This window comes from Rhinoderma darwinii, chromosome 1, assembly GCF_050947455.1.
Source record: "Rhinoderma darwinii isolate aRhiDar2 chromosome 1, aRhiDar2.hap1, whole genome shotgun sequence".
NCBI classification, from domain to species: domain Eukaryota; kingdom Metazoa; phylum Chordata; class Amphibia; order Anura; family Rhinodermatidae; genus Rhinoderma; species Rhinoderma darwinii.
Window position 1 is genome coordinate 484,588,463 of NC_134687.1, and position 288,358 is coordinate 484,876,820.

The 288,358-nt window shown below is 43.1% G+C and overlaps 2 protein-coding genes across 4 annotated transcripts in view; one reads left to right on the forward strand and one right to left on the reverse strand.

Annotated features, from left to right (window-relative positions):
* The first annotated feature begins 22,625 nt into the window (after nucleotides 1-22,625).
* Nucleotides 22,626-152,575, forward strand: MAPKAPK5 (MAPK activated protein kinase 5). 3 transcript variants are annotated; one of them, XM_075834931.1, is made up of 14 exons: nucleotides 22,626-22,807; nucleotides 46,260-46,333; nucleotides 82,384-82,459; nucleotides 94,088-94,185; nucleotides 95,852-95,960; nucleotides 96,699-96,788; nucleotides 100,186-100,281; nucleotides 119,666-119,746; nucleotides 121,475-121,662; nucleotides 139,634-139,754; nucleotides 142,090-142,220; nucleotides 143,114-143,229; nucleotides 143,793-143,897; nucleotides 150,524-152,575. In XM_075834931.1, the coding sequence occupies exons 1-14, from the start codon at nucleotides 22,643-22,645 to the stop codon at nucleotides 150,619-150,621; spliced, it is 1,548 nt and encodes a 515-aa protein (XP_075691046.1). In that variant the 5' UTR covers nucleotides 22,626-22,642; the 3' UTR covers nucleotides 150,622-152,575. The 3 variants fall into 3 exon arrangements, with proteins under 3 accessions (XP_075691046.1, XP_075691054.1, XP_075691062.1); XM_075834947.1 differs by having other exon boundaries at nucleotides 22,724-23,012; XM_075834939.1 differs by lacking the exon at nucleotides 100,186-100,281.
* Nucleotides 152,576-195,594: 43,019 nt separating this feature from the next.
* Nucleotides 195,595-288,358, reverse strand: part of TMEM116 (transmembrane protein 116) — a 99,129-nt gene continuing 6,365 nt past the window's right edge. The window contains exons 2-11 of the mRNA XM_075854774.1: nucleotides 258,368-258,414; nucleotides 244,032-244,095; nucleotides 243,106-243,228; nucleotides 223,613-223,705; nucleotides 220,202-220,251; nucleotides 213,643-213,720; nucleotides 205,274-205,409; nucleotides 203,290-203,431; nucleotides 202,066-202,133; nucleotides 195,595-195,963 (exon numbers count right to left, since the gene is read on the reverse strand). Of these exons, the coding sequence (XP_075710889.1) occupies nucleotides 195,775-195,963; nucleotides 202,066-202,133; nucleotides 203,290-203,431; nucleotides 205,274-205,409; nucleotides 213,643-213,720; nucleotides 220,202-220,251; nucleotides 223,613-223,705; nucleotides 243,106-243,228; nucleotides 244,032-244,095; nucleotides 258,368-258,414 (990 nt within the window). The 3' untranslated portion in view covers nucleotides 195,595-195,774. The remainder of the gene's footprint in view (nucleotides 195,964-202,065; nucleotides 202,134-203,289; nucleotides 203,432-205,273; nucleotides 205,410-213,642; nucleotides 213,721-220,201; nucleotides 220,252-223,612; nucleotides 223,706-243,105; nucleotides 243,229-244,031; nucleotides 244,096-258,367; nucleotides 258,415-288,358) is intronic.

Here is a 288,358-nt window from a genome sequence, read left to right on the forward strand (position 1 = left end):
CGCACTATCTGGCCATCCAGGCATCCTGGGTACCAAACAACTCATTACCAGAAATTATTGGTGGCCTGGGTTGCCTAAAGACGTTAAGGCCTACGTCGCCGCTTGTGAGGTTTGTGCTAGGTCCAAGACTCCCAGGTCCCGACCAGCGGGCTTACTGCGTTCGTTGCCCATTCCCCAGAGACCTTGGACACATATCTCCATGGATTTTATCACCGATTTGCCTCCATCCCAAGGCAAGTCGGTGGTGTGGGTGGTGGTGGACCGCTTCAGTAAGATGTGCCACTTTGTGCCCCTCAAGAAACTACCCAACGCCAAAACGTTGGCTACCTTGTTTGTCAAACACATCCTGCGTCTCCATGGGGTCCCTGTCAATATTGTTTCGGACAGAGGGGTACAATTTGTTTCATTGTTTTGGAGAGCCTTCTGTATGAAGTTGGGGATTGATCTGTCCTTCTCCTCTGCCTTCCATCCTGAAACCAATGGCCAAACGGAGAGGACTAATCAATCTCTAGAACAATACTTAAGGTGTTTTGTCTCTGACTGTCAATTTGATTGGGTCTCTTTCATTCCCCTCGCCGAATTTTCCCTTAATAACCGGGTCAGTAACTCATCAGGGGTCTCTCCTTTTTTTTGTAATTTTGGGTTTAATCCACGGTTCTCCTCCGTTTCACCTGGTAGTTCCAACAATCCCGAGGTAGAGGTCGTTCATCGGGAACTGTGCACAGTCTGGGCCCAGGTTCAGAAAAACCTAGAGGTGTCCCAGAGCGTACAAAAAACTCAGGCTGATAAAAAACGTTCTGCTAACCCCCTGTTTATGGTCGGGGATCTGGTGTGGTTGTCGTCTAGGAACTTGCGTATAAAAGGTTCCGTCCAAGAAGTTTGCTCCCCGGTTTATTGGGCCGTATAAGGTCATTGAGGTCCTCAATCCTGTCTCCTTCCGGCTGGAGTTACCCCCGTCTTTTCAGATACACGACGTGTTTCATGCCTCCCTCCTCAAACGCTGCTCCCCGTCCTTGGCTCCCTCGAGGAGACCTCCTGTTCCTATCCTCACCCCTGAGGGGGTGGAATTCGAGGTGGCCAGGATTGTGGACAGCAAGATGGTCCAAGGCTCCCTCCAGTACCTGGTCCATTGGAGAGGATACGGGCCTGAGGAGAGGACTTGGGTACCCGCCCGGGATGTTCACGCTGGGGTATTGGTCAGGAGGTTCCACCTGCGTTTCCCCAGTAAGCAAGGTCCACTTAGAAAGGGTCCGGTGGCCCCTCATAAAAGGGGGGGTACTGTAAAGGATCTGCCAGGCACAGCTTCGGGGTTAACTCCCAGAACTAATCAGTCAGCACCTGAGAATACATCCCTGAGACTGACTCCTGCTTCCACCATTCAGGCTGGCAGGCTTAGGAGTGGGAGAACCTATCGTAACCTGGCCAGACTCAGCTAGCTCCCGCCCTCGGTCTATTTAAGCCTGCACTTCCTGTCCCTCGGTGCTTGTGATTCTTTCCTTGTGGTTTCCTGGCCCAGCTACAGCTCCTGCTATTTTTGATCCTGCTCCATACAGACCCTGGCTTACCGACTACTCTTCTGCTTTTCGTTTTGTACCTCGCACACTCCTGGCTTGACTCGGCTCGTTCACCACTCTGGTTGCTCACGGTGTTGCCGTGGGCAACGGCCCCTTTTTCTTGCTTGTGTTCCTTTGTATGTTTGTCGTGCACTTACTGAGCGCAGGGACCGCCGCCCAGTTGTACCCCGTCGCCTAGGGCGGGTCGTTGCAAGTAGGCAGGGACAGAGTGGCGGGTAGATTAGGGCTCACTTGTCCGTCTCCCTACCCCCTGCCATTACATCATGTCTGATGATTATGATAGGCTTGATAGATTTAGGTGTACTTGGACAGTCTGGGCTGAGTTTCGGGATGGAGATGACCTTCCTTGCTGGTTGGATGGCCGTTACTAAATTGTTGTATACAACTGTGTTTTCTTTTGTCATTGTCTCCCATTCTTGTAAATCCCATTTATTTTTGCACTTGCATACAATTTATTGCCTTAAGGCATATGTTTTATGTCGCTTCACTTATTAATATAATGCTTAGCACTGTAATTGCATATCTACATTTCATTATGCTTGTCTTGCTATTAATCCACTTTTGTAATATAATTTTGGAAGAAGCTTTCATTTTTGTACTTTTGTATTTTGTTTGATATATAAGTAATAAACGTAATAATAAAAAAAAAATGGCCATGTGATGACCCTTTTTTCATTGACCATCACATGGCCATTTTCAGAACAATGTTCTTTGGGTGTATTCTCACGCCTTTTTTTTTAACGGCCAATGAATACTGGTCTAAAAAAATAGAACATGTTAAAAACTGATCCTGGTCCACACTAGAGGACTTCAGGGATACAACGCTGCTTTAAGCGCTGAGCCCGGGGAAGCCCTTGACGTCACTTTCCAAGCATGGACAGTGATGTCAGGGCTTTCAACTATGAATTCCCCGGCCAGAGCAGCGCAATCTCTCTGGCAAGGGACTGATGTATTGGAAAAGCCCTTGACATCACTGTCCATATATGGACAGTGGCATTAAGGGCTTTTCAGAAATACATTTTTGTGACTGCCCTGGCACAGCGCTACTTTAAGCGCTGAGCTCAGGGAAGCCCCTAATGTCACTGTACATATATGGACAGCGAGGTCAGGGGCTCCCTCCTGGAGCGGAATCCACGGCCAGAGCGTTGCAGAGTTTCTGGCCAGGGATTCCACTCCTTGAGGGAGCTCCTGATGTCTGGGCACTGTCTTTTTTACTGGCCATGACAATGGATGACAAACGGCGATTAAAAATGGTCAGACGGACGGAAAATAGATGAAATGGATGAAAATTTGGAGACACACTGATGCAAAACGGCCATGAAAAACTTACAGTTCATCCGTTTTTAATGGCTGCCCTTTATAAGAATTTAGCTACTTAAATGTAATCATCATTCTTGCTGCAAATACTGGCCACAGTTGTAAAATTATGAGTCTCTACTCATTGGTGCTTAGGTCCCATGAAAAATAATTTTACTGTCTTCTGTATATATACACCGTGTTCCAAATTATTATGCACATTGGATTTAAGTGTCATAAACATTTAATTATTAGGTTTTCAATTAAACTCTTGGATGGTATTTGTGTCTTAGGGCTCTTTGGATCATTGTAATCAATCTCAGACCCCTGTGATAATTAGTTTGCCAGGTGTGCCCAATCAAAGGAAAACTACTTAAGAAGGACGTTCCACATTATTAAGCAGGCCACAGGTTTCAAGCAATATGGGAAAGAAAAAGGATCTCTCTGCTGCCGAAAAGCGTGAAATAGTGTAATACCTTGGACAAGGTATGAAAACATTGGATATTTCAAGAAAACGTAAGCGTGATCATCGTACTGTGAAAAGACTTGTGGCTGATTCAGAGCACAGACGGGTTCGTTCAGATAAAGGCATAATGAGGAAGGTTTCTGCCAGACAAATTAATAGGATTAGGAGAGCAGCTGCTAAAATGCCATTGCAAAGTAGCAAACAGGTATTTGAAGCCGCTGGTGCCTCTGGAGTACCGCGAACCTCAAGGTGTAGGATCCTCCAGAGGTTTGCAAGTGTGCATAAAGCTATTATTCGGCCACCCCTAAACAATGCTCACAAGCAGAAACGGTTGCAGTGGGCTCAGAAATACATGAAGACTAATTTTGAAACCGTGTTGTTTACTGATGAGTGCCGTGCAACCCTGGATGGTCCAGATGGATGGAGTAGTGGATGGTTGGTGAATGGCCACCATGTCCCAACAAGGCAGCGACGTCAGCAAGGAGGTGGCGGAGTCATGTTTTGGGATGGAATCATGGGGAGAGAGCAGGTAGGCCCCTATAGGGTCCCTGACGGTGTGAAAATGACCTCTGCAAAGTACGTAGAGTTTATGACTGACCACTTTCTTCCGTGGTACAAAAAGGAGAACCGTGCCTTTCGTAGCAAAATTATCTTCATGCATGACAATGCACCATCTCATGTTGCAAAGAATACCTCTGTGTCATTGGCTGCTATGGGCATAAAAGGAGAGGAACTCATGGTGTGGCCCTCATGTTCCCCTGACCTCAACCCTATTGAGAACCTTTGGAGCATCCTCAAGCAAAATATCTATGAGGGTGGGAGGCAGTTCACATCAAAACAGAAGCTCTGGGAGGCTATTCTGATATCCTGCAAAGATATTCAAGCAGAAACTGTCCAAATACCTACAAATTCAATGGATGCAAGAATTGTGAAGGTATTATCAAAGAAGGGGTCCTATGTTAACATGTAACTTGGCCTGCTAAGTTTTTTTTGATTGAAAGAGCTTTTGATTTCTGTAAATATGACCTCCTGATGCTGCAAATTCAACAAATTACCATTTTAGTTCTCTTTACAACCTTTAAAATGTTTTGAGCTCTGTTGTGCATAATAATTTGAAACAGTGCATTTTGAGTTTTTTACTTCTAAAAAAAAATCTGTTATCATTAGGAGATTTGTTCAATAAAATTTGCATTATACTCCAACGGTTGATGGCTTGAAGATTATACTGACTGTCATTTGCATCGACTATTTAGGAAAATCAGCGAAAAATAACATTTGCATAATAATTTGTAATGCGGTGTAAGGAAGGTTGTAACACCCATCAGGTTTACTATCCTCCTGACAGCCGCAGCCATGGATCAGTGAGCGCTGGCCCGCATCTCCTCCTCAGGAGACGGCAGTGCACTTCCGCTTCACTCTGCTGTGTCCCATAGGGTGTGCGCGTGAGCTCGTGCCCGCTCTTAAAGGCCAGCACGTGCACCTGAATTAGATACCGAATTATCTCATGAGCACCCTGGACTATAAGAAGGGCCCTGCCTCTTCGTGCATTGCCTGAGCATTGTTGTTGTTTACCTATGTTCGTCTCTGCAAATGGTCCCTTAAGTGTTTCCCAGTTCCCAGTGTTGCCGTTCCTGCTACTTGTATACTGTGTCCTGTGCTATCCTTGTTCAAGTGCCGTTTAGAGTTGGAGACATGTTGCTTGCGTACTACACCTTCCTGGTTACACCACGCCTGGTGTCTGCCTGTTGCCAAGGTCCCATCCAAGCCTGTCTTTGCTACTGTCAGAAGTTTCCACAGGTACACCTATCCGAATTATTGACTTTTGATTTGTACTGTTAGCCAGCTGCTATACCGTCAAGGCGGTACGGCCCAGTGGGTCCACGCACCCAACGTGACAGTACGCTCAGGCCATGGACCCTGCTGGTCAATCCAAGACCATGACGACATCAAAAGTGATGCGGGCAGATATGCTAGACTTTCGGTCTCGACAGGACCAACTCCTCGAGGCATTGAACATTATTGCCCGTTTGCTGGCTGTGCAAGCTGCCATTCCTCCTACTACACCTCCTGGCAGTACAGACCCTCTGACTACACCTCCTGGCAGTGCTGATCCCCGATTTTGTCTGACGCTGCCTCATTGCTATGATGGAGATGCGAGGACCTGCAGGAGATTTTTGAACCAGTGCCAGATCCACATCAGTTTGTATGCAAGAGCATTTTCCACTGATGGCGCAAGGGTCACTTTCATCGTCTCTCTCCTCACTGGCAGGGCCCTAGCATGGGCGAACCCTATCTGGGAGAGACAAGGACCAGAGACCCGTGACTTCCAGGGGTTCCTACAGACATTTTGCACGGTGTTTGAGGAGCCTGGACGAGTCTCGTCGGCAGCTGCCTCCTTGCTGAACCTTCGCCAGGGAGACACTTCCATGGGCGAGTACGCCATCCACTTCCACCCCCTGGCGGGAGAGTTGTTGTGAAACAATGAGGCCTTGGTGGCTAGGTTCTGGCAGGGACTGTCTCCTGAGATTAAGGACGAGCTTGCCGTCTGAGATCTGCCATCTACCCTGGATGACCTCATCCTTCTGGCCGCCCAGATTGACGTAAGGATCCGAGAATGGTTCCAAGAGGCCCGTCGGGAGGGAGGGCTCCCTAGCCCTGCTCCTACTTTGCAGCAACCCCTGCTGTCCTCATCAGCTGTTCCTCCAAAGGAGTCTTTGAGGATGGACTATGTCAAGCTGTCTACCCAGGGAGACAACGCAGATGCACTTCGGGACTCTGTTTGTATTGCGGCCTCGGAGGCCCTCTTGTGCTTCTGTGCCCTCAAAAGTCCCAGAGCCTAGGGTTGGTGGGAGAGACAACCCTGGGTGAAGAAGGACTTTCTTCTAAATTATCCATTCCCGTGACCATAGTGTCCGGCGAAAAGACGCACCGGGTCTCTGCCTATCTGGACTCTGGAACCGCAGCTAACTTCATTCAGAAAGACCTGGTGGATCTTCTCCAGTTGCCCACAACCCCTCTGGAGAGGCCTTTGATTGTTGCCTTGGTGAATGGACTACCTCTGACAGACCCGGTTGTAGCTGTGACCAAGCCACTTAAGCTCCAAGTGGGAGCCCTTCATTCCGAGCTCATCTCACTTTTTGTCCTGTCTGAGGCTGTCAACCCTGTGCTGCTGGGCCTGCCCTGGCTCCGACTACATGCCCCAGTCCTGGACTGGAACTCTTGAGACGTCCTCCAGTGGGATTCCGAGTGTCTCAACCGCTGCCTGATACAGATCCATCCGGCTCAGCCTCCTCTGCCTCAGTTTTTGACAGGATTGCCTTCTCATTATTCTACAATCTCTGATGTCTTCAGCAAGAAAGAGGCAGAGACACTGCCCTCACACCGTGCGTATGACTGTCCTATCGAGGTGATTCCTGATGCATCCCTTCCCCGTGGTAGGATATATCCTCTCTCCTTACCTGAGACTCTGTCCATGTCCGCCTATATTAAGGAGAATCTGGAGAGGGGCTTCATATGGAAGTCTTCCTCCCTGGCAGGAGCTGGGTTCTTCTTCGAAAAAGGATGGTTCTCTGCGACCCTGCATCGACTACCGTGGTCTCAACCAGATCACGGTAAAAAAGAGATACCTGTTGCCATTGATTTCTGAACTGTTTGATCGCATACGAGCCAATAAATTTTCTAACGTAGACCTGCGGGGGGCTTATAACCTAATTCGGATCCGCCGGGGTGACGAATGGAAGACGGCATTTAACACCCATGATGGACACTATGAATACCTAGTAATGCCCTTTGGCCTGTGTAACGCTCCCGCGGTCTTCCAAGAGTTCGTTAATGACATCTTACCTGACCTCCTCTATGTTTGTGTTGCGGTCTATCTTGATGACATCTTGATTTTTTCTCCAGATCCGATGACTCATCAGAGACAACTTCGTCACGTTTTGCTGTGATTAAGGGAGAATCGCCTGTACGCCAAGTTGGAGAAGTGCGTGTTTGAAAGAAATGCTCTACCCTTCCTGGGCTACATCATCTCGGATCAAGGACTCAAGATGGATCCTGAGAAGGTAAAGGCCGTCCTGGAAAGGCCATGGCCTCAAGGCTTGAGGTCCATACAGCGTTTCCTGGGATTCACCAATTTCTACAGACAGTTCATTCAAAACTTCTCTGCACTAACATCCCGTTTCTTCCAGGTACCAGGGTCTGGCTGTCATCCAGAAATATCTGGCTGAGGGTGCCATCATACAAGTTTGCTCCCAGGTTTCTTGGACCCTTCGAGATCTTGCAACAGATAAACACTGTCTCCTACAAGCTTTGGCTGCCTCCTACCCTCAAGATCCCCAACTCCTTCTATGTCTCCCTTCTGAAGCCTGTGGTACTGAACCGCTACACCAAGATTCCTAGTACTGCAGTTGCTCCCAGCGGTTCATCAGATACATTTGAGGTTAAGGAGATCCTGGACACCAAGAGAGTGGGAGGAAGAACTTTTTATTTGGTGGCTTGAAGGGGGTTTGGTCCTGAAGAGAGGTCCTGGGAGCCAGAGGAGAACCTCAATATCCCTACACTCCTGAAGAAGTTTCTCTCTCGCTCTGGTCTCAAAAGCAGGGGGCGTAAGAGGGGGATACTGTAACACCCATGGCCGCGGGCCGTCAGGTTTACTCACCTCCTGACGGCCGCAGCCATGGATCAGTGAGCGCTGGCCCGCATCTCCTCCTCAGGAGACGGCAGTGATCACTTCCGCTTCACTCTGCTATGTCCCATAGGGTGTGCGCGTGCGCTCGTGCCCGCTGTTAAAGGCCAGCACGCGCACCTGAATTAGATACCAAATTCAAATTGGCCCATGAGCACTCTGAACTATAAGAAGGGCCCTGCCCCTTCCTGCATTGTCTGGGCATTGTTGTTGCTTACCTATGTTTATCTCTGCAAATGGTCCCTTAAGTGTTTCCCAGTTCCCAGTGTTCCTGCTACCTGTATCCCGTGCTATCCTGGTTCAAGTGCCGTTTAGAGTTGAAGTCGTGTTGCGCTGTGTACTACACCTTCCTAGTTACACCACGCCTGGTGTCTGCCTGCTGCCAACTTCTCATCCGAGCCTGTCTTCGCTACTGTCAGAAGTTTCCACAGGTGCACCTTTCCGAACTATTGACTTTGACTTGTACCATGTTGGCCAGCTGCTATACCATCAAGGCGGTACGGCCCAGTGGGTCCACGCACCCGTGACAAAGGTACTATTAACTGCAACTGTATAGGCACATATGCTCCATTTAAGAACCAAAACTATTTAAGTATACTCACAAAGCTGATTCAGGATTCCAAAATTCCCAAAGCGACCCAAGTCATGCTGAATACACACTGTCAGCATCTATTCAGAGCATCCTGTGTAGCGTCCATGGCCACGGACCGTCGGGATTACCTACCCTCCGGCGGCCGCAGCCATGAATCTGTGAGCGTTGGCTTGCATCTCCTTCCCAGGAGACACCAGCGCTCACTTCCGCTCCGGTCCGCGCACATGGGAATCATCATTATCAACTAGCCCATGATTCCCCTGGATAATAAAAAGGGCCCTGCCCCTTTGCTCATTGCCTGAGCATTGTTAGTATTCCCATGTCAATCTTGAAAATGGTCCCTTAGTGTTATCCTGTTCCTGTTGTTACCCGAGCCCTGTTACCTGTATCCCGTGCTGTGTTCTCGTTGCTGAGCCTGTTACTGCTGGAGTCGTGTCCCACTGCACCTGCTGTTATCTGCCACGTTCAGTGTCTCCTGCCACGTCGTCTCTTCTTCCACGTCCAGTGTCATCTGCCACGTCGTGTTATCTGCCACGTCTGGCGCAACTTGCTGCACCTGCTGTCATCCACCACGTCTGGCGCAACGTGCTGCACCCACCTCCATCCGTGCTACTGTCTGGACCATTCAGATAACCTAGTGCGGAACTTTGTATTGCTTGGGTGCTCTGTTGTTTGGCCAGCTGCCTCCCCACTACGGCGGTGCGGGCTAGTGGGTCCACATACCCACAGACCATGACAACCTGTAGTTCGATAATAGACCTAGGCTACATTCACACAACAGTGAAAAATGGCCGCGTGACGGCCGTTTTAAGAACAATGTAGTTCTATGGCTTTACTCAGACGGCCGTTTTTTAAACGGCCCGTGAATACTCTCGGTCAAAAAATATGGACATATATCCATATATGGACAGTGACGTCAGGGGATCCTCCAGGAGCGGAAACCCTGGCCAGAGCGTCAGAAATGCTTTGGCCAGGGATTCTGATCCAGGAGGATCCCTTGACGTCACTGTCCATATATGCATAGTGATGCCAGGGGATCCTCCTGGAGCGGAATCCCTGGCCAGAGTGTTGCCGTCAGCAACGATCTGGCCAGGGATTCCGCTCCTGAAGGACCTCCTGTCATCACTATCCATATATGGACAGTGACTTCAGGGGATCCTTCTGGAGCGGAATCCCCAGCCAGAGCATTGCCGACGCCTTGGCCGGTGATTCCGCTCCTGGAAGAGCCCCTGGCGTCACTATTTATATATGGACAGTGACGTCAGGGGATCCTCCCGGAGTGGAATACCCAGGGATTCCACTCCTGGAGGAGCACCTGGAATCACTATCCATATATGTACAGTGATGTCAGGGGATCCTCCTGAAGCGAAATCCCCGGTCAGAGCGTCAGCAACACTGTGGCTGGGGATTCCGCTCCTTGAGGGAGACCCAATGGAGGGGGGGTGTCTGGCACTATCTACAGAGGGGGTGCCTGACACTATCTGCAGGAGGGGTGTCTGGCGCTGTCTACAGGGGGGTGTCTTGCGCAATCTATACGGGTGTCTGGCGCTATCTACAGGGGAGGGTGTCTTGCACTACCTACAGTGGAGGGTGTCTGGCGCTATCTACAGGGGAGGGCATCTGGCGCTATCTACAGTGGAGGGTGTCTGACGCTATCTACAGGGGAGGGTGACTGGCGGTGCTATCTACAGGGGAGGGTGACTGGTGGCGCTATCTATGGGGAGGTGTCGTGTGGCACTATCTACGGGGGCTGTACATACAACTTTTTTAGCACTTTTTATTAAATTTTTTGGTAGGGTCAAAGTGACCAAAAAACTGTGATTTTGCCGTTTTAAATTCTTTTATTTTTCACGGCGTTCACCGTGCGAGTTAAATAATGGTATATTGTAATAGTTTGGACTTTTACGGACACGGCGATACCAATTTTGTGTAATTTTTTTTACATTACTTTAGAGAAAAAATTTGAAAAAGTGTTTTTTTTGGACTTTAAATATTTATTTAATTTTTTCCACTAATAATAACTATTTACTTTTGTGTTTGCACATTTTATTAGTCCCCATAGGAGACTTGAACATGCTCCTGTAACAGCGCGATCGCTGTTTCTGTCCGTTAGTCCCGGGTGTCAGCTGTAATACACAGCTGACACCCGCAGCGTATGGCGTGGGCTCAGCGCGTGAGATGCTCCATACATCACCCCCCACACCACGACATGCTATTCAGTCATGGTGCGCGAAAGGTTTCATGCGCAGCAGATGGTGCAAAGTGAAAATTTAAATTTTCGACTGATGTGCCATTTTAGTGCACTATATGTTGTACCCAGTTTGTGCCACAAATAAAATATTAACAGGGTTCTCCCGGGTATGGCGATGCCATATCGGTGGACGTAAACGGCTGTTTGGGCACGCTGTAGGGCTCAGAAGGGAGGGAGCGCCATTTGGGTTTTGGAGCACATATTGAGCTTGGTAGTAGCTCTATTTGGCGTTTTGCTGGTATTTCAGTTTATAATATGGGGGCATATGTAGGCTGGGCAGAGTACATCAGGGGCATAATAAGAGGGTATAATAATGGGGTAAATAAATAATAATCCGCAGATATGTGGCCAGTGTCGCACTTATAAATGGCGCCCGATCTTATCCACTTTTGGAACACTGCACATTTTGCATCGCTCTATTCTGGGAGCCAGAACTTTTTTTTTTTTCACCACCGGAGCTGTGTGAGGGCTTATTCTTTGCGGGACAATCTGTAGTTTTCATTGGTATCATTTTGGGTTACATGCGATTTTGTTGATCACTTTTTATTCCATTTTTCGGCAAGCAAGGTGACCAAAAACAAATCAATTCTGACAATGTCTTTTATTTATTTTTTACGGCGTTCACCCTGGGCTATAAATGACCATTATATTTTATTCTTTGGGTCGATACGATTACGGCGATACCATATGTATATCGTTATTTTTACATTTTACACCGTTTGCGCAATAAAAGATTATTATTATTTATAAAATAAACAATTTTTTTGTGTCACCATATTCTAAGAGCCATAACTTTTTATTTTTCAGTCAAAAAATCTGTGTAAGGGCTTGTTTTTTTGCGGGACGGGATGTCGTTTTTATTGGTACCATTTTGGCGTACATGCGTCTTTTTGATCACTTTTTATTGTATATTTTGGGAGAGGTGGTAACCAAAAAATAGTGATTCTGGCATTTAGTTTATTTTATTTGCGGTGTTCACCGTGCGGGAAAAATAATATTAAAGCTTTATAGTTGGGGTCGTTACGAACGCGGTGATACCAAATATGTGTACTTTTTTTTTACGTGTTCATTTTTTTTCCTATAATAAAAGACTTACTATAGGAAAAAAAGCAGTTCTTGTTTATGTCACTTATAACTTTTATTTTTACACTTTTTTTTAAATATTTTTATTCTTTTTTTTACTTTTTTTAGCTGTCCCACTAGGGGACATTTAGACTTGCAGCTCTGATCGCTGCTGGAATACATTACACTACCTACGTAGTGTAATGTATTCTAACTGACATTCTGACAGGAAGCCTACGACGACCAGCCGCACGCTGGTCCTCATAGGCTTCGGTACATGACAGCCCGGAAGCCATTGTCTGGCGTCCGGTTGCCATGGGTACCATCGCCAGCCCCCGTGATTTCACGTGGGGGCTGCTGATCTCCGCTAAACTCCTTAAATGTGGCGATCGGAATCAACCGCCGCATCGAAGGGGTTAACTGCCGAAATCATCGGCGATGGGCCGCTGATCGGCAACAGGGAATGCAGGGCAGACACCCTGCACAGTTAACCGCCGCTGAGGTGTAGCGCCGCGTGGCGGTTAACTGTCAAAGCACTGACGTAACTGCACACCTCGACGTGCAGTTACGCCAAGGTGTGGGAAGGGGTTAAGTCAATCGTGTTTTTCACAGCGTTTTTTTATGGACGTTTTTGGAGCTTTTTTCAATAGTCTATGAAAAATGGCTCCAAAAACGTCCCAAGAAGTGAGCTGCACTTCTTTTGGCGGTCGTTTTTCAAAAGGGGCAGGTAAAAAAACGGCCTCGTAAACAGAACGCCGTTTTTCCCATTGAAATCAATGAGCAGATGTTTGGAAGCGTTCTGCTTCCGATTTTTGCCAAAAATAGGCTGTGTGAACATACCCTAACAGTGCCACCACCTACCATGCGCCACTTATAAATCTGGTAACTTCTTATGTGGGAGAGGGGCCTCTAAGCCCACTCAGGCACCAGGGTCCAGCTTTTACCTCTGTATCTCCTATAGCCCATGCCTCATAGAATAAAAGGCTATGTATAGCAGGCAACTTCATATCTGTGAACTTTACAGTTTCATTTTAGTACCAGAAGAGGTCACTGTACCATCTGAGTGTCCTCGGCTCGTTATCTGTGGTCGGTTTACCCTCAGGGGGTTCAAACTGTTATTACCACGCTACACACAGACTTTTTCTATTACAACAGATTTAGAAGAGCTGTTTAAGCCAGGGGCCCACAGCCTTTTGGGTCATGCTAGGGTCACTTGGTCAGATTGTACCACTCAGAAGGGCTCCATAAAAAATATTACAGTTATTATCTGAGACATTTATAGCATATCGAGAGAGTATATATACATATATATATATATATATATATATATATATATATATATGTTGGGTTTCATGTTCAGAACTCCCACTTCTCAGAACACAGAAACAGCCGAGCGTTTCACAACTCCCATTAACTACAAAGGAAAGAGCAGCATGCACGTGTACTCACCTCATCTCTCTGGAGACAGGTGATCAGGGTGCCGAACAGGGTGGTGCCCATTATCTCGATAATTATATGGGGTTCCAAAGATGGAACCCTCACCTATTAGAATTCTATGGCATATCCTGTGGATATATCATAAATGCCTCAGATGGAAATACTCCTTTAAAGGGTCAGTCTGGGTAAACCTGATGCAGTAGGTAATGCCTTGTGTAGGGCCTAAAAAAAGGGGTGCATGACACAGTGATTCAGAGCGTACCCAAGAGAGAAAACCAGTCACCACCCCCAATTTGCATAACATAGTAACAATTTTGCCTGGTCAGCTCCTTTAAGTTGCTTAAAAAAGTGTTCATACAGTCCCACAGCTACCCCCAAAACAGTGTCCCCACACTAGGGTCAACCAAATAGTTCGCTCATAACAATGCCAGCTACACAGTGCCCGCCACAAGCCCTCCTTTGCTACTCCTGTTTCAGTAACGCAGTGGCGTCCCCTTCCTATCCGCCAGCCACATTGAGTTGCTATTTTAAACTTTGCGCCTGTCTTATGATCCTGTCCTTGTTTCTGGTTTACGGCCCTGTCTTGCCCTTGGTACTTGCCACCTGGCTCCTGTGGTTCTCCTGGTATCGTCTCCTATGTTTTTGTATTATCCTCCGTCTTGTTGCATACTGACTTCTTATCTGTTGATGACCCCTGGATAGGTTACGGACTATGCTACAAAGTTTTATGATACACGATCTGGGAATCCGACTGGAAAAAGTCCATACCTCCTTAGACAATGCACCCCAGTTTAAGCAGGGCCAAACCAATGGCGGCTTAGGGGATCTACTTCTCCGGTAATAAATGTAACACTGCATCAGTAGTATGCGACTGTCTTTCTGCACTATTGGGACACAGACAAGCATGTCCTAATAGTTGGGGGGCCGCAAAGAATGGCGTTGCAGGCCACAAGTTGTGCAGCCTGGTTTTAGCGCATGGTAATACATTGAGTCACATGTACATTAAAATTTAATCAAATTTTCATGAGAATGCAACAATAAGAAATACATGTGGCAGAAAAAAGTTTTATGTGAGATGTATAGAAGTGTTGGGGAAGACATACAGCAGTTGCATGTAACAGTTGCTATTGAAGCTGTTGCATGAAAAAAATCAGTGAGTAGTCCCAGCATCATAATGCAAAATCAGAAGACATCGAAACATATACATCAGAATACAGAGATGCACTTGTGTTTATATGTTCTGTCTACTTGTGATACATTCAGAGGAGTTGTTATGCAATTATCGTGTGATCAGCGGCAAACCTCCAAGCTTTATTGACAACTCCTCCCTCATCCGTAGGCAAACCAAAGAAAAGAGGTCCTCCCTCATTCGGCGTCCTTTCTAGAAATTGACACTTAAGAGTTTCCACCCATGACAGAACCCCCAGCGGACACTATGGGTTGACCCAGAAATTCTTAAATTTTGCAGGAAGGCCGGGGAGGATATAAAATAATAAGCTGACAGGTATTCACCCTTTGAAACGCCCCTCCCTCCAGCGCTGACATCCCAATCTGGTATCGGAAGCTCTGACAGCGGTCACGTACTGCTTCAGTCAATTGTTGGCCTCAGCAAGAAGGACAGCAATTGGCTGCAGCGGCACATGACTGCTGTCTGAGCTTTTGGGACCAGAGTGGTGGCGAATGTGATGTCAGCGCTGGAGGGAGGGGCGTTTCAAAGGGTGAATACCTGTCAGCTTATTATTTTAATACCCTCCCCTGCAACATTTTTATATACTCCTGGATTACCTCTTTAACCCCTCAGGGTATGTTCACACGCACTAATTACGGACGTAATTCGAGCGTTTTTGCCCCGAATTACGTCCGAAAATAGCGCCTCAATAGCGCTGACAAACATCTGCCCATTGAAAGCAATGGGCAGACGTTTGTCTGTTCACACGAGGCGTAATTTACGCGCCGCTGTCAAATGACGGCGCGTAAATAGACGCCCGCGTCAAAGAAGTGACCTGTCACTTCTTTGGCCGTAATTGGAGCCGTTATTCATTGACTCCAATGAATAGCAGCGCCAATTACGTCCGTAATGGACGCGGCGTTCAAGCGCCTGCACATGCCGTAATTTCAGCCGTTACGGACGCCCTCGTGTGAACATACCCTTAGTGTCTAAGCCTGTTTTGGCCTTGTGGATTTTTGCAAATCTGACATGTGTTACTTTATGTGGTAATAACTCCAGAATGCTTTTGCCTATCCAAGCGATTCTGAGACTGTTTTCTCGTGACATATTGTACTTTATGATACTGAAAAAATGTGGTCGTTAAATTCAATATTTATTTGTAAAAAGCACCAAAATTTAGAGAAAATTTGCAAAAATCTGCAATTTTCTAAATTGTAATGTATCTGCTTGTAAAACAGATATTAATACCACACACAATAGTTACTAGTTACCATTTCCTATATGTCTACTTTATGTTGGTATCATTTTTTGAACGTCCTTTTATTTTTCTAGGTCGTTACAAGGCTTAGAACTTTAGCAGCAATTTCTCGCATTTTCAAGAAAATTTCAAAAGGCTATTTTTTCAGGGACCAGTTCAGTTCTGAAGTGGCTTTGAGGGCCTTATATATTAGAAAGTCCCCATAAATCACCCCATTTAAAAAACTGCACACCGCAAAGTATTCAAAACAGCATTCAGAAATTATTTTAACCCTTTAGGCATTTCACAGGAAGTAAAGAAAAGTAGAGGTGAAATTTACAAACTTCAATTTTTTTTTACGAAATTCATTTGGAATACAGTTTTTTCTGTAACACAGAAGGTTTTACGAGAGAAACGCAACTCAATACTTATTGCCCAGATTCTGCAGTTTTTAGAAATATCCCACATGTGGCTCTAGTGTGATAATGGACTGAAACACAGGCCTCAGAAGCAAAGGATCACCTAGAGGATTTTGGGGCCTCTATTTTATTAGAATATATTTTAGGCACCATGTCAGGTTTGAAGAGGTCTTGTGTGCCTAAACAGTGGAAACCCCCCAAAAGTGAGCTCATTTTGGAAACGACACCCCTCAAGGAATTTTTCAATAGGTACAGTTAGCATTTTTAGCCCACAGGTTTTTTGCTAAATTTATTGGAACTGGTCTGTGAAAATGAAAATCTACTTTTTTTCTGAAAAAACATACGATGTTTTAGTTTTTACAAGGAATAAAGGAGAAAAAGCACCCCAACATTTGTAAAGCAATGTCTCCCGATTACGGCAATACCCCATATGTGGTAATAAACTGCTGTTTGGACCCACAGCAGTGCTCAGAAGGGAACGAGGGCCATTTGGATTTTGGAGCGCAGATTTTGCTGGAATGGTTTTCGGTGCCATGTCGTGTTTGCAAAGCCCTGGAGGGACCAAAACAGTGGAAACTCCCCAAAAGTGACCCCATTTTGGAAACTACACCCCTCAAGGAATTTTTCTAGGGGTATAGTTAGCATTTTGACCCTACACGGTTTTTGCTGAATTTATGGGAATTATGCCGTGAAATTGAAAATCTAAATTTTTTCTAATAAAATGTAGTTTTAGCTCATATTTTTTCATTTTACAATAGATAAAGGAGAAAAAACACCTCAATATTTGTAAAGCAAACTCTTCTGAGCACAACAATACCCCATATGTGGTAATAAACTGCTGTTTGGACACATGGCAGAAGTTAGAAAGGACGGGGCGCTATTTAACCTTTGGAGCTCAAGTTTTGCTGGAATGGTTTGCGGCCCCATGTCACATTTGCAAAGCCACTGAGGGGCCAAAATAGTGCAAACCCGGCAAAAGTGACCCCATTTGGGAAACTATACCCCTCGTGGAATTTATCTAGCGGTATAGTGAGCATTTTGACCCCACAGTTTTTTTGCTGAATTATTGGGATTATGCAGTGAAAATGAAAATCGACATTCTTTCCACTAAAATGTTGAATTTTTTTCATTTTCACAAGGAATAAAGGGGAAAAAGGGCCCCATCAATTGTAAAGCAATTTCTCCCGAGTACGGCAATACCCCATATGTGGTCATAAACTGCTGCTTGTATACATCGCAGGGCTCAGAATGGCAGGAGTATTACTTGGCATGTAGATTTTGGTTGTTTTTTGGGCGCCATGTCGCATTTGCAGAGCCCCTGAGCTACCCGTACAGTAGAAACCCCTGAGAAGTGACTCGATTTTGGAAACTTTACCCCTCAGGGTAATCATCTAGGGGTGTACTGAGCATTTTGATCCCACAAGTGTTTCATAGATTGTATTAGAATGAGGCAGTGAAAATGAAAAATTATTTTTTTCCCCAAAAATATGTAGTTTTGCACCCAATTTTTTTTTCCACAAGGGGTAATAGGAGAAAAAACAACACATAATTTGTTACCCAATTTCTCCCGAGTATGGCAATACCCCATGTGTGGCCCAAAACTGCTGTTTGGGCCATGGCAGAGCTCAAAATGGAAGGAGTGCCATGTGGCTTTTAGAGCACAGATTTTGCTGGACTGGTGTATGGGCGCCATGTCGCATTTGCAGAGCTCCCTTAGGTACCAGAGTAGAGTGTAAAACCCTGAGAAGTGACCCCATTTTGTAAACTACACCCCTCAAGGCATTTATCATTTGCCTGGACATATGACAGGGCTTAGGAGTGAAAGGCGCATGTGAGACCTATTTTGGTGATTTCCGCAGCATTAGCCCACAATGGCAGGGCTCTGGGGTCAAATAGTAAAACAAACCTCCAAGTAGTGACCCCCATTTTGGAAACTGCACCCCTGAAGGCATTTTATTAACGGGTGTAGTGAGCATTTTGACCACACAGGGTTTTTTTTTCTATTAGAAATGAACGCTCAGTGGATGGTGCAAAGTGAAAATTGCACATTTCCACAGGTATGTGCCATTTTAGTGCACAATATTTTGTGCCCAGTTTGTGCCACTGAAGACAAATACCTCAAACTGTTAAGCGGGTTCTCCCGGGTATGGCGATGCCATATATGTGGACGTAAACTGCTGTTTGGGCACGCTGCAGGGCTCAGAAGGGAGGTAGCGCCATTTGGCTTTTGGAGCGCAGACTTTGCTTGGTAGTTGTTTTGTTTGGGGTTTTTATGGTATTTCAGTTTATAATGTGGGGGCACATGTAATCTGTGCGGAGAACATCAGGGCATAATAAGAGAGTATAATAATTGGGTAAATAAATAATTATCCACAGATATGTGGCCGGTGTCGCACTGATAAATGGTGCCAGATCTTATCCGCTTTTGGAACACTCTGCACATGTTGCATCGCCATATTCTGAGAGTCAGAACGTCTTTATTTTTTCTCCACCGGAGCCGTGTGCGGGCTTATTTGTTGCGGGACAATCTGTAGATTTCATTGGTACCATTTTGGGGTACATGCGATTTTTTGATCACTTTGTATTTCATTTTTTTGGCAAGCAAGGTGACCAAAAACCTGCAATTCTGATGTGTTTTATTATTTTATTTTTTTACGGCGTTCACCATGCGCTATGAATGACAATTTTACTTTATTCTGCGGGTCGATACGATTATGGCGATACCAGATGTTTCTAGTTTTTTGCAGCGTCTGCACAATAAAATCATTTTTGTTTCAAATAATTAATTTTTTGTGTCACCATATTCTGAGAGCCATAACTTTTTTATTTTTCCGTCAAAAAAGCTGTGGGAGGGCTTGTTTTTTGCGGGACGGGCTGCAGGTTTTAATGGTATAATTTTGGGGTACATGCAACTTTTAGATCCCTTCTTTATATTCTGTTTTGTGAGGGGTTGTGACTAACAAACAGCGATTCTGGAATAGTTTTTTATTTAATTTTTTACGGTGTTCACCATACGGGTAAAATAGCGTGATATTTTTATAGTTTGGGTCGTTACGGATTATGTTTTTTGTTTTTTCCTATAATAAAATACTTATAGGAAAAAAAGCTGTTATAGTGTTTTTTAACATGAAACGTATTTTTTAAACTACATAGTGCAGTGTATTAGAGTAGTCAGCTATTCACTGACGGCAAGCCTATTAGGCTTCGCCTCCCGGCGGGGCCTAATAAGCTTCCGTACTAGGAAGCGATTGTTAGGCTACGGTTGCCATAGCAACCATCGGAACACCCGCGGGTACCGATGGTTGTCATTAGCAACCGTAGGGTGCGATCTAATCATTTAGATGTAGGGATGTACGGTGCATCGAAACTTCGATACTGTTTCGATACTGTGCATCCCTAAACGGTTCGATACCGCTATTTCCTGTATTTCGATACTGAGCTGCGCAGCCGCACAGCTCAGTATAGTAATACATGAATGTATGGGAGCGCGGCTGCGGCTGTGTAATTCAGCCACAGCCCCGCTCCCGAGTCATGATAAGTGCGCGGGGTAAGGATGATGCGATGCGGCCAGCGCTGCACTAATGAGCGGCGGCACTGAAGACAGAACATGGCGGGCGCACTGCAAAACACTCCCATGTTCTGTCCTCAGTGCCTGAATCGCCGCTCATTAGTGCAGGGCCGGCCGCATCTCCTCATGCTGACCGCGCGCGCACTTCCTGTCAGGAGCGGGGCAATGACTGTATTACACAGCCGCAGCCCCGCTCTATAACGGCGGAGATCAGAGAAACCTCTCATCTCCGCCGTTATTCCCCTGAATGCTGCGATCACAGCTGACTGCAGCATTCAGGAGAAAATGAGAAGGGGGGATGCCCCTGGATCGCGTCACAGGGAATTCCTGTGACGCGATCGAGGGCCATACCATATATGGGCAGACAGCCCAGGGTCTATTGACGGACCCCAGGGCTGTCTTACCATATTTCATGTTGTTAGGACATACTGAGGTATGTCCTAACAACTGCCTGTGTGCTATCTGTCCACAGGTTAATGTACTGGCACATATCTGATATATGTCAGTACATTAAAGTTTAAAAATAAAGTAAAAACAAAGTATTGTTAAATTTTAAAAAAAATACACATTCACCTTTTTTACAATAAACATTAAAATAAGTCTCAATACATAAAATACACACATTCAGTAATGGCGCGGACAACAATGTTTTTGCATCATTTATGATGTGTACGCTGTAAAAAAATGAAATAAACACGGCTTTCATTCACTTATTAATGTGAGGCACGAGGTGCGATGAATTTACCCTCCATGTTCCTCACATTAATAGTAATTAACCCCATCATGTACCTCGCACATTAACCCAATATGACTGAGAAACATGATGGGATTAATTACTATTAATGTGAGGTGCATTCAAAATTCATCACACGTCGCGCCTCACCTCAGAAAACGGAAGAATTTTTTTTTTTTATTACTGTTGGCAAAAGTATCGAAATTGGTATCTAAATCGCAATACTAAATGAAGTATCGGTATCGAAGTCCAAATTCTGGTATCGTGACATCCCTACTTAGATGCAGCGATCGCTGCATCTAAGGGGTTAATCGGCCGGATCGGAGCCTAGCTCCGGTCCTGGCCGTTAGAGCACAATGTCAGCTGTGACAAACAGGTGACACCCACGCCCGTGGCAACCATCGTGGTTGCCGACAGGCTACAAGACACTTCGATGCATCGATCGCGTTGATCGATGCATCGAAGGAGTTAATCGGCCGGATCGGAGCCTAGCTCCGGTCCTGGCCGTTGCAGAGGGGTATCGGACAGCTGATATCCAGCGGTATCACATACACACATCACGGAGCTGTGATTGGTCAGTCTGCTTTGACTGACCAATCACAGCGATCGCCGGCATGAGACCGTTGTGAATGGTCCCCTGCCGGCTTACTGTGCCGATCAACGGTCAAACAGTTGACGGCACAGTTCTGTCACCTTGTCCTTTGACAGGTACGCCCTGGTGCCTTAAATCACTTCAATGCAGGACGTACCGGTGCGTCCTGGTAAGGTCAAGGGGTTAATGAATCATGAGCATATGATGTGCGAGTGATTGAATTTTTTTATGGTATCCTTGGTTTAGGGCGGATTTACACGAGCGTGTGCATTTTGCACTTAACAGCTCCGTGTGTCATCACCATATGATGCGCGGCTGCATGATTTTCGCGCAGCCGCCATCATTATGACACTGTTTGCATGTTTGTAAACAGAAAAGCACGTGGTGCTTTTCTCTTTTCATTCATAGTTTTGACTGCTGTTGCGTGAAAAACACGCGTCCCCCGGAGGTGCCTCCGTGTGGCATGCGTGATTTTCACGCACTCATTGACTTCTCTGGGTGCGTGATGCGCGAACAACGCACAAATATAGGACATGTCGTGCGTTTCACGCAGCGGACATACGCTGCGTGAAAATCACGGACTGTCGGCACGACCCCATAGACTAGCATAGGTCCATGCGACGCGAGTGAAAAGCACGCGCGTTGCACGGACGTATTACACGTTCGTGTAAATCCGCCCTTATGATCGCAAACATGCCAGATCTAAGCCGTTGGAAACAGGGCGGCAACCCCCTCCGATGTCCCATCACATAAACATAGCTCAATCGATAGAAAAATAAATAAAATGTAGCTCTCAGAATATGGCGACACACAGAAAATTAGTTTTTACCTTGTGAAAGTAGTAAAATATAAAAATATATAAATTTGGTAATTGTATTGACCTGCATAATAAAAATTAACGCATTGTTTTTCCCGCACGAGGAACACTAAAAACAAAATCAGTTTTTTTCCTATTCCACCCACAAATAATTTTTTCCCAGTTTCCCAGTACATTATACAATACAATAAACAGTGTCGTGAAAAGCTACAACTCATCCCGCAGAAAAAAAAAAAAGAGCCCTCGTACGGCTATGATCCACGGAAAAATAAAAAAAGTTATGGATTTTGGAATATGGGGAGTAAAAAGCAAAAATGAAAAACACGAAAAATGGCTGCCTAGTGAAGGGGTTAAAATCCTAACTCCTTCCAATTGTTGGGATACAATAAAAATAAAAACCTGTCAAGAGGCAATATAGAGCTTTACATAGTCACGTAAACGAGTCATTGTATCTTAATCTAATTTATTATTACATATAGTTAATATCTTCTGAGAAAGCCATTATCAGGCCAAATTACAAGTTCTCAGAGAAGTCTACGCTACATCTATCCATCAGAGGAACATACATAGGTGGCTGCCGCACACATCATTGTCAAAACCAGTGTCTTCCTCCTCCACATCAATTTGCTCATCACTATGCGCCGCCGGATAAGAAGGCCGCACGTCAGGAGATTATACACCACAATACACTAAGGGGTCCTTACTAGCTATGGCGCGTAGTAGCGTGACCTGAGAAATGCCTGTTTATGTTCTCCACACCCGCTTACAGTACAAAGCAAAACTGCCACACACCCGAGTGTGCGAATATCCTTGTGCAACTCCGGCTACAGCTAATTGTTTCATCTGGGCGGAGTTCTGTGGTTGTGGGCGTTACACGTTGCCGGCGTTGTCGAGGTCACCCCAGGAGGGAGGTAATGTATTGTAGTTGGGGGAGGCCTCTTCACACCCCAGTTACAGCTCCGCTTCCAGTGTACTGCCTTCCCCTTGGTGACATTGTATGGAGACTCAGACCCGTGGCTTCATGGTTTGTCAGCAGCTCTGACCCGTTGGTACTACGCCTTTGATAACTGTCCCTGAGGGATGTCTCAGAGTAACGACATGGACAGAACAATAAAGGTAGGACAAGAAGACGGCGCTTGTCTGTGTTCACTGACTGGACTAGACTGATGTCTTATAGGGTGCAAGGTTCGACAACATGAGGTGGTTGTTGTTGCGTCGCACGGCTGCCGCACACTATGTGGCCGCTAATGTGAATGGAGAGGCAAGCTCAGGTAGAGCAGACACTGCTGTGCTGCGGCTGCAACACGAATGGCGGTTTCCTGTTAATTAGAAGCCCCGTATGGTAGATAAGGGGACGAGACCGGGGTCCTGGCGGTGCTGATGTCGTGATGAGGTCAGACTCTTCTCTGGTGATGAGGTCAGACTCTTCTCTGGTGATGAGGTCAGACTCTTCTCTGTTGATGAGGTCAGACTCTTCTCTGGTGATGAGGTCAGACTCTTCTCTGGTGATGAGGTCAGACTCTTCTCTGGTGATGAGGTCAGACTCTTCTCTGGTGATGAGGTCAGACTCTTCTCTGGTGATGAGGTCAGACTCTTCTCTGTTGATGAGGTCAGACTCTTCTCTGGTGATGAGGTCCAGAGATTTGTATTGTTACAGAATGAACATCGCTGAGGGGGAGGTGGCGCAGACTGAACTCCTGGCAAGTGCTGGGGTGAGGTGGTGCCTAATGAACACCTGGCGCAGGCAGTGGTGGCGCAGGATGGACATCTGGGTGGTGGGGGGCACATGAACAAACATCTGGGAGACTGGGGCACAGAATAAAAGTCGGGCACAGAATGAACATCTGGGAGGCCGTCGGGCACAGAATGACCAAGTGCGGGAGGGTACAGAATGCACCATCTGGGAGGTGAGTGTACAAGATGAACATCTGGGGGCACAGAATGAATATCTGGAAGGTGGTGTGGAGCATAAGATGAACATCTGAGGGCACAGAAAGAACATCTGGGAGGTTGCGGGGGGAGCACATAATTTTCATCTGGGGGTACAGATCAAACATCTGGGATGCCATGGGGGGGGGTACAGAGTGAACTTCTGGGAGACCTTGTGCACACAATCACCATGTAGGGGCACCGAATGAACATCTTGGAGGCTGGGGACACAGAATGAACATCTGGGAGCCTGTAGGGGGAAAAATAAATGAATATCAGGGGGTCAAAGAATGGCCATGAGGGGGCACAAAATGAAGGGGAGGCTGGGAGCCACAGAATGAATATCGGAAGGCTGCGGGGGGGAGTGCGCATCTGGGGACACAACAAACATCTTGGTGGCTGGGGCAAATAATTAATATCTGGGAGCACGTGATGAATATCTGGGGGCACGGCGCGAACACCAGGAATGCTACAGCGGGTACACAGTAAACAGCAAGAGGTAAATGAACATTGGGGAGGCTGTGGGGGTACACAACACCTGGGGTACACAATTAACACCTGGGATCACCGAACGAACATCTGGGAGGCTGGGAACTCAGAATAAATATCATGGGGCTGTTGGGAGCACAGAATGAACATCATTGGGAGTCTGCAGGGCACAGAGTGGACATCTGGGAGTCTGTGAGGTCACAGAATGAACAACTGAGGGGCTGGGCACATGATGAACATCTGGGTGGCACAGAATCTATATCTGGAAGGTGCGATGGGGCACAAAATGAGCATCTGGGGGCACAGAGAACATCTGGTTGGGTCACCAAATGAACACATGGGGACACAGAATGAACATCTGGGGGGATGTGGGGACACAGAATGAACATCTAGTAGGCTGGGACACAAAATTAATACCGGGGAGGTTGTGGGGGGCACAGAATGAGCACCGGCGAGGGTAGGGTACATAATGAACCACTGGGAGGATGTAGCCACAGAATGAGAATCGGGGAGGTGTGGTGGGGCACAGAATAAACACCTGGGTGCACAGAGTAAACATCTGGGACGCCGTGGGGGGGGCACAGAGTAAACATCTGGGACACCGTGTAGGGGGGGGGGGCGCAGAGTAAACGTCTGGGACACCGTGTAGGGGGGGGCGCAGAGTAAACGTCTGGGACGCCGTTTAGGGGGGGCGCAGAGTAAACGTCTGGGACGCCGTGTAGGGGGGGCGCAGAGTAAACGTCTGGGACGCCGTGTAGGGGGGGCGCAGAGTAAACGTCTGGGACGCCGTGTAGGGGGGCGCAGAGTAAACATCTGGGACGCCGTGGGGGTGGCACAGAGTAAACATCTGGGACGCCGTGGGGGGGGCACAGAGTAAACATCTGGGACGCCGTGTATGGGGGGCACAGATTAAACGTCTGGGACGCCGTGTAGGGGGGGGGGGCGCAGAGTAAACGTCCGGGACGCCGTGGGGGGGTGGGGCACAGAGTAAACGTCCGGGACGCCGTGGGGGGGGGGGCACAGAGTAAACGTCCGGGACGCCGTGGGGGGGGGGGGCACAGAGTAAACGTCCGGGACGCGGTGGGGGGGCACAGAGTAAACGTATGGGACGCCGTGGGGGGGGGGCACAGAGTAAACGTCTGGGACGCCGTGGGGGGGGGGGGCACAGAGTAAACGTCTGGGACGCCGTGGGGGGTGGGGCACAGAGTAAACGTCCGGGACGCCGTGGGGGGTGGGGCACAGAGTAAACGTCTGGGATGCCGTGCGGGGGGGCACAGCGTAAACATCGGGGAGGGTGCATAATGAAAATCTGGAGGCCGTGGGCACAGAATTAACAACTGGAAGAGTACAGAAGGAACATCTGAGACGGGAGGGGCTCAAAATTACAGTGTGGGGAGTACAGAATGAACTCTGCGAGGTTGTGGGGCGCCGAATAAACAGCTGGGAGACCGTGGGGCACACAATGAACATCTGGGGGGGGTACAGAATGACCATGGGGGTACAGAATAAATATCTGGGAGGCTTCAGGGGTAAAGAATTAACACCTTGGTGCACCGAATGAACATCTGGGAGGCTGTGGGGGGAGCACATAATGTACATCTGGGGGCACAGAACTAACTGGGATGCTGTGGGTGGGGCACAGTGAACTACTAGGAGACTGTGGGGGCACACAATGACCATCTGGGGGGCACACTGACCATCGGGAGACACCGAATGAACATCTGGGAAGCTGGGACATAAAAAGCAATATCGGGGAAGCTGTGGTGGCACAGAATGAATATCATGAGGAGGGCAAAAAATGTCCATGGGTGGACAGAACGAACATGTGGGGGGACAGAACGGACATCTGGAGGCTGATGGGGCACAACATGAACATCTGGGAGACTGAGAACAGAATGAACATCTGGGGGCACGGAGCGAACATCTGGGAGACTAAGGCACAGAATGAACATCGGGAAGGCTGGGGGAGCCACCGAATGAACATCTGGGGACACCGAACAAACATCGGGAAGGCTGGGGGAGCCACAGAATGAACATCTGGGGACACCGAACAAACATCTGGGAGGCTGGGGGCACACAATTAGCATCTGGGAGCACATGAGAATCTGGGTGTGCAGAAGGAACATCTAGAATGCCGCAGGGGACACAGAGTAAACATCAGTGGGGGGGGGGGGGGGGGTTAAAGGGAACCTGTCACCAGCATTTCACCTATTGAACTTCACTTATCCCTCATTGGCCGCTGCTATCAAAAGTTCATTGCCGTTATCCCCTCTCCTAAACTCCTCCTCCGACTAAATAACGGTCTGCAAACATTTTGCGCTTTTTATCATAGTAATCCGGTGTCACGTTGTGCGCACACGCCAGAATAGGACATCAATGCACAAGCGCGGGGGATTTTGTGTGCTGGGGGAAGGTGTGGAGCTGTCAATCAAAAGTAAGGAGGCGGGGTAAATTCGGAAAGACTTGAGGAATTTAGATATGGCTCTTTTCAAATGAAGATTTGACTCATGTTCATTTGCATACGGTGTGGGAACACTAAAAAGCTGAATACTAAAGCTACAGAGCCGACTAAGAAGACAATTATAGGTTATGTATAAAGAATTTTTCATCCACTACCACCAGGTATTGCTGGTTTAATAGGTGAAATGTTGCTGACCGGTTCCCTTTAACATCTGAGAGACTGGGGGCACACAATGAATATCGGGGAGGCGGTGGGGGCACAATATGAACGTCTGGGGGCACAAAATGAACATCTGGGGACACAGAACAAACATCTAGGAGGCTGAGGGCTCAGAATGAATATCAGGGGGACGAACTACTGAAGACTGTGGGACACAGAGTGAACATCAGGGGGGCTGGGGGCACAGAATGAACGTCTGGGTGGCACAGAATGAATATATGGGAGGTGTGGTGGGGGACAAAGTGAACATCTGTAGGCACAGAGTAAACATTTGGGATGCCGTGGTGGAGACAGAATGAACATCTGGGAGGCGGGAGGGGCACCCAATGAACATCTGGGAGGTTGTGGGGCACCCAATGAACATCTGGGAGGACGTGGGGGCACACAATGAATATCTGGGGGTGCAGAATGACCATGGGTGCACCGAATGAACATCTGAGAGGCTTGGGAGCACTGAATGATTATCTAGGGGGGGGGCACAGAGTGGGAGGCTGGGGGCACAGAATGAATATCGGGTAGGCTGTGGTCAACCACTGTTAGAAGCTCAACCACTTTTCCTGTTACACTTCGAAACCCTGCTAATCTTAACATTCGTTGTATGTCTTCTCTTGTCTCTTTTAAAGGGAATGTGTTGCAAATGAAACTTTTTTTTTTTTTAAATAAGTTATTTATTTCTATTATAGTTTTTAAGTTTTTTGCTGTATTTTTTATTTTTTTTCCACATGGTGGAAAGTATTAAAAATTAAATAATAATTTGACATGTTTTCCTATGTTGGCCACCAGAGGGAGCACTTCCCAGAATTACAGCAAGGTGAATAAGGCAAAGCAACCTGACTCACAGCTGCCGTAAATGTGGGAGGGAATCTCACCCCACCCCTCCTACAAGCCAGGAAAAGGTGTCTTCAAATTGCTAAGCAGTGTCCGGCTGCCATTTTGGGAGTGATTGTTCAAATGGCAGCTGGCAGAAGGTATAGGACACACCAAAGGGCTAAGGGTATGTTCACACGCTTACTAAACAAAGGGAAAACCGCTCCTGATTTTCAGCCATTTTTTAATCAAACTCGCGTTTTTGGCCGTGTTTTTTACCGCCGTTTTTGGCCGCGTTTTTCTATAGAGTCAATGAAAAACAGCTCCAAAAACGTCCCAAGAAGTGACATGCACTACTTTTTGGTGGGCGTCTTTTTACGTGACGTTTTTGGAAAACGGCCGTGTAAAAAAACGCCCCGTCGGAACAGTACGCCGTATTTCCCATTGAATGGGCAGATATTTGTAGGCGTTCTGCTTCCGATTTTTCAGCTGTTTTTTGGGACGTTTACGGCCCAAAAAACGGCTGAAAACACTGCGTGTGAACATACCCTTAGAATGTTGAAAGTGAAGTGAATGACTTTTCAGTTGACAGGTTCACATGGCATGTATTTGACACGTTTTTTTTGCGCATTTTACGTGCCAAAAACCGCATAAAAAATGCTTGATTACGCTTTTTATTTACATAAATGGTAAAGTGCGCTGTTAGTACATACAGCGCGCTTTTTTACACATGCGTTTTTAACCCCTTCCCCCTGCTGGCATTCTGGGCCCTAATGTCCAAGCCATTTTTTAGATTTTTTCCATTGTCACATTCGAAGAGCTGTAACTTTTTTTTATTTTTGCGTCGGCATAGCTGTATAAGGTCTTGTTTTTTGCGGGACGACTTGCAGTTTTTATTGGTACCATTTGAGAGTAGATGCGACTTTTTGATCACTTTCTATCACATTTTTTTAAAGTCAGGATTAACAGAAAACAGCAATTTTTCCATTGTTTTTTATTTTATTTTTTACGACGTTCACCGTGCGGGTTAAATAATGTAACAGCTTTATAGTCGGGGTCGTTACGGACGCGGCGATACCAAATATGTGTAACTTTTTTGCTTTATTGTAGTTTTTTTTTAATAGTAAAGCATTTTGTAAGGGGAAAAGCTGGGTTTTTCATTTTTTTTTTTTTCACTTTTTTTTTTAATTAACTTTATTAAACTTTTTTTACTTTTTTACTAGTCCCACTAGGGGACTTCCCTATCTTCCGATCGCTATTATAATACACTGCAATACTTTTGTATTGCAGTGTATTACTGCCTGTCCGTTTAAAACGGACAGGCATCTGCTAGGTCATGCCTGCGGCATGATCTAGCAGGCATTCGCTGCAGGCAGACCTGGGGGTCTTTATTAGACCCCCGGCTGCCATAGAAGACACAGACACTCGGCGATTTTATCGCCGGGTGTCAGTGAGATGAGAGGGAGCTCCCTCCCTCTCTCCAAAACCATTCAGATGCGGTGCTCGCTATTGTGCACCGCATCTGAAGGGTTAAACGGGTGAGATCGATACTAATATCGATCTCACCCGGCAGAGCAGGGACGCCCCCAGCCCTCAGCTGCTTCTGGCAGCTGAGAGCAGGGAGATTTCACGGCTCCCTGCTCTGTTTACTTTATTCTAATGCAGCGACGTAGTTTGGCGGCGCTCTAGAATAAAGCCCACTAATGACCGCCGTAAAAAGACGTATCGGCGGTCATTAAGGGGTTAAATAACGCGTTGTGTAAATAAAGAAATGTTAAGTCAATACCTTTCCACACACAGCTCTGCTACACACACATAGACAACTCTGCAATACACAACTCAGCTACACACACAGACACACACACTCCGCTCTGCCACACACACACACACACACACACACACGGGCGGGGGTCGCAAGGGGGGGTCTGTGAGAGAGGGAGAGGGACAAACAGAGACACACACCTTACCTGCTGTGCAGCTGGGCTTCATGAAGGCGCCTGCTATCTCCCTACATACCAGCTTCTCTACCTTGTGGCTCTGAACTGCGCCTGCGCAGTACAGAGGCAGATGCAATGAATGGCTCCCATTCATTGTGTCCTATGCACTGTGCTGCCGTATTCCATCTGTGTATGTGTCGTTAAGAGACACATACACAGATGAAATAAAACATGGCAGCCCCCAGTACAGTAAGAAAGTGTTAATAAAAAAAAACTGTGTGAAAAATTAAATAGTCAATATAATATTTTATTAAATAAAAACACATAAATGAATAAAAAAAATCATGACACTGTCCCTTTAAAGAGGCTCTGTCACCAGATTTTGCAACCCCTATCTGCTATTGCAGCAGATCGGCGCTGCAATGTAGATTACAGTAACGTTTTTATTTTTAAAAAACGAGCATTTTTGGCCAAGTTATGGCCATTTTTGTATTTATGCAAATGAGGCTTGCAAAAGTACAACTGGGCGTGTTGAAAAGTAAAAGTACAAGTGGGCGTGTATTATGTGCGTACATCGGGGCGTGTTTACTTCTTTTACTAGCTGGGCGTTCTGATGAGAAGTATCATCCACTTCTCTTCAGAACGCCCAGCTTCTGGCAGTGCAGATCTGTGACGTCACTCACAGGTCCTGCATCATGTCGGCCACATCGGCACCAGAGGCTACAGTTGATTCTGCAGCAGCATCAGCGTTTGCAGGTAAGTAGCTACATAGATTTACCTGCAAACGCCGATGCTGCTGCAGAATCATCTGTAGCCTCTGGTGCCGATGTGTCCTCGCTCGTCTGATACGATGCAGGACCTGTGAGTGACGTCACAGCGTGATCTCTCGAGAACACGCTGTCTGCACTGCCAGAAGCTGGGCATTCTGAAGAGAAGTGGATGATACTTCTCGAGAGAACGCCCAGCTAGTAAAAGCAGTAAAAACGCCCCGATGTACGCACATAATACACGCCCAGTTGTACTTTTACTTTTCAACACGCCCAGTTGTACTTTTGCAAGCCTCATTTGCATAAATACAAAAATGGTCATAACTTGGCCAAAAATGCTCGTTTTTTAAAAATAAAAACGTTACTGTAATCTACATTGCAGCGCCGATCTGCTGCAATAGCAGATAGGGGCTGCAAAATCTGGTGACAGAGCCTCTTTAAGTGTATGTTCACACGCAAAATAAAAAACGTATGTAAAATACAGAGCTGTTTTTTCGGGCTGTATTTGGGGCTATTTTTCTATTGACACAATTAAAAACGGCTCAAGAAGTGACATGCACTTCTTTTCACGGGGCGTTTTTTTCCAAACGGCCGCGTAAAAAAACGCCCCGTCGGAACGAAACACCGTTTTTACCAATCAAATCAATGGGCAAATGTTTGTAGGTGTTCAGCTTCTGTTTTTTCAGCCGTTTGTCGGGAGCGTTTACGGCCCAGAAAAACATCTGAAAATAAGCTGCGTGAACATAACCTAAGGCCTTATTTACACGAGCGTAGTTCACGTCTGTGATACGCGCGTGAAAATTACGCGCGTCGCACGGACCTGTGTAAGGCAATGGGGACTTTCAGACATTCTGTGTTTTTCACGCTATACTTGAGCGTTTTTTTTGAGCATTACGCACCCATTGAATTCAATGGGTGCGTGAAAATCACGCGCAGCACATGGACGCACTTCTGTGTGCTGCGTGTGATTTGCGCAACAGTACATCAAGAAATGAAGGAAAAATAAAACCACCTCCATTTTCTTTTTCTAAACCTCAAAACCGCGTGTCATAAGGATGCCATATGCGCGAAAATCACGCAGCTACGCACCAAACACTTATGACACACGGAACTGCAACGCGCAAAAAACGCTGCGTGTGAATTCCGCCTAAGGGTATGTTCACACGGCCTATTTTCGACCGTTTTTCGGGCCGTAAGTGGCCGAAAAATCGGAAGCAGAACGCCTCCAAACATCTGCTCATTGATTTAAATGGGAAAAACTGCATTCTGTTCCGACGGGCCTGTAAAACGGCCGCAAAAAAAAACGGCCTGCGAAAAATTTCTTGGGATGTTTTTGGAGCTGTTTTTCATAGACTCTATAGAAAACCGCTCGAAAAACACTGCGAAAATGACGAGTGGCTTAAAAAACGTCTGAAAATCACGAGCTGTTTTCCCTTGAAAACAGCTCCGTATTTTCAGATGTTTTTGGTTAAGCGTGTGAACATACCCTGACTGTGCTCTCTGGAATTCTCGGTCTGTTTTCAACAAACTTACCTTTTATTCATGACTTATCCCCTGACCGCTTCCTTAACCCCTCACGCGCTGAGCCCGCTCGATAAACTACAGGTGTCAGCTGTGTTTTACAGCTGACACGCTTCTCTAACAGCCAGGAACAGGAATTGCGCAGTTCCTGGCCGTTTAACTATTTAAATGCCGCAGTCGATCGTAACTGCGGCATTTAAACTGTTAGGAGAGGGCAGCCCCCTCCGACAGCCCAACGGCCCACGGCAATGCGATCGGGGGCGCCGATGGATGTCATGCCATCCTAGGGGCCTAATGAAGGCCTCCAGGTCTGCATCTGCTAAGCTATTCATCTGGCAGGGCTTAGCAGAAGTCTGTAAAAATTACAATATACTGCGATACATTTGTATTGCAGTGTATTGTATCAGCGATCTAACGATCGCTGGTTCAAGTTCCCTGGGGGAACTAATAAAATGTGTGAAAAAAAAAAGTTAGATACATTTTCAGGAGTGTGAACATTTTTTCAAATATTAAAAGTTAAAAAAAAACAATTTTTTCCCCAAGCACAATGTAAAAAATAAAAAAATAGTATCGCTGCATCCGTACAAGTCAGAACTATTACAATATACCATTATTTAACTCTACAGCTCGTCCCGCAAAATATAAGCTCTCACACCGCTCAATCGATGAAAAAATCTAAAAGTTATGGCTCTCAAAATGTGATGAAACAGAACCATTTTTTTTTAACAAATAGTTTTTTCTTTGTAAAAGTAGTCAAATATGTTTTTTTGCCCTATTTTCTGTTTTCTAAAACATAAGTGCGTCTTCTAGTCAGGTGCGTATTATAGTGTGTAAAATACTATTCCTTTCTAAGGCTGGATTCACACGAGCAGGTTCGGTCCGTAAAGGACGGAATGTATTTCGGCCGCAAGTCCCGAACCAAACACAGTGCAGGGAGCCGGGCTCCTAGCATCATAGTTATGTACGACGCTAGGAGTCCCTGCCTCTCCGTGGAACTACTGTCCCGTACTGAAAACATGATTACAGTATGGGACAGTTGTCCCGCAGCGAGGCAGGGACTCCTAGCGTCGTACATAACTATGATGCTAGGAGCCGGGCTCCCTGCATTGTGTTCGGTCCGGGACTTGCGGCCGAAATACGTTCCATCCTTTACGGACTGAACATGCTCGTGTGAATCCAGCCTTATGCTCTTAACCTTGTGGCTCTTACAGAAACATGGCTACACTTGTCTGACACTGCTTCCCCTGCTGCTCTATCTTATGGTGGTCTCCACTTCTCTCATGCCCCCAGACCTGAGAACAGGCAATGTGGAGGAGTAGGCATACTTCTTTCCCCACACATCACTTTCCAGGTCATTCCCCTGATCCCCTCACTCACATTCCCCTCCTTCTTGGATCATTTTTCTGCCTGGCTTCAACAATCCCTATCGTCTGATACACCCACTCTCATCATGGGTGACTTTAACATCCCCATTGATGACCCAATCTCCTCATCTGCCTCCCAGTTTCTATCTTTAACCTCTTCCTAGGTCTGTCACAACTTACTAACTCTCCTACACATAAAGACGGGCATTCACTTGACCTGGTTTTCTTCTGGCTCTGCTCAGTTTCTGACCTTATTAACTCTCCCGCTCTCTGACCATAACCTTTTCTCCTTTACCATCAAAAAGTTGAGGGGTTCCGTCGGAGCATTCCTTTGGTGGGAACCCCTCAACGGAAAGGCAAACGGAAACCATAGCTTCCGTTTCCATCACCATTGATCTCAATGGTGACGGATACTTTGCTAATGGTTTCCGTTCGTCACCGTTGTGAAAGGGTTCAGTTTTTTGACGGAATCAATAGTGCAGTCGACTGCCAACGACCTTAGATTAACATCCACCATAATCCGAACCTCCCACTCCCGTCTCCAAGATTTCTCTCGTGCTGCACCAGTTCTCAGGAATGCACTACCACAGACAATCAGATTATTTCCCAACATCCACAATTTTAATCGTGCCCTGAAAACACATCTTTTCAGACAGGCCTATAACATTCCCGAATCGGACCACTTTCTCTGGCCCCTCTTTTACATTAGTCATGAGATCTTGACCCCTTCATTCAGCAGTATCCCCCACACTCCTTGCACCCTAATGCACTTCATGTCTGTCATACAGAGATACTGGCTGGTGATCGGCTCATGCTGCTTTATGTGTACTACCCCATATGTATAAAAGATGGCTGGACCATTGCACTTAAAGAGGCTGTGTCACCACATTATAAGTGCCCTATCTTGTACATAATATGATCGGCGCTGTAATGTAGATAACAGCAGTGTTTTTTCTTTAGAAAAACTATCTATTTTCACCAAGTTAGGCCTGATGCACACGAACGTAAAAACGCCCGTAGTTACGGCCCGTAATTACAGGTCCATAGACTTCTATTGGCCACGGATACCTCCCCGTATGCTTACGGGAAGGTGCCCGTGCCGTTGAAAAATATAGAACTTGTCCTATTTCAGGCCATAATAACTGCACGGGCAGGCCCATAGAAGTCTATGGGGCTCCCGTAATTACGGGTGACTACGTGTGTGCACCCGTAATTACGGGAGCGTTGCTAGGCGACGTCAGGGGATAGTCATTGTCCAGGGTGCTGAAAGTGTTAAACGATCGGCAGTAACTCTTTCAGCACCCTGGACAGTGACTACCGATCACAATATAGATCAACGTGTAAAAAAAAAAATAGACGTTCAAACTTACCCAGAACTCACTGCTTCTTCCTCCAGTCCGGCCTCCTGGGATGACGTTACAGCCCATGTGACCGCTGCAGCCAGTCACAGGCTAATCACTGGCTGCAGCGGTCACATGGACTGCGCGTCATCCAGGGAGGTCGGACTGGATGTCAAGAGAGGGACGCGTTACTAAGACAATGGCCGGGTAAGTATGAATTTCTTTTACTTTTGTTACGGAAAGGGCTGTCCCTTCTCTCTATCCTGCACTGATAGAGAGCAGGGCTGCCGATTACTGCAGTGTAATTTTGCTGAGAAAACGTGCCTGTAAATACGGGTGGAATACGGGTGACACCGGACCCGTATTTAAGGCCACGGGTCCGTAAATACTGGTACAATACGGGTCGAATACGTGTGACCAAGGACCCGTATTTACGCCAGTATTTACGGGTGGACATAAATACGGTCGTGTGCATGCGGCTGCAGCGGTCACATGGACTGCCACGTCATCCAGGGAGGTCGGGCTGGATGACGAAAGGGGGACACGTCACCAAGACAACGGCCGGATAAGTATGAATTTCTTTTACTTTTACTACGGAAAGGGCTGCCCCTTCTCTCTATCCTGCACTGATAGAGAGAAGGGGCTACCGATTAGTACAGTGCAATTTTGCAGCGAAAACGTGCCCGGAAATACGGGGTGGAATACTAGTGACACCGGACCCGTTTTTACGGGCATGGGGCCGTAAATACTGGTGCAATACGGGTCGAATACGTGTGACCAAGGACCCGTATTTACGCTATTATTTACGGGAGGAAAAAAATATGTTCGTGTGCATGAGGCCTTATGAGCGATTTTAGCTTTATTCTAATGACTTTCTTAATGCCCAACTGGGCGTGTTTTTACTTTTGACCAAGTGGTCGTTGTGGAGAGAAGTGTATAACGCTGACCAATCAGCACTATGTGCAGTCACATACACCCACATTAACGTTACTGAAGTGTCTTGACCGTGAATAGATATCACCTCCAGCCAGGACGGGATGTCCATTCACACTCCCGACACTTCGGTAACGTTTGTACGGGACTTAGAGCACAGCAAGCGTAATCTCGCGAGATCACGCTGTAAATGACAGCACAACGTGATCTCGATGTGCTCTGCTGTAAGTCCCACACAAACGTTACCGAAGTGTCGGGATTGTGAATAGACATTCCGTCCTGGCTGGAGGCGATGTCTATTCACTGTCAAGACACTTCAGTAACGTTAATGTGGGTGTATGTGAAAGCACATAGTGAACAACGCAGGATCACTATGTGCTGATTACATGAATGGAGAGAGTGTATGACGCTGATTGGTCACTGATTGGTCAGCGTCATACTCTTCTCTGTACAACGCCCACTTGGTCAAAAGTAAAACACGCCCAGTTGGGCATTAAGAAAGTCATTAGCATAAATCTAAAATCGCTCATAACTTGGTGAAAATAGATAGTTTTTCTAAATAAAAAGCACTGCTGTTACCTACATTACAGCGCCGATCACATTATGTAGGAGATAGGGCTCTTATAATCTGGTGACAGAGCCTCTTTAACAAGCGCTTTTACACTTTGTGTCTCCCTTATTTCCTCATAGATTGTAAGCTCTTGCGAGCAGGGTCCTCACTCATCTCGTTTGAATTGTAAATTAGCTTTGTCACTATGTAATGTCTGATATTGTCTGTACATGTTCCCTCTGAATTGTAAAGTGCTGCAGAATATGTTGGTGCTATATAAATAAAGATTATTATTATTATTATTAATAACATCTGCAGCGGTGAGGGAGTTCAGAATGGAGGCCTAGATAACGCAGAATAGTAACATTGTACACTAAAGAGAAGGCTCTGCATTCATCTCCCCTGTCGCTCTCTGGGGTAGGGGTTGTAATAGTCTGACTTTTTTTTTTTTTGTCAATTGTCTCCCATTAATTGCAGCTATAATGACAATATAGTAAGGATGTGTGTGTTTCCAATATGGCAGCCCCCAGGAAAGTTTTTAAAACTAGTTATAGTTGTAACATTTAAAATAAACACATTCTACAGATCTAAATAATGAAACTAAAATGAAATGCATGACACATTCCCTTTAACCAGAGCAGAGACTGACTGCAAAGAGCGGGCATAACAAAGGTGGCACATTGCCTGTATATTATGCCATATAATGCCTCATTACCCACAGTGAAGTGGCGGCTGATTTCTCCATAATAACAGCTGATCTCTCGCTGTTTTAGTCCCCCACGAGCAGCTGATTGTTGAGGGACCTGTAATGTGATAAGAGGTTGTCCAAAGATGCCAGGTCCACAATCTGAGTCTACATTGGCTTAGATTTTCTTTACCATAAAGAGAATAGACTGTAAAGTTTACTGTATACATTAGATATTTCTTGGTACGTTTTGAGAATTGGATCCACCGATTATTTGTATAGACACAGCCTGACTGGATTTCAACCTGTTTGAGCTAGGGATGTCACGATACCAGAATTTGGACTTCGATACCGATACTTCGTTTAGTATTGTGATTTCGATACTTTGGCAACAGTAATAAAAAAAAAAAAAGTTCTTCCATTTTCTGATTTCAGGTGCGAGGTGTGATGATGAATTTAACCTCCATTTTCCTCACATTAATTGTAATTTACCGAATATGTATGTTTTATGTATTGAAACTTCTTTTAATGTTTATTGTAAAAAAAAAAAAGGTGTATGTGTATTTTTTTAATTTAATATTACTTTGTTTTTACTTTATTTTTAAACTTTAATGTACTGGCATATATCTATATTACAGTACATTAGCCTGTGTACAGATAGTACACAGGCAGTTGTTAGGACATACCTAAGTATACCCTAACAGGAAATATGGTAAGACAGCCCTGGGGTCCTTCAATAGACCCTGGACTGTCTGCCGAATATATGGTATGGCCCTCGATCGCGTCACAGGAATTCCCTGTGACGCGATCCAAGGGGCATCCCCCTTTTCATTTTCCCCTGAATCCTGCAGTCAGCTATGATCGCAGCATTCAGTGGAATAACGGCCGAGATGAGGTTTCTTTGATCTCCGCCGTTATAGAGCGCGGCCGTGTAATACAGTCATTGCCCTGCTCCTGACAGGAAGTGCGTGCGCGGTCAGCATGAGTTGGTGCGGCCGGCGCTGCATTAATGAGTGGCGGCGCAGGCACTGAAGACCCGAACAGGGGGGTTTTTCCCGCGCACTTATCAGGACTCAGGAGCGCGGTAGTGACTGTATTACACAGCCTCAGCCCCGCTCTCATACATTCATGTGTTACTATACTGAGCTGTGCAGCGGCGCAGCTTAGTATCGAAATACATGAAACAATGGTATCGAACCGTTTGGGGATGCAGCGTATCGAAACCGTATCGAAGTTTCGATGCATCGTGCATCCCTAGTTTGAACCTCTGTTTGTCAGTGAGATAATGTGTATCAGAGGTGTTTGGTGTGTACTGTCTTCCCTTATTGATCTAATACGTACACTCAGCCAAGACAAATGTTCATGTTAATGGGGGAAATGAGAACCATGGCTGTCGGTTAGGCTGGGCGATTAACCCCTTCAGGACTGAGCCTGTTTTTGCCTTGTGGACGCAGCAGATTTTTTTCAAATCTGACGTGTCCCTTTATGTGGTAATAACTTGGGAATGCTTTTACCTAGCCAAGTGATTCTGAGATTGTTTTCTCGTGACATATTGTACTTTATGTTAGTGGAAAAATTTGATCATTAAATTCAGTATTTGTTTGTGAAAAACCCCAAAATGTAGAGAAAATTTGCAAAAATTTTCATTTTTCTAAATTTAAATGTATCTGCTTGTAAAACAGATAGCAAACCCACACAAAATAGTTACTAATTAACATTTCCCATATGTCTACTTTATGTTGGCATCATTTTTTGAACGTCCTTTTATTTTTGTAGGACGTTACAAGGCTTAGAACTTTAGCTGCAATTTCTCACATTCAAGAAAATTTCAAAAGGCAATTTTTATAGGTACCAGTTCAGTTCTGAAGTGACTTTGAGGGCCTTAGATATTAGAAACCCCCATAAGTAACCCAATTTTAAAAACTTCACCCCTCAAAGTTTTCAAAACAGCATTTAGAAAGTTTCTTAACCCTTTAGGTGTTTCACAGGAATTTGAATCCATTTTTTTCTGTAACAAAAGGTTTTACCCAAGAAATGCAACTCAATATTTATTGCCCAGATTCTGCAGTTTTTAGAAATATCCCACATGTGGCCCTAGTGTGGTAATGGACTTAAGCATCGGCCTCAGAAGCAAAGGAGCACCTAGAGGATTTTATTACAATATATTTTAGACACCATGTCAGGTTTGAAGAGGTCTTGCGATGCCAAAACAGTGGAAACCCCCCCCCCCCCCAAAAAAGACACCATTTGGCAAACTACACCCCTCAAGGAATTTATCAAGGGGTATAGTGAGCATTTTAACCTCACAGGTTTTTTGCTGAATTTAGTGGAATTATCGGCCGGCAGCGGAGGGTCACCCGCGAGCTGCCCGCAAATCGCGGGCCGTGCACATGGCCGCGTCCATTATTTCCTATGGGCCTGGACCCCAGAACACAGCCGTAATAAGACATGCCCGTTCTTTCTGCGGTCCAGGTTCCTGGGCCATGCACGGACCATGGAAACCACGGTCGTGTGAATGGCCCCATAGAAATGAATGGGGCCGCAATTCTCCCATGGATTTTCGGGGAAATTGCGGCCGCAAAAGCACGTTCGTGTGCATGGGGCCTTAGTGTGAAAATAACGCACGTCACACGGACCTATGCAAGTCAATTCAGACATTGTGTTTTTCACACAGCGTGTGTCCGCTGCGTGAAACTTACTGCATGTCCTATACTTGTGCATTTTTTGCGCATCACGCACCCATTGAAGTCAATGGGTGCGTGAAAATCATGGACCACACACGGACGCACATCCGTGTGCTGTGGGTGATTCATGCAACAGTTGCTAAAGAAATTATTTTGAAAAAGAAAAACACCTCCTTCAGTTTATTATGCGGACGTGAAACACGGGACAAACTGATTACATACGCGCGTACAAAACGCAGACATGCACCATACACTGATGTCACACGGAACTGCAACGCAGGAAAAATTATGCATTTTTACGCGCGCAAAACGGACACGTTCGTGTGAATAAGGCCTTAGTCTGTAAAAAGGAAAATTACATTTTTCCCAATAAAACTTAGAAATTCTCAATTTTTACAAGGAATAAAGAAGAAAAAGCACCCCAAGATTTGTGAAGCAATTTCTCCTGATTACGGCAATACCCCATATGTGGTAAGAAACTGCTGTTTGGACGCACAGCAGGGCTCAGAAGTGAAGGAGCGCTATATGGATTTTGGAGCTCAAGTTTGCTGGAATGATTTTTGGGTGTCGTGTCACATTTGCAAAGCCCCTGAGGGACCAAAACAGTGGACACCCCCCAGAAGTTACCCCATTTGGGAAACTACAGCCCTAAAAAGAATTTATCTCGGGGTATAGGGAGCATTTTGACCCCATAGGTTCTTTTGCTGAATTTAGTGTAATTAGGCCGTGAAAACTTCTATTGTTTTTTTTTGTTTCGTTTTTTAGGCGTTCACCGTACGCTATAGATGACGTATTTAATTTATTCTGTGGGTTGATGCGATTACGGCGATACCATATGTATATAGGTTTTTTTATGTTTTACTGTGTTTGCACGGATAAAATCACGGTTTTAAAAAAATGATTTCGTTTTTGTGTTGGCATATTCTAAGAGCCACAACTTTTTTATTTTTCCATCAAGAAAGTGGTGTGAGGGCTTGTTTTTTGAGGAACAAACTAGTTTTTATAGGTACCATTTTTGGGTACATGCGCCTTTTTGATCCCTATTTATGAAATTTTTTGGGAGCTGAAGTAACTAAAAATAACGAAGTTTTTTTAATGGCGGTCACCGTGCGGAATAAATTACATTATATTTTTATAGTTCAGGCCGTTACAGACGCGGCGATACCAATTATGCATAGTTTATTTTATTTTTTTCTAATAATAAAGGACATTATATGGCAAAAAAGGCATTTTTTTTTTGTTTTTTTTTAAATTTTATTATTTTGAATTTTACTTTTTTTACTTTTGAAAAAAAAAATTGTAAGTTTTTTACCCTTTTTTTTTAAATTTATTTATTTATTTTTTGTGCGCCACTAGAGATTTGAAGATCCAATTGTTGGATCGTTGTTATAATACCCTGCAATACTTATGTATTGTAGGGTATTATACCTGTCAGTTTCACACTGACCGGGGGCATATTAGGTTCTGCCTCTGGCCTCCAGGACTTAATCGCCTTCCATAGATGGTAGACCGGAAGCCCTTGTTAGGCTTCCGGCTGCCATAGCAACCATCGGCTATCGCGCCACGTCGTGCCGATGTTATAACAACTTAAATGCAGCGGTCGCTATTGACCACCGCATTTAAGGGGTTAATCGGCGGGGATCACTGCTGTGATCCGACCGATGTTTTCCCCCCAATAGTAAGGCTGCTAGTTGCAACCTGTACTGGGAGATGCCGGGCTGCGGGGAGTGCCTGTGTGCTCTGTTTGGAGCACAAGTATATTAATGGGCTGCAGGCACAAGGACCAGTGCTGCACCCGCTAATCTACGTGTGGTGGTCAGGAAGGGGTTAGTCAAATTCTATTAATTCGCCCTCAAGGACTCTCAAGATTCTGTTTTTTAACAGAATCGTTGAATCGATTCTTTAGTGGCGCCGTGCTGCAGGAGGAAGCCCCGCCGCCTCGTCACCTGCCTGGTCCACCCCATTCTGTCTCTGCTCCCCACGGAACTGCTGTTCTCTACTGAACAAAATGGTACAGTGCGAAACAGCAGTTTCGTGGGGAAGCAGGGACTCCTCGTATATAGCGATACCGCCCCGCTCTAGATAACACCTCCCTTGCCAATCGCATCACCCCCCCCCCTTGTCAATCGAACCACCACCCGCCTTGCCAATCGCATAAAATACCACCCCTCTTGTAGACCCCAGCACCCTCCCTGGTAGATCGCGCCACTGGCCCCCCTGGTAGATCGCGCCACTGGCCCCCCTGGTAGATCGCGCCACTGGCCCCCCTGGTAGATCGCGCCACTGGCCCCCCTGGTAGATCGCGCCACTGGCCCCCCTGGTAGATCGCGCCACTGGCCCCCCTGGTAGATCGCGCCACTGGCCCCCCTGGTAGATCGCGCCACTGGCCCCCCTGGTAGATCGCGCCACTGGCCCCCTGGTAGATCGCGCCACTGGCCCCCCTGGTAGATCGCGCCACTGGCCCCCCTGGTAGATCGCGCCACTGGCCCCCCTGGTAGATCGCGCCACTGGCCCCCCTGGTAGATCGCGCCACTGGCCCCCCTGGTAGATCGCGCCACTGGCCCCCCTGGTAGATCGCGCCACTGGCCCCCCTGGTAGATCGCGCCACTGGCCCCCCTGGTAGATCGCGCCACTGGCCCCCCTGGTAGATCGCGCCACTGGCCCCCCTGGTAGATCGCGCCACTGGCCTCCCGCCACTGGTAGATCGCGCCACTGGCCTCCCGCCACTGGTAGATCGCGCCACTGGCCTCCCGCCACTGGTAGATCGCGCCACTGGCCTCCCGCCACTGGTAGATCGCGCCACTGGTAGATCGCGCCACTGGCCTCCCGCCACTGGTAGATCGCGCCACTGGCCTCCCGCCACTGGTAGATCGCGCCACTGGCCTCCCGCCACTAGTAGATCGCGCCACTGGCCTCCCGCCACTGGTAGATCGCACGGCCTCCCGCCACTGGTAGATCGCACGGCCTCGCGCCACTGGTAGATCGCACGGCCTCCCCCCGCCACTGTTAGATCGCACGGCGTCCCCCCGCCACTGTTAGATCGCACGGCGTCCCCCCGCCACTGTTAGATCGCACGGCGTCCCCCCGCCACTGGTAGATCGCATCACGGCCCCCCCACTGGTAGATCGCATCACGGCCCCCCCCCACTGGTAGATTGCATCACGGCCCCCCCCACTGGTAGATCGCATCACGGCTCCCCCCACTGGTAGATCGCATCACGGCTCCCCCCACTGGTAGATCGCATCACGGCCCCCCCACTGGTAGATCGCATCACGGCCCCCCCCCACTGGTAGATCGCATCACGGCCCCCCCCACTGGTAGATCGCATCACGGCCCCCCCCACTGGTAGGTCGCATCACGGCCCCCCCACTGGTAGATCGCATCACGGCCCCCCCCACTGGTAGATCGCATCACGGCCCCCCCCACTGGTAGATCGCATCACCGCCGAACTGTCAAAACCACGGTCGTGTGCATGGTGCCATAGCAATGAATGGGTCCGCAATTCACCCGCAGATTTGCAGGTGAATTGCGGACTCAAAAACACGTTAGTGTGCATGAGGCTAAGTGTTTCACTTGAGTAGAACTGTAGTGCCCTGAAGTACAACGTTATGGCGTATCCTAGAAAAAAAACAGAATATTACAAAATGGGAAGACCCCTTTAAACAAAAAAGGGGGGCAAACCCTCTTTAACCCTTTCATGCCGACAATCTGTAGATTCACGTCCTATTCGAATATACACCGTGTAGCGAGGATGTAAATCTGCAGACCTCTGCTTCTGCCGGCATAGCGCTGGGGAGATCGCTCTGACGCTGGTGGCGTCTGTGTCCACGGCTCCCCAGCAACCTGTTCTCTGACAGCCGAACCGATTGGTTTGGCTACAGAGAATATGATCGCCATTTTTAACTATTTCCCGACTGCCCACGGTAAATTCACGTCGGCGCTTGCTGGGCTCTGTGCAGCGCCGACGTGAATTCACAGTGGGTGTTAAAAGCGCGATCCGGGTGTCTTAGAGTAGTGCTGACAAACCACTGCCTCTGGTCCCGGAGACATGATCGGGACCTGATTGGTTCAGGTCCCGATCATGTGATCGCAGGGAAAGTTTGTTGTAGCAACAAACTGGAAAGTTTGTTGCTACAACAAACTTTCCCGGGGACCGATTGCGGGTGCTGCATACAACGGCATCTGGGTCTGCCCTACACGGAAGCCTATGAGGAACAGCCCGAGGCCGGTCCTCATAGGCTTCCTGTCAGTGTGACTCTCTAGTGCAATGTATTATAGCAGCTATCAGTGCTGCAGGTCTAAAAAGTAAAAAAAATAAAATAATACAAAATGTTTTATAAAAGTGTAAAAACAGAAAATGCTTTTTTCCTATAATAAGTTATTTTATTATAGGAAAAAAAAAGATAACGTTAAATTACACGTATTTGGTATCACCGCGTTCGTAACAACCCAAACTATAAAACTCTAATATTATTTTTCCCGCACGGTGAACACCGCAAATTTTTTTAAAAAAACAATGCCAACTTCACTATTTTTTTGGTCATCACCCCTCCCAAAATATAGAATAAAAAGTGATCAAAATGTCGCATGTACCCCAAAACAGTACCAATAAAAACTACAACCCATCCCGCAAAAAACAAGCCCTTACACAGCTTTTTCGACTGAAAAATAAAAAAGTTATGGCTCTCAGAATATGGTGACACAAAAAAGAAATAATTTTATAGAAAAGAGATTTTATTACGCAAACGCCACAAAACAGAAAAAAAATTATATACATATGGTATCGCCATAATCGTATCGACCCGCAGAATAAAGTACAATTTAATTTATAGCGCACGGTGAACACTGTAAAAAATAAATTAAAAAAAAGTCAAAAAACCTTGGCAAAATGTATGTTTTCTTTTTTGTCATTTTGCTTGCCAAAAAATCGAATAAAGTGATGTACCCTAAAATTGTACTAATGAAAATTACAGATTGTTCCGCAACAAATAAACCCTCGCACGGCTCCGTTGGTGAAAAAAAAAGAAAAGTTCTGGTGCTCAGAATATAGCGACAGAAATTGTATAGAGCATTCCAAAAGCGGATAAGATCGGGCGCAATTTATCAGTGCAACACGGCTACATATCTTTGAATTATTATTTATTTACGCATTATTATACCCTCTTATTATGCCCTGATGTTCGCAGCCCAGCTTACATATGCCCCCACATTATAAACTGAAATACCAGCAAAACCCAAAACAGAACAACTACCAAGCAAAATCTGCGCTCCAAAAGCCAAATGCCGCTCTCTCCCTTCTGAGCTCTGCCGTGGGTTCAAACAGGAGTTTATTACCACATATGGGGTATTGCCGTAATTGGGAGAAGTAGCTTTACAAGTTTTGGGGTGCTTTTTATTCTACATTCCTTGTAAAAATTAAACATTTTTATATTTTTTCAGAAAAAAAGTCAGTATTCATTTTCACAGACAAACACCAATAAATATAGCAAAATAACTGTGGGGTTATATACCCCTAGATAAATTCCTTAAGGGGTATAGTTTTCAAAACCATGTCACTTATGGAGAGTTTCCACTGTTTTGGTACCACAAGATCTCTTCAAACCTGACATGGTGCCTAAAATATATTCTAAAAAAAAAAAAAGAGGCCCCAAAATCCACTAGGTGCTCCTTTGCTTCTGAGGCCGGTGCTTCAGTGCATTACCGCACTAGGGCCACATGTGGGATATTTCTAAAAACTGCAGAATCTGGGCAATAAATATTGAGTTGCGTTCCTCTGGTAAAACCTTCTGTGTTACAGATTTTTTTTTATTACAAATGAATTTCGGCCCAAAAACATGAAATTTGTAAATTTCACCTCTACTTTGCTTTAATTCCTGTGAGATGCCTAAATGGTTAAAACACTTTCTGAATGCTGTTTTGAATACTTTGAGGGGATGCAGTTTTTAAAATGGGGTGATTTGTGGGGTCTATCTAGTACATAAGACCCTCAAAGCAACTTCAGAACTGGACGAGTCCTTGAAAAAATAGCCTTTTGACATTTTCTTGAAAATGTCAGAAATTGCTGCTAAAGTTCTAAGCCTTGTAACGTCCTAGAAAAATAAAATAATGTTCAAAAAACGATGCAAATATAAAGTAGACATATGGGGGATGTTAATTGGCAACAATTTTGTGTGGTATTACTCTCTGTGTTACAAGTAGATACATTTAAAATTCCAAAAATCATAATTTTTGCTAATTTTCTTAAAATTTTAGTGGTGTTCACAAAAAAGCAATGAATTTATTGACCAAATTTTTCCACTAAAATAAAGTACAATATGTCACGAGAAAACAATCTCCGAATCGCTTGGATAGGCAAAAGCATTCCAGAGTTATTACCACATAAAATGACCCATGTCAGATTTGAAAAAATGGGGCTGGTCCCCAAGGGCCAAAATGACCTTGGTCCTGAAAGGGTTAATCTGGAAACAAGTATCATTGTGCTCTGCACTACCATTACACTGTTCTCATATGAAGATATACGGTATGTTCCCTTTCTTGCTGTGTCATGATTGTTGAGGAATAAATATGTGCCGTGTATATAATTTTACCTTTGTAAAAAATGTAAGTGGCCAGAAACGTTATTGGGAATTTTTGAATGCATTTCTTTTAACCATATGTGTTTCTATGTTTTCACCCAGGAGACCTCCATTCTTGAAGAATTTAATATCAATTGGACCCAGAAGCTTGGTGCTGGAATCAGTGGTCCAGTGAGGTACAGTTGATTTTCTTAGTTACAGGAAAACTAAAGCCGGGGTAGACAGCCACTGTAGGCTTAAGGAGACCGTTACACCAATGCAGAAGTCTGTGTGATTTTTCTTTTTTTTTTTTTTTAGGCATTTAATAGAAACTAAATTAGGCACAAAGAGCAAATTTCTAGGCATATTGCCTACCTGGTTCCTAAGATTACTCCAGCCCTGACCTAAAGTCTATCTTATCTACTTTTCCTTTCCAGAAACTGATGGCAATTATGTCCGTATGCTTTTCAGCAACAAGGCCATAGTTACCATCTGTTTTCAAGAAACTAAAAAGTGACTATGACATGTGGCTCTTGGTAGAAGGAGCATGTAAGCTGCATACGTGAGGTGTTAGTAAAGCTATCCTATCCCTCTGTGCACATCCTAGACAGGGAGCGTGCTTCGTTGCAAGGAGATCTGACCATCTCTGCTGGCCGTGGGGCGCCGTTTTTGTTGTTCGTCCCCTCTGTGCATTCAGCAGGATACACAGTCTGCGATCCAGCCCTCTCTGTGGCTTCTTTATTTATTTTTGGCCGGTTGGACGCTGTTGCTCTGGCTTGCTGACTGGGCATAAACAGCTGTTGCCGTGTTAAATTGTATACCTAAATACCTTGCAGTGGTAGGTCGAGAGCCTGCCAGCTCTGCTCAATCAATTCTTCTAACTATAAGTGAGACCACGCTGTTTTTTCTCTTTGATCGTGAGTTGCCTGGACGCACAGCACATTATAAACCCAAGATGGAATTCTTGAGATTTTTGGACAGAACCTGCCAGCTCCATCCTGACTGTCCCCCAAATATTCAAAGGAGCCTTCTCGAAATGTTGTGGATGGAGACCATCCATACCAATTTCTGCTGGATGATATACGGGACTTGTGGATTCCTGCCTTCTACCTGCTTTTCCCCCTGGAAGGAAAGACCAGGACTCCATCCTCCTAATCTGTCTATTGAGATTCTGTGAACAATTATCTACTTCTGAGGACTGTGGTTGACCTTTTCCATTGAGTGAGGGAGTTTTTTCTTTTTTTGTCTTCCTGATTGGAGGGTTTTATGGCATCCACTGATTTGACACATTGAGCCTACATCACATCAAAGTACTAAAATGTATGAGGATATTTTACGTAAAAACCAGTCACTGACTATTTAAATTAAGCCTGATTGATTAATACTGCTGCCAAAGGTATAGGCTCCTTATACTAACTCGATAGACTGGGACGGGGGCAGGCTATATCGATACGTCAGGGATATATATGGTCAGAAGCATGGACCATTCATCAGCACTCTGTCTTGGAGGTAGAATGACTTGGAAAAAAGAGGAGGAAAAACTTCCACCCAGCAGACAAAGACGATCAGAGGGCGTTACTCTTACACCAGAAGGTCCTAAAACTAAAGGGGACCAAAGGAATAAAATTGACCGTTCTTTAAATTTCACCATAAACAGTTGCGGTACAAGAGATCTGGAAATGGCAGATAAAAATGCATAACAGCTGATTGGCCAGTAAGGATCTTGAGGACCGTTTAAGGAGGATGTACATTAGGTGCCTGGGTATACCGGAAGGGGTTGAAAATGCAAACTGGGTGTTTTTTCCTCATGGCTAAAAGAAACCATAGGGGAGGAAAGACTTTCAATTTTTTTTCCATACAATGGGTTCACTGGGTCCCCCCCCCCCCCCCTAGCCAGGAATGCCACGCAGATCTAAAAGTCTTCAAGCTGCCTATGTATGAAGATAACTTAGCCATATTAAGAAGACCAAGAGACTTTGCATTGACCTATAATGGGAATAAAGAAAGGCTTTTTCCAGACTGAGTTAGCCACTCAAAAAAGCAGGCGTAGATTTCTAAAAGTTGCAAAGCATATGCGAAATGGAAGCATATAATATGGTATATCCAGCTTAAAGTCACACAATGGTCAGACCATCTTCTTACTTTACCTTGAAAAATCTTCAAGATGACTAGATGAGAAAAGAGTAGAGGACCCAGCAAGGTTAAAAAAAATTCACACTGGGTCAGGGTGGATTATTGAGTCACTACTTTTTTTTTCTGGCCAGGACTATCAAGGCAACGCATTTGATATAACAGGTTTTCGTCTTCTATTAATTTTGTTTTGGTGTTGCTGGAGGGACGAAATGCTAGTGTAGGAACCTGAGATGATAGTTGTACCTAGATCAGGGCTCTGTGGGGGCCATGTCATCAATTTCAGGGCTCCTTGTACTTCTTTACATTGAAGATAGTTCTTCATGACATTGGCTGTATGTTTGGGGCGGCTGTTCGGCTACAGAATAAATTTGGAGCCAATCGGACCATTTCAAATGTTTCAAATTTTGATTCCTCAGTCCAGAGCACCTGCTGCCAGTTTCCTGCACCCCAGTTCTTATGTTATCATGCATAGTTGAGACACTCGGCCTTGTTTTCACGTCGAAGGAATAGCTTTTTGGCCGCAATTCTTCCATGAAGACAACTTCTGAACAGACTTCTCCGCACAGTAGATGGGTGTACCTGCCAGTTCTGAGCTGATGACACTGCTGGACATCTTCCGATTTCGAAGGGAAGTAAGCATGATGTGTCTTTTCATCTGCTGCACTAAATTTCCTTGGCTAACCTTGCGTCTACGGTTCTCAACGTTGCCCGTTTCTTTGCGCTTCTTCAAAAGCGGTTGAACAGCACATCTTGAAGCCCCAGTCTGCTTTGAAATCTTTGCCTGGGAGAGACCTTGCTGATGCAGTATAACTACCTTGTGTCTTGTTGCTGGTCTCCGTCTTGCCGTAGTGGACCTTTGACATGAAACGGTCTATCACAACGTCACCCAGTTTTTAGGCTCCTACACAGCTGTTTCTGTTACAGTTAATGACTGTGTTTCAGCCTACATATGAAAATGATAATTATTATCACCTGTTTAGTATAATTAGTTAATCCTACACCTGAATATAATCCTACAAAATCCATGACTTTGTGGAAGTGTACGTAAAAGAATTGATACTGTTTTAACCCCTTCCCGCATTTTCACATACATGCACGTCGGGGAATGCGGCTGGTTAGCGCATTCCCACGTGCATGTACGTGATGCAGTTAAACTGTCACAGCGCCACGGGGCGAGGTGACAGTTCACTGCAAACTGCTGTCCGAGACAGCTTAGCAACAGAGCTAGCCGACAGGGGACCAATGAAAGTGGTCCCCTGTCGGCGATCGCTGTGATAGGTCTGTCAGTGCAGACAGACCAATCACAGTTAGTGTGACGTAGGCAGGACTTGTTTTTCTATAGTCTCCGTCTCTGAGCTCCTCTGTTGGTTTTGAGAGGAGATCAGAGACGGATTCTAATTTTACTTGTGAATGAAATATACCCCCACAGCCTGATCAGTCACCCCCACAGCCTGATCAGTCACCCCCACAGCCTGACCAGTCACCCCCACAGCCTGACCAGTCACCCCCACAGCCTGACCAGTCACCCCCACAGCCTGACCAGTCACCCCCACAGCCTGACCAGTCACCCCCACAGCCTGACCAGTCACCCCCACAGCCTGACCAGTCACCCCCACAGCCTGACCAGTCACCCCCACAGCTAGTCAGTCACCTCCTGTGTTCCATCCGCACCCCAGTGTGCCACATCACCCAATCAGTATCGTCTGTTGCCTAGTGACAGGCATCACTGAATCAGTTCAGTTTTTTTGTTCTTGTAAAAATACTAAAAAAAAAATATATAAAAAAAAAACCTATTAAAAAAGTTTGTTAGTGAGCGACAGGGATAGTAAGTTAGTTAGGGATAGTATCAGACTAGCTTGTTAGAGTGTACGTGGTGTAAGGTTAGGTACTGTCAGGGCTAGTTAAAAATAATTTTGCATTCGGGTATTAGGTAGGGCTAACTAGGGTTAGAGGTTCAGGGAGTTAAAAACTATTATAATGACAAAGCGGGTGTTCACTGCTGAAGAGGCGTACGCCTTATTCTGTGCAGAATTAAATAAAGTAGTAAGGATGCACTCCAAATCGTTGGTGCTATTGAGGTTCGGGTTGTACCCCAATTATAGAGATATAGAAAAACCTCTAAGCACTCTAGAAACAAATGATTTTGTCGATTCCAAGGAAAGATAATTTATTTTTCATTCAATCCACATGGTTCAGTATATGTACAGAACAGAAAAGATTTCAATGCAAGCGATAAGTATTGAATTTTGACGTTTCGGCCCAACCAAGGCCTTTCTCACATTCGCTGCAATATAGAGACAAAAAGTACAAAACAACATATAACAATTTATATTGGACTCAGAAAAATAGTAATAAACTTTAGACGAAAACAAAATATATATATAAATACAGACGTTCAAAATACAAAAGTCGTCCACAAGAAAAGTTGATGATATACATGGTACTCTGTATAAGCAGTGAGATATATGTCATATATTTGACCATTATAATGATAGTCTAGTACGTATAGAGATATGACTCCTTAACATAAAATATATAGGTATACGAAGGGGATATGACACAAAACATGTAACTCTACAAGTTCTAATGCATAACATAAATATGGTAGAGGCATCAAATAGGAGGGGTATTGTAGAAATACCTCTCTAGACCATACCATAAAATACCGGTATAGAAATCAATGGTGGATAAGGATAAAGATATAAGAGAAGAAATTTAAATAGATAAATGAATAAAAACAGATAGGTAGAATAGTGGGCTGTATCAAGATAAAATAGCAAATAATGTCATACCTGCATATAGTCCAGGTGTGGAAACATGTAAAGATCTATCGCCCCTGTAGGTAAGTATCTAATGTGGGGAAGACATTTAAATTAATAAATAAAGAATGAAGAAATTAGCTGTTGGCGTTGTATCTAGATGAAAGGTAACATACCTGCATATAATTATGGAGAGGTATAATGAAATACTGGCGTCTACCAGACGCTCACGAGTGTAAGAGAACTCTCAGAAGCGTCTATCTTTAAGGCGCCCGTTTCGAAACCGGATATCCGGTGCCTGGCACGCACAGAAGTGTCGGCGCATGCGCAGTAAGGGGGATAGTATCCCACGGTGGAACGCAAGCTAACCTTGTTGTGATGACGCCCAGAGAGGCTATAGCGGCGGCATGTAATGATCTAACGCTCCTTTATGTAAGTGTGTAGCAAATAAATTATCAGATACTATTTAGGAATTGGCTAGAAAACGGCACAAGCAGTCATAGTGGTGGATGTGAGTGAGTTCTAAACATAATATATTATATAGAAAAACGGACGAGAGATATAGTTTACCTAAAGTAACGAAAATCATCTGTATATGCTTATGTTGTAATATATGTCAATTGAAAATATATATATTTTTAGTGTAGGTACTGTAGAATGGAGATGAAAAATATACATTCATCGTATATATGTATGAAAAGGACAAATGTATAATGAAATGTGTCAGTAAACAATGTCAGAAAGTAAAAGGGTATAGAAAAAATAATAATAATAAATAAAGAAAAAGTGGGTGAACCGGTTTTATGGTACCTGTATCTGGTCGTCAGCTCTTTCTAGCGTGCCTGAGAAATAAATAAATAAATAAATGCATGACATTAATAACATAAATCGCTGTAATTGACAGAAGACAAAGACATTATTAGCATAATAAATCGAACTCTCTGTTTAAGCCTTTAGGTGTCAAGGTATCTAACGTATGGATCCAATAAGACTCCCGTTGTTTTAATAAGTGTATGTGATTGCCACCCCTCCTAGGTCGTAAGACCTGTTCTATGATTTGAAATCTCAGTTGGGAGATGTTATGATTGGATTTGATAAAATGATCGGGGAGTGGTAACCACGTTTTCTTGCATCTTATTGTGGATTTGTGGCTCGATATTCAATCTCTAATATGTTGGGTTGTTTCACCAACATAAGTCAAGCCACACGGGCATTTGATCAAGTAGACAACGAAATTCGAGTCACATGTGAAAAAACCCCTAGCAGGGAAGGTTTTGTTAGTGTGGGGGTGTTGGAACGTGTCCCCCTTAATAATATTAGAACAGCACGAACAGTGTAGACACGGAAATGTGCCATTACGTTTTGTCTGTAGGAAAGTTTGTCTCGGTACTTTAGAAAGGCTGCCAATGTCAGCTCTAATAACACGGTCACGAACATTGGGGGGCCTCTTTGAACACATCATTACTGGATTCCTGAACTCTTCGATCTCAGGGTAGGCGATATGTAATACTGACCAATGTCTACGTACGCTCTGTAGTAGTTTCGGTATTAAAGGATGGTATGTCAATATTAATGGTAGCCTAGCTTGTTTTGGTCTTCTCACTATAGTCTCATGATTGGTCCCTGTAAATCTACCGAGTTCCTTCGATAGAAGTGGTTTGGGATAACCTCTCTGTTCTAATTTTCTGGACATATTCTGTAATCTCATTTTTTTAGTGTCCACATCCGACACAATCCTAGACACTCGCATGAATTGAGAGCGTGGTAAGGAACAAAGCGTGTTCCTAGGATGGTTACTGCTATAGTGCAGTAAGCTGTTTCTATCTGTGGGTTTTGAATAGAGATCTGAGGTAAGAGATCCCACCTCATCCAGTACAATGATAGTATCCAAAAACGAGATCTTTTCCTTACTGAAATTAAGAGTAAATTTTAATTCATCCCTTACTTGGTTGATGTGTAGGACAAAGTCGTTAAGTGATCCCACAGGGCCATCCCAAATGCAAAATATATCGTCTATGTATCTGAACCAGCACAGGGCATGCTGTATAAAGAGAGGATTGTTATACACATATTCCTCTTCAAATAGAGCCATATATGCATTAGCATAGGGTGGGGCTACGTTCGAACCCATGGCTGTTCCACATGTTTGAACGTAGAACACGTCCCCAAATAGAAAAAAATTTTTGTGCAGGATTACTGTAAGTAGCTCAAGGCATAGTGATATTGAATCGGGAGACATAGTAGTAGATTCAAGAAGATGAGTAACAGCCTGAATACCCTTGTGATGAGTAATAGAGGTATATAGGCTAGTAATGTCGAGGGTAACCAAGATACAATCATGACCAATCCTCGGGAGATCACTAATTTTCTTAAGAAAATGTCCTGTATCCAAGATAAAAGAGGGTGTGGTCTTAATCAGAGGAGTAAGGATCTTTTCAATTAAGATAGAAAGAGGGGAAAGAATAGAATCTGTCGAGGCCACTATAGGTCTACCAGGTGGATGTTGTAAAGATTTATGAATCTTGGGTAGAATACACTGGAGTTATTGAATGGGGATTCTGTAGGAATTTAAAGGGTTTGTCATCGATTGTCCCACGGTCTTTGTACTCTTCCAAGATACTGGCAATGTTAGTACGAATATTGGACGTAGGGTCGCCATCAATTCTATTGTATGTCTTAGTATCTGATAACTGTCTCTCTACCTCTAAAATGTAGTCTTTTTTTTATCCCAAACCACCACGGCTCCACCCTTATCCGCAGGTTTGATAATTATATCCTTGTTGTTACTCAAAGCTAATAAAGCTGCCGACTCAAGTTTTGACAAGTTATTTTTATGTGGATAGAAACCCATCCTATACCTAGTCAGAAGGGTTTGTGTATCCCTTTTAATTAGCTCGATTACCGCCTCTGTGGCGTGATATGATCTTGGGGGAGAAAATTTACTGCGGTTAAATAAACCGAGTGGTTCGATTGATAGTGGTGTCTGGGTTACAGTAGAGATAGGTGGATCAGTAACATCAACCGAAATGGGTCTGAAGTCTCAAAGAGCTGTAAAATCTATTGAGTTCCTGCTCTAGGATGAAAGTATTGCAGGAGGCAGTTGGACAGAAGGACAAGCCTTTCTGTAGGACCGACAGTTCCGCTGGACTCAAAGTGTAGAAGGAAATGTTGATAACCAGGTCGTTGGTCTTACCTGGGATCGTGTCTGTATCCCTAGTTCCCGATTTCTCCCTTCTGCTCCTTGACCTTCTGGTGGGGCCCCTCTGCCCCTTCGGTTTCCTAAAAAACGTTGTGGACGGTAAGTAGGTCTTTCCGCAGATGTATCGCTTCCAGATGTGGACCTGTTGCCAGGAGCGTATCCTCTGCGGGGTCTCCAAGAGCTGGAGGAATCTTGCCATCTGTATACCTGGTTATTCAAGTAATCGTTGGCGTCCCTCTGGAATTTCTCTCTTTTTCTCGACTCTACTTCTTTAGTAAAAACTTTAATACTGTTGTCAGTAGTCTGACAGTGGAGATGAGGTGACATTTTTGATGTCGTCATCCTCAAGTGACACATCTAGTGATGAACCCCCCCCGTAGACGTTCTAGGGCTAGTGCGCAAGCATAACCAAATTCAGATGCCCCTGCGTGGATTGCCCCTGATAATTATATGCCCCAGGTGCCTGAATTTACTGCCACCCCAGGAACCAACGTGGACACTACTGGATTCAGAGAGATAGATTTTTTTTAAATTATTTCTCTCTGATGAACTAATTTGTCTTATGGTACAGCAGCAAATATTTATGCGGCACAATTTATTGCCTGCAATCCCAACAGTTACTATGCCAGGCCCCAAAAATGGACCCCTACCAATTCAAATGAAATACTGAAATTTTGGGGCCTATTACTTAACATGGGCATTACAAAAAAGCCCTCTATTCGCTCCTATTTGAGCACTGATATGCTATACTATTGCCCACTTTACCGCCTCACCATGCCTAGGGTTCGTTTCGAGATCCTGCTACGGTTCCTGCATTAATAACAACAATGAGGAATGCCCAGCCACAAATGACCCCAGTTTTGACAGACTGTTCAAAATTAGACCTGTAGTGAACCACTATAATTCAAAATTGAAAGAGATTTACACCCCACAAAAATGCATTGCAGTGGACGAATCCTTGGTTCATTTCAAAGGCAGGCTACACTTCCGCCAGTACCTGCCCAACAAAAGGTCTAGGTATGGCGTGAAGCTGTATAAAGTGTGTGAAAGCGCGTCTGGATACACTTTTAAATTCAGAATCTATGAGGGAAAAGATTCTGCAATAGAGCCCCCGGACTGTCCCCCTGTCCTAGGAATAAGTGGGAAGATAGTATGGGATTTGCTGCACCCCATACTAGACCAGGGATACCATCTATATATTGACAATTTTTACAATAGTGTCCCCCTTTTGAAGTGTCTTGCTGTTAGAGGAACCGCAGCATGCGGCACAATCAGGAGAAACCAAAAGGGTCTCCCCAAGGACTTTGTAGATCATACAGTGCGCCAAGGGGAAAGCAGGGCTGTTTGCAGTGACAATTTGCTGCTGGTCAAATACAAGGACAAGCGTGATGTCCTTGTATTGACCACTCTCCATGCAGACAGATCCAGCCCTGTCCCAGTGCGAGAAACCACAGAGCACACCATCAAGCCTGTGTGTATCCAGGATTACAACCAGTTCATGGGAGGGGTGGATCTTTCAGACCAGGTTCTGCAACCCTACAATGCCCTCAGAAAAACAAGAACCTGGTATAAAAAATTGGCCGTATACCCGACACAAGTGGCACTATATAATTCCTTTGTTTTGTATAAAAGTGCAGGCCATAGGGGGACTTTTCTTGATTTTCAAGAAAAAATTATTAAAACTTTGATTTTTGGAGACCAGGAAGGGGAGAGCGACAGTGGAAGCAGCAGTGCTTCTGGAATAGTGGGCTCAAGAATTGTTCATGGGCAGCATTTCCCTGGCGTACTTCCCCCCCCCCCCCACTGAAAAGAAAAGGAGGCCCCAAAGAAGGTGTCGAGTGTGCTCGATGAGGGGCATTAGGAAAGACACCACTCACTACTGTGAGACCAGCCCCTCTAAACCGGGCCTCTGCATTGGAGAGTGCTTTCGAATATACCACACCTCTGTTGATTTTAATTAAGTCCCTTTTCTTCCTGCCTTCTCCTATCGCCTGGGTATTTACTTTCTAAAATTTATTTTATTTCCGATTTTGTCCCAATTGACATTTAAAAAAAAAACAAAAAACTACCAAATAAAACTAAAAATTCCCGTTATACCCCTAGATGAATACCTTGAAAGTTTACATTTTATTCAGGGAGGCATTTTATGAATTTTCTAAATGTTCTGGCACCTATGTTGCATAAAATCTTACGAGTAAAAAGTGGGCCCTAAAAACTTCCTGGCACTCCTTCAATTCTGAGTTCTGATGTGCAATCCTGACATCCCAGTAAAACCACTAAATAGAACTAAAAATTTCCATTATACCCCTAGATGAATATCTTGAAGCACAGGAGAAAAGGCACGCTAAATATTAAGGCCTCAATATTTGCAGGGTCTAAATACTCACTATACACCTAGATAAAAAGCATAAGGGTCAAAATGTGACCCTATGTTGTCACTGAAATGGCATATCTTTTTTTTTTTTTTTTAAATGTAAGATGACCTGTAATGACTATGTCCTGCCGCACAAACCTCAATTTGTTTTACTGTATCGTGAAATGGGCATATTTTTTTTATTTGGAGGATCTCTAATTATCGAGCTGTTCCATATCAATACTCCATGGGCTTTACTACAGTTTTCTTCTGGTTTTTACTGGATCTCTTACACCCGACAATACTTCTGGCAATACTGACATTATTTTGGGGACTAGTGATCCTTTACTGTTCCTATATATGGTTTTGGACACTGTCCCTTTTTATATATTCTGTAGGTAATTGGTTGTTTAGTGCGCATAGCGGTTCCTACCTTGCCGGGCAGGGGTCTGTTATGGTGTACCGCGTCGCTTGGTACGTTCGTCCCTTATGTAGGGATTGATGAGGCTAAAGAGACATTGTATGACCAGTCACTATAAAAAACAAGATGTCATCATAGCCCTACAGGTGTTTTTATCTCGTGAACAAACTCCAGTTTGCCACATAGTTGGATACGTTTTCCTCCATTTTTTTATAAATATATTGCCGTTCACTCCAGAACAGTTGATTTTTCCCACTATAATTTATTATATATCAGACTAGAATGCTGTTCACAACGGCATCAGAATGACACAAATGTGGGACAATTGCTTTATTAGCAAGACATAGTCAAACAGGCAAATACATTTTTCAGGACATGCCTCCTTTATGGGAACATAGTGGTCAGCATGCTCACTACACTCCTGAATAGCTTAAGGTGTGTAGTTTTAAGAATGGGTCATTTCTTGGGGGTTTCTGTCATTCTGTCAGTTCAAAGCCTCTCCAAATGTGCATTGGGGCCTAAAACATTTTCAAGCAAAATTGGTGCCCTGAAAGCCTCCGTGTGCTCCCTTCCTTTTGGGCCCTGCCGTGTGTCCAGGCAATGCATTAGGGCCACAATGTGGGTATTTTTGAAAACAGGAGAAGCAGGGTGATAGATTGTGTGGTGTGATTCTTCATTTTCATGTTCGCTTTACAAAGAAATCGGTCTTCAAACTGATACTTTTAGGAAAAAGTGAAATTTTAATTTATTTTCACCTGCTATGCATTAAATTTAGCAAAAAACTGTGGTGTCAAAATTATTACTATACCCCTAGATTAATACCTTATGGGGTCTAGTTTTCTAAATGGGGTCATTTGTGGGGGTTTCCATCATTCTGAGACCTATGAGCCTCTGAAAACCTGGCTTGGTGCAGGAAAACAAAATGTACTTCAAAATTAAAAAAATTATTATTCAATTTGTAGGTCCTCTAAATTGCTGAAAATTAATTTCATTTTTTCAAAAGTGCTGCCAAAATAAAGTAAAGAGATGGAAATATATATTTAATAAAAAAAAATTGTACAGTATGCGTGTACATATGTGACATATTGCAGTTAAAAATAGGGAAAAAATTAAATTTTTACAAAATGTCTTCAATTTTTCTATTTTTTAGTTAATTTCCACAAATCGTATCAGTCTACTTTTACCACAAAAATAAAGTACAACATGTGACGAAAAAACAATGTCAGAATTACTTGGATATTCAAAACTTTCGCAGAGTTATTCTCTGATAAAGTCAGACATACCAGATTTGAAAAATCTGGCTTGGTCATTAAGGTCCAAACTAGCTTGGTCATTAAGGGGTTAAAGGCAAAGAATATCGATTTGATTTAGGTCTCTCTTCTGTTCATTCACTTTGTGTTTTGTTAATTGATAAAAAATAACGAACTTTTTTAAAGCATTCCTACTTTGCAGATTTTTTTTTCCACAACTGCTTATAACTTTTATACAGTAATATATATCCCTCCACCAATATTTCTCTAGGGTATGATATTGTTTAAAAAAATTTCTATCTGATAATCAAGAGATTCCGGTATGATTGCTGGGAGACGTCAAAATGTACTTGATAATGGTCTAGATAGATGTAAAAAGGGTAGGTACATGGATAGTCAACCAGATTAATTTGCCAAGTTAAAGGGGTTGGCCACCATCCGCATACAATTTCAAAATTGCCCCAGACAATAAAAAAAGCCCTAATTAATTGTTATGAGCAAATAAAATAACTATGATTTATGTTGCCTCTCCACCTTACTATGCTGCAGTTTCCATGGTCTCTCTGCAGATGCTTGTGGGCGGACATGTAAAAAAATTCAAGCAAAAATCCCAGCATTTTGTTATTTCCAGAACAAGCACAGCACATCTTTCTCTGCCTGTAATTCTCCGCTACCACTATATAGATTTTTAATAAAGTGTGCCTCACTATACACTCAACCGTATAATAAAAATGGTAAGATTCCCCCATTCCCATTTCTGAACACAGATTTATTATATCCCCCCCCCCCACACCGGATCTCTCGATCTCTATAGTCCTCAACATTGAAATTGAGAAGGAAGAAGAAAGCGTTTTTGAATTGTGTAAATCACAAGATCGATAGACTTTTAAATGATATACTCAATACTTTTGTTTCCATTTTTATTATCATTTGCATGAGTGCCACACACAGAAATACATGCACTTACACGCCTTGGCATGCGATCACTGAGGTAATTAATGGTTGTCTGAGGAATGTTATGCCATGCTGAATGTAATTGGGCATGCAAATCATCAAGATTAGCTGTTGGTAGATACCTTTTTCAATTGCCGACCAATGACGTCCCAGATGTGCTCGATGGGAGACAAATTCGGAGACGCAGCAGGCTTGGCATTGCCCTGTTCAAAAACTGCTTCTGGGAGACTTTGGAGAATTGGCCGTACCACTGGTTCCACAAACAAATCAATGTAACCGTACATTATGCCATCCCACAACATAATCCCGTGTGTAGGACCGGTGTGACATTCCCTTGTGAAGGTCTCTTCATGGTGTTGCCCACGTGGTCTCCAGACCAATCTCCGGCTATCATTGTGTCCAAGACAAAAGCAGGATTCCTCACTGAAGAAGAAAGACCTCCATTTCAGCCTCCATTGCTGTCTGGTTGTGCACCATGATAGCCTTTGAGAGTGGTGGCGTGTGGTCAATGAAACACCTGTAGCCGGATGTCTGGCTTGTAGACCAATGTCTTGCAAACGCCTTCTGATTTGTGTCGACGCTGGTTGCCGCCCTAGGCTTGGGATGTGACGTCCAATTTTACTTGCAGTACAGAATGGATCACTACGCACCATTCTTCCAGTCAGACGATCTGTCCGTGCAGAGATTCGCCTCCGCGCACACTTTTTCCTGTCATTCCCGTTCGTTGTTCTCCGAACCTCCAGGACACGCAACGTTGAACAGTTCTGACATCTCGGCCTGAGCAGGGAGAAATCTGCCGGAGTGATAAACCAACTTCAAGTCTCTTCCTCTCAGTTTGCGACAAGTGCCGATAACTGGCACGTCAATGAATAGGAGGCATCGCACAATCATCCTACACCCCTTGATAAGATTTTTGAGATTTCATGTGGCTAAAAAACTTTTAGGCTGGGTTCACACAACCTATTTTCAGACGTAATGGAGGCGTTTTACGCCTCGAATTACGTCTGAAAAAACGGCTCCAATACGTCGGCAAACATCTGCCCATTACTTTCAATGGGTCTTACGATGTACTGTGCCGACGACCTGTCATTTTACGCGTCGCTGTCAAGACGGCTCGTAAAATTACAGCCTCGTCAAAAGAAGTGCAGGACACTTCTTGGGATGTATTTGGAGCCGTTTTCTCAGACTCCAATGATAACCGCTCCTAAAACGGCCGTAAAAAACGCAGCGAAAACGCGAGTTGCTCAAAAAACGTCTGAAAATCAGGGGCTGTTTTCCCTTGAAAACAGCTCCGTATTTTTAGACGTTTTTGACGTGTGAACATACCCTTACTTTCAATCTGGCTTTTATTGCCACACATTGGAGCTAAGTGCTTGAAAAAATTGATCATTAGCAGATCTTAGTGACACCTACTACTTCCTTGATTTGCATAACCTTACGACTTGCCCTTGTTGGTGTCACAATTTCAATGTTGAGTGTATATGACTATTCGGTATGGCAAAGCCAGCGATGTAGCCATGTTTTCAAGGCTTATATACTGATAAAATTGGTATCTCTAGTAAAGTATCTGGCCAAGGTCCAAATCCCTTCTAGATATATAGCGGCTATAAGGGTATGTTCACACGGCCAAATTTCAGACGTATACGAGGCGTATTTTGCCTCGTTTTACGTCTGGAAATACGTCTCAAATACGTCGTCAAACATCTGCCCATTACTTTCTATGGGTAGAACGCTGTATTGTCCACACGACGCGTAATTTTACGCGTCGTACGGCAATTACGACGCGTAAAAATACAGCCTCGGCAAAAGAAGTGCAGGACACTTCTTTGGACGTTTTTGGAGCTGTTTTCTCATAGACTCCAATGAAAACGGCTCCAAAAACGGCGTGAAAACGCAGCGAAAAATGCGAGTTGGTAAAAAAACGTCTGAAAAGCAGGGTCTGTTTTCCCTTGAAAACAGCTCTGGATTTTCAGACGTTTTTGTTGACTACGTGTGAACATACCCTAAAGAGTAAGTGAGGCACACTGGTAAATGACTCTGAAAAAATCCTGAAAAATATTCTTAAAATATATATACACAACACAGAGGATGTCTCACACCAATTACAGGAATATCTGGGGGGTATCAATCTTCCGTTGTTGTAGCAACAGTATATAGAAAAATTAAGGAAGCTCTTCTGTACGCAGCTAAGGGTAAAGCACCAGGCGCCGATGGTATCCCCTTTGATCTATGCAGGCGCTATAAATTTGAGAAGATGGGTCAATTCCTGCCTGTTTTCAATACATCCTTCCTGGATGGGCGTTTTACCGCTCTCTATGGAAGAGGCTAATAAAGTTTTGATTCTTAAACGGTTGAAGGACCATCTGAGATAGACTCAGACTCATACAGAATCCAACAAAGAAAATGATCGACTGAAGCACAACAAATAGCAAAAAATACAAAATTTTATTAACATGAAACCATGACAAAGGTTAAAATTGGAACAGGGGATGAGTCACTCAATAAAAAGACATCGAAAACAATCATGTACTGGATGTAGATGTGACATAAATCTATGCAAGTTTGTTTATTTGTTAATACAGCAAAATAGGATAGTATACGTGCCTATGCAGACCTGTAGCTAATGAAGCCTGATAAATGATGGCAAAAAAAAGGGTCAACAAGGGATAAAATACATGTATGTATGTACTGCCTGGGTTGCCTCTATAAGAGTATATGTATGGCAATGATTATATGCAGATACCTGAATCCAGTGATTATCTGTACATGCATGATAGCCTAATATACGCCATGGTGTGTACTACGGGATCAGTGCTACAGGTAACATACAGCAATGTGCATAGACACACAAGGAGGTGCCAGGCCAATACCAAGCAAGAAAGTCAATGATAGCTGTATAACATACCAGTGGACATGATGAGGATGTCTGGACCCGACGCGCGTTTCGGCAACTGCCTTCGTCCGGGGTTAGGGTCAAACTGCTAAAAACTACCTATATATGGAGCGTAGCTCAGGTGTTTGCGATATAAGAAAAAGGAGGAGGCAGAATCAAGTGACAAAAAACGGCGTCTGGTGCGGGGTACCAAGATGGCGCTGCCCCACTTCCGGTCCGCGTCATCAGAGAGGATGTGGGGCGGCGCGGACTAACCACGCCCCCCACACATCCTACTCCGAGTCTAGACAGCGGTCGGAAGAGGCCAGGGCCACTCCCCCCTCGGACATAAACATCTGATCAGGATGTCATGAACACCAGCGCGCAATCCATCAGCGATATGTGCCAGAAGGAAACAAGGAAAAGAATTTGCGATACGAATGGTTTGCAGGGTATTATGTATGGTTGGAAATAAAAAGTAGCATCAAACGGCTTCCTATGGTGTGAATTGTATAATGTGTAACATGGAGAAGAAGGGGGGGGGGAAGGGAAAAGGGGGTTGGTTGTGATGTAAAGCAATGAATGAATGCACCACTGGAAATAGTGAAATAAAAAAATATGATACAAAATGTAAATGTGAAAACTTGAAAATGAAAATTTGTGAATATAAGAGATGATGAATGTGAATGCTAATGAAATTATGAATGAGATGACAAATGTGAAGTGTGATACTGGTGAATTGTACTGGGAATGTGATGAGACATGGTGAAAGCAAGAAAATCCAGTTGATGTGTGTGTAAAAATACAAGTGTAGTGGACGCACGATTGTACTATAAAAAACAACAATACTGGGTAACACCTAAATACTACATCTAGAAAAACCATAATATTGAAGCCACATGTATTGGTACAGAAATACAATACAAACCAATGTCTATACATACAGCAGGCAGTATATATATCACTTTAAGTTCTCTATATTTGTAAAGACTAAACATATATAATTGTACCTAATAAATGCTACAAGTAGCACTAAATAAATTGATGAAGAACATATACACAAGAACATGTTATAGTAACGTACAAAAATAACGTATTGGAAGTGAATTATACAAAATAAAGGATCGGAATGATCCATACAAAATGGAAATAAATAGTAAATAAGTAATATGTGGTACAAATGATACCATATATATATAATGACCAATGCAGAAAATATATATAAAGCGCAGTATAGTGTATCTAGTTTCCTCTTAGAAGAAGCGTAGAATGGACCGCAAGACACCTCCTCAGATGAACTCAATGGAAGAATATCATAATTCTGTATATGAAGAAAAACAACAAGAAAAGGTAGTTAGTTTATTAAAAAAATGACAACAGGTAAGTCGATCTTACCTGCAAACGCTGATGCTGCTGCAGAATCAGCTGTAGCCTCTGGTGCCGATGTGGCCGTCACGATGCAGGACCTGTGAGTGACGTCACAGATCTGCACTGTCAGAAGCTGGGCGTTCTGAAGAGAAGAGGATGTTACTTCTCTTCAGAGCGCCCAGCTAGTGAAAGTATTAAAAACGCCCCGATGTACGCACATAATACACGCCCACTTGGACTTTTACTTTTAAACACACCCACTTGGACTTTTGCAAGCCTCATTTGCATAAATACAAAAATGGCCATAACTTGGCCAAAAATGCTCGTTTTTTAAAAATAAAAACGTTACTGTAATCTACATTGCAGCGCCTATCTGCTGCAATAGCAGATAGGGGTTGCAAAATCTGGTGACAGAGCCTCTTTAAGGTCCTTTTACACGGGCTAATTATCAGGCAAACGCTCGTTCATCTGCTGATCGTATCGTTTTAAAAAAGTTAAAATATTATCGTTGTCAGCAGCACATCTCCCTTTGTTAAGCAGGGGGACGTTCTGTTGACATGATAATGTAGAGGAACAAGCGATCATAGTAACGAGCGCTCATTCCCAGACATAGCTCCTTGTGAAAGGAGCAAACGAATGCTGATCAACGAGCTGTCTCGTTGATCGGCGCTTGTTTACACGGCCCAGGACCTTTACTCTTCTGTTAAGACTGTCTTCGGATAGGGTTATTAAGCTCTTTTACTCTCATTTTACTTGGGTGATTGTTCAGGAATAAAAATTAAATGGGACAAATCTATCTTTTTGCCCTCAGACACTCCTAATGCTAGCATTAATACTCCTGTTAAAGTATTGGAAATGGGGGGCGGGGGGTTTACATACCAATCCAAATTTCACAGAACTCATTTAAATCTAAAACGTTGAACTTGGTACCGTTAATTAATCAAATAAATAAAATGAATTAATTCATAAATGAATACCCTTCTTCTGCTAGGGTAGTGTTCGTTACAATGGTTTTATTACCCCAATTACTTTATTTTTCAGACTAACACGCCCTTATGGATCGGTTGAGAAGTTTTGTTTTTTTAAGATCATTGATACAATTTTTAATGATTTGATTTGGATGAAATTCGCCCTAGAATAAAACAAAGATTTACTCGAAACACGAAGACTGATGGAGGACTTAGTATTTTAAAGTTTAGACACCATTTTCCCCCTCCACTAAATACCTGAGCTAACCAGCTAGAAAATAACTTGACGGTGGATTTTTTTTTCTTAGAGCTCACAAAGCCCTTTGGATTCAAGGGACATTTTGAATGGCCTATTTCGTGTCACTTAAACACAACCAGGTATAGAGCATGTCCCTTGGCAGGTCTCTATAAAACTTGTGATAGAGTAAAGATTATAGCTGGCAAAAATATACCACCCATATCACCATTTTGGAATAATTCGATATTTTAAGTGAATTTCCGCATTGGGACGGCTGGGTTAGTAAATATTAGACTAGCTTCACATTTGTTCCAAAATGGAAAACTAAAACCATCAAATGTGTTACCAGAAGAATTTCCAATCCTACAAAATACCCCACTTCCATTTCTTCTATTATCAGAGCATCTTATGCGAGTTATTAAAAACTCTTGTGACTTTGTGGTAAAAGACTCCAAGGTTATGGATATACTGTCAAGGAATGCTCAAAATACAAAAAGCTTAAAGAGACTCTGTCACCACATTATAAGTGCCCCATCTCCTATATAAGGAGATGGGCGCTGTAATGTAGGTGACAGTAATGCTTTTTATTTAAAAAAACGATCTTTTTTCACAACGTTAGGAGCGATTTTGGTTTATGCTAATGAGCGTTCTTAATGCCCAAGTGGGCGTACTTTTACTTTCGACCAAGTGGGCGTTGTACAGAGGAGTGCATGACGCTGACCAATCGGCGGCATGCACTCCTCCCCATTCATTTACACTGCACTAGCGATATAGTTATATCGCTATGTGCAGCCTCATACACAAACCCTAACATTACTATAGTGTCCTGATAATGAATACACATGAAATCCAGCCTGGACGTCATGTGTACTCAGAATCCTGACACTTCTGACTCTTTTTTTGTGAGATTCCGGCAAGTGAAATCAAATCTCGCGAGATCACGGAGCTAAACGAGATTTGGTTTCACTTGCCGGAATCTCACAAAAAAAGATTCAGAAGTGTCCGGATTCTGAGTACACATGACATCCAGGTTGGATTTCATGTGTATTCATTATCAGGACACTAGTAATGTTAGGGTTTGTGTATGAGGCTGCACATAGTGATATATCTATATCGCTAGTGCAGTGTAAATGAATGGAGAGGAGTGCATGATGCCGATTGGTCAGCGTCATGCACTCCTCTGTACAACGCCCACTTGGTCGAAAGTAAAAGCACGCCCACTTGGGCATTAAGAAAGCTCATTAGCATAAACCAAAATCGCTCCTAACGTTGTGAAAAAAGATCGTTTTTTTTAAATAAAAAGCATTACTGTCACCTACATTACGGCGCCGATCTCCTTATATAGGAGATAGGGCACTTATGTGGTGACAAAGTCTCTTTAATTTCAAAACTGTACAATCTGTTACTAAGGTTTAATCTTGATAGTAATCCGCTGCCATCTAGAGTAAAATTGTAGAGGGATGTGGGGAATTTGGAAGTAAATCAATGGGAAAGGATTTTAAGTTCTGTCTCAGATGGGGCCAACATCTAAAATATCTGAACGATTTATTATTTTTAGGCTCCATTACTATCTTGATAGATTGTATAACATGGGTCTGAATGTTTTTCAGAGCATGCAGGTCTGATTCATCTATATTGGAGATGCCTGAAGTTGTATACTAGATTACCGATTTACTAGATAGCTGAAACATTTGTTTTCAGTGGAAATACCCCTGAACCCCATCATCTGTATATTGTGAGGCAAGGAAGGGACTGGGCATACTAATGAATGTCATTGTTGTTATAAGTAGAACTTTTGATGATTGCAAAAACTATATTGTTACAAGTCTGGATGAATCTTCTATTACTATCTGGAGGAACAAGGTTGCCAAAATGTTCTGTTTGAATAAACAATTTACTGTAAAATCAACCAATACACAAGGTTTAGTCAAATTTGGAACAATTGTGTAGATTGATATATTAGAATGGGATGAAAAAGAGAAAAGGCGTGGGAGGGAGGAGTTGATAGGAGGAAGGAAAGGGTAAAAAAAAAGAAACCAATGTTTTTGTATGGATGTTAATATTTGTTACAATGAAACAAGTAAAAGGAAGAAAAAAAAAACAAGACTGACATATAGCTTTGACTACTTCTGTAATATTTTTTATTTACTAATGTGTGGCCAATTTCAAATACGTTTTGAATGGAAGTCTTCTTTAACCAGCTAACCCTGTCTATTGAATCTATTGACTGCTGCTTTAAATACTAAAAAAAAAGAAACCCTCCTGTATACAGTATATATTTTGCTTTTTTTAGCATATCCAATTATAGTGGGTCAGTTATTGGATTCATGGACGATTTTTGACATAAATCTTCTCATATTGTCCAACCCTACTGAGAATTTTTTTTTATCCTTCCAGTGGGGGGATGGTCTCCCCAGTCTAGAATCACCACCAAGGGGGCATGGTCAGAGATAGTGTGATTAGATATTTTGCGTTCAGAACTGGGGGAACGTCCTCCAGTTCATTAACTGTAATGACGGGGGTGGGGAGACAGACAAGTGAGCCCTAATCTACCCACCACTCAGTCCCTGCCTACTTGCAACGACCCGCCCTAGGCGACTGGGTACAACTGGGCGACGGTCCCTACGCTCAATAAGTGCACGACAAACAAACAGACAAGGGTACACAGAGCTAGGGGGAGAAAGGGCAGTTGCCCACGGCAAAACCGTGAGCAACAAGAGAAGTGAACAAGCCGAGTCAAACCAGGAGAGTACGAGGTGCCAAACGCAGAGCAGAAGAGTAGTAAACAAGCCGAGTCGAACCAGGAGTGTACGAGGTACCAAATGCAGAGCAGGAGAGTAGTCAGCAAGCCGGGGTCAATATGAAGCAAGAACAATTGTACAAGAAGCTGCAGCAGGGCCAGGAAACCAAACGAGAAGAATCACAAGCAAGGAGGAACAGGAAAGGCAGGTATAAATAGACAGGGCGGGAGCTAGCTCCGTCTGGCCAGGCTGCGATAGGCTCTCCCACTCCTAAGCCTGCCACCCTGAGTGGTGGAAGATGGAGTCAGTCTCACAGACATAGAAGCAGGTGCAGACTGATTATCTATGGGCGTTAACCCCGAAGCTGTGCCTGGCAGATCCTTTACAGTACCCCCCCTTTTATGAGGGGCCACCGGACCCTTTCTAAGTGGACCTGGTTTACTGGGGAAACGAAGGTGAAACCTCCTGACCAATATCCCAGTGTGAACATCCCGAGCGGGTACCAAAGTCCTCTCCTCAGGTCCGTATCCTCTCCAATGGACCAGGTACTGGAGGGAGCCTTGGACCATCCTGCTGTCCACAATCTTGGCCACCTCGAATTCTGCCCCCTCAGGGGTGAGAACAGGGACCGGAGGTTTCCTCGAGGGGGCCAAGGACGGGGAGCAGCGTTTAAGGAGGGAGGCATGAAAAACGTCGTGTACGCGAAAAGATGGGGGCAACTCCAGTCGGAAGGAGACAGGATTGAGGACTTCAATGACCTTGTACGGCCCTATAAACCGGGGAGCAAACTTCTTGGACGGGACCTTAAGGCGCAAATTTTTAGACGATAGCCACACCAGATCCCCGACCATAAACAAGGGGTTAGCAGAACGTTTTCTATCTGCCTGAGTTTTTTGTATGCTCTGGGACACCTCTAGGTTCTTCTGAACCTGAGCCCAGACTGTGCACAGTTCTCGATGAACGACCTCTACCTCGGGATTGTTGGAACTACCAGGTGAAACGGAAGAGAACCGTGGATTAAACCCAAAATTACAGAAAAAGGGGGAGACCCCTGACTAGTTACTGACCCGGTTATTAAGGGAAAATTCGGTGAGGGGAATGAATGAGACCCAATCATATTGACAGTCAGAGATAAAACACCTTAAATATTGTTCTAGAGACTGATTAGTCCTCTCAGTTTGGCCATTAGTTTCAGGATGGAAGGCAGAGGAGAAGGACAGATCAATCTCCAACTTTTTACAGAAGGCTCTCCAAAACAATGAAACAAATTGTACCCCTCTATCAATTGACAGGGACCCCATGGAGACGCAGGATGTGTTTGACAAACAAGGTAGCTAACGTCTTAGCATTGGGTAGTTTTTTGAGTGGCACATCTTACTGAAGCGGTCTACTACAACCCACACCACGGACTTGCCTTGAGATGGAGGCAAATCGGTGATAAAATCCATGGAGATATGGGTCCAAGGTCTCTGGGGAATGGGCAAAGAACATAGTAAGCCCGCTGGTCGGGACCTGGAAGTCTTGGACCTAGCACAAACTTCACAAGTGGCGACGTAGGCCTTAACGTCTTTAGGCAACCCAGGCCACCAGTAGTTTCTGGCAATGAGGTGCTTGGTACCCAGGATGCCTGGATGGCCAGATAGTGCAGAGTCATGATTTTCCCTAAGTACCCTTAGCCGGAATTGCAGGGGAACAAACAGCTTGTTCTCAGGAAGGCTCCCGGGAGCTGAACCTTGATCAGCCGCAATTTCAGAGACTAAATCAGAATCAATAGCGGAAATGATTATACCTGGAGGCAAAATACAAGCAGGATCTTCCTCCGAAGGAGGGCTGGCCATGAAGCTACGTGACAGTGCATCAGCCTTAACATTTTTAGACCCAGCCCTATAGGTAACCACAAAGTTGAATCTGGTAAAAACAACGCCCAACGAGCTTGTCTCGGGTTTAGCCTCCGGGCAGATTCTAGGAAAACCAGATTCTTGTGGTCGGTAAGGACCGTTACCTGGTGCCTAGCCCCCTCCAGGAAGTGGCGCCACTCTTCAAATGCCCAAAGAGTTTGCGGTTGCCAATATCATAGTTACTCTCAGTGGGTGAAAACTTCCTGGAGAAGTAGGCACAGGGATGGAGATGGGTGAGGGACCTGGTACCCTGGGACAAGACAGCCCCCACTCCCACCTCGGACGCGTCAACCTCCACGATAAATGGCTCCATTTGGTTGGGCTGAACCAGCACCGGGGCCGAGATAAAGCACTTCTTAAGGACCTCAAAAGCCTGGACAGCCTCAGGAGGCCAGTGGAGGAGATCAGCACCTTTGCGAGTGAGATCCGTAAGAGGCTTAGCGATGACCGAGAAGTTAGCAATAAACCTCCTGTAATAATTAGCGAACCCCAGGAAGCACTGTAACGCCTTCAGGGAGGCAGGTTGGACCCATTCCGCCACAGCCTGGACCTTGGCGGGGTCCATGCAGAATTCATGAGGAGTGAGGATTTGGCCCAAAAATGGTATCTCCTGCACCCCAAACACACATTTTTCGGTCTTCGCAAACAGTTTGTTTTCCCGAAGGACCTGGAGCACCTTCCTGACATGCTCAATGTGGGAGGACCAGTCCTTGGAAAACACAAGTATGTCATCAAGGTACACTACAAGAAATAACCCCAGGTAGTCTCTTAACCCGTTAGTCACCGGCCCATTGTGTTTCAACGTCGGTCACTAACAGGCCTTATTCCGATGCCAATTCTGGAAGACCGCGGGAGCATTACACAACCCAAAGGGCATGACGAGGTTTTCGAAATGACCTTCGGGCGTGTTAAACGCAGGGATTCCACTCATCCCCCTCTTTGATGCGGATAAGGTTATACGCCCCCCGTAGATCAAACTTAGAAAACCATTGGGCCCCCTGAACCTGATTAAAGAGATCAGGATTCAGAGGAAGGGGATACTGGTTCCTTACAGTGACCTTATTCAAGCTTCGGTAGTCAATGCATGGCTTAAGACCACCATCCTTCTTCCCTACGAAGAAGAAGCCAGCACCTACCGGAGAAGTAGAGGGGCGAATGTAACCCTTGGCCAGGCATTCCTGCATATACTCTCTCATGGCTTCACGTTCGGGACAAGAGAGAGTAAATATCCTACCCTTAGGGAGTTTAGCTCCTGGTACCAAATTGATTGCGCAATCATATTCTCTATGAGGAGGTAACACTTCGGAAGCCTCCTTAGAGAAAACATTGGTGAAGTCCTGAACAAACTCAGGTAGCGTGTTCACCACCTCAGGGGGAGAAATAGAATTAACAGAAAAACATGACATCAAGCATTTATTACCCCACTTGGTAAGGTCCCCAGAATTCCAGTCAAACGTGGGATTATGCAACTGCAACCAGGGAAGGCCTAAAACCAAATCGGACGATAATCTCTGCATTAACAGTACAGAGCACTTCTCCAAATGCATGGAGCCAACAAGGAGTTCAAAAACAGGGGTATGCTGAGTAAAATAACCATTAGCAAGAGGCGTGGAGTCGATACCCACTACCAGGACAGGTTTAGGCAAATCAATCAAAGGCATAGCTAGAGACATAGCAAATTCTACAGACATGATATTAGCAGAAGACCCTGAATCCACGAAGGCACTGCCGGTAGCAGACCTACCACCAAAAGAGACCTGAAAGGGAAGCAAGATTTTATTACGTTTCATATTTACGGGAAATACCTGTGCGCCCAAGTGACCTCCCCGATGATCACTTAGGCGCGGAAGTTCTCCGGCTGCATTCTTATGCTTAGGACAGTTGTTCACTTGATGCTTGTCATCCCCACAGTAGAAGCAGAGACCATTCTTCCTGCGGAAATCTCTACGTTGTTGGGGGGACATGGAGGCCCCGAGTTGCATAGGTACCTCCGAGTCTTCCGGGGAGAAACGAAGCAACAGAACCTCAGGAGGCATCATGGGGGAGTCAGAGGAGAAAACATCAAGACGTTCAAGTCGTCGTTCCCTGAGACGTCGATCAAGTCGTACCGCTAAAGCCATAACCTGGTCTAGTGAGTCAGAAGAGGGATAACTAACTAGCAGATCTTTCAGGGCGTTCGACAGACCCAACCTAAACTGGCACCTTAAGGCAGGGTCATTCCACCGAGAAGCTACGCACCACTTCCTAAAGTCAGAGCAATACTCCTCAACAGGTCTCTTACCCTGACGTAAGGTCACCAGCTGACTCTCGGCAAAAGCAGTCTTGTCCGTCTCGTCATAGATGAGTCCGAGAGCAGAAAAGAAAATATCAACGGAGGAAAGTTCAGTGGCGTCAGGAGCCAAGGAGAAGGCCCATTCTAGGGGCCCTTCCTGGAGCCGGGACATAATTATACACACCCGCTGGCTCTCAGAACCTGAGGAGTGGGGCTTTAAACGAAAATAGAGCCTACAACTCTCCCGAAAGGAGAGAAAAGTCTTCCGGTCCCCTGAGAACCGGTTGGGCAACTTGAGGTGGTGTTCAAGAGGTGAGGGGGACTACCATGGTAGCATCAGGCTGGTTGACCCTCTGAGCCAGGGCCTGGACATGTAGGGAGAGACCCTGCATTTGCTGAGCCAGGGTCTCAAGGGGGTCCATAGTGGTGTCAGGGACCAGGGTAGACTAGGTATGGGCTTGTGATTATGTTATGACGGGGGTGGGGAGACAGACAAGTGAGCCCTAATCTACCCACCACTCAGTCCCTGCCTACTTGCAACGACCCGCCCTAGGCGACTGGGTACAACTGGGCGACGGACCCTACGCTCAATAAGTGCACGACAGACAAACAGACAAGGGTACACAGAGCTAGGGGGAGAAAGGGCAGTTGCCCACGGCAAAACCTTGAGCAACAAGAGAAGTGAACAAGCCGAGTCAAACCAGGAGAGTACGAGGTGCCAAACGCAGAGCTGAAGAGTAGTAAACAAGCCGAGTCGAACCAGGAGTGTACGAGGTACCAAACGCAGAGCAGGAGAGTAGTCAGCAAGCCGGGGTCAATATGAAGCAAGAACAATTGTACAAGAAGCTGCAGCAGGGCCAGGAAACCAAACGAGAAGAATCACAAGCAAAGGAGGAACAGGAAAGGCAGGTATAAATAGACAGAGGGCGGGAGCTAGCTCCGTCTGGCCAGGCTGTGATAGGTTCTCCCACTCCTAAGCCTGCCACCCTGAGTGGTGGAAGATGGAGTCAGTCTCACAGACATAGAAGCAGGTGCAGACTGATTATCTATGGGCGTTAACCCCAAAGCTGTGCCTGGCAGATCCTTTACATTAACCCTTTCAAAACCAAGGGTCATTGATGCCCCTGTGTCCAGGTGAAATTTTTCCATATTTGATATGCACTTCTTTAAACGATAATATCTTTGGAACTGCTTTGAATATCACAACTATTATTACTTTTATTTTTTACAAGACTTATGAGGGTTTAATTTTCTAGATTAGTTTAATGCCGTGTTTTTTAATTTTTTTTATTATGAGCAGACAAATCACTGAAAATGTGAAAAAAAAAATCACTTTTTGGTAATTTGTATAAATATATATACACACATACACTGTAGAGCTCTGTAACAATTAGTCCTCTTCTATCTATATATATCTGTCTATATCTATGTGTGTGTGTGTGTGTGTGTGTGTGTGTGTGTGTGTGTGTATATATATATGTATATTATACATATGACCGTGAAAAAAAATGGCAGTCAACGACGGATCAACTGTCAGTTTTTCATGGTTGTTTTGCATCAATGTGTCTCAAAATTTGAATCCATTTTCCAGCCGTATGACCGTTTTTAACCGCTATTTGCCATCCGTTTTTCATGGACGTTAAAAAAATCGATGACTTTATTTGTCCCAACCCCCTGAAAACACCACAGTGCCCATGTAGATAGTGATGCAATACCATTGTCGATCGTGCCACATAGTGCCACAGTTCTCCTTGTAGATAATGCCCACATAGTGCCACACAGTGCCCATGTAGATAGCGCCACAGTATCCCCTGTAGGTAGAGCCAATATAATGCCACAGTGCCCATGTAGATAGTGCCACCCCTGTAAATAGCGCCACCTCCCCTGTAGATGGCAACATCCCCCCTGTATGTAGCAACATCCCCCCTGCTGATAGCCCCCCCCCCTGTAAATAGCACCCCCTTCCTGTAAATAGCACCACTTTAGCTCCCTATAGTACGGAATCCCTCTGGCCGAAGAAAAAGGAAGCCCCTGAAGTCTTTGTCCATATATGGACAGTGACGTCAGGGGTTAACTCTAAAAGCGGAATCCCCTGCCAGAACGGGGATTCCGCTCCAGGAGTAGCCCCTGACGTCACTGTCCATATATGGATAGTGACACCAGGGGCTTATCCAGTAGCAGAATCCCCGGCACAGAGCGATCTGTCACCGGGGATTCCGCTCCTAGAGAGAGCCGCTGACGTCATTGTCCACATATGGATAGTGACACCATGGGTTTCTCCAATAACGGAATCCCCGGCCAGAGTGTCGGCCGGGGATTCTGCTCCTAGAGAGAGCCACTAATGTCACTGTCCAAATGGACAGTGATGTCAGGGGCTCTCTCTAGAAGCGGAATCCCCGGCCAGTGCGATCTGACACCAGGGATTACGCTCTTAGTCCGTTCAGGTGGCGCTATCTACAGCGGGGGGGGGGGGGTTGCTATCTGCAGGGGGGTGGCAGTATCTACAGCAGGGATGGAGAGACGGCAGGGGCTCCCTCTAGGAGGGGAATCCTCAGCCAGAGCGATGGCCGGGGATTCCGATGCCGGAGGGAGCTTAGGTGGCGCTATCTACAGCGTGTTTTGCGGGGGTTGTGGGTGGCACTATCTACAGTTGGGGGTGTATTCCAGGGCTCTCAAAGCCCCGGCCGTCATAAGAGTGCAGCGCTGCTCACACTGAAGCAGCACTGCACTCATTAAACCCCTTCCAGACTGAGCGTCTATATACGTGCTAACTGCACGGGGCATCGGCAATTGGAACGTATATAGCCGTATGGCAGTCGCGAAGGGGTTAATATTAAATTGATTCTGAATAATGACTCGTATGAGGCAGAGAAACATCAGCATGCGCTATCCTCTGAATGTACATAACGCCAGACATTGGATAAGCCCATGACTACCGCCAGGTTCTGATGCGTAGTTGGGAAGAATACCAAATTATTTGTGATTGTAATGGTAGTTCTGTCTTTGAAATCTACTATAGTTGGCAGTCCTGCCTTGGTAGTCATAAATTGCATTGCATAGCAGAGCATAGCAGAGCATAGCTCTGAACTATGGAAGGGGAAGAAAAATATTTAACAATTAATAAGATTGGGGAGTGATTGATAGTGGTGTCTATAAGATCATATCACTCGATATAACGATGTGTCGCTAACTTGGTTAGCGTAAATGACTGTGACTATCGAAAAAGAATCTAGGCTTTACGTGGAATGGTAACTCCATTCAATCCATGATTTATGTAGCCACTTAATACCCCCCCCCCCCCCAAACGCCACCCCAGCCTCCAGGCATGTCGCCTATAAAAAAAATATGCATTTTTAAATACTGTAAAGCGAATCCTTTTAAACACCTCACATTCCAGGTTGCCACCCTCAGAGCCTGATTAGCCATTATGATACCACATAATACACTGAGCATGTTTGACTATGGTCACCCATATTCGGGAACAGATCTGCATAGTAGCATGTGTGCTTAGTTCATAAAACCCCAAAAACGCCCACCCTGCGCCACATCCCCAACTTGTTGTGGCATTATCCCAAGACTCAACTGAGAGTCCCTCTATATAGAGTTCAGTGTTGTAAAGGGTAACTAGCATACATAGTAATAGTTAATGGAAGCTTTAACGGGTAATCAAAAAGCGATTTCAGTCATCTCGGCTCGAAGATAGGAAACGTCTGTGGTTTTCTATCTGAGCATTGAGTGCGGGGTTCTCTTATCCTAATTTCCAGCCAAGCAGACAAAGAAGCTTGTCTGGATGCTATCCACGACGTGCAATCTGGAGGAATAAAGCATGGAATATTTGAAGTTGGCCTCCCTTAGTTGCTGTTTGACTTGGGAGAATTGCGCTCTCTTGCATTATACATTCAAAGAAAAGTCTGGGTAAATGTAAATTTGTACATTCCCAAATTGGAGAGGGCCTTGGTCTCATGCAAGACAAAAAGCACTTGCCCACCATATGTAGCTGTTAGGAGCTCTTCAAGGAAAGTGGTAGGCAAGCTGCTCTCTGGGTACACTTGGGCATTCCCACAAGTCTCCGGTTACAGGGTCTCAGGTGATTTTTCTTGATCATCCAGGCTCTGCCGCAACTTCTCCACATGTTCCGTCAGCCCAGTCAGGAAGTTTTGCATTGGGACGTATCTTTATGACCCTGTGTTCAACCTCTGTAAACTACTCCCGGCTTTGCTGGGCCTCCTAAAAATATTAGTAATATGTCAACTTTAATCTCTTCTATTCATTTTGTTAGGGCAGACTGACACTGTTGGATAGAAAGGAGTTATTTTTTCGTGTTAGGGCTGATGTAGTAGGTTGGAAGTCAGGACCCTCGGAAGAGGCTGGTGATCCCTGCTGTGAGGGGGCAAGGGTCTCGGCTCTCCTGAACCCTGCAATACTTTCTGCAGGATTGATACTCTTCTTTGGAGGCGCCGTTGTTTTGATAGCTATAACAATATCTCAAAGAGCCTAAGAATTCAGCTGGAAAAACAGCGATAACCTGTGATTCACAGAACGGTTAATATGGTTGTATTCGGATACCTCCCTGGATGAGGGGACTAGAAAAAATTGCCAATGGCACAGGACATTAGGCAGGAAGTGTTTGTGTGGGTTTAGGAAAGCGGGGTCCAGATAGAAAAGTATTTGCCCAGGTGACCTGGGAAGATAAAGACCACACAGTCTCATTGACACAGAGGACTTTCTCCTGCTCATGCTCCTGTTTTAGAAAGGAAGGACCCACACTTGAATATTGTATCGTGTCTGTCATTTAAAACAGCTGGCAGTAGGGGAATGTATCATAGGGCCGCTGTGCATTTGGTGAGGCCCGGACTCTACATCTATTTAAAAGGGTGATCGAGTGAGAGTTCCACCAGCGTCACTCACAAAATGTTGTGCTCTCCTATAGCTCCCCTGTGTCTGGGAGCACTGAATATCGCTGTAGATGGTGCTGGTGTTGAGGCCAAGTGGGAAATGGTGCTGGGGACACTGCACTGTGTAATAAACTATCTGTAGCAGCAGGGTCGTTTCACTCTCCAGGCAGCTGATGAGGATACAGACTGGAGTCTGAGAGTCTGACAGGCTGATGTCTCCAGTGCAAGCTTTCTCCAGATGGCAGTCATGGGGATCCGAAGAGGCTGCACCACATAAATCAGGATGGTGGCTTCAGACTAGCCGCCACTTTGCACTCTTTCACCAGGATCTCAGTCAGATGTCCGTGGTGCAGACCTGTCTCTCCAACAGCCAGTTAAACAGTCAACACTCCGCATTACTACCCGCAGCATTGCGGGCCCTGTTCCGAAGGCCTGAATAGGCCGCAGCGAGCAGAAGCCGTCGGGACAGGCAATGCCCTATATACAGGCGAATACAATGACGTGGGATCATTCAACTGGAATACTTTTGCCGGATGGGTCTTTTTTTAATATGAATTAAGCAGGATTTTTGCACATTTTGCTTAGCTCCTGAGAAATCCTGCATCTGCTCGGCTTCTTGTTAGGCCATGTCCCCCATAGCTGTTGTTCAGTTACACAAGCTCTGACACAGTAATGTGGCCTGCATCTATTTATACCAAGGGAGAGAATATCTTCCTTTTTGGGGCCTGTCCTGACATCTGGTACCAGTGTTGATTCTGCCTAGCCAACAATAAACTTCCTGATGCATAGTGACCATGCCGTTAGAGCCTGCCACTCCAACCATTGTCTGAAATCTTTCTACTTCTTATAAAACATGTCTGTGGTAAAACACTGCACTTTAATTTCATAATATGCTGCATGAGACCTATTGAGCCTGATTTATCAAAAATGTCTTAAAGAGGCTCTGTCAACAGATTTTGCAACCCCTATCTGCTATTGCAGCAGATCGGCGCTGCAATGTAGATTACAGTAACGTTTTTATTTTTAAAAAACGAGCATTTTTGGCCAAGTTATGACCATTTTTGTATTTATGCAAATGAGGCTTGCTAAAGTCCAACTGGGCGTGTTTAAAGTAAAAGTCCAACTGGGCGTGTATTATGTGTGTTACATCGGGGCGTTTTTACTTCTTTTACTAGCTGGGCGTTCTGACGAGAAGTATCATCCACTTCTCTTCAGAACGCCCAGCTTCTGGCAGTGCAGACACACAGCGTGTTCTCGAGAGATCACGCTGTGTCGTCACTCACTTCCTGCCCCAGGTCCTGCATCGTGTCGGACGAGCGAGGACACATCGGCACCAGAGGCTACAGTTGATTCTGCAGCAGCATCGGCGTTTGTAGGTAAGTCGATGTAGCTACTTACCTGCAAACGCTGATGCTGCTGCAGAATCAACTGGTGCCGATGTGGCCGACACGATGCAGGACCTGGGGCAGGAAGTGAGTGACGTCACAGCGTGATCTCTCGAGAACACGCTGTGTGTCTGCACTGCCAGAAGCTGGGTGTTAACGAACAGAAGTGGATGATGCTGATTCGTCAGCATCATACACTCCCATTCCTAACGCCCAGCTAGTAAAAGAAGTAAAAATGCCCCGATGTACACACATAATACACGCCCAGTTGTACTTTTACTGTAAACACGCCCAGTTGTACTTTTGCAAGCCTCATTTGCATAAATACAAAAATGGTCATAACTTGGCCAAAAATGCTCGTTTTTTAAAAATAAAAACGTTACTGTAATCTACATTGCAGCGCCTATCTGCTTCAATAGCAGATAGGGGTTGCAAAATCTGGTGACAGAGCCTCTTTAAAGAAGCTCTGTCACCACATTATAAGTAGCCTATCTTGTACATGATGTGATCGGCGCTGTAATGTAGATTACAGCAGTGTTTCTTATTTAGAAAAACTATTATTTTTGACGGAGTTATGACCTATGTTAGCTTTATGCTAATGAGTTTCTCAATGGACAATTGGGCGTGTTTTACTTTTTGGCCAAGTGGGCGTTGTACAGGGGAGTGTATGACGCTGACCAACAGTGACCAATCCGCGTCATACACTTCTCTCCATTCATTTACACTGCACATAGCGATATAGCTATATCGCTATGTGCAGCCACATACACAAACACTAACATAACTGCAGTGTCCTGACAATGAATAGACATTACCTCCAGCCAGGACGGGATGTGTATTCAGAATCCTGACCACTTCTCTGTGATTTACAGCATAGCAGGCGTAGTCTCGCGGGATTACGCTGTAAACTGTCATTTACCGCGAGATCGTGCTGTGCTGTAAATCACAGAGACGTGCAGAGAAGTGGTCAGGATTCTGAATACACATCCCGTCCTGGCTGGAGGTAATGTATATTCATTGTCAGGACACTGCAGTAATGTTAGTGTTTGTGTATGTGGCTGCACATAGCGATATACAGTGAAGGAAATAAGTATTTGATCCCTTGCTGATTTTGTAAGTTTGCCCACTGTCAAAGACATGAACAGTCTAGAATTTTTAGGCTAGGTTAATTTTACCAGTGAGAGATAGATTATATAAAAAGAAAATCCCATAGTCAAAATTATATATATTTATTTGCATTGTGCACAGAGAAATAAGTATTTGATCCCCTACCAACCATTAAGAGTTCAGCCTCCTCCAGACCAGTTACACGCTCCAAATCAACTTGGTGCCTGCATTAAAGACAGCTGTCTTAAATGGTCACCTGTATAAAAGACTCCTGTCCACAGACTCAATTAATCAGTCTGACTCTAACCTCTACAACATGGGCAAGACCAAAGAGCTTTCTAAGGATGTCAGGGACAAGATCATAGACCTGCACAAGGCTGGAATGGGCTACAAAACCATAAGTAAGACGCTGGGTGAGAAGGAGACAACTGTTGGTGCAATAGTAAGAAAATGGAAGACATACAAAATGACTGTCAATCGACATCGATCTGGGGCTCCATGCAAAATCTCACCTCGTGGGGTATCCTTGATCCTGAGGGAGTTGCGAGCTCAGTCGAAAACTACTCAGGGGGAACTTGTTAATGATCTCAAGGCAGCTGGGACCACAGTCACCAAGAAAACCATTGGTAACACATTACGCCCTAATGGATTAAAATCCTGCAGTGCCCGCAAGGTCCCCCTGCTCAAGAAGGCACATGTACAGGCCCGTCTGAAGTTTGCAAATGAACATCTGGATGATTCTGAGAGTGATTGGGAGAAGGTGCTGTGGTCAGATGAGACTAAAATTGAGCTCTTTGGCATTAACTCAACTCGCCGTGTTTGGAGGAAGAGAAATGCTGCCTATGACCCAAAGAACACCGTCCCCACTGTCAAGCATGGAGGTGGAAACATTATGTTTTGGGGGTGTTTCTCTGCTAAGGGCACAGGACTACTTCACCGCATCAATGGGAGAATGGATGGAGCCATGTACCGTCAAATCCTGTGTGACAACCTCCTTCCCTCCACCAGGACAATAAAAATGGCTCGTGGCTGGGTCTTCCATCACGACAATGACCCGAAACATACAGCCAAGTCAACAAAGGAGTGGCTTAAAAAGAAGCACATTAAGGTCATGGAGTGGCCTAGCCAGTCTCCAGACCTTAATCCCATCGAAAACTTATGGAGGGAGCTGAAGATCCGAGTTGCCAAGCGACAGCCTCGAAATCTTAATGATTTACAGATTATCTGCAAAGAGGAGTGGGCCAAAATTCCATCTAACGTGTGCAAACCTCCTCATCCACTACAAAAAAACATCTGACTGCTGTGCTTGCCAACAAGGGTTTTGCCACCAAGTATTAAGTCTTGTTTGGCAAAGGGATCAAATACTTATTTCTCTGTGCACAATGCAAATAAATATATATAATTTTGACTATGTGATTTTCTGTTTTTTTCTTATATAATCTATCTCTCACTGGTAAAATTAACCTAGCCTAAAAATTCTAGACTGTTCATGTCTTTGACAGTGGGCAAACTTACAAAATCAGCAAGGGATCAAATACTTATTTCCTTCACTGTAGCTATATCGCTATGTGCTATATAAATGAATGGAGAGAAGTGTATGATGCTGATTGGTCAGCGTCATACACTCCTCTGTACAACGCCCACTTGACCAAAAAGTAAAACACGCCCAGTTGTCCATTGAGAAACTCATTAGCATAAAGCTAATATAGGTCATAACTCCATCAAAAATGATTGTTTTTCTAAATAAAAAATACTGCTGTAATCTACATTACAGCGCCGATCACATCTACAATATAGGCCACTTATAATGTGGTGACAGAGCCTCTTTAAAGGGGTTGCTTCATTAAGACAACTTCTTTTGTTTTGGCCATATGGACAGGTTTTATCTATCCATCTATCCGCCATGTAATTAGGGTTGCATGATGCATCAAAATACCGTTATAATTTAGATGCCGTACACCCTCAAACGGTTCAATATCGTTAATTCATGCATTTCGATACTAAGCTATGCAGCCACACAGCTTAGTATTGTAACACATGAATTTAGTCAGTAGCAAGATGTGATGCAGTCGGTGCTGCACTAATGAGCGGTGGCGCCAGCCCTGAAGACTGAGTACGTGACGGGTGCACTGCAAAACACCCCCATGTTCTGTCTTCAGTGCTGGTGCTCATTACTGCAGCACCGGCCGCATCACATCATACTGCGTGTGCGCGCGTGATCAGGAGCGAGGCAATGGCTGTAATACACATCTGAAGCCCCGCTCTAACTGTGAAGATCAGACAAACCTCTGATCGCCGCCGTCGCTGCTATTAACTTGAATGCCGCAATCAAAGCTGAAAGCGGCATTCAGGAAAATTAGAGGGGGATCCCTTTGATCGGGTAACAGGGATTCCCTGTGACGTGATCGAGGAACATACCATATTTGGGCGGATAGCCCAGGGTCCATTGAAGGACCCCAGGACTGTCTGACCATATTTCCTGTTGTCAGTATATAGATATGTCAGTACACTAAAGTTTGAAAGTAGAAAAGTAAAAAACTACAATACTACACAAAGTATCGGTATCGAAGTCGTCCAAATTCTGGTATTGTGACAACGCTACATGTAATACTACGTTTCTTCTGCAGTATCTACAGCGTACCCTGGTAATGCCGCTGATCTCTGGAGGTTTCGGAAGCAATATCTGCAAGGACCGGGCTGGCTTCATTTGAAAAAAGGGTTGTCTCCATGTTTAAAACAGTTAAAGTGGCTTAGCAACCAATCGCAGCACAGTGATGAGTTAGTATTCAGGGATCGCTGTTAAAAAATAGGACTCCGGCTTTTCTTATGAGTCTCTGGTAGCACTTAAACCGCTTTTTACATCAGTCATATCATAGAAAATTCTACATCTCGGAGCTCAGCATCTTCCCTCTATTCAATGCTGCCCTCAGACATGAAAGCATGGGAGATATGACAGATCCGCTTTGAATTCCTCTGTAAAAAGGAAAGTTGTGCTGTGATTTGTTACTATGGGCAAAAAGACTGTTTTCGCAAATGAGGCCCAATGTCAGTTTATGGCAATTTTTGGGGTAAACTATTGATAGCTGTTTGCAACTTTTTTTCTATGCACTTATCTTGACCCTTGCCAAGTTTGGAAAGTGACGAGAAACGTGGGCCATGTTTATTTAAAAACTAAATAAAAATGGTGCAAATTTTGGCGAAAGCTGAGCTGGCGTAGATTTTATTTTTTGATTGTCAAAGTTTAAAATGTGCCAAATATATTAAGAGACGTGTGCAATTTTTAATACATTTGGCACATATCACTCCAAATACTTCCTTTACGTAGACTGACGTGAGAGAAGTAAATGTGGGTCAATGTGTTTTCAAACTATCCATCATATTTATTTTTCCTTGATTTTAAAAAGTTTCTAATACTTTTTTTTTTTCTTGCCTAGAGTATGTGTGAAAAAATCAACACAAGAACGTTTTGCACTGAAAATTCTCATTGATCGCCCCAAAGCAAGAAATGAGGTGAGTTATTCAAGTCCGGCTTTGCTCTCTACAGTTCTGAATTGAGGTTGATTATTAAAGATAATTACAGTTTTGTAGAGTAGAGTTTTTTAGTTTTTTATGCTGCAGAATTATTATTTTTTCTCCCATCAATATAGCAACCCAAATTTTTGATTGTTAGATCCATTCTATAGTGGGTTTTTTTTTTTTGTTTTTTTTTCTACCAGTTTTAAACCTTCCAAAACCGTAGTGTGAGGGGGGAAAAAACAAGGAGGTACAAAGAAGAAAGTGGGAAAGACCTGACCAAAGCGACCCATTAGGCTCCGTTCCCACGTAGCACATTTGCTGCAAATTTTCTGTCTAGATTTGAGAATGTAAAATCTGCAGTGGAATAGAGTAGCAATGAAATGGATGAGATTTGTAAAAATCTTATCCACACACTGCAGACATTTTCCAAGCAGAATTTGACCTGCGGTGCAGATTTTTAAAAAAGCAACATGTCAATTTCTTCAAGAAGGGCACGGATTTGTTGCGGATTTTCTCCAATGAATTCAATGGGAAAAAAGAAATCTGCAGCAAAATCCGCAACTCCAGATTAGCTTAACCCCTTCCCGCTCCTTGACGTACTATTACGTCATGGCAGCTGTATCGTTCGCGCTCCATGACGTAATAGTACGTCACGGGAGTAACGGCCGTTTCGGCCGTCCTCCCGACACATACAGGAGCTGTGACGCTGCTGTCTTGTTCAGCAGCTGTCACAGCTCCTACAGCGGGGACCGATCGCTGTGTCCCCGCTGATTAACCCCTTAAAAGCCGCGTTCTATAGAGATCGCGGCTTTTTAGGGGTTAAGCTGCCATCGCCAGCCTGCTACGCGATAGCGGCCGGCGATGGTGACTATGGCAACCGGACACCAAACAATGGCGTCCGGCTATGCCATAGACGGAAGCCTAGTGGGTCCTGACAACGTCAGGACCCACTATGCTTGCTGTCAGTGAGTAGCTGACAGTTCTAATACACTGCACTACGCATGTAGTGCAGTGTATTAGAATAGCGATCAGGGCCTCCTGCCCTCAAGTCCCCTAGTGGGACAAAGTAATAAAGTAAAAAAAAAGTTAAAAAAAGATGTGTAAAAATAAGAAAATAAAAGTTTTAAAAGTAATAAAAGTAAAAGTCCCACTTTTTCCCTTATCAGTCCTTTATTATTAATAAAAATATATAAACAAACAAATAAACTATACATAATTGGTATCGCCGCGTCCGTAACGGCCTGAACTACAAAATTATTTTGTTATTTATCCCGCACGGTGAACGCCATAAAAAAAAAATATTAATAAACCGTACCACAATCACAATTGTTTGGTCACTTCACCTCCCAAAAAATGGAATAAAAAGAGATCAAAAAGTCGCATGTACCTAAAAATGGTCCTGATGGAAAATACAGTTCGTTACGCAAAAAATAAGTCCTCGCACGGCTTTATTGATTGAAAAATAAAAACGTTCTGGCTCTTAGAATAAGGTAACACAAAAAGTGAATGATTGTTTACAAAACGTATTTTATTGTGCAAACGCCATAAGACATAAAAAAAAACTATAAACATCTGGTATCGCCGTGATCGTATCGCCCCGCAGAATAAAGTTAATATATCATTTATAGCGCACGGTGAACGCTGTAAAAAAAAAAGTTTACAAAAACAATAGTAGAATTGCTGTTTATTAGTCACCACGCCACCTAAAAATGGAATAAAAACTGATCAAAAAGCCGCATGCACCCCATGAAAACTACAATGGATTCCTCAAGGGGTCTAGTTTCCAAATTGGGGTCACTTTTGGGGGGTTTCCAATGTTTTGGCACCACAAGACCTCTTCAAACCGGACATGGTGCCTAATAAAAAAGAGGGCTCAAAATCCGCTAGGTGCTCCTTTGCTTCGGAGGCCGGTGCTTCAGTCCATTACCGCACTAGGGCCACATGTGGGATATTTCTCAAAACTGCAGAATCTGGGTAATAAGTATTGAGTTGCGTTTCTCTGATAAATCCTTTTGTGTTATAAAAAGAGTAAATTTCACCTCTACTTTGCTCTAAATTTCAGTGAAACACCTAAAGGGTTCATAAACTTTCTAAATGCTGTTGTGAATACTTTGAGGGGTCTAGTTTCTAAAATGGGGTGTTTGATAGGGGTTTCTAATATATGGGCCCCTCAAAGCAACTTCAGAAATGAACTGGAACCTAAAAAAAATAAATAAATGAGGCAATACTTCGCTTCTTACATTATACTGATAATGAGCCGTGCCCACTCCGAGATGACCCCAGTTTTGACCGTTTGTATAAACGGAGACCCCTATTAGACCGTTCCAGTGCCCGGTTTTCCCAAGCATACACCCCCGAGAAGTGTTTTTCTATTGATGAGTCCCTGGTACATTTTAAAGGGAGGGTTCAATTCCGCCAGTACCTGCCAGGTAAGAGGGCAAGGTATGGCGTGAAGATGTATAAGCTGTGCGAGAGTGCATCAGGGTATACCTACAGGTTTAGGATATATGAAGGAAAGGCCACCCCCAAACCAGACTGCATCCTGGACTACAATAGGTACATGGGAGGGATGGACTTGTCAAATCAAGTCCTGAAGCCCTACAGCGCCATGCGGTGTGGTATAAGAAGCTGGCCGGGCACATCATACAGATGGCTTTGTACAATGCGTATGTGCTACGTCGATGTGCAGGCCAGAGGGGAACTTTCCTGGAATTTCAAGATCTAATCTTTAGGGACCAGGAAGGGGGGGCACCCAGTACTTCTGGAAGCGAGGCCACACGCATCGTACCAGGGCAACACTTTCCAGGAGAAGGTCCCCAAACCGGTGGAAAGGGAAAGAGTCAAAAGAGGTGCAGAGTCTGCTATAAGAGGGGGATAAGGAAGAACACAATATACCAATGTGACACGTGTCCCGAAAAACCAGGGCTCTGTATAAAAGATTGTTTTAAAATGTATCATACATCCCTTGATTTTTAATTTACCCTGATGCACTCCGCACAGCTTACCCCCCTCATCTTTCCCTTCTGAGCCCTGCCGTATGCCCAGGCAGCTGATAACAGCCACATGTAGGGTATTGTCGTACCCAGGAGAACCCACATTACAATTTAAGGGGTGTATATCTCCGGTGGCGCATGCTGGGCACACTATATTGGACACTGAAATGGCATATACATATATAAAATTGCAAATCTCACACTGCACCATCTGCTGCGCATTATCTTTTACACAGTACCTGTGGGGTCAAAATGCTCACTACACCTCTAGATGAATGTCTTAAGGGGTGTAGTTTTTAAAATGGGGTCACTTCTCGGGGGTTTTAACTGTACTGGTACCTCAGGGGCTTCTGCACACATGACTTAGCACCAGAAAAGCTCCAGTAGGCCAAATGGTGGTCCTTTCCTTCTGAGCCCTCCCATGGGCCCAAAGGGCAGTTTATCACCACAAATGGGGTATTGCCGCACTAAGGACAAATTGGGCAACAAAATGGGGTATGTTGTTCCTTGTGAAAATAAGAAATTTTGATCAAAAATGACATCTTATTGGAAAAAATATCATTTTTTTCATTTCACAGCCCAATTCAAATAGGTGCTGTGAAAAAACTGTGCGGTCAAAATGATAACAAAAACCATAAATGAATTCCTTGAGGGGTGTAGTTTCCAAAATGGGGTCACTTCTGGTGGGTTTCCATTGCTTTGATACCTCTGGGGCTCTGCAAATGCAACATGGCACCCGAAAACCAATCCAGCAAAATCTGGACTCCAACAAACACATAGCGCTCCTTTCCGTCTGAGCCCTCCCATGGGCCCAAACGGCAGTTTATCACCACAAATGGGGTATTGCCGCACTAAGGACAAATTGGGCAACAAAATGGGGTATGTTGTTCCCTGTGAAAATAAGACATTTTTATCAAAAATGACATCTTATTGGAAAAAATATAATTTTTTTCATTTCACAGCCCAATTCAAATAGGTGCTGTGAAAAACCTGTGCGGTCAAAATGATAACAAAAACCATAAATGAATTCCTTGAGGGGTGTAGTTTCCAAAATGGGGTCACTTCTGGTGGGTTTCCATTGCTTTGATACCTCTGGGGCTCTGCAAATGCGACATGGCACCCGAAAACCAATCCAGCAAAATCTGGACTCCAACAAACACATAGCGCTCCTTTCCTTCTGAGCCCTCCCATGGGCCCAAACGGCAGTTTATCACCACAAATGGGGTATTGCCGCACTAAGGACAAATTGGGCAACAAAATGGGGTATGTTGTTCCCTGTGAAAATAAGAAAATTTGATCAAAAATGACATTTTATTGGAAAAAATATCATTTTTTTTCATTTCACAGCCCAATTCAAATAGGTGCTGTGAAAAAACTGTGCGGTCAAAATGATAACAAAAACCATAAATGAATTCCTTGAGGGGTGTAATTTCCAAAATGGGGTCACTTCTGGTGGGTTTCCATTGTTTTGATACCTCAACGCCTCTTCAAACCTGGCATGCTGCCTAAAATATATTCTAATAAAAAAGAGGCCTCAAAATGCACTAGGTGCTTCTTTGCTTCTAGGGCTTGTGTTTTAGTCCACGAGCGCAGTAGGGCCACATGTGGGACATTTCTAAAAACTGCAGAATCTGGACAATACATATTTAGTAGTGTTTCTCTGGTAAAACCTTCTCTGTTACTAAAAAAAAATTGAATAAAATTGAAATTCAGCAGAAAAAATGAAATTTGCAAATTTCATTTCCACTTTGCTTTAATTCCTGTGAAATGCCTGAAGGGTTAAAAAACTTTCTATATGCTGTTTTGAATACTTTGAGGAGTCTAGTTTTTAAAATGGGGTGTTTTATGGGGGTTTCTAATACATAGGCCCCTCAAATCCACTTCAGAACTGAACTGGCACCTTCAAAAAAAGGCTTTTGCAATTTTCTTAAGAATATGAGAAATTGCTGTTTATGTTCTAAGCCTTGTAACGTCCAAGAAAAATAAAATAATGTTCAAAAAACGATGCCAATCTAAAGTAGACATATGGGAAATGTGAACTAGTAACTATTTTGGGTGGTATAACCGTCTGTTTTACAAGCAGATGCATTTAAATTCTGAAAAATGCTATTTTTTGTAAATTTTCTCTAAATTTTGCAATTTTTCACAAATAAAGACTGAATATATCGACCAAATTTTACCACGAACATGAAGCCCAAAGTGTCACGAGAAAACAATCTCAGAATCGCTTGGATAGGTTTAAGCATTCCGACGTTATTACCACATAAAGTGAAATATGTCAGATTTGAAAAATGGGCTCTGAGCCTTAAGGCCCAAACTAGGCTGCGTCCTTAAGGGGTTAAAAACAAAAAAGCACTATACTGAAAGTTTAAAGAGGCTCTGTCACCAGAATAAAAATGCTCTATCTCCTACATCAGTTTATCGGCGCTGGAATGTAGTAACTAGCAATGTGTTTTTATTTTAAAAACGATGTTTTTTAACAAAGTTATGGCGTTTAGAACATTTATGCAAATGAGGTCCTTAATGCCCAACTGGGCGTTTTTTAATTTTCAACCAAGTGGGCGTATGACAAAGAGGTGTATGACGCTGGCCAATCCGCATCATACACCTCTCTGTCTTACACCCAAGCTAGATTCACTGAGCAGCGTGATCTCGCGAGACCGCGCTGTGACGTCACATCCCTGCGTCTGAAGACAACATCTTTCGTCTCCCTCCAGGCTGCTGCTGCTGCTGCTACTACCGATCCGACGACTGGGACTTCTCATCGGCCTGGAGGGAGACGAAAGATGTTGTCTTCAGACGCAGAGATGAAGGACCTGTGGGCGGAAGTGACGTCACAGCGCGGTCTTGCGAGATCACGCTGCTCAGTGAATCTAGCTTGGGTGTAAGACAGAGAGGTGTATGATGCGGATTGGCCAGCGTCATACACCTCTTTGTCATACGCCCACTTGGTTGAAAATTAAAAAACGCCCAGTTGGGCATTAAGTACCTCATTTGCATAAATGTTCTAAACGCCATAACTTTGTTAAAAAACATCATTTTTAAAATAAAAACACATTGCTAGTAACTACATTCCAGCGCCGATAAACTGATGTAGGAGATAGAGCATTTTTATTCTGGTGACAGAGCCTCTTTAAAATAAAAAAACTATACTCTCCTCCCCTGGCACTCCTGTGGCAACACTTCCCTGGTCCCCAATGGTCTCCATAGGATCGGACTTCAGGTCCGGCGGGAAAGGGAAGCATTGCCATGGCAGTGCCAGGGGAGGTAGTATAGTGTTTAGTTTAGTGTACTTTAGCTGCTCTCCACATGCAGCAGTGAGTAGTCCAAATAGCAGAGATTTTGACTGCTTTGTGAGACTTCCTGATGGTCAGCTGGGGATCCCACTGTTTTTAGCGTGTTTCACCATTTTTTTGACTGTTGGAAACACTACTGCAGAATGTGCACACAGCATTACTGTGCAGCATGTGTACGCAGCATGAACTGCCTTAATCATCTGAAATGGGTAAAGCGATTTTAAGACCCCTGAGTTTTCCGTCAGAATGAGACCCTGACTGAAACAAACGGAAACCATAGGTTTACGTTTGCATCACCATTGATTTCAATGGTGGTGGATCCGATGCCAATGGTTTCCGCTTGTCTCAGTTGTGCAAGGGTTCCGTGATTTTGACGGAATCAATACTGTAGTCGAAATCAATGGTGACGGAACGGAGCCCTGACGCAGATGTGAACATAGCCTAATATTTGTGTCTATTGCAGACTGAAGTGTTTTTGGCTATGTTCATTAGGAGTTGCATTTATAAAGGAAGCCACGACACTGTGGGCGATTTATTTATTTTTTTATTTTTTTGGGTACAACAGATGGCCCTATTGGCTTATAATGGGGCCTGTCTGAGTTCCGTTTTTTTGTTGTTTTTTTCAGTTTTTCAAATACAAATATTTTTCAATATTAATAGTAGTATCTTTGGGGACTGTATGCCGCCCCATATTTATCACTTGGGTGATATAAATGTAGTTGGAGAATCTATTCAACATTTCTATTTAGAAAAAAATCTAATTAATACTGCAGTCTAAGATAGAGATTTATGACTTGACCACTGCCAGGTTTCTTTTCTCCTTGTCTGCTCTCAGCACAGTGCTAATCCAGCATTGAACTGGGTCAAGTACTAATGGGCGGTTTACATGGGCCTTTATTATTAGAATTTTTTCTTTTTTGGGTGATCATAACAACAATTGGCCAGTGTGAATGTAGAAAAAGGTCAACCATGGTTTTCGTTGATCCAGACTGATTGTGCCACAGTAATTGTCAGCCTTAGGCTTCATTCACATCTGCGCTAGGGCTCCGTTCTGACGTTCCATCTGAGTTTTCCGTCAGAACGGAGCCCTGCCAGACACAAACGGAAACCATAGGTTTCCGTTTCCATCACCATTGATTTCAATGGTGACAGATCCGGTGCCAATTGTTTCCGTTTTGACGTAATCAATACCCTAGTCTACTACGCTATTCATTCCGTCAAAACGACGGAACCCTTGCACAACTGAGACAAATGGAAACCATTGGCACCGGATTAGTCACCACTGAAATCAGTGGTGATGGAAATGGAAACCTGTGGTTTCAGTTTGTGTCTGTCCCGTCGGAACGGAGCCCCAGCGCAGATGTGAACGAAGCCTTATAGGTGCCACTATCCGTAAAAGTAAATGCCGCTCATAACTTTTATCGTTACAAAAATATCATAAAGTGATAATGATGGAGATCACTCGCAAGAAAATTCCCTGCTGGGCTCAAATACGGTCTACAAAAAGGCAGGGTATAAATTCCCTGTAAAACGTCACTTTTATTAGATAATTGTAAATCATAACAAAGTACACCTCCACACTGTGATATGTGATAATGTGAATTAAAACGTAGCTAAAAACGGTACAGGATACACCTTTTGTATAGGTATTGGTTCAATTTCAACAAAGAGGTTACTGAAAACATCACTTGTAATGTTGTTGAGTAAGGAACACTGAATATCTCACGTCTCACACAGCAGTGATTTATCCGCCCAAATAATGTCAGAACATCTCTTGTTTATTTAGGATTGAATCTGTTATCCGCGCAGTGACATATGGAGAATGAAGCCGGTTCTCTGCATATTATTATTAAACTGCCCTATGTCTGGTTTAATTACATTGAAGATTCTATCCCTAAATGAGGTACAGGGGCTGATGACAGCTCTGAAAAGAACGACCCCAGGACAGGGCTGGAACCTTATCCTGACCTGACTAAAATTGCCCTAAATTAGATTTGCATTGTTCACTACTCCATGAAAACAAGGGCCGTTGACTCGCTGTTTTCAGTAACCTCTTTGTTGAAATTGAACCAATACCTATACAAAGGTGTATCCTGTACCCTTTGTAGCTATCTTTTAATTCACATTATCACATATCACAGTGTGGAGGTGTACTTTGTTAATATTTACAATTCTCTAATAAAAGAGAAGTTTTACAGGGACTTTAGATCCTAACTTTTTGTAGACCACATTTATAATTAGTCTTGTCTTTGCTTTCTAGCGCACTGCTCTCCTGCGGACCATTGCCAGGCAGTAATGGGCCTGACTGGTGTGGAGGAGGTTCCTCCTTATTGTGCTCTGTAGATCGCAGCTTGTAAAGATTTTTTAAACCAATGATCAGTTGTTGGTGGTTTGAAAAATCCTTATATGGGATTTTCAAATAATCAATATTTATCACCTAACCACAGAATAGGTGATAAATATCCGGGGGGGGGGGGGGTCGGACCGCACAGGAGGGCCTTCAGTACCATACGAACTGGAGATAAAGCTCATACATCCTCTTTAACTAGGCCAGGCTTAGGATATTCCCACTAGTTGGACTGGTATATAAATAATTCTTTATTGGAGTGATTGAGTGGGCTGGGGTGTACACACAAAACATGTTGGGGAGGGTTTTACTATCAATAATAGTGATCAGCATTTTATAGCAGTTCACGTCGTTTTCTGATGCAAAGGATCTGATGGTTTTAGCTACTTGGGGCTCATTCAGACAAGCGAACGTTGAAACAACAGCCGTCACACGGACACGTGTATTTCACTGGGGGCGTTCACATGGCCATTGTTTCAACAGAGCGTGTGAAGGGTCCGTGGAAAAATAGGACATGTCCCATGTTCTTGCGTTTTCACGCATCCCTCCATAGACTCTAGTCTAAGGGATATGTGATAACGTATCCCGCACGGGTGCACCTCGGACGCGAAAAACGTCAGTTTTTCACGTCCGAGGTTGCACACGCTCGTCTCAATGTAGCCTAACACATGAATGCTATTGCATCAATAAGTCAGTAAAAATTGTTATAAAAAAAAATCTTAGATATCATACTTTGCAATGTAATTGTTTCTCTAATTACTTTTTTTATTACAAATATAATGCTTTAGGTTGGTATTGATTTTATGTACCTATTGGGTTTCCTGATTTTCTCGAATTTGTATCTGTTTGCATGCTTTTTTTTTGTCTTCGAATGGCGTGATCACGAACCAGGGTAATTTATTCTTCTGCCCATCGCTTTGATGAATGCAGGCTGGGGCTTGGGGTAGTCTAAGCTATTGTTGTGTTTTTGTTTGTTTTTGTGGTAGTATATAAATCATAACGTGCAAGAGTTTTTCCATTTTTACCCTGGAGAAAGAACCAACCAAAGAAATTGGCTTCATAGGAGTGCTAGATCTGTTTGACTGTAAAGCTGGCCATACACATTAGATGTATGTTTGTCAAAACCGCTGACCATCTAATGTGTATGGCGGCATCCTGACTCTTCCCCGAGAGCAGATGTCGGTGAAGAGAAGGGTCATACATGTTGAGTTTCAACATCCCCTTTTTTCTTTTGTTCGTAAGTAGATAAGCCGCTACCAGAGGAGTCTGGCAGCTGCTTTCTCTTGAGAGTCAGGAGAAATAGCAGTCAGCCGACAGCTATGTAAATTGTATGGCCAGCTTTCACAGCTTATGATATTATATATTGTAGGCTTCTGTAATGTGTGGTAACAAGGTTGTCTGACTTTCTTGGCTTTGTGTACGATTTCCAGAGAAAAAAAGTATTTTCTGGAAATGGCCGTTAAAAGTGTTTTTGCTGATATTTTGCTATGGTGAATCTCTTTCTTTATTGCCAACACGTGTTTGCTATTTGGATCCGGTGCTAATGGTTCCCGTTTGTCTCAGTTGTGCAAGGGTTTCGTCGTTTTGCCGGAATCAATATCGTGGACGACTACACTATTGATTCCATCAAAACGACGGAACCCTTACACAACTGAGACAAACGTAAACCATTAGCACCGGATCCTTAACTATTGAAATCAATGGTGATGGAAACGAAAAACTTTGGTTTCCGTTTGTGTCAGTCAGGGTCCCGTTCCGACGGAAAGCTCAGACAGAACGTCTGAACGGGACCCTGGCGCAGATGTGAACGAAGCCTTACTTGGGTGCACAATCCATACACATTATAAATGTCTCTCACCCTTCCCTCTTGACCTGTAACAAAACATATACATTGACATATCCTTTCTGTCACAGGACAAATGTACAAATCCTTAGCGGATCAGGGTTTGTGCGTATTTTTTTTGTACTTTGATGATTATAACCCACCGGTCAACAAGCAGAACAAGCTGATGGGTGGAGTAGAGCGTGGGAGCGGTTGTCAGTGCTGCCCATAGACCTAATTTTTTTTCAGCAGATCCCTCTGTGGGATATGCAAAAAAAAAATGCTTTTAACCCTAGGAGTTATACAGTGTCAGAGGTGCTACTTATCTACCCCTGGTCCACTTACTGTGGGCCTTGTGTACATGAAAATGGGAAATCAGGGTTGATAGCGGTCGGCATAATTATCTTCTGGCAGTTATGACTTTGATCCTAGATTCCCTGTAGTTCCAGGTCGGTGGCTAGTGGCTTATTCTGGTTAACCGTAAGCTAGTCAAGTGAGCTGGGCATCAGACTGCACTTTGTCTTTACTATAATGTCTTAAACGTGTTGTCCACTTTGGACTAACCTTATTTGTTAGAAAAGTGTCACACTGCTGAGACCTCCACCAATCAGCTGAAATCTTTGGGGAAACCTGGCAGTAAATGTTCAATTTCCCTGCAGTGCCACCACATGGGGAAATGAAGCTTCACACAGTGCCCGTTTAAATAAATGGGTTGTCTGTATAATACAGGACCGGTCCTCTGTTACGCTTGTAACTCCTCTCCGCTCTGGTTAATAGATGAGGATCCTAAACAGTGAACCCCCTTTATTAATTTAGATTCTGCTAATAGGGTACATGTAAATAGGTTTTCTAAACTAAACAATTCCTTTAAAGATGTATTGAAAGGGCGCAGGAAGCAGTCATATTGTCATTTTACTGTAGATATTACTACAATGTCTTCATATGTCAAATCCCATCTGACCTGTTGTTCTGTAAAATGGCATGTTTTAGCAGACTGGCGCCATTATTGGCTTTTCTGCGTGAATCATCTGAATTGCTGGAGGCTAGAAGTATGCCAAGGTTATGTCTAATACTTTTTTCTTGCTATTCATTTTTATTCTATTTTTTTTTTATGTACAATGGTCATTTTATGCATTAAATAACACCAGTCCTATTTTCTTTAAGGTACGACTGCATATGTTGTGCGCATCACATCCAAACATTGTTCAAATAATTGACGTTTATGCAAACAGTGTGCAGTTCCCCCACGAATCAAGCCCCAGGTAAGACCAGGCAATTCTGTGCGATTGAGTTTTTCCTTTTGGCCTCTTTGACATCTATGTATTCTGCCTCTTCATTACATGTACTTTACTCTTTTGCAGAAATGTGACCTCCAATAGTTTGCCCTGTAACAAATGTAAGACCTCTAAGAATAGGATGACTAGTTCTGAAGGGTTAATTCTTTATGTTGTGTTGATTCTTAATACTTTATGTGTTCATTTTTTTAGGTATTCTTAAAACTGCTATTCTTTTCTCAAGGACATCTAAAAATGTGTAATATATTGCTTTTACTGCGCTGAACTTTTTAATAGTCCTTCATCAGTCAACTACTAGTTCTGGAGAGCGTGCCTGTTCTCTGATCTGTATTTATGCTATGCATTCTGTATTAGAAAATGATCAATTGTGTGAATATTGATCTCCATAAACCATTGCAGTTAGATGCCCAGTTTAGCACTTTGATAGTCACTAGCTGCTAGCTATATTTAGTGTCCCCTGTTTTTAGAATCTGCCTGAAAGCAGCTGGCGATGAGGTATACTTCTGAAGAACTGTCAGGGTTAAGGTTGCAGTGCTGTTCCATAATGTATCTGCCTTGTTTTCGATCATTATCCGAAGGGCCAACCATAAGTCTTGACACGTGCAAAACATTTGGTTCACGCCCAACCAACTCAAACTATCCAGAAATGGCAGCTAGATACAAAGGCATATAGGAAATGTGCTAAGGCAATGTTCAAATTTGCTTTGCCCTATCCTCATCTGTTATTTTTTAACGGATGGTATCAAAATAGCGGATGCAAACGGATTACAATCCGTTTTTGTATCGGTTTTACATTGACACCAATAATAAAAATAACCCATCCGTTAGACATCCATTTTTTTCACTTTTATCTCCGTCAAAAAAAAGGATGACCAACATAACAGACGCTAACAGATGCAATTAAAAATCTGATTGTTTTCAATGGGGATTTTAACGGATCAGTTTTTATCCATTATAATAATAATAATCTAAAAGCGGGTCAGAGTAACGGATTATACGACGCAAGAGTGAATTTAGCATAATCTACATTAAATTAAGAAAAGATTGCAACATTGTCTGCATAGTTCCATGTTAAACCACTTTATTCTCCATGTCTGTTACTCACCAGGGAGATAAATAGAGAGGGACCGGTCAGACATTTTGTACATGGTCTGTATTTTCTTTTATTGGTGACCAATGATATCATTGCTTCCCATAGCGCTCACAGTATATAATGTTTTTCCTACTACGGCAATCGGCAAATGTTGCCTATTTTTAGGCTAAAAGAATATTAACTGTAGGACAGCCGAATTCGTTTATAGAAGTGATATCATGGCTTCAAACAACTAGAGTCTAAAGCTGGCTTTCTCAAATAGATGCTCCCACTACTTAAATGGCAGCATTAGTGATAACGCACATATCGGACTGCTCAGAATGACCGGAATAATGACAGGAAGGTTGAGTTTTTCACTGCTGGAAGAGAAGTGCCAGTGCTGTCAATCTGGGGCGCGACCTTCACCAAAACCAAACCAAAATCTATCAGGCAACGAATGGGTGGAGAAAGGCAAGGTTGCGCCTTCCGTTGACCAGCATCAGCATTAATTGCATACTCACTGATATTTGACCCGCTCTTTAAATTAACACTTTTGAACAGGGCACGGCTCCTAATTGTTATGGAGATGATGGAGGGGGGCGAGCTGTTTCACAGAATCAGCCAGCACCGGCACTTCACTGAGAAGCAAGCCAGCCAAGTAACAAAGCAGGCAAGTTCCAGAAGCTTCCACCAGCAGTCGTGCAATGAACAATTTAAGGGCTAAAGGCATATTAAAGCGACATAGGTTCTCACTTGACCTTATTGCCTGCTTTGTTATAATCAGATTATGTGATGCACGCTGCCACCGGCATAACTGTTTTGTTTCAGCCACACTTCGTAATTCCTTTTTTTTCTGGGGTTACCGTAAGCTTGTACTCTGCTTCAAAGGACTGCAGTGGACTGCGAGTCTATCATGGGCTAAATCATATGATCAACACAATAAATGGCCGTACTCTTGATTTCTGGTTGCTGATTCGCACATTTATAGAATTTATAGGTTAATATCGGAAATTTGTAATTCTATTGAATGAACCGTTCAGTATTTCCCACGTCTCTCAGTGCAGATGTACAAGATTATAGCACATAAGCTTCCATATGATTACATTTCTGCTTCTCTATGAAGCCTTACTGTATGTCGTTAGTTTCTTGTCCATTGTAGCTTTTGGGATTCTTACACACTTCTGTCTCATACCCTGGTGTTGCCAATCACTTTGGAGCTGTAAAGGTTGAGTATATGTAGCACATTTAAATCTCTGTAGTATGTGGTAAGAGCAGAGCGGTTCATGGGTTTGACTTCTTTGTTGCTAGATGGATCTGCACTATGCATTTTTGCAGCTCATCTTACAATAAAGCAGTTACCATATAAATAATACCAAAAAATGTACTGACTTACATTTTCTTTTTACAGATTGCTTTGGCTCTACAGCATTGTCACTCGATAAACATTGCACACAGGGATCTGAAACCAGAGAACCTGCTCTTTAAGGATAACTCTTTGGTAAGATATTCATAATCCTTTGTCCATCTGTTGTGGTTGTTGTTGTTGTTGTTTTTTGTGTATTTATATGGAGTGTTGGAATAGTAAAATAAGGGCTCATTCAGACGAGCGTGATTCTCGTCCGTGTGCTGTGGGTTGAAACAACGCACAGAACATTGACCCATTTATTTCATTGGGGTAATTCACACATGCGTGAGTTTTCACGCAGCGAGTGTCCATTGCATGTCCTATATTGGTGCATTTTCACGAAACGTAGTCGCCCTTTGAAGTCAATGGGTGTGTGAAAACACCAGACAGCACACGGACCCGCATCTGTGTGCTGTCCAGTGTTTTATGCATCAATAACATTGAAAAAAAGTTCTTGCAAGTGTATGAAAAACACATGCCACACGCAAAGCACACTGATGCAAAACGCAACGCGCACGGACAGATTTACACGCGTTTTTTACGAGTGTAAATCTGTCACTCTCGTGTGAATGTAGCCTAAAAGAAATAGAACACCAATGGTTACAGAAAGAAGTCATATAGGAACATTTACATCACGTAGAAAAGTTGTGATTAACCGTTAATTTCAAGTATCACCGTGGTCAGAATTATCACATTGCAGGTTACCATCACAATATTCGAAACAGTCGGTAACCATGTGGCAAATATCAAAACACAACTGTAGTAATAACCTAAATAGAGGGATTAGGAAAAAGGGATTTGGGGTAAATCGACTGGCGCTCCAAAGAGATCTAATACAGTATGCAATGTGGCAAAAGTTCAGTGGCGTCAGAGAATCACAGTTAGGCAGTACAAGTTCTATGAAAACGAAATAGAGGGAAACTTATCTAGAGTGTTATCAATCATGGCAGTCAAATATTCTATGCTGTGATTCTGGAGTATATCTGCTAGGAAAGGGGCGGACCTCCAAAATAATGCTATTAGTCATTTTACATAGGACCGTAGACCGAAGGGATTCAACTAGGATCCAATACGTTTTGGCAAAGGGGCATGTCCAGTAGTTGTGCTAATGACCCTGTGACTGTCCTCCTTTGCCAACAAGTGTTACGAAAAAGTCGGGTTGAGGTTATAAAGGAGGGCATGGTTGTGATACTGGCTTTTCCTAAATAAGGTTCATATGAGCAACTTTGGACTAAACTATCTACTATAAAAAGACAGGAAGGTCCCTATTGGGGTCCTGTTCCCATTTTAGATCCCTTTTGAGAATGTAGTGGTACTTTTAGGATACGTCTTGTGGGATTGATGGTAATACAGAGTAAATGGTAAATGGAGAGTAGGGTCCTTCTAGGAGGGAGTGTCTTTTGTAGAGATAGTCAGTTTAAAGGGGTTTTCCACTACCGAACAACTGATGACCTATCCACTGGATAGGTCATCTGTATATGATCGGTGCATGTCTGACACCTGGACCCCGCACCGATCAGCTGCTCCGGCTTCCTGCGCGCACCACATGTCATTGCACACTATGCAATCACATCCGTACATTGCTTTGCGTCTGAACTGTTGCTCTGCTCTAATTCACTTGAATAGAAGCAGGGCTGCAGTTCTGCATCTCGGCCGCTATTCCGTGACCGGAGCCATCTGCTTCCGGCATGGACGTCTGGTAGCCGGAGCAGCTGATCAGAGCAGGGTCCGGCTGTCGGACACGCACCGATCATATACTGATGACCTATACGATGAATAGGTCATCAGTTGTCCAGTAGTGGAAAACCTCTTTAAGGTACAAGGTGTCAGTCTAAATTGCGTGAGCTTAGGTAATGATTTGGTTATAGCTGTATCACGCCCCTGGCCTTTCTCTTTTTACATTACTCCCTAAGAAGCAGGGAAGTTTAACACTCTAGCTACAGATCTACAGCAGGTAGGTAAAGTACAGTAAGGGACCTTTTGCACCTGCCAATATGGGCATTAAAAACAAGCGAAGATCGAGACAGCTCCTTGATGGGTGCTTGTTTGCTACTTTCGCTAGGAGCTCTGATCAGTAATATATGGGGACGTCCCCGTGCATTTCCATCATGTCTGCAGCACATCTCACTGTTTTTGATAATATTTTGTTCCAGATAAACGATCTGATCAGCTGATGAACGAGCGTTTGCTCGTTCATCGGCTGATCGCTGCCCTGCATACACAGGGCAGTGATCGGGATCGAGCGTTCTTATGAACACTCGTTTGCCCGATCATTGGCCCGTGTAAAAGGGCCTTAAGGCAGGTAGCAATGACTCTTGCCACATATCTTTTGTGAGTCATTACTACAGTCCATTCTTTTGGTTTCTGCTCTGAATTTGTTGTCAACACTATGCTAACAGAAGCCTCCCAAAAGCTTAGTGGACATCCTGTAGTGTAGATCATTCTCCTGCCTCACGTTGTGAGCGATCTAACTCATGTCCTGTATCCTTCTAATTTACATTGTAAACACTATAAAACACATTTATTAATAATGGTGTATTTTGCACCAGTGAAATTAGAGGGTAGTTGGCGAGAATTGCGCCTAATCTATTAAAAGACGCATGCCTCTTAATAAGTCTGGTGCATTTGGAATTCTATGCTATGAGCAGCCATAACGTTGTACCACTAATTTTTCGCCTTTTTTTTTAAAACATTTCGTTTGATAAAAAAAAGTCTAAAAGTAAACTTTCAACTTGACAAAGCTCACTTTTCTCACCTGTTTTCATTTTTGGAGTAAAAACATAAATGTTGAAAATTAAATGTAACTTTTTAACCTGTACAATTTCTACCAAAACAGGAGTAAATTGAAAAAAAAATGTGGCTATATCTCCCACAGTTCAAATTTATAGCATTTGCACATGACCGAGTACCACTCGGGCCGTCTGTTCACAGCATCTGAGTGGCACCCCATTCACTTTAGCAGGTGAATCGAGTCCGTGAAAACTGACCCAACTCAGCAGTGGGTTACTAGGGGTTTTGTAGTGCAGGCCAGTTAATGTTAAGCAAAGTAATATATTTGCAAAGATATGCAACATTATGTTGATTATATATAATTTATTTTTTTTAGTTAAGTTTTTATTATTTATTTAGCAATAACAAACACAAAGCAGGTAAAACGTCTAGAGATGATAAAATAAGCATAAATCAAGTACAAAACAATATCACCATGGTAAAAGGCACAAAATAAGGTTACATAAAAATATTAAATTATATTTGGAATATTTTTTTATTTCTTTTCTTTTATCATTTTTGACCAGCAGTTTATGGAGCTTCCTTCATTTGTTTTTAATTACAAAAATAAATGGGTGCCTCCATGAGTCCAATGTAATGCTACTTCACGGAATTTACAAACTTCAGATGTCCCACGATTGCTAAATATGTTCCCTTTAAATTTAACAACGCATCTGAAGAAAGAAAAAAAAAAATACTTTTAACAACTGTTTATTTTTAGGATGCTCCAGTGAAATTATGTGATTTTGGTTTTGCAAAAATAGACCAGGGGGACCTAATGACGCCACAATTTACTCCATATTATGTAGCACCTCAGGTAACTACTGCTTTTCTTAGTTTACTGTTATATGTGAAATGTTTTTGCAAGCCATGTGAATTATGAATGAAAGCTTATAAGAAATTTTGTTCACTCATTTGTGTTTGTATCGTGAATTAGCATGGTTCAGGTTTTGTACTGTAGTTTCCTTAAGGCATACCTTCAATCGAACACCTTAAAAATTTATTTGGATATGCACCTCTGTGTGTAAATTCAAGTTTCTATAAAATATTCTCTATGCTGTTCTGTAGCAGGCTGCACATTCCAATCATATCAATATGAGGCAAAGTGGGAGCATACCTTTTTATTTCCTGCCCGATGTTGTCCACGTGTGGGTGTGTGTGTGTGTGTGTGTGTGTGTGTGGTATGTATGTGTGTGTGTGTATATATATATATATATATATATATATATATATATACTACCGTTCAAAAGTTTAGGGTCACTTAGAAATTTCCTTATTTTTGAAAGAAAAGCACAGTTTTTTTTCAATGAAGATAACATTAAATTAATCAGAAATACACTCTATACATTGAAAATGTGGTAAATGACTATTCTAGCTGCAAACGCCTGGTTTTTAATGCAATATCTACATAGGCGTATAGAGGCCCATTTCCAGCAACCATCACTCCAGTGTTCTAATGGTACATTGTGTTTGCTAACTGTGTTAGAAGGCTAATTGATGATTAGAAAACACTTGAAAACCCTTGTGCAATTATGTTAGCACCGCTGTAAACAGTTTTGCTGTTTAGAGGAGCTATAAAACTGACCTTCCTTTGAGCTAGTTGAGAATCTGGAGCATTACATGTGTGGGTTCGATTAAACTCTCCAAATGGCTATAAAAAGAGAGCTTTCATGTGAAACTCGACAGTCTATTCTTGTTCTTAGAAATGAAGGCTATTCTTACAATGGTGTGTACTACTCCCTTCAGAGGACAGCACAAATAGGCTCTAACCAGAATAGAAAGAGAAGTGGGAGGCCCCGCTGCACAACTGAGCAACAAGACAAGTACATTAGAGTCTCTAGTTTGAGAAATAGACGCCTCACAGGTCCTCAACTGGCAGCTTCATTAAATAGTACCCGCAAAACGCCCGTGTCAACGTCTACAGTGAAGAGGCGACTCCGGGATGCTGGCCTTCAGGGCTGAGTGGCAAAGAAAAAGCCATATCTGAGACTGGCTAATAAAAGGAAAAGATTAATATGGGCAAAAGCACACAGATATTGGACGGAGGAAGATTGGAAAAAAGTGTTATGGACAGACGAATCGAAGTTTGAGGTGTTTGGATCACACAGAAGAACATTTGTGAGACGCAGAACAACTGAAAAGATGCTGGAAGAGTGCCTGACGCCATCTGTCAAGCATGGTGGAGGTAATGTGATGGTCTGGGGTTGCTTTGGTGCTGGTAAAGTGGGAGATTTGTACAAGGTAAAAGGGATTTTGAATAAGGAAGGCTATCACTCCATTTTGCAACGCCATGCCATACCCTGTGGACAGCGCTTGATTGGAGCCAATTTCATCCTACAACAGGACAATGACCCAAAGCACACCTCCAAATTATGCAAGAACTATTGAGGGAAGAAGCAGGCAGCTGGTATTCTATCTGTAATGGAGTGGCCAGCGCAGTCACCAGATCTCAACCCCATAGAGCTGTTGTGGGAGCAGCTTGACCGTATGGTACGCAAGAAGTGCCCATCAAACCAATCCAACTTGTGGGAGGGGCTTCTGGAAGCATGGGGTGAAATTTCTTCCGATTACCTCAGCAAATTAACAGGTCTGCAATGCCAAAGGTCTGCAATGCTGTAATTGCTGCAAATGGAGCATTCTTTGCGAAAGCAAGGTTTGAAGGAGAAAATTATTATTTCAAATAAAAATCATTATTTCTAACCTTGTCAATGTCTTGACTATATTTTCTAGTCATTTTGCAACTCATTTGATAAATATAAGTGTGAGTTTTCATGGAAAACACAAAAATGTCTGGGTGACCCCAAACCTTTGAACGATTGTGTGTGTGTGTGTGTGTGTGTGTGTATGTATATGTGTGTGTATATGTATATATATATATATATATATATATATATATATATATATATATATATATATATATATATATATATGCAAATGAGCAGCGCTCAATGTCCAAAATCCACCATGTAAATGGGTGCAAGCGGGTAATCCTGATCCACGGATTATGAATATAAATAGAAGAAATCCCACAGCACATCGAAGTAATCAAAAAGTGTGGTTTATTCAGCCAACACAGCTGCAACGTTTCTGTCCTGCTATGGGACCTTTTTCAAGCATGGTGATTTTTCTCTACTTCACTTCAGCCAAGGAATTGAGTCACCCTTTTTGATAACATGCACATGGCATTGTGGAAAAATGCTGCAAAGTAAGAATGCTTTAAAAATAAAAAAATAAAAAGTGTAAAATAGTTCTTTTTTTATGAATAAAGAAAATACAAATTGAATGAACAGAAAAGAAACCTAAATCGAATCGATATTTGGTGTGACCACCCTTTGCCTTCAAAACAGCATTAATTCTTCTAGGTATACTTCCACATAGTCATGGATTTTGTAGGATTATAGTCAGGTGTATGATTAACCAATTATACCAAACGGGTGATAATGATTATCATTTTCATATGTAGGTTAAAACACAGTCATTAACCCCTTGGAGATGCAGTTATTTTTCGGATTTTCATATTCGCTTATTCCTCCCCGCCTTCCAAAAGCCATAATTTTTATATTTTTCCCTTGACCTGGCTGTGTGAGGGCTTGTGTTTTGCAGGACAAGTTGTATTTATTGGGCCATAAAATGTACTGGGAAACGGAAAAAAAAATCTTTGTGGGGTGGAATGGGAAATAAACATCGGATCCACTTTTTTTTTTTTTTTTTAAATCAATACATTTTTATTTCAGTTTTTCAAAGTAACATCAACAAAACAAAATAATCGTACCTTGTACAAAGGATGAAGGCAACAGAACAACATTAGATTAAATGAGAATCTTATGCAGTTAGCGATTCGTTACAACAGTACATGACCTTTTATAGATCAAACATGTTACAAGTATCATGCCAAGGAGGTAATTCAGACATAAAGTAATATATAAACCATTCCAAATCCAGCAAATCTCCAGAAGACAATCCTCAGCCCCATATAGGAGGACTACAGACCCATATCAGGACCAGAAAGAAAATCCTAAAGGATCAGTTTTTGAAGTATGAGCTATAGAACCAACACTCCCATTTGTTTCTGAATTTGGATTGCTGCTTATCTTGGTTAGCCAGCATTTGTTCATACATATTAGTATTGACCAGAGTCACTACTTCTTGGATAAGGGGAGGGGACAATTTCTTCCAATGTCTTGTAATCACCAATTTAGTAGCCATAAGTACATGGGCGACTACTGTGGCATAGGGAGGTGGGAACCCTTCCAGGCCAATGAATAGTGGGGCTAATTCAGGAGTTAGTGAGAACTTCATATCAGTAATAGTCTGAATTATATTGTGGGCGTCCTTCCACAGGGGTTCGATCTTAGGGCAGTCCCATAATATGTGTAAGAGGGTACCTATAGACCCAATATCAATATCAACCCAATGTTTTTTCGTATTATTTTGCCACCAATGGGTTAGTTGGTCTAAAACGCACGCTCTATAGTGGTCTCGAATGTTAAAGACCCCTATACCACCCATCCGTCTGTGTCTAGTGAGAGTTGCAGCAGATATACGGGGATGTTTATTGTTCCACACAAAATTCATTAGCATCTTTTGAGCAACCGAAAAAAGAATTTGGCAAATGAATTGGTAGAGTCCGAAAAAGGTATAGGAGCTTCGGGAGAAGCATCATTTTGTAGGCGGCCACTCTTCCCAACCAAGAAACAGTATATTTAGAGTAATGTATAATGTCTTTTCGGAGAATGTCGAGGATAGGAGGGAAGTTACGTTCATATGTTTTAGTGGATGGAGTTGTTAGTTTAATTCCTATATAGGATATCTCTCCTGTCTGCCAATCAAGCAGATATCGTTGTTTCAAATCCTGCATGGAAGTGAGGGGGAGAATTTGGGATTTATCTTTATTTAGTTTATAAAAAGAGACCTGGCGAAATCTATCGAGTACTTCAAACGTAGCCGCTAAAGAGCCTACAGGGTCAGTACAAATTACAATCACATCGTCCTCGAAAAGCGCTACTTTGTGGGTAAATTTTCCTGCCTGAATGCCAGAGATAGCGAGATTGTAGCGTAGAAATTCCGCAAGGGGTTCAATGGAGAGGTTAAAGAAGATTCGGGAGAGAGGACATCCCTGTCGGGTGTACCGTTGGTCAAAGTGAATTGACTTGAAAGGGCCCCATTTACATAAATCTTTGCCGTTGGACTAGAGTAGAGTGCTTGAATGGCTGAGTATATGGGTCCCTCAAATCCAAATTCAGATAGAGTTAATTGGGATTATGCCTTTTCAGTTCTATCAAATGCCTTTTCAGCATCAAGTGATAAAAAGAGAGAGAATTTTAGATTTTTCCGCAATCTGTAGAAGAGAAAACAATCTCCTAGTACTGTCTGGGGTTTGTCTTCCTGTTGTAAAACCTGTCTGGTCTAAATGGACCAAAAAGGGGATGGTCCCCAACAATCTATTAGCCAACATTTTAGCATATATCTTTACCTCTCCATTAAGAAGGGAGATGGGGCGGTAATTAGAGGTAGAGTCCAACTTCTTTCCTGGTTTAGGTATCGTGACCACTAGAGCTGAAAGCATCTCTTTAGGAAATTTTCCTGTGGACGTTGCTAGTTCAAATGTAGACTTCATGGGTTCCACTAAGATATCATTAAAGGTTTTATAGTACTCATTTGTGAGTCCATTGGGACCTGGGGATTTATGAAGTGGTAATGCTCTGATAGTTTTACGAATCTCTACTTTTTTATAAATTAATTTTTTAACATTACTTTATGTAAAATATGCTAAATGTTTTGTTTTTTTTTGTTTTGTTAATTTTTAAACCCTTAATTGTTTTTTTTGTACATTAAAAAAAACTTTATTTAACTGTATTTAACTTTTTCTATTAGTCCCCCTTAGGGGACTTGAACCAGCGATCGCTTGCATGGTATACTGCGAAACTACTGTATTGCAGTTTATCTCTCCCCTCTGATCTCAACATAATAGAGTCTGTCTGCGATTACATGAAGAGAGAGAAGGATTTGAGGAAGCCTACATCTACAGAACATCTGTGATTAGTTCTCCAAGATGTTTGGAGAAACCTCCTTCTATAGAAACTGTGTGCAAGTGTACCTAGAAGAATTTATGCTGTTTTGAAGGCAAAGGGTGGTCACACCAAATATTGATTTTGTTTCATATTTCTCTTCTGTTCATTCACTTTGCAACTTGTGAATTGCTAAAAAAAAACAAAAAACTAACACTTCTATTTTTTAAAGCATTCTCACTCTTCAAAATTCATCCACACCTGCCTAAAACTTTTGCACAGTACTGTGTGTGTGTGTGTGTGTGTGTGTGTGTGTGTGTGTATATATATATATATATATATATATATATATATATATATATATATACATACTAGTCCTTCTCAATTAATTTGAATATAATCAAAAGGTTATTTATTTCAGTAATTCAATTCATAAAGTGAAACTCATATATTATATAGATTCATTACACACAGTGATCTATTTCCAGCATTTTTTCTCTTTTAATGTTGAGGATTATGGCTAACCGTTAATGAAAATTTAGTGTCTCAGAAAATTAGAATATTGGGTAAAAGTTCAAGATTGCAGACTGAAGGTGTCGCACTCTAATCAGCTAACCAACACAAAACACCTGCAAAGGTTTCCTAAACCTTTAAATGGTCCAACAGGCTGGTTCAGTAGGCTACACAATCATGGGGAAGACTGCTGACTTGACAGTTGTGCAGAAGACCGTCATTGACACCCTCCACAAGGAGGGTAAGCCACAAAAGGACTTTGCTAAAGAAGCTGTCAGTTCACAGAGTGCTGTATCCAAGCATATTAATGGAAAGTTGAGAGGAAGGAATAAGTGTGGTAGAAAAAGGTGCACAAGCAACAGGGATAACCGCAGCCTTAAAAGGATTGTCAAGAAAAGGCCATTCAAGAATCTGGGGGAATATCACAAGTAGTGGACTGCGGCTGGAGTCAGTGCTTCAAGAACCACCACACACACACGTATCCAGGATGTGGGCTACAACTGGCGCATTCCTTGAGACAACGACAGAAGCGTCTTACCTGGGCTAAGGAGAAAAAGGACTGGTCTGTTGCTCAGTGGTCCAAAGTCCTGTTTTCAGATGAAAGTACAATTTGCATTTCCTTTGGAAATCAAGGTCCCAGAGTCTGGAGGAAGAGTGGAGAGACACTCAATCCAAGTTGCTTGCGGTCCATTGAGAAGTTTCCACAGTCAGTGATGGTTTGGGGAGCCATGTCATCTGCTGGTGTTGGTCCACTGTGTTATATCAAGTCCAGAGTCAACGCTGCCGTCTACCAGTAAATTTTAGAGCACTTCATGCTTCCCTCTGCTGAAAAGCTTTATGGAGATGCTGATTTCATTTTCCAGCAGGACTTGGCACCTGCCCACACTGCCAAAAGTACCAATACCTGGTTTAATAACCACAATATCACTGTGCTTGATTGGCCAGCAAACTCGCCTGACCTAAATCCCATAGAGAGTCTATGGGGTATTGTCAAGTGGAAGTTGAGAGACACCAGACCCAACAATGCAGACGAGCGGAAGGCCACTATCAAAGCAACCTGGGCTTCCATAACACCTCAGCAGTGCCACAGGCTGATTGCCTCCATGCCACGCCACATTGATGTAGTAAGTCATGCAAAGGAGCCCCGACCAAGTATTGAGTGCATATACTGTACATACTTTTCAGTATGCCAACATTTCGGTATTAAAAATCATTTTTGAAATTGGGCTCATTTAATATTCTAATTTGCTGAGTCTAAATTTTGGGTTTTCATTAACTGTTACCATAATCATCAATATTAAAAGAAAAAAATGCTGGAAATAGATCACTCTGTGTGTAATGAATCTATATAATATGAGTTTCAAATTATGAATTGAATTACTGAAATAATTAACTTTTTAATATTCTAATTCATTGAGAAGGACGTGTGTGTGTGTGTGTGTGTGTGTGTATGTGTGTGTATATCTATAAAAGGAGACCGCATATCTATAGTACCACGACCCTATAGCTATGGATAGGATTAGATACATTGGCTCAGCAGACAGTATCGCACATGATAGGATTAGATATAGGGCCCAGCTCGCTGACATTGCGGTTCCAGCGCTGGACCCAGGAAAGGCAAGTATAAGAATTGCTCTGCTTTTTTATGTTTTTTAGTTTGTTTTTTTTTTCTACACGTTCGGGTGTGATCCAGTACCCGACCATCTGTAGTGATGGCCGGGTACTGGGGCGGCCGCTGGCTTGTATTACTAGGCTGGGAAAGCCCAAAAACAGTGGCCCTTCCCACCCTAGTAATGCTAGGCTGCTGCTGCTATGTTGTATCTGGCTGGTTATGAAAAATGGGGGGGACCCCACATAGTTTTTTCCAATTATTATTATTTATTTATTTTATTTTAAATGACGTGGGGTCCCCCTCATTTTTCATAAACCGCCAGATACAACATAGAAGCAGCAGACTAGCATTACCTGGGTGGGAAGCCCCACTGTTTTTGAGCGTTCCCATCCTTGTAATACAAGCCTGCGGCCGCCCCCATGCCCGACCATCTCTACAGATGGTCGGGTACTGGATCGCAGCCGGCTCTTCCCGACACCCCTGGTGGTGTTTGGTACCAGGGTAAAAATGGGGGTTCGTGTTAGACTCAAGACCGGCTAACACTAAGCCTCGCCTTAGTAATGGACGCTGTCAATCAGACAGCGGCTATTACTAGGGTGGTAGTAAAAAAACATAGAAAAAATATTTTATTGAAATAAACCCCCCCCCCCCCACAATCCTCTTAACCATTTTATTGAAAATAAAAAAGCCGCCATCGAAGTAGTCCAAAAACCGAACCTGTAAAAAAACACAAACACACAAAAAAACTATTAGTAACGCAGGTGGTAGGCTTAGATACAGGGCCAATGTGTGATACTGTCTATTGGAACCTGTATCTAAGCCTATCACAAGGTAGACTTAGATACAGGGCCCAGCAGACCATAATCATATACAGTATAACATTACTTTTGTATTGCAGTGTATTACTGCCTGTCCACATCTGAGGGGTTAAACGGATGAGATCGATACTTATATCGATCTCACACGTTCGAGCAGGGATGCCCGCAGCCGTCAGCTACCTCTGGCAGCTGAGAGCAGGGAGATTTAACGGCTCCCTGCTCTGTTTATTTATTCTGATGCAGCGCTGTGAAAAGGCGTATGCATCAGAAAAGCCCATTAGTGGCCCCCGTGAAAAGGCGTATTGGCGGTGACTAACCGGTTAAATAGGTTCCCTCATAGATAAAGATATTTTTTTTTTTAAAGAAAATAATCTTTTAGTGTTACTCATCAAACCCCGATACTGTGGCACATACTCTCATATATTTCCAGTTCTCGGACAGGATTGGGTTTTTCAGCTCGAGCTGAAAAACAACTCTCGGCATGCTCTTCCCTCTACACTATTCCCCACCCACTCCTAGCCTCTGTTTGTAACTCATTGGGACCAAAAAGGGGGCTGGCTTAGGAATGGAAGAGTCCCAGTGCCATCCACGTGCGGTCATCTGATTGATGTGTTTGGACGTCATCAAGTAAGAGGAAACTACAGAGCTTCCTGCGTCAGGTGACCGGTTTTAACTTGGCAGTTCTGCAAAAAAATTGGAAATGAAAGTATATTCATAAGTGAGTTGAATTCGTATTCTATAATTAATCACATACAGTTTAGGTACCTAAGTATGTGCTCGAGTTAAAGGGAGTCTGACAAGTTTTGTTTCCTATGCTGCTTACACTTCTGGTCTGGTATTTAGAAAAGCATTGCCCACATACCTTTTATTACATGTCTTGGTTCTTGCAAAACAGCAAAAATCTACTCCGTATGCTAGTTAGGTTCAAAGAGTCTTCTGTACCAGAAAGTGTCCTGCACTTTTCTTTCGAACTCCTTTCCGTTGCCTTCCCTACACTCAGACGTCTCTGCCAATCTGCTGTGTCATGCACTGCAGCGAGAGAATGGGGGAGGTGTTCGAAAGAAAAGTACAGAACATTTCCTGGAACAGAGGACTCTCTGTACCTAATTAGCGTTAGCGCGATAAAGGCGTTAAAGTTGATATTTGCCGTTTTTCTATGAACCAAGACGTGAAAAGCATTGCCCATGTACGTTTATTACATAATACCAGACCAGCGACGTAAGCAGCTTGAGGGGGAAATATCTGGTGACAATTTATTGCCCCATATACCCCTTAACAATGCTATGGGGGTCACAGATGTGACTGGGCCCCAAAGCCTAGGGAGCCCACAGGCCCCCTGCCACATCCACCTGCTTGTTCCTATGTACTCTTTCTCATCCCGGTAAGCACTTTGCGCACAAGGCAGGAAGAGTGTCACTGCCTGGCAATTCAACTTGAACTATTGGTGCCATATGTACAGTGACGCTTGAAAGTTTGTGAACCCTTCAGAATTTTCTATATTTCTGCATAAATTTTACCTAAAACTACATCAGATTTTTACTCCAGTCCTAAAAGTAGATAAAGAGAACCAAATCAAACACGAGTCAAAATATTAAGACTTGGTAATTTTATTTATTGAGGAAAATGATCCAATATCACATATGTGAGTGGTAAAAGTATGTGAACTTTGAGGCCTCCCACACACGAGCGTGTTTGGTCCGTGATATACAGGCTGCACATCAGCAACGTTTCCCGGACCGAACACACTGCAGGGAGCCGGGCTCCTAGCATCATAGTTATCTAGGTGTCACTGCCTCCGTGCGGGACAACTGTCCCGTACTGAAAACATGATTACAGTACGGGACAGTTATCCCGCAGCGAGGCAGTGACACTGTCATTGATCACTCTGATGCTAGGAACCCAGCTCCCTGCAGTGTGTTCGGTCCGGGAAATGCGGCCGATGTACGGACCGTATATCACGGTCCAAACACGCTCGTGTGTGGGAGGCCTTAGGATTAGCAGATAATTTGAAGGTGAAATAAGAGTCAAGTGTTTTCAATCAATGAGATGACAATCGGGTGTGAGTGGGCGACCTGTTCTATTTAAAGAACAGGGATCTATCAAAGTTTAATCTTCGCAACACATGTTTGTGGAAGTGTATCATGGCATGAACAAAGGAGATATCTGAGAACCTTGGAGGAAAAGTTGTTGATGCTCATCAGGCTGGAAAAGGTTACAAAACCATCTCTAAAGAGTTTGGACTCCACCAATCCACAGTCAGACAGATTCTGTACAAATGGACGAAATTCAAGACCATTATTAACCACCCCAGGAGAGGCCGACCAACAAAGATCACTCCAAGAGCAAGGCATATATTAGTCCGAGGTCGCAAAGAAGCCCATGGTAACCTCTAAGCAACTAAAGGCCTTTCTCACATTAGCTAATGTTCATCAGTCCACAGTCAGGAGGACACTGAACAACAATGGTGTGCATTGCAGGATTGCAAGGAGAAAGCTGCTGCTCTCCAAAAAGAAACTTGATGCCCGTGTGCAGTTTGCTAAAGATGAGCTAGACAAGTCAGAAGGATATTGGAACAATGTTTTGTGGACGGAAGAGACCAAAATAGTTGTTGTTTTTGGTTTAAATGAGAAGCGTTATCCATTCCAGCATAAAAACCTCATACCATTTGTGAAACATGGTGGTCGTATCGTGGTTTGGGCCTGTTTTGCTGCATCTGGGCCAGAACGGCTTGCCACCATTGATGGAACAATGAATTCTGAATTATACCAGCAAATTCTAAAGGAAAATGTCAGGACATCTGTCCATTAACTAAATCTCAAGAGAACGTGGGTCATATAGCAGGACAACGACCCTAAGCACACAAGTCATTGTACCAAAGAATGGTTAAAGAAGAATAAAGGTAAAGTTTTGGAATGGCCAAGTCAGTCATGACTTTAATCCAATAGAAATGTTGTGGAAGGACCTGAAGCGAGCAGTTCATGGGAGCAAACCCATCAACATAACAGAGTTGAGGCTATTTTGTCCAAAGGAATAGGCTAAAATTCCTCCAAGCCGATGTGCAGAACTAGTCAACAATTACTGGAAACGTTTAGATGCAGTTATTGCTGCACAAGGGCGACACACCAGATACAGTAAGCAAAGGGTCACATACTTTTGACACTCACAGATATGTGGCATTGAATCATTTTCCTCAATAAATAAATGACCAAGTCTAATATTTGTGACTCATTTGTTTGATTTGGTCTACTTTTAGGACTTGTGTGAAAATCTGATGTAGATTTAGGTCCCATTTTTATGTAGAAATACAGAAAATTCTGAAGGGATCACAAACTCCCAAGCACCACTGTAGGCGACAGTGGAGCGGAACATGATCACTGCCTGTTTCAAGAAGCCGACTTCTTCCCTCTGTCACCTGGTCCGTAAGTAATCTCCAGGGTGCCGCGCAAATGCAACTTTCCCTGCGCTCCCTTGTATTTACAGTACTCCGCTGCGTTCAGACATCCCAAGTGTTGGGTGAGGGGAGCTGTGGTCCCCAGTTTGTGCTGAGTGAGACAGGCACATCCATGGAGCCTTATGCACCATGTCCTCCTTCCAGAGGAAAGGTAAGAGCTGCTGGTGACTGCCTGCTATACGGTAACGATCAGGTGGCAGGTGTCCAGTATATAGGGGATCCTTATGACACATCCGAGGAGTGGAGGATGGAACCCCTGGGGACATGATTCTCGTTAAATGTGACAACCAAGATGTGTGATGCACCATTGGGACTCTTAACCACTTCAGGACCAAGCTCATTTTGGCCTTCAGGACCAGCCCCATTTTTCAAATGTAATGTGTCATTTTATGTGGTAATAACTCGAATAGTTTTACTTATCCAAGTGATTCTGAGATTGTTTTTTCATAACACATTGTTCGTTATGTTAGTGGTAAATTTTGGTCGATATGTTTACTCGTTATTTATAAAAAAAAAATGTTAAGAAAATTTTTCAAAATGAGCATTTTTCTACATTTGAAATCCACTTCTAAAATGGATAATGGTACCACGCAAATTAGTAAATAAATAAGGCTTATTATATGTCTTCTTTATCTAGGCATCATTTTTTTAAATTTAATTTTATATTTTTCAGGACGTTCTAAGGATTTAAAAGTTTTACTCGCAGTTTTTCAAATATTCAACAAAATTTGCAAAACATATTTTTTTTAAGCACCACTTCAGTTTTTAAGTGGATTTGAGGGGTCTATATTAGAAACAACTCATAAGTCACCCCATTATAAAAACTGCAGCCCTCAACATATTCGAAATAGTATTTAGGAAGTTTGTTAACCCTTTAGGTGTTTCACAGGAATTAAAGCAACGTGGAGGTAAAATTTACAAATTTCATTTCTTCTGGCAGATTTTAAATTTTAATCCATTTATTTCAGTAACACAATAAGTGTTAACAGAAAAACACAACTCAATATTTATTACACAGATTCAGGAGAAAAAACACCCCATAAATTGATAGGCAATTTCGAATGAGCATGGCAATACGTCATATGTGGTCATAAACTGCTGTTTGGATACACTGCAGTGCTCAGAAGAGAAGGTGTGCATTTTAGCTTTTGGCGCGCAGAGTTTGCAAATGCAACATGGCATCAGAAAACCATTCCAGCAAAGCCCATAAGGTACCAGTACAGTGGAAACCCCCAAAAAGTGACCCTATTTAGGAAACTATACAACTTAAGGAATTCATCTGGGGTGTAGTTGGCATTTTGACCCCACAGGTGTTTCAGCGAAGTTATTAGGAATGGACTGCAAAAATGGAAAATAATTTTTGTGCCAATAAATGTAGTTTAAGCTCAAATTTTTCATTTTCACAAAGACTATAGGAGAAAGAGCACCCCAATGTTTTGTAGAGCATTTGCTCCCGCTTACGGCAATTACCGATATGTGGTCATAAACTGCTGTTATGGCACACAACGGGACTCAGAAGGGAAAAAAGCGCCATTTGGATTTTGCAGAGCAGATTTTGTGGAATTGGTTTCTGGGGCCCATGTCGTATTTGCAGAGCCCCTGATGTACCAGTACAGTAGAAATTCCCCAGGTGTGATCCCAATTTGGAGACTATACTATGTCTTTTCTCCTGGAGTACGGCAATACCCCATATGTGGTTGTAATCTGCTGTTTGGAAGCATTACCGCTTCATAAATCCCCGGGTCCCGATGGACTCACAAATGAGTACTATAAAACCTTTAATGATATTTTAGTGGAGTCTATGAAGTCTACATTCGATCTAGCAATGTCCACGGGACGATTTCCTAAAGAGATGCTTACAGCTCTAGTGGTAACGATACCTAAACCAGGAAAACAGTTGGATTCTACCTCTAATTATCGCCCCATCTCCCTCCTTAATGGAGATGTAAAGATATATGCCAAAATATTGGCTAATAGATTGTTGGGGTTCGTTCCGTCATTGGTTCATCGAGACCAGACAGGTTTTACGGCAGGGAGACAAGTCCCGGACAATACTAGGAGATTGTTTTCTCTTCTACAGATTGCTGAAAAATCTAACCTTCCGTCTCTTTCTATCACTTGATGCCGAAAAGGCATTCGATCGAGTTAATTGGGATTATGCCTTTTCGGTTCTTTCTAAATTTGGATTTGAGGGACCCATATACTCAGCCATTCAAGCACTCTACTCTAGTCCAGCAGCCATGACTTATGTGAATTGGGCCCTCTCAATTCAATTCACTTTAACTAACAGAACCCGACAGGGATGCCCTCTCTTCCCCCATCTTCTTTAACCTCTCCATTGAACACCTTGCGGAAATGCTACGCTCCAATCCTGCTATCTCTGGCATTCAGGTAGGAAAATGTATCCATAAAGTAGCGCTTTCCGCTGATGATGTGATAGTAATGTGTACAAACCCAGTACACTCTTTGGCCACTACGTTTGACGTACTTGAGAGATTGTCAGGTCTCCTTTTATAAACTGAACAAAGATAAGTCTCAAATCCTCCCCCTCAACATCCCCCCCCCCCCCCACTTCCTTGCAGGATTTGAAACAACGATAACTGCTTGATTGGCAGACAGGAGAAATATCCTATCTAGGAATTAAAGTAATAACTCCGTCCACTAAAACCTATGAACGAAACTTCCCTCCTATCCTCGATACTCTACAAAAAGACATTATACACTTCTCTAAATATACTGTGTCCTGGTTGGGAAGAGTGGCGGTTTACAAAATGATGCTTCTCCCGAAGCTTCTATACCTTTTTCGGAATCTACCAATTAATTTGCCAAATTCTTTTTTTTCGGTTGCTCATAAGATGTTAATGAATTTTGTGTGGAATAATAAACATCCTCGTATATCTGCTGCAACTCTCACTAGACACAGAGGGGTGGGGAGTATAGGGGTCCCTAACATTCGAGACTATTATAGAGCGTGTGTTTTAGATCAACTAACACATTGGTTGCAAAACAATACGGAAAAACATTGGGTAGATATTGAAACTCAACTAAGTGGGAACAAGACTCTGCAAACATATCTTACAAACGCGATATGGCAACTCCACAACCGTCCTGTGTGCTTAACCTCCATTTCTACCTCTCGTATGGTGTGGTCTCGATTTCTTGCCACTGTTCCTCATACTTGTACTATCCCTCTGCAAAAGCTCCCTCTCATTAATTGAAGACCATATCCCTTCCATTGATTTGTCAGTGTAGCAAGCTAATGGCATACTCTCCATTAATGACCTATATGACCAAGGGGGCACCCTATCATTCCAATACATCTCTGAAAAGTTTAACATTTCTAGCAAAGATTTCTATAAGTTTCTTCAAATACGACATTTCTTACAACATAAAGTACCTACCTCTAATTGTATGTCACGAAGGAGATTCTACAACATCTCTCAAACAAATCTCCGAAAAGTAAGGGTATATCCTTTTTCTCGAACTTGTTAACAGGGAAAAACTCATTTATAAAGACACCCCCCCCCCCCCTTGCTCGGGTGGGATGGGGAGCTTGCCTCCACATTATCTGTTGATCAATGGTAAACTGCATTTCACCTTGTGTATAAGATTTTCCGAAGCACCTCCTATCAGGAAGCAGTTTCAAAAATGTCAAAAACCAGTTTGAGATTGCATTTAATATTCTCTACATCTTCACCCTTATGCTGGAGAATTTGTGGGTCCGCAGGTACCCTCTTACACATCTTATGGAGTTGCCCTAAGATCCAACCCTTATGGAAGGATGCCCACAATATAATTCAGAACATTACTGATATGGAGTTCTCACTAACTCCTGAACTAGCCCTACTATTCATTGGCCTGGACAGGTTCCCACCTCCCTATACCACAGTAGTTGCCCATGTACTCATGGCCACTAAGTTGGTGATTACAAGACATTGGAAGAAACTGTTCCCTCCCCTTATCCAAGAAGTAGTGACTCTGGTCAATACTACTTGTATCTATGAACAATTGCTTGCCAATCAGGACCTGCAACAATCAAAATTCAGGAACAAATGGGAGTGTTGGTTATATAGTTCATACTTCAAGGTCTGATCCTTTATGATTATTTTTCTGGTCCTGTTATGGGCCTGTAGTCCTCCTATGGGGTGCTGACGACTGTCTTCTGGAGGTTTGCTTGATTTGGAATGGTTTATATATTACTTTATTTCCGGAGTACTTCCTTGGCATGATACTTGTAATGTCTGTTTCATCTTTACAGGCCATGCACTGTTGTAGAGAAATGCTAACTGTACAAGAATCTCATTTAACTCTAAGGCTGTTCTGTTATTTTCAGCCTAAGTCTGTACAATTTACGAATATTTATTTAGGTTTGATGTTAATTTGTAAAATTTCAATAAAAATCTATCGATTTAAACTGCTGTTTAGACACTCAGCACGGCTCTAAAGGGAAAGAGTGCAATTTAGTTTTTGGAGTGATGATTTTGGTAAACCTTGTTTTCGACGATATGTTGCATTGTGCTGAGGTACCAGTACAGTGAAAACCCCTGAAAAGTGTCCTCATTTGGGAAACTAAATCCCCTTTCAAGGAATTTATCATGGTGTAGTGAGCATTTTGACCTCACGCGTTTTGCAGAAAATAACACACAATGGATATTGCAGATTGAAAATCAAAATTTTTCCACAGATATGCTATTTCAATGCCCAATATGTTGTGCTCAGCTTGTACCACTGGAGTCACACACCCCATAAATTGTTAAGCGGGACCTCCGGAGTATAGTAATACCCCATATGTGGTCACAAACTGCTGTTTGGGCACACTGCCAGGCACAGAATGGCTGCCATTTGTCTTTTGGAGAGCTGATTTTTCTTGGTAGTAGTTTTGTTTAGGTTTTTACTGATGTTTCAGTTTATAATGTGGGAGCATAGGTTAGTTTATTGGCTTATACCCATGTATAATAATGGGGTGTATAAATAATACAATTATCCATGGATAGTGACGTACGCGTTGAACCAATCCTTTATGCACAGGCCAGTTTTTTGGGGGCAGGTGTTGCACTTATAAAGGGTGTCCGTGGTATTGTACAAAATATCCGCATTCCAGCATTGCCTAATCTTTGACTTCTTCACTAGCCCCATATGCAGCACAAGACCCTAAAATGTCATAGTTTCCGCCGCATTTAGGGGGTCCACCTGTGTGGCCTAGCAAATGATGACCGGTTTTTGGTAAAGAACTGCTGGACATACAAATTCATCTGAGCCGTCCTTTTGCATCATTCTGTCCCGAGAGTTTTATTTTTGCGTTGACTAGCTGTGTGAGTGCTTGATTTTTGTGGGACGAGCTATAGTTTTTATCATCCATACACAGAAGAAAACAATCAGAGCTTTTCAAGCCAATTTAAATATAAAAAGCTCTGATTGTTTTCTTCGGTGTATGGATCATTACATAGAGCTGCCTGCATGAGAAAATATGGGGGGATGTTTTTGTTATAAACGATGCCCAGCCCTTACTACAATTGCTTTTGGAGTCTACATATTGATTATAGTTTTTATCAGTATCATTTTTGGGTATGCGCGTTTTTTTTAATTATTATTCAATTTTGAGGTGAGGAAACAGAAAAAAACTGAAATTCTGGGACTGTTTTTTTTTTGTTTTTTTTTTAAATTTTTTTACGGCGTTCACCATGCAGTATAAACTACATGTTTACTTTATTCTGCTGTTCTATACGATTATGGCCATGCCAAATGTATAGTTTTTAAATATTTTACTAAATGTACACAATAAAAACACTTTTCTAAATAAAATGTTTTACTGTCGCCATATTCTGAGAGCCATAACTTTTTTTTTTTTATCTGTCGATGGAGCGGAGTGAGGGCTTGTATTTTTTTTTTTTTTGTTTTTTTTTACGCTTACTTGAGGACTTCAAGGCCTGATCCACTGTCCAATACACTGCACTTATGTAGTGCAGTGTATTGTAACTGTCATTTTACAACTGACAGTCCCGTCTATTAGGTCCTTCCTTTGGCAGGACCTAATAGGCTTCCGTAAATGGCCGACCAGGTAGTCATTGACCGTGCCGGTCAATGACTACCTGGTCGGCCATTTACAACCATCGTCATTGCAACCATCGTCATTGCAACCATCGTCACCCCAAGATTGCTAGTGGGGGGCCGATGGGGTACAGACGGTACCCCATCCCTCGGTGTCAACCACTTAAATTGGGGGCTCATTGTTAAATATGAAGTTCCCCATAACCTGTTAACTTTGACAGTTTGATGCTCAGTTGTATGGCTCTGACATCATGGCGATTGGCACCCAAGGTTGTATGATGGTAATTTCTGCTTATAGCAGCATCCCAGGTGTGTAGGGACACCAAAAGTTGAAGTTAATTGTAGCTTCTTTAAAGTAATTATAACTTTGTCAGACTTTTTAGCTACAGTAGAATTTAATGGTGGATCTCCTGTGGCATTTACATTAAATTCATGTGACTGGCATAGCACACCCATAGTCGTGTGGAGGAAGGTGGGGCAAACTGACCTATTGCACCAGGGCCCATGAGCCCTTAGCCACGCCTCTGCTCTACAGCGAAACATTTAGGTATGGCGCTGATTTTGTGGTTTTAACATGAATTGCAACCTTCTGTGTACTGTTACATGGGAATGCGTTCTGCAGACGCTCCCCAACGATTAAATAGTAGTTCATCATTATACAGCAAGATACTTTGCCATTGTGTTATTACCATGGCTGCAGTGCAGAGATTGAAAAGGCACTGCCGCTTGAAACAATACCATCACAGAACCCTTATAGTATTTTTTTAACATTCATTAGGTTATAGAGCTTGTTAACAAAAGTTATGTTTCAAAATTATTCAGTAAATCTATATAGGATCTATTGATTAGTGGATCGGAAATGGGGCAATTTTCTTGCCTTTGGCAAATTGTTGGTGGACTTATCTTGTAGTTCTTCTACCTACCGCCATATTGGGTTTAATTTTTCAATGTATAATCCAATCTGGTTAAACACCAATCTTTGTCACTGATATAGGTAACCGATGGCAGACTGACAGACACTTCTCATTTTGTGATCAACAAACGACTCAGAATTTTGACTTAATACCTCACCTTCGTTTGCTTCTCCTCTGGTGATCTCATGATCATAAAAAGAAAAACACCAGTGTGTCCGATATAATGAGAGACCAAGATGAGTTCTGATGCATAAGATTGCATGCAGCCAACAATGTACTCCTTCAGAAGACTGTTCTATCTGAGCTTTCTTTAGCCTGACAAAGAGCAGCGATCACAGCCAAAGGTGCGCCCTGCACAGCTAAGCGCTTTAAAACCTTAATTTCAGGGATGATGGGCGTCTCCGCACCTGTACCCCACCAAGAAAAACTAATATGTCTCTATGACATATAAAACGTTTTTTGAAAGTACAGTTACTCTTTAAATTCACCAAAAGTGAATCTCAAACCTAGCAAATCGATTTGGCCAATGCATGTCAATGGTCAGAAAATAGTGAACGGATTTGTGCAAAATATTCACTGATCTGTATTGATCATGTTTGGACTGGTAATTCTCTGTCACATAGGAATTTAATCTTAACATTTGACCATGTCCTCTTAAACTGCAGAACTCCATATAGAATTATTATCCATGATTATAATTGAACTACAAAATGTCATCTATTCCTGCATTACAGCTGTAAGTGCGATAAATGACTATGCGTGTACAATGATATAATGAAAGTGTAACATCTCACTGTAAGTCACATTTTTTTTCGTGTTTTATGCTGTAACTTTTAGGTTCTGGAGGCACAGAGAAGACACCAGAAAGAGAAGTCTGGAATTATTCCTACCTCACCCACTCCATACACTTACAACAAGGTAACCCCTCACCCCACACCATGTTTTATGCTTTATGTCAATCGCAATGTGTTTTAAGTGTACTTTGTGGACAGACGGCATACAGCTTTTGGTGGATTTGTTGACTAATCTAGATCTATTCAGTCCATCAGTAATGTAATATAAAGCGGCTGTCAATCACTGCCAGGCTCTCTATTGATATATAGATTGCCTTTAGTTAAAATTGTAGATCCAAGAAGCACGTTTGTATGCACATTTGCTACCTGGCTTCCCATATTTTTGCAGCCCTAGTCATTGATTAGATTCTATAGATCAGATTGAACCTGTGTTGGCTGATGGGGGATGTGAATAGATTTTAAAAAAAAAGACTTTGCAGTGACAAAAATTAGACAATTTTTAGGGAGCATACACTGTAGGCATCCTAATAATTAGGATGCATACAGGTCAACAGATTCTAAGCACAATTTGGTTTTGCTGGTCTACACCTAATGATGTATATACGATTACCGTAAAATTTATATTAAATCAAGCAGAATTTCGGAATGTTTCTGTCATAGCCTTTAAAGGGAAACCCAAGAAATAAAATTGTGTACTTAAAAGGGTTGTACCTGAATCGACAATTATCACTTATCCACAGTATAGGTGATAATTGTCTGATCACTGGGGGGGGCCCCCACTGCTGGGACCCCAACCGTTCATGGGAACGGAGTCCCAAGCCACATTGAGGAGGAGCTTGAATAAAGCTTCTGCCGCACCATTCCCTGTCTATGGGATGATGGAAAGATCCAAACCATTTCCGTCATCCCCATAGACTTTGAATGGTGTGGCAGCGCGCCTGCTTGACCACCGCTTTATTCAAAGTCCTCCTCACTGTGGTCGAGGAGGACTTTGCGGTAGGGCCTCCAGAGATCAGACAATTCTCATTTATCCTGTGACTAGGTGATAATTGTCAATTCTGGCACAACCCCTTTTAAAGGCTATATACACTTTCACAACCATTTTTATTATTGCACGATTGTAGTTACCTTAGGAGTCCGCTGCATTCTTTGTACGACTCCTTTAGCCAGATAAGACAATATTTTGTGTGCCGTTTGGACTAATAGTATAGTGGACCTGACCCTGTAATATGTTGCCTGTAAATACAGCAGCATATTCCGGTAACAAATCTGCATGAAATATGCTCTGCTATATTCTGTATGTAGCATGTGTAAAATGTAGAAGTCCCTAAAGTACAGGGAAGTTATAAGCAATGTTCCCTTGTATTGTCTTGTTTAAAGGGTATTTACAGATTTGCTTGCAAGTTTTTTGCATTGCTACAACCATTTAAAATAAAAGATGAACCAACTTTATAAATAGTCTTTATTAAACATAGCGTACCGATTTGTGTCTACAGCCCCTATGCAGACATATGTGTCTCCATGGTTATAGGCTATCAACCAACCCTGTATAGTTTAATTCTATAGTCATACTCCCTTCCATTTGTCCCCTGTTTCATCCGAACAGATTTGGTAGGATAGCAAGTCATTAAGACTATTTGCAAAATTGTTCTATGTTGTATTCTAGATGCATTGGAGAAATAAAAATGGTTGGGAAGGTGGATAGTACATGAATTTTAAAATGTTTGTGTTATTTGCTTTTTATCCCTCTTGAAATTACTAGTGAAAATCTGCAACACCTGCATCCAGAGTTCAACTCGGGATCGTTGCTATAACAAAGTTTATATGTGTATTCTGTGGTTGTCTCTCCCAGAGCTGTGACTTGTGGTCCTTAGGTGTCATTATCTATGTGATGCTCTGCGGCTATCCCCCCTTTTACTCCAAGCATCACAGTCGAACTATCCCAAAGGACATGAGGAAGAAAATAATGACAGGAAGCTTTGAGTTCCCAGAGGAAGAATGGAGCCAGATCTCTGAAATGGCAAAAGACATTGTCAGAAAGTGAGTTCTACTACTTAATTTTACTTCTGTAGGTGTTTTGTACTAATACTGATTACAAATTAAAAGAAAAACACATATATTCTACAAAATGCTAAGTTATCCACGTGCTAATGAAATAAATCACAAAACATCGATCAAACGTGTGTGAGGATACTCACATCTATACATAATTAATGAGTTTAAAGAGGACCTGTTAACTGCACAAAAAACTGCAGCTGACCGCTCTGTTAGATTGCTGGCGCCTCATAGACTCTGGCGGTTTCTTTTCTTTTTTTTTTTTCCTGAGATTGGTGCTGTTAGTTTTGGTGCCCAATATGCAAATGAGGCCTTGGACTGTCAAGTAGGAGTTACACCTTCACAAGTGAACGGTTTTAATCGCCTATTTGACAGTCAAACACCTTAATTGCATATAGGGCACCAAAATGAATGGCACGAGTAGCTCTGGAACAGTGGGGCTAGAGGAAAGAAAAAAAACAAAACGTCCCAATCTGTGAGACACCGGCAATCTAATGGAGATGTCAGCTGTAGTTTTTTGGGCAGATGACGGGTCCTTTTCCAAGCAAATGTCCTACCTTTCAAGGGAAACTCTGCCTAAGATCATGCTACACTGTCCAGTGCTAGTCTGCATGACTTTAACAGGTACCACTATGCTTAAAGAGTATCTGTCACCAGTTTATAACTTCCCTATCTCCTACCTAATCATGTACGTTTTTTTTTTGTTTTTTTAAAAATGTTTATTATTGAGCGAGTTATGAACATATTTCGATTTCTGCAAGTTTTTTCTAAACTGGGCGGTTCTTTTTTCTATTCACCAAGTGACCAATCAGCGTCATACACTTCTCTTCATTCCAGCCCAGCTTGATTCACAGCACAACGTGATCTCGCGAGATCACGCTGTGACGTCACTTCCTCCCACAGGTCCTTCATTGGAGCGAAGCAAGACTGAACAGACATCGCCTCCAGCCGCTGCGGATTCGGATAAACGTCCTGGCACGGCTGGAGGCGATGTCTGATGCCTTCACCCCGAGCGCGTCGGGCTTGGCGTCTTTCCCTGTGTAGGAACATCAATATGGGTATGGGCTCACCTCTGCTTGTTACTGCTTTGTAGCCCTCTGGGTACTTGGATATGTTACGATATCTACACCCTGATACTTTACATATGCGCCTGTTCTTTGATATGACTTTCTTACCTCCTTTTGACTACACTTTCATCTTATGATCACTGTTTCAAGAAATTGTTCTCTTAAGTAAAAATCAGCTAGATTTTGTCCTTGGTCAGGTGTACTTTGAGACCTTGCTTTTATCCCTGTATCCTCACGTCTAACATTACATGTAAGGGTATGTGCACACGATAACGTCAATTATGGCTGAAATTACGGAGCTGTTTTCAGGAGAAAACAGATCCTGCATTTCAGACGTAATTGCTCGTACTCTCGTTTTGCGAGGCATCAATTACGGACGTAATTTGGAGCTGTTCTTCATTGGAATCAATGAAAAACGGCTCCAATTACGTCCCAAAAAGTGTCCTGCACTTCTTTGAGGAGGCTGTTATTTTACACGTCGTCTTTTGACACCGACGCATAAAATAACAGGTCGTCGGCACAGTACATCGGCAAACCCATTGAAATGAATGGGCAGATGTTTGCCGACGTATTGGAGCCGTCTTTTCAGGCGTAATTCGAGGAGTAAAACGCCTCCATTACGCCTGAAAATAGGTCGTGTGAACCCAGCCTAATACGTACACATACCATAACTCCATCCTGTATTATCCTGCATAGGCTGACACCACATTTTACATTGTTTGACTCATTTTTAATGTTTTGTAACTATCCCCCAATAAAGTGATTCTTTCATAACCGTTTATGACTTCTTGTTCCATAATTGACCCCTTTGTTTGTAGGCTTTTCCCTTAAGGACGCAGCCTATTCTCACCCAATGGACCAGGCCAGTTTTTTTCAAAACTGACATGTCACTTTTGTGGTAATAATTTTGAAAAAATAAAAGCATTACAAAGTGATTCAGAGATTTTCTCTTGACACATTGCACTCTAAGTTAGTGGTAAAATTTGGTCGATACATTCAGTGTTATTTTGTGAAAAACACCAAAATGTTGAGAAAATTTGCAAAAATTAGCATTTTTATAAACTTAAATGTATCTGCTTGTAAGACCGTAATACCACACAAAATAGTTACTAGTTAACATTTCCCATATGTCCACTTGGTTTGCATTGTTTTTTGAACATTCTTTTATTTTTCTAGGATGTTACAAGGATTAGAACTTTAGCAGCAATTTCTCACATTTTCAAGAAAATTTCAAAAGCCTTTTTTTAAAGGACCAGTTCAGTTTTGAAGAGGCTTTGATGGCCCTATATGTTAGAAACCGCCTATAAATCACTCCATGTTAAAAACTGCACTCTTCAAAGTATTCAAATCAGCATTTAGAAAGTTTCTTAACCCTTTAGGCGTTTCACAGGAATAAAAGTGAGGTGAAATGTGCAAATTCAATTTTTTTTTGCAGAAAATCAGTCTTAATCCATTTTTTTTTTGTAACACAAAAGGTTTTACAAGAGAAACGCAACTCAATATTTATTGCCCAGTTTCTACAGTTTTTAGAATTATCACACTTGTGGCCCTAGTGTGCTAATGAATTGAAACACCGGCCTCAGAAGGAGCATCTAGTGGATTTTGGGCCCTCCATTTTATTAGAATATATTTTAGGCACCATGTCTAGTTTGAAGAGGGCTCGTGGTGCCAAAACTTTAGAAACACCCCCAAAAAGACACCATTTGACAAACCACACCACTCAAGGAATTTTTTCAAGGGAGTATAGTGAACATTTTAACCCCACATGGTTTTTGTAGTTGAAATTAGTGGAATTAGGCCATAAAAATAAAAAATGTAACATTTTTCCAATAAAATGTACACTTTCAATTTTTACAAGGCATAAAAGAGAAAGAGCGCCACAACATTTGAAAAGCAATCTCTCCCGAGTACGGCAATACCCCATATGTGGTCATAAACTGCTGTTTGGACACACGGCAGGGCTCAGAAAGGAAGGAGCGCTATTTGGCATGCAAATTTTGCTAGTTTGGTTTTTGGGCGCCATGTCACATTTGCAAAACCCCTGCGGGACCAAATCCGTGGAAACCCCCCAAAAGTGGCCCAATTTGGGAAACTACACCACTGAAGGAATTTATCAAGTGGTATAGTGAGCATTCTGATTACAGTTTTTTTGCTGAATTTAGTGGAATTATGCAGTTCTACTTCATATGCAAGAACGACAACTTAACTTTATTCTGCAGCTCATTATGATTACGGTGATACCAAATTTATATAGGGTTTTTAATATTTTACTACTTTTACAAAGAAAAAACTTTAGCAAGAAATATTGTTTTGTTTCTCCACATTCTGAGAGCCATAACTTTTTTTATTTTTTTGTTGATTGAGCGGCGTGAGGGCTTATTTTTGGCGGGACAAGCTGTAGTTTACATTGGTACAGTTTTTGGTACATACAATTTTTGATCACTTTTTATTAAATTTTTTTTTAAAGCTAAGATGACCAAAAAAAACGCAATTTTGGCATTTTAAATTCTTTATTTCCAAATCTTGACGGATGTCCGATTGGGGGACGACGACTTTTTTTTCCGGAGACGTAGCTCGCTCGTGTGGATGACGCCTGGGTTCAGGAGGAGGTATTTACTGGATACAAGATAAGAGTTTTTAAAGCTTCCTCCTAGAAGTTTCTTTCCCACTACTCTGCCTCACGCTCACGATCAAGCATTTGGCTTTTTCCCAGGCTGTTCGTTCCCTTCTCTTGCTGAAGGTTATTGTCACAGTTTCTCAGGCTAAACGGTTTCAGGGGTTCTACTCGAATCTCTTTACAGTCAGCAAGGAGGACCGATCTTTGTCCAATCTTGGACTTTAAGAGGCTCTGCCACCACATTATAAGTTTCCTATCTCCTACATAACGTGATCGGCGCTGTAATGTAGATTACAGCAGTGTTTTTTTATTTAGAAAAACGATCAATTTTGACCAAGTTATAACCTATTTTTACTGAGGAATAGCATGCGCGCAAAGACAATTGTGCTGCTATTCAAGTACAAGCAAAGAATGGAGCGGACATTGAGAAGGCCGTGGACCAATAGGATGCTTTAAAACCCGGGACTTCTGACGTACACCCGGGTTTGAGGCATCCTATTGGTCCACAGTCTCCTCAATGCCCGCCTCTTTGATTATGCCTCAATGGCCGCCTCATTTTGCCTTTTATTAGTAAAACTCCTCAGTGCTCGTGCGCTGCAATAAAAAAAAATATCCATGGAAAACCCTTTTAATTCCTATCTTACATCGACATTCACGATGCATACCTTCATATTGCCATCACAAAGACCCCATAGTGTTTCCTTAATTTCATAGTGAGTTCTCTACATTTTTAATTTGTTACTTTCCCTTTTGGGTTCGCCAAGTCTCCTCTGGTCTTAGCCAGGATCCTGGCTACTTGTCGCTGTTGTAACTTACTTGGACAACCTCTTGGTGAAAGCACCCTCCAAATAAGACAATATTTACAGTCTTTACGTCACTAGACACTTTGAAAAGATTCAGGTGAATTATCAACGTGGATAAACTTGCTTTGGTCTTAACTCGGAGCATGACGTTTTTGGGAAAGATACTCCACGAGCCATGATTGGCTCTGAGAAGTGATGACACTTTCTTGTGCAGCGTGCACAAGTTTATATAAGGACGCGGAAAGTAAACGCATGCTCAGTAGCCCCGAATTATCCCAAGGATGCTGCTTGTGCAGCGAAACATGTCGGGGGGGCTATCGCCATTTTAATATTCACTGACGTTCTAGCAATCTATCTCACTTCAGTGTGACTGTATGAGCAAACGGCAGTCTGCAGCTGCCGAACTAGCCTGTCACACTGCACTGTAGCGACGTGCTACACACCCATATCCGACCTCTTATGAGATGCTGGCCGTCTTTTGAAAAAAAATTGTAACTCTGTCTGTTGTACGTTAAGAATTTGTACTCGGCACACCTTGCTTGTGTTACAAAAATATATTTTTATTTTTATTATGGATGCCAGAGGCTGTATGTGCGACGTCGACGTTTCGGTCAGACAGACCTTCGTCGGGCACTAGAGAAATGTACAATTGATTAGATCATGGCATGGGTATAGGAGAACTATCACTTAAGATTTACATGATAACATCATAAAACATGTCATATAGGTGAAAAAACAGAGCGTATAACTGGGTCAATTCAAACAAAGTACACCTAACACATAGGACTATGAAATCAACGTGAAAATTAAAATCGAAAACGAAAACAAAAAGGAGGAAACAGAGACCTGGATCCCAGGTACATGCAACACATCCATATGGCTATGGAGAGAAATCTTTTGTCAAGGAAACTCATAATTTGGACGATACGAATCGTTGTGCGCGCACATGTGATTCCACCGTGCCTTGTGCGCGCACAACGATTCGTATCGTCCAAATTATGAGTTTCCTAGACAAAAGATTTCTCTCCATAGCCATATGGTACATTCCCTGATGTGTTGCATGTACCTGGGATCCAGGTCTCTGTTTCCTCCTTTTTGTTTTCGTTTTCGATTTTAATTTTCACGTTGATTTCATAGTCCTATGTGTTAGGTGTACTTTGTTTGAATTGACCCAGTTATACGCTCTGTTTTTTCACCTATATGACATGTTTTATGATGTTATCATGTAAATCTTAAGTGATAGTTCTCCTATACCCATGCCATGATCTAATCAATTGTACATTTCTCTAGTGCCCGACGAAGGTCTGTCTGACCGAAACGTCGACGTCGCACATACAGCCTCTGGCATCCATAATAAAAATAAAAATATATTTTTGTAACACAAGCAAGGTGTGCCGAGTACAAATTCTTAACCTATACCCGGGTTGGGACCCTACCTCGAGCACCCAAAGAAACCAGTGCCATCTGAACACAACCATATCTGTCTGTTGTACGTCCTTTATTTAGATACATTAATAAAAGTTATATTTTAACTATTACAATTTAACTAGTGGTTGGGAAATTGGGACCTTGTGCTTAGGCATATTAGTTGTTGTTGATAATATATCCCTGCCAACCACTAGGGGTCTCCCCTTGTCTCTTCTGTTGAATAGGGTTAATCACCCTTACCTCTGACCCCTCTTTATTAGTGGTATACATCCAGAGCTATTCTAGCTATCTCAACGGTGTTTCTAGTAACCTCCTGCCTGGTATGGCTAGTTTCTTGTCTAGGAAACCGAACCCTGATGATTTATCATCCGATGCAGCAATTGTTTTCTCTACTGAAAACATACCATTAAATAAATGCGACGTGCAAACGGCATTTAAGGATTTACAGAAAACTTATAAGCAATACGTCCGCTCCTGCTGGGAAATAACGTATATTCAACAGAAAATTATTTATAGAGGACTGCGTATCAACATAATTCCCAACTCTTATCGTAATGACAACACCTTTACTAAGGGCTGGGAGCAAATACTGACTGAGAGATCATTACGCACGTTACATTTACTAGACTTTGAGAAAAGAGACTTCAGCAAAATAAGCACACAGCTAGAGAAGGAAATTGCTGACATTCAAACATTTAGTTTAGAGACAGAATTTGTCGATTGTGAAATCAAATTACAAAAAAACATAGAACACCTACAAAAAGAGATAAAAGAAAGAAAACACCGGAAATATATACGTGACCGTAGAGATTTCGATACAGGACAGGTGTATACTTACCGCTCTCGTATCTCTTCCACTCCTTTTCCTAACCGTATTCACAGATCTGAGGATATTTCAGAGTCTGACTTATCTGGGACAGACGAATCCAGACCATCTTCGGATGACACTAGGTTGGGAGCAAAACGCAAAATTAGAAGCAATAAATATAATCCATCTAAAAGAACACCTACTATTTCCCCAAAAATTGCAGCACCATGTTCCACTCAGTCGACAACGTGCAACTACCTTTACACCATCATCAGCATCCTCTTTTGCTCGTCCCTCTCTCATGTCTATGACTGTAAATACACCATCAACCCCAATAACCATGGGTATCAATCCAAACATAGATGTTCTAGGGAGAAATCCCACATCTACATTGGCTACGGGTTCTCGTGACGAGTGGCCCTCCAAATGCATTTCCTTTTTTAGGAATACACCATACCCCATGGAATCAGACCAAATAGTACAGCAGGGTAATCACACTTCAGATGATCTACAGATATGCAATCTTTCATCATTTCAGTTAAGTCAACATCAAGAGACTCTTCTACGCAAGGGTCTTTCCTATACTCCCACCTTTGCTTTTTATGAGTTCTCTTGGGTCAAGGACATCCATCTTTTTGCACTGCACAAATACTTTAGGACCAAGACTAATGATAGATATCCTTTGGATCCCAACGAACGCAGGGCCCTACAAACTCTGGAGGACTTATCTGATGAGAATGAACATAGAATCAGTGTAGCCACTGGCCCCTTCTCTTCTTTACGCCCCAGGTCACGGATGACCCCTCCATTTGCACAGTATGCACATATTGACATCTTTGTCAAACTGGTAAGTGCTGAATTGGGTAAATTGAAAGCCAAAAAATATGGGACTACTAGAAATCTTAACAAAATAGACCAGAATGCACTAGACACATTATGTAACAATGAAATTATCCTAAAATCTTCTGACAAAGGTGGCAACATCGTCATCATGGACCGAATTAACTATACATCTATGGTATATAAATTACAAGATGATAGGTCTACGTACACTATCCTGGAGAATAATCCCACCAACCATTTCCTATCGGAGTTACGCCCTCTACTCGATGATGCCAAATCTAGGGAACTAATTACCCCTGATGAATTAAATTTTTTGTATAACCCTACTCCCACTATATCAACTTTCTACGCACTCCCTAAAATTCATAAAAACATCAGACCAGTCCCTGGGAGACCCATCGTTTCTGGTAATGACAATCTGACACAGGGTATTAGTACATACGTCGATGAGATGTTGGTACCTTTTGTTAAGGCCCTACCTTCCTTCTTGAGGGACACCAAGGACACCCTCACCAGAATCCAGGAGATTAACGTCACAGACACTACTCTAATTGCTACCATTGATGTAGAATCACTTTACACTAATATCAAGCACGACCTAGGTCTTAAAGCGGTGCAACACTTTTTGAACACCAAAGGGATTCAGTTTCAAGCACATAATGCTTTTATACTTTCCCTTCTTAAATTCTTACTTACAATTATTTTTTGTTTGATGGCAAATTCTATCACCAATTGAAAGGCACAGCCATGGGCACAGTCTGCACCCACATATGCCAACTTATTTTTGGGGTGGTGGGAAGACACTTTGATTTTTAATGAGGATTTACTTTTTTTCACGTGTCACATATTATTTTGGGGGAGGTATATCGATGATATACTCATTTTTTGGGATGGGGACATGACACTTTTTCTTGATTTCATGGATATACTCAATCTCAATGACATTGGGATGAAATTCACCCATCGTATACACACAAATGTAATCGATTTCCTTGATCTTCAAGTCTCTCTGGATTCTGGTGGAGGTGTCTACACCGATATCTTTAGAAAGGCAACCGCCACCAATAGCTTCCTACATTATGGGAGCTTTAACCCACCGGCTCTCAAGAAGGGAATACCCATTGGACAATATCTTAGGGCCAGAAGGAATTGCTCCGAGGAACATACTTTCCAGGTGGAATGCGATGCTCTATTTCGTAAATTTTTGGCACGGGGTTATCCTAAGAAAATCTTACATCGAGCTTATGCTAGAGCCACCCCGAGAGAAGAATTACTATATGGAAAGAAAAACATAGCGGATAAATATGACAATAAAACTTCTACTATTCGGTGTATAGGGAATTTTGATACCTGTTCCACTCAGATTTCCAAAATACTAAAGAAACATTGGTCTATTTTACAGTCAGACCCAGACCTAGTTGATGTATTTCCAAATATTCCTAACATTACCTATCGACGTGGTAGGAACCTTCGTGAATTTCTAACACGCAGCCATTATTCTAGACCGTCGATTCCCCGTAACACTTGGCTTCCATCGCCAACTTTAGGTTCCTTCCCCTGTGGCAGATGTTCCTTCTGCATATATATGCCCAAGACAAAGTTTTTCAGTAATCCTTTAGATGGTCAAAATTACACCATCAGACATTTTATTAATTGCCAGAGCAGTGGCATTATATATGCCGCCAGATGCCCTTGCCCAAAATTGTATGTTGGCAAGATTATCCAACAACTTAGGAGAAGGATCTCTAAACATGTCAGTACTATCAATACAAAAGAGGATACTCCCCTCTCCAGACATGTGAGATCCTTCCATGAGGGCGATCCTACTGTTCTCCAATTTTGGGGCATCACCCAGGTAAAACTGGGTCCGAGGGCTGGCAACCTAGACAAGAAACTACTACAGGAGGAAACCCGTTGCATACATAAGCTGCACTCTCTCAGCCCCAACGGACTGAATGAAGGCTTCACTTTTATGGCCTTCTTATAGATTTACCTTTAAATTATGACATCACTGTCTTATAGACAGTTCACAAAATGTAGCAATTATGGATTATATACATGTACTTTGTTTATAACCTCTGATGTATATCCCCATATTATATAGTTACTTATAAACTGTCAATATTATTATTGGTATCAATGTACAACCTAGCAAGTTGATTCCTGCCTCCTTCCTCCTATTATTTGGTCATGATCTACCCTAGATATAGATGTGATTATTCATGTCTTTTGTCGAGTGACAATCATATGTTGTCCTTTCAAACATTTAAATTTACACTCTCCAGTCACTGGCATTATGTCCCTTTCCTACATTCTAATTGCCATCCAATCATATTAGCTGCCCAGCTACTATGTACATAGCGATCTCCTTTCATAATTACTCTATGCCCCTTCATGCAAGCATAAAAGTGCTGCCCTTTAGAGATCTTAATAGATAACACTTCTATCAGGAGTACTACTCATGTATGTTTTCTCCTCTTCTCGGATCGATAGCAACACATACTTACATTATCTCTAGGAGACTGCGGTGGCATTTGCAGTCATTCGTTTTGACTGCTGCACGCATGCGCATGGCGCGCGCGATGATTGGCTGCTGTTCTGACGAACCTCATTGGCCGTTTGCTGTGTCAATCTTCTGACATGGAGGCCCGTCCTGTGGGACTAGCCATGATTGGCTCTGAGAAGTGATGACACAAGTTTATATAAGGAGGCGGAAAGTAAACGCGCGCTCAGTAGCCCCGAATTATCCCCTGAGGACGCTGCTTGTGCAGCGAAACATGTCAGGGGGGGGGGGGCTATCGCCATTTTAATATTTACTGACGTTATAGCAATCTATCTCACTTCAGTGTGACTGTATGAGCAAACTGCAGTCTGCAGCTGCCGAACTAGCCTGTCACACTGCACTGTAGCGATGTGCTACGCACACATATCCGACCTCTTATGATATGCTGGCCGTCTTTTGAAAAAAAAATTAACTCTCTGTCTGTTGTACGTCCTTTAGATACATTAATAAAAGTTATATTTTAACTATTACAATTTAACTAGTGGTTGGGAAATTGGGACCTTGTGCTTAGGCATATTAGTTGTTGTTGATAATATATCCCTGCCAACCACTAGGGGTATCCCCTTGTCTATTCAGTTACTCCACTCCGGGACAGCAAGAGTCCTTCTCCCAGGGGATAAGGCAGCCTTTACGCCAGGACATTCCTTTATCCAGTTTTGCATGCGAGTGTTGGGCAGGATTGTGTCGACCCTCAAGGCAGTTCCATATTTATTTTATTTTTTTTAAATTATAACCAATTATGTTGTGAAATGCTAATGTGTAATACAATTATTAACGTGTACCAGGAGTGGGGTGACACAAAGATGCAGCACTTCAGCACCATAAAAAATAATTTTTTTTTATGGCTGCTGTTCACTTAGGAAAGCATGTGGCTGTGGTTATCCACACTAAAATCATTGGTGCAACAACACAATGTGTGAACAGGATTTATACATATCCAGTTCATAATAATAGTGTAACATCTGGCTGCTGTAATTATTTATCATAGGAATGTCTGTATAGTTTCGGCTGTGTGCTACTGCCACTCTGTGTGTTCTCACCCTTACTCTGCGCTGTGTTTTTTAATTAGTGGCTATATGTTTTTTTTTTACATTTGGTATATTAGCCAGGCGGATTTGTCATGACCTGTCAACATATTCGGATGCAAAATCCCTGCTTATAACATATTGCTTGTGAAATTGCACTGTGATCTTTCGTAGAATCGCAGTAGAACACATTGCAGGTGATATGTCGCCATGGAGCCCCAGCCTTAAGAAATTGTAAAATAAAGAAAAATTCAAGTTTTTCCCCATCATTCTGCACTCAATACCTTTTATAATGACAAAGTGAAATCAGAATGTTTGTAATCTTTGCTATTTTATTGAAAAGGAAAACTAAAATATTGCATTGACATAAGTCTTCAGACCCTTTACTAAGTACTTAGTTGAAGCACCTTTGGCAGTGATAACAGCCTCCAGTCTTCTTGGCTATGATGCCACAAGGTTTACACACCGGCATTTGAGCATTTTCACCGCAGATCTTCTCAAGCTTTCAGGCTGAATGGGGACAGTCGGTAGAAAGCTATTTTTAGGTCTCTCCAAATATGTTAGATTAGGTTCAAGTCAGGGCTCTCGCTGGGCCACTGGAGGTCATTCACAGAGTTGTCCCTATGCCACTCCTGTGTTGTCTTGGCTGTGTGCTTAGGGTCATTGTCTTGTTGGAAGGGGAACCTTCGGCCGGGTGTGAGGTCCAGAGCACTCTGGATCAGGTTTTCATTTAGAATATCTCTGTACTTTGCTCCATTCATCTTTCCCTCAACCTGCCCAGTCTCCCTGTCGCAGCCGCTGAAAAACACCCCTACAGCATAATACTGCCACCACCATGCTTCACTGTAGGGATTGGGCAGGTGATGAGCAGTGCCTCCAGACATGACACTTTGAACTTTTTGGCCTCAATTCTATCTTGGTTTCAGAAGACCACAGAATTTTGTTTCTCACAGTCTGAGAGTCCTTTAGGTGCTTTTTTTGCAAACTCCAGACGGGCTTTCACATGTCTTCTTACTGAGGAGAGGCTTCTTTCTGGCCACTCTGCCATAAAGCCCAGTTTGGTGGAGTGCTGCAGTGATGGCTGACCTTCTGGAAGTTTCTTCCATCTGCACACATGATCCTTGGAGCTCAGTCGAGTGACCATTGGGTTCTTGGTAATTGCTTAGATTGGTGGGGCGGCCAGTTCTAGGGAGAGTCCTGGTTGTTCAAACTTCTTCTATTTAAGAATTACGGAGGCCACTGTGCTCTTGGGAAATTTTAGTGCAGCAGAAAACATTTTGTACCCTTCTCCGGGATCTGTGCCCCCACGCAATCCTGTCTCTGAGCTCTACAGACCGTTCTTTCCTCCTCATAACTTGGTATGATATGCATTGTCATCTGTGAGACCTTATATAGACAGGGGTGTGTCTTTCCAAATCCTGTCCAATCAAATAAATTTACCACAGGTGGACTCCAATCAAGGTGTAGAAACATTTCAAAGATCTAGAGAAATGGGAAGCCGCCAGAGATCAATTTCAAGTGTCATAGCAAAGTCTGATTACTTATGGCCATGTGAAATTTGAGTTTTTCATTTTTAATAAAAATGCAAAAATTTCTAAACTTCTATTTTCACTTTGTCATTATGGGGCATTAAGTGCAGAATGATGGGGGGGGGGGGCTGAAGACTTTCCAAATGCACCGCATTTACCTCTTTTGAGTGCAAATATGCCTATTCAGATATTTAATTAAAAATAATGATTGCTTTTTGTTGTATTTATATGAAGCAGCTGTTATACAGTTGGATCCAGAAATATTTGGACAGTGACACAATTTTCATTATTTAGCTTCTGTACACCACGATAATGAATCAAAGCAAACCAGATGTGATGGAAAGTAGAAACTTTTTGCTTTAATTCAAGGAGTTTTACAAAAATATTGCATTAACAATTTAGGAATTCCAGACATTTTCTACCTAGTCCCTCCATTTTTAGGGTATGTTCACACGTGCACGTCCGTTACGGCCGAAATTACGGGGCTGTTTTCAGGAGAAAACAGCCCCGTCATTTCAGCCGTAACGGCATGTGCAGGCGCTTGAACGCCGCGTCCATTACGGACGTAATTGGCGCTGCTTTTCATTGGAGTCAATGAATAACGGCTCCAATTACGTCCCAAGAAGTGACAGGACACTTCTTTGGCACGAGCCTCTATTTTACGTGCCGTCTTTTGACAGCGGAGCGTAAATATACGCCTCGTGTGAACAGACAAACGTCAGCCCATTGCTTTCAATGGGCAGATGTTTGTCAACGCATTCAAGCCATAATTTCGGACGTAATTCCAGGCGTAAAACACCCGAATTACGTCCGTAATTTGGCCGTGTGAACATACCTTTACAGGAGCAAAAGAAATTGGACAATTGACTGAAGCAGTTTCATGGCCAGGTGTGGCCTGTTCTCCCCTTATTTCATGACACATTAAGGAGATAAAATATCTGGAGTCTGTTGAGTTTACATTTGTTGCTGTTCATGGGAACTCTTAATATGCTGTCCAAAGAGGAGTCAACTCAAGTGAAGGAGACCAACAATAGGCTGAAAACACAAAGCAAATCGGAGACCTAGCATGAAATGTAGAAGTGGCCATACCAACCATTTGATTCTTAAAAAGAAGGCAAGTTCCGCAACAACAATAGTCCTAGAAAACCACGGAAGACCAGTAAAGTGGATGATCACAGAATTTTTTCCTTGCTAAAAAAAAAATCCTCTTCACAAGTCAAGATCACTCTCGAGGAGGTATGCGTAGAATTGTCAAAGTCTACAATGAATACACAGATATGCAAACCACTGGTAACACTCAAGAACAATTTCAACTTAGCTAGAAAACATACCCAGTTCTGGAACATGATACTGTCAAAAGATGAAACTGAGATGAGCTTGTATCAGAATGATGGGAGGAGAACAGTATTTAGGAGGAAGGGAGGGGCAAACCACATTATTGTTCAAACATGGCTATCAATGGAACTGGGTCACTGGTGACTATTGATAATGTGACTGAATAGAAGTAGCGGGATGAATTCTGAAGTGTATAGTGTGAGACTTTATATTCAGTCAGTCAAATGCTGAAAAACTGATAGAACGGCGCTTCACAGTACAGATGGATAATAACCAAAAATGCAAAAGAAACCCAAGAGATTCTTAAGGTTAAGAAATTGAATATTCTTCAAAGGCTGAGCCAGTCACCTGATCTCAACCTGATCGAGCATGCTTTTCACTGAAGACAAAACTGATGGCAGAAAGACCGACATTCAAGGAGCAACTGAAGGCGGCAGCAGTTAAAGAGGCTCTGTCACCAGATTTATAAATGCCCTATCTCCTACATAATCTAATCGACGCTGATTGACACTCCCGACACTTCGGTAAAGTTTCTGTGGGACTTACACAGCACAGCGTGATCTTGCGTGAACTTGTGTAAGTCCCACAGAAACTTTACCGAAGTGTCGGGAGTGGGAATAGACATCGCATCCTGGCTGGAGGCAATTTCTATTCACTCTCAAGACTCTTCAGTAAAGTTAATGTGGGTGTATGTGACAGCACAGCGTGATCTCGCGAGATCACGCAGAGTACAAATGGACATGAATGGAGAGAAGCGTATGACGCTGATTGGTCAACGTCATACACTTATCTTTACAACGCCCACTTGGTTAAAAGTTAAAAACGCCCAGTTGGGCGTTAAACTAATTAGCATGAATCTAACATTGTTCATAACTTGCTAAAAAATGATTGTTTTTCAAAATAAAAGCCACTATTGTTATCTACATCAAACTCTTTAAGGCCTGGCAAAGCATCTCAAGGGAGGAAACTCTGCATTTGGTGATGTCCATGGGTTGCAGACTTTAGGCTATGTTCACACGGAGTATTTTGGGGGAGGAATATCTGCCTCAAAATTCCGTTTGGAACTTTGAGGCAGATATTCCTCTCCCTGCACGCCGATTTTCGCGGCAATTATCGTGCCGTTTTTTGCCCGCGGCCATTGAGCGCCACGGGCATAAAACAGCGAGATATACGCTTTCTCCTGCCTCCCATTGAAGTCAATGGGAGGTCGGAGGCGGAAGCGCCCGAAGATAGGGCATGTCGCTTCTTTTTCCCGCGAGGCAGTTTTACTGCTCGCGGGAAAAAGACGCCGACGCCTCCCATTGAAATCAATGGGAGGCGTTCTCGGGCTGTTTCTGTCGAGTTTTGCGACGCGGTTTCCGCGTCAAAAAACTCTGCAAAATACCCCGTGTGAACATAGCCTTAGGCAGTCATTGCCTGCAAAGGATTTACATCCAAGTATTAAAAAATAAACCTTACATTTCTAATTGTTAGTTTCTCCAATTACTTTTGAGCCTGTGAAAATGGAGGGACTATGTAAAAAATCACTGCAATTATTAAACAGGTACTGTAATATTTTTGATAAACCCCTTGAATCAACCCCTTTACGCGACATCGGACGTACTATTTTGCCTTGATCAGCTGGTTATTTCCGTGAACCGACGTAGTAGTGCATCACAGTGATGGCATGGACACAGGAGCTGGACCCGCGCAATCACTTGCGGGTTCCGACTGTGCTAAACAGCCGACGCTCCACACTAATGGCCTGCATCAGAGAACTCCGATCCCAGCCGTTTAACCGCTTAGATGCCGCGTTCAATTCCGACTGCAGCATCTGAGTGGATAGACAGAGGGAGAGGGCTCCCTCTGTCATGCCATCGGTGCCCCCATAATGCAAATGCAGGGTGCCCGATGGGTTGCTACGGTAGTCAGGGAGCCTCTTAATGGCCTCCAGGTCTGCCATCTTTGTACACCTCTTGAATCCTTATGGCCTTATAGGCTGCCTGTCCGTTTTTTTACTGACAGGCATAATAAACTGCAATACAGAAGTATTGTAGTGTATTATGTTAGTTATCAAATGATTGCATGTCAAGTCCCCTAGTGGCACTAAAAACAAAAGTTTAAAAAATTCCTTTTTTTTTTTTACATTTACTGCAAGAATATTAACAATAAAAGAAAGTTCTATATATTTGGTATTGCTGTGTCTGTGAAAACAATAAATGATAAAATGTACACGTTCTTTATCCTGCGTGGTGATGACCGTAAAACAATTCCAGAATTGCTGTTTTTTGTGAATGATCAAAAAGTTGTTTGTATCCCAAAATCGTAGCAATGAAAACTAGATTGTCCTACAAAAAAACAAGCCCTAACACAGCTTCTTCAATGGAAAAGTAAAAAATTATATGGGTCTTTAACCTCTTCATGACTGCCATACGGCTATATACGTTCCAACTGCCGATGCCCCGTGCATAAATGTTGGCAGTCTGGAACGGGGTTTAATGAGTGCAGTGCTGCTTCATTGTCTCATATCTGCCTGGACTTTAAGAGCCCCGGAATACACCCCCCACTATAGATAGCGCCACACACAACCCCCTGTAGATCGCGCAAACCCTCTGTAGGTAGCGCCACCTAAGCTTCCTCTAGGAGCGGAATCCCCGGTCAGAGCACTCTGGCCGGGGATTCCGCTCCTAGAGGGAGCCCCTGACATCTCTGTCTATATATATATAAACAGTGACGTTAGGGGCTTGCTCTAAGAGCGGAATCCCCTGCCAGAGCGTCGGCGAGCCAGAGCGTCCCCTGCCAGAGCGAGGGAGCTTTGGTGGCGCTATTTTAAGGAATGGGGGGGTCTGGTGCTTTCTACAGGGTGGGGTCTGGTGCTATCTACAGGGTGGGGTCTGGTGCTATCTACAGGGGGGGTTTGGTGCTATCTACAGGGGGGGGGGTTTGGTGCTATCTACAGGGGTGGGTCTGGTGCTATCTACAGGGTGGGGTCTGGTGCTATCTACAGGGGTGGGTCTGGTGCTATCTACAGGGGTGGGTCTGGTGCTATCTACAGGGTGGGGTCTGGTGCTATCTACAGGGTGGGGTCTGGTGCTATCTACAGGGGGGGTTTGGTGCTATCTACAGGGGGGGGGGTTTGGTGCTATCTACAGGGGGGGGTCTGGTGCTATCTACAGGGTGGGGTCTGGTGCTATCTACAGGGTGGGGTCTGGTGCTATCTACCGGGGGGGTTTGGTGCTATCTACAGGGGGGGGGTTTGGTGCTATCTACAGGGGTGGGTCTGGTACTAACGGGGGTGGCGCTATCTGCAGGAGGGTGGACCTATCTGCAGGGGGTGGTGCTATATACAGGGGTATGGCACTATGTGGGCACTATCTACAGTGGAAACTGGCACTATGTGGGCACTGCCGCACTATCTACAGGGGTATTGTGGCACTATCTCGTAGGCACTGTGGTGTTTTCATGGCGCTGGGAGAAAAAAAACCCTAACAAAGTTCATTCTTTTTTTTTTTAAACTTCGATCGCGGGTGTTGGTGCAGGAGCCCAGCTGTCATCAGACAGCAGAGCCCCGGCTCCTGCCTGCACGGGACACCCGTGCAGGACTTAGACTAGGCTCACGTGAAAAGGCGTCAGCCTAGCCTAAGGCCCCTTAGTGACGAACGTTAAATGGCGTATTGTTGGTCACTAAGGGGTTAAGGTCTAAAATAGGCTGGTCATTAAGGGGTTAAAGCTGAAAGTCTGCACTTCAAGCACATCTTCATTGCTTTGTTTTTAAATGTGTTGGGGGCTGGTGTATAGAGACTAAATGTTGAAAATTGGTCACTGTCCAAATACTTCTGGACCTGACTGTATGTTAACTCAAGAAACACATTTGCTGCTTTTGTTTTGTTACATGGCTTGTAAATATAGCTCACTTTTCACATGACTGATGATAGTATCTAAACTTGTCACCCATCTAGGCTGCTGAAGGTCAAGCCTGAAGAGCGTCTCACCATTGAAGGAGTTCTGGACCACTCTTGGCTGAACTCTACTGAAGCTCTGGATAACATTTTGCCATCTGCACAGATGATGATGGATAAGGTTGTAATTAGATTATTTTCTTTGTAACTACAATATGTACTGATGGTATAATTTATCTTCTGTATGGCCTCATGCAAACGACCGTAAAAAACCTCAGTAATTTCGGACCGCAATACGGTCTGCAACTACGGACCCGTCCGATTCTATTGGCCGCGGACACCTTTCCATATCGCTACGGAAGGGTGTCCGTGCCGTAGAACCGTGCCGGGAAATATGGAGCATGACCTACTTTTCGTTTTTTTGTATGGGAGCACGGCACGAAAATGCGGCCCGCGGGTGTCGGCGGCCAGCTTTGCCCGCAATCGTGGGCCGTGATTACGGGCACGGCCATGTGCATGAGGCCTAAGTGAGCAGAGTTTGAAGTGTATATTGTTTATATTTGTACAGTAAAGCATTTTATGTTTATCCAAACAGTGAATGCAAGGACTTGTCCACATGTAACGGAATTGCTGCAGAAATACTAATTTTACTTTTTCTAACCTAGGGGACTTGAAACAGCGATCATTACTAATGTATTGCAGTATATTGTCATCTTTACACGCTCCTGTTAAGCTCTGCCAGAGATGAAGAAAGGCAGCCCTGGGGGCCTTCATTAGGCCCCTGGGCTGCCATGACAACCATGTCGTGTGGGGGGGGGGGCGCTATGAGGTGTCAGAGGGGAACACCCCCCTCTTTCTAACGTCTTAGATGATGCGATCGTGCCTGAAGGGGTTGAACCCGCGCCATACGATGTGGGTGTCGGCTGTTTGTTACAGCCGACACTTCAGAGTAACGAGCGGCATCGCGCTCGAGCACGATCCCACTCGTTTAATTCGTTCGAAAGAGGGGGGCGAACCCCTCTAACAGCTCATCGCGCCCCCTGCAACGCAGTCGCGGGGGGGCGATGGTTGCTACGGCTGCCTGGGGGCCTAATGAAGGCCCCCAGTTCCGCCATCTTTGTGCACCTATTAAGCCCTGCCTCTGCCTGTCAGAATCACGATATACTGCAATACATTTGTATTGCAGTATATCGTGCAAGCGATCTAACGATTGCTGGTTAAAGTCCCCTAGGGGGACTAATAAAAAAGTAAAAATTAGTAAAATAAAGTTGTTTTATGTAAAAAAAAAAATGTACAGTTCACAAAAAAAACATTTTCCCCCTAGAGCATAGTAAAAAAATAAATAAATAAACATAATTGGTATCGCCGTGTCCGTAAAAGTTTGAACTATTACAATATATCATTATTTAACCCGCACGGTGAGTGCCGTAAAAACAAAAAATTGAAATCCCCTGAATCTCTATTTTTTGGTCACCTCATCTCCCACAAAAATGAAATAAAAAGTGATCAAAACATTGCATGTACCCCAAATTGGTATCATTAAAAACTACAGCTTATCCTGCAAAAAATAAGCCCTCATACCACTTAATCGACGGAACAATAAAAAAGTTATGGCTCTCTGAATTTGGCGACACAAAATACATTTTATTTTTTACTTGTAAAATATAGAAAAAACTATATATATTTGGTATCTCCATAATCGTATTGACCCACAGAATAACGTTAAAGAGGCTCTGTCACCACATTATAAGTGCCCTATCTCCTATATAAGGAGATCGGCGCTGTAATGTAGGTGACAGTAATGCTTTTTATTTTAAAAAAACGATCTTTTTTCACAACGTTAGGAGCGATTTTAGTTTATGCTAATGAGCTTTCTTAATGCCCAAGTGGGCGTACTTTTACTTTCGACCAAGTGGGCGTTGTACAGAGGAGTGTATGACACTGACCAATCGGCATCATGCACTCCTCTCCATTCATTTACACTGCACTAGCGATATAGATATATCGCTATGTGCAGCCTCATACACAAACCCTAACATTACTAGTGTCCTGATAATGAATACACATGACCATCCAGCCTGGACGTCATGTGTACTCAGAATCCTGACACTTCTGAATCTTTTCTGTGAGATTTACAGCAACGGATACGAAATCTCGTTTACCTCGTTTTTCCTGCACCTCAATTTGGGCTCCATAGGGGTACTTGACATTAAGATATGAGACTATTTTAGTGTATTTTCATGCAGAGTATATACTTTTGTGGTAGGAAAAGTCACATGGTAAAAGGTTAGTAAGTGGAGAGCATTTCTTTTACTTGGACATAAGTTAAAGGTTTTTGTGTCCCATTTTAAAGGGTTTCTATGTGCATTGTGGGTGTATAATAAAAGGCACACGTTCTGCATTTGTCAGCACAATATCACATTAAAGACTCATACGCTGTCTTCGCTTCGGAGGCTGTTGTGTCTTTGGAGAGTTTCAGAGGAACTAATTAAAATGTGTGGCATTTTCCATTGCAGGCTATGGTTGCTGGGATACAACAAGCCCATGCTGAGCAGCTTGCCAACATGAGAATTCAAGATCTCAATGTCAACTTGAAACCATTGAATATTGTCAATAATCCTATTCTTCGAAAAAGAAAACTGTTGGGGTAAATATTGACCTTACGTTGCAACTTAAAGGCAAAATCCCGCCTAAGAACTTATTCAGATTTGCGTTGGACGATTCGTTGGGGACCTCCATTGCAGATCCGGCTGAGAATACTGGAAACAATAGCGCATGCTGCGCTATTATTTCCGATAAAACCACACAAACCAGATTGAACCCATTGAAGTCAGTGGTTCAGTCGGCCACCAGTGGTGTCCGTTGTGCAACGGAACCAGGGCTTCCGCTAAGTAATTTTCTTAAATGCCCCAACCCAACTTCTTTGGCACCACTGAGAGTTTTTAGTCACTAGTACATGGTTATTGAAATCAATAATTTCTCATAAATGGCTGCATTTCTATTAGAGTTTAGTATTCCTGTAGGTATCGGGTGAGTGTAGCTCTAGAGTAGCCTCTGGTGATTTGAGTGTATATCCAAACCGCATCTGTTTCATCACCTTCTAGAATAATTAGTCATTTACTGCTGGATATCCGCATCGGACTTCATTTTACAGACTTTTTCTGATTGATGCACGTATGTTCATGCCAGAATACTGCCACTTTACATTCTGTTTCTTGCCCCTGTAGCCTTAAAGGGGTTTTCCAGTCTTCTATAAAAACATAAAATGCATAATGAATAGTTATGCAAAATTAATACATATACTATACTTTGTAATACAAATCCTCACTATTTTTACAATATCTCCTTCATGGCAGTGAATGGAAGCATTCATTGTTTGCATTCAAAGACTGAAAAGCTGCCCCAGCCCTCCTGCTTCACAGCTTTTGGGCTTGTTACAGTTTATCAGTGTAGCCTGAAGCCCAGAACGGGAGGGAGATTTGTGCTTCTGCTGTGTTTGGCTTACAGAGAGTTATCTTAGTTTATTTGTTTTGATTTCAGGACAAAACCGAAGGATAATGTTTACATCCAAGACCCAGAGAATGGAACTGAAGATTGTAATGTTGCTCTAGAAAAACTGCGCGACGTAATTGCGCAGTGTATACTACCGCAGGCCGGTAAGTTTTTGGTTTACATTTCTACTTTTGTTTCCCTGCTTGCGTATAGTGACTAGATATTATTTTTCCAAAACTTGAGCACATCTTATAGTCTGTTGCAGGTAAAACTGTTGGTTACCTGCAAAATCTTGCAGCCATAACGGTCTATTCATTGTAGGCCGAAGATTGCAGGTAAGGCTCTGTTCACATCTGCGTTGGGGTCCCGTTCTGACGTTCCATCTGAGCTTTCCGTCAGAACGGGACCCTGAGCAGACAAACGAAAACCACGGGCACCGGATCCATCACCATTGAAATCAATGGTGTTGGAAACGGAAACCTCTGGTTTCCGTCGGTGTCAGTTTATGTCTGCTCAGGGTCCCGTTCTGACGGAAAGCTCCGATGGAACGTCAGAATGGGACCCCAATGCAGATGTGAACAGAGCCTAAGAGCAGTTTTGCCTGCAACTCCGCGCGGCCATCAACAAGCAATTAAACAGGTGTGTCGGCGCGGTTTTAAGCAGCATCAATGCTGTCTAATGGGGCTTTACCCTAAAATGTTGTTTTTATTGATATTTATTTTGTTAGGAGAAAATGAAGATGAAAAATTAAATGAAGTTGTGCTAGAAGCCTGGGAATACAATAGAGACTGCAAATTGCTGAGGGACACGTTGCAAAGTTTCAGTTGGAATGGTAAGATCTTGACTGTGAAAATCAATTTGTAAACACAAGCCCCGATCAACAATACAGCGTGTCATTGTTTGAAAGATGTTCATTTATATGCAACAATAGTTTTATGTATTTTCGTTGATTTGGTCGCTATTGAGATTGCTTGTCTTTACGTCCAACAATTCCCCACCTCCTGTCTCATTTGTTAATAACTAGCGGATGTCACTAACAGATGTTTACTCGAATGTATCGCCAACAAACGATCATTTTTAAGTTGTTATAAAAATGCTGTCTACAACAAACAAGCAATTTCTCGCTTAGGGTGCAATCGCTACACATGTTTACCCGGGACAATGTTTGTGAATGTTTACTCGATATGATTTTTTTTACTCCATAATCACATGTAAAGGTCCCTTGAAGCTTTCCATAGACATTAACCAAAATGTATCATTTAACACTATTACTATGCAGTGTATTAAAGTGGTTTTCCCACGAGGGACATTTATCCACAGGATATGTCAGATAGATGTGGGTCACACCTCTGGGACCTGCACCTATCTCTAGAACAGGGTCCCCTAAACCCCGTTCTACCTCTTTGTGTGTCGGCTGATTTCCGACCATGAAGGTGAAAATGACCCTCGTGGGAAGCATATATCATAAATGACCCTCGTGGGAAAACCCTTTTAAGATCTCGTTGTTCGAAAAACTGAGCTATATAAAGATATATTATGAAATTAACCCCTTAACGCACCATGACGTAACTGCATGTAATGGTGTGGGGGCTGAAGTATGGGGCGGGCTCACGCGCTGAGCTTGCTCCATAAGCTGTGGGTGTTAGCTGTGTATTACACCTGACACCTCGCGCTAACGGCCAGGAACAGCGATCGCGCTGTTCCTGGCTATTTAACCACTTAGATGCCACGGTCAATAGCGACTGCAGTATCTAAGCTATTAGAAAGAGAGGAGCGGCCCCCTCCGACAGCCCACCACCCCCCCCCTCCCCACCGATGGTTGTCATGGCAGCCTAGGGGGTCTAATAATGTTCCCCAGGTCTGCCTTCTTTCTTCTCCTGTTAAGCGCTGCCTCTGGCAGGGCATAACAGGAGCCTGTAAAAATTACAATACGCTGCAATATGATCGCTGGTTCAAATCCCCTAGGGGGACTAATAAAAAGTTAAATGAAGTTTTCAGTTGTGAAAAAAAAAATGTAAAGTTTAAAAAAAAACTTTTCCTATTTTTCCTCTAATGTAATGTAAATTAAAAAAAAAAAAAAATTGGTATCGCCGCGTCTGTTAAAGTCTGAACTATTAAAATATAGCATTATTTAACTCGACGAAGAAATAAAAAAGTTATGGCTCAGAATGTGGCGGCACAAAACAATTCTTTTTTAACAAATAGTTTTTTCATTGTTTAAAGTGATTTAAAAAAACGATATAAATTTTATATCGCCATAATCACATTGAGCCGCAGAATAAAGTTAAATTGACGTTTTTACCGCACGCTGAAAGCCGTAAAAACGAAACCTAACAGGAATCGCAGTCTTTTGCAATTTTACCCTACAAGAATAGTTTTTCCGTTTCCCAGTACATTATATGGTACTTTTAAATGGTGCCATGAAAAACTACAACAACTCCCGCAAAAAATAAGCCTTCACACCACTCCATAAAAATAAAAAAGTTATGGCTCTCGAAAGGCAGGGAGTGAAAAACCAAACTGAAGAAAAGGAAAAATGGCTTGGACTGAGGGGTTAATCGGCATGGAATTTTGGACTTATTTTGGTTAAAAAAAAAAAAAGTTTAAAGGGTGTCCATTCACTTTAAGGTTGAGGCTACACTCAGACTACTTGCAGGGCAACACATGAATTGCATTACAGTTGTGAAACATCACAAGGTGAGAAAAAGCATGTTGTGTGAACACTCCCAGTGAAGCTTCTGAATGGCAAATGTCTGTATTTAGTCCCTGCCCGTACACATTTTAATCTATTTTTCTCATTTGTTACACTGGGGGACACAGACCATGGGTATATGCGGTTTCCCTAGGAGGCTTGACTCTAAGAACTTAAAAATTGCTAGCCCTACCTACAGACACTAAGCTAATTCAATCTTGGGTTAGTGTCTGTAGGAAGCAGACACCCCTATTGGTTCAGCAGGCTTCTTTTTTTATATTAGTTTATTTTTATTTTCTATCTCTCTTTAGTTGCGAAACGGGTGACGCTGTCCCTCTGAGGCGGGTGCACGGTCTCTACTACACTGCGCTATTGTCCACATGTGGGACAAAGAGAGCAAGCTCCTCTGTCGACCGCCAACGCAGGGTGTACCCCTCCTACTTCTCCCCACCAGTGTTTGCATTCACCTGAAGGTGGCCCACTGAGGGGGTGCACCTGCTGCTTACTGGGAGCAAAGCTGATACACAGGAAGGCTAAGCTTATCCTATAGCCCGCCAACAAGTAATTGTTCTGCTGTGCAGTAGCTGAGTGGATTCACTGGTAATTATCACCCCCCTTTTCTTACATTTGTGTTTTGTGACCCCCTCTTACTGCAATGTCAGACCCCAGGAGACCGCCTTCCCGCCAAGCAACCATCTTTGTTTATTATGCCTGCTCTAAATGCAGCGCAAAAGTGTATGTGGTCAACCTACCTCTTTGTGCAATATATTCCGGCCCCCTGGCTCAGCATCTGTTGCTCCCTCACCCCTGCCATTCTCTGCATTGCCCACGCCTGGAGCTGTAGGGACCGAAACAGAGTAGGCCTATTCCCTTTTGAGGGCCGTTGGTGAACTCACTAATGTCACTCATGATGGGCATCTTGGTTCTCCTTTCTGACCAGCCACCTCTGGACTCTCCATCCTGGGCTGCAGTTTCCTCCCTTTCCAGAGAGACCTTGTCAGAAGGGGAGCATTCCAATTTCGTATCGGAGCTAGATGGGGGAACAATTCTCAAAGTTGTCCCCTACTGTAGACCGTTTCATCAACGCATCTTGTGGCACCTTACAAGTGACGAACGATGTGCCTTCACCTTGAAACCGTTTCCTTACGCCGACCTCAGTGTTTGCAAAGTGCTTTTTTCCGCTCACTCAGAGTTTGAGGAGGTGGTCTCTAAAGAGTGGAGACACCCAGACAAGAACTTTTCTCATAAGAGCCGGTTAGATGTTATTTATCTCTTTTAGTAAGATGTCTCTTCAAAACGGTCTAAATTGCCAGCTGTGGACAACCCCCACCCCCCCCCTCCTCCCCACCGCTACCGCGTGGCCAAGACTACTGCCATATCTATGGCAGATGCAGCATTGTCCCGTGACCAAACTTACCAGCGTACAGATTCCTTTTCCTTTTCTTCCTTTGCCCCCAATTTTTACTACCGCTTGGGTTAGCAGGGCTTCTACTGAATGGGCCCAACAATTCTTTGATGGTATCCTCTCAGCGGCTCTTTAGGAAGAATTGGTGGCTCTCTCACAATAACTGGCTCATGCCCCATCCTGGACCTCAAACAACTGAACACCTATGCCAGGGTCCGCCACTTCCGTATGGTTCATTCAGTCATTTCTTCCATGTACCAGGGGGAATTTCTTTGGTCCGCTCTGTGGATATCAAGGATGCGCACTTCCATGTCCCTATTTGGCAATCCCACCAATGCGATTCCCCCCTCACCATTATCAGTTTGTGGCGCTCCTATTTGGTCTGGCGACAGCCCCACGGGTCTTCACCAAAATACTTTCTGTGCTAATTGCATTCCTTTGTGCCAGGGGGGGTTTTATTCACCCCCCCTGTCTGGACAACATTTTGATCAAGTCTACTACTGGGGAGGACAATGTGGCTGCTCTCCGAATCACCCTGGATGCCTTGACCTAATTCAGTTGGATCATCAACCGCTCATAGTCTTGTCTGTCCCCCTTCCCAGACACTTTCCTGAGTGTGATCTTCAAAACTCAGTCGGCGAGAGTGTTTCTTCCCCAGGAGAAGTTGTCTGGCCGAGGCTCCATGGCCCTTACCTCGTTGTCACAACCTACTCTTGTAGGGACCTCTCTTCCACCAGAATTTAAGGTCGCTATGTTTGATAGTGTGGCTTTGAAGACGCCGTTTTGAGGGCACACTATTTAACGGAGGGGGGTTATCCTCCCCATGCTCAAGGCTAGGAAGCCTTCCTCTGCCCGCATTTATTACCGCACGTGGAAGACCTACTTCCATTGGTGCAAGAATTGTAAGTCTTTTCTTTCCTCCAAAGAGGTCCAGCTCTGGGTCTTGCCCTTAGATCTGCGCTGCCATCCTGTTCAATTGTTCGCTGGCATCTAAATCTGATGTTTGGACTGTCCTGATGGGGGTTACTCACGCTGCTCCTCTAATCTGTCCCCGACTCCTCCATGAAATCTCAACTTGGTTTTTGAGATTCTACAATCCGCTCCATTTGAATCTCTACGAGAGATCTCTCTGCGTGTTCTCTCCTGGAAGGTGGTTTTCCTGGTAGCTGGGACTTCCATCCAGAGAGTTTCTGAACTGGCAGATCTGTCCTGCCGTTCTCCATTTCTTACTCTTCATCAAGATAAGGCAGTACTCCCTGCATTGCCCTCATTCCTGCCCTAGGTGGTTTCCGCTTTTCAACTGAACGAGGATATTGTACTGCCGTCCTTTTTGTCCATCTCCTATTCACAACCTAGATGTCAGTGCCATGCGAACTCACATCTCCCGACCTTTTTCCCAAAAGTCGGATTCCTTGTTTGCTTTCCTGTAGGTTCCACGGAAGTAGATGGCAGCTTATAAGGCTACCATAGCCCTATGTATACCGGGTCAGGGGCAGGGAGCCCCCCTTCCAGATTACGTCTCACTCTGCTAGAGCGGTTGGTGATTCCTGGGCTGTGTGCCATTGGCCTTTTTTTTTTTTCTGACTTTCCTACTGCTTACGGCCAGACTGAATTAGCTCAGTGTCTGTAGATAAGGGTATATACTGTAGGAGGGGCAAGCATTTTTTTTATTCTTCGTATCAAGCTTCCTGCAACCGCATATGCGCATAGTCTCTGTCCTCCAATGAACTGGCCAAGAAAAGGATTTTACTGTGAGTACTCAAAAAATCGATATATTTTTTCTACTTATCCATAGCACAGTAATGATTCTGCGTTGTGAATTTCCTGAGTAGTTTCTATGTAAACACCTAATTGCTATGTGGACCTGACGGCAAACTGCATCTCAAGTGGCTTATGTACCTTGCACCCCTAGATTGGGACAGAGGTCTGCATGTGAAATAGTGATACAACACCATCAGTCCATGTGGCTGCGCGAACGTTTGCCAATTTGCTCCTAGACCAAAGCTGGCCATACAAATTTTATAGCCGCTTCCCCCATCCTCCCAGAAACGTGCACACTTCGCTTGGCAGGGCAGGCATATTTATATAATAGGGGAGGGGGAATAAGCAGCTGCAAGACAGATCCTTTGTTCTGCTGACAGAGAAGTATCAGCCATGATGAAATTCCACATCCTCCTCTAGTCTGGAGGCTACCATACACATTAGATTATTGCAACATTTATCTGTGTGTGGGCAGCTGAAGGCCTTGTTCACACCGAGTCTTTTTGGCGCTGTTTTTGACACGTAAACCGCGTCGGAACCCGGGCAAAAACGTCAGAAAACGCCTCCCATTAATTTCAAAGGGAGGCGGAAGCTTTTTTTTTTCCTGTGAGTTGAAAAAAAACGCTTGCGGTAAAAAGAAGCGTCATGCCCTTTCTTCAGGCGTTTCCGTCTCTGACCTCCCATTGACATCAATGGAAGGCAGAGAAAATGGGTTCCGCTGCGTTTTTTGCCTTCGGCGCTCAATTGCTGTGGCCGAAAAACTACATGAATAACTTGGCAAAGAGTGCAGGCAGGTCAAAATCTGCCTTAAAATTCCTGAAGGAAATCTTGAAGGCCTGCAAAAAACCTCTGTGTGAACAGGGCCTAGAGGTGGTCTGTAAATGTGATCTGCGGGGCTGTATGCTTGGATGAAAATATATAATAGATCTAGGGTTATATTCACACGACAGTGAAAAAAAATGTCCATTAAAAACTGATCAACTGTCAGTTCGGCGCTGCATCCGTGAGTGTGTGTCGTCGCACCGCCGATATCCAGCAAGGGAACTAGTAGTTCCCTTGCAAATCCCCATGTCACAGATCCGTTTTTAACGGTTGTTACATGTATTGACAGCCATTAAAAACTGATCCATTGACTCCTATGAGGGTCGTCAGGCCGTTAAAATGGCCAAAAATAGGACATGTCCTGTTTTTTTACGCCCATTATTCACGGGCTGTTAAAAAAAACGCCCGTGTGAATACACCCATAGAACATCATTGTTCTGAAAATGGCCGTGTGACGGCCGGTACATGGCCGTTTATCACGATCGTGTGAATAAGGCCTAAGTGAAACATATCCTTACATTATGAAAGGCATCTGTCCCCAGACAAACCCTTGTTAGGAGGTCTCTGTGAGAAGCTTGTCCATGGGGTGCCTCCCTTTGGTGGGCCATTTGTTTTTTTCTCATTTTATGTAGATACTCTTAAGTGACGTAAACGCGAAGACTTACTAAGCGGTAACGTCGGCCTGCATAGACTGATTTATATCTGAATGTACGTGTTATAATCACTTATTGCATACCGGATACTTTCACATTCTTTTTTTTTTATTTGTCTGTTTTAGGCCAAGGATTTACAGACAAAGTTGATCGCCTCAAACTTGCAGAAATAGTCAAACAAGTTATCGAGGAGCAAACAAATTCACAAGAAGACTCTCAGTAGCTAAAGTTTTTCTTTCTTTTTTGAGAAGAAAACAATCTTGCATCTTAAATAACTGTAAAATAGTTTTATGTAAATTATATCACTGAATTTCCACAGTGCTTGAACATACAACATAAATGTAGATAGGCATTTAAAAAAAAAATTCATTGGTACTGTAATTTATTTAGAAAAATGATGAATTGATTTCAATATTTTCTTCACACTACTGTACTGTTAATAGGTACAAGCCTAGCAGGGAATACGCAGCTGTTATTGGATAAAGGTATGAGCCCTCTCCATTTTTTGCCCTTAGATAGTCCGCAGGCTGCTGTATACACAAGCTGCTTGATCTTTCCTATAACATACTGCTGAGCAATGCGTTGCAGGCTTGGATGGTAGTCAATACAGTAACATACTTGAAGATAGCTTTGTGGAGTGTAACTGACTTGGTTACACTGGCCAGCAGTTTCCTCAGGAATAATTGGATTGAGCACATGCCTTTTGATTTGTTCACCAGCTGCTCTGCTTCCATTCAGAAGGAAATATGACTTGCATATACTACTAATACTTAAGAAATCTGTGAGCCTGTCTTTGCAAATGGACAGAATGTTCAAGAAATGTTCAACCCTGGAATTGTCAGGTTTTTTTTTTTGTTACAGTTCACTTATTTTACAGTAGGTGGCGCTGCTGTACTATGATATAGTAATACCGATACCTTTTATGTTTTTAGATCTGTTCAAAATTTTTCATGTTGTTCATTTTTATTTTTCCCTTTTTAACTGCACAGTTCTGAGCTTTAATAGGTTGTGTTGTAGATAACCTAATTTTCTATTTTAGTTCTATATATATTATGCATATGTGGCATATATGTGCCTGAACATGCAGTAATGAACTGCAGACTAAAGTGCCAATTCTGGGGTTCTCTATAAACATATATTTTAGCAACAGTGTTGGTGTCTTGTGGCACAGGTCAAGTCACCTGCCGCTTTCTTTGCCAGGGGCATCTCCCTTGCTTAACCCTCTAATGTTCTTTCAGGTCAGAGCGTCTCGTTGAATGTGCATTAATGTATATTTGAAGCATTCTTCACCAACATTTATTCTTGATTTTTGTTGGTATTTGTTTGTTTATTAGATCATCGTCTACTTCAGAAAATTGTCCTACTGGTTCAGTTTTACAGGATCAATGCCTACTAAAAGAGTTCAAGTAGACAATCGTATTGTGTTGACCCTTTATCTATTACAATCAACTGACATGTGAACGTTCTATCCACTTCATGAATATCTACTCTCTTTCTGCATCTGCTATGCTGGAATTGAAGACACTTATAGCTGCAGTTCATAACTGGCTGAACTTTAATGTATATGTGAAATGTAAAACATCTAGAATAACTACTACAAAAGTTAGTTGCTGCATAGTCTCTGATAAATATGTAAAATATGCCAGTGCTAAGAGTTTTTCATGGACCATACTTAGGCTCAGTTCACATGTCGTTTTTCAGGCATATCGGAGGTATACGCCTGACGTATACTCAGAAGTGCCCATAATTCCCCAATGCACCTAGTGTATGGCTAGAAAGTGTCCTTTTGGCATATGCTGTGCGGGTATGCGTCGGCGGCATACCTTTTCTTTCACTGTATACAAAAATGTGGTCTACCGCGCTATTCTTTGCAGTGGGACGCAGTAAAAAAACGTAAACTGCATGCCTATACGTTTTGTTTTTTTTTACAATGGAGTCTACAGTGGCATACATCCGGGAATACTCCAAACGTATATTTCCTACTTGCTTGAAAAACGTGATGTGAACTGAGCCTTGCTCGTGGAAAGAGTCTAACTAAAATTGCCCTAGCCTTCAAAGACGCCATGTGACATAGCGCTCTCAGCAGGAAGTCTATTTTCTACAGACGTTTTATATCTCAATTATACCACAATTGTATACAACATTGACTGGATTGCTTCAAAAACAGGGGAGTTGGATCCAGCGCTGTGAATGCGATGTCTGTTAAAACGGGAATCTGTTCCCAAGTTTTATTTTGTCTTGGTTAAAATCGTAGCATATGAGCTACGCGTAGCAGTTTAGTGACAAGTGGGTATCGTCCAAATGCAGAGGGAAGAAGAAAGATAGGCAGCAGCCTACGCGTTTCAGACCTTCGCTAGGTCCTTAGTCATGGCTTATGGTAAGTCTGACTGTGCAGTCTTCACCTTTTATATCCAGTCTGTCTTGTGTGTAATTAGTTAATTGCGGTTCAGAGCCGAAAGGACAGGAAGGAGCCCCGTGGAACGCAATCTTTTATTCAATTTCCTGGGAAAGATGTCCATGTTTTATTTATGGATAAGATATTACTTTTTTTTGCATTATAATCCTATATCAGGAAAAACGGTCTGTATTTTAGTAATATCTGATGTTTCCTTTTTGCAGGTTCCAAAAAATAGATGGAAATGGAAAAGTTCGGAAGATTTTATTAGATCGTTGTTCTTCTTCGGTAACTATGTTTAATTTGCACGTTGTTTGTCTGAGATATTGTTTTTTATAGTAGAAAAAATATCCTATTGTAGTAACCTCAGAGACGTAAATACGTCTGAAGACTGGCTTAAAAAGTGAAAAAACGCCTATTGTTGACTTGGATGAAAAAACAATAGATTGTGTGTAGATGTAGAAAAGACGTACATTTAAAATAACAGAAAGAACACTGGTACTAACCTTCTTGATATACATTAGTTTTTAATTTTTCTATTTTCGGGTTTTCTTTTTATGAATTATATACTTTTTTAACTGTTTAGTAGTTTTTTTCTTCTTTTGCGTTTTTTATAGATTTTTGTGTGTGAATTGACGGAATATCTTGAAATAACTACTAAATCTAAAAATCTGGAAATATTCAGATCTTTTGAAGTTTCCGATGAGACTAAGGAACTTCTTGTTAATTATATATATGTCCAGATGTATTTTATTTTATTTATAATTAGCAGCTCTATTTTAGAAAAATATGTATAATTCCGAAACAGGCAAATAGAGGTTTTATTGGATACTGTAAGGGTAATCTATTACATGGTTCCCAGTCCATATTGTTTCTTTGGCATTTATGATTCATAACTTTTGTTAATTCATATAATATTTTTGAATATAACATAAAATGATTTTTTATTTAATACCGTGGTATTTTTTATGTATTATATAGACTATTATGAATATATTTTTTTTATTTTTGTTTGCTACTAATCTAATTATTTAGATCGGATCTGTCTCATTGAATCAATTTTTGATCCTGTCGCTGTATCCCTATGGTCTATTTGAAGGCTTTTAGTTGGCATAGATGTTAACTATGTTTTAATGCTGGATTGCATATTGTAGATAAAATCAACGAACACCGAGATGTCACCGTTTTATATTTAATAGTGGAACATAAGGTCTTTTCTTAAATTTAAGCCTTTTGGGACCCTTGTTTGGAGGCTGAAGATCCAGAAGGCTTCTCTTGTTTGTGTTATGTGTTTAATATCACCACCTCTTTTTGGGTTATATATTTTTTCAATCGCATAGCAGGAAAAACTGTTAATTGTTCTGTTATGTTGAGTTATAAAGTGTTTTGCTACATTTGATGTGTTAAGGATGTTAGGATTACGGATGTAGCCAAGGTGTTCAAGGATTCTTATTTTAAACTTCCTGTTTGTACATCCTATATATTTCAGGTCACATGATGTGCATTCAATTATGTATATGACCGAGTCGGTGTTACAATTCATATAATTTTTAAACGTAGAGCTCCATCTTTGGCCACGACACTTTCTCCATCGTTTTTCAACCCCATTAAAACAAAAGGTTCATGGCTAGAACAAAAAGGATTCTTTAAATGTGGAAACAATCCATGTAAAGTATGTTCATATGTGATACCAAAAAAGGTATTTACAAATTCAACTAACACTGATACACATCCTATTAAAAATTATATGAATTGTAACACCGACTCGGTCATATACATAATTGAATGCACATCATGTGACCTGAAATATATAGGATGTACAAACAGGAAGTTTAAAATAAGAATCCTTGAACACCTTGGCTACATCCGTAATCCTAACATCCTTAACACATCAAATGTAGCAAAACACTTTATAACTCAACATAACAGAACAATTAACAGTTTTTCCTGCTATGCGATTGAAAAAATATATAACCCAAAAAGAGGTGGTGATATTAAACACATAACACAAACAAGAGAAGCCTTCTGGATCTTCAGCCTCCAAACAAGGGTCCCAAAAGGCTTAAATTTAAGAAAAGACCTTATGTTCCACTATTAAATATAAAACGGTGACATCTCGGTGTTCGTTGATTTTATCTACAATATGCAATCCAGCATTAAAACATAGTTAACATCTATGCCAACTAAAAGCCTTCAAATAGACCATAGGGATACAGCGACAGGATCAAAAATTGATTCAATGAGACAGATCCGATCTAAATAATTAGATTAGTAGCAAACAAAAATAAAAAAAATATATTCATAATAGTCTATATAATACATAAAAAATACCACGGTATTAAATAAAAAATCATTTTATGTTATATTCAAAAATATTATATGAATTAACAAAAGTTATGAATCATAAATGCCAAAGAAACAATATGGACTGGGAACCATGTAATAGATTACCCTTACAGTATCCAATAAAACCTCTATTTGCCTGTTTCGGAATTATACATATTTTTCTAAAATAGAGCTGCTAATTATAAATAAAATAAAATACATCTGGACATATATATAATTAACAAGAAGTTCCTTAGTCTCATCGGAAACTTCAAAAGATCTGAATATTTCCAGATTTTTAGATTTAGTAGTTATTTCAAGATATTCCGTCAATTCACACACAAAAATCTATAAAAAACGCAAAAGAAGAAAAAAACTACTAAACAGTTAAAAAAGTATATAATTCATAAAAAGAAAACCCGAAAATAGAAAAATTAAAAACTAATGTATATCAAGAAGGTTAGTACCAGTGTTCTTTCTGTTATTTTAAATGTACGTCTTTTCTACATCTACACACAATCTATTGTTTTTTCATCCAAGTCAACAATAGGCGTTTTTTCACTTTTTAAGCCAGTCTTCAGACGTATTTACGTCTCTGAGGTTACTACAATAGGATATTTTTTCTACTATAAAAAACAATATCTCAGACAAACAACGTGCAAATTAAACATAGTTACCGAAGAAGAACAACGATCTAATAAAATCTTCCGAACTTTTCCATTTCCATCTATTTTTTGGAACCTGCAAAAAGGAAACATCAGATATTACTAAAATACAGACCGTTTTTCCTGATATAGGATTATAATGCAAAAAAAAGTAATATCTTATCCATAAATAAAACATGGACATCTTTCCCAGGAAATTGAATAAAAGATTGCGTTCCACGGGGCTCCTCCCTGTCCTTTCGGCTCTGAACCGCAATTAACTAATTACACACAAGACAGACTGGATATAAAAGGTGAAGACTGCACAGTCAGACTTACCATAAGCCATGACTAAGGACCTAGCGAAGGTCTGAAACGCGTAGGCTGCCGCCTATCTTTCTTCTTCCCTCTGCATTTGGACGATACCCACTTGTCACTAAACTGCTACGCGTAGCTCATATGCTACGATTTTAACCAAGACAAAATAAAACTTGGGAACAGATTCCCGTTTTAACAGACATCGCATTCACAGCGCTGGATCCAACTCCCCTGTTTTTGAAGTGTTTCTTGCGTGTGCCGACACGAGGATCCGTGTGCTGACTTTCTTGTGACAAGGTGAGCTGGAGGATTTTTTTCTACATTTTTTTTATTGACTGGATTGCTTGTGATATTATTGACCTTCGATACTGTTTGCTGATGGGCTTTTCAGAAGTGGAATTATGTTATTTAACAAGTTACTGTAGAAATAGGAGGGCAAGTGGGGGTCTGCTTGGGGAATAAAGAAAAGGGCTGCCATAATGCGAGACATTGGTACCATCTATGTGATAAAGATTGCCACCGGTTTGGAAGAAAAGAACTAGTAATTCTCAGCATCACGAAGACAGAAGTGGTAATGCATCAGTTAGGATGTATTGTCTTATGTTTACTTTAAAGGGTTATTCCCATCATTTATGGCAAATCCACAGGACTCTGGGACCCGGACCCATGTCCAGAACGGGGGTCACCCGACCCTAGTTCTGCTTGGTGAAGCAGCTGCTGTATCCAGGCGGAGAATGAATGGAAAGGTGGCCGTGTGGCTATGCCGAAGTGTCAAAGTTTGGAATAACCCTTTAACATATGAGAATGGCTGATGGTATACAGTAGTGAATAATTATCATTGTTCATGTGAAAGCATTGAGTTTGGCGTTTGTTTATAATTTCGCAATTTGCCTATTTTAAAACGTGTAGAATTTCACATTATTCACCTATGTGCTTAATGTAGACAATTCAGAGATTCCTAGAAATCTTTTCCGTAGTGATTTAGGAAGCCTTTGCTCTGTCTTGGTTTTTGGTGTATGTGGCATTTTGAGCGAAATTGAAACTTGGACTCTTATGGTGCAAAAAATGTCGACAGTGGTCCTCCTGTTGCATGCTTTACCGAGCACATCTCTCGCTCCTAGGAAGCGCTATTTAGTACAACTCCTATTGGAGGCAATATTGCCCCGGTCATAAGGATCTCTGTACTAGGTACAACTTCTTAGAAGGCAGAAGGGGGCACAAAGCGTGCACCAAGGGGACCAGCAGGATGAAAATGTAGGAAACATTAACCATGTTTGCAGCAGACACCTCGGTAAGTTCTGTCAGATTCACCGGGAGGTACTGTTGGTTTGTATTGTGGTAGCACAGATGGTGAAGTGTTCGTGATTAAAGCACAGGTGAGGTGTTTGTATTAAATAGAACGGACAGCCGATATACTTTATTTATATTCTTACAATTCATTTCATTTAACAATTGTATCCCGTAGAAATGCAAAGATTAGTTTGCCAATTTTTTTTCAAATTTGTCCTGCAGCTAAAAGCCTAAGGCCCTCTTCACACGGAGTATTTTGACGAGTTTTTTGGCGCGGAAACCGCTCCGCAAAACTCAAAAACCGGCAGAAAATGCCTCCCATTGATTTCAATGGGAGGCAGAGGCGGTTTTCTTCCGCGAGCGGTATAACCGATTCGTGGGAGAAAGAAGGGACATGCCCTATCTTCGCGCTTTTACGCCTGTGACATCAATGGGAGGCAGAGAGAGCGTATTTTGCAGTTTTTTGCCCGTAGCACTCAATGGGCGCGAGCGAAAAACGCAGCGAATATCGCGGCAAACGCTGTGCAGGAAGGGCAAAATCTGCCTCAAAATCCCAAACGGAATTTTGAGGCAGAATTTTCCTCCTGCAAAAAAACTCTGTGTGCACAGCCTTAAAACTGTTGGTTATTACAAATCACTCTAGCGGAGCACCTGTTGGCTTATTTACCTTAGGACATCTAAGACATGACAGGTTCCCTTTAAGTTGTAGTGGCTGCATCTTCCATACTTGTTTCATGGGAGTTGGATTGAGTTCTCCAAAGTATTGGAAATTTTCTAACAGACTTCTAGTAACTACAGTTATTATTCAGTTTTTTTTTAAACCCATCTTCAAAATTGCAATAAGCAAACATATTGTGTGTGTGTATATATATATATATATATATATATATATATATATAGGTCTTGTAAAGTTGGGGGTTCTGGGATAAAACACACCGTTTGTATTTATTCCTTGTGGATGTAAGGTGCTTTAATGAAAGCACCAATGATATTTAATACCTAAAGACCACTCCTCTTAATCCTGGCCGAAGCAGGCTATAATTATATATTATTTATTTCTTCTAGTTTAGGTTTAATTTTATGTAATCTCAGATTGGTGCTTTGACTTGCGGTGCCCAAAGGGTTTTCCGCTAAATTCCATGTCATAAATCACCCTGCTTTTGGTGTGACAGATGAGACATTAATGTCTAGAATGAGTGAGTCCTGGTTCCCATTTTCAGTGAATGTATGTTCTCCTCTCTCCGTTATTAATGGGAGCTAAAGAAATGCTCAAGTAGGAGCATGGCACGAACACAACCATTGTTCTCTGAAAACATAGGACTCATCGATGGTAATCCCAGCTGCCAGACCCACACCGATGGGACAGATTGGTTGCCACACCATAAAAGACATTTATCAAAAAAAAACCTTTAAGAGATTCATTTCAGATGGGTTCTCTGTCACTAAGTTTTTCATTCAGATTATAAAGTGATTATCCACAGCACTCACTTGGTCGGAATGTATCCATTCCGTTTCAGCAGAGTGCAAATTCCTAGTCCAGGGATCCCTTCCGAACAATCAATTGATACCAAAAAAACTTGAGGACGGCATCCGTGTGGCAAAATAGTAAAAGGTGTTTATGAACATCTCCCAATAGTAAAGTGCTACGTTTCAACTCCGCAGGAGTCTTTGTCAAGCATAACATTTTTGTGATCAAATGTGGGTTATAAATACATGCCCCTGTATATCATTTCTTCCAATCAGGTGAAAGTATTACAAGCGCTCCCATATAACACATGTGAATGTACTGATATTTAACAAGTATTAAATGAGTGAAAAGCATATTATATAGTACATGATATTGGATGTCGCTGCCCAGCCTCGTAATGCCCCTCAATCTCGGCGTCCCGGATGTACTTACTGGCTAAAGCCCTAACTACAGTACTGCGGTTGCGCAGTGGAAGGGGATCTACAAACGGTAACCCAGCAACCCTGTCTGTGTAGCGCTGAGCTCTAAAGCATTCGCTGCATCGGACAACTGATTCTGGAATGAAAACTCGATCTCCGTATACCTGCCATGGCTTTCTATTCGCTCACAGAATAAAGTCAAACATGTAGTTCAGATCACTTGTAACTATGCCTATAAAGTGGATGCACGTTTTGTATGGATATATTCTAGCTCATACTCAGCCAAAATATATACAACCTATCGTGGTATATTTTCAACCACTAGGTGGCGATCATGCCCCATCAACAGAAGGGTAAAGCATAAACCTGCACCTATGTTAAAGAGGCTCTGTCACCACATTATAAGTGGCCTATATTGTACATAATGTGATCGTCGCTGTAATGTAGATTACAGCAGTGTTTTTTTATTTAGAAAAACGATAATTTTTAATGGAGTTATGACCTATTTTAGCTTTATGTTAATGAGTTTCTCAATGGACAACTGGGCGTGTTTTACTATATGACCAAGTGGGCATTGTGGAGAGACGTGTATGACGCTGTCCAATCGGCGTCATACACTTCTCTCCATTCATTTACTCTGCAGATAGCGATATAGCTATATTGCTATATGCAGCCTCATACACACACACTAACATTACTGCAGTGTCCTGATAATGAATATACATTACCTCCAGCCAGGACATGATGTGTATTCAGAATCCTGACCACTTCTGTAGCATCTCTGATTTACAGCACAGCACAGCTGTGAATGACAGCTTACAGCGTAATCTCGCGAGACTACGCCTGCTATGCTGTAAATCACAGAGACGCTACAGAAGTTGTCAGGATTCTGAATACACATCACGTCCTGGCTGGAGGTAATGTACATTCATTATCAGGACACTGCAGGTAGTGTGTGTGTGTGCGCGTCCGCGTGCGTGCGCGTGTGCGTGTGTGAGGCTGCAGATGGCTATATCGCTATGTGCTGTGTAAATGAATGGAGAGAAGTGTATGACGCTGATTGGTCATGGATTGGTCAGCGTCATACACTCCTCTGTACAACGCCCACTTGGTCATATAGTAAAACACGCCGAGTTGTGCATTGAGAAACTCATTTGCATAAAGCTAATATAGGTCATAACTCCGTCAAAAATTATCGGTTTTCTAAATAAAAAACACTGCTGTAATCTACATTACAGCGCCGATCACATCATGTACAATATAGGCCACTTATAATGTGGTGACAGAGCCTCTTTAATGTATCAAAATATCCAATACACCCTTAAATGTACCTCCATATTATGATTCATCCCGTATTAATTATGGAGGATAGTCATTAGAGGATACCATGAGAAACTTTTTGAATTCATGGAAGAAAATCCAATTATGTTACTTCCTATTCCACAAAATTATCAGTGACACAATATGTTGTCCAATCTGTTATTTAATTCTTAATAATACAGTCGCCAAAAGAAACCATATAAGCAATGCTATACTGTTCGGTATGGACCGTTGTACGCATCTTGATTAGTGGGTCAATACGAGGCGACATTCCGACATCCCCAAGCATGTGTGAAGTGTCTAGATTGAAAAAAATACAATAATTGGTGAACATAAATACTCATTAAAAACGGAAAGCAAAAGCTATAAGAATAGGATCTAAATAAAAGTACCTATTGCATACTCCAAATTTAGACCCCTAGGTTTTAGACTAATTTGAAAATCCATTTTAATTCTTTCTTTTTAAGAAGCCCCTGTCTGTCACCTCCTCTTCGCAGAACTAGTACATGGTCAATAACCCTAAACCTCAACTGATTAACCGCATGTTTGAATTCTATAAAGTGCTTAACCACTGGCAGATCGATTTGTTTCCTCCGTATTGTACTTTTATGCTTGTTAATGCGATCCCTAACCTCGTTCGTGGTTTCTCCCACGTAGACAATACCACATGGGCAGGTAATCATATATACACTGCATAGTTAGTAGCACAAGTAAAACTTGCTGGTATATAAAATTTCCTCCCTGTATATGGGTGAGAAAAGGAGGGACCTTTTAAGAGTTTACCACAGCAGGAGCATCCTAGGCAAGGAAAGTTGCCTTTTTTGTGGGTGCTCAGGTAGGTTTGTACAGGACCCCTTGTCACTCCTATATCAGAGCGTACCAACGAGTCACTCAAGTTTTTGCTTCAACGATAGGACATAATTGGTGGTCGATCAAAGGATGGTATATTCAGACAGCCCCTTTTGATCAATGACAAATTCTTTTTAATTGCCTGTCCAAAGAGTCCACTCATGGGACTGAAAGTGGAGACAAATGGTATTGTGTCCAAATCAGTCTCTCTAGCTTTCCTGGTAAGTAGTGTATCCCGACTCATGTTGCTAATCGTATGTCTTCTCTTTCAAGACCAATCTCTTGGGATACCCCCTATCTAAAAACTTCCTAGACATTGCATCCAATCTCGTGTCCAAAATCTCCTCACTATCCACGATTTGCTTAACTCGGAGTAGCTGACTCTGTGGCAGAGAATCCACCATACGTCTTGGGCGACTGCTTCGATAATGCAGCATGCTATTCTTGTCTGTTGCCTTTACGTAAAGATCTGATCTCAGTCGATTTATTTTCGCTATATATCATTGTGTCCAAGAATTGGATCTTACTCTCTGACCAGCACAGTGTGAACTGGAGTTCAAGATATTTACTATTTAATTCTTTGTGAAACAAATTCAACTCGTCTAGTGTACCTTGCCACACCAGGAACACATCGTCAATATATCTTAACCAGCAACGAACATGTCTCCAGTATTTAGAGGCGTACACAAACGTATCCTCAAAGGCAGCCATGTAGATGTTCGCATAAATGGGGGCCACATCGGACCCCATGGCTGTGCCTCGGAGCTGTAAATAGAGATCATCCCCAAAAACAAAATAATTGAACTCCAACAACTCCAGGATCAGGCGTGTACGCCCCGGAGACATGTCCGAGCTGGCCAAGACCTGGGTGACTGCTGATAAACCCTTGTGTTCTATCCATGTGTATAAGTAGACCATGTCAAGAGAAGCTAGTATGATCTGTCCACTGCTTTCTATAGTTTCCAACTTGTTTAGGAAGTCGGTAGTGTCTTGGACAAAAGATCTAGTGTTTATAGCGAGTTTCCTTAAAACACGATCCAGAAAGATAGCTATGTGGTTAAAGAGGGAACCCCCGGGCAGATACCAGATATTTTGCCATATGGATGCTGTCCTCAAGTTTTTTTTTTTCCACGTTTTTCATTGTCATTGTTGGCAGGCATGTTACCCATAACCACCATTTTGAGAAATTTATTCCCTGAATATTTCAGGTATACTTTTTATGCTTGGCATAATTTTATTTTGTTTGTGAAGGCATCAGTTATGATCAGATAGGAAGACTAGATATAACGGCCATCATTTATGAATCCAATCATAAATAAAAATCGGTAGTCTTGTCCACAACGTTCGTCCAATCGGATCCAGGCACTAAAATGATTGGTCGCTATAGGTAGCACAATTATTTTATTTGAGCTGTTGGTTTTTTGTTTTTTTAAACTGCCCAAAGTATCTTGTCCACTGAAGTCGCATGCAGTTTGGTTTGTTAGGTTTGGTCTAGATACTAGAAGGCTAATTTTCACCTAGATTTCTCCTGCTAACCTCGCACTACAAAGCTGTGAGTAAACCGATTCTCATTCTAGGGTCAATCAAAGCCTGACCGCTGAGGATCATGAGGGATGCCGTATTGTCTTTCAGTGATATTCCAGAGGTTTCATAGCACGGAAGTATTAACTGTTTCATGGTGCTGAAGACGGGTTCAGCCTATGCTTAAAACTATATATGCTTATAAAGACAACATTTGGAGCTCTACCATGACAGATAGTCTCATTTTAAACAACCAAATCTTTGACTCCTACATCACCCTTACTGACCCTGGCAGCTTTTTCTTGTTTCTATACAGCTGACATAATGTCCTGAGAAGGGCTGGATTTTTTTTTCCAAGTACAGCGTTCAGTCTAGAAGAGTTTAAGTAAGGACTTGAAAGTTTTGTATGTGGAGCTGACACTTTGTGTACAGTGTTCTAGTTTTGTGTTTTAGAGTAAATATTTAATGTTTAGGAGATAAAAATGAAATGGTTATGACTGGAAAACAAATGTAAGCAATTTCAATTAGATGAATTTACTAGAATATAATCTTATTCTTGCAGACCCCATCTATCTACCTGACCAATCACACAGTATTCTCTATTCCAGTGCATTAAAAGTTGTAAAACACATCAATTTCTTGTGTCAGAGATATACTCCTTGTATCTTTTAGTTTAAATACAACCAAAGAATTGTTTACACCCATCAGCAGTGAAATGTTGCCTAGTTTCAAGTACCAAGACCCTAAACTATGTCATCAAGGCTCTGTCCACATAACATTTCCCTCCTATGTTGAGCGTATATGGCAGGAAAATCCTTGGAAAAGTATCCACCTCCCCTTGGTGTTTTTCTGTTTTGTTGCATTACAACCTTGAATTAAAATGGATTTGTGAGGGGTTTGTAGTATTTGATTTTACACAACATGCCTGCTGCTTTAAAGTTGCAAAATATTTTTACAGATGCAAGTCTCTTGGGGTCTGTCTCTATTAGCTTAGTACATCTAGACCCTGGGATCTTTGCCCATTCTTACAGGGAACACTGCTCCAACTCCCAAGTTAGATGGGTTTCATCGCCGTATAGCAGTCTTCAAGTCAAGAAATAGATTCTCAATTAGATTGATGTCTGGACATTGACTTGGCCATTCAAAGACATTTTAGATGATTCCCCTTATACCACTCCATTTAGCTCTAGCAGTATGTTTCCGGTCATTGTCCTGCTGGTAGTTGAACCTCTGTCCCAGTCTCAGATCTCTGGCAGACTGAAACAGGTTTTCCTCAAGAATTTCCCTTTATTTCCATCTTTCCTTCAAGCCTAAATAGTTTTCCAGTGCCTGCCGATGAAAAGCATCCCTACATGATGCTGCCACCACCATGCGTCACTGTGGGAATGGCGTTCATGGGTGATGGGAAATGTTGGGTTTACGCCACTGATAGCGTTTCTAATTATGGTTTACAAGTGGGCAGCCTTCTATTGTCAGGTTTGTAATTATGCCACATTTTTGGATTTAATGTTGCTGCGTGGGATGTTTGAAGTTTGGGATATTTTTTTATAAGCCAACCTTGATCTATACTTCTCCAACAACTTTGTCTCTGACCTATTGGGAGCTCCTTGGCCTTCATGTTGCTTGGTGGTGGTGTAGACGGGGGGGCCTTTCCGGTGTATTTATACGGACATCATGTGACACTTTGCACACACGGGGTCCTTTTTACACTAATTATGTGACCTTATTTACCTATGCACTCACAATTTTTTTATTTTTTCATTTTGTTTTTTTTTCATTCCACTGTACCAATTTGGACTTTTATCAGGTCCATTATATTTTAAATCCATTTTAATTCTAGATTGTAATGAAACAAAACAGATCAATAAATAAATTCAATGAATCCTGTTCATCTTAAACTTGGGTGCTAAAATCCCAACTGTGTACAAATACACTAATATGACATTTAGCAGCAAATTTGTCTTTATCTGAATAAAGTTGATACAAAATGAATTATCATATGCTCCATGTTATTTTGCATCAGACCTATAGTAAGGCTAAATGAATTGTAGCATTTCAAGTAACACTGCTCTGGGGGATGGGGATAAGCTGTGGAAAAGGATCTGTGTCTAATCTATAAACTGGCTCATCAGTCTTACACAATCTCGTTTCTTTGGTGTACTAAGCATATTTAATTTATCCTATGTTTATTGTATGATATGTCATTCTTTTCAGATCAGTATTATGTAAATATGCATTAATGTATATAAAATGATTTTACTGAAACCTTTTTAATTGTCTCTTGGTTTCTTTCCTACTGGAATGTACCTATTGGAGTGTTGGGGTATGTTCACACGTGCATGGAGAGCTATTCTTCACCGAGACGGAACCTGATGGACCCTATGTCAAAGGGGTCCTTAGGAGACCAGTGGTCTTCTAAATGGAAACAAGGACGCTAATGTTAACAGAGCTTTATCACAGGTCGATGCTTTCTGTATGGGGAGGAACGACCGTTAATAAAATTGTTTGGTCCCCATCAGTTTGCATTGTAGTCAGAAGCACATCCCTAGTTTATAGTCTGCATAAATGATGTAATCTGCCAAGAAACCATCGTATGCTCATTTGTCGGCTGATCACTGCCCTGCTTACACGAGCCAATAATCGGCCGAGCGAGTGTTCTTCAGAACGTTCATTCCCAATTAATGGCCCATTTAAATTTTAAATCTCTTCTCATTCTTTTCTGTTGAGGTCTATGTGCTGAAAAAAAAATTGACTGAACGCAGATTACTAATACAAGACCAGGTCAGTTAAGCGCAATGCATGCTTCAACTTGGGTCAACCGTGTCATGTTACTGTATGTAGGAAAAAAGTTATTTAAAATTGCTACAATCCTATCCGTCATTAAATACAAAGAACGCTAGCAAGTTGCATTGACACATCAAGTTTTAAGCAACTCATTGTACTCCTATATGTACATAGCAACACAATAGATTCCTGGCACTATGAGGCTGGGTTCACACGACCTATTTTCAGACGTAAACAAGGCGTTTTATGCCTAGTTTTACGTCTGAAAATAGGGCTACAATACGTCGGCAAACATCTGCCCATTCATTTGAATGGGTTTGCCGACGTACTGTGCAGACGACCTGTCATTTACGCGTCGTCGTTTGACAGCTGTCAAACGACGACGCGTAAATTGACTGCCTCGGCAAAGAAGTGCAGGACACTTCTTTGCAACGTAATTTGAGCCGTTCTTCATTGAACTCAATGAAGAGCAGCTCAAGATTTACGAGCGTCACAGACGCCTCGCATAATACGAGGAGGAGCTTTTACGGCTGAAACGAGGCAGCTGTTTTCTCCTGAAAACAGTCTGTCATTTCAGCCGTAAAAGCCTCTCACCGTGTGCACATACCCTGATAGCTTCTTTTCAAGCAGCGTCTCACTTTTCCTGAAACAAGAGAAAGGGAATGTGCAGACGATAACTGCAATTACGTCTGAAATTACAGAGCTGTTTTCAGGAGAAAACAGCTCCTGAATTTCAGACATAATTGCATGCACTCGCGTTTTACGGGGCATCTTTTACGGATGTAATTTGGAGCTGTTCTACATTGGAGTCAATGAAAAACTGCTCCAATTACGTCCCATGAAGTGTCCTGCACTTCTTTTGACGAGGCTGTAATTTTGCGCGCCGTCTTTTGACAGCAACGCGTAAATTGACAGGTCGTCTGCACAGAACATCGTAAGACCCATTGAAAGTAATCGGCAGATGTTTGCCGACGTATTGGAGCCGTTTTTTCAGACGTAATTCGAGGCGTAAAACGCCTCCATTACGTCTGAAAATAGTGTGAACCCAGCCGAATAGTAACATTGGGCATGTCCCAAGCCTTTAACTTGTGAGGCAATTGAGAAAAGTTACCCTGAACCCCAGTTTGGAGAAGAATTTCAATATTTTATTTTCATGCCAGTGGCTGTGGAGACGATTCGGTCTTATCCTAGACCTTTATCAGGCACTAAACTATGCTGGGCATCTGCGTGCTGGCACTTTATAATTGTGGCTGACCGCTATGGCAGCGTCTCCATAGCAGTCAGCTGCAATTATACAGTGCCAGCACGCAGATGCCCAGCATCCTATGTCATCGTACATCACTATGATGCTAGGAGGCCGGTTCCCTGCAGTGTGTTCGGTCCGGGACTTGTGGCCGAAATACGTTCCGTCCTTTACGGATCAAGCATGCTCGTGTGCATCCAGCCTAGTAAGAAGCCGGAAGATGCGTGTCTCACCGATAGATCACATTTCCACATGATATAGATAATCTATGTATAACATAGGTACACAGCACACTTGCATTGTATCCATTTATGCTGAGGAAAGGCATTCAGAAAAGCTTTTAGCTGTCTGGTTTCCCTCAGGCTTCATGTAATTTAACAAAAGTCAAGGTCGCTCTCACAATAAGCATTCTTGACATGACAACAATGACCGTGAAATGCATCTTCTTGCAGTCTATGGAAACGTGACAATCTTGTTTTTACCTCCACATTTACATCTACTTTTGGAATACCACATTTGACTTGTTTTGTACACCTAAGGCATAAAATTTCTATGGCAGCATATTTTCAGTGGACTTCTAGCCCCTAAGGTAGCAGAAGTAATTTTTTGACATCCTCCAATTCTGCTGTAATATATGGACCTATACCTTAACCCTTTTAGGAGGCAGCTATTTTGAGCCTTAAAGCGTACCTAACTTGAGGAGATTTTCAGAATGAGCTGTCATGTGCGTACATGAGGAATAATGCTATTTCTGGCTATTATATGACTTATGGCATTATTTAGCCGTTTTCCCCTCTGAACGTTCTAGCTGATACTCCGTTGTCTATACACTGCACATATAGAGGAGGAGAATCCTGCTCTCACCTCATATATATATATATATATATATATATATATATATATATATATATTTTAGTAATTCAATTCAAAAAGAGTGTCTCATATATTCTATAGATTCATTACACAGTGATCTATTTCCAGCGGTTTATTTCTTTTAATGCTGATGATTATGGTAACAGTTCATGAAAATCCAAAACTTAGTCTCTCAGATAATTAGAATATTACATAAGCCCAATTTCAAAAATGATTTTTAACCCCTTGGTCGAGATGTCACATACTATTACGTTGCTGTCGCCAAGGGGAAGTATGGAACGGGCTCAACATGCTCCACACTCAGCGGGTGACTGCGGTGCTATAACACCTCACTCCAGCGGGCGGAATCAAAGATCACTTTGATTCCACCCATTTAACACCTTAAATGCTGCGGTCAATCGTGACCACAGCATTTAAAGAGTTAGAATCAGGTTCCCCTGATCAGGTTCCCAGGTCTTTCTCAAGCCCTCCACTTGTCACGGGTCGAAACGTTGGCATTTTTTTACTGGATGTTTAACCAATAAAATAACTTATTGATTGAAACTTGGGAGACGTGTGCTGCTGTTCACCACGCTTTTTCTGAAGATTACATTACGTCAGACTGGGTTTGTCTGATCTTACAGCGTGACACCGCTCCTGATAACGGGATGTGTGCTGCTTCAAATATTGCATTTTTTGGATTATATCCTGGGGATATGTCATAAATGTCCTTCATGGGAAGACCCCTATAAATGCCACGGTCGCTATTGACCGCGGAATTTATCTAGTTAAACGTCCAGGAGCAGCACCATCGCTGTTCCTGGCAATTAGAGCAGCATGTCAGCTGTAAAACACAGCTGACATCTGCAGTGTATGAAGCGGGCTCAGCACGTAAGCCCGCTCCAAACATCATCCCCTTCCCGCTCCATGATGTGCCGACGCATCACGGGTCGGGAAGTGGTTAAGTAAGGAGCGGTCAGGGAGCCCGGCACGGCCGGATCCCTTGACTGCCGACTATAAGACGCAGGAACTTTTTAGCAAGATTTATTCTCGCTAAAAACTGCGTCTTATAGTCCAAAAAATACAGTACTTCATCAATGCGGCGTGGCATGGAGGTGATCAGCCTGTGGCACTGCTGAGGTGTTATGGAAGCCCAGGTTGCTTTGATAGCGGCCTTCAGCTCGTCTGCATTGTTGGGTCTGGTGTCTCATGTTCCTCTTGACAATGCCCCATAGATTCTCTATGGGGTTTAGGTCAGGTGAGTTTGCTGGCCAATCAAGTGCAGTGATACTGTGGTTATTACACCAGGTATTGGTACTTTTGGCAGTGTGGGCAGGTGCCAAGTCCTGCTGGAAACTGAAATCAGCGTCTCCATAAAGCTTGTCAGCAGAGGGAAGTATGAAGTGCTGTAAAATTTCCTTTTAGACGGCTGCGTCGACTCTGCACTTGATATAACACAGTCAGGGCGGGACTGGGACTTAAAATCAGCCCTGGCATTTTTAAGCACACAGACCCACCGCAGGCCATATGCAGCCACCAGTGTTGGGCTGGAACCACCTTTCAGCTATACAAGACCTGGGGAGACTTCTGTAAATAGGTGTAAATGAAAAGAGGAATAGTTCCTGATAGCTCCAACTCCAACGAATGCACTGCTTTTCTACAAGTATAATGAACATGCTCATTATTGTAGAGGATTTTTTTCACGGAGCCGAAAAAAATTGAAGCTGACTTATTTCTGCTGCATGTGAATGGGGTATAATATAGCCCATTCACTATTAATGGATGCAGAATGTTAGTGGATTTGAAAGGGATTTAGGTGTGGAATCAGAGACTTCGTCCTAATCAAATCCTGATTGCATGATCATGGCCTAAGGGCTTATTCAGACGAACGTGATATACGTCCGCGCAACGCGTGTGATTTTCACGCGCGTCGCACGGACCTATATTAGTCTATGGGGCTGTGCAGACAGTTGCGTGATTTTTACGCAGCGTGAGCCTCTCTCTTTCTCTCTATTTCTCTCTCTCTTTCTCTCTATTTCTCTCTCTCTTTCTCTCTCTTTCTTTCTCTCTCTCTTTCTCTCTCTCCTCATGACGCACAGATGCAACCCAGAAGCTGGACACATGCTGCATTCGTGCCACTCACACCTAGGACACATGCACACTCACACTTATGACTTATGCTCCGTACATATATACAGCATCAGCACAAATACAGCTCAATTTAGTGCAACCCCTGCGGTATAGGTTTTTACGGCATAAAACTACAGCTCCCAGCATGGACCGAACAATGGTAAGGATATGCTGGGAGTTGCTGTTTCGCAAAAAAAAAAAACATACCACCCATCATCTCGCTGCAGATCATACAGTGACTACTGTACTGATTGGAGGAAGAATTAGGGTATGTTCACACGCAAACTCAAAAACGTCTGAAAATACAGAGCCGTTTTCAAGGGAAAACCGCTCCAGATTTTCAGACATTTTTTAAGCCACTCGCGATTTTCGCTGCGTTTTTCATGGCCGTTTTTGGAGCTGTTTTCTATAGAGTCTATGAAAAACGTCTCCAAAAAGGCCCAAGAAGTGACCTGCACTTCTTTTTCGCTGTGTTTTTTTTACGTGGCCGTTTTTGAAAACGGTCGCGTAAAAAAATGGCCCGTCGGGACAGAATACCATTTTTTCCATTGAAATCAATGGGCAGATGTTTGAAGGCGTTCTGCTTCCGATTTTGTTTACAGCCCGAAAAATGGACAAAAATAGGCCGTGTGCACATACCCTAAACATTTATCTTAAGTAGTTTTCCTTTGATTGGGCACACCTGGCAAACTAATTCTCACAATTGATTACAATGATCCAAAGAGCCCTAAAACACAATACCATCCATGAGTTTAATTGAAAAACTAATAATTAAATGTTTAGGACACTTAAATCCAATGTGCATAATAATTTGGAACACGGTGTATATACACTACCGTTCAAAAGTTTAGGGTCACTTAGAAATGTCCTTATTTTTTAAAGAAAAGCACAGTTTTTTTCAATGAAGATAACATTAAATTAATCAGAAATACACTCTATACGTTGTTAATGTGCTAAATGACTATTCTAGCTGCAAACCTCTGGTTTTTAATGCAATATCTACATAGGTATATAGAGGCCCATTTCCAGCAACCATCACTCCAGTGTTCTAATGGTACATTGTGTTTGCTAACTGTGTTAGAAGGCTAATGGATGATTAGAAAACACTTGAAAACCCTTGTGCAATTATGTTAGCACCGCTGTAAACAGTTTTGCTGTTTAGAGGAGCTATAAAACTGACCTTCGTTTGAGCTAGTTGAGAATCTGGAGCATTACATTTGTGGGTTCGATTAAACTCTCCAAATGGCTAGAAATTTAGCCAGTCTCAGATATGGCTTTTTCTTTGCCACTCTGCCCTGAAGGCCAGCATCCCGGAGTCGCCTCTTCACTGTAGACGTTGACACTGGCGTTTTGCGGGTACTATTTAATGAAGCTGCCAGTTGAGGACCTGTGAGGCGTCTATTTCTCAAACTAGAGACTCTAATGTACTTGTCTTGCTGCTCAGTTGTGCAGCGGGGCCTCCCACTTCTCTTTCTACTCTGGTTAGAGCCTGTTTGTGCAGTCCTCTGAAGGGAGTAGTACACACCGTTGTAGGAAATCTTCAGTTTCTTGGCAATTTCTCTCATGGAATAGCCTTCATTTCTAAGAACAAGAATAGACTGTCGAGTTTCACATGAAAGCTCTCTTTTCTAGCCATTTTGAGAGTTTAATCGAACTCACAAATGTAATGCTCCAGATTCTCAACTTGCTCAAAGGAAGGTCAGTTTTATAGCTCCTCTAAACAGCAAAACTGTTTACAGCGGTGCTAACATAATTGCACAAGGGTTTTCAAGTGTTTTCTAATCATCCATTAGCCTTCTAACACAGTTAGCAAACACAATGTACCATTAGAATACTGGAGTGATGGTTGCTGGAAATGGGCCTCTATACACCTATGTAGATATTGCATTAAAAACCGGACGTTTGCAGCTAGAATAGTCATTTAGCACATTAACAATGTATAGAGTGTATTTCTGATTAATTTAATGCTATCTTCATTGAAAAAATCTGTGCTTTTCTTGCAAAAATAAGGATATTTCTAAGTGACCCCAAACTTTTGAATGGTAGTGTATATATATATATATGTATACACAGATGTATACATCACACACTATATATACACTATATATATATATATATATATACATATTACATATATACACATGTACAGATCATAAACAGACACAAATATTCACATTACATGCACACATTATACACATATAAAGTACACATTGTAAACACACATGCACTTACTTTTTATGTAGGATATTTGTGAAGGGAGTTCAGCAGATTGATGGGGTGAGATTCTTCACTCCATCACTTCTCCTGCTCACAGCCCGACAGTGCCGCCGACAGTCTCCTCTCACCCTCCCTCATGTCCCGACTGGTAAAAGCAGCAGTAGGGGAGGTTGTGTGAAGAATAGGGAAGGGGGGCTGGAGGGGGAGATTTTAAAGTAGCACAGGGAGTTTTACTAATAGCAGCACACACCACGGCTGCTATTACAGTTGGACAGCAGTTCTTAGCTGCTGTATCGCCCCCTTACAAATGCTGTACTATGCCGCCTGAGACACTGATCATGTGGGCGGCCAGCAGGCGGCCCACTGTTCACTGGCCCATCTGGCATTTGCCAGAACTGCCAGATGGCCAGTCCGGCCCTGAACACATTGTACCAGTGGTCCAAAGTCATGTTTTCAGATGAAAGTAAATTTTGCATTTCATTTGGAAATCAAGGTCCCAGAGACTGGAGGAAGTGTAGAGAGGCACTCAATCCAAGTTGCTCGCGGTCCAGTGTGAAGTTTCCACAGTCAGTGATGGTTTGGGGAGCCATGTCATCTGCTGGTGTTGGTCCAAGAGCTTAACTTTTGGATTTTTCCGTTGATGCAGCTTTTATGAGGGTTTTTATTTTGCGTGACGAGTTGAAGTTTTCATTGGTACCATTTTCTCACAGATCCATGGCTGCGGCCATCGGGGGTTGAGTAATCCCGACGGTCGACGGGCGTCACGCTACACTGTATATGTCAATAAAAGTTTAAAAACGTATGAAATGCTTATAAGGCCCAGTTCACACCGAGTTTTCTGACGCTGGTCGTAACAGAGACAAAAAAACTTCCAAACCCGCCTCCCATTGATTTCAATGGGAGGCGGAGGCGTTTTTTCTGCGGCGGTTTTTAGTTGCTCGAGATAAAAAAACGGCATGCTCTCGGACATCCCATTTAAATCAATGGAAGGAAGAGAGAACATTTTTTGCAGCGTTTTTTGCAGCAGCGCTCAATGGCCAAGGAATTTTGAGGCAGATTTTTCTGCCTGAAACAAAACTCTGTGTGAACAGGGCCTAATTCTATTTCAGTATACCATAGAAACATCTGCCTAAGGCCTTATTCACATGAACGTGTTGTTTCAACGGACCGTGTGAAGGGTCCGTGAGAAAATAGGACATGTCCTATTTTTTCACGCTTCATGCATCCCTCCATAGACTCTAGTCTATGGGGCATGCGTGACATCGCGTCCCGCAGCGCAGAGAACAGATGCACCTCGGACGTGACAAAAGCCCGTTTTTCACGTCCGAGATGCGCAACGTCTGCCTGAAACTAGCCTAAAAGATCTAAAAACACTGAAGTAGCAAATTTTGTGAAAACCAACATTTTTGTCAGTCTCAAAACTTTTGGCCAGGACTGTACTATTCTGGACGAAGGCATCTGCCGAAACGCGCGTCGGGTCTGGCGTCTCCTGCATGGCCATGTGTGGGATCACTCAACTTATCTGGGTACGTACTTTACTACTCCATATTGATGGTACACAATCTGGGATGGTTAAACAGCACCATCTTCTGACATGAATGTGTATTACATTGTACCAATGTACTGGTGTTTTCTATATGTCCTGGCCTGTATCCATTTATTCCTTCATTAGTGCTCTGCACTTATATCTTTTCCAGAGCACATTAGCCTTACTAACATACCATCACTGTCAAAGAGCACCGCATATCCAATTATCTGGTTGCATATCAGGCATAACCAGTACATTTCATGCTGTCATCCTATTTCCCAGCACTTTATTTATACCCTATATGTATTATCTGTGTCCCACAATCGGTTGACGCCATTTTTTAGCATTGTATGACTCATAATTTTTAATCTTGTTTGTATCTATCTGTTAATAAAATGAACTTCTATTTATTTGTTATATTTGTATTAGTTTTTTGACTATTCTCTATAGGTTCTTTGTATATTCTTAGTCAAAAACACCAAGTCACACTTGGTTATATATTTTCTGAGGCTATCCCTATTTATAAATTGTTTAAAAAATCAAGATATAATTCATCGTATTACTTGATATACTATACTGTATAGTTTTTTTAGATAGCCCATTAGCGCTTCATGTGTACAAATTGGTTATATTAGTACACAGGCTAATGTACTGGCATATAGATATGCCAGTACATTAAAGTTAGAGAATTAAAATTAACCCTATGGGATAAAAAAAAAAAATACATTCAAATGCAATTTTTTACAATAACAATTTGATGATCAGTGTATGCTGTAAAAAAATTAAAATAAAATAAAAACCTGCAGTGGAACCTGTTTTTTCTGCATTTTTGCCAAAATAAAACTTTAGATAGATTAAATGATAATGTAAATGTACCAAAAATTGGCACCTACATGAAGTAGAACTCATCCTGCAAAAAAAAAAAAAAACTCTCATACAGCTACGTCCAACAAAAAATAAAAAAGTTATGAGCGCCGGGATTTAAAGAGATAAAACATAGAAATTGCTGTGCTCCTCAAGGCCAACATTTGACCTGGTCCTTAATTCTGGTGTTTGATTTTATACACCTGTGGTAATGGGACTAAATGAAACACCTAGCCGTGAAATCTGCCTTTACAAACATCTGTGAAAGAATGGGTCATTCTAATAGGATGCCACTGTTAAAGTCAGATTATGACATTTCTTTCCTCCTATGAGCAACTGTGACTGATATTATTGCAAAGCGTTTAGGAACCGCATCAACTCAGTCAAGAACTGGAAGACCACCTAAAGTTTTGGGGTGAGATCGCAGAGTGCTCAGGCGGAAAGTGCATAAAATTCTCCAATGCTCTGCTGAATCAACTGCTGAGTTCCAAACCTCCTCTGGCACTAACATCAGCACAAAAACTGTACAACAGGAGCTTCATGGCATGGGTTTTCCATGGCCGAGCAGCTGCATGCAAGCCTTATATCTCCAAGCACAATGCCAAGCGTAGAATAGAGTGGTGTAAAGCACGACACCACTGGACTCTGGAGCATTGGAAACAGATAAGCGTGATTCATCACTCCACAGAATACATCTGGTAGTCTGATTGACAAGTCTGGGGTTGGTGAATGCCAGGAGAACGTTACCTGCCTGACTGAATTGTGCCAACTGTAAAGTTTGGTGTAGGAGGGATAATGCTATAGGGCTGTTTTTCAATTTTATGCTTTCAACTTTGTGGGAACAGATTGAGGAAGGCCCTTTTCTGTTCCAGCATGACTGTGCCCCAGTGCACAAAGCAAAGTCCATAAAGACATGGTTGGGTGAGTTTGGTGCGGAAAAACTTGACTGGCCCACATACAGCCCTGACCTTCCCTATTTCGGGTGAACGAGAATGGAGATTGCGAGCCAGGCCCTTTCGTCCAACATCAGTGTCTGAACTCATAAATGCTCTCCTGGACGAATGGGCAAAATTCTCACAGACACAATGCAAAATCTTGTTGAAAGCCGTCCCAGAAGAGTGAAAACTGTTTTAATCAAACGAGCACTTTTTTCCAACATGACCACCTAAGGTCACATAAGGTATTCATCAAAATGTGTGAGAAATAATAATGGTGTAGTTGGAGAAAATAGAGAAGAGGAGGAAACCTCCAGCTCACCGATCCTGCGTCTCGAACAAGCACTTTGCTCGGATCCCCGCGACGGCCCACGGTAGGTAATATAGGAGAAAAGAGAGGAATGATCCAGCACTGTGTCAGGGTAAAAGGGATACTCCGTTCCCACTTTTATTGATAGAAGGATAATATTAAAATAGAAAGGAGACGCAGTCTCAAGGTGGTTAGTGATGCAGGCAAATGCCCGAGCCTACGCGTTTCGAACACCGGCAGTGGTCTTATTCATGACAAAAATACAATAGCCATGTGTGCCTGTCTCGTCTATATCCACCGTCAGTGACTGGGGCGGGATAATACTAAAACACATAAGGGACATGGTCTATAAATACATTCCCTTACTTTATGAGGACGCTAAATTAGAAATGGTCTTAAGGAGTGGTTGCTGAGTGGTGTCACGGAGGGCACCAACCTTGGGCAACATCCTTTCCCCCTCATTACTAACGCCACACAACACAAGACCAACATGGTTACTACACAAGGTTTTTTTTTAAGTGTGGCACTCATCCTTGCAAAGTGTGTACATTTTCTAAAATAATGAAACAATTCCATGATTCTGCAGGGGAAACAAATTTTCCGATAAAATCTTACATAAATTGCAACAGCGATTACGTCGTATACATTATAGAATGCACCTGTTGTAACTTAAAATATGTCGGTTGCACAACTAGGAAATTTAAAACCCGTATTCTTGAACATCTGGGATATATAAGAAATCCAGCTATTACCAACATTTCCAACGTAACTAGACATTTTGTCACCTGCCACAACAGGTGTATCAATTCTTTCAGTACCTATGCAATTGAGAAAATTAGGGGGTCCATTAGAGGGGGGGATCTCAAACATTGTTTATTAACCAGAGAGGCATTTTGGATTTATAACCTGAAGACACGATTCCCCTCTGGTTTAAATCTCAAAAAAGAACTGATGTTCCACTACTAGCTTTGTTCAGTTTAAAATGAATATCATGGGTCAAAGGAAAAATTGTATACTCAAAGGATAGTTATGACCCCGTGACAGACAAATATTGTAATATTATAATATTACAATATTACATTACATACTTTAGCTTCAGTCAAGCTTAGTTGTTACACCCAACTTAAATTGCATCTTGTAAGATAACTAAATATGAAGACTATATACTGTTCATTAGAATTCATCATTATAATACACCCCTATGTATATGGGAAATACACACCACATATTTACTCACTGTGCAGACGTGTCAGTCTCTGCTTGGGACGTCCGGTTTAAATTTTCTCTTGTCCCGCTGCTTCGTTTCTGTGTAGGGTCCCTATCAGCTGATCAGTGGATGTGCTGTAATGACGGGGTAGGGAGACAGGTGAGCCCTAATCTACCCGTCACTCAGTCCCTGCCTACTTGCAACGGCCCGTCCTAGGCGACGGCGTACAACTGGGCGACGGTCCCTACTCTCACTATGTGCACGACAGACAGACAGACAAGGGTACAAAGAAGCTAAAGGAAAAGGGGCAGATGCCCACGGCAACACCGTGAGCTACAAGAGTAGTGAACGAGCCGAGTCAAACCAGGAGTGTACGAGGTACCAAACGCAGAGCAAGAGAGTAGTCAGTAAAGCCAGGGTCAATATGTAGCAGAGGCCAAATAGTACAAGCAGCAGCAGCGCCAGGAAACAAGCAGAATCATAGGCAAAGGAGAAGCAGGAAATGAAGGTATAAATAGACAGAGGGCGGGAGCTAGCTCCGTCTGGCCAGGCTGTGATAGGCTCTCCCACTCCTCAGCCTCCCAGCCTGAGTGGTAGAAGAAGGAGTCACTCTATCAGACTTGGGAGCAGGTGCAGACTGACTAACCACGGGCGTCGACACAGAAGCTGTGCCTGGCAGATCCTTTACATGTGCTATTCACGACTATTAAACCAAACATATTTTCATTAGTGACATATACAAACATTGATATTGACATTGAAAAATTATATTGTCGTTTTACAATTAGCATCTAATAAATTTTATTAATCTACGTACATTAATGCATTGATTATGAATATATATAATGCACATATTGTAAATACATGTGATGCAACATATTATAAAACTAATTAAATGAATATGCATCCTTTACTCAAAAGTAATATACGTTCTGATCTCTTGTTTTTAAACTGTTCATCTTTTCCTTTAATCTTGCAGATAATACAGGAAATTTTGTTAGCATGTATGTAATTACATACACCCTACATTACAAGAATTATACATTAGATATATAAATAATGTTCTATTGTGAGAAATTATACAACAAATCACTGCATTTTATTCTTCTCTTTTCTGTTTTTTCTGTGTTCCATTTTATGTCGTACATTAAAGAGATTTTTAAGCTATGTGTGCTTTTGCTCTGTCCATGTTCTGTCAGTGAAAGGCTACAAAACTAATATTGCTTTTGTTTTAAGATAAATTCTTTTTTCCATACTAGACTTTCATGTATTGATCTATTTTTGTGGAGTTTGTGGTTTGGAGGTCATTTCTTAAGATATACTAACTATATTGGCCTCTTTTTCCTGTTTACCTGTTTTAGTTGATGTGCCATTCATGGGTTGTCTGCCATTTTTGTTCCTTCTTCCTCTCTGACATGGATCCCCCTAATGCAGCCTACATTTCCCATCTTGCCACTGGCTTTGCAGAGCTGGGTGGGGTGGAGATTCATCACACTGCACTTTCTCTGCTCTGAGTCGAAAAGTGCAGCAAGTAATTGCTGTGTTAGTGCAGAAGTTCATGTCACAAATCTGAATCGCAGTGTATTCTATGTGATGCAGCTTCAGCCTATCTTCTCTGCCTGCTGCTAGTAATAGATTTCTCTCTGACAAGTTGGAGACAGGGGAGAGCAGTGTGAAGCCATCTCATAGAAATACACTTGAGATTCTACACATAGCACTCACAGATAGTATAGAGCGTTAAGTGAGTCTTTACAATAATTAATTAGCTGCAGAATTATAATATGTAAGTCAGGGAGGTTTATATCACTGCACTCCTAGTCCCATAGATAAGGCAGGAATAATCTTTTCAGCAGTACTATATGCATGGAGAGACATACAGAGGAACAGGAAGGGTGGAGCTGTGTGGGGAGAGGAGGTGTAATGGCAGGAAGGAGGTGAAGGGAAAGTGAGCCCTAATCTACCCACCGCCCTGTCCCTGCCTACTTGCAACGACCCGCCCTAGGCGACGAGGTACAACTGGGCGGCGGTCCCTACGCTGTCTAAGTGCACAGGAAGACAAACAGGGAACACGCAAGGGAAGGGGCAGTAGCCACGGAACGCCACGAGGAAACGGAGCGGCGAACGAACAGTCAGGACCAGGACGAAGTGAGTACACCCGAGCGGGCACGGAGACAGAAGCAAGCCAGGGGCAAAGCAAGCAGGTCAAGCAGAACTGCAGCAAGGCAGAAGCACGGCAGAAGCAGGCTGGAGCAAGCAGCAGTGGGGCCAGGAATCCAAAAAAATTACAAGCACTGAGGGAGAGAACAGGGCAGGTAATAAAGGGCAGGGGGTGGAGCTAACTCCGACAGACCAGGCCGCGATAGGCTCTCCCACTCCTGAGCCTGCCACCCTGGTTGGTGGGAGATGGTGTCAGTCGAACAGGTCTGGCCTCAGGTGTGGATTGATTAATCCCAGGAGTATACCTAGATGAAGTACCTGGCAGATCCCTAACAGGAGGGGTCTCATCGCTTCCGGCACAGATTATATAGAAGATTATGTAATCCTGTGGTTTTCAGGAAGTCAGCCACACAGGAGAGACTAATTTCTTGTCAACACATGAGAGCATGGGTCTATTTTGGTGCTGAGACTGAATCACATGACACAGCTACCCATAATGAAAGGGTTAGAAATGTATAGATGCAACTAAGCTGGGAAGAAAGAAATGACACTGCTAGAATATTGCTGGTGAGTTAGCATGATATGTGCAAAAAAATAATTTGCCGTAGCTCTTCTTTAAAGAATAGTTAAAAACACAATTATACAGTTAACATATAAGATCTACATAAAAATATTTGAGTAACTTTTTAGATACATAGGGGAGAAATTATCATCCATTCTATGCCAGTTTTCTAATGTAGAATAGATGCAAATGACACAAAAGTCGCAATTCGTGCAAAAATTGCTACTTTTGTGGCATTTGCGCCGAGCATGCCACTTTTACAAAATGAAAAAATGAAGGGGGCTAAGTACTTTTACCCCTGATGTACAAATGAGGGGGGGGGGGTGCTTACATTAGTGGGCAAGAAACATGAGGACGAAACATCAGAAACAAGTTAGAAATTTTTTTCTTTAATAACTACCTTTTTTTTCTTTTTCTTTATTTTAAAGAATGGGATTGAATATTTCTTTTGGGTGGTCTGTGTGACTGTAATGACACACTTCTGTGACGCAGTCTCAGCTGCTTCATGTGTTCTTGGATTGAACTGACACACAGAAGAAACACTTAGAAATGTGGTTAAACATTAGTGATGTCACTGCCTTACTTACTACGCAGGATAGCTCATGTGATACACAATAGCATAGTCACTCCATCGCAAAGGATTATTATGAAGTGCTTGCTTAGTGTAATACCAAACAGAAATGTAGCAACGGTAGAAAAGACTCAATGTACATATTGTGCTGTGCAAACTTGTGATTCAAGGCTAAAAAATTCTTCCTGAGCAATGCTGGTCGCATTGATATTTGCTGGTTAAGGTGTGGCATAAAGTAGAGCCCATGTCACTATGTATTTACTTCACTTTCTGCCTATTCCTTAGATTTAAGTACCACCACAGAAGCTGTCTAAATGAAAAGCACAAGAATCAGGATGATGTTATACAAAGTAAACTAAAGTGTTTAGAGGTGGATGTACTGTATGAATACCACATCTCTTATCTCGCAACCACCATCCCCTGCTCTGCATATCCTATGCCTAGAACACATATACAGATATCTTTTATGTTAAAAAAATCATTTTGAACCCCTGTTAATTTAAAACTCAATAAAAACATTGTTAAAAAAAGAAAACATTTTTAATATCATTGCTCCCTTACAACTTGCATATATCTGTCAGCTTTAAATAAATGAAAATTCCTAAAGCACAATTACAATTTTTTTTTAAATAATCGGAATTTGATTGCACGAATATCAAATTTAAATGGGTTGTCCCATGAAGACAACTGCCTTCCATATGCCCTTTCCATAGACTGCTGCATGGGAAATCTAGAGCAAGATGCAGCTTTCCCTGGCGATAACTGTTGATCGCAGGGAGTTAGAAAAGCCAGACCAGCAACAATCAGCAGGCTTCTAAAAAAAAAAGAAGGCTTAAAAATAAAGGGGGATGTATTGATCAGACAACCCCTTAAAAGCTATGTATGGGATTCAGAGGATATAACATGGGCCAGTGTAACAACTGTCAGAGAAAACGGATGCATAACAATTACAAACATGGCTGTCTCCACTGCATGAATGCATATAGTTAAAAAATTGGCATAATACAGCTATTAATAAATAATAGAACATAAAACTAATACCACAAGGTAATTCTAACATTCCACAATCGTATCAACTGCAGGATAGATTTTCCATATGAGCAACAGACTTCTATAAACTAGACACAGACAAAGCAAACAGATACATTCTACCCCGCATGCTAGAGCCAGTTCCTGCAAAACGAGAAGGTAAGAAATTTAAACAAAACCTTTGAATCATTCTAAATAAAGATAACCTTATGTTCAAAGCATAAATAATAAAGTCAGATTAGGCCCTATACATAAAAAAAAGTGGTTGGGCAGCTCACCTATAGATCTCGACAATGCAAAGGTGTTGAGTACACAGGTATATCTCCTCTATCTACAGAGATCAAGTGTGTGTGTGTGTGTGTGTGTGTGTGTGTGTGTGTGTGTGTGTGTAAATATATATATATATATATATATATATATATAAGAAAATCCCACAGCATTCCGTATTAGTGAAAAAATTGTGGTTTATTAAGCCAGCACAAGCTGCAGCGTTTCCGGCCTGCTATAGTAGGACCTTTATCAAGCGTAGTGATACATACAACATGTGAGCCATATATAGTGAACATCTCATTAGCATAATGAGTGAACATTAAGACAGTATACATTAAAAAACCATACTGATATACATTAAAGTTAAAAACTTTAAACTATTTAAAAGTGATCAAGTGCCAGTGATGACATCAGTGAGTAGAAAATTACAAAAACATTGTTTAAAACATGCGAAAACTGCATAATTATCCTGAAATTGGAAATGCAACCACATGTGTGTGGGTGGAGAACATCCGACCACTCACCAATCCGAGCTGGTATATGTAAATTCGTGAAAGGAGGTGCAGGTCCGTTCCACACGTTGAATCCAAAGAACATCGACGTCCTCAAAATTCTACTGCGCATGCTCGCATATAAAGGACGGAAGGCTGTAGTTGTTAAGCTGCAAATGACACTCAAGCCAGTTGGTGAATTAAGCGCAGCAAGAAGCACTGGAATGACATGTGCCAACTAGCGTCTGAATCTGCCAGACTAATGCAATCCAAGTAGTGTCCTTTAAATGATGATAACTTAATATCTATAAAGATCTGTGCACTGTAAAGCATAACAGTGCACCATTTAAAATCTTGGTAGTCCCATCGGGGTAAACAACGGAACCCCCGTAATGTATCAAGACTGTATTATATAAATAAAGAATTTACAAGGTCAAGATGTTTGTATATACATCCGATTGTACATTCCTGAAATAGCTGGATTAGTCGGGCAGATATGGATACATATCGTTATATCACGGTAAATACAGAGCTGGTGAGTGGTCACGATGTTCCAATAATTATCTGAAAAACATCAATATTTTATAAAAGTAAAAGGTTGTTCAACAAGACTGTCACAATTGTTCTAAAACAAAAAACGATGTTGTATAACATGTATCACATACCACATGCTGTTACATGCATGCGTGTATATATACATTCAACAAGGAAGACATTGCATGGGCACCCAACATTGCAAAGGCCATGTGTTAACTAATTCAATCTCGCCACATTAAACTCAATGTTAGGGCCCCTAGGATGTAAGGAACCCGATAAGTGTATCCATTTAAAGAGACTCTGTCACCACATTATAAGTGCCCTATCTCCTATATAAGGAGATGGGCGCTATAATGTAGGTGACAGTAATGCTTTCTTTTTATTTAGAAAAACTATCTATTTTAAGCCACTTTATGAGCGATTTTTAGCTTTATTCTAATGAGTTTCTTAATGCCCAAGTGGGCGTGTTTTACTTTAGACCAAGTGGGCGTTGTACAGAGGAGTATATGACGCTGACCAATCAGCGTCATGCACTTCTCTCCATTCATTTACACTGCACTAGCGATATAGTTATATCGTTATGTGCAGCCACATACACACACTATAACATTACTACAGTGTCCTGATAATGAATATACATCCCTACCAGCCTGGACGTCATGTGTATTCAGAATCCTGACACTTCTGAATCTTTTCTGTGAGATTCCAGCAAGGCAAACGTAATCTCATTTGAAATGACAGGTTACCTCGTAATCTCGCGAGATTACGCTTGCCTTGCTGGAATCTCACAGAAAAGATTCAGAAGTGTCAGGATTGTGAATACACATGACGTCCTGGCTGGAGGTAACGTATATTCATTATCAGGACACTGCAGTAGTGTTAGTGTGTGCGTATGTGGCTGGACATAGCGATGTAACTATATCGCTAGTGCAGTGTAAATGAATGGAGAGAAGTGCATGACGCTGATTGCTCACTGATTGGTCAGCGTCATACACTCCTCTGTACAACGCCCATATGATCTAATGTAAAAACACGCCCACTTGGGCATTAAGAAACTCATTAGCATAAAGCTAAAAATCAATCATAAAGTGGTTTAAAATAGTTTTTCTAAATAAAAAGCACTGCTGTCACCTACATTACAGCACCGATCTCCTTATATAGGAGATAGGGCACTTATAATGTTGTGACAGAGTCTCTTTAAGTATTATCAGGCTGCTAGACTCTCTCAATTGGCTAGTGTCATGTTGAGTGCTCTAGCACCTCTCTGGACTAGTCTTGAAGCCCATTTCGTTTCCCCTATGACGTGGCCCACGTTAATTTGGACCTCTGCTCTGTATCCTAGCATTCAGACAGGTATCTCCAATTTCCTACTTTGACCTGGTGTTATGGCAGAGCGTTAGGTTTAAGTTCGCTTTACAGGGTAGGCCTTCCCTACTAACGCCTATATTTTGTAATCCTGAATTTCCCCCAGCTTTAAACCCACACTCCTTTGGATGGTGGTTGGACAACAAACTGCTCATCATGAGAGACTTTATCATTAATGGTGGCAAATTGATGACTCCTAATTATTTCAATGTTAAGTTCCACCCGCCATCTACTGAACTTTTCCATGCTCAGCAGAATTTGCATTTTTTGAGAACATTCACCTCTGCCTCTCCTAAATTGGACTTAGCACCTATAGGGATTCCATGTCTTTTTAGTGCTAACTTACCAGGATCATTGTCTTTTTTTCTTTATTCTACTTTTAAACTGTCCACCTACTGGAGGCAAATTGCCATTCATGATCAAGTGGAAGGAAGAGCTGGGGATATCACTTGATCATGAGCAATGGGGTTTCATTTGTACTACTGCTAGTAAGGGGAGTTTACAAGTCACCCTGATGGAGACCTCTCTCAAGTTATTGCATAGAGTTTATATGATACTGACCAGAATACACACCATGTATCCTGATATTCCTGACACATGCTTTAGAGGGTGTGTGGACCCCGGCACTCATCTGCACACGTGGTGGACTTGTCAAAAAGCCAAATGCTTTTGGAGATCGCTTGTGACGCTTGCTAATTCAGTGATGAACACTCACATAGAGCTAACCCCTGAGGTTTGCTTACTAGGGGTGAAACCAGACGGTCTTTCTTACCCTTCCTTTAAATTGCTTCAACTCCTTATGATGTCAGCTCGTATACATATTGCTCAAAATTGGGGAAAGCCGTCACTTTCAATTATAGCAGTAAAAAAATCGCATGAATAAAGTTTTGGTTTACGAAAAATTTAATGCCGTTAGACAAGATACTGTAGCATAGTTGGATAAGATTTGGTCCCCATGGCTGCAAACTATGGCAGTCCCAAACCTTTCTTATTATTTGGCAATGTGATGTTCTCTATGTGTGGTGGAGGAGTGCTCGGGTCCCTATCCTTATTCTTTGCTTTGCCTATTATCAGGAATTTAGGGTTTGGTCTACCCCAAGGCTGTTTCTATAGCCGCCCGTATGACTCTGAATTTTCAGACATATGTTGTTTTTTTTAATTGTGTTTCCTGCATGCTTCCTGCTTCACGGACACCATGTTCATAATGTTTAATTTTATCTCGTTCCTTTTAAAGAGGCTCTGTCACCACATTATAAGTGCCCGATCTCCTATATAAGGAGATCGGCGCTGTAATGTAGTTGACAGTAATGCTTTTTATTTCGAAAAATTATCTATTTTAAACCACTTTGAGCGATTTTTAGCTTTATGCTAATGAGTTTCTTAATGCCCAAGTGGGCGTGTTTTACTTTAGACCAAGTGGGCGTTGTACAGTGGAGTGTATGACTCTGACCAATCAGCGTCATACACTTCTCTCCATTCATTTACACTGCACTAGCGATATAGTTATATCGCTATGTGCAGCTACATACAAACACTAACATTACTGCAGTGTCCTGATAATGAATATACATCACTACCAGCCTGGACGTGATGTCAGGATTCTGAATAAACATGTCAAGAGGTGTGCGGAGGTGAACCTCTGCGTGGACGGTTCGTCTAATTGGAAGAATGGCACGTAGTGATCCATTCTGTACTGCAAGTGATATTGGACCTCACATCGCAGGTCTAGGGCAGCAACCAGTGTCAACACAAACCATCGTTCAGCTACAGGTGTCATGGTGCACAGCAAGACAGCAATGGAGGCTGAAATGGAGGTCTATCCTCTTCAGCGATGAGTCCCGCTTTTGTGTCGGATACAATGATAGCCGGAGATTGGTCTGGAGGTAGTAGTATGGATATTTCTCCAAAGTGTACCAGAAGCCGTTTTTCAACGGGACAATGCCAGGCCGCATGTTGCTTCTGCTACTGTAAGCAGCCTGCGTGGCCTAAATGTGCTATCACGCATTCAGCATGTCATAACATTCCTCAGACAACCATTAATAACCTCATTGATAGCATGCATGTTTATCGATCCTGTGATTTGCACAATTCCAAAACTTTTCCTACTTGGTGTTGCATTTTCAATGTTGAGGAGTTTATATAAAAACACAAATAAAAATGAAAAAAAATGTACAAAAAAAAAAAGAATAAAAAATATTATATTGTTTTTATTTAATACGTTTGTTTTAATTTTAGTTTTTAATTGTTTTTTTTATAATGGTATATGTATAGGGTTTATTATAGGCTTCATTACTTTAGATTAGGGGTCTCAAACACGCGGCCCGCATGCGGCCACTGAGGCTGGCATCTGCGGCCCGCGGGGAACCGTAGCTCCCTTGGGAGAGGAGAGAGTAGGCCGGAGGAGGAGTGTGCTGGCATTTCTTCATAACGTCCCAGAGCAGAGCTTATACTAGCGCTCTGCTTCGGGACTCTTGCTCTGAGGAAGCCCTTGACTTCACTGTCCATATATGGACAGTGATGTCAGGAGCAGAGCTGGAGTCCCAGTCAGAAAGCTGGAAGCGGCTCTGCTCTGGAACTCCGGCTGGGGAAGAACCTGACATCACTGTCTATATATGGACAGTGATGTCACGAGCAGAGCTGGAGTCCCAGGAAGAGTGCGACTAGCGTTCTGCCCGGGGCTCGGGCTCTGAGCTTGCCCCTGACATCACTGTCCATATATGGTCAGTGATGTCAGGGGCTTCCCCAGAATTACGGAGCAGCACCTATACTAGTGCTCTGCTCTGGTACTCCAGCTCTGGGGTTGCCCCTGACTACACTGTCTATGGACAGTGAATTCAGGGGCTCCTCCAGCAGAGGAATCCCTGGCCTAATCATTGACAATGCTCTGGCCAGGGATTCCACTCCTAGAGGGAGCCCCAATGGAGCTATCTATAGGGGTGTGTGTGTGTGGCTCTATCTACAGAGGGCACTGCGGCATTATCTACAGAGGGCACTGCGGCATTATCTACAGAGGGCACTGCGGCATTATCTACAGAGGGCACTGTGGCATTATCTACAGAGGACACTGTGGCATTATCTACAGAGGGTGTGCCATTATCTTCAGAGGGCACTGTGGAAGGATCTATAGAGGGCACTGTGGTATTATCTACATAAGGCACTGTTGCATTATCTAAGGGGCTGCCCAATTTTGATATTCTTGCGTCTGACAAACGCTGCCAACTGAGCAGCCAGACTGCATTTAGCGACACTTAAACTGGAAAACTGGATTGTTAAAATAAGCACGTGGAGTAAACTCGCAAATTTCTGTTACGTTTCACCCTACGCTATTATTATAGAAATGTAGTATTATTATAATAATGTAGTATTATTGTTATAGTAATGTAGTATTATTATAGTAATGTAGTATTGTCATAGTAATGTATTATTATAGTAATGTAGTATTGTTATAATAATGTAGTATTATAGTAATGTAGTATTGTTCTAGTAGCTTGAATAACTAATTGAATACTTTTGTATTGTATCAAATTTGAAAGTAATGCGGCACGTCAACTTCACATTTTTTATATGTGCGGCCCATTTACCCGGCCGAGTTTGGGACCCCTGCTTTAGATGATTGACCTTGTCTGTACTCATTGCTGGTTTTATGAAAATAAATAAGTAGAATATACACTTTTGAGTAAGATGCCTAGAGAGCCGGTTATTTCTCTATAGGCTCTGTTTATACTGGCTTTGTGGGTTCCATTTGTACAGGAGCCATGACTGATATGATGGATCCTTCTTGATCTGTTTTCTAATGGATCCTAATGGATCCCTTTTACTTGGATCTGTAAGGTTTCCATTTATTTACTGGATAGAATAACACAATATGCTACACTATTCTAGCCTCAGAGCGGCAGAAATCTAACAGAGAATTGCAATGGCAGATCATAATGAGGCTCTTTTCACACAAGCTTTAGTTATTTTCTGTTATCAGTTTGTATTCAAAAATACAATTGAGTGTAGTAGGTTCAGTACTGAACCTCTGTTTTAAAACTATTGTATTTATTCATATGTCTGGGATTAGAAAAATTGCTTTTTTTCCCCATGAAACAACACAACACCTGTCAATGGATTGTGTCTGGTATTGCAGCTCAGCTCTATTAACGTTAAGGGAGCTGAGCTGCAATACCACACAAGACCTGTGGACAGATGTGGAATGGTTTTACGGAGGAACGCAGCCATGTTTTAAAAAAATCCTGTAAAACCCCTTTAATCGTAAAAACCTGGAAAGGAGAAAATATTAGGACCAATCTGGGATAAGAAAGAAGTAAGCAATTAGTGGATTAGAAAGTAATGAATGTGTTGTGTTGTACTGTACTGATATAAGAACGAGGAAAATTGTTTAAAGATACACAAGGAAAATATTTTATTTCTTTACAAAACACATATAAAAACATGTCATAAAAAAAGATTTAACACAAATAAAATATAGCTATTACTGACTTCTACTCCAAAAATGGCTAAGTAGCAGTAATATCACCCTAGTGTGTGCGGCATCACTGAGTGATATCAATTAGTACAGGGATCAGCAACCCTCGGAACTCGGATTATACCTACTCCTGTTTGCCCGTTTTGCCAGGGAGCATAGGGCTCCTTCCTGCATATGTTCTGGGAATGTCCAATTATTATAATTTCTGGGCTGAAGTACCTGAATTTGTTGTGCTGGAAACTAGGTCTCCCTCGTATTCTTGACCCTAGAAATTGTCTCCTATTGCTGGTGGAAGAAACCATTCCTACTGTGGCTGTTAGATCTCTCATGACACTACTATTATTCTATGCTAAAAAAAAAACTATACTCCTGCACTTGAAACATCCTAAGGTTCCTACGTTATCCTCATAGATTGCGTTGGTTAACTCAACCCTCCCATGTTTTAAACTCACATATGAAGCTCGTGGCTGTCCTGACAAATTGATGAAAATATGGTACTCTTGGGTGGCCAACTCTTATACTCGCTCTTAACTTGATATTGTCCATTATATCTGGATGTGGACTCTGCTGCCATCTCTTTGTGTCCCCCACTTCTCCACAGCTCTTCTCCTTTCGCGGGTACTCTCTTGTATATTTTTTTGCTGATAAAGAAAGGCTGTTTTTTAAGTTTTGTTTTCTAATACCTATGCATGTTTTAAAAAAATCCTGTAAATCCCCTTTAATCGTAAAAACCTGGAAAGGAGAAAATATTAGGACCAATCTGGGATAAGAAAGAAGTAAGCAATTAGTGGATTAGAAAGTAATGAATGTGTTGTGTTGTACTGTACTGATATAAGAACGAGGAAAATTGTTTAAAGATACACAAGGAAAATATTTTATTTCTTTACAAAACACATATAAAAACATGTCATAAAAAAAGATTTAACACAAATAAAATATAGCTATTACTGACTTCTACTCCAAAAATGGCTAAGTAGCAGTAATATCACCCTAGTGTGTGCGGCATCACTGAGTGATATCAATTAGTACAGGGATCAGCAACCTTCGGAACTCTAGCTGTTGTGAAACTGCAATTCCCAGCATGCACTGACAGCCAAAGGCTTTACTATTCCAGCCAAAGGCTGTCAAGGCATGCTGGGAACTGTAGTTTTTCAACAGCTGGAGAGTCAGAGGTTTCTGACCCTTGAATTAGTGCATTCTCATGAACCCTATAAAATGTTTCTCTCTTAAAAAGGCAAACTGCTGGCTGGATCATGATGCTTACAGAAATAAATTGAGGGCGTGGAAACTGACCGTTCTTAACTGACTGTCATATACTCAGACACATTCCTGATATAGCCTGTTCAGCCACTTCAGGGTATGTACACATTTATAGTTTTGAATGCAGGGCAACAAAAATGAAGAATGCTGCAAATGCTAATAATGATGTACCACCCATTAAGGCAGTTACCATGTATTTCAATGATTGAGATGCATCCTGCGCTGTATTAGTGAATTTTAATGTATCTGCTATATGCAAGGAAGGGATATGTTGTCATACAACAATCGTATCTGATACCAGCGGAAAAAAAACATCAAGTACGGGAAGGTTCAGCGGCTTCACCTCAAATAAAGTATTTCCATGTTTCTTATAATAGAACAGGAGTTTCTGCACAGTTTTAACGGAATTATCTTATTTCATTGTAACTTTTTTTTCACATTTACAATACACAACATAATAGAATGCTATCAAGAAGATAAAATGATTTTCCCTAGGTCCATTAAATATTGCCAACTATCAATAAATATCTCCAACGTCCCTAAAACCCCTCAGTTGTCTCACATTGCACTGTATTTTTCTGTAAAAGGATTAGACTATACATTTGTAGGAAGTTTATGAAGTTTCATATAGATGGTATATTATTATTATAGAAGATGTCTGCTTTTGATGAGCCCTACTTGTTAGAAAGGACTCCTGATAATAAGCTGATCACAAAGTGTCCCCCTGCTAAGAGCCCCAGCGATTAACTGCAATATGTGGAGAAGACTGGCAATAAGTGTTAGATTTCCCTGCAGCGCCACTACAGGGGAAATTAAACATTTAAATTAATGGGATATCTGTGTAATGCAGGACAGGTCCTCCAGACCAAGGGACACTCACTCTTGTTAACTGTTCTCCACTCTGGCCTAGAAACAAGTTCCTGAAAAGAGGACGCCCCCTCTATTAACTCAGAATTCTCTATATGAAAATAAGTTTTCTAAATTAGGCAACCCTGTTTAAGAACTTAATTCACATGCAAATTACAGACATCTTCATAAATTGCTGTTGTCGGGCCAGCTCCATTTACTAGCTTAGACGGTACTCTTAGCACTTCTGGTAGATCTTAAGCCAGCCCTCGAGAACCCATCTGATCTTCACCCTTCTTGCATATAAAGGAATCCTATACAAAGAATTCCTTGATTGAATAATGATTTTATAGGAGTGTGTCTCATAAATAAAAAGCCTATACAGAGTTCTATTAACCCCTTCCCGCTCCTTGACGTACTATTACGTCATGGCAGCTGTATCGTTCGCGCTCCATGCCGTAATAGTACGTCTCGGGAGTAACGGCCGTTTCGGCCGTCCTCCCGACACATACAGGAGCTGTGACGCTGCTGTCTTGTTCAGCAGCTGTCACAGCTCCTACAGCGGGGACCGATCGCTGTGTCCCCGCTGATTAACCCCTTAAAAGCCGCGTTCTATAGAGATCGCGGCTTTTTAGGGGTTAAGCTGCCATCGCCGGCCTGCTACGCGATAGCGGCCGGCGATGGTGACTATGGCAACCGGACACCAAACAATGGCGTCCGGCTATGCCATAGACGGAAGCCTAGTGGGTCCTGACAACGTCAGGACCCACTATGCTTGCTGTCAGTGAGTAGCTGACAGTTCTAATACACTGCACTACGCATGTAGTGCAGTGTATTAGAATAGCGATCAGGGCCTCCTGCCCTCAAGTCCCCTAGTGGGACAAAGTAATAAAGTAAAAAAAAAGTTAAAAAAAGATGTGTAAAAATAAGAAAATAAAAGTTTTAAAAGTAATAAAAGTAAAAGTCCCACTTTTTCCCTTATCAGTCATTTATAATTAATTTAAATATATAAACAAACAAATAAACTATACATAATTGGTATCGCCGCGTCCGTAACGGCCTGAACTACAAAATTATTTTGTTATTTATCCCGCGCGGTGAACGCCGTAAAAAAAAATATTAATAAACCGTACCACAATCACAATTGTTTGGTCACTTCACCTCCCAAAAAATGGAATAAAAAGAGATCAAAAAGTCGCATGTACCTAAAAATGGTACTGATGGAAAATACAGTTCGTTACGCAAAAAATAAGTCCTCGCACGGCTTTATTGATTGAAAAATAAAAACGTTCTGGCTCTTAGAATAAGGTAACACAAAAAGTGAATGATTGTTTACAAAACGTATTTTATTGTGCAAACGCCATAAGACATAAAAAAAACCTATAAACATCTGGTATCGCCGTAATCGTATCGCCCCGCAGAATAAAGTTAATATGTCATTTATAGCGCACGGTGAACGCTGTAAAAAAAAAAGTATACAAAAACAATAGTAGAATTGCTGTTTATTAGTCACCACGCCACCTAAAAATGGAATAAAAACTGATCAAAAAGCCGCATGCACCCCAAGAAAACTACAATGGATTCCTCAAGGGGTCTAGTTTCCAAATTGGGGTCACTTTTGGGGGGTTTCCACTGTTTTGGCACCACAAGACCTCTTCAAACCGGACATGGTGCCTAATAAAAAAGAGGCCTCAAAATCCACTAGGCGCTCCTTTGCTTCGGAGGCCGGTGCTTCAGTCCATTACCGCCCGAGGGCCACATGTGGGATATTTCTCTAAACTGCAGAATCTGGGCAATAAGTATTAATTTGTGTTTCTCTGATAAATCCTTTTGTGTTATAAAAAAAATGGTATAAAAAGAGTAAATTTCACCTCTACTTTGCTCTAAATTTCTGTGAAACACCTAAAGGGTTCATAAACTTTCTAAATGCTGTTGTGAATACTTTGAGGGGTCTAGTTTCTAAAATGGGGTGTTTGATAGGGGTTTCTAATATATGGGCCCCTCAAAGCAACTTCAGAAATGAACTGGAACCTAAAAAAATAAATAAATGAGGCAATACTTCGCTTCTTACATTATACTGATAATGAGCCGTGCCCACTCCGAGATGACCCCAGTTTTGACCGTTTGTATAAACGGAGACCCCTATTAGACCGTTCCAGTGCCCGGTTTTCCCAAGCATACACCCCCGAGAAGTGTTTTTCTATTGATGAGTCCCTGGTACATTTTAAAGGGAGGGTTCAATTCCGCCAGTACCTGCCAGGTAAGAGGGCAAGGTATGGCGTGAAGATGTATAAGCTGTGCGAGAGTGCATCAGGGTATACCTACAGGTTTAGGATATATGAAGGAAAGGCCACCCCCAAACCAGACTGCATCCTGGACTACAATAGGTACATGGGAGGGATGGACTTGTCAAATCAAGTCCTGAAGCCCTACAGCGCCATGCGGTGTGGTATAAGAAGCTGGCCGGGCACATCATACAGATGGCTTTGTACAATGCGTATGTGCTACGTCGATGTGCAGGCCAGAGGGGAACTTTCCTGGAATTTCAAGATCTAATCTTTAGGGACCAGGAAGGGGGGGCACCCAGTACTTCTGGAAGCGAGGCCACACGCATCGTACCAGGGCAACACTTTCCAGGAGAAGGTCCCCAAACCGGTGGAAAGGGAAAGAGTCAAAAGAGGTGCAGAGTCTGCTATAAGAGGGGGATAAGGAAGAACACAATATACCAATGCGACACGTGTCCCGAAAAACCAGGGCTCTGTATAAAAGATTGTTTTAAAATGTATCATACATCCCTTGATTTTTAATTTACCCTGATGCACTCCGCACAGCTTACCCCCCTCATCTTTCCCTTCTGAGCCCTGCCGTATGCCCAGGCAGCTGATAACAGCCACATGTAGGGTATTGTCGTACCCAGGAGAACCCACATTACAATTTAAGGGGTGTATATCTCCGGTGGCGCATGCTGGGCACACTATATTGGACACTGAAATGGCATATACATATATAAAATTGCAAATCTCACACTGCACCATCTGCTGCGCATTATCTTTTACACAGTACCTGTGGGGTCAAAATGCTCACTACACCTCTAGATGAATGTCTTAAGGGGTGTAGTTTTTAAAATGGGGTCACTTCTCGGGGGTTTCAACTGTACTGGTACCTCAGGGGCTTCTGCACACATGACTTAGCACCAGAAAAGCTCCAGTAGGCCAAATGGTGGTCCTTTCCTTCTGAGCCCTCCCATGGGCCCAAAGGGCAGTTTATCACCACAAGTGGGGTATTGCCGCACTAAGGACAAATTGGGCAACAAAATGGGGTATGTTGTTCCTTGTGAAAATAAGAAATTTTGATCAAAAATGACATCTTATTGGAAAAAATATCATTTTTTTCATTTCACAGCCCAATTCAAATAGGTGCTGTGAAAAAACTGTGCGGTCAAAATGATAACAAAAACCATAAATGAATTCCTTGAGGGGTGTAGTTTCCAAAATGGGGTCACTTCTGGTGGGTTTCCATTGCTTTGATACCTCTGGGGCTCTGCAAATGCAACATGGCACCCGAAAACCAATCCAGCAAAATCTGGACTCCAACAAACACATAGCGCTCCTTTCCGTCTGAGCCCTCCCATGGGCCCAAACGGCAGTTTATCACCACAAATGGGGTATTGCCGCACTAAGGACAAATTGGGCAACAAAATGGGGTATGTTGTTCCTTGTGAAAATAAGAAATTTTGATCAAAAATGACATCTTATTGGAAAAAATATAATTTTTTTCATTTCACAGCCCAATTCAAATAGGTGCTGTGAAAAACCTGTGCGGTCAAAATGATAACAAAAACCATAAATGAATTCCTTGAGGGGTGTAGTTTCCAAAATGGGGTCACTTCTGGTGGGTTTCCATTGCTTTGATACCTCTGGGGCTCTGCAAATGTGACATGGCACCCGAAAACCAATCCAGCAAAATCTGGACTCCAACAAACACATAGCGCTCCTTTCCTTCTGAGCCCTCCCATGGGCCCAAACGGCAGTTTATCACCACAAATGGGGTATTGCCGCACTAAGGACAAATTGGGCAACAAAATGGGGTATGTTGTTCCCTGTGAAAATAAGAAAATTTGATCAAAAATGACATTTTATTGGAAAAAATATCATTTTTTTCATTTCACAGCCCAATTCAAATAGGTGCTGTGAAAAAACTGTGCGGTCAAAATGATAACAAAAACCATAAATGAATTCCTTGAGGGGTGTAATTTCCAAAATGGGGTCACTTCTGGTGGGTTTCCATTGTTTTGATACCTCAACGCCTCTTCAAACCTGGCATGCTGCCTAAAATATATTCTAATAAAAAAGAGGCCTCAAAATGCACGAGGTGCTTCTTTGCTTCTAGGGCTTGTGTTTTAGTCCACGAGCGCACTAGAGACACATGTGGGACATTTCTAAAAACTGCAGAATCTGGACAATACATATTTAGTAGTGTTTCTCTGGTAAAACCTTCTCTGTTACTAAAAAAAAATTGAATAAAATTGAAATTCAGCAGAAAAAATGAAATTTGCAAATTTCATTTCCACTTTGCTTTAATTCCTGTGAAATGCCTGAAGGGTTAAAAAACTTTCTATATGCTGTTTTGAATACTTTGAGGGGTCTAGTTTTTAAAATGGGGTGTTTTATGGGGGTTTCTAATACATAGGCCCCTCAAATCCACTTCAGAACTGAACTGGCACCTTCAAAAAAAGGCTTTTGAAATTTTCTTAAGAATATGAGAAATTGCTGTTTATGTTCTAAACCTTGTAACGTCCAAGAAAAATAAAATAATGTTCAAAAAACGATGCCAATCTAAAGTAGACATATGGGAAATGTGAACTAGTAACTATTTTGGGTGGTATAACCGTCTGTTTTTCAAGCAGATGCATTTAAATTCTGAAAAATGCTATTTTTTGTAAATTTTCTCTAAATTTTGCAATTTTTCACAAATAAAGACTGAATATATCGACCAAATTTTACCACGAACATGAAGCCCAAAGTGTCACGAGAAAACAATCTCAGAATCGCTTGGATAGGTTTAAGCATTCCGACGTTATTACCACATAAAGTGAAATATGTCAGATTTGAAAAATGGGCTCTGAGCCTTAAGGCCCAAACTAGGCTGCGTCCTTAAGGGGTTAAGAGTCCTTTACCATCCATGGTTTCTTGTGGTGGTCATCAAAATGCAGAAACAGAGCGTGGTCCGTCAGACGTCTGCATGCTGGCATAAAGATTTTTCTGAGAGCGTAGAAGGGGAGTCTGGGTATCCACATCGCGGCAGCCCTTTTGTTTTAGGCAATGAATCATTTGCTGTGTCCATCCATATGCCAAGCTATTAAAGAATCCTTGTGATACTGCAGTAAATGCCTGAAATGACAGAAGTTTTGGTCATTTAATTTTAATATCAATGTGAGAAAAATAAATTAACAAATGGTTTAGTGTGAGAATAGAGAATAAAAGAAGCAATCCTGCAGACAAATACCAAGTATCTAGTAATCAAATTCCAAGTAATAAAATCTACTGTTTAAAAGACTTATATATAAGATATTTTTAATTTAAGAGCTCACTAACATTCAGATATATTTACGGTAGCTAATATGGGTTAGGGTATGTTCACACGCACTAATTACGGACGTAATTCGACCGTTTTTGCCCCGAATTACGTCCGAAAATAGCGCCTTAATAGCGTTGACAAACATCTGCCCATTGAAAGCAATGGGCAGACGTTTGTCTGTTCACACGAGGCGTAATTTACGCGCCGATGGCAAATGACGGCGCGTAAATAGACGCCCGCGTCAAAGAAGTGACCTGTCACTTCTTTGGCCGTAATTAGAGCCGTTATTCATTGACTCCAATGAATAGCAGCGCTAATTACGGCCGTAATCAACGCGGCGTTCAAGCGCCTGCACATGCCGTTACGGCTGAAATTATGAGGATGTTTTCAGGCTGAAACATCCACGTAATTTCAGCCGTTACGGACGCCCTCGTGTGAACATACCCTAATAGTGAAGACAGTCCTAGAACTAAAGATTCATTCCTTTAATTAGATAGGTTAGACTGTTCACATGTGCATCATGGCTTTCATTCCTTAATGGAAGCCACGACGGAGTGCCGGATTCATTGTACATTGTATACCAACGGAGCTCATCGGTCCGCATTGACTTACAATGGGATCTGTCAAGATTCTGACATTTTGACAGCATGCTTAAAGATGCATGCTGCACTATACTTGCCATAAAATGTGAAGGAACTGCTAACAGAGGCTCTGGTGGCAGTGTGAACAAAGTCTGAAGGCCCTTTTACACAGGCCAATTATCAGGCAAACAAGCATTCATGTGAACGCTCATTCCCGATCATCGGCTGATTGTATCATTTATACTGCAAGAAATATTATCATTGCAGGCAGCACATCTCCCTGTGTAAACAGGGAGACGTGCTGCCAACATGATAGAAATGTATGAAGACTAGTGATAGTAGTAAGGATTACTCGTCCTCCCTGTGAAAGGAGCAAATGAGTGTCGATCAACGAGCTGTCTCGTTGATCGGCACTCGTTTACAATAAGACCCATAATATGTTAAATGGGTGGGACAATCAGATGGCTCCTGTTAACAAGCCATATTCGCCCTCATGACTTCTAGTGATAGGATGTTTTGTGTGTTTCACAGCATTCATCATCCACTCTTGCCAATATTGTGCACAAAATGGCCATAAGTATTGTTATGCTACCCAATGCAGACTAGTCTAAAGGTTTGGCAGAGATCAATGCTGCTATTTAAGTCAGAGGAGGAGTCCTGGTCACCTAGAACGCCACAATGGAATAACCCGCTTTTAACGCAGCTAAGAAGACTCCCTAACCCTAGTGAGTGGGCGACCCTTGGGTTATTGACCTTGGAGGATGTGGTGGTGAAGGACAAGATTGCCACTTTCACACAGCTTGGATCCAAACATCAGATTCCGACTCATCTCAGGTTCCGCTATTTTCAGCTTAGAAATGCTCTTTGCTCGCAATTTGCAGTATATAATGTCAGACTATGTAATCCCGGTGGATGATTGGGTGACACAGGAGACGTTGGCTTAACCATTGTCCACACTTTATCGGCAGTTGCTTAATGTATCTTCCAATAAACTTGACAAAGTCTTGAACCGATGGTCTCAGACTCTTCCCTCTGTAACTGTGGATGATCATAAAGAAATGCTATCTACTCTGACAGGTCCCTTAATATCTACAAGAGACCGACCTATTCAAGTGAAATTTTTCCACCAAATTTATTACACTCCTTCCAAATTATTTAGAATAAGAAGTATACCTACTCCTGTTTGCCCGTTTTGCCAGGGAGCATAGGGCTCCTTCCTGCATATGTTCTGGGAATGTCCAATTATTATAATTTCTGGGCTGAAGTACCTGAATTTGTTGTGCTGGAAACTAGGTCTCCCTCGTATTCTTGACCCTAGAAATTGTCTCCTATTGCTGGTGGAAGAAACCATTCCTACTGTGGCTGTTAGATCTCTCATGACACTACTATTATTCTATGCTAAAAAAAAACTATACTCCTGCACTTGAAACATCCTAAGGTTCCTACGTTATCCTCATAGATTGCGTTGGTTAACTCAACCCTCCCATGTTTTAAACTCACATATGAAGCTCGTGGATGTCCTGACAAATTGATGAAAATATGGTACTCTTGGGTGGCCAACTCTTATACTCGCTCTTAACTTGATATTGTCCATTATATCTGGATGTGGACTCTGCTGCCATCTCTTTGTGTCCCCCACTTCTCCACAGCTCTTCTCCTTTCGCGGGTACTCTCTTGTATATTTTTTTGCTGATAAAGAAAGGCTGTTTTTTAAGTTTTGTTTTCTAATACCTATGCATATTGATGTGTCAAAACAATATTTGTATGTTTCAATTGATAATTGACCTTATACATTGGTACTATTGTATTGTCTCCTCTATGTATTATGCAGGCTTCTCTGCCTTTGTACTTGTTACCGCTGTTTGTTATGAGGTGTTAATAAAATGACCTTTAAAAAAATGTATCCATACGCCAAAGTCGGGTAGGGGAAGTATGGAACGGGCTCACCGATACCAGTGTCGGCTGTATGTTACAGCCAACACTTCAGAGTAACGAGTGGGATCGCGCCCGAGCATGAACCCGCTCGTTTAACTTGTTAAATGCCGGTTAATAGTGACCGCAGCATTTAAATCGTTAGAAAGAGCGGGGCGACCCCCTCTAACAGCTCATCCCGCCCCCCGCAATGCAATTGCGGGGTGGCGACGGTTGCTATGGCTGTCTGGAGGCCTAATGACGGCCTCCAGGTCCGCTATCTTTGTGCTCCTATTAAGCTCTGCCTCCAGCAGGGCTTAATTAAAGCCTGTCAGAATCACGATAAACTGCAATACATTAGTATTGCAGTATATAGTGCAAGCGATCTAACGATAGCTGGTTGAAGTCCCCTAGGGGGACTAATAAAAAAAGTAAAAACGTGTAAAATAAAGGGGTTTTTTTTAATGTAAAAAAAAAATGAAATATTAAAAGTTAAAAAAAAAAAAAAAACTTTCCCATTTTCCCCCTAGAGCATAGTCAAAAATAAAAAAAATAAACATAATTGGTATCGCCGCATCCATATAAGTCTGAACTATTACAATATATCATTATTTAACCCGCACAGTGAACGCCGTAAAAAAAATTGTAAACGCCAGAATCGCTATTTTTTGGTCACCTAATCTCCCACAAAAAAATGAAATAAAAAGTGATCAAAACGTCACATGTACCCCAGCTTAAACTACAGCTTATCCCACAAAAAATAAGCCCTCATACCACTTAATCGACAGAAAAATAAAAAAAGTTATGGCTCTCAGAATTTTGCGACACAAAATAAATTTTATTTTTTACACTTAGGTTTTTACCTGTAAAAGTAATAAAATATAGAAAAAACTATATATATTTGGTATCGCCGTAATCGTATTGACCCACAGAGTAAAGTTAACATGTTGTTTTAATTGCTCAGTGAATTTTGTAAAAACGAAGCGCAAAAAACTATGGAGGAATTGCTGTTTTTTTCATTTTCTACCCCGCAAATAATTTTTTTCCAGTTTCCTGGTACATCATATGACACAATAAATGGTGCTACGAAAAACTACAACTTGTCCCGCAAAAATCAAGTCCTCATAGGACTATATTGATGGAAAAATAAAAAACTTATGGCTTTTGGAAGGTAGGGAGGAAAAAACGAAAATGAAAATCTGAAAAATGGCTGCGGCAGGAAGGGATTAACATGTTTGCCCATTTGAACCTAAACATCATCACCTCAAGCCTCCTGTTTTATAGAACATGGTAATGTAATGTCAAGTAGGTGAAACAATAAGATGATCATACTTCTAACTCAATATTGAAACTAAGTTCTACATTTCCAGGTCAGGAGTTTTGGACCAGCAGGACTGGCTGTAATCAAAACTGTAGTGTTCTTCAATTGGTTGTCCAGTATCTAAAAAAACTGATGTCTTTTATTCGCTTAGAATGTATTTTCCATCTCCTTAACCCCACAATGTACTAAGTCTTGAGTCATAAGTGTCAATGTTACAGAAGAACAGTTTTAAGTAGAATCTTCTGTACCAAACATATCATTTTGCTTAGGTAAATGTTTAAAAATATTCTATTTTTGGAAAACCACCAGAAAATTACGGAAAAAAACCTGGGCAAAATCCAAGTGGATATAGCTGCAGCAGCCTGTGTAAACAACAATGTTGTCCTCAAAACCAGTTTGAAGTAAACTGATGGTAATTACCTCAATGGAGGAAGATTGTTCTCAAAAGGTTTTTGTTTTCTATTTTCCGACTTAACCCCTTAATGACCGAGCCATTTTGCACGTTAATGACCAAGGATTATTTTTTGTTTTTTCACGGTCGCATTCCAAGAGTCGTAACTTTTTTTTTATTCCGTCGACATCGCCGTATAAGGGCTTGTTTTTTGCGGGACGAGTTGTATTTTGTAATTGCACCATTTTTAGATTCTTACAATATATTGATTAACTTTTATTAACTTTATTTTAGGAGAGAATTGAAAATAAGCAGCTATTCCAGCATTAATTTTTACATTATAAATTTACGCCGTTTACTATGCAGCGTAAATAACATGTTAACTTTATTCTATGGGTCGGCACGATTACGGGGATACCAAATATGTAAAGGTTTTATATGTTTTCCTACGTTTGCACAATAAAAACTCTTTTAGAAAAAAATTACTTGTTTTTGCATCGCCGCGTTCCAAGAGCCGTGATTTTTTTATTTTTCCGTCGATGTGGCCGTATGTGGGCTTTATTTTTGCGGGCCAATGTGTAGTTTTCATTAGTACTATTTTGGGGTACATAGGACTTATAGATTAACTTTTATTTTATTTTTTATGGGGGGAATGGGAGAAAAGAGAGAATTTTGCCATTGTTTTTTGCGTTTTTTTTTACGCCGTTCATCCGGCGGTTTAATTAATGTGTTCATTTTATTGGTCAAGTTGTTACGTTCGCGGGAATACCATATATGTGTATGTGGTATTTGTTTTGACACTTTTACTGAATAAAACCACTTTTTGGGCAAAAAAAGTAGTTTTATTTGATTTTGACTGTAATTATTATTATTTTTTTTCAACAAACTTTATTTAACTGATTGACATTTTTTTTTTAAGTCCCACCAGGGGACTTCACTATGCGATGTGCCGATCGCATATATAATGCTTTGGTATACTTAGTATACCAAAGCATTATTGCCTGTCAGTGTAAAACTCAGAGGCAACCTGTTAGGTCATGCCTACGGCATCGCCTAACAGGCAGTTGAGGAAGACAGACCTGGGGGTCTTTGTTAGACCCCCAGCTGTCATGGAAACCCGACGGCGACTCGCGATTTGTTTGCGGGGGCGCCGATCGGGTGACAGAGGGAGCTCCCTCCCTCTGTCAAACACATTAGATGCCGCTGTCACTATTGACAGCGGCATTTAATGGGTTAAACTGCCGGAATCGGAGCGCGCTTCGATTCCGGCAGTCGCAGCAGGAGCCAGGCTGTGTATAACAGCCGTGCTCCTGACGCTGATCGCGTGGGTACAGTGTCAGTACCCACGCCATCACAGGACAGATATATCCGTCCTCCTGCGCGAACTAGCAGCTGCTGAGGACGGATATATCAGTCCTTCGGCGTTAAGGAGTTAAGGAATAACTTCCCAATCTTTCACTCACATGGCCGTATGAGGCCGTGAGGAATACTTTGTACCAAAAACTAGGATTGAATTGGTAAACAAAAAACTAATTGAAGTGGATCTGTCACTATAAGGTTCTTTTCATTCGCAGAAATTTCTTCCGTCTTTGAACAATCTATATCTGAATGAGGTTTATTCTGCAGCATGTATACGTGATTTGTACAATGAAGCTTTATTTGCTGAAAAATTAAATACCATTTAAGTTAAAGGTCATTCTTATTAACTCACCTGGATATAGCACCATACTTGGTAGCAATTGTTTATCCCCTTCACGCTAACAAGGGCCAGTGTAACAACTGTAATAATATAAACACATTCAGAACTATTACATCTTAAGTATTGCCGTCCATGCATACATTCAATTACCAAATATGAATAATACGTATTAGAATAGAACATTTCTATCACAAGTTAATTCTAACATTTCACAATAGGATTCCCTGCGGAATTATTTTTCTGCTCAATATAACCAGATGTGAATATCTAAAAGTAATATATGTTATAGACATATTGGTTAACCTTTCACTTTAGAATTTCTCACAGTTGTGTCGGAGGCTCCGTTAGGGTCTTCCATCACAGACTCCATTGTGAGCTATTATGTCCGTCAAAATAAAGGAAACCACGATGAAGATCCGACGGAACCCATTAAATTCAAGAAGTTCCGTCGGGTGCCTTTGGTCCGGTCATGCAACAGATCCCTAGCTCCCAGTATTCTCTTTGTTCTGGTTTTATGACAGAGCAGAACAACGAAACCCGAACGCAGATGTGAACGAGCCCTAAGCATTGTTCTATTATTTGGGCAAAATTAACTCAATGGTTGGTTTAGATCTTGTAAGTACCAAAACCAGCAAGAGGGAACTACTTGCTCTAAAAGTAACTACTTGCTCTAAAAGTAACAGCTGAAGCTTTAAGCCAGAATTGTGCTACTCGTACTTATGTCACCCCCAAACCCCAAATGTTTTAGGTTCCTGCATTTGAGTATTTTCTGTTATTAGGAATTCTGATGTTACTGTAAGAAGTGACATGGTGTTTTGTTGCTTATTATACCCTATAATGTACAAGTAAATATGTAGAGGTTCTTGTAGTGTATTCTAGAATTCTCAAATAAAATACAGAAATACAAAAAAAAGTTAATTTTACTAAGTAAGATATGGTAACAAACACACACAAAAACTTATGACTTAGAAGGAATTCCTGCTAGCACTAGAGTGTAAGATATATTCTAGAAGATCCACCTCACTGCTCCATTGTCCTGTTTAAGTCATATGTTTACAAGAAGATCCATTAAAATTATCTAATATTTCCCTATAATTAATAAGTCCAGTACTGCAACGGTTGTGGGTCAAAACAATGATCCTGTCAAAATCAAAATAAGACTAAAATGGTGTCTGCTGCCAGAAGAAAAGAAAACCCAAATATACTGAATGCAGGACTTGTCTATGTCAAACTAACCTGGTAAGCAGCAGATGAGAAAGATGGAGGGAAACAGAAGCAAGCTATGTTTTGTAACAGTGATGACAACCAAATGGTCTTGTAGAGATCTTGAGTCTTTTTGATTCTTTCGGAATAATCTGTAGGTGCAACCCAATATAACCTGGAAATAGATAAAATATACATGTTCTCGGCATGATTTAATTAAGGGTCACAATAGTTAAAGTATTTTTTTGATTGCCAAGATGACTTATCCAAAACATTACATTTTAGACATTAAGGTTAACTACTTGCCGTTTTACTACTGTGGAATAAAGTAAATGTTAAAACAACTGATGTGCTTCAAACATCTTAGGATATGGTATGTATCTAAAGCATAAACTATTTAGATTTCTGCAGAACAATTGAGCTGTTACAATTGTCTTTGAACACCTGCTCTATACACTGAGACTATCGGTTGCAGTCATATACATTTACTCCTAGTGTTAGAAGATTGCTATTATTGCAATCTTTCAATTCCAAAGCCCTTAGAGATTACTTATTTGATTTGATTTACAGCAGACACAAGTTTTCCCATAAATACCATATTACCCTATAGTTTATCTGATACTGTTTAAATCGGCCCTCCAGTGTCAGGAGAAAGTTATAAATGTGATGGGGTATATGGAGTAATATTACCTAATGCCCTTCAGATGTGCCCCTATGGCGCAGATCCACTGTTTTAGGGTCCCCTCTGTGTTGTCTCAAAATGGCCAATGGTCTAAGACACTCACTCTGTTCACGGATTGGACTGAACTGCTCACGTGAGCAGTTCTGGCCAATCCGACAACCATGGGAGTGTCTCAGATTCTTAGTCTAAGAAGCATTGCAGCCATTTTTGGACAGGCCAGAAGGGAAACCCTAAAATGGCAGATTCACAGCAGAGGGGCACAACTAGGGGGCACCAGGTAACATGACTCCATATACACCATCATATTTAAAATGATGTCCCATGACCGGAGGGTTGCTTTAAGGTCAAAGTTGTTTTTATTGTAGAACCTTCACAGAGAAGCATGTCAGGCATTAAAGGCTATGAACACCTTTGAGGGCTTTTTTTTCCCCGATAAATAAATCAGTCAGTGTGACTAGCATACATTTGTAATTCGTTTTTATTTAAAAAAATCATTCGCTATTCACTGAATCAGTCAGTCCCGCGGACCTGACAGGTTCAGTGACGGCGGGTTACGGAGGATCCACCTGTAAACTATCACATCTAAGTTCATAAGACACGCAGGAATCGCCGACACTGAACCCGTCAGGTCCGTAGGAGTGACAGGTTCAGTGTAAAGTGAACGATACAGCTGTTCTGTATAGAGAATACAGAACAGCTGTATCTCCAAAAGTAAAACCAAAATAAAAACTAAATAAGAAGTTACACTAAACACACTGACTGATCTATTTATTGAAAAAAAGAAAAAAAAAAGAGCAGCCCTCAAAGGTGTACATAGCCTTTCAATTAGAAACGCAGGGGATACATTTACCATATTTAATGGGCGCAACTAAGGGTATGAAAACCACCTTATTGTTTATATGGTACCTGACCCTGCCTTTGTAATTCCTCAAAATCTCCCACAATTCCTTTTGAACTAATAAAAATAATAAGTTCACATATATCTAAACAGGCATAGTCTGAATTTTTTGGTTGCCCGGGATCAAGATTCTGCAAGGAGACCGCAGATGATCATACAGGCAACGCCGGCTCTCAACAAGCCTCTTTTTTTTTTTCCACTTCTTTCTGCTCTCTTCGCTTCTTTCCTTTCCTTTCATTAGTCACTTCATATATTGTACCAACAAGGGTGTAAGTATGGTGAATGGCTATTTAATATTCAGCATCATCCTATGACTACCAGAAGTGGTCTTTGATCATTTACAAAGATCAGAAAAAACATGAGAATTCTTTATATAAGTCTCCAAGTGGATGCAAAAGAGGAAATAGGGCGTTGAATGTCATGTTGTATTTACTTACCAAAATGCCTATGGTTGAAAGGCAAAATGTTATCATAAAGACAATGGTGCTGTACAAGCGCAAGGCTGCGCAGCCACCAGGGCTATATAACTGGAGGTCTGTTGTAATCTGGGATCCAATGTTCAGCACCAAACAGCTGTGAGAAACATGAAGAAGTCAGTAAAGGACAGAGTCTGTTGTTTATGTGCAGAACAGCTGCATCCACTGTTTATGTGTGGGGAAATTCATTATACAGATGCATAGATACATCTTCTGGCTGGGTTCACACAAGGCATTTACATTATGGTTTGGAATGAGGCCAAAAGGGCAGTACGGTAAAACAACACAGTGACCAATCAGTATGTATATATATATATATATATATATATATATATATATATATATATATATATACACTTCTAAACATTTTTTTTTCCTATGAGAACAGTTAGGGTATGTGCACACGCTTACTAAAAAATGTCTGAAAATACAGAGCTGTTTTCAGACATTTTTAAAGCAAACTCGCGTTTTTTTACTGCCGTTTTTGGAGCTGTTTTTCTATAGAGTTAATGAAAAACAGCTCTAAAAACGTCTCAAGAAGTGACAGGCACTTCTTTTTCTCGGCCGTTTCTTTACGCGGCCGTTTTTCAAAACGGCCGCATAAAAAAATGGCCCGTCGGAACAGAACGCCGTTTTTCCCGTTGAAATCAATGGCCAGATGTAATGGCCGGAAGGAGGTGAAGGGAAAGTGAGCCCTAATCTACCCACCGCCCTGTCCCTGCCTACTTGCAACGACTCGCCCTAGGCGACGAGGTACAACTGGGCGGCGGTCCCTACGCTGTCTAAGTGCACAGGAAAACAAACAGGGAACATGCAAGGGAAGGGGCAGTAGCCACGGAACGCCACGAGGAAACGGAGCGGCGAACGGACAGTCAGGACCAGGACGAAGAGAGTACACCCAAGCGGGCAAGGAGACAGAAGCAAGCCAGGGGCAAAGCAAAGCAGGTCAAGCAGAACTGCAGCAAGGCAGAAGCACGGCAGAAGCAGGCTGGAGCAAGCAGCAGTGGGGCCAGGAATCCAAAAGAATTACAAGCACTGAGGGAGAGAACAGGGCAGGTAATAAAGGACAGGGGGCGGAGCTAACTCCGACAGACCAGGCCGCGATAGGCTCTCCCACTCCTGAGCCTGCCACCCTGGTTGGTGGGAGATGGTGTCAGTCGAACAGGTCTGGCCTCAGGTGTGGATTGATTAATCCCAGGAGTATACCTAGATGAAGTACCTGGCAGATCCCTAACAGTACTCCCCCTTTTATGAGGGGCCACCGGACCCTTACTAAGGGGACCCGGTTTAGTGGGGAAGAGAAGGTGGAACCTCCTGATCAATACCCCAGCGTGAACATCACGGGCAGGTACCCAAGTCCTCTCCTCCGGCCCGTATCCTCTCCAATGGACCAGGTACTGGAGGGAGCCCTGGACCATCCTACTGTCCATAATCTTGGCCACCTCGAATTCCACCCCCTCAGGGGTGAGAACGGGAACAGGAGGTATCCTCGAGGGGGACCAGGACGGGGAGCAGCGTTTAAGGAGGGAGGCATGGAAGACGTCATGTATGCGAAATGATGGGGGGAGCTCCAGACGGAAGGATACAGGGTTGAGGACTTCAATGATCTTATAAGGTCCAATAAATCGGGGAGCAAACTTCCTGGACGGGACCTTAAGGCGTAAGTTCCTGGACGACAACCAGACCAAATCCCCGACGACAAACCGGGGGTTAGCAGAACGTCTACTATCCGCCTGAATCTTTTGTGCGCTCTGGGACGCCTCTAGGTTCTTCTGAACCTGGGCCCAGACGGTGCACAGTTCCCGATGAACATCCTCTACCTCAGGATTATTGGAACAACCAGGGGAGACGGAGGAGAATCTTGGGTTAAACCCGAAATTACAGAAAAACGGGGAGACCCCTGACGAGTTACTGACCCGGTTATTCAAGGAAAATTCAGCAAGGGGAAGGAATGAGACCCAATCGAATTGACAGTCAGAGATGAAACACCTTAAATATTGTTCCAGGGATTGGTTGGTCCTTTCCGTTTGGCCATTAGTTTCGGGATGGAAGGCGGAGGAGAAGGACAGATCAATCTCCAACTTTTTACAAAAAGCTCTCCAAAATAAGGAAACAAATTGTACCCCTCTGTCAGAAACGATATTGACTGGGGCCCCATGGAGACGCAGGATGTGTTTCACAAACAAAGAAGCTAACGTCTTGGCGTTAGGTAGCTTCTTAAGGGGCACAAAGTGGCACATCTTGCTGAAGCGGTCGACTACCACCCACACCACCGACTTGCCCTGAGATGGAGGCAAATCGGTGATAAAATCCATGGAGATATGGGTCCAAGGTCTCTGGGGAATGGGCAAGGAACGTAGTAGGCCCGCAGGTCGGGGACCTAGGGGTTTTGGACCTAGCGCAAACCTCACAAGCGGCGACGTAAGCCCTAACGTCTTTAGGCAACCCAGGCCACCAATAGTTTCTGGTAATGAGGTGTTTGGTGCCCAAGATGCCAGGATGACCAGATAGAGCGGAGTCATGGTTTTTCCTGAGTACCCTCAGCCGGTATTGCAGGGGAACAAACAGTTTGTCCCCAGGGACGTTCCCGGGAGCTGCACCCTGATCAGCCGCGATATCAGAAGCTAAATCAGAATCCGTGGCAGAGACGATTATACCAGGGGGTAAAATACAAGCAGGATCCTTCTCAGAAGGAGGATTGGCCATGAAACTACGTGACAGAGCATCAGCCTTAATATTCTTGGACCCAGCCCTATAGGTAACCAAGAAATTAAATCTGGTAAAGAATAGTGCCCACCGAGCTTGTCTAGGATTAAGCCTCTGGGCCGATTCTAGGAAAACCAGATTCTTGTGATCCGTAAGGACCGTTACCTGGTGTCTGGCCCCCTCCAGGAAGTGCCGCCACTCCTCAAAAGCCCATTTAATGGCTAGAAGTTCGCGGTTGCCAATATCATAGTTACTCTCCGTGGGCGAAAACTTCCTAGAGAAGTAAGCACAGGGGCGGAGATGGGTGAGGGAGCTGGTACCCTGGGACAAGACGGCCCCCACTCCCACCTCGGAAGCGTCAACCTCCACAATAAATGGCTCCTCTTGGTTGGGCTGAATCAGCACGGGGGCCGAGATAAAGCACTTCTTGAGGGTCTCAAAGGCCTGGACGGCCTCAGGGGGCCAATGGAGGACATCAGCACCCTTGCGGGTAAGGTCCGTAAGAGGCTTAGCGACGACCGAGAAGTTGGCAATAAATCTCCTGTAATAGTTGGCGAACCCTAAAAAACACTGTAACGCCTTAAGGGAGGCAGGTTGGACCCATTCCGCCACAGCCTGAACCTTGGCAGGGTCCATGCGGAATTCATGAGGAGTGAGGATTTGCCCTAAAAATGGTATCTCCTGTACCCCAAAGACACATTTTTCAGTCTTAGCAAACAGATTATTCTCCCGAAGGACCTGGAGCACCTTCCTGACATGCTCCACGTGGGAGGACCAGTCCTTGGAAAACACCAGTATGTCATCAAGGTACACAACAAGAAAATTACCCAGGTACTCTCTCAGGATTTCATTAATAAAATTCTGGAAGACAGCCGGGGCATTACACAACCCAAAGGGCATGACCAGGTATTCGAAATGACCCTCGGGTGTGTTGAACGCAGTTTTCCACTCATCCCCCTCTTTGATGCGGATAAGGTTATATGCCCCCCGTAGATCGAACTTAGAAAACCATTGGGCTCCCTGAACCTGATTAAAAAGATCCGGAATCAAAGGAAGTGGGTACTGGTTCCTTACGGTGACCTTATTCAGGTTACGATAATCAATGCACGGCCTAAGACCACCATCCTTCTTCCCCACGAAGAAGAAGCCAGCACCTACAGGAGAAGTCGAGGGGCGAATGAAACCCTTGGCCAGGCATTCTTGGATATATTCCCTCATAGCTTTACGTTCAGGACATGAAAGATTAAATATCCTACCCTTAGGAAGCTTGGCACCAGGCACCAAATCGATAGCGCAATCGTAATCTCTATGGGGGGGCAACACCTCGGAGGCCTCCTTAGAAAACACATCGGCGAAGTCCTGAACAAACTCAGGAAGCGTGTTTACCTCCTCCCGGGGAGAAATAGAGTTAACAGAAAGACATGACATAAGACATTCATTACCCCATTTGGTGAGATCCCCAGTATTCCAATCAAACGTGGGATTATGCAGCTGCAACCAGGGAAGGCCTAAAACCAGATCAGACGATAATCCCTGCATCACCAGTACAGAGCACTGCTCCAAATGCATGGAGCCAACAAGGAGTTCAAAAACAGGAGTATGCTGAGTAAAATAACCATTAGCAAGGGGAGTTGAGTCGATTCCTACTACAGGGATAGGATAAGGTAAATCAATACAAGGCATCTTTAGAGACATAGCAAATTCCGCAGACATGATATTAGCAGATGACCCTGAATCCACGAAAGCACTGCCCGTGGCAGCCCGGCCAGCAAACGAGACCTGAAAGGGAAGCAAAATTTTATTGCGTTTCACATTAACGGGAAATACCTGTGCGCCCAAGTGACCTCCCCGATGATCACTTAGGCGCGGAAGTTTTCCGGCTTCTTATTCTTGCGCCTGGGACAGGTGTTCAGTAGATGCTTGTCGTCCCCACAGTAGAAGCAGAGACCATTCATTCTGCGAAACTCCCTACGTTGTCGAGGGGACATGGAGGCCCCGAGTTGCATAGGTACCTCCGAGTCCTCCGTGGAGGGGCGAGGAGACGGGACCTCGGGGGGGATCGCAGAAAAGTCAGAGGGGAGCACACTGAAGCGTTCTAGCTGACGTTCCCTGAGACGTCGGTCAAGTCGTACTGCTAGGGCCATAACCTGGTCAAGGGAGTCAGACGAGGGGTAGCTAACCAGTAGATCCTTCAGGGCGTCAGATAATCCTAACCTAAACTGGCACCTTAGGGCCGGATCGTTCCACTGAGAAGCTACGCACCACTTCCTAAAATCAGAACAGTATTCCTCAACCGGTCTCCTACCCTGACGTAAGGTCACCAGCTGACTCTCGGCTAAGGCAGTCCTGTCAGTCTCGTCGTAAATGAGTCCGAGGGCAGAGAAAAAACGATCAACAGAGGAAAGTTCAGGGGCGTCAGGAGCCAAGGAGAAGGCCCACTCTTGGGGCCCTTCCTGGAGTCGGGATATGATGATACCCACCCGCTGGTTCTCGGAACCTGAGGAGTGGGGCTTTAGGCGGAAATACAGTCTGCAACTCTCCCGGAAGGAGAGAAACGTCTTACGGTCCCCTGAGAACCGGTCAGGTAACTTGAGGTCGGGTTCTAGAGGTGAGGTGAGGGGTACTACTAAAGCAGCGTCACCCTGATTGACCCTTTGGGCCAGGGCCTGGACCTGTAGGGAGATGCCCTGCATCTGCTGGGCCAGGGTCTCAAGGGGGTCCATGATAGCGTCAGCGTAGGAGAAATGGTAGACTAGGTAAGGGCTTGTAATTATGTAATGGCCGGAAGGAGGTGAAGGGAAAGTGAGCCCTAATCTACCCACCGCCCTGTCCCGGCCTACTTGCAACGACTCGCCCTAGGCGACGAGGTACAACTGGGCGGCGGTCCCTACGCTGTCTAAGTGCACAGGAAAACAAACAGGGAACATGCAAGGGAAGGGGCAGTAGCCACGGAACGCCACGAGGAAACGGAGCGAAGAGAGTACACCCAAGCGGGCAAGGAGACAGAAGCAAGCCAGGGGCAAAGCAAAGCAGGTCAAGCAGAACTGCAGCAAGGCAGAAGCACGGCAGAAGCAGGCTGGAGCAAGCAGCAGTGGGGCCAGGAATCCAAAAGAATTACAAGCACTGAGGGAGAGAACAGGGCAGGTAATAAAGGACAGGGGGCGGAGCTAACTCCGACAGACCAGGCCGCGATAGGCTCTCCCACTCCTGAGCCTGCCACCCTGGTTGGTGGGAGATGGTGTCAGTCGAACAGGTCTGGCCTCAGGTGTGGATTGATTAATCCCAGGAGTATACCTAGATGAAGTACCTGGCAGATCCCTAACACCAGATGTTTGGAGGCGTTCTGCTTCCGATTTTTCGGCCGTTTATGGCCCGAAAAACTTCCGAAAATAAGCCGTGTGAACATACCCTAAAAAGAACATTTCTTAAAACTGTTTTGAAAAAATCCCTCCAGAACAATGACCACATTTTAAAAATTGCAGTTATTTTTCTTTTTGTGCTTCAGAACAAATATTCTATCTATCTATCTATCTATCTATCTATCTATCTATCTATCTATCTATCTATCTATCTATCTATCTATCTATCTATCTATCATCTATCTGTATGTATATACAGTGAAGGAAATAAGTATTTGATCCCTTGCTGATTTTGTAAGTTTGCCCACTGTCAAAGTCATGAACAGTCTAGAATTTTTAGCCTAGGTTAATTTTACCAGTGAGAGATAGATTATATTTAAAAAAAAAAAACAGAAAATCACATAGTCAAAATTATATATATTTATTTGCATTGTGCACAGAGAAATAAGTATTTGATCCCCTACCAACCATTAAGAGTTCAGCCTCCTCCAGACCAGTTACACGCTCCAAATCAACTTGGTGCCTGCATTAAAGACAGCTGTCTTACATGGTCACCTGTACAAAAGACTCCTGTCCACAGACTCAATTAATCAGTCTGACTCTAACCTCTACAACATGGGCAAGACCAAAGAGCTTTCTAAGGATGTCAGGGACAAGATCATAGACCTGCACAAGGCTGGAATGGGCTACAAAACCATAAGTAAGACGCTGGGTGAGAAGGAGACAACTGTTGGTGCAATAGTAAGAAAATGGAAGACATACAAAATGACTGTCAATCGACATCGATCTGGGGCTCCATGCAAAATCTCACCTCGTGGGGTATCCTTGATCATGACGAAGGTGATAGCTCAGCCGAAAACTACACGGGGGGAACTTGTAAATGATCTCAAGGCAGCTGGGACCACAGTCACCAAGAAAACCATTGGTAACACATTTCGCCGTAATGGATTAAAATCCTGCAGTGCCCGCAAGGTCCCCCTGCTCAAGAAGGCACATGTACAGGCCCGTCTGAAGTTTGCAAATGAACATCAGGATGATTCTGAGAGTGATTGGGAGAAGGTGCTCTGGTCAGATGAGACTAAAATTGAGCTCTTTGGCATTAACTCAACTCGCCGTGTTTGGAGGAAGAGAAATGCTGCCTATGACCCAAAGAACACCGTCCCCACTGTCAAGCATGGAGGTGGAAACATTATGTTTTGGGGGTGTTTCTCTGCTAAGGGCACAGGACTACTTCACCGCATCAATGGGATAATGGATGGAGCCATGTACCGTCAAATCCTGAGTGACAACCTCCTTCCCTCCACCAGGACATTAAAAATGGTTCGTGGCTGGGTCTTCCAGCATGACAATGACCCGAAACATACAGCCAAGGCAACAAAGGAGTGGCTCAAAAAGAAGCACATTAAGGTGATGGAGTGGCCTAGCCAGTCTCCAGACCTTAATCCCATCGAAAACTTATGGAGGGAGCTGAAGATCCGAGTTGCCAAGCGACAGCCTCGAAATCTTAATGATTTACAGATGATCTGCAAAGAGGAGTGGGCCAAAATTCCATCTAACATGTGTGCAAACCTCATCATCAACTACAAAAATCGTCTGACTGCTGTGCTTGCCAACAAGGGTTTTGCCACCACGTATTAAGTCTTGTTTGCTAAAGGGATCAAATACTTATTTCTCTGTGCACAATGCAAATAAATATATATAATTTTGACTATGTGATTTTCTGTAAAATTAACCTAGCCTAAAAATTCTAGACTGTTCATGTCTTTGACAGTGGGAAAACTTACAAAATCAGCAAGGGATCAAATACTTATTTCCTTCACTGTATACGCACACACACACACGCTTAGTATACTGTTTTTTAAGACCAGTTGGACATTTTGCACAGAGGAATCCGGGCCCTGATGCAGAATCTGTAACAGGGCCCCCCAACTATCACAGTTTATTTATAGTACTAGTCTCACTCTCCTCATATGAGACAAAGGGAGTATTTTTGGCCCCCTCAGGCATCTACTATAGTTATGCCCCTGGTTAGACAGAAACATCAATCTGGCTGTTGTAATTCTAATTTTATAACATCATGATTACATGTCGAACATCTTCACACATTGCTCACACACACTGATAAGTTTATACATTTCTGATATCCTCACCCTACTACTTACTAATTTATTGATGCCCCTACAAGGATCAGTATGTTTTAAAACTTGTCATTTGATAAAATGCCAGCAGTATTTAATAGAAACCGGCCAATTACAAAGATATTACCTGTAACTGTTATTCCCATAGCATTCCTTGGTGTTCCCATAATATAATACAGGGGAGATGAATAAAACAGGAATCACACTAAAATACAATAATACGATTAGAAACATAGTGAATACACATTTGTTTAGATTATAAAATCGCTATTGAAATTACCTTCTTGTCCTGTTGATAACCTAAACATGGCGTATTTGCCTAGTATTTTTGTGCGTAGCGTTTTGCATGCGTTGCACTTCCGTGTGTCATCAGTGTTGGCTGTGTGATTTTCACGCATATGCCATCCTTATGACACGCGGTTTTGAAGTTTAGAAAAAGAAATGAAGGAAGTGCTTTTATTTTTTCCTTCATTTCCTTATCTACTGTTGCGCAAATCACGAGCGACACACGGAAGTGCTTCCGTGTGCCGTGCGCGATTTTCACGCACCCATTAACTTCACGCACCCATTGACAAACGGCCAAGTATAGGACGTGTCGTGAGTTTTACGCAGCGGACATACGCTGCGTGAAAATCACGCACTCTCTGAACGGCCCCATTGACTAACATAGGTCCGTGCGACGCGCGTGAAAATTACGGTCGTAAAACATGTTCGTGTGAATAAGGCCTAACGGTCAAACTGTCCAGTGACATATACGTGCTGATGGGCTGTGTGCACCAGGACAAAGCGAATTGCTGTTTGCATGTACTGAATCACTGCAATTGTTAAATACCCTGTTTTAACAAAATCACTGGCTCTCTAGTGGATTCTAATTCTAATACTTCACATTTATTTGATATACGTTAAATAATTCCGCTGTTACTAAGCGTCCAATTCCATTTAAAACGGGAAACCTTTTTAAATGGAATTGGACGCTTAGTAACAGCGGAATTTTTTAACGTTTATGAAATAAATGTGAAGTATAAGGGTATGTGCACACGATAACTGCATTTACGTCTGAAATTACGGAGCTGTTTTCAGGAGAAAACAGCTCCTGAATTTCAGACGTAATTGCTCGTGCTTTGCGGGGCGTCCATTACGGACGTAATTTGGAGCTGTTCTTCATTGGATTCAATGAAAAACGGCTCCAATTACGTCCCATGAAGTGTCCTGCACTTCTTTGACGAGGCTGTTATTTTACTTTCTTTTGACAGTGACGCGTAAAATTACAGGTCGTCGGCACAGAACATCGGCAAACCCACCGAAATGAATGGGCAGATGTTTGCCGACGTATTGGAGCCGTGTTTTTCAGGCGTAATTTGAGGTGTAAAACGCCTCCCTTATGCCTGAAAATAGGTCGTGTGACCCAGCCTTAGGCCTCATTTACACGAGCGTATTATACGCGCGTGCGACGCGCGTGCTTTTCACGCGTGTCGTACGCACCTATAATAGTCTATGGGGCTGTTTAGACGATGCGTGAATTTTGCGCAGCGTGAGTGCGTTGCGTAAAACTCACGACATGTTCTATATTCTTGCGTTTTTCACGCAACACGCACCCATTGACTTCAATGGGTGCGTGAAAACAACGCATGCCACACTGACGGTCCTGCGTTGCATGCGCGAAAATCACGCAAGAGCTGTCAAAAGGATGAATGTAAACAGAAAAGCACCACGTGCTTTTCTGGTTACAAACATCCAAACGGAGTGTCAAATTAGAGATGCACCGAACTTCACCGGGTTCGGCCGAACTCGTTTTAACCGAACCCGGCAAAAAATGTTCGGGTACGCGACGTCAGGAGACAGTCACTGCCCACGGTGCTGAAAGACTTAAACTGTTTCAGCACCATGGACAGTGACTTTCGATCACAATATACATATACGTGTAAAAAAAAAAAGAAGTTCTGACTTACCGATAACTCCCGGCTTCTTCCTCCAGTCCGACCTCCCGGGATGACAATTCAGGCCAAGTGACAGCTGCAGCCAATCACAGGCCAAGCACAGGCTGCAGCCAATCACAGGCTGCAGCGGTCTCATGGCCTGCCGCGTCATCCTGGGAGGTGGGGCCGGATGACAAGAGAGGGACGCGTCACCAAGGCAACGGCCGGGAGACCGGACTGGAGGAAGCAGGCAGTTCATGGTAAGTGTGAACGTCTTTTTTTATTCACAGGTTGGTGTAGATTGTGATCGGCATTCACTGTCGAGGGTGCTGAAAGAGTTACTGCCGATCAGTTAGCTCTTTCAGCACCTTGGACAGTGACGGGCGTCGACTACCTCATCTCTATGATGGCGGCTGCGCGAAAATCACGCAGCCGCGCATCATACACGGAGGACACACGGAGCTGTCAATTGCCTTTTGCGCACGCAAAACGCAGCGTTTTTTTGCGTGCGCAAAACGCACACGCTCGTGTAAATGAGGCCTTAGAATTAGAATCCACTAGAGAGCCAGTGATTTTGTATGCATGTACTGAGAATAAAGTCACATTGATGTAGAAACAATTGATTGGATCAGTTTCTCCTTATATTCCCCTTGTTCTTTTTTTATTTTTACATGTGATTTTAAATTTTACAATCTGTACATGTGAACAGTGTGCAGATACTTAAAGAGGCTCTGTCACCAGATTTTGCAACCCCTATCTCCTATTGCAGCAGATCGGCGCTGCAATGTAGATAAGAGTAACGTTTTTTGTTTTTTTTTAAATGAGCATTTTTGGCCAAGTTATGACCATTTTTATATTTATGCAAATGAGGCTTTCTAAAGTACAACTGGACGTGTTTAAAGTAAAAGTCCAACTGGGCGTGTATTATGTGCGTACATTGGGGCGTGTTTACTTCTTTTACTAGCTGGGCGTTCTGACGAGAAGTATCATCCACTTCTCTTCACAACGCCCAGCTTCTGGCAGTGCACAGACACAGCGTGTTCTCGAGAGATCACGCTGTGTCGTCACTCACTTCCTGCCCCAGGTCCTGCATCGTGTCGGACGAGCGAGGACACATCGGCACCAGAGGCTACAGTTGATTCTGCAGCAGCATCGGCTTTTGCAGGTAAGTCGATGTAGCTACTTACCTGCAAACGCTGATGCTGCTGCAGAATCAACTGTAGCCTCTGGTGCCGATGTGTCCTCGCTCGTCCGACACGATGCAGGACCTGGGGCAGGAAGTGACGTCACAGCGTGATCTCTCGAGAACACGCTGTGTGTCTGTGCACTGCCAGAAGCTGGGTGTTAACGAAGAGAAGTGGATGATGCTGATTCGTCAGCATCATACACTTCTAGTCACAAGGCCCAGCTAGTAAAAGAAGTAAAAACGCCCAGATGTACGCACATAATACACGCCCAGTTGTACTTTTACTTTAAACACGCCCAGTTGTACTTTAGAAAGCCTCATTTGCATAAATATAAAAATGGTCATAACTTGGCCAAAAATGCTCGTTTAAAAAAAAACAAAACGTTACTCTTATCTACATTGCAGCGCCGATCTGCTGCAATAGCAGATAGGGGTTGCAAAATCTGGTGACAGAGCCTCTTTAATGCTTACAGTCTGAATTGCTTTTTATTTTTAATATTTTATATATGTAATGTGAGTGGAGGATTTGTATGTAATATAACATTTGTGTGTGTCACTGTGTGCTCTTTATATGTAATATTTTGTCTTTCAAGTGGCAAGGGGCCTTATACAATTTGATCAAAATGTTAACAAAGAACCTCATGTTCATGTTTATAAATTTTGCTTAGCAGCTATAGATCAATATATATATGTAATGGGTGCGGTCCTTGTCTTTTTTTACAGTAATGCCATTTTCTTTTAAAGTACTATTAATTCCAGGGCACCGAATATATGAAATACATACGTTTTTAACCTTTCCCACCACATCCAATTTTAGTTTTTTTAATTTTAGTCCCTCCCCTTAGTCTTCCAATAGCCATAACATAAATTTTTTAGTCGACATAAGGGTATGTGCACACGATAGCTTCCTTTTACGTCTGAAAAGACAGATTGTTTTCAGGAGAAAACAGCAGCGTTGTTTTAGACGTAAAAGCTCCTCCTCGCATTATGCGAGGCGTCTTTGACGCCCGTAATCTTGAGCTGTTCTTCATTGACTTCAATGTAAAACGGCTCAAATTACGTTGCAAAGAAGTGCCCTGCATGTAATGTATATAAGTGTCCTGCACTTCTTTGCCGAGGCAGTCATTTTACGCGTCATCGTTTGACAGCTGTCAAACGACGACGCGTAAATTACTGGTCGTCGGCACAGTACGTCGGCAAACCCATTCAAATCAATGGGCAGATGTTTGCCGACGTATTGTAGCCCTATTTTCAGGCGTAAATCGAGGCATAATACGCCTCGTTTACGCCTGAAAATAGGTTGTGTGAACCCAGCCTAACCGTATGAGGGCTTGTTTTTTGCAAGACGAGTTTTAGTTTCTAACAGCACCATTTATTGTACCATTTAATGCACTGGAAAATGAAAAGAAAAATCTCTGTGGTCTGGAACAGAAAACAGCGATTCCTCCATTTTTTTTGGAGTATATTTTTACAGCGTTCACCATGTGGTAAAAATTACATGTTATCTTAATATTTTTGGGTCAAATAGATTGCGGCTATACCAAATTTCTGCAGTTTTTTATGATTTACTACTTTTTTTTTTTATTTCTGTAGTCATATTTGGAGACCTTTTAACTTTTTTATTTTTCCGTTGATAGAGCAATGTGGTTTTTTTTGCGGGGTGAGCTATAGTCTTTATTGGTACCATTTTGGGGTACATACAACTTGTTGATCACTTTTTATTCCATTTTATTTAGGGAGGTGAGGCGTTCACTGTGCGGGACAAATAGTGTTATATTGTAATAGTTTGCACTTTTACGGACACGGCAATACCAATTATGTATTTGTTTTGTTATTTGACATTATTTTAGGAGAAAAATTTAAAAAAGGGGGGTTTTGAACCTTTAACACTTTTTTTGGTACATTACAAAAAACTTTATTTAACAATTAAAATAAATAAAGATTGAGTCCCCCTTGGAGACTTGAACAAGTGAACGTTAGATTACTGGTACAACACCCTACAATACTTAGGTATTGCAGTGTATTCTGATTTTTATTGGCTCCTATTAAGCCCTGTCTCTGGCTGGGATTTAAAATAGGAGCACCAAGATAGCAGACATGGGGGCCTTAGGCCCCCTGGCTGACATGACAGCCATCAATGTCGCTGTGGGGGGGCGATGGAGTGACAGAGGGGCCCATGGTCGGACTGCCATGGTTTCCGTTTGCCTTTCCGTTGATGGGTTCCTCTGACTGAAAGGTCTGAAGGAACCCATCAACGGAAACCAAATGCTGATGTGAACACACCCTTAGGGCAGATACAGACGGACGTTGCGTTTTTGCGCGCGCAAACAACGCAGCGTTTTGCGCGCGCAAAAACCATTTGACAGCTGCGTGTGTCATCCGTGTATGATGCGCGGCTGTGTGATTTTCGCGCAGCCGCCATCATAGAGATGAGGCTAGTCGACGCCCGTCACTGTCCAGGGTGCTGAAAGAGCTAACTCTTTCAGCACCCTCGACAGTGAATGCCGAAAACAATATCGAAAAACCTGTTGAAAAAAAAGAAAAAGTTCGTACTTACCGAGAACTTCCCGGCCGTTGCCTTGGTGACGCGTCCTTGGTGACGCGCCCTTGGTGACGCGCCTCTCGACATCGGGCCCCACCTCCCTGGATGACGTGCCAGTCCATGTGACCGCTGCAGCCTGTGCTTGGCCTGTGATTGGCTGGAGCTGTCACTTGGACTGAATTGTCATCCCGGGAGGTCAGACTGGAGGAAGAAGCCGGGAGTTATCGGTAAGTCAGAACTTCGTTTTTTTCCCTACAGGTTCATGTATATTGGGATCGGAAGTCACTGTCCATGGTGCTGAAACAGTTTAACTCTTTCAGCACCATGGACAGTGACTATCTCCTGACGTCGCGTACCGATAATTTTTTTGCCGGGTTCGGCCAAAACGAGTTCGGCCGAACCCGGTGAAGTTCGGTTCGCTTGTCCGGCTTCGCTCATCGCAAAGACACTCCGTTTGGATGTTCGGAAACAGAAAAGCACGTGGTGCTTTTCTGTTTACATTCATCCTTTTGACAGCTGGTGCGCTGTTTCAGTCGGTTCGCACGGAAGTGCTTCCGTGCAACCTGCGTGGTTTTCACGCACCCATTGACTTCAATGGGTGCGTGACTGTCTGTATTGCCCCATAGACTTGTATTGGTCCATGCGTGCCGCGTGAAAACCACGCGGCCCGCACGGACCGAATAAACGTTTGTGTGAATCCCCGCTTAGTATGAGGACGTACAATCGTTACTAGTGATCGGCTGATCTTTGCCCGTTTAGAAAGGACTTAAGGCACATGAGCGACCAGGCTGGACATTCTGGGCCATATGGTATGCTGGCCGAATGAACTTGCTTGAGGTCTAATCATGCTTTTAGGTTATAACAGATATTGTTAGGCACATTTATGGGAATGCCCCAAAATGTTCAGGTGGATATTAACTTGATGGATTTATAAAATTTCTTAGGGTAACACATTTGCCATGATACTCTAATGCAAAATTCATTATTAGTAATAAGGGATAATGAGATTACACCATCAATCATAGTATAATATTTTCTTTACCTGCATAAAATTGTTGCTATTCTGCCAAGGCAAAATTCTTTTTCTGAAATCTTTATTGACAAAAAGAGAAGTTGTTATATTAAGGCTCATACAGAACACACCATATAATCCTCAAATTGACCTTCATTTCTCTATCTCAAAAAGGAAATCAGGACATGAGGAATCTAGGTCTGTTTGTTTTCAGTAACCCTTGGTTATCTTTTCTATGAACAAACACAAGCTATAACTATTTTGAAACACCACCTGACCGACCCTAAGGGTATGTGCACACACACTAATTACGTCCGTAATTGACGGACGTATTTCGGCCGCAAGTACCGGACCGAACACAGTGCAGGGAGCCGGGCTCCTAGCATCATACTTATGTACGATGCTAGGAGTCCCTGCCTCGCTGCAGGACAACTGTCCCGTACTGTAATCATGTTTCCAGTGTGGGACAGTTGTCCTGCAGCGAGGCAGGGACTCCTAGCATCGTACATAAGGGTATGTTCACACGGCCTATTTACGGACGTAATTCGGGCGTTTTTGCCCCGAATTACGTCTGAAAATAGCGCCTCAATAGCGCTGACAAACATCTGCCCATTGAAAGCAATGGGCAGACGTTTGTCTGTTCACACGAGGCGTATATTTACGCGCCGCTGTCAAATGACGGCGCGCAAATAGACGCCCGCGTCAAAGAAGTGACCTGTCACTTCTTTGGCCGTAATTGGAGCCGCTATTCATTGACTCCAATGAATAGCAGCGCTAATTACGGCCGTAATTGACGCGGCGTTCAAGCGCCTGCACATGCCGTTACGGCTGAAATTACGGGGATGTTTTCAGGCTGAAACATCCCCGTAATTTCAGCCGTTACGGACCCCCGCCGTGTGAACATACCCTAAGTATGATGCTAGGAGCCCGGCTCGCTGCACTGTGTTCGGTCCGGTACTTGCGGCCGAAATACGTCCGTCAATTACGGACGTAATTAGTGTGTGTGCACATACCCTAAGCTGTAATTTCACCTGAGTGCAAGCAGGGTGTGTCTAGAAGTCAAAAGTTAACAAGAGTAAATACCTGCAAGGCATGTGTCAGATCAAAAGGCAGAAAGAGCATTTTTCATTGTAAAGTGAAGGACAAAATACACATTGAATTCAGATGTCAAAACAATATTTACTGTCAATGAGTAAACAGTCTTAAGGCCCTGTTCACGCGGAGGTTTTTGCAGGCAGAAAATTCTGCCTGGAAAAATCAGCTCCATTATTTTTGGTTTTTTTTACGTGTTTTTTTCCTTATTTCTTTAACAGGCAAAGGGAAAAACCGCAAGCGGTTAATAATTTAAACCGCGTCAAAAAACGCGTCAGCGATTTCAATGGGGTATTTGAGGCGGAAAACGCCTCAAGATAGGGTATGTCGCTTCTTTATCCCGCAAGTGTTTTTTTTCTGTTCGCGGGAAAAAAACGCCTCCACTTCTTATTGAAAACAATGGGAGGCAATTTCGGCTGTTCTTTGCAGCGTTTTTTGCAGCAAAAAAGCTCAGTGTGAACAGGGCCTGTTCACACAGAGTTTTTTTACACGTTTTTTTCACACGGCCCTGTTTACACTGAGTTGTTTTATGTTTTTTGCAGCAGAAACCGAAATTGCCTCTCTTTGTTTTCAATCAGAGGGGGAAAAAGAAGTGACATGTCCTGTCTTGAGGCGTTTTCTGCCTCAAAACACAATTGAAATCAATGGTAGAAGGAAAAAATGATGACGCATTTTTTTAACGCGTAAAAAAAAAACACTTAAAAGAACACGACAAAAGTCACGTCAAAAAACGCATTAAAAAACTGAGCTGATTTTTCCAGGCAGAATTTTCTGCCTGCAAAAGAACCCTGTGTGAACAGGGCCTAAGGCTATATTCACATTACAGTGAATACTGGCTATCAAAAAATAGAACATGTCCTATTTTTGGATGTTTTCACGTTCTGACGGCCCCTATAGAAGTCAATGAGTTTTTAATGGTCGTTTTTTTCAAATTTGTTAGAACAGATCTATGCATGAGAGCCATAGTAGAAGCCAGATAGACATTAAAAGAATACAAAGGAAAAAAGAAGACGTACAATACTAAGGGTATGTGCACACACAAAATAAAAAACTTCTGAAAATACGGAGCTGTTTTCATGGGAAAACAGATCCTGATTTTCAGCCGTTTTTTTTAGCAACTCGCGTTTTTCGCAGAGTTTTTTACGGCCATTTTTGGAGCTGTTCTTCAATAGAGTCAATGAAAAACGGCTCAAGAAGAGACATACACTTCTTTTTCGCGGCCGTTTTTTTCAAAACGGCCACATAAAAAAACGGTCCATCGGAACAGAGCGCCGTTTTCCCATTGCAATCAATGGTCAGATGTTTGGAGGTGTTCTGCTTCCGATTTCTCAGCCGAAAAACGGCCAAAAATAGCCTGCATGAACATACCCTTAGAGTGCAGGTGTCATGACTGCTTATCTTCAGCCCTAAGGCCTCATTCACACGACAGGGTTTCCCGTCCGGGTGCCGGCCGTTCATAAATCGGCCGGCACCCGGCTGCATTAGGAATAATAGACCCCTAATGGGGCTATTCACACGACCGATTTTTTGATGGCCGGGAAAACCGGCCGTCAAAAAATAGGACATGCTCTATTTTCGGCCGGATACCCGGCCGCCCGGCTCCCATAGAAGTCTATGGGGCCGGGTAATACACGGCCATCACCGGAATGTGTCCCGAGTGATGGCCGGGTTTTCCGTGGCTTGCGCTCTATCTCCTCCTCCTCACAGCGCAGAGTGCATGTGAGGAGGAGGAGTTGATGCCATTCGGACGATGGCTGTGCGATGTACACTGTGTGGCAGGGCGGGGGTGTACAGCAGGTGGAAGGGAGCGCTGCGCTGGCTCCCTTCCCCTGCTTGATAAAAGCGCCCTGGCCCGGCGACACTTTCGATGGCGCCGCTAGCAGCTGCTGCGGCTGCTATTACTGTAGCGACGCCACTATAGCAGAGCAGGGAGGTATCTCCCCGCTCTGCTATGTGCTAGCCCCACTTTAGCTCCTTGAAGGAGCGGAATCCCCGTGTTTTCGGGGATTCCGCTCCTGGACAGAGCGCTTGATGTCTCTGTCCATATCTGGGCAGTGACATCAGGGGAAACTCCTGAAGCGGAATCCCCGAACACATGGGGATTCCCCTTCAGGAGTTGCCGCTGATGTCACTGTCCAGATCTGCCCGGCCCGGAACGGATGCAAAACTTTATGCAAACCGGCCGGGCAAAATGGCCGATTTTACCGGCCGACACTCGGGCTCAGGCGGGACCCGGTCGTGTGAATCCTGCCTAAGAATGATAAAACAATAGTATGGATATTATACCCTAAATAACGTATATGGAAGCTTTAATATACATGTACAGATTTAATACATATGCTGACTGACCTGATTTAAGTCATTGCTTATTCTTCTTCTGAAATTACTGAACGTCTGCCACACATAGTTGATTGTGTACAAAAATGTTGAAAGATAGAACATCTGCAGAGAAGAACAAGAAGTTTTATAAGATACATTTTGCCTATGCCAACAAATGCTAAAAATGATGGCAATCTACACATAAAATAATTGCAACTACCCAAAGTGTACCTACAGGTGGCAGGAAACTTTTTGTCGTATGCTTGTGGTGTTCCTTTAGGGCCTCCTTCACACACAGAATTTTTCTGCCAATTTTAGCTGAATAAAAAAAAGCTTCTAAAAACGCTAGCAGTTTTTAAGGAGCTTTTAGTGGCGTTTTTCATTTGGTGTCATTTTGTCTGGTGTTTTTGAAGTCCTATGGAGAAGCCTATAGGAAAAATGCCTGAAAACCGCCATGCCCAGAGCATGCTGCATTGGGAAAAAGCCGGACACACGCTGCGTAAAAATCACTGACTGTCTGAACGGCCCCCATTGACTAACATAGGTCCGTGCGAGGCGCGTGAAAATCACGTGCGTTGCATGGACGTATATCACGTTCGTCTGAATAATCCCAAAGAAGCATAAAATAACACCATTAAAACTGAACACACAAAAACACAGCAAAACCCTGTCTGTGAATCCAAGTCCTCCTTCACACACAGAATTTTTTTAGGCAATTTAAACTGCATCAAAAAATTGAACATAAGGCGTTTTAGTGGCTTTTTCTGCGTTTTTCATTTGGTGTAATTCTGTACATGCTTTTTTCTGGTGTTTTTATAGGGAAGTCTATGGTAAAATTGGCTGAAGAAACAGCATGCCCAAAGAAAAAAAAAAAACACCACTGACCACAAAATGTCCTCAAAAACAGCTCAAACCAAAATGCACTCTACTAAAAACGCATGTTACATTTTAATAACGCTAACGTTTTTAGAAGCGTTTTTTGTTTCGAATTTAAATTAACAGACAAATTCTGTGTGAAGGAGGCCCAAGAGTACAGTTACAAGTGGTGTAATTTTTCGTTGCAGAAAAATCTGTGGCGAAAATTTACACAATGTATTCCTTTAGGTGAAATCAAATTCTTCAACACATACATGATTCAAATTTCTGTGCAGAATTTTGCCTCTGCAGTAATACTTTATGCAGTGTTTTTTGTATGTGTGGCGGATTTTGGAATGCGTAATTTTATCTAGTCATAAACTTCAATTCTATGTAAAAGTCCACTCTGAAATACGGCGCAAATTTGTAGTTGTAGTTCTGCTGCAAAATTTGCTTTGGAATTACTGTCGCATATTTTGTGGCGTATCTTAACGTTTCGTGTGACTGTACCCTAAGGCTGGACTCCCACAGATAAGCTGCAAAGTTTCTGCAACGAAATTTGGTGCGGAAATTCCACAGCATTTACAGTAGCAGCAGAGAGAATGAGATTTGAAGAAATCTCATGTACATGCTGCAGACTTGGGGTATGTGCACACACAAAATAAAAAACGTCTGAAAACACGGAGCTGTTTTCAAGGGAAAACAGCTTCTGATTTTCAGCCGTAATTTTTTATAAAAGTTGAATTTTTTACTGCGTTTTTATCAGCCGTTTTTGGAGCTGTTTTTCTATAGAGTCTATGAAAAATGACTCCAAAAACGGCTGAAGTGACATGCACTTTTTTCACGCGGCCGATTTGAAAAAGAACAGTCGGAACAGAACGATGTTTTCCCGTTGAAATCAATGGGCAGATATTTGGAGGCGTTCTGCTTCCGATTTTTCAGCCATTTTTCAGGACGATTGCAGCACGAAAAATGGCTGAAAACACTGCGTGAAAACGTTCATAAATTAACCTGTGGTGCTGATTTTAAATCTGCAACATGTCAAGTTATACTGCGTATTTGTTGCTCTTCTGTTGAGGTTTTCCCATTGAATTCAATGAGGATATTTATATGTAAAATCTACTTGCTGTTAGTAGATGTGTAGCTAGGCGCTTAGCACAGGGGGGGGGGGGGGGCAAAACACATCTGAGTGGACCCCAACACATGTTTACAACTGCAGAGGCGCATCGGGCAGGGTCAATCTTACCGAAACATTGTAGTTTGCTGTGCTACTCTGTTTCTGTAAGATTTTATAGAAGTGAATGGGTGGTACGGAAACAGCATACCATAGCAAGCTACACTGTTTATGTAACTGTCATTCACAGTACAATGTATCCCAACACAGTATACTGCCCCTATAGTGGCTCTCCGCACAGCATAATGCCCCTATAGTGCCCACCCCCCCCCCACACACATACAATATAATGCCCCTATAGTGCCTCCCCACACACTATAACGCCTCTATAATGTCCCGCCACACAGTATAATGCCCCATTAGTTGCTCCCATACAGAATAATGCCCCATAGCCAGTGGCGGATTAAGTGTACCATGGGCCCTGGGCTGTTGACACAACTTGGGCTCCCTCCTTCCCCCTCATACGCAACGCAACCCCCCCCCCAATCGCTGATACTGTACCCTTCAGTGCCACTGGCCTGACAAAAGGATAAAGGTTTTAGCGCTAGATACAGCTGCTCTGTATACAGGATACAAAGCAGTTGTATCTTAAAAAGTAACAATAATTTTTAATAAAAAGTATTTAGAAAGTTGCACCAAACACACTGATTGACGTTTTTATTTATATATAAAAAAAAAAAAAACTTTTCAAAGGTTTACATAGTCTTTAACACATCATATAAAAATAAAATTGTAACACCCAACTTTAAAGGGTAACTAAACTTTTAAAAAACTTTTGACATGTCATACTGAAATGTCAGAAGTTTTAATAGGTGGGGGTCCAAGCGCTGAGACCCCCACTGATCGCTAAAATGAAGCAGTTGAAGCACTCGGTTGAATGCTGCACTGCTTATTTTCTGAACGGCATTCCTCGGAGTGGTGTACGGTTTCAATAGAAAGTCTATGAGTCCGTACAGCGCTTGCTTGGCTTTCCGAGAAAAGCCGATCAGAAACCAAGTGGCACAACGCTCACACGAGCAATTCTGCCACTTTGTTTTTGTGATCGATGGTAGTCTCAGTGCTCGCACCCTACCGATCAAAACTTCTGACATTTCACTTTGACATGTCAAAAGTTTTTTAGAAGTTTAGTTACCTTTTAAGCAGTTAGACACCCCTCCACTCGCAGCAAAATAACTATGGGGGGGGAGATTATATTGCAAGGGGAGGTCAGGTTGTTTGACTGACTGCTGAGGCCTCCATGGGGTGGTCTGAGCATCTGACTCAGCCCTCAGCAGTCAGTCAGAAGCTCAGACCCCCACATAGAGCCCTCAGCAGTCAGTCAGACAATCTGACCTCCACTTGCAATATAATAAACTACTGAGGGCTCTATGGGAAGCGGGGAATTATACTGCAAGAGGGGTTCTAACCATCTAACTGACAGCAGAGGGCTCTATGAAGGGGGGAATAATCCCCACATAGTGCCCTCAGTAGTTATTATACTGCAAGGGGGGGATTAAGCGTCTAACTGACTGTGGAGGGTTCTATGGGGAGAAATTATTACCCCCCCCCCATAGAGCCCTCTGCAGTCAGTTAGATCCCTCCTAGCATCGGCCGATCACTTTAACTTTGGCTGGGGCAGGAGGATGAACGGGCAGTACCACACTAACCTCACCGCCCTGCTCTCCTGTTCCTCTCTGTCGGCATTTGCAGCGTCAGAGTGCTGTAATCTAAACACTAGCAAGCATGCCTATCGTGACGCACGTCTGCTAGCCCTATCCCGGCCTGCCTCTCCAATTGCTCTCCCTGCCTTTCCTCCCCATCAGCAGCAGCTGTCAGCAACGCTAGTGCACTGCATAGTTATAACGGTTCTCACAGTTTTGTTCGTGGATCCTCGTTGTCGTCTGGGAGATGGTGCTTGGAACCCAGGCAACGCTTGGCACAGCGGGTAGAGGCGGTCGGATGGATAGGCAGAAGTCAGGGCAGGTGGCAGGCGGCGTAACGGATATGGCAGCAATAGGTCAAGGCATGCGGCAGACGTCGTAACGGGTATGGCAGCAATAGGTCAAGGCAGGCGGCAGACAAGGATAGTCAAGTTCAAGCAGATGTCAGTAACGGGAAATCCAGACAAAGGAAGAAGGAACGGAAACAGGGAACTAGGGCATAGGGAACTCACGGGGAACTTGGTTGAACAAGCAGGGATGGAGAGGAGGAGGAACCTTAAATAGGAAATTCAGGGAATTAAGGCGCGTGCTGGCCCTTTAAGGCAGGACGAGTCAGCGCGCGCGCCCTCTAGTGACAGCAGCCGCACATCGGGGATGCCGACCGCGGAAGGAGGTGATGGCTGAACTCACCTGATGCCGTCCAGGGCCAGCAGGACGTCCGGACCGGGTAAGTGGAGCTCGGGACGAGCAGCTGATCTGGGAGGGTGTCGGAACCGGAGCGGAGGCCGTGGGAATGGCGCGGCAGCCTTTACAATAGTTATTTTAGTATTTTTTAAAATGATGTGCAGTTCAGGTGATGATCCGCCACTGCCCATAGCTGCCACCACACAGAATAATGCCCAATAGCTGCCCCACATAGTATAATGCCCCTATAGCGGCCCCCACACTATATGATGTCTTATAGCTGCCCCCACACAGAATAACGGCCTCATAAATGCCCCAAAACAGGATAATGCTTCCACACAGTATAACGCCTCTCTATCTGCCCCCACATAGAATAATGCCCCCATAGCTGCCCCCACACAGAATAATGCCCCTATAGTGTCTTCCAACAGTATAATGGTATAATGCCCCCCACACAGAGCAATGCCCCCTTAGCGGCTCCCACACAGAATAATGTCCCCATAGCTGCCCCACACAGAATAATGCCCCATAGCTGCCCCACACAGTATAATGCCCCTATAGCGGCCCCCACACTATATGATGCCTTATAGCTGCCCCCACACAGAATAACGGCCTCATAAATGCCCCCAAACAGGATAATGCCCCCACACAGTATAACGCCTCTATATCTGCCCCCACATAGAATAATGCCCCCATAGCTGCCCCCACACAGAATAATGCTCCTATAGTTTCTTCCCACAGTATAATGGTAAAATGCCCCCTTAGCAGCCCCCACACAGAGAAAAACCCCCTCAGCGAACCTCACACAGAAAAATGCCCTCATAGCTGCCCCACACAGAATAATGCCCCATAGCTGCTCCACACAGTATAATGCCCCTATAGCGGCCCCCACACTATATGATGCTTATAGCTGCCCCCACACAGAATAACAGCCTCATAAATGCTCCACACAGGATAATGCCCCCACACAGTATAACACCTCTATATCTGCCCCCACATAGAATAATTCCCCCATAGCTGCCCCCACACAGAATAATGCCCCTATAATGTCCCCCCATGGTATAATGCACCCTTAGTGGCCCCCACACAAAGCAATGCCCCCTTAGCGGCACCCACACAGAATAATGCCCCCATAGCTGCCCCACATAGAATAATGCCCCATAGCTGCCACACACAGTATAATGCCCCCATAGTGGTCACCCCTTAGCCCCACTGTCCCAGAACGCCTGGGGCCACTGCCCACCTTGCCCCGACCCCCCCCCCCCCTAGCTACTCCTCTGGCTGTCAGCAATAATAGAATAACACAATTTATCCCCAAAGCCGTATATACTCTTATTTTATTTTTTAATTTCCATAAAGTTAAACATAAGTTAAAGAAACAGTCATAGAACATACAAGAGAATCCTGAGTAAAGAACACATTTATTTTGTGAAATGACTCACAAATCTGAAACGATGGAAATAATAATTTCACTGAAATGAAGAGATTGTGCCAGGATGTGCCATGTGTTTTTCATTCAATTAAATGTGCTGACTATAATGTTGCTTGCTCAATTTTTTAACTTTAGTTTATTATGATACAAAAAACGTTCTTTAAAATTAAGCTCAACGTCTGGTTAACAAATGTAGTATCTTTGTAATATGTATTCATTACAGTTTTTTCCATTTTTATTTGGTTTTAGGCCACTTTTACATGGCAGTATTTTGGTGTCTATTTATTTCCGTATTTGGAATCTAAAACCAAGAGCGGGCCCAAGACACTAAAGAAAAAAAATTCCATTACACTTCATCTTTGTGTAGGTTCTACTAGTTATGGCTTACAAATACGGAGGCAAAATACTGCCATGAGAGAATGTAGATAAAACAAATCTCCTAATGCTACCTGGAAACTGTCATAACGCTAGTTAATGGGCAAACAATTTTGCAGGTAATACTGCTGTTTTAATCGCAAAACCACATGGCCATTAACAATCAATATTAATGGCCGTGCGGGTTTGCGGGTTAAACAACAGTATTACCTAATAAATGCGGTCATTAACTAACAATTTGTAAACTGTGCCCATCACGCAAGGAAGTGGGTTTTTGGCCACATGTTGATGCCTCTACATGTGTACTTACCAGTAGCTATTCATAATCAGACTGATGTTCACCTGTTATACAATTTTCCAATTTACTTTCTTCATTAAATCCTCATGGTTTTTGAGATTTAGGCTTGTTGTTATTCAGCAAGAGCATTTATTGTTTACTTCCAGTGTATAAAATGTTGTCCATGGTCATGTGATGGACACACCGCTGCTGTGATTGTAAGGCTGGGTTCACACGACCTATTTTCAGGCATAAACGAGGCGTATTATGCCTCGATTTACGCCTGAAAATACGGCTCCAATACGTCGGCAAACATCTGCCCATTCATTTGAATAGGTTTGCCGACGTACTGTGCAGACGACCTGTAATTTACGCGTCGTCGTTTGACAGCTGTCAAACGACGACGCGTAAAATGACTGCCTCGTCAAAGAAGTGCAGACACTTATATACATTACATGCAGGACACTTCTTTTGACGGAATTTGAATTGAATTCAATGAAGAACAGCTCAAATTTACGGCCGTCAAAGACGCCTCGCATAATGCGAGGAGGAGCAATTACGTCTAAAACGACACAGCTGTTTTCTCCTGAAAACAGTCTGTAATTTCAGACGTAAAAGGCAGCTATCGTGTGCACATACCCTTAAAGTAAAAAAAATATTACATTGCATTAAGAAGTGGCAATGGAAAATTGTTAAGCAACTTACTGGCATTTGTAATTCATTAGAAGAAAAATAATGTAGGCAAAGATTTATTATTTAAAAAAAAAAAAAATCTCAGCTTTAGTAAACCATAGTTTTAATTATTGAATAAAAACCTAAAGAAATGCTGATGATTGCTGGGTACAGCTGGTTCTTTGTAAATGCCTAAAGTGTAAGGGCGCGTTCAGACGTGGCAGAGTTTTTCCGCTGCAAATGTTGGTGCAGATTTGGGGCATTTAGGGCATGGCCCCACGTGGTGGTTTTCCTCCGCAGCTGTCCGCATCAATGCTGCACAGAATCTACGTTGCAGATTCTGCAGCGGATCTGCCCAAAATGTGCAGTAAATTGATGCGGACTAGCTGCTGCGTACTGCGGTAAAAGTGCTTCCCTTCTCTCTATCAGTGCAGGATAGAGAGAAGGGATAGCACTTTCCCTAGTGAAAGTAAAAGATTTTCATACTTACCGGCCGTTGTCTTGGTGACGCGTCCCTCTTTCGGCATCCAGCCCGACCTCCCTGGATGACGCGGCAGTCCATGTGACCGCTGCAGCCTGTGATTGGCTGCAGCCGTCACTTAGACTGAAACGTCATCCTGGGAAGCCAGACTGGAGACAGAAGCAGGGAGTTCTCGGTAAGCATGAACTTCTATTTTTTTTACAGGTTGCTGTATATTGGGATCGGTAGTCACTGTCCAGGGTGCAGAAACAGTTACTGCCGATCGCTTAACTCTTTCAGCACCCTGGAGAGTGACTATTTACTGACGTCTCCTAGCAACGCTCCCGTAATTACGGGAGCCCCATTGACTTCCTCAGTCTGGCTGTAGACCTAGAAATACATAGGTCCAGCCAGAATGAAGAAATGTCATGTCAAAAAAGCAAGACGCATCCGCAGCACACATAACATGTGCATGACATCTGCGGACTTCATTGCGGAATTTAGAATCTCCATTGAAGTCAATGGAGAACTTCCGCAATGAGTCCGCAACCAGTCCGCCACTGGTCCGCAACATCCATTGTATGCTGCAGACACCAAATTCCGCACCGCAGCCTATGCTCCGCAGCGGAATTTTCAGCCACGTCTAAACGAAGCCTACTAAAAAGTGGAAGGCAATGGAGAAACGGCTCCGCTGCAGATTAACGCAGCGGAATTCAAGAGCAATTCTGCCACGTGGGGCTTTGCCCTTATGCAACGAATCTGCACCAACATTTGCATATTTCACAGGTAATTCAGACGTTGTGGATATCACAGCGGACTTGCCACAGATTTCAGTTTTTGCATTGCAAAGGGTGAAATACGCAGTGAAATTCCGCTTCTTCTCCTCAACAGACAGTGCACGCTGCGGAGGGAAAATTCTGCACCGCAGCCTATGGTCCGCAGCTGAGTTTTCCGCAACGTCTGAACTAACTTGCCTAAAAATGTATTGAAACAAATCTAAAAAATGGCCGCAGGAGAATTCCAATGCGGACTGTCCGCAGCGGAATTCCACAGCAATTCCGCCACGTCTGAACCTGCCATTAGGGTATGTTCACATGCAAACTCAAAAACGTCTGAAAATACGAAGCTGTTTTCAAGGGAAAACTGCTCCTGATTTTCAGACTTTTTTAAGCCACTCGCAATTTTCGCTGCGTTTTTCACGTCCGTTTTTGGAGCTGTTTTCAATAGAGTCTATGAAAAACGGCTCCAAAAACGTCCCAAGAAATGACCTGCACTTCTTTTTCGCGGCCGTTTTTTTACGCGGCCATTTTTCAAAACAGCTGCGTAAAAAAACGGCCCGTCGGAACAGAACGCCGTTTTTCCCATTGCAATCAATGGGCAGATGTTTGGAGGCGTTCTGCTTCCAATTTTTCGGCCGTTTACGGCCCAAAAAACGTCCGAAAATAGGCCGTGTGAACATACCTTTAGGCTACATTCACACAAACATAGCCCACCTCGGACATGAAAAACGAATGTTTTTCATGACTGATGTGTACCCGTGCTGTACGCGTTGTCATGGATCCCCCATAGATTAGTCTATGGAGGGATGCGTGACACGCAGTAAAATAAGACGTCCTATTTTTTTCACGGACCATTCACACTCTCTGTTGAAACAAAATTCCACACAGCTCACTATTTACGCAGAGTGTGAATAAGAATTGTTTTATCGCATCCACTTTGCTGCTACTGTATTTCCTGCGGATTTTCCGCAACTAATTCCGTGGCGGAAAATCCGCAGTATTTACGCAACGTGTGAACTGACCCTAAGCCTTCACAGTGACAATGTATTGCCCATGAATCTCTTAAACCCTAACGACGGATATATCCATCCTAAGCAGGAGCTAGTTCGTGCATAGCGTTGGATATACAGTGAAGGAAATAAGTATTTGAACCCTTGCTGATTTTGTAAGCTTGACCACTGTCAAAGACATGAACAGTCTAGAATTTTTAGGCTAGGTTAATTTTACCAGTGAGAGATAGATTATATAAAGAAAAAAACAGAAAGTCACATTGTCAAAATTATATATATTTATTTGCATTGTGCACAGAGAAATAAGTATTTGATCCCTTTGGCAAACAAGACTTAATACTTAATACAAAACCCTTGTTGGCAAGCACAGCAGTCAGACGTTTTTTGTAATTGATGATGAGGTTTGCACACATGTTAGATGGAATTTTGGCCCACTCCTCTTTGCAGATCATCTGTAAATCATTAAGATTTCGAGGCTGTCGCTTGACAACTCGGATCTTCAGCTCCGGTACATGGCTCCATCCATTCTCCCATTGATGCGGTGAAGTAGTCCTGTGCCCTTAGCAGAGAAACACCCCCAAAACATAATGTTTCCACCTCCATGCTTGACAGTGGGGACGGTGTTCTTTGGGTCATAGGCAGCATTTCTCTTCCTCCAAACACGGCGAGTTTAGTTAATGCCAAAGAGCTCAATTTTAGTCTCATCTGACCACAGCACCTTCTCCCAATCACTCTCAGAATCATCCAGATGTTCATTTGAAAACTTCAGACGGGCCTGTACATGTGCCTTCTTGAGCAGGGGGACCTTGCGGGCACTGCAGGTTTTTAATCCATTACGGCGTAATGTGTTACCAATGGTTTTCTTGGTGACTGTGGTCCCAGCTGCCTTGAGATCATTAACAAGTTACCCCCGTGTAGTTTTCGGCTGAGCTCTCACCTTCCACAGGATCAAGGATACCCCACGATGTGAGATTTTGCATGGAGCCCCAGATCGATGTCGATTGACAGTCATTTTGTATGTCTTCCATTTTCTTACTATTGCACCAACAGTTGTCTCCTTCACACCCAGCGTCTTACTTATGGTTTTGTAGCCCATTCCAGCCTTGTGCAGGTCTATGATCTTGTCCCTGACATCCTTAGAAAGCTCTTTGGTCTTGCCCATGTTGTAGAGGTTAGAGTCAGCTGTCTTTAATGCAGGCACCAAGTTGATTTGGAGCGTGTAACTGGTCTGGAGGAGGCTGAACTCTTAATGGTTGGTAGGGGATCAAATACTTATTTCTCTGTGCACAATGCAAATAAATATATATCATTTTGACAATGTGATTTTCTGTTTTTTTCTTTATATAATCTATCTCTCACTGGTAAAATTAACCTAGCCTAAAAATTCTAGACTGTTCATGTCTTTGACAGTGGGCAAACTTACAAAATCAGCAAGGGATCAAATACTTATTTCCTTCACTGTATATCCGTCGCACTGATCTTGTGGGTACTGCCACTGTACCCACGAGATCAGTGGCAGGAGCACGGCTGTTATACACAGCCTGGCTCCAGCCACAACAGCCAGATCGAAGCACTTTGATTCCGGCAGTTTAACCCATTAGATGCTGCTGTCAATAGTGACATTTAATGTGTTTGACAGAGAGTGGAGGCTGCCTCTGTCACCCCATTGGCACCCCGCGACTAGATCGCGGGACACCAATGGGCTTCCACGGCAGCCTGGAGCCTAAAAAAGGCCCCCAGGTCTGCCTTCAGCAACAGCATGGCCTAATTGATTGCCTGTTAGTTTTATACTGACAGGCAATAATGCTTTGGTATACTAAGTATACCAAAGCATTAGATCAGCGATCAGAAGATCGCAAAGTCCTGGGAAACGTGCTATTTGCTCCTTGGACGTGGCCAAGGCCTTTGACAGGATAGAGTGGGAGTTTTTATGGAAAGTTTTAGAACGCATGGGGTTTGGGGAAAATTTCATAGCTTCGGTGCGTCTTTTATATAGATCTCCTGTGGCTCGTGTACGGGTAAATGGTGCTTTAACTGATGTGTTTAGGTTGGGTCGAGGTACTCGTCAAGAGTGTCCTTTATTTGCAATTGGCATAGAACCTTTAGCGTCTAATATTAGAAATCATCCTGGTATAGTGGGTTTTCGTTGTGACGCACTGGAAGAACGTATAGCCTTGTATGCTGATGAAATGTTATTATTTTTAGGTGATACGGGTCAAACGCTGGATACGGTAATAAGTGTCATCCAACAATACGGGTCTTATTCCGGGTAATGTATCAATTGGACAAAATCTGACTTACTTCTGATAGATGAGCCGTTGGTGGACTTAGATTTGGACTCTGCAATGTGCTTCTGTTATTAAATATTTAGGAATAAGGATATCAACAGTACTGACAGAATTTGAACATTTGAACTTGGATCCTCTTGTGGCTAAGTTTCGGACTAAATTGGTGGCATGGTGTGGGTTACCTCTGTCTGTAATAGGGCGAACAAATCTCCTTAAGATGGTATGGATGCCTCAATTGCTGTATGTTTTACATAATTCCCCGGTTTGGATACCCCAACGCTTTTTTCTGATGATTAATCGACTGTTTAGAGATCTTATATGAAAAAAGGGACATGTACGTATAAGATTGGACACTTTACAACGTAGTAAAACTAACGGAGGGTTGGCAGCTCCTAATCCGGGGTTTTATTATTTGGCAGCACAATTACTGCATTTAAGGGGATGGGGGTTGGAAGAACATGATTCTACGCTAGATATGCTACATCAGTACACACAGTGTAATAGATTGTTTGCTGCTTTAGAAATTGGTAAATTTAAGACTCATGCTAACAGAATGCCCACTTTGTATCAAATACATAAAGTGTGGGGGAAGGTGAAGGACCTCTTGGTAATACAGGGCCATACACAGGTCACTCCTCTTTGGAATAATCTGTGGTTACCGGAAGTTGCGAGTTTGGAAGGTTTCGGGAGATGGAAGTACAAGGGCATTTGGTGGTTGGCTCAGCTGTATGAAGGGGGGGATATGAGAATGTTCTCTGATCTGCAATCTGAGTTCGCTTTGCCGAAAGATTCCTTTTTTTGAATATTTGCAGATACAACATGCTTTAGGGAAGGAGACTACTGTGGGTGATACTCTCATGTGTACTATAAATCCAATTGTTAATTTCATTGGGGATACGATGAAATCTAAGGGGTTTACTTCAATGGTATATAATTACTTGTTAGACAGAGAGCATTCTCAATTTCCTCTTGGGGCCAAAGCCAAATGGGAAAGGGATGTTGGTCCTATTGAGGATGGGCAATGGCAGGATATAGTGGCATACACCCCTAGATTATTATTATTATTATTATTAGATAAATTGTCACAAACACCTCAGTTCTTATTTGATATTGGCTTGAGAGAGAGCCCCGTGTGTAATAGATGTAAAACTCATAATGCTGATCTCATACACATGATGTGGTCCTATTCAAAACTTGACACTTTTTGGAGGGAGGTTGTGAGTGCCATTAACGGAGTGTACTCTGCTGGGATTATATTGACGCCATATGTATGTATTCTAGGTTATGTCGATGATTTACTGGGGTCGGAGCGGTTTAAAACTGCAATAGCTCGTTTACTTTACATGGCGAGGAAGCTGATTGCTCAGTGATGGTTGCAGGAGTTACCTCCCACATGATCAGAGTACATTGCTAAAGTGAATTGGCTTGTATCCATGGAAAAACCTATATACTTAAAAAGGAGTTGTAATGACGGGGGTGGGGAGACAGACAAGTGAGCCCTAATCTACCCACCACTCAGTCTCTGCCTACTTGCAACGACCCGCCCTAGGCGACGGGGTACAACTGGGTGACGGTCCCTACGCTCAATAAGTGCACGACAGACAAACAGACAAGGGTACACAGAGCTAGGGGGTGAAAGGGGCAGTTGCCCACGGCAACACCGTGCGCAACAAGAGAAGTGAACAAGCCGAGTCAAACCAGGAGAGTACGAGGTGCCAAACGCAGAGCTGGAGAGTAGTGAACAAGCCAAGTCAAACCAGGAGTGAACGAGGTACCAAACGCAGAGCAGGAGAGTAGTCAGCAAGCCGGGGTCAATATGAAGCAAGGACAATAGAACAAGAAGCTGCAGCAGGGCCAGGAAACCAAACGAGAAGAATCACAAGCAAAGGAGGAACAGGAAAGGCAGGTATAAATAGACAGAGGGCGGGAGCTAGCTCCATCTGGTCAGGCTGTGATAGGTTCTCCCACTCCTAAGCCTGCCACCCTGAGTGGTGGAAGATGGAGTCAGTCTCACAGACATAGAAGCAGGTGCAGACTGATTATCTATGGGCGTTAACCCCGAAGCTGTGCCTGGCAGATCCTTTACAGGAGTGCTTTGAAAAAATATGAGGAGATGTGGGCTTCTTGGTTGGACGACTCGGGGTTGGCCTCTGTTGCACTGACGAGAGATAGAGGTATAGGTAGTAGTATTGTTTAGATAAAAAACTAAATGTGAAGGGGCTGTACTAATAGGAAATTACTAAGTCTAAAATTGAAGGATGATGTCAATAAAATGTCTGTTTGTGAACTGCTAAATTATTTGATGACAAAATTGTTTATACGGATTGAAGGGAAGTTTTCTATCAAGTGCACTGGGTTTGGGGGGGGGGCGGTTTGGGGGAGGTGTGTTTTATGTTTCTTGTGTGTGTTTTTCTCACTGCATGTACTTGTAAGTGCTTGTAGTGGGTGGGATGCGCTAGTATTGTGAAAAATGGAAAACTTGTTTGTTTTAATAAAAATTTACATGATTTAAAAAAAAGATCGCAAAGTGAAGTTCCCTAATGGGACAAAAAAAAAAGTTCAATATTACAGTAAAAATAAAAACACTTTTTTTCCCCCAAAAAAGTGGATATATTTAGTAAAAGTGTCAAAAAAAACAACACATAAACATATATAAAATAAAAGTTAATCAATAAGTCCCATGTACCCCAAAATAAAAACTACACCTTCTTCTCCAAAAAACAAGTCCACATATGGCTACATCGACGGAAAACTAAAAAATTTACGGCTCTTGGAATGCGGCGATGCAAAAACAAGTACGTTTTTTGTTTTATTTTTTAAAAAAAAGGAGATTTATATTGCAAGTGTAGGAAAACATATACGGCAAAACCGTTACATATTTGGTATCCCTGTAATCATGCCGACCCATAGAATAAAGGTAACATGTTATTTACGCCGCATAGTGAACGGCGTAAATTTATAAAGCGAAAATCAATGCTGGAATAGCTGTTTGTTTTCAATTCTCTCCTATACGTTCCAACTGCTGATGCCCCGTGCAGTTGTCACATATATAAACGTTGGCAGCCTGGAACGGGGTTTATTGAGTGCAGTGCTGCTTCAGTGTGAACAGCGCTGCACTCTCATGTCTGCCGGGGTTTTAAGAGCCCAAGAATACACCCCCCACTGTAGACAGCGCCACACACAACCCCCTGTAGATAGAGCAAAACCCCCTGTAGATAGCATCACCTAAGCTCCCTCTAGGAGAGGAATCCCCGCCCTGGCCAGCACTCTGGCTGCGAATTCCCCTCCTAGAGGGAGCCCCCGACATCTCTCCATCCCGGGTGTAAATAGCCGGGGATTCTGCTATTGGAGAAACCCCTGGCGTCACTATCCATATATGGACAGTGACGTCAGGGGCTCTGTCTAGGAGCGGAATCCCCGTCCGACACTCTGACCGGGGACTCCTCTACTGGAGAAGCCCCTGGCGTCACTATACATATATGGACAGTGATGTCATGGGCTAATACGGGAGCGGAATCCCTGGCCACAGCGCTGCCGACGCTCAGGCAGGGGATTCTGCTTTTATAGTTAGCCCCTGACGTTAATGTCCATATATGGACAGAGACATCAGGGGCTCCCTCTAGGAGCGGAATCCCAGGCCAGAGGGATTCCGCTCCTACAGGGGGCTACCGCTATCTACAGGGGGTGGCGCTATCTGCAGGGGGTGTGGTAATGTCTACAGGGGGGTGCTATATAAATGGGGTGTGGCACTATCTACATGGGCACTGTGGCATTATATGGGCACTACCTACAGGGGACACTGGCGCTATCTACATGGGCACTGTGTGTGGCACTATGTGGGCCCTATCTACAGTGGGAACTGTGGCAATATTTACAGTCGGCACTATCTATGTGGGCACTGGCACTATCTACAGTGGTATTGCGTCACTATCTACATGGACACTGTGCTGTTTTCAGGTGGCTGGGACAAAAAAAAACCCTAACAAATAAAGTTCATCTATATTTTTAACATCCATGAAAAACGGATGGCAAATGGCAGTGAAAAACAGTCAGAAGGCCAGGAAATGGATTCAAATTTTGAGACACATTGGTGCAAAACAGCCATGAAAAACTGACAGTTGATCCGTTGTTAACTGCCCTTTTTTTTCACGTCGTGTGAATATAGCCTTATAGCCCTCTTCACTCTCCGCTCACAGTGTGTGTATATATATATATATATATATATATATATATATATATATATACACATCTATATACATATAATATAGATAAATATACACCGTCATACACAAATTATTATGCACATTGGATTTAAGTGTCATAATCATTTAATTATTAGTTTTTCAATTAAACTCATGGATGGTATTGTGTCTTAGGGCTCTTTGGATCATTGTAATCAATCTCAGACACATGTGATAATTAGTTTGCCAGGTGTGCCCAATCAAAGGAAAACTACTTAAGAAGGACGTTCCACATTATTAAGCAGGCCACAGGTTTCAAGCAATGTGGGAAAGAAAAAGGATCTCTCTGCTGCCGAAAAGCGTGAAATAGTGCAATACCTTGGACAAGGTATGAAAACATTGGATATTTCAAGAAAATGTAAGCGTGATCATCGTACTGTGAAAAGATTTGTGGCTGATTCAGAGCACAGACGGGTTAGTTCAGATAAAGGCATAATGAGGAAGGTTTCTGCCAGAAAAATTAATAGAATTAGGAGAGCAGCTGCTAAAATGCCATTGCAAAGAAGCAAACAGGTATTTGAAGCCGCTGGTGCCTCTGGAGTCCCGCGAACCTCAAGGTGTAGGATCCTCCAGAGGTTTGCAAGTGTGCATAAAGCTATTATTCGGCCACCCCTAAACAATGCTCACAAGCAGAAACGGTTGCAGTGGGCTCAGAAATACATGAAGACTAATTTTCAAACCATGTTGTTTACTGATGAGTGCCGTGCAACCCTGGATGGTCCAGATGGATGGAGTAGTGGATGGTTGGTGAATGGCCACCATGTCCCAACAAGGCTGTGACGTCAGCAAGGAGGTGGCGGAGTCATGTTTTGGGCTGGAATCATGGGGAGAGAGGTGGTAGGCCCCTTTAGGGTCCCTGACGGTGTGAAAATGACCTCTGCAAAGTACGTAGAGTTTATGAGACCACTTTCTTCCGTGGTACAAAAAGAAGAACCGTGCCTTCCGTACCAAAATTATCTTCATGCATGACAATGCACCATCTCATGCTGCAAAGAATACCTCTGTGTCATTGGCTGCTATGGGCATAAAAGGAGAGAAACTCATGGTGTGGCCCCCATGTTTCCCTGATCTCAACCCTATTGAGAACCTTTGGAGCATCCTCAAGCAAAATATCTATGAGGGTGGTTGGCAGTTCACATCAAAACAGAAGCTCTGGGAGGTTATTCTGACATCCTGCAAAGATATTCAAGCAGAAACTGTCCAAATACTCACAAATTCAATGGATGCAAGAATTGTGAAGGTGATATCAAAGAAGGGGTCCCATGTTAACATGTAACTTGGCCTGCTAAGGTTTTTTTTGGTTGAAAGAGCTTTTGTTTTCTGTAAATATGACCTCCTGATGCTGCAAATTCAACAAATGACCATTTTAGTTCTCTTTACAACCTTTAAAATGTTTTGATCTCTGTTGTGCATAATAATTTGAAACAGTGCATTTTGAGTTTTTTTTGCTACTAAAAAAAAATCTGTTATCATTAGGAGATTTGTTCAATAAAATTTGAATTATACTCCAACGGTTGATGGCTTGAAGATTATACTGACTGTCAATTGCATCGACTATTTAGGAAAATCAGCGAAAAATAACAATTGCATAATAATTTGGAATGCGGTGTACAGTATATTTAAAATTACAAAAAAGGTGTTTTTTAACATTTTTAGTGATTTGTCTGCTCATAATAAAAATTAAAAACATACACCTATATTACTCTATGGGGCAGTGCAGACAGTCTGTGGGTTTTGCGCAGTGTGAGTGCGCTGCGTAAAACTGACAACATGTTCTATATTTCAGCGTTTTTCGCACATCACGCACCCATTAAAGTCAATGGGTGCGTGAAAACCACGCAGGTCGCACGGAAGCACTTCCGTGCGAACTGCGTGATTCGCGCAACAGCTGTCAAACTCTGAATGTAAACAGAAAAGCACCACGTGGTTTTCTGTTTACAAACATCCAAACGGAGTGTCATAATGATGGCGGCTGCGCGAAAATCACGCAGCCGCGCATCATACACTGATGACACACGCAGCTGTTAAGTGCATTTTGCGCACGCAAAACGCCGCTTTTTTTGCGTGTGCAAAACGCACACGCTCGTGTAAATCAGGACTAAAAATAGTTGTGATATTCAAAGCGGTTCCAAAGATATTATCGTTTAAAGAAGTGCATATCACAAATGGAAAATTTTACCTGGACACAGGGGCATCAAAGTTAATAACAGTTAATCAATATATCATATGCATCCAAAATTGGTGCAATTGAGAAATACAACTTGTCCCGCAAAAAAAACTTTTAATTCCCTTATACGGCTATGTCGACGGAATTAAAAAAAAGTTACGAATCTTGGAATGCGAGAGTGAAAAAACGAAAAATAATCCTTGGTCATTAATGCGCAAAATGGCCTCGTCATTAAGGGGTTAAACAACAGGATTGTGTAGACACAATCCAACAGTTTACTCCCACTAATTGTGTTGCAATAATTATATAAAAATAATAAAAAACTTTATTAACGTCACTAATATTAAGATATTTTTAATTAATGTAGTCACCACATACAAAGCAGACAATTGTGTGTTACAAGGTGTCTATGGACTGCCATTAGTTAATGATATTTTTTACAGTCTCAATAGAAATCAGTGACCAGTCAGCGTCATACACTCCTCTCCATTCATTTACACAGCAGCGATGTGCAGCCGCATACACAGAGATTAATGTTAATCAAGTGTCCTGATAATGAATACACATGAAATCCAGCCTGGACGTCATGTGTATTCAGAATCCTGACACTTCTGACTCTTTTCTTTGAGATTTCTAGCAAGGGAAACGAAATCTCGTTTAGCTCCGTGATCTCGCGAGATTACAAGTGGCTTGCTGGAATCTCACAGAAAAGAGAGGAGTGTATGACGCTGACTGGTCACTGATTGGTCAGCGTCATACACGTAAACACGCCCAGTTAAAAACACAATACACGCCCAGTTGGACATAACGAAAATAAAACGCCCAATTGTCCATTACAAAGCTCATTTGCATATATATAAAATAGCTCATAACTTGGCCAAAAATGAACGTTTTAAAAAAAACTAAACGTTACTGTTATCTACATTGCAGCGCCGATCACATGCAATAGGAGATAGGGGTTTGAGAATCTGGTGACAGAGCCTCTTTAAGCTAAGTGTAACTTTAAAAAATGTCTCATAGATAAAGGTCCCAGCTCTCGGACCCCCACCTATATCGAGAATGAGGTTCACCCTCCCGGTGGCTGGTTATTTCAGATGGGGATTATGTGGGGAGGTGGTCACACATGCGCGTAGCTCTCTCCGTTATGTTCTTTGGGAGTTACAGAAATAGACGAGCAGCACTTGTTGGATACGCCATAAATGTCTGAGATGGGAATAACTCTTTAACTGTATTTTAAAAAAACAATACAATTTTGTAAAACTTTAATAAAAACATAGGCAAGTATGAAGGACTAGATAATTATGGAATTTCTCTATAGCCTATGAAAAACATCTTATTAAATCAGTTTTACAATATTTATTAACCAAAATGAGTGCAACACATTCAAATGAATGTCACGTGTCAGAAAGCTTCAAACACTCAATGAACATTGCCTTACAAATGAGTCTCCATAAATAGTATGTGCTTACCTGGCCCACTGCCTGGAGGTTGAAGCATTGCATATGGGTATATGGTTTGTACAGGACAGCCCCAAGGAGCCAGCAAAAAGCCAGAAGTAAGTCAGATACACTAAGATAAAAGAGCGGCCGAACCTGAGAATGAAAAAAATAATAATGTAGTGTGCCTGCACTCACATTATGCTTACATCAAGTGAGCAGAAGAATATCAGGAAGGACGATCTATCTGGTGGAAATATTAATTTCCATAAGTCCTAATCAAAAATGGATCTGGGTGTTGGTTAGTCAACTGATCTTACAAAACAATATAGGACCTCCAATGAATGGAGATATTCTTCTTAAACCACTGCTTGTTTTAGCTTGACTAACTGAAGAAATGGAAGAAACATTATGTACATTTCCTAATAATTTTTCACATCCACACAAAGGTGATGCTTTTATTCTTTATTAAAGTTTATATAAGTGAATTTTTATTTTAAAGGTTTTTTTTCCACCATATGCCAGTGATATGCCATAACATTCTAAGATGGGAATAAACTGTTGCCTCTCCTTACATGTCTGTTTTAGTAAATAATTTATACCTCATGAAATAACAATTCTGAAACCTTTTTTTTTTCATAATTCATAAGTTGTGCTTTTCCTCCTGGAAATATATGAATATATTGGATGTTACCATTAAAGGGTGTGTCCGAGAGTGTGTAGGAACGCACCCCTTTGACAAGGGGAATGATAACACCCAGTTGTCAATTTATTCATAAATTTCCAAGAGAAATAACAGAGGAACAATACAACGCAAGGTTATAAGAAAAAACTATCCAGAATTGTTATTTTATGGGGAATACATGTACTAAAATAGACATGTCAGGAGAGATGACATCATCTTAGAGATACGTTTAAGAAATTACAACACTTTTCACATACATTTCCAAGAGCCTCACCTCTGGGGATTTGACAGCATTTTGAAATACAGCGTACCCAATGATTGAGCCAGAACCTACAATGCTAAGGAGAAAACATGAAAATATACAATTAGATATTTAAATAACTAAGCAGTGTTTGTATATCAAAAGCACTAACAATAAGAAAATGCTTCCAAGTAAACATCTGCATTTTATTTCTTACAATATCCATATTCTACACTATCAGGCTAGCCTAAAAACAGTAAAAAAAAAAAAAAACTTTAAAAAGGACAACTATACCTAATGATTGGTTATCTATATGTATAAACAAATTTAAAGCACTTCCAATCAGGGGATCAAGGACAACATCAGTTGACGGCTCTCTGATGAACTACATATCAGTTGAAAAGTCCCCCTTACTCATCTAGCCCTTGGTGTATGGGGGCTACGTTGCAATCATATACCTGAAGTCTTAGGACTTCATTTTATGGTTTTGGCAAATCCTAGTTGTCACAACGTAAAGAAGGCTCTCTTAGCATGAGTGTAGTGCCTTAGTAAGGGATAAGGAAACATATAACACATTAAACATGACCTACCGGTATATGCTTTCCTGATAAGTCTGTTTTAGTAAATACTTGCATTTTTCATAAGATTACAATTCTGTTGACTCTTTTCATTGGAATCTAGGTTGTGCCATTGCTCTTTTATTCCTCCTGGAAACGTATGAAAAAACTGACAACTGAGTGTTACCATTCTACTTGTCAATGTGACATGTCCCACTCTGACGCTGTGTAATCAGTACTGATAGTGTCACATTGTGTAGGGATAGAGCCAGGGCAGGCCTTAGGGGTATGCGACCTGTGCCATTGCACAGGGGGCATCACTCCAGCAGGTGGAAGAGGAGCGCTACGCTGGCTCCCTTACTCTGCTTGTGTTTCAGAAGCGCCCGGGCGGAAAGGGCCTTCTTCTCTCAGTGGCGTCACTACCGCTGTAGCAGCCAAAGCAGCTGCTAGTGGCGATACCAGGCATGAGGGCACCTCCGCTGCCAGCCAGGATGTCCCCCCCCCATGACCGGCGGCTCCGCTAGCAGTCGCTACGGCTGCTACAGCGGTAGCAACGCCACAGCGGTGGTATCTGCGTCCTAAGGACGCAGATAGTATTGAACATTATAACAGAGCAGGGAGGTATCTCCCTGCTCTGCTATCTACTAGGCCAGTGGAGCCCAACCGGGGTGCAGCGAGAACCCTCCAGGGCTGTGATTTCTCTCCTCCTCCTCACCACGCGAAGTGCATGTGAGGAGGAGATTTTTCGCAGCCTCCGTAGATGGCACCTCCCAACACCCCCCTTCCTGTCAGTAGCGCCACTGTAGCTCCCTGAAGGAGCGGAATCCCCCTGTGGCCGGGGATTCCGCTCCTGGACGGAGCGATTGATGCCTGAACATATATGGTCAGTGACATCAGGGGCAACTCCTGAAGCGGAATCCCCGTCCACAGCGATGCTGGCGCAGTGAGTAGGCTCCAGGATAAGCCCCTGACGTCACTGTCTATAAATGGACAGACAGAATAGAAATAGAGACAGTACTCCAAAGGTGAAAAAAAGGGATTTTTATTCACCCATCTGTGCAAAAGAATGCTATATAAATGGACAGAGACGTCAGGGGCTTCTCCTGGAGTGGAATCCCCGATAACAGCGTCGGCAACGCTGTGGATGGTGATTCCGCTTCAGGAGATGCCCCTGATGTCACTCTCCATATATGGACGGAGACATATATGGACAGAGACATCAAGCGCTCCGTCCGGGAGCAGAATCCCCAGCCACAGGGGGATTCCGCTTACCTCAAGGAGCTACAGTGGCACTATCTACAGGAAGGGGGGGTGCTATCTACAAGGGGGCTGTGTGGCACTACCTACAAGGGGGCTGTGTGGCACTATCTACAGGTGGGGTGTGGCACAACCTACAAGGGGGTTGTGTCGCACTACCTACAAGGGGCTGTGCGGCACTGTCTACAAGGGGGAGGTGGGGGGCTTTATGGCACTGTTTACAAGGAGGAGATGGGGGATAATGGCACTGTCTACAGGCACAATCTATATTGTATGGCCCAATCTATAGGGGGCACTATCTACAAGGGGTGGGGGCTGTGTGTGGCAGCCAGGGGATGGGGCATTATACTGTGTGGAGGCCACTAAACAGACACTGTACTGTGTAGGGGCACCACAGGGGGCAATATACTGTGTGTGGCACTTAGGGGGTCATAATACTGTGTGGGCACAATTAGAGGACAAAATACTGTGTCCTTGAAGGGGTTAAATATTATTATTATTATTATACTGTATGGGGGCACTAAAGGGGCATTATACTTTTTTATGGGGCATTTTTTATGATGGAGTGGGGCGCCAAAAGATAATTTTGCACGGGGCACCATCTATCCTAAGGCCGGCCCTGGATAGACCCTATTGACAAGGGGAACAGTAACACATCTGCATGGAGTTTATAAGTTCTCCCTGTGTTTGTGTGGGTTTTCTCCAGGTAGTCTTGTTTCAACAGTCCAAAAACATACAGTTAGAGTTCCTATGAAATTGGCGCTAGTGCGTGTGTGTCTGAGATAGGGAAATAAGATTTTGAGCGCCATTGGGGTCAGTGATGTGAATGTTGACTGATCTCAGTACAACGCTGCAGAGTATGTTGTCACTATATAAGGGCCTGTTCACATCAGCGTTAGGTTCCGTTGATGGGTTCCGTCAGACCTTTCCGTCAGAGGAACCCATCAACGGAAAGCCAAACGGGAACAATAGCAGGAACAACCATAGTCAACTGCGCTACTAATTCCGCCAAAACGGAAACCTTACGGAATGGAGACAAACAGAAACCATTTGCAATGGAAGCATTACCATTGAAATCAATGGAAATGCTAACGGAAAGCTATGGTTTCCGTTTGCCTTTCCGTTGGTGGGTTCCTCCGAAGGAAAGATCTGATGGAACCTTTGAATGGAACCTAACGCTGATGTGAACACACCCTAAGCAAAGTGAAATCAATAAATAAAAACAGGTGTTCCAGAATTGTTATTTCAAGAGGAATAAAAGTATTTACTAAAACAGACACATCAGGAGAGTAGACTAGTACTCTTTAACTAAATCCTTTTTTCGTTGTTCCATTTAACAGTTTAAATTAACTTAACCCGTTAGTGACCGCCAATAAGCCTTTTCACGGCGGCCACTAATGGGCTTTATTCTGATGAATACACCTTTTCACAGCGCTGCATCAGAATAAATAAACAAAGCAGGGAGCCGTTAAATCTTCCTTTTCTCAGCTACCAGAGGTAGCTGAGGGCTGGGGGTATCCCTGCTCGAACGTGTGAGATCGATATCAGTATCGATGTCGCACTTTTAACCCCTCAGATGCGGCGCTAAATAGCGAGCGCCGCATCTGAGTGGTTTTGGAGAGAGGGAGGAGGCTCCCTCTCATCCCACCAGCACCCGGAAATAAGATCGCCGAGCGTCTGTGTCTTCTATGGCAGCCGGGGGCCTAATAAAGACCTGTAGTGAACGCCTGCCAGAGGCATGGCCTAGCAGATGCCTGTCCGTTTTAAACGGACAGGAAGTAATACACTGCAATACAGAAGTATTGCAGTGTTTTATAAAAGCAATCGGATCATCGCATAGCAAAGTCCCCTAGTGGGACTAGTAACATTGCAAAAATTGCTGTTTTCTGTGAAACCTGCCATAAAAAAATTCATAAAAAGTGATCAAAAAGTGGCATCTACTCCAAACTGGTACTAATGAAAACTACTAATCGTCCCGCAAAAAAACAAAAAACCCTCATACAACTGCATCGGCGGAAAAATAAAAAAGTTATTGCTCTTCAAATATGGAGACACAAAATCAAATAATTTTGAAAAAAAAGTGTTTTTACTGTGTTAAAGTAGTAAAACATAAAAAATCAATACAAATTTGGTATCGTTGCAATTGTAACAACCCGCTGAATAAAGTTATTGTGTTATTTATACCACACGGTAAACGGCGTATATTTAGGATGCAAAAAAGTGTGGCAAGATTTCAGGGTTTTTTTCTATTCCCCCCCCAAAAAAAGTTTATAAAAGTTAATCAATAAATTATATGTACCCCAAAATGGTGCTATTAAAAAAATACAACTTGTCCCGCAAAAAACAAGACCTTATACAGCTATGTCGACGCAACAATAAAAAAGTTATAGCTCTTGGAATGCGACAAAGGAAAAACTTAAAAAATAGCTTGGTCATGAAGGTTTAAAATAGACTGGTCATTAAGGGGTTAAAGGAGATCCCCTTCATTGCTGCTCTCATTCATGCAGTTGTATCTGGTACTGCAGCTCAGCTCCTGTTAAGCCTCCTTCACTTGAATGGAGCTGAGCTGGAGTACCAAAAATAGCCGAATAGACAAAGGTGTCGCTGTATCAGCTACTGCAGTGAAGAGCCCCTTCGTTATGCTGATTAGTTAGGGCAATAATGTTATATAATGGATAACCACTTAAAGGGGTTTTCCAATACTGTTTTTTATTTTTAATCACTTCGACGCTTCTCAATTTATCTATTAATGCCCCCTGAATATCGTTATCTACATTTCCATTTTGCAGTGAAATAGAAATTAGTTAATTGTTTCCGTAAAATTCCTTAACCCGTTAGTGACCGGCCCATAGTCTTTTTACGTCAGACACTAACGGGCCTTATTCCGATGCCATAGACTTTTTACGTCGCGGCATCGGAATAAGTAAACAGAGCAAGGAGCTGTCAAATCTCAGAGAGCGATATTAGTGTCGATCTCACTCGTTTAACCCCTCAGATGCGGTGCTCGATAGCGAGCACCGCATCTAAGTGGTTTTGGAGAGAGGGAGGGAGCTCCCTCTCATCTCACTGACACCCGGCGATAAGATCGCCAAGTGTCTGTGTCTCCAACGGCAGCCGGGGGCCTAATAAAGGCCCCCAGGTCTGCCTGTAATGAATGCCTGCTAGATCATGCCGCAGGCATGACCTAGCAGATGCCTGTCCGTGTTAATGCCTGTCCGGAGGATCGCATAGTGAAGTCCCCTAGTGGGACTAATAAAAAAGTTAAACAAAAAAGTTTAATAAAGTGAATTAAAAAAAAATGTGAAAAAAAATGAAAAACCCACTTTTTCCCCTCACAAACTGCTTTACTATTAAAAAACCAAAATAAAGTTAAAAAGTTACACATATTTGGTATCGCCGCGTCCGTAACGACCCCGACTATAAAGCTATTACATTACTTAACCCGCACGGTGAACGCCGTAAAAAATTATATAAAAAACCACGGAAAAATTGCTATTTTCTGTGAATCCTGACTTTAAAAAAATTTGATTAAAAAGTGATCAAAAAGTCGCATCTACTCCAATATGGTACCAATAAAAACTACAAGTCTTCCTGCAAAAAAAAGCCCTCATACAACTGAATCGGCGAAAAAATAAAAACGTTACGGCTCTTCAAATATGGAGACACAAAAACAAACAATTTTGAAAAAAAAGCGTTTTTACTGTGTAAAAGTAGTAAAACATACAAAAACTATACAAATTTGGTATAGTTGCAATTGTAACAACCCGCTGAATAAACTTATTGTGTTATTTATACCACACGGTAAACGCCGTTGATTTAAGACGCAAAAAAGAGTGGCGAAATTTCCGATTTTTTTCTATCCCCCCCAAAAAAAGTTAATAAAAGTTAATCAATAAATAATATGTACCTCAAAATGGTGCTATTAAAAAATACAACTTGTCCCGCGAAAAACAAGACCTTATACAGCTATGTCGACGCAAAAATAAAAAAGTTATAGATCTTGGAATGCGACGATGGAAAAACGTAAAAAATAGCTTGGTCATTAAGGTCTAAAATAGGCTGGTCATTAAGGGGTTAAACATAACATAATTGATACTGGTTTAGTTAATTCTGTCTGCAGTTATCCAATTAGTTCTCTTTATCAACATTTATATAGTATAAGGCCTGATTTACACGAGCGTGTGCGCAGCCGCCATCATTAGGACACTCCGTTTGGATGTTTGTAAACAGAAAAGCACGTGGTGCTTTTCTGTTTACATTCAGAGTTTGACAGCTGTTGCCCGAATCACGCAGTTCGCACGGAAGTGCTTCCGTGCGACCTGCGTGGTTTTCACGCACCCATTGACTTCAAAGGGTGCGTGATGTGCGAACAGCGCACAAAGAAAGGACATGTCGTGAGTTTTACGCAACGCACTCGCGCTGCGCAAAATTCACACACTTTCTGCACTGCCCCATAGCCTAATATAGGTGCGTACGACATGCGTGAAAAGCACGCGCGTCGCACGCGCGTATATTACGCTCGTGTAAATGATGCCTAATAGAGGAATGACAGCACTCGAACTCAGTAAAAACAAATCTTTATTCACCAATGCAACATTTTGTCACCTATTCGGAGCATTTTATAGGTATTTAAAAATTGTGAACATTTCTTCATATTGACTATTCCGTGAAACATACCTGCAGGATGCATTGTCAATGATGGCATTTCAAATATTCAGCGGTATTTATGCTCGAACTGACATATGTTGAGCTGAGCAATGTGACATGATGAGCCATCCACCCAGAAAGCTCTATTAAACACTATATGAGCTTGATGAGTACTAGCAGGTTGCTGCGACGCAGGAACGCAGAAAAATCGTTGCTGAAAAAGGTTTTATTTTACTGTGTTGTACTGCTTACATTGTTATGACTTACATTCTCATACAGGTCAGATTCTAAAAGACAGAACCTTCAGGGTAGGCGGATCATCATTTAATTTTACTATTTTGTAGCCATATAGACCGATTAAAATATTATCAGAAAACCCTTCTTCAATTCTGTGTATAGCCTTGCCTCTGCCTCATGTTAACCAGCTCCTGGACACAGGAAAGGCAGCATGCATTCTCTCCCAGAAATTCTAGCTAGCACAGCCATGTCAGTGTAAGGGTATGTTCACAAGGGGCCGATGTGCTGCAGGTTTTCTGTGCAGAATTTCAATGCAGCTTTTCTGAAGCATTTACAGTAGCAGCAAAGTGGATGAGATTTGAACAAATTTCATCCACACGCTGCGGAAAAAAATCAGCTCATAGTACGTGCAGAGCGGATTTTAAATCCACAACAATGGCGAAAGTCAAAATCCGCAACAAATGTCCATTGTTGCGGATTTTGCTTCGGGCTAGCTGCCTATCTGAAGCAAAATCCGCAAATAAATAACACAAAACACTGAGTTTAAAATGAAAAAAAAAGGACTATACTTACCTCCCCTAGCGCTCCCACAGCAATATTCTGTATAGCCGGCCTACTGTGATGAGATTTAGCCAGAAGTGTCCGTTGAAGCCTGTGAATGGCTGTAGCGGTCACATATGACGAAACATTATCACAGGAGGCCACCTGTACAGAGACCAGCCAGGGAAGCAGGGACGTGTTAATATGGAAGCGCCAGGGGTCATGAATATATATATTTTTTTCTGTGGGCTGTTTTTCGCAGGATGTAAATTTGCACCAAAATAAGCGCGATGTGGTGCTTATATTCTCTGATATTTCTGGGACAGAAAAGACCCATGTGAGCATACACTAAGGCCTGATGTACAATTACCGACCCATTAATTTCTATGGGCTACAGACACCTTTCCGTATTTTTACGGATGGGTGTCCGTGACGTAGAAATGATAGAACATGTCCTTCTTTTGTCCGCATTTACTGCACGGACTACTCTGCACTGTGGAATTATCTACAGAGGGCACTGTGGCAGCATCTACAGAGGGCACTATGGCAGCATCTACAGAGGGCACTGTGGCAGCATCTACAAAGGACACTGTGGCAGCATCTACAAAGGACACTGTGGCAGCATCTACAGAGAGCACTGTGGCAGCATCTACAGAGGGCACTGTGGCAGTATCTACAGAGGGCACTGTGGCAGCATCTACAGAGGGCACTGTGGCAGCATCTACAGAGGGCACTGTGGCAGCATCTACAAAGGACACTGTGGCAGCATCTACAAAGGACACTGTGGCAGCATCTACAGAGAGCACTGTGGCAGCATCTACAGAGAGCACTGTGGCAGCATCTACAGAGGGCACTGTGGCAGTATCTACAGAGGGCACTGTGGCAGCATCTACAGAGGGCACTGTGGCAGCATCTACAGAGGGCACTGTGGCAGCATCTACAGAGGGCACTGTGGCATTATCTACAGAGAGCACTGTAGCATTATCTACAGAAGGCACTGTGGCAGTATCTACAGAGGGCACTGCCAGCATTGGAACCCCTATCAGGAATTTATGGCATAACCTAGGAATTTGCCATAAATATCTGTTGTTTGAATACCCCATTAACGTAGTGTAATATACTTTGCAGTATGCTTTGTGATAAAATTTTCTTGCTGACAACTGCTAAAGAGTGTGCATGGTAATACAGACTGCAAACTAGTACATGCGAAAGCCTGCTTGCATTAAAGGATAATACTGTTTAGCAAATATAAATTATTCTGTGTATTATGAAAAGTTATACACTTTTTCAATATACTTTCTGTATCAATTCATTGCAGCATTCAAGAGCTTTGCTTCCTACCAATTAGGAACCTTCACTGTTTACTATTAGGCCTTATTCACACGAACGTTGATTACGTACGTGTGACAGCCGTTAAAACAACGGTCGTCACACGGACCTGTGTAATTCAATGGGGCCATTCACATGACCGTTGTTTCAATGGACCGTGTGAAGGGTCCGTTAAAAAAATCGGACATGTCCTATTTTTTTGCGCTTCATGCATTTCTCAACAGACTAGTCTATGGGGGTTGCGTGATAACGCATCCCGCAGGAGTGCAGAACGTGAGAGGTTTCATACGCTCGTGTGAATCTAGCCTCACAGTACGCTACGTGTATCAGAGCTGTGTCTTGTAAAAAGCCATACACCTGTGCGATCACCACATGACCAGGACAGATTCTTGTTCCCAGGAACTAACCAATGAAAGTTTCTGCAGAAGGACAGCAAGTAGTGATGAGAAATTGATCCAGCAAGTATATTAGCAAACTTTATAAACTTTCACTATATAAAGAATTCGATTTATTTGCTGAAACTGAAATACTCATTTAACCCCTTAGTGACCACCAATACACCTTCTCACGTTGGTCACTAAGGGGCCTTAGGCTAGGCCGTCGCCCTTTCACGGTGGCCTAATCTAAGTCCTGCACGGGTGTCCTGTGCAGGCTGGAGCCGGGGCTCTGCTGTCTGGTGACAGCTGGGCTCCTGCTCCAACACCCGCGATCGAAGTTTACTTAGATCGCGGCCGTTTAACCTGTTAAATGCTGCCGTCAATAGCGACCGCAGCATTTAACTTGTTTACAGAGGGAGTGAGCTCCCCGTCACCCATCGGCGGCCCACAAATGCAATCGCGGGTCTCCGATGGGGTGTCATGGCAGCCAGGGTCTTGATAAAAGCCCCCAGGTCTGCCCTGGACATATGACTATTAGGACACGCCGGAGGCATGTCCTAATAGATTGCCTGTCAGATTTACACTGACAAGCAATAATGCTCTGGTATACTAAGTATACCAAAGCATTATAGCAGCGATCTGAAGATCGCACAGTAAAGTCCCCTAGTGAGACTACTAAAATAAGTAATAAATGTGAAATAAAGATTAATAATAAAAATTACAGTAAAAAAAAAAAAATCAAACCATTTATTTTCATAAAAAGTGGTTTTATTTAGTAAAAGTGTAAAAAATAAATAAAAGTACACATATATGGTATCGCCGCGACCGTAATGACTCAATTAATAAAGTTAATATGTAATTTAAACCGCAAGGTGAACACCGTAAAAAAAAAACCACAAAAAACAATGGCGAAATTGCAATTATTTTCCATTGCCCCCCCAAAAAGTAATAATAAAAAGCAATCAATAAGTCCCATGCACCCCAAAACAGTACCAATCAAAACTACGTCTCGTCCCGCAAAAAACAAGCCGAAAAAATCACTACATTGATGGAAAAATAAAAAAGTTACGGCTCTTGGAAAGCAACGATGCAAAAACAAATAATTTTAGTTCAAAAGTGTTTTTATTGTGCAAAAGTCGTAAAACATAAAAAACCTCTACATATGTGGTATCGCTGTAATTGTAGCGACCCATAGAATAAAGATAACATGTTATTTAATTTAAAACGCATAGAACAATGGTGGAATTTCAGTTTTTTTTATAATCCCCCCAAAAAAGTTAATTAAAAAATTCTATGTACCCTAAAATGGTGCTATTAAAAAGTACAACTAATCTCGCAAAAAAACAAGTCCTCATACAGCTATGTAGACGAAAAAATAAAAAAGTTATAGCTCTTTGAATGCGACTATAGAAAAACGAATAAAATAGCTTGGTCATTAGGGCCTAAAATGGGCTGGTCACTAAGGGGTTGAAGGAACACTAAACATACAAAATGCACAAAAAGTAGGGCTGGGCAATTATGACCTAAATCAAAATCACGATTAATTGAACATGTAACCTCAATTACGATTAATTGAATTCATATTTATTCCCTAAGCCTTCTGTATAATACTGTATATAATAATCCCCCTGACACTGCCCCTACACAGTATATTGCCCCCATAATGCTCCCCACACATTATAATGCCGCTATAGTTGCCCTCCACACAGTATAATTCCCCCATAGCTGCCTCGACATAGTATAATGCTCCATAACTGACTTCCGCACAGTATAATGCCCCTATAGCTGTCCTCACACAACATAATGCCCCCATAACTGCCCCCATAGCTACCCCCACGCCGTATAATGCCTCATAAAATAATAATATACATATTCACCTAACCACGTTCCAACGACGAGTAGAGCAGATCCCTCTACTCCTCTGGTTTGTGCGGCACGGCGCAGACAGGCGCGATGATGTCACTGCCTCGCGTCCGGCGAAACAAAGTGAATGGTAGAGCAGGGACCTTACGGCTTCCTGCTTTACCATTGGATTCAACTGTATCTGTGTCCTGAAGATGCATATACAGTTTAAACAAGGAAAAAATAATTGATAAAACCAAAATTCGCATGATGACGTCGATTAATTTAGCTGAATTTCGATTTCGATAAGTTTTCGATTAATTGCCCAGCCCTAACAAAAAGTAAAAAAAAATATCATAGCAATTCCTCCGTTAATCTCCTCCTTTGCTCCTATTTAATCCCATACTGCAATTGATACTGAGAAATATATAAAGAATTATTCTATATGTGTCCCAGGAGATCAGCCATTCCCCACTTCTCCTCCTTACTGTGTCTGGAGCCTCCCCTATCTGCCCCCTATGGTGAGTCCGACCCACTAAGCCGCCCACCAGCTAAAAATGGAGCAGTTCAGCAGGAAATGATCCCCCGTGTTCTCTGCAGGATTTCTATAAGACTGTTTCAGAAGCATGTACACTGGGGACAAATGTATCTCCCGTTTACTTACAATGTGCTTAGTAGCTTTTTTCAGCAGCAAAATTTGACAGAGTACATACTTAAATGTGCTCACACTTTATAATATAAGTAAAGATTTATGCAGAATCCCTTTAAAATGTAATGACCCCGTTTTTATCTATCTATCTATCTATCTATCTATCTATCTATCTATCTATCTATCTATCTATCTATCTATCTATCTAATCTATGGGCGTAACTAGGAAAGACTGGGCCCCATAGCAAACTTTTGACTGGGGCCCCCCCTCCCCTGGGTGTCACACAACCCCCCCCCCCCCTTGTAGATAGTGCCTTTTTTACAGCCCCCCCTGTAGATAACACCATACAGCCCCCTCTGTAGATAACACCATACAGCCCCCCCTGTAGATAACACCATACAGCCCCCCCTGTAGATAACGCCATACAGCCCCCTCTGTAGAGAATGCCATGCAGAGTTCCCCCCTGTAGGTAACGCCATGCAGAGTCCACCCTGTAGATAACGCCATACAGCCCCCTCTGTAGAGAACGCCATGCAGAGTCCCCCCCTGTAGGTAACGCCATGCAGAGTCCCCCCCCTGTAGGTAACGCCATGCAGAATCCCCCCCCTGTAGGTAACGCCATGCAGAGTCCCCCCCTGTAGGTAACGCCATGCATAGTCCCCCTCCTGTAGGTAACGCCATGCAGAGTCCCCCCCTGTAGGTAACGCCACGCAGAGTCCCCCCCCTGTAGGTAACGCCATACAGAGTCCCCCCCCCCTGTAGGTAACGCCATACAGATTCCCCCCCTGTGGGTAACGCCATGCAAAGTCCCTCCCACTGTAGGTAATGCCATACAGAGTCCCCCCCCCCCTGTAGGTAACGCCATACAGAGTCCCCCCCTGTAGGTAACACCATACAGAGTCCCCCCCTGTAGGTAACACCATACAGAGTCCCCCCCCCTGTAGGTAACGCCATACAGAGTCGCCCCCCTGTAGGTAACGCCATACAGAGTCCCCCCCTGTAGGTAACGCCATACAGAGTCCCCCCCCTGTAGGTAACGCCATACAGAGTCCCCCCCCTGTAGGTAATGCCATACAGAGTCGCCCCCCTGTAGGTAACGCCATACAGAGTCCCCCCCTGTAGGTAACGCCATGCAGAGTCCCCCCTTTAGGTAACGCCATGCAGAGTCCCCCCCCTGTAGGTAACGCCATACAGAGTCCCCCCCTGTAGGTAACGCCATACAGAGTCCCCCCCTGTAGGTAACGCCATGCAGAGTCGTCGTCCCCCTGTTGGTAACGCCATGCAGAGTCCCCCCCCTGTAGGTAACGCCATGCAGAGTCCCCCCCCTGTAGGTAACGCCATGCAGAGTCCCTCCCCTGTAGGTAACAACATGCAGAGTCCCCCCCCCGTAGGTAACGCCATGCAGAGTCCCCCCCCCTGTAGGTAATGCCATGCAGAGTCCCCCCCTGTAGGTAACGCCATGCAGAGTCCCCCCCTGTAGGGTAACACCATGCAGAGTCCCCCCTGTAGGTAACGCCATGCAGTGTCGTGTCCCCCCCCTGTAGGTAACGCCATGCATCCCCTATCCACAGGATAGGGGATACATGTGTGATCGCTGGCAGCGATAGGGAGAATGGGGGACCGAAAGTCCCCCGAAGTTCTCCATGACTAAGCTCTGACTTCTGGCGTCTGCGCAGCTCAATAAAAATGAAAGGAGCGCTGGTCACGCATGCGAACGGCGCTCCATTCATTTCTACGTAGCTGCCGACACAGACCCCGGAAGTCCGAGGTTTGTGATGGAGAACTTCAGGGGACTTTCAGTCCCCCGTTCTCCCTATCGCTGCCAGCGATCACACATGTATCCCCAATCCTGTGGATAGGGGATACATGTCTTTTGTTTAATGGCAGAGCGGGGAGATACCTCCCTGCTCTGCCGTAGTGTTCAGTGGCGTCGCACTGTAGCAGCCATAGCGGCTGCTAGCGGAGCCGCCGGCCATGGTGGGGGCCCGTGCCGGCGGGCGACACGGGCCCCCTCATGCCGCGGGCCCCGTAGCAGCTGCTACGGCTGCTACGACGGTAGTTACGCCACTGTATCTATCTATCTATCTATCTATCTATCGATGGATCTATCTACACTCCAAGAAATCTCCAACACATCACAAAAGTGAGGCTGGATTCACACGAGCAGGTTCGGTCCGTAAAGGACGAAACGTATTTCGACCGCAACACCCGGACCGAACACACTGCAGGAATCCGGGCTCCTAGCATCATAGTTCTGTACGACGCTAGGAGTCCCTGCCTCTCCGTGGAACTACTGTCCCATACTGAAAACATGATTACAGTACGGGACAGTTGTCCCGCAGCGAGGCAGGGACTCCTAGCGTCATACATAACTATGATGCTAGGAGCCCGGCTCCCTGCAGTGTATTCGGTCCGGGATATGCGGCCAAAATACGTTCCGTCCTTTACAGACCGAACAAGCTCGTGTGAATCCAGCCTAATATTCAAAAACCAAGAAACTTTAACAAGCGGTAATTGATAAACCAAGATCCAATCTACTTGCCCAGGAAGGCAGACTCTTTAGAACTCAAATAAGGCCATCTTCCCCAATAAACCATGACCTTTGCTAAACCATGCACTAGATGTATATGTAGTTTATCCTAATCATACTTATTATTTTTCAGCTCACAAGATGAAAGTTAACACTATCTTTTTGTTTTATTTTTATAAATTATGAATTATATATTATTATTACTACTACTGCTCCTACTACTACTACTACTACTACTACTACTACTACTACTACTACTAATAATAATAATAATAATAATAATAACAATAATAAATCATAGTGAAAAATGAATGATAATTTGATCAATGGCACTAACCCAGGAAATAATTCTAGCATCGATTTACGTTTTTGTTCAGTTCGTAATTTATGTTGTTACTAGTACCTTAGCATTGAAGTAACCACTTGTATCCATTTCACATTACTGTATACCTGCAGAAAGGGAAAGTGTTACCAACATTAGTAACAGCTGTGACACAGCAATAAAAATATGCATAAATAGTGCTGTTTAACATAACCTTGTAAAACTACTGTACCATGTACTTGTGTAAAATTTAATTGCACATCAATGTAATGGTACAAAACCAATAATAGTGAACAGTTTTAAATGTAATACTGTAGAATAAAAGCTACAGGTTAAATAGGCTCCTGTTTAGTTTGCAGCAGTATAGTCGCTTAGGGGAAAAACATGACATGTGCAGTCTGTGATTGGCTGCAGCGGTCACATGGGATGAAACGTCATCCTAGGAGGCCGGCCAGGACAAAGAAACATAGAATTTTGGGTAAGTATATGATTTATTTTAGTTGCATTTTTTGCGGCAGAATCGCTGCTTTTCCGCCGCAGAAAACAAATCTGCTATATGTTGCGGGTTTTACCTCCCCATTGAATTCAACGGGGAAAATCTGGAACACATAAGCTGCTTTTTTGCAAATAAAATTGACAAGCTGCAGATTAATAAAAAACGCACCGCAGGTCAATTTCTGAGCGGTTTTCAGCTCAGCATTTACGTAGCGTGTGGATGAGATTTGTTCAAATCTCATCCACTTTGCTGCTACTGTATTATGTTGCGCATTTTCCACGACTAAATCCGTTGCGGAAAATCTGCACTATTTACGCTACTTGTGAAAATACCCTAAGATGTTAATAGAAGCAACAGGTGTCAACACAGACAAATTGAGTCATGTTGGGCACAAACCTAATCCATAATGGTGGTTTCTATTTGTAAGGTAAAAACAGTATTGTTTTGTTTATTCCCTAAGACTGTTCCAAATAAATGGGAAACTCCTCTGTCAAGATTAGTGCTGGAGGCTCAATGCATGCTCACTATTGTTTTTTTCCCCAACATTATTCTTTATTGAAAATATTTTACACATAGGAAACAAACATTAACAGATGCATACGGTAATATATTCATCTAGAAGATCAGTAAACAGGAAGTATTTTACAAACATACATATCCTAATAACCAATCTCACACATACATAGTGCAAAACACTGGGACCCAAGCCCACATAATCACAAAAGAAAAACACCACGCAGTTAGCTACCCGACCACACAATTCCAGTAGTGCAATAGGATAAATCAAAGAGAGATTACTCAGAGTTATTAAGGTAAGTCGATGGCAGGAGGATTACTTATTGTCACGATGCAGGGTGTGGGCCCACTGGGCCGTAGCGGGATGGCAGCTGGCCAAACAGGTATGGTACAGAGTCTATAGTCCAGAAAGGTTACCTGAGGCAATGTAGACAGTAGCAAGACAGGCTTGGCTGGGACCAGGCGGCAGGTAGACGTCAGGCGTGGAGTAGCAGAGCAGGCGTGGAAATGCAGCACAGCATGACAACAGCTCAGCACGGCAGTAGATCAGGATAGTACTGGATAGCACGGGAAACAGGATACAGGTACGGGGAACACTGGGAAGCTGGAAGACACTTAGGAGACCATTTGCAAGACAGATTTTGGGAAACAACAACAACGCTCATGCGAGGATCAGAAGGGCGGAGGCCTTCTTATAGTCCAGGAAATCATGTGAGTTGATGATGATGATTGTCATGCGCGCCCTGGCCCTTTAAGAGCGGGCACAAGCGCGCGCAACCTCTGGGAGACAGTCTCGACACCTAGAAGTGAGTGCCGGCACCTCACAGGGGGACGACGCAGTACAGCAGAAAGACGTCCATGGCCACGGTCGTTGAGGGGTAAGTTAGAACGACGAACCGTGGCCATAAATGTTACAGTATCCCCCCTCTTACGCCCCCTCTTCTTGGGGTCAGAGCGGGAAAGAAACTTCCTCATGAGGACAGGGGCATCGATGTTCTCCTCTGGCTCCCAAGACCTCTCTTCTGGACCGAATCCCCTCCAATCCACCAAATAAAACGTCCTTCCTCCCACCTTCTTGGTGGCTAGAATCTCCCTTACCTCGAAGGTCCCTGACGAGCCGCCAGGAGCCACTGCGGAACTAGGAGTGCTAGAGTAGCGGTTCAGGACCACGGGCTTCAGCAAGGAGACATGGAAGGAGTTAGGGATCTTGAGGGTAGGAGGCAGCCGCAGTTTGTAAGAGACCGGGTTAACTTGTAGCAGGATCTAGAAGGGTCCGAGGAACCTGGAAGCAAATTTGCAGGACGGCACCCTCCGCCGGATATTCCTTGAGGACAACCAGACCTTCGTACCTGGAAGAAACTGAGGAGGATCCAGTCTTCTAGTATCTGCTTTTCTCTCATGCGGTCAACTGCCACCAGAATAGAAGATCGGGACTGTTGCCATATTTGCAGAAAGTCCCTGAAGGTCAAGTCACCTGCAGGCACCTGGGACATAGTGGAGACGGGAAGAGGTATTCGAGGATGTTGGCTGTAGACTATGAAGAACGGGCTGGAGGTGGTGGACTCACTGGTATGGTTATTATAGGAGAATTCTGCCCACGGGAGCAGCTGCACCCAGTCATCATGTCGCCTGGAAACAAAGTGACGTAGATAGTTATCCATAATTTGGTTAATCCTCTCAACTTGCCCATTGGACTGGGGATGATAGGCCGAAGAGAAGTCCAACTTTACACCGAGGAGGGCGCAGAATGCTCTCCAAAACTTCGAGGTGAACTGGACACCTCGATCCGAGACAATATGCAGAGGCAAGCCGTGCAGACGGAAGACGTGTTATAAGAAGAGGTCAGCCAGTCAAGCAGCAGAAGGCAGGCCAGTCAGGGGAACAAAATGAGCCATTTTAGAGAACCGATCCACCACCACCCAGATCACACTGCATCGCGCAGAGAAAGGCAGATCTGTGACAAAGTCCACAGTAACATGCTGCCAGGGGGCATCGGGCACAGGCAGTGGTTGGATCAGACCGGCTGGTCTGAAGTGGGCAACTTTGTTTGCTGCACACACCGTACAGGAGGAGACAAAATCTGTGCCATCTTTGGGCAGCGTGGGCCACCAGAACTGACGGGCAATTAGGTCTCGGGTCTTACGGGCACCTGCCAGCTTGGAACTGTGACCCCAGCGAAGGATTCTTCCTCTGTCTGCCAGACGTACAAAAGTTCTTCCTGGAGGAATGTCACTAACCTGCAGAGGGTTAATAGAATAGATGCAGGAAGGGTCGATAATATTCTGTGGGTACTCCACAGTGTCCTCTGTTTCAAATGACCTAGACAAGGCATCGGCCCTCACATTCTTGTTGGTAGTGGAGTTTCGAACCGGAACCGAGCAAAGAACAACGACCACCTGACTTGACGAGGGTTCAACCGTTGAGCCGTCTGTAAATAGGTCAGATTCTTGTGATCCGTGAAGACCAGGAGAGGACGGTCTGCGCCTTCCAGTAGATGTCTCCACTCCTGCAGGGCCAGCTTGATGGCCAGTAACTCCCGATCCCCAATCGAGTAGTTGCGCTCTGCGGAACAGTTTGGAATAGTAGTCACAAACCACAGTCTTGCCTTTAGAACCTCTCGGGAATAACAATGCACCCGCACCAACAGAGGAAGCGTCCACTTCTAAAGAGAACTGTAGGGACACATCAGGATGGTGAAGAATAGAGGCTGATGTAAAGGCTTTTTTTTAAGGTCTCAAATGCGGCTTCTGCCTCCGGAGTCCACATTTTGGCATTCATACCCTTTTTTGTGAGGGTAGAGATGGGGGCTGTCAATGACGAGAAGTTGGGAATGAACAGCTGGTAGAAGTTGGCGAATCCCAGGAAGCGTTGTATGGCCCTTAAGCCTTGGGGGCGTGGCCACTCCAGGACAGCTTTTACCTTCTCAGGGTCCATCTTGAGGCCCTAATCGGAGGTGATATTACCCAGGAGGGAAAGAGATCTTTTTTCAAACATGCACTTCTGCAGCTTGGCATAAAGATGATTCTCCCTTAAACGAAGCAACACCTGGCAGACATGACTCTGATGATTTACCGGATCTGGGGAAAAAGTCAAAATGTCATCGAGATACACCACAACACAGAAATAGAGGAGATCACGAGAAATGTCATTGACAAATTCTTGAAACACTGCGGGGGCGTTACACAGGCCGAAGGGCATAACTAGGTATTCCGTGCCAATCACGTTTATTAAATGCGGTCTTCCACTCATCACCCTGACTAATCTGAATCAGGTTGTAGGACCCCCACAAGTCCAGTTTAGAAAAAAAAATTGCCCCCCGTATGCGATCAAACAGTTCTGAAATCAAAGGCAATGGGTACCTGTTCGTCACCGTGATCTGATTGAGGCCCCGGTAGTCAATGCAGGGTTGGAGGGATCCATCCTTCTTCTTGACAAAGAAGAACCCAGCTCCGGCCGGGGAAGCCCCTCTCCAGATTCTCCTTGATGTAGGTCGACATAGACTGAGTCTCTGGCAGGGAGAGGGGGTATACTCTACCACGAGAAGTAGATGAATCAGGAACCAAGTCGATCGGACAATCATATGCTCAATGTGGCGGCAAGGTCTCCGCTTCCCTTTTATTGAAGACATCAGAGAACATAGAGAAACAAGAAGGCAACCCTGCCAATGACTGATGCGGCGAAGACTGCGGTGGATGGATATGACCCAGACAGCGGTCGAGACACTTGGGACCCCACTGGAGAACCTCTCCGGAGTTCCAATCCAGGACTTGGGAGTGCAAACGGAGCCAAGGCATACCCAGCAGCACGGGGTTGACAGCCTTGGGCAGGACAAACAGGGAGATTAGCTCAGTGTCAAGAGCTCTCACTTGAAGTCTCAATGGCTTGGTCACAGACAAAACTGGGTAAAGCAATGGCAGTCCATCTACCGAGGCGACAATCAATGGCCTTTCCAGACGGACAGTGGGCAACTGGAGAAGGTCTTGACAGATGAAATTAGCTGCAGAGCCAGAGTCCAGGTAGGCAGAGACCAGATGGGGTTTCTTGCCAACAATGATGGTCACGGGAATAAACAGTTTGGAGGAGAGTTCACGAATAAATGCAGTGGCGCTCAGGGTTGTCTCTCCAACCAAACCTAGGTGTTGGAGTTTTTGGGCTTTTGTGGACACAGACGCACGATATGGCCAGCGAGGTCGCAATATAGACAGAGTCCAGTGGTGTGCCTGCGCTGTTTCTCTTGTACAGACAATTTTAGGCAATACACCTGCTGTAATGACAGGGATAGGGAAACAGACAAGTGAGCCCTAATCTACCCGCCACTCAGTCCCAGCCTACTTGCAACGACCCGCCCTAGGTGACGGGGTACAACTGGGCGACGGTCCCTACACTCAATAAGTGCACGACAGACAAGGAAACACAGAACAAAGGGAAACGGGGCAGTTGCCCACGGCAACACCGTGAGCAACAAGAGTAGTAAACGAGCCGAGTCAAACCAGGAGAGTACGAGGTGCCAAACGTAGAGCAGGAGAGTAGTGAAAAAGCCGAGTCAAACCAGGAGTGTACGAGGTACCAAACGCAGAGCAGAAGAGTAGTAAGTAAGCCAGGGTCAATACGAAGCAGGGACAAGTAGATCAAGAAGCTGCAGCAGGGCCAGGAAACCAACAGAGAAGAAATCACAAGCAAGGAGGAACAGGAAAGGCAGGTGTAATGATGGGGGTAGGGAAACGGACAAGTGAGCCCTAATCTACCCGCCACTCTGTCCCTGCCTACTTGCAACGACTCGCCCTAGGCGACGGGGTACAACTGGGCGGCGGTCCCTACGCTCAGTAAGTGCACGAGACAAACAGACAAGGGTACACAAAGCTAAGGGAAATGGGGCAGTTGCCCACGGCAACACCGTGAGCAACAGAGTGGTGGACAAGCCGAGTCAAACCAGGAGTGAACGAGGTACCAAACGCAGAGCAGGAGAGTAGTCAGAAAGCCAGGGTCAGTATGGAGCAGGATCAAATAGTCAGAAGCTGTAGCTGGGCCAGGAAACCACACGAGAAGAGTCACAAGCAAAGGAGGAACAGGAAAGGCAGGTATAAATAGACAGAGGGCGGGAGCTAGCTCCGTCTGGCCAGGCTGCGATAGGCTCTCCCACTCCTAAGCCTGCCATCCTGAGTGGTGGAAGATGGAGTCAGTCTCAGAGACATAGACTCAGGTGCAGACTGATTACCTATGGGCGTATACACAGAAGTTGTGCCTGGCAGATCCTTTACAGTACCCCCCCTTTTATGAGGGGCCACCGGACCCTTTCTAAGTGGACCTTGTTTATTGGGGAAACAAAGGTGGAACTTCCTGACCAATACCCCAGCGTGAACATCCCGGGCGGGTACCCAAGTCCTCTCCTCAGGCCCGTATCCTCTCCAATGGACCAGGTACTGAAGGGAGCCTTGGACCATCTTGCTGTCCACAATCTTGGCCACCTCGAATTCCACCCCCTCAGGGGTGAGAACGGGAACAGGAGGTTTCCTCGAGGGAGCCAAGGACGGGGAGCAGCGTTTAAGGAGGGAGGCATGAAACACGTTGTGTATTCGAAAAGATGGGGGCAACTCCAGTCGGAAGGAGACAGGATTGAGGACTTCAATGACCTTATACGGCCCAATAAACCGGGGAGCAAACTTCTTGGACGGGACCTTAAGGCGCAAGTTCCTAGACGACAACCACACCAGATCCCCGACCATAAACAAGGGGTTAGCAGAACGTCTTCTATCAGCCTGAGTTTTTTGTACGCTCTAGGATGCCTCTAGGTTCTTCTGAACCTGGGCCCAGACTGTGCACAGTTCCCGATGAACAACCTCTACCTCGGGATTGTTGGAATTACCAGGTGAAACGGAGAACCGTGGATTAAACCCAAAATTACAGAAAAAGGGGGAGACCCCAGACGAGTTACTGACCCGGTTATTAAGGGAAAATTCAGCGAGGGGAATGAATGAGACCGAATCATATTGACAGTCAGACAAAACACCTTAAATATTGTTCTAGAGATTGATTAGTCCTTTCCGTTTGGCCATTAGTTTCAGGATGGAAGGCAGAGGAGAAGGACAGATCAGTCTCCAACTTTTTACAGAAGGCTCTCCAAAACAATGAAACAAATTGTACCCCTCTGTCCGAAACAATATTGACAGGGGCCCCATGGAGACGCAGGATGTGTTTGACAAACAAGGTAGCTAACGTCTTAGCATTGGGTAGTTTCTTGAGGGGCACAAAGTGGCACATCTTACTGAAGCGGTCTACTACAACCCACACCACCGACTTGCCTTGAGATGGAGGCAAATCGGTGATAAAATCCATGGAGATATGGGTCCAAGGTCTCTGGGGAATGGGCAAAGAACGTAGTAAGCCCGCTGGTCGGGACCTGGGAGTCTTGGACCTAGCACAAACCTCACAAGCGGCGACGTAAGCTTTAACGTCTTTAGGCAACCCAGGCCACCAATAGTTTCTGGCAATGAGGTGTTTGGTACCCAGGACGCCTGGAAGACCAGATAGGGCGGAGTCATGATTCTCCCTAAGTACCCTTAGCCGGAATTGCAGGGGAACAAACAGCTTGTCCTCAGGAAGGTTCCCTGGAGCTGAACCTTGATCGGCCGCAATTTCAGAGACTAAATCAGAATCAATAGAAGAAATGATTATACCAGGAGGCAAAATACAAGCAGGATCTTCCTCCGAAGGAGGGCTGGCCATGAAGCTACGCGACAGAGCATCGGCCTTAATATTTTTAGACCCAGCCCTATAGGTAACCAAAAAGTTGAATCTGGTAAAAAATAGCGCCCATCGAGCTTGTCTCGGGTTTAGCCTCCGGGCAGATTCTACGAAAACCAGATTCTTGGGGTCAATGGCCATTCTAAGCTGAATGTGCCTGCTCTAGTCAGAAAGCCAGGGTCAGTATGGAGCAGGATCAAATAGTCAGAAGCTGTAGCTGGGCCAGGAAACCACACGAGAAGAGTCACAAGCAAAGGAGGAACAGGAAAGGCAGATATAAATAGACAGAGGGCGGGAGCTAGCTCCGTCTGGCCAGGCTGTGATAGGCTCTCCCACTCCTAAGCCTGCCATCCTGAGTGGTGGAAGATGGAGTCAGTCTCACAGACATAGAAGCAGGTGCAGACTGATTACCTATGGGCGTGGATACAGAAGCTGTGCCTGGCAGATCCTTAACAGTACCCCCCTTTTATGAGGGGCCACCGGACCCTTTCTAGATGGACCTGGTTTATTGGGGAAACAAAGGTGGAACCTCCTGACCAATACCCCAGCGTGAACATCCCGGACGGGTACCCAAGTCCTCTCCTCAGGTCCATATCCTCTCCAATGGACCAGGTACTGGAGGGAGCCTTGGACCATCTTACTGTCCACAATCTTGGCCACGTCGAATTCTACCCCCTCAGGGGTGAGAACGGGGACAGGAGGTTTCCTCGAGGGAGCCAAGGATGGGGAGCAGCGTTTAAGGAGGGAGGCATGAAACACGTCGTGTACTCAAAAAGATGGGGGCAACTCCAGTCGGAAGGAGACAGGATTGAGGACTTCAATGGCCTTGTACGGCCCTATAAACCGGGGAGCAAACTTCTTGGACGGGACTTTAAGGCGCAAGTTCTTTGACGATAGCCACACCAGATCCCCGACCATAAACAAGGGGTTAGCAGAACGTCTTCTATCTGCCTGAGTTTTTTGTATGCTCTGGGACGCCTCTAGGTTCTTCTGAACCTGGGCCCAGACTCTGCACAGTTCCCGATGAACGACCTCTACCTCGGGATTGTTGGAATTACCAGGTGAAACGGAGGAGAACCGTGGATTAAACCCAAAATTACAGAAAAAGGCGGAGACCCCTGACGAGTTACTGACCCGGATATTAAGGGAAAATTCAGCGAGGGGAATGAATGAGACCCAATCATATTGACAGTCAGAGATAAAACACCTTAAATATTGTTCTAGAGACTGATTAGTCCTCTCGGTTTGGCCATTAGTTTCAGGATGGAAGGCAGAGGAGAAAGACAGATCAATCTCCAACTTTTTACAGAAGGCTCTCCAAAACAAAGAAACAAATTGTACCCCTCTGTCAGAAACAATATTGACAGGGAGCCCATGGAGACGCAGGATGTGTTTGACAAACAAGGTAGCTAACGTCTTAGCATTGGGTAGTTTTTTGAGGGGCACAAAGTGGCACATCTTACTGAAGCGGTCTATTACAACCCACACCACCGACTTGCCTTGAGATGGAGGCAAATCGGTGATAAAATCCATGGAGATATGGGTCCATTTGGTTGGGCTGAACCAACACCGGGGCCGAGATAAAGCACTTCTTAAGGACCTCAAAAGCCTGGACAGCCTCAGGAGGCCAGCGGAGGAGATCAGCACCCTTGCGAGTGAGGTCCGTAAGAGGCTTAGCGATGACCGAGAAGTTAGCAATAAATCTCCTGTAATAATTAGTGAACCCCAAGAAACACTGTAACGCCTTCAGGGAGGCAGGTTGGACCCATTCCGCCACAGCCTGGACCTTGGCGGGGTCCATGCGGAATTCATGAGGAGTGAGGATTTGACCCAAAAATGGTATCTCCTGCACCCCAAACACACATTTTTCGGTCTTCGCAAACAGTTTGTTTTCCCGAAGGACCTGGAGCACCTTCCTGACATGCTCAATGTGGGAGGACCAGTCCTTGGAAAACACAAGTATGTCATCAAGGTACACTACAAGAAATACCCCCAGGTAATCTCTTAAAATCTCATTTATGAAATTCTGGAAGACCGCGGGAGCATTACACAACCCAAAGGGCATGACGAGGTATTCGAAATGACCTTCGGGCGTGTTAAACCCAGTCTTCCACTCATCCCCCTCTTTGATGCGGATAAGGTTATACGCCACCCGTAGATCAAACTTAGAGAACCATTGGGCCCCCTGAACCTGATTAAAGAGATCAGGAATCAAAGGAAGGGGATACTGGTTCCTTACAGTGACCTTATTCAAGTTACGGTAGTCAATGCATGGCCTAAGACCACCATCCTTCTTCCCTACGAAGAAGAAGCCAGCACCTACCGGAGAAGTAGAGGGGCGAATGTAACCCTTGGCCAGGCATTCCTGGATATACTCTCTCATGGCTTCACGTTCGGGACAAGAGAGATTAAATATCCTACCCTTAGGGAGCTTAGCTCTTGGTACCAAATCGATAGCGCAATCGTATTCTCTATGAGGAGGTAACACTTCGGAGGCCTCCTTAGAGAAAACATCAGCGAAGTCCTGAACAAACTCCGGTAGCGTGTTCACCTCCTCAGGGGGAGAAATCACAAGCAAGGAGGAACAGGAAAGGCAGGTATAAATAGACAGAGGGCGGGAGCTAGCTCCGTCTGGCCAGGCTGTGATAGGCTCTCCCACTCCTAAGCCTGCCATCCTGAGTGGTGGAAGATGGAGCCAGTCTCACAGACATAGAAGCAGGTGCAGACTGATTACCTATGGGCGTGGATACAGAAGCTGTGCCTGGCAGATCCTTAACACCTGCATTGGACAAGGCAGTAGAGGACGGCAAGAGGGGTTGCTGGAAGTTGGGCGCCAATCTAGGAAGCCGTCTCTCCTGACGAACCTCATGAGATCTCTCCCTGAGCCTTATATCCACCCGGGTAGCCAGCAGAATCAGGTCGTCCAGGGCAGGTGGTAGATCTCGGGCAGCAAGTTCATCCTTGATCTCGGGCGATAGGCCATGCCAGAAGGAAGCTACCAAGGCCTCATTGTTCCAGGACAGCTCTCCTGCCAGGGTCCGGAAATGGATGGTGTATTCGCCCACGGAGGTGTCCTCTTGGCGCAGGTTGAAGATAGCAGTGTCTGCCGACTAGACTTGTCCTGGCTCCTCAAAAACAGTACGGAACAACTGCACGAACCCCTGGAAGTTTTGAGTCTCAGGTCACTGACGTTCCCAGATTGGGTTCGCCCATGCCAGGGCCTTGCCAGCAAGTAGAGACACGATGAAGGCGATCTTGGTTCCGTCTGAGGGAAATGCTCGGGCGTGCAGAGTAAAATGGATATAGCATTGGTTCAGAAATCCCCTGCACGTACTGGCAGCGAGAACCAAGGATCCGGACCGGAACCGCCAGGAGGTGTAGCATGAGGGTCGGTCGGTTGAGCTTGCATAGAGGCAGGAAGGGAAGCAGCTAGCGCCCCTAGCTGCTGCAACATGGAGTCCACTGCCACAAGAAGTTGATCCTGTCTTGCTCGGAGATCCTGCAGGTCAGCCTGCATGGCTTGGGAGGGTGACATGCCGTTAAATTGACCAGCGGGGTCCATGGCCTGAGCGTACTGTCACGATGCGGGGGGTGGACCCACTGGGCCGTACCACGTAGCGGGATGGCAGCTGGCCAAACAGGTATGGTACAGAGTCTATAGTCCAGAAAGGTTACCTGAGGCAATGTAGACAGTAGCAGGACAGGCTTGGCTGGGACCAGGCAGCAGGTAGGCGACAGGCGTGGAGTAGCAGAGCAGGCGTGGAAATGCAGCACAGCATGACAACAGCTCAACACGGCAGTAGATCAGGATAGTACTGGATAGCACGGGAAACAGGATACAGGATACAGGTACGGGGAACACTGGGAAGCTGGAAGACACTTAGGAGACCATTTGCAAGACAGACTTTGGGAAACAACAACAATGCTCAGGCGAGGATCAGAAGGGCGGAGGCCTTCTTATAGTCCAGGAAATCATGTGAGTTGATGATGATGATTTTCATGCGCGCGCTGGCCCTTTAAGGGCGTTAACGAGCGCGCGTGCACCCTCCGGGAGACAGTCTCGATACCCGGAAATGAGTGGCGGCGCCTCACAGGGAGACGACACAGTACAGCAGCAGGACGTCCATGGCCGCGGTTATCGAGGCGTAAGTTAGAACGACGGACAGTGGCCATAGACGTCACAATTATGCTGGGATTTCGGAAATCAGCCCACTTGGCTCTTATTTGCTGGAATTTCGTAGAATCATTCTGTCTGACAGACATTGATTGTTCCATGGTTGGGCTTGTCCACACGTAGCAGAATTGCTGCATATTTTCCGTCCGGAATTGCGTACGGAAAATATGCAGAATACAGTAGCAGCAAAGTGGGTGAGATTTAACAAATGTCATCCACACGCTGCGTAAAAATGCAGACCAGAAATTGAACTGCGGTGCGTATCCGCAGCATGTCAATTTTGCTGAGGAAAGTGGACTGAATTGATGCGTTTTTCAAAGTAGATGTCACCATATCCTAGCAATGTCAAAAACGCAGAAAAATATGCACCATTTTCTGCAGTAAAAAAAATGCAGGAAATGGTGCATTTTTTCCGCAGCGGAATGTCTGCTACTTTCAACAGAATTGCTGCAGAAATTTTCTGCAGCAATTCCGTTACGTGTGGACAAGCCCTAATAGTTCTATTGGATGGAGTTTGTAATTTCTGTGATAGAAGTAATTTTGGTTTAGCTATGTGTGATCTAGTCACCGTAAGAATGGAATAACAAGTTTGCATCCACCACATGGGGATGATCACTTTATATATCTATCTATATTGCAAATACAGTTCTTGAGCACATAAGATCATGTTACATTATATAAACTGTAGACATGAATTATAAACTGCGTAACCTATGCAAAACCCTCAATCCAAGGTATGTTCACATGTCATCTGGATACCTTCCAAGTAATACAGAAAACCAAAAATAGACAAAAGAAGGCAATATACACAAAATCTAAAAAAAATCTATCATTTTTATTAGACTACAAGTAATATCAATAATACAATAATAATCAATATAAATAGCAGAAAAATAGGACTTGGATTTTATAGCCCATATACTGCATGGAACAGAGAACACACCATATAGAGAAATTATTGAACATGTAAAGGGTGTAACAAAATATTAATAGGTAAATGTACCCCCCCCCCCCTAATTCATATCTAAACTATACTATATGTAATATAAATAAACACAGGAGACATATGATAGCCAGAGGAATAGCAGCCATTTATGCTTATATAGTATAAAATGAAAAAAAAAGCCACAAGGGCTAATGTAAATGGTTCAGCTACATATCATCTCCTTATTAGGAAAAAAGTATAATGGTTAGAAGGAATTGAAAGACTTAGGCCTGATTTACACGAGCGTGTGCGTTTTGCGCGCGCAAAAAACGCTGCGTTTTGCACGCGCAAAAGGCACTTGGCAGCTCCGTGTGTCATCCGTGTATGATGCGCGGCTGCGTGATTTTCGCGCAGCCGCCATCATAGAGATGAGGCTAGTCGACGCCCGTCACTGTCCAAGGTGCTGAAAGAGCTAACTGATCGGCAGTAACTCTTTCAGCACCCTCGACAGTGAATGCCGAACACAATATACACCAACCTGTGAATAAAAAAAGACTTTCATACTTACCAAGAACTTCCTGCTTCCCCCAGTCCGGTCTCCCGGCCGTTGCCTTGGTGACGCGTCCCTCTCTCGTCATCCGGCCCCACCTCCCAGGATGACGCCGCAGTCCATGAGACCGCTGCAGCCTGTGATTGGCTGCAGCCTGTGCTTGGCCTGTGATTGGCTGCAGCTGTCACTTTGACTGAACTGTCATCCCGGGAGGTCGGACCGGAGTTATCGGTAAGTCAGAACGTCTTTTTTTTTTTACAGGTTCATGGATTTTCGGAGCGGAAGTCACTGTCCATGGTGCTGAACCAGTTTAACGCTTTCAGCACCGTGGACAGTGACTGTCTCCTGACGTCGCGTACCCGAACATTTTTTACCGGTTTCGGTCAAAACGAGTTTGGCCGAACCCGGTGAAGTTCGGTGCGCTCATCTCGAATTTGACACTCCGTTTGGATGTTTGTAAACAGAAAAGCACGTGGTGCTTTTCTGTTTACATTCAGGAGTTTGACAGCTCTTGCGCGAATCACGCAGTTCGCACGGAAGTGCTTCCGTGCGGCATGCGTGGTTTTCACGCACCCATTGACTTCAATGGGTGCGTGAGTGCGCGAAAAACGCACGATTATAGAACATGTCGTGAGTTTTTTTCTGCGCACACGCGCTGAGCGCAATTCACGCATCGTCTAAACTGCCCCATTGACTAATATAGGTGCGTACGACATGCGTGCAAAGCACGCGCGTCGCACGCGCGTATAATACGTTCGTGTAAATGAGGCCTTACCCCTAGACATGTTCACCAAATGTGTAGAATTGAGGGCAAAAAAGATCAGTTTGCGGGAATCTATGATCCTGCAAACTGACTGCGCTATTGATTCCATCAAAAACTACGGAACCCTGTCACAACGGTGACAAACGGAAACCTTTAGCAAAGTTTCCATCACCATTTATATCAATGGTGAGGAAAATGGAAGTTTAGGCTGGGTTCACACTGAGTTTTTTGCAGGCAGAAAATCCGCCTCAAAATTCCGTTTGGAATTTTGAGGCAGATTTTGCTCTGCCTGCACGCCGATTTTCGCAGCAATTTTCGCCCGCGGCAATTGAGCACCGCGGGCAAAAAAAGCAGCGAAATACGCTTTCTCTGCCTCCCATTGATGTCAATGGGAGGTCAGAGACGTAAACGCCCGAAGATAGGGCATGTCGCTTCTTTTTCCAGAAAGCCGTTTTTTCCGCTCGCGGGAAAAAAAATGCCTCCGCCTCCAATTGAAATCAATGGGAGGCATTTTCGGACGTCTTTTGGCGCATTTTCTGACGCGGTTTCCGCGTCAAAAAACTCTGTGTGAACTTACCCTTAGGTTTCCGTTTGCCTTTCCGTTGAGGGGTTAACCCGGCAGAAACCTCAGACGGAACCCCTCAACGGAAGGGCAACGGTGATGTGAACACAGCCTCAGTCCTGCCTTTTAAAATAATATGATAACCTCTAGGAGTCTGTGAGAGCCACAGCTCCACTACATGGATCAAAGTCAACTCCATTGGTCTAGCAGCCATAGCAAGAGCTAAAATGCATGCAAGTTCTATACCCAGCGTAAAGACAAAGTGGAGTCACCCAGTTGGCTTAAATATGTCATAAGAGGCTCTATATCCCAAGTGCTTGAGTACTTTGGAAGAATAGGTCTGGATGCAACATCCCTTTTAGAAGCCTTAAGTATATTCTATTCTCCGTCAGCTTAGGAATTCTGATAATAAGAGCGGATCCTATTGATTTTAAAGTGTAAAGGCCGGTTTAAATTTTGGCTGGTGCAACGAGCACCGATCAATGAGACAGCTCGTTGATAAGCGCTCGTTTGCTCCTGTCACAAGGAGCTATGGTCGTTACTCTGATCGCTCATCCCCATACTTTATCATGTCGGCAGCGCATCTCCCTGTTTACACAGGGAGATGTGCTGCTAACAGAGTTTATATTTCAGTTTTTTGCAACGATACGATCAGCAGATGAATGAGCTCGTTCATCTGCAGATTGCTGCCCTGTTTAAACAGGACAATTATCAGCAACGAGCTTTCTATGAACGCTTGTCCGCCTGATAACTGCTCAGTGTGAAAGGGCCTTTAGAGGATATACCTGAATGAATTTTTTAATTCAAGAATTCTAGTGCTGCCCACATATCTAAGGGATCTGTAACTTCTCTATATGTTTCTGTTCTCCAAGTCTGGAACTCAGATATAATGGCTTAATATCTATCACGTGTTCTTGGTCTCAAAGACCAATTAATTAGGTTGTTTGCTTGTGCTGATAACTCTGGAAATAAGAACAGCTGACTCTCACAGCTATCCACATTAGTTGCGGTAGCTCTAATAGAAGGTGTACTGGTCCCTGGAAGCACTCCACTGTTATCCCCAACGGGAGCTTCTCGTCTATTGTCAATGAGTGTATTTTGGGGTACGACGGTTTTGATGGCCATACTAGTACTAACCGTGCTACAAACTCCTCTTCTATCTTCTGAGGAGTTTGTGGCAGTAAGGTAGGAGGAGGGTATGCATAAAGATGTATTAAGTCCCTCCATGGGAAGGATAGCGTATCTATCCTCCAAGCTCCTGGGGACCATGTGCGTGCAGCAAATCTCTTTGTCTCTGACACAAATAGATCAGCGTATCTATCCTCCAAGCTCCTGGGGACCATGTGCGTGCAGCAAATCTCTTTGTCTCTGACACAAATAGATCTATCTCCAAGGTCCTGAATTTCTGAAGTAGTAAAGGGGGTTTTACACTGGCCAATTATCTGGCAAATGATCGTTCATAGAATGCTCTTTGCCGATAATTGCCCTGTGTAAACAGGGCAGCAATCAGCAAATGAACGAGCTCGTTCATTTGCTGATCATATCGTTTTAAAAAAGTAAAGTATTATCGTTGTCGGCAGTACATCTCCCTGTGTAAACAGGGAGACGCGCCGCCAACATTAGAAATAATAATGTATGGGGACAAGCGATCGGAGTAACGACAGCTCTACCCCATACATAGCTCCTTGTGACAGGAGTAGACGAGCACCGATCAACGAGCTGTGTCGTTGATTGGCCAAAATCGGCCGGTGTAATAGGGCCTTTACTTGAAGAACTGGTTCTTTAGGGCAACTGTTTTCATGGATAGTCTGTCTGGAGATTACATCTGAAATCTCATTTGTGTGTCCCGGTACATATTGTGCTCTCAAGTCTAACTTCCTGTCTATTGCCCAGGACCAGAACTCCAGTGCCTCTGCCCATAATCTCCTGGATTTGGTACCTTCTATCTTGTTGAGGTATGCCACTGCTGTCTTGTTGTCCATCTGGACCAAAATGGATTGACAGGTCGTCTGTTCCTTTACTAAAGATCTCGACGCTCTCAATTCTAGGATATTGATATGCATCTTTTTCTCTATGACTCACCAAGTGCCTATTATTCAGGAAGTCTTGTGAGTAGGCTCCCAACCACATAAGAGATGCGTCCGATGTTAATTGTTAAGTTCGCTGCTCGGGCGCGAATAAAATTTGGAATAGGGTCTTGCAAGGCTATAATTGCCTCTAATTTTCTTCTGACCAGTATAGGAGTACTGAATATGCTGTTCCAGAGATTTATTTTGCTGAGGAGATCTCCTAACCAAAACTGCATCTTCTGGCAAAGAGTGGGAGCCGTTTTGAACCCCAGTTGTAACACTACAACTCTTCCAATGAGTCTTGCCAGATTTCTTAGTGAGATAAATCCGTGGTGAGAAGTATGCTCACTCTCTCTTTTAAGTCCAACCACTTTTCTGCTGTAACTTGTATTTGAAAAATCTTTGAATCTAGGTGGAAACCTCAGAAAATCAAACTCACTGTGGGCTGAAGAACTGACTTTTCTACATTTATGTGGAATCCTGTGTCTAATAGGGTAAACATCAGCATGTCTCTGTGTGTAGTCAAGAACTCCTTGTTTTGGTGAAAAAAAGTATGTTGTCTAGGTATATTATGCATAGAACACCTTTCCCTCTCAGAAAAGTTATGATAGCTTTCATTACCCTCGTGAATGTATACGGGGCATTTGAGCGGCCAAATACCATTACATTCCAATGGTAAATACAGCTTCTCCACTTGAATTATTGGAGCCCTCTGTGCTTTGGAGCAATATATATAGATTGGAATGCATTCCTGAGGTCTATCTTTAAAAGGAAGAACTCTTTTTGCAGAAAGAGTTTCAAGTCGGCTATATTGTCTAACTGGAAACTCTTTTCCTTTAAGAACCTGTTTAAAGGTTTTACATTGAGGAACGGTCTGACTGATCCGTCCCGTTTTTTGATTGGAAATAAATGGCTAATCCAGCCTTTCTGTTCCGGATGAGCTAGGGAAATCTTCCCCTCTGCTAATCCTGGATCTAGAACAACGTCTAGACTCCAGTCTGTCCTGAATCTGGGTATCTGTCTTTGAAACTGACATTTTTTCAGTGGAAGGCATAAGCCATTTTTTACTATGTTTAAGACCCAATGGTTCTGAGCTAATCATCTGCCAATCTTGCAAATATGTTTTTTATGGAATTAGAGAATCTCGTACCTGACTGTTTTTTCTTGTTATAGGTCCTGGAATAACCACCTTTTGCTGAGTAAGACCCTTGTCCTCTGTTGGATGATCTCCTAAAGTGTCCCTATTCATAATCACGGACCTGCCTTCGGGGCTTGTGGGACCGACCCTCTCTACGAAAATTCAGTTTAAAAGGATACGCAGGTCTCTCAAAATCTGCAAAGGACTTTTTAGGTCTATATCATCCTGCACGTCAATGTGAGCAGTACCTTTGCGCACCTTGACATGCAGTTATGTCTGTGCTTTGACAGTTAACCGCCGTTTGGTGCTACACCGCAGCGGTGGTTAACTGTGCAGGGTGTCTGTCCTGCATTCCCTGTTGCCGATCAGCGGCCCATCGCTGCTGATTTCAGCAGTTAACCCCTTAGGTGCGGCGGTCGATTGCCGCATTTAAGGAGTTTAGAGCAGATCGACAGCCCCTAAATGAAATCACGGAGGCTGGCGATGGTTGCCATGGCAACCAGAGGCAAGACATGGCCTCCGGGCTGCCTTGTACGGAAGTCTATGAGGACCAGCCGGAGGACCAGCCTCTGTAGAAGAGGCTGATGAGCGCTCCTGTGAGAACTAACAGCTCCTGATCTTAGAGAAGCCTGCTGAATACAGCTGGGGTCGGAAAACATTCGGACCCCAGCTGTTTAACCCTTTGATCGCCGCGGTCCAGATCAAAGGGAACTCCCCTCTTTAATCGCGTCACTGGAAACCCGGTGACGTGATCAAAGAGCAGGGAATCCCTCTGCAGTCAGCCCTGGGGACCTAGAAAGGACCCCAGAGCTGTCTAATCAGTTTGCCTGCTGTTAGGGCACACTATGTGCTGCCTTAACAGCAGCCTGTGTCATAGTGACACAGTATGATGTATTAACATACAGGAGTATGCTAATACATTACAAGTAAAAAATAAAGTTATAAATAAAGTTATACCTTAATGGGATTAAAAAGATTAACAAAAAAAACTAAATAAATAAAAAAAGTCATTATTTTGAATAAAATATATTTTATTGCCCCTACGCTAAATAAAAACAAAAAACCTACACATATTAGGTATCTAAACAACCGTAATAACCTGAAGGATTAAACTAACGGTTTATTTAGCAAGAAACGTGAATGGGATCAAAAATAAACAAGAAAAACTATGCAGAGAGTCGCTTTTTCCTATATTCATGCCGTAAAAATATTTTTTTCTACCTACAAACTGTGAAAAAAAATTAATACAATTTCTCCCGCTTAAAACAAGGCCTCATATGGCCACGTCAATGAAAAAATAAAAACGTTATAGCTGCTGAAATGCAGAGAGGTAAAAACTGAAAAATGTAGCTGGTCATTAAGGGCACATTCAGACTTGGCAGAATTTCTGTTGAATTCCGCTGCGGACAGTCCTCAGTGGAATTCTGCAGCAGCCGTTTTTTACATTTGTTTCTATAAATTTTTAGGAAACTTAGTTCAGACGTTGCGGAAAATAACTGTGCGGAATTTAGGCTGCGGTGCAGAATTTTCCCTCCGTAGCATGATCATTATGTTGAGGAGAAGCAGCGGAATTTCACTGCGGATTTCAGCATTTGCATTGCAAAGGCTGAAATCTGTAGCAAGTCCGCTCTGATATCTGCAACGTCTGAATTACCTGTCAAATATGAAAATGTTGATGCTAATTTGCAAAGAATCTACAGCAACATTTTCAGCAGAACAATTCTGCCATGTCTGAACATGGCCTAAGACCCTTTCAGGCCCGGTCATTAAGGGGTTAAAAATAAAAGTTAGAAGTTACATAAACAAAAAATACTTTTCCTATAATTATTTGGTATTGCCGCATTCGTAACGACCCCAACTATAAAACTATAATGTTATTTTTCCCGCAGTGAACACTGCAAAAAAACTATCACTATTTTGTGGTCACCGCCCCTTCCAAAATATACAATAAAAAGTGATCAAAAAGTCGCATGTACACAAAATAGTACCAATAAAAACTTTAACCCGTCCCACAAAAAATAAGCCCTTACACAGCTTTTTGGACTGAAAAATAAAAAAGTTACGGCTCTCAGAATATGGTGACACAAAAAATAACAAATTTTATTAAAAAAAAGAGATTATATTGCGCAAACGCTGCAAAACATAAAACAATTATATACATATGGTATCGCCGTAATCGTACCGACCCGTAGAATAAAGTAAAATTGTAATTTATAGAGCATGGCGAACGCCGTAGAACAGAAGAATTAAAAAACATTGTCAGAAATTATGCTTTTTGGTCACCTTGCTTGCCAAAAAATCTAATAAAAACTGATCAAAAAAACATGTGCCCCAAAATGGTACCAATGAAAACTACAAATTGTCCCGCAACAAATAAGCCCTCACACAGCTCCGGTGGAGAAAAAATAAAAAAGTTCTGGCTCCCAGAATATGGCGATGCAAAATGTAAAGTGTTCCAAAAGCGGATAAGATCGGGCGCCATTTATCAGTGCGACACTGGCCACATATCTGCGTATTATTATTTATTTACCCCATTATTATACCCTCTTATTATGCCCTGATGTACGCCACACAGATTACACATACCCCCACATCATAAACTGAAATACCAGTAAGGGCATGTTCACACGTGGCGGAATTGCAGTGGAATTCTCTAGAGGCCGTTTTTTACATTTGTTTCAATACATTTTTAGGCAAGTTAGTTCAGACATTGCGGAAAACTCCGCTGCAGACCATAGGCTGCGGTGCAGAATTTTCCCTCCGCAACATGCACTGTCTGTTGCGGAGAAGAAGCGGAATTTCACTGCGGATTTCAGCCTTTTAAATGCAAAGACTGAAATCTTTGGCAAGTCCGCTGTTTTCTGCGACGTCTGAATTACCTGTCAAATATGCTAATGTTGGTGCAGATTCATTGCGTAATTGCCCCAAATCTGCACCAACATTTGCAGCGGAAAAACTCTGCCACATGTGAACATGCCCTAAAACTCCAAACAGAACAACTACCAAGCAAAATCTGCGCTCCAAATGGCACTCCCTCTCTTAGTTGCCCTACAGCGTGCCCAAACAGCAGTTTACATCCACAGATATGGCATCGCCATACCTGGGAGAACCTGATTAATATTTTATGAGGTATTTGTCTTCAGTGGCACAAACTGGGCACAACATATTGTGCACTAAAATAGTATATTAGTGGAAAATTGTAATTTTCACTCTGCACCATCCAGTGCGCATTAACCCCTTAGCGCACCACGACTTAATAGCATGTCGTGGTGCGGGGGGGGGGGTGATGTATGGAGTGGGCTCACGTGCTGAGCCCGTGCCATACGCTGCTGGTGTCAGCTGTGTATAACAGCTGACACCCGGGACTAACGGACAGGAACAGCGATCGCGATGTTACAGGAGCCTATAAAAATGACAATATACTACAATACATTAGTATTTCAGTGTATTGTACCAGTATTCTAACGACCGCTAGTTCAAGTTTCCTAGGGGGACTAATAAAATGTGTACAAAAAAAAGTAAATAAAGTTGTTAGTGAAAAAAATGTAATAAACATTTAAAGTCCAAAAGAAAACCCTTTTCTCATTTAAATGAATGTAAAAAAAAATAAAAAATACACAAAATTTGTATCACTGCGTACGTAAAAGTTAGAAATATTACAATATACCATTATTTAACTCGCACGGTGAACGCCGTAAATAATAAAGAATTTAAAATGACAAAATCGCTGGGTCACCTTAGCTTAATAAAAAGCAAAAAGCAGGGAAAGAGAAACTTGATCCAGCGCTGGGTTTAAAAGAAGGTAAAATTCCAACTTTATTCCAAATATATTAAAAAGTCCATATACAAAGGGGTGAATGCATCAGATAGCAGGCAACAAGTTGTATGTACCAAAAAATGATACCAATAAAAACTACAGCTCGTCCCGCAAAAAAATAAGCCCTCACACCTCTCAATCGACCAAAAAATAAAAAAAGTGATGCCTCTCGGAATGTGGTGAAACAAAACAATTTTTTCTTTTAACAAATTGTTTTTATTTTCTAAAAGTAGTAAAATATTTAAAAAAAACTATATCAATTTTATATCACTGTAAATTGAGTCGCAGAAAAAAATTGAAGTTGTAGTTTTAACTGCATGGTGAAAGCCGTAAAAACAAAACCCAAAAAATAATGGAGGAATCGCAGTTTTTTACAATTTCAGTCTGCAAACAATTTTATTTTCAGTTTCAAATGGTGTCAAGAGAAAATACAACTCCTCCCGCAAGAAATAAGCCCTCACACCGCTCTAATGACGGAAAAATAAAAAAGTTATGGCTGATGGAAGGCGGGGAGTGAAAAAAATTAAATACAAAAAATGGATCAGTACAGAAAGGGTTAAATTCATTTCTAATAAAAAAAAAATTATGACCACGTGGGGTATTGCCATACTCGGGAGAAATTGCTTTACAGATGTTGGGCAGCTTTTTCCTCCTTTATTGTTTGTGAAAATGAAAAAATTCAACATTTTAGTGGAAATAATGTTGATATTAATTTTCACAGCCTAATTCTAATAAATTCTGCAAAAGACCTGTAGGGTCTAAATGCTCACTATAGCCCTAGATAGATTCCTTAAGTGGTGTAGCTTCCCAAATGGGGTCACTTTTGGGGGGTTTCCACTGTTTTTGCTTCTCAGGGGCTTTGCAAATGCGACGTAACACTCGAAAACCATTTCAGCTAAATTTGAGCTCCAAAAGCCAAATAGCACTCCTTCCCTTCTAAGCTCCGCTGTGGGTTCAAACAGCAGATTATTACCACATATGGCATATTGCCGTAATCGGGAGAAATTGCTTTACAAATGCTGGGGTGTTTTTTCTCCTTTATTCCTTGTAAAACTTACAAATTTCTAGGATTTTTGAGGAAAAAAAAGTAGATTTTCACAGACTAAGGCCTCATGCACACGACCGTAAAAACTCCCGTTATTACGGGTCGTAATTACGACCCGTAATAACGGGCTCATAGACTTCTATTGGCGACGGGTGCCTTCCCGTTTTCTCACGGGAAGGTGCCCGTGCCGTTGAAAAAGATAGAACATGTCCTATTTCAGGCCGTAATAACGGCACGGACAGTCCATAGAAGTCTATGGAGCTCTCGTAATGACGGGTGGCTACATGTGTGCACCCGTCATTACGGCAGCGTTGCTAAGCGACGTCAGTAAATAGTCACTGTCCAGGGAGCTGAAAGAGTTAACTGATCGGCAGTAACTCTTTCAGCACCCTGGACAATGACTACCGATCAGTATAAACCTGTAAAAAATAAAAATAAAAGACGTTCATACTTACCGACAACTTCCTGCTTCCTCCAGTCCGGTCTCCCGCCCGTTGCCTTGGTGACGCGTCCCTCTCGACATCCGGCCCGACGTCCTGGATGACGTTTCAGGCCATGTGACCGCTGCAGCCAATCACAGGTCAATCACAGGCTGCAGCGGTCACATGGACTGCCGCGTCATCCAGGGATGTCGGGCTGGATGTGAAGAGAGGGACGCGTCACCAAGACAACGGCCGGGTAAGTATGAATGTCTTTAACTTTTATTACAGAAAAGGCTGTCCCTTCTCTCTATCCTGCACTGATAGAGAGAAGGGGCTGCCGATTAGTGCAGTGCTATTTTGCCGCCAAAAACGTGCTCGTAAATACGGGTGGAATACGTGTGACACCGGACCCATATTTACGGGCACGGGTTCGTAAATACTGGTGCAAAACGGGTGGAATACGTGTGACACCGGACCCGTATTTACGCCAGTATTTACGGGTGGGAAAAAATACGGTCGTGTGCATGAGGCCTAATTCAAATACATTTAGCAAAAAAACTATCCGGTCAAAATTCAAACTATTCACCTAGATAAATTCACTGAGGAGTGTAGTTTCCAAAATGGGGTCACTTTTGTTTTTACTGTTTTGGCACCACAAGACCTTTTCAAACCTGACATGGTGCCTAAAATACAGGGTGGGGGGCGTGGCTTGGACATGGCGCTGACCAGACGTGCTGCTTGAGAGCTCCGTTCCTGCACTTCCCTAACCCGCTCATAAGCACATTAATAAGCATCATTTTATCACCCTGATGGGCAGGAAATCCAAGGCCTCCACGGGGACTCCCTACTGTACACGGCAGATGTCTTCAGCCGGCTCTATCCAGAGATTTCTGACCGACGCTGCATCTGGAACATCATCTAAGATGGCGCCGCTGGAGGGGAGGCGAGATGGCGCCGGGACTTCGCTTCCAGAGGGGCTATCATCTGCGGCCGGCGTAGCTGCATCAGGTACCGCTAGTACCTTCCCCTCGATATCGGGCTCTCAGGGGCAGTTTCCCTCCTTGCTGGATGGGATTGAGCCGAGCTCTTCTGGGGCTGAGATGGCGCTGCCTACGCGGTACTGTTCGCCACGTGGTGCCTGTAATGGCGGCCGGGTTTCTCCCTTATCCTCCCCTCATGTGCTGGGGCTTGCAGTGCTGCCTTCTACCTCTCCCAGAGATATGGCTGTTCATCCCTCCTCTCATATTGGTGTTACTGCTGTCCTAGGGGATGATTTACAGGGCCTGAGACGACAGCTATCAGCATTGCCCACTAAACAGGACATGGAGCGTTATGTAAACCGCCTGGAGACGACATAAATCGGAAATACAATCTCTTACTACCAATTTATCTCAATTGTCCGATCAAGTACAGCGGATGGAAAGCGATGTATCCAGTATTACACAGCAACAAGTTTTTCATGCCGATCGATTAGATCAGCACTCTTAGCAGATCCACACATTATTTAATCTTGCTGAGGATCATGAGAATCGGAATCGCCGTAATAATATTCGGCTGTGGGGCATTCCTGAGGATATCTCTCCGGGTCAACTTATTCCTGCTTTACAGTCTCTGTTTAATTCTCTACTTGGGCGCCCTGCTGATGATCCTCTGGAGCTGGATAGAGCACACAGGACTCTAGGTCCGCGCAACCCGGATCCTGATAGGCCTAGAGATGTGCTGTGCTGTGTTCATTTTTTTTCTCTTAAGGAGCAGATCATGAGGAAGGCCCGAGATAAAGGCGAGGTTTTATTACAGGGAGTCAAGATCCAGCTGCTGTCTGATTTGTCCAGGATGACTCTGGACAAACGCCGGGTGCTACGTCCTTTACTGGACGTCTTGAGAGAACATGAGATCTCCTATTCCTGGGGTCACCCCTTTCAGTTGCAGGTTCGCAGGAACGGGGCACTGCTGATTGTTCGGGACCCGGGGGACGTTCCAGATTTCTGTGATGCTCTCCGTTTGCCTAGAGTCTCTCTCCCGGATTGGCCTTATGTTCCCATCCCGCCGCCGCGTCCACGGTCACGCAGGCGAGGTCGTTCTCCTGCTTCTCCTATGAGGCGTCATGATGGGCGTCCTGCGGAGCCGATGTGATGCCCTTTTAATGTCTCTTAATTGCAGCCTGCTGTCGGAGTTTAATTACAATGGTTATTGCATTTATCAGCTGAAGCAATTATATTCGGAGTTACATATGGTCATTACTGAGTGGGTCTGCATTATGTTTCACAGGTGATTGCTGTTGGAGACCTGGTGGTCACTAATAGCGGTCGATTGGCGTTAATATGCCACAATTGTGAATGTATTTTTTCTTATTATTTTTCTTTATTACTAACCTGTTTGTACATTTATGCTGACAATGAATGTATTAAGGGGTGTTCGCTGCCGGGGTTTCTTTAAGGCCCTACTAACAATGTAACTCCTTATTTAATTATTTTTGGGTAACGCACTAAGTGCCTTGGTTTTCCTTTTGTGTTATATCGTTATTTGCTATATAATATTTGCTGGGTTGGGGGGTGCGGGGCGCTGGCTAGACCTTGTCCTGACACTCCTCCTCTTAGGGTTTCACTGGTTATATCCGGTGTATATTGGATTGTTTCTCCTTGATTAGATCAATGAGTGGGTGCTTGTTTCACCCGCTTGTTTGTCCTTGTTGTCGTGTCTCCCTTCCTTGTCTGTCTTGTCCTTCTCTTCATTGTTGTAGCACATTTCTTGATTTGCTAGACATACGTGCGTTGGAAATGGCGCAGCTGAAAGTCTGTACCTTTAATGCTAGAGGGCTTAATGTCCCGGAAAAACGGTCGCAGATATTGTATAACATGCACAAAGAACGTGTAAATATCCTGTTTTTACAGGAGACTCATTTTCAGGTGGGCCACACTCCACAGTTTACAAATCGCTATTATCCAGTATGGTTCCACAGTGCCAACCCGGAATCCAAGTCCAAGGGCGCTAGTATTTGTATACACAAGTCACTCCAGGAAGAATAAAGTAACGTTAAAACCAAGCACACCATTGTTTTTCTTGTGAAATTCTCGATAAGTTAATATCACCAACCATTCCCATTTTATTTAGGTGTATGCATATAAATGGCCCACCCTGTATATTAAAAAAAGGCCCCAAAATCAACTAGGTGGTCATTTGCTTCTGAGGTCTGTCTTTCAGTTCATTAGGACACTAGGGCCACATGTGTGATATTTCTAAAAACTGGAATTTGGAAAATTCACTTCTACTTTCAACTTTTAAACACTGAATGCTGTTTTCGATACTTTGAGGGGTGCAGTTTTCAAAATGGGATGATTTATGGGGACTTTCTAATATATAAGGCCCTCAAAGCCACTTCAGAACTGAACTCGTCCCTGAAAAAATGGCCTTTTGAAATTTTCTTGAAAATATGAGAAATTGTTGCTAAAGTTCTAAGCCTTGTAACGTCCTGGAAAATAAAAGGATGTTAAAAAAACGATGCAAACATAAAGTAGACTTATGGGGGATGTTAATTAGCAACAATTTTGTGTCGTATAACTGCCTGTCTTACAAGCAGATACATTTAAATTGAGAAAAATGCTAATTTTTGCAATTTTTCACAAAATTTTGGTGTTTTTCACAATTAAATACTGAACGCATCGAGAAAATTTTGCCAGTAACATAAAGTCCAATGTGTCACAAGAAAACACTCTCAGAATCCCTTGGATAGGTAAAAGCATTCCGAAGTTATTACCACATAAAGTGAAACATGCCAGATTTGAAAAATGAGGCTCTGTCAGGAAGGTCAAAAGTGGCCAAAGCGAGAAGGGGTTAATATAATCAATGTAAATCCGTATGTAAAACCACTGCATTTCCTCAGCAATATGAGCAGGAAAAACAAACTATTTGGTGCAGATTTCTGTGACAAATTTACCAGGGTTTTTCTTAAAGTGTAACTAAACATTTGACAAACTTCTGACATGTCATAGTGACATGTTAGAAGTTTGGATTGGTGGGGGTCCGAGCACTGAGACCCCCACCGAACAGACACGAAGCCACTCAGCGCTCACACGAGCACTTCAGCAGCTTCGTTCTAGCGATTGGTGGGGGTCTCAGCACTCGGACCACCACCAATCCAAACTTCTGACATGTCATTATGACATGTCAGAAGTTTGTCAAACGTTTAGTTACCCTTTAAGATTCTACTGAAGATTTTCTGTTGCAGAAAATGTGTAGCATATCCTGTCTATGGAACATACCCACAGTTTTACCTGCGGATTTAGTGTTAAACATTGGTTATAGCAAAATATATGTGCACCTACGGATTTCCATCGGTTTTTATTGCGTTTCCACTGCGTAAAAGCTGTAAAAACTGCAACCAAACAAGTCTGTTGCAGAATTTATGCTCCCCTTTGAAGTCTTTGGGCCAAACACATGGCATCGCCACGCAGAACCAGCAGCATGGCACGCTGAAGAATTGAAAGTTGCACCACAGAATACTTTCCGCACAACTTTTCTGCGTTTTTTTCCGCAGCGTGGGCATGAGATTTTTGAAATCTCGTTCACTTTGCTGCTACTATAAATGCTGCGGAATTTCTGCACAGAATTCCATTGCGGAAAATCTGTAGCGTTTACGCTACGTGGGAACGCAGCCTTAGGCCCGGCTCCCATGGGTCAGATATGCTGTGTAAAAATCACGCAGCGTGTCCGACCTGGAACCCGCAGTACATTCTGTCCGAAAAATCGCACCACGCTGTGGTGCGTTTTTTAAGATGTTTTTTTCCGCTGCGGAAAGCAGCGGTAAAAAAAACGCTCATACTTACCTAGGCCATTGTTATGGCAACGTATTCCTCCTGTGCAGTCCGGTCCAGCCTCCCTGGATGATGCTGCAGCCCATGTGACTGCTGCAGCCTGTGATTGGCTGCAGTGGCGGTCACATGGCATGAAACGTCATCCCAGGAGGCCCACCCTCTGACGTCATCCAGGCCGGCCTCCTTTCATCCCATGTGACAGCCGCAACAGCCTGTGATTGGCTGCAGCAATCACATGGGATGCAACATAATCCCAGGAGGCCGGACTGGACGAAGAAACACAGACTTCTGGGTAGGTGAGTTTTTTTCTTTTTCCGTAGTTGAGATTTTTGCGGCGTAACTGCTGCGAATACGCCGCAAACGTCGCAACACTTGGCTTTCTATTGCAGGATTTGCATCCCCATTAAATTCAGTGGGCAATGGAAAATCAACTAAAACGTAGAATAAATTGACATGCTTGCGTATTTAAATTCTGCACCACAGGTCAATTTATTAACGTTTACGCTGCAAGTTTTTTCCGAAGCGTGGGTATGAAATTTTTCAAATTTCATCCACTTTGCTGCTATTGTAAATGCTGCTGAATTTCCGCACAGAATTCCGTTACAGAAATTCTGCAGCGTTTATGCTATGTGGGAACCTGGCCTTAGGCTATATGCACACGTTGCATTTTTTGCTGCGAAAAATACGGATCAAAACCGCAGGAAAACACAGGAAATTCGCAGGTAATAACTGCACCTAATCATGCGTTTTTCGTTGCATTTTTTTGTCTTTACATTTTGATGCGTAAATCGACGTGTTTTCGTGCAGCGGGTTTTGGTGAGTTTTTCTTTACAACTAGACATATACAATTCGCAAGTGGAAACGCAAGACGAATGCTGCAGATTTTAATACGCACCGCAGGTCAATTTACGTGCCAAAAAAACCCACTACGTGTACATGAGATTTCCTGAAATCTCATTTACCTTGCTGGTACTGTATTACGCTGCGGATTTGCCGTGCGCAAATACGCGCGGCAAAACCTAACGTAATATGCATCGTGTGCATTGAGCCTAAGCCTTGTATTTTCATTTACGCAGCGTGTGAATGAGAATTATTCTAATTTCATCTACTTTACTGCTACTGTATAAGGCTACATGCACACGTTGCATATTTTGAAAATATGCAGCAAAACCGCAGGAAAACGCAAGAAATTTGCAGTCAAAAAACGCACCTTAAGGTGCGGTTTTTGATGCTTTTTTCAGTGCGGTTTTTACGTTTTGCTGCGTAAATTGCCGCGTTTTCATGCTGCGGGTTTTGCTACGTATTTCTCCAGACTTAAGGAGATAGAATTTGCAAGCGGAATCGCGGGATGAATGGACATGCCACAGTTTCGAAAATATGCACCACGGATCAATTTACGTCCCGAAATACACTGCAGCGTGGACATGAGATTCCCTGGAATCTCATTGCCTATGCTGGTACTGTATTACACTGCGGTTTTGCCGCACACAAATACGCACAGCAAAACCGCACGTAATAAGGGCCGGCCTTTGGTGGAAGGGGGAGATGCAGGTGGAAGGGGGAGATGCGCTGGCTTCCTTCCCCTGCTTGTTTCAGAAGCGCCCAGGCCCGGCAATTCAGCAGCTGCCTTTCCGCCCAGGCGCTTCTTCTCTCAGTGGTGTCGCTACCACGTCAGGGGCTTCTCCTTGAATGGTATCCACGGTCAGAACGTCGGCAACGCTGTGGACGGGGATGCCGCTTCAGGAGTTGCCCCTGATGTCACTGTCCATATATGGACGGAGACATCAAGCGCTCCGTCCAGTAGCGGAATCCCTGGCCACAGGGGGATTCCGCTCCTTCAGGGAGCTACAGTGGCACTATCTACAGGAAAAGGGGGGTGCTATCTACAAGGGGGCTGTATGGCACTACCTACAAGGGGCTGTGTGGCACTTCCTACGTGGGGGCTTTGTGGCACTACCTACAAGGGGGCTGTGTGGCACTACCTACGAGGGGGCTGTTTGGCACTACCTACGAGGGGGCTGTTTGGCACTACCCACGAGGGGG

Coding starts and splice junctions, on each gene's coding strand:
- MAPKAPK5 (XM_075834931.1), top strand. CDS start 22,643: ATGTTCTCCACACCCGCTTACAGTACAAAGCAAAACTGCCACACACCC. Junction 94,186..95,851: donor CCCCACGAATCAAGCCCCAG/GTAAGACCAGGC, acceptor ACTTTTGAACAG/GGCACGGCTCCTAATTGTTA. Junction 119,747..121,474: donor CTCCATACACTTACAACAAG/GTAACCCCTCAC, acceptor TGTCTCTCCCAG/AGCTGTGACTTGTGGTCCTT.